The sequence below is a fragment of the Castor canadensis genome, chromosome 13 (genome assembly GCF_047511655.1).
Source record: "Castor canadensis chromosome 13, mCasCan1.hap1v2, whole genome shotgun sequence".
NCBI lineage: Eukaryota > Metazoa > Chordata > Mammalia > Rodentia > Castoridae > Castor > Castor canadensis.
Window position 1 is genome coordinate 84673606 of NC_133398.1, and position 288358 is coordinate 84961963.

The window sequence follows — 288358 nt, forward strand, 5'->3', positions numbered from 1 at the left end:
TCTACCCTCATTATCTACAATAGAGTTTATTGGAAACTTACTTTGGCATATGACTGTCCTGAATGATTATTAATTTCCAAATTTGTGGCCTTTGATAAAATTTTTGTTATTATTCAATAATAAAAATATTTAGCCAGAGTCCTTTTTCTTGCTCTCATTCTGGGGATTTCACTAAAACTTTTTATTAAATAATCAAGGAACCAAAATGATCCAAAGATAGGAAGACTGTTTTCTATATTTCTGGTTCTCTTATACTAAATGTGTTTAAGTTTTAGTTTGAGCTAATTAAGAGTTAAGAACTTTGTTGAAACTTAGATTCTGCATATGTGAGACAATCAATATTTGTTGTCTGTGCCTGGCTTATTTCACTTACTATAATATTCGTCTGTTTTATCCATGATTTCCCCACGTCCTCACCAATACTTGTTATCTTTCATCTTCTTAACAATATTTATTCTAGTAGCTGTGAGGTGATATTGTTGTTTTAATTTTCATTTTTCTGATGATTAGTGATCATCAGAATCACTATTTGTATGTCTCTTTTGAGAAATATCTGTTTAGATCTTTTACCTATTTTAACTTTGGACTATTTTTCTTGCTGTTTGCTTTTTGAGTCCTTTATATTCTTTGTATATTAACCTTTTATCAGATTATAATTTGTAAATATATTCTCTCACCCTATGGGTTGTCTCTTCATTTTGCTAATTCTTTCCTTTGAGGTAAAGAAGACTTTTAATTTGATGTACTTAGCTACCTGTTTTTGCTTTTGTTGCCTGTTTTTAAGGTTAAATACAAAAACTACTCCCCAGACTGATGTCATGGAAGTTTTCTGTTTTCTCTAGCAGTTTCGTAATTTCCAATCTTACATTTCTTTAATGCACTTTGAGTTTAATTTTATATATGTTTGAAATAAGACTAATTTCATTCTTCTGTAAGTGAATTTTTCTCAGCACAGTTATTGTAGAGACTGTCATTTCCCCCATTGTTCTTGGCATCTTTGTTGAAGAATCCATTTAGTAGAAATGAACAGAGTTATTTTGGGGGCTTCCTATTGTGTTCCATTGGTCTGTGTATTCTTTTTTATGCCTACACCACAGTGTTTTGATTCCTATAACTCTCTTTCTAGTATATTTTGGAAACAGTAGAGTCATGCCTTTAGTTTTGTTCAAGATTTTTTTTTTATATTTTGGGGCTTTTGTGGATCCATAGATATTTCAGGATATTTTTCTTCTATTTTTTGGAGAAATGTCAGCATTTTGACAGAGCTTGCATTGGATCTGTAGATCACTTTGGGTAGAATGGATATTTTAACACTATTAATTCTTCTAATCCATGAATATGTGCTATCTTTCCATTTATTTGTGTCTTGTTCTATTTCTTTCATCACCTTATTGTACAAATATTTCACTCATGCTAAAATTAATTAATATATTTGTCTTTTGGTGGTACTGTTTTTTTTATTATCCATGTTTTAGTTTATTTAAAGAGAAGCACAAATTTAAACATGTTTCTGATAGAATCTAAAAGCAGAAATTTGGAGAACATTTTCATGACATTCATTTTCCTCCTAACATATGGCATATACACACTTTAATCCTGTCTATATCTGAAATCCAGGAGATAATATTACTGCTCCATGGCGTTTGTATCCATTTAAATTTATTCACACATTTTTTTCTTTCTTTTGCTTTTAATTATATCATATATAATTAAAATTATATATATATTATATATATATGATATAATTATATGTAATATCATATATATTATATATATATATATATGTGTTTCTTAATCTATATCTGGAGTGCTGATTCTTTTCGGAGTAGGCATTTAGTGTTTTTATAATAGAGTTGTGCTGGTGACAAATTCTGTTTTGTGTCAAAAAATGTCTATGTTTCATACCCATTTCTTCAGGGTTCAGAATTCTAGAGCAGTGTTTATGTGTGTATATGTATATATATATAATATAAATGTTATATATATGTATAGTACTTTGGAGATGTTCTACTGTTTTCTATTTTTTATAGTTTTTGCTAGTATTATTGTTTTTTGGAAGGAAGACATCTCTTTGCTTCCCCTCTGTTTGTTTATAAAATCTCCTTTGTTTTTATTTTTTGGAAGTTTTACCACGATGGTACTGGGGATTTTGAACTTAGGGCCTTGTGCTTGCTAGGCAAGTGCTTTACCACTTGAGCCAAGTCCCCAGCCCTGATTTATTTTTAAGATTCTTTTTGATTCTTTTTGGTTTTGTTTCTTTTGAAACAGGGTCTCACTATGTAGTCCCAATTGGCATTGAACTTGAGATCCTTCTGCCTCAACCTGCCAAGTGCATATGCTACCGTGCCCAGTAGTAGTAGTAGTGTCTTTTTCAGACAGTTTGTCATTAGTTTCTAGAATATCTACTTATTTTTATATGTTTACTTTTTTTATCCTGTAACTTTCCTAAATTTGCTTATAAATTATCTTTTGTCGTTGCTGTAGAGGTTTTTTTTAAGCATTTCCTATGTATAAGATCATATAATCTGAAACACAATTTAGTTTCTTTCTTTCTTATTTGGATGCTTCTTTCCTTCCTTTCTTCCTTTCTTCTATCCCTTCCTTCCTCCCTTTTTTCTTGCCAAATTGTTCCGGTTATGAATTCTAGTACTATGTTGAATAGAAGAGTGGGCTCCTTTTCTTGTTCCACATCTTAAGAGATACCTTTCTACTTCTACCACTGAGTGTGATGTTAGCTGTTGGTGTGTCATTCATAGCCTTTACTTATTGAGGTACCTTCTTTCTGTACTTAATTTTTTGATGGCTTTTTCAATCATGAAAAGATGCTGAATTCTTTCCATAAACATTTTTTCAAATGATTCTGCTGCATCAATTGAATAATTATATGGTGTTAGTTCTCCATTCTTAACATGGTGTTATCCCATTTATTGATTTGCATACATTAGACCATCCTTATACTCTAGGGATGGATCACATTTTATCATAGTGTGCATTCTTTTTTTTCTTTTTCCTTTTGTGGTACTGGGCTTGAACTCAAGGACTACACTTTGAGTAACTCCACCAGCCCCTCTTTGTAATGGGATTTTTTGAGAAGGGTCTCGCAAACTATTTGCCCAGGCTGTCCTCGAACCATGATCCTCCTGATCACCGGCACTCAGCTCTTTTGAAGTGCTGTTGTATTCAGTTTGCTAGTATTTTCTTGAGAATTCTTGCATCTATGTTCATCAGGAATATTGGTCCATAACTTTTGTTGAGTCTTTGTTTGCTATGTCTTTGTTGTGTTTTTGTATCATGGTAATATTGGTTTCATAAAATGAGTTTAGATACTTCTCTCCAATTGTTTTGGAAGAGTTTGAGAAGAATTAGTATCAGTTCTTTTAATATTTAATAGAATTCACCTGGAAAGTTTAGGTTATAAACTTTTCTCTGGTGGGGACTTTTTATTATTGATTAAACATCCTTTGTCATTATTTGTTTGGATTTTCTATTTGGTAGATTGCGTGTGTCCAGGAACGTATCCATTTCTTCTTTGTTATCTGTATTCTTGCCATATAATTATTCATAGTAGTCCAGGTATTTGTTACAATAATCAAATTCTTTCATTTCTTATTTTATTTATTTCAGTTCTTGCTCTTTTTTGTGATTAGTCTAAAAGTTTGTAAAAACTTGTGTTTTAAAAAAATTTCTTGCGAGGTGTCAGCTAATCATGCTTGTAATCCTAACAACTCAGGAGACAGAGATCAGATGGATCATGGTTTGAAGACAGACCAGGCAAATAATCCACGAGACCCTACTAAGATTCCACCTCACTCCTGTTAGAATAGCCATCATCAAAAACACCACCACCAACAAATGTTGGGGAGGATGTGGGGAAAAAGGAACCCTTATACACTGCTGGTGGGAATGCAAACTAGTATAACGACTCTGGAAAACAATAAAAAATTAAACATAGATCTGCCATATGATCCAGCAATCCCACTCCTGGGGATACACTCAAAGGATTTGCGACTCAGGTTACTCCACAGGCACCTGCACACCCATGTTTATTGCAGCACTATTCACAATGGCCCAGTTATGGAAACAGCCAAGATGCCCCACTACTGATGAATGGATTAAAAAAATGTGGTATTTATACACAAAGGAATTTTACTCAGCCATAAAGAAAAATGAAATCTTGTCATTCGCAAGTAAATGCATGGAACTGGAGAACATCATCTTAAGCAAAGTTAGCCAGGCTCAGAAGGCCAAAATTTGTATGTTCTCCCTCATATGTGCACTTTAGACCTAAAACAAATACAATAATATTATGGGACATGTATCCTTCCCTTAGGAAGGACACATGCATGAAGAATAGGGAAAGGTAGGAAACCCAAAACTTGAAAGTGATGTGTCCACTGCAGAGGAACTAATACAGTAACCTTAAAACAACAGAGGCCACTATGGGAAGGTGATTGGGAAGTAGTGAAGAGGTCAGGTAGAGATGAATCAATTCGGGTTGTAATACACTTGTGCATGGAAGCAGTGCTAGGAATCTCTCTGTATATATAGCTATCTTTATCTCAAACTGGTAAAAACCCTATGTCTTTCTTATTATTGCGTATGTCTTCCCTTCAACAAAATTGGAGAAGAGGGCAGAACAGATTCTACCTGGAAGCGAGCGGGGTGGAGGGAGAGGAAGGGGGTGGGGAGCAGGGAGGAGAAATAGCCCAGACAATGTATGCACATATGAATAAATAAAAAAAATTTTTTTTAAAGACCCTATCTTGAAAAAGAAAATCACATAAAAAAGGGCTGGAGGAGTGGTTCAAGGTGTAGGCCTTGAGTTCAAGCCCCACTACCACAAAAAAACAACAAAAATTCTTATTTTTATTATTTCTTGTCTTTTATTAACTTTTTGCTTAGTTTGTTGTCTTTTTAGTTCCCTGAGATGAAACATTGGTTTTGCTTGCTTGTTTTTAGAGATCTTTCTTCCTTTTAATGATGTTTTTTTTTCTTTTGCTATCAGCTTCCCTCTAAGAACTGCTTTTGTATTGCCTGAGTTTTTTTTTCAAGTTCTCCTAAATTTTGATATATTTTGTTTCCATTTTTGTTTGTCTCATTTTATTTACTTATTTATTTATGCAATATTGGGGTTTGAACTCAGGGCCTCATGCTTGGTAAGCAAGCCCTCTAACATGTGAACCAAGCTCCCAGCTTTTTTTAGTTTTTTTGTTTATATTGGGTTTTGTGCTTTTTTGCCTAGGACTGGCCTCAGGCTGTGTTCCTCCTTCCTGTGCCTCCCACATACCTAGGAGGTATATGCTACCACATCTGGCTTGTTTGTTATGATGAGGTCTTAACTATTTGTCTGTACTACCTTGAACTGCCATCCTCCCTATCTCTGCCTTCTGAGTACCCCAGATTGCAGGTGTGTACCACATACCTTGCCTTCAAGATATTTATTAATTTCTCTTTTAATTTCTTTGAATTCTTGGTTGTTTAGGAGCATGCTTAATTTCTACACAATTGTGAATTTTTCAAAATTCATCCTATTGTTGATTTGTAGTTTCATATCATTGTGGTCAGAAAAGATGCTTGATACGATTTTAATCTTGAATTTGTTACAATGTGTTCTGTGGCCTAACATGGTTTATCCTAGAGAATGCTCTGTGAGTGCTTGAGAGGAATGGGTTTGCTGCTGCTATTGGATCAAAGGTTCTATAAATGTCAGTTATCTCCATTTGGTGTAAAGTGAAGTTAAAACTCAATTGTTTCTTTGCCTGAATGATTCAGTCATTGGTTTTTGTTTGTTTGTTTTTTGTGTTGCTGAGGTTTGAACTCAGGGCCCACAATTTGAGGCACTCCACCAGCCCTTTCATGTGAAAGGACTCACAAACTATTTGCCATGGCTGGCTTTGAACCACAATCCTCCTGATCTCTGCCACCTTAGTAGCCAGGATTACAGGCGTGAGCCACCAGGGTCCATTTATTGCTGAAAGTGGGATGTTTTCTTTATCATTACTTAATGCCCTTTGTTGTTTCTTTTCTCAGTTTTTTAGTTTACTTTTTTTCAGTGCTGGCTATCAAACTCAGGACTTTGTGCAGGCTAGCTGACTTAGCCCCATTTTATGGTTTTTAACAGTCTATTTTATTTTATATACACATTTACACTTGCTCTCCTTTGGCTACCATTTGCATGGAATGTTTCTATCTTTTCACTTTCAGTCTATATGTGTCTTCAAAGATCTTCAAAGCTGTGTCTTTAAAAAACAAACTATTCAGCCACTCTGTCTTTCGATTGGATAACTTAATCCATTTATATTCAAGCTGATTATTGATATGGAAGGGCCTACTAGTGAGTATTTTAATTGTTTTATAGTTGTTTTGAGATGCTTCATTTCTTTTTTCCTTTCTTGCTATCTTTCTTTGTGATTATATGATTTCCTATAGTAATAAGCCTTGATTGCTTACTTTTCATTTTTTGTGTATATAAACATTCTTACCTTGTGGTTGCCATGAGGCTTACATAAATGTCTTATAGGCTATTTTCAGGTGATAGCAATTTAACTGTGATTGTGCAAGAAAACCCCACACTTTCATTCCCCCTCCAAATTTTGATTTTCTTTATTCTAAATTTTTTATTAGGATATATTTATCATATGGGGGGAGATTCATAGTGACAATTCTGATTAGATTTATATTATACATTATTTACATTGCCCCATTGTCTCTCCCCCTCATCCCCTTCCCGATCCCCACTTAAAGCTATTGCAGGAGGTTTTAAAATTCTGTTTCATATAAGTATTGAAGTCCAGCAACCATATACCATCACCTAAGCTCCTTCCTTCACCCACTCACCTCCCATTAATGCCCCCACCCTGCACACACTGTGCCTATTTTACAGAACTGGTTTTCATAATTAATGTTTGAAATGACAATCAAAGGGGTGTCTCAATGTATGCCCTTTGTGGGTGTGCTTTACTTTGATCTGTTCAATCCCTTAAAATACTCTCACTTACCCCTTTACCTCCTACTCCCCTGTTTTTCAACAGCTTTCAGTACACATCCTTATATCCTCTACCTTTACACCTTATGGTATGCGATATTACTGATGCTCTATGATTCTCTTTTCCTTTCTCTCTTTCCCCAAGTTCCACAGAGTATTTGTACTGTTAAAAATACATTCTACAACTGAGTTTGTATATGATTATGCTTGTTTTTTGTATATATGTTTATCTTTGGATCTATCTTCCATATATGAGAGAAAACATGCAGCTTTTGTGTTTCTGATCCTGGCTAACTTCACTTAACATGATGTCTTCCAATTGCATCCATTTACCTTTAAAGCACATGTCATTATTCCTTGTGATTGAGTAATACTCCATTGTGTACACCACAATTTCATGATCCATTCATCAGTTGTAGGGCATTTGGGTTGTTTCCAGAGCTTGGCTATTGTAAATAGTGCTCCAGTGAACATTGGTATACTTATGTCTCTGCTGTATCTTGTTTTACGTTCTTTTGGGTAGGTGCCTAGGAGTGGTATCACTGGATCATATGGCAGTTCTAATTCTAGCTTTTTGAGGAATCTCCATACTGTTTTCCATAATAGTTGTACTAATTTGCATTCCCACCACCAGTGTATAAGGGTTCCTGTTTTGCCACATCCTCACCAGCATTTGTAGTTACCCTTGATTCTGGCCACTCTAACTGACATGAGATGAAATGAAAGTGTTGTTTTGATTTCATCTCTTATAACCAAGTAGGTTAAACACTTCTTCATGTATTTATTGGCCAATTGTACCTCTTCATTTGAGAATTGCCTGTTTAATTCATGTGCCCATTTCTTCATTGGGATGTTAATTCTTTGGGGGCTGAGTTTTTTGGGTTCCCTGTAGATTCTGGATATTAGTCCCTTATCAGGTGAGTAGCTGGCAAAGATTTCCTCCCATTCTGTCAGCTGTCTCTTTTTTTTATTTTTTATTTTATTGATATGTGCATACAATGTCTGGGTCATTTCTCCTCCCTTCTCCCCTCCCACTGCCTTACCCCCCTCCACACCCTCCCTTACCCCCCAACCTCTCACTACCAGGCAGAAACTATTTTGCCCTTATCTCTATTTTTGTTGAAGAGAGGGTATAAGCAGTAATAGGAAGGAACAAGGGTTTTTGTTAGTTGAGATAAGGATAGCTGTACAGGGAGTTGACTGGCATTGCTTTCCTGTATGTGTGTGTTACCTTCTAAGTTAATTCTTCTCAATCTAACCTTTTCTCTAGTTCCTGGTCCCCTTCTCCTATTGGCCTCAGTCACTTTAAAGTATCTGCATTAGTTTCTCTGTGTTGAGGGCAATAAATGCTGTCTAGTTTTTTGGGTGTCTTACCTATCCTCATTCCTCCTTTGTGTGCTCTCACTTTGTCAAGTGATTGAGGTCCAATCCCCTTGTTGTGTTTGCCCTTGATCTAATGTCCTCATATGAGGGAGAACATATGATTTTTGGTCCTTTGGGCCAGGCTAACCTCACTCAGAATGATGTTCTCCAATTCCATCCATTTACTGGCAAATTCTTCTTCATGGCTGCATAAAATTCCATTGTGTATTAATACGACATTTTCTTAATCCATTTGTCAGTAGTGGGGCATCTTGACTGTTTCCCTAACTTGGCTATTGTGAATAGTGCCGCAATAAACATGGGTGTGCAGGTGCCTCTGGAGTAACCTGTGTCACAGTCTTTTGGGTATATCCCCAAGAGTGGTATTGCTGGATCAAATGGTAGATCAATGTTTAGCTTTTTAAGCAGCCTCTAAATTTTTTTCCGGAGTGGTTGCAGTAGTTTACATTCCCACCAATAGTGTAAGAAGGTTCCTTTTTCTCCCACATCCTCGCCAACACCTGTTGTTAGTGGTGTTGCTAATGATGGCTATTCTAACAGGGGTGAGGTGGAATCTTAGTGTGGTTTTAATTTGCATTTCCTTTATTGCTAGAGTTGGTGAGCATTTTTTCTGGAATTGGCTTTTAATGGAGAGAGGTTGTCTTGATATTTCCTTCTGTATTGAGATGTATACATCTGGAGTTGTTTTTGGTTTGAGTTTCAATCACTTGTGCCCCTATAGTTGGTGTTTTGAGGTTTTTTTCTCCTTGAGCTTCAGCAGTGTTTCTCAGAGAGGGGTATGCTGGATATGTTACCCCTTGCAAGGTTCTTGTTGTGGTGTTGATTACCTCTTTCTTCTCCTCAGTGAGGGGGCTGGAGTTCCCACTCTTTGATGGGGGTGCAGGGGCTCTCCTATAGTCACAGTGGGGGATAGGCCTCCTAGCAGCAGCAAAGTAACATATTGCCATGAGGAGGAAGAGCTAGGATTCCAGCTCTTGGACAGGAGAGATGAGATTGTCTTGCAAGGAGGTGCAGTTTAAAGCATTGGGCTTCTGTGTAAATGGAGGAACAGGGCTTCTGATGCCACCTGCAGAGTAGGAGGTTATAACTTTCATCCCCTCAGTGAGGAATCTGGCATTCTCACTCTTTGATGGGGGAGCAAGTGCTCTCTTACTGTCAGGGACAGTGGGGAATGATGGGCCTCCATGCTGGCCTTGGGCCATGTTTTTTCTACCTCCATCACCTGATTAACTGAGGTTATAGGCATGTGTCACCATGCCTAGCTTTATTTGAGGCAGGGTCTCACTAACTTTTGCTAAGGCTGGCCTTGTATCTTGGTCTTCCTATCTCACCTCTCAAGTAGCTGGGATTACAGAGTGCACCACCATGCCTAACCATTTTTTAATTGGTGGTACTAAGGAGTGGAACTCAAGTCCTCTTGCTTGCTAAGCAAGCTCTCTGCCTCTTGAACCATGCTCCAGTATGGTATACCATCTGTTGTACCCTAACATTGATGTATACACATTTAGTGGAGCATTCACATCTCCAGGCTTTATAATAGTTTCAGTATGCAAAGACTTTCACCTATAGAGGTGTGTGAGGTTATGGCTATGTAGGGTACATAGTCTGACACCAGTAAGGGCATACCTAGGTAGCCTCCATGCAACTCTTTCTGCTTAAGTCATTGTTGACAGAGATTTCAGGGATCCTCAGTGGTCAATGCTGTACATGTCTGCAATGGGAGTGAGAGATTGGGGGTTATTTAGTGGCCTGTAAGGTCCTCCTGATTTTTTTTCTACCATGGAAGCTGTGGCTGAGTATGTCAGTATTGGCACTGTGTTTAACTTGGGGCTCTTTCAAATTTGAGAGGTGGTACACAGTATCTGCTGAGTGGTACACAGGAGGCAGCTATGCAACTGAAGCCCAAAGCATGAGCACTTATAGAGTGCTCTGGGGTCTAGGGTGGCAGTGACACTGGTGTCTTGTATATAAGAATTCCCACATCTGTGTTGGTAACAGTATGGATGGCACAGTGCTTGAGATCCAGCTGAAAAGCCAAGAATGGGATCATAGACTGGAGGAGAATTATAGTGATTCCTGTCCAATTGGAGTGAGGGCAGGGATCTCTCTGGTGGCTGAGCTAGTGCCAGCCAGCACAGTGAAGATATGCTCAGAGAGACCTCTTAGACCTGGAATGTGAACTCGCTCACTAAGCAATGACTCTGTTATCTGAGACATGAGTAGGTGTACTGATGTCACAGATCCCAGATTTGTAGTATGAACTTATAAGGCAGCTGCCAATTGGGTATTGGAGTATGTGCAGGGTGAGAAAGTAGAGACTCAGTCCCCCAAGTACCAGCATCTTGAAAGGTTATATGTATCGGGTCCCCAGTTGTGGGGATTTTCTGGCGAGATTTACTGTTGGTTACTTCAGTGGCAAAATATTACAGTGATTTCTACAAAACAGGTTGTTGGACACTATGGTAGATCTCATTATGTGACTGATACCAGGAGTATCTATCTTTCTTCTTTGTTTCCAGCCATGTCCTGGTGTCTCCTATATGATAAACTTACCATTAACCCTTTCTATGTTGATATTGTGGGGTTTTTTTCCTCACTGTGTTGCTACAGATATGTTAATGGATCCTTGGGTCCTCTCAATGCTATTTTATTTTGTAGATGGCTGATTATATATTTTTGTGGGTTTGAGAATGTAAAGTCTTGTGTCACCTACTCCATCATCTTGGTTATATTACTTCTATTATATTTTTATAAATTACCACTGAACAGCCTGAAAGTTAAATTGGGAAAAGAAGTCCATTTACAGTAGGATAAAAAAATGAAATATTTAGTAATTAATTTACCAAAAGGTATAATAAGCTATAAAACATCATTAAAAGAAATTAAGAGTATCTAAGTAAATGGAAACATCCACGCTCATGGAACAGAAGACTTAATACTATTAAGGCAGACATAATCCCCAATTTATCTGTAGATGCAATACAATCTTGTTAAAATCACTCTGGATTATTTTTAACCCCAGCGGACAAACTTCTTAGTTGACAGAGATAAAATCTGTATCAAAATTCAAAGTACCCAGTATAATTCATACAATATTGAAAAAGAAAAACAAAGCTAGAGGATTCATGATTCTGATTGCAAAACCCACTATAAACCAAAATTAAGCAATACTGGCAAATATTTGCTGAACAGACATATAGATCAATGGAGTAGAACTGAAAGTCCAAAAATAAGCTCTTAGATTTATGGTCAGTTGAATTTTGACAAGGTTTCCAAGACAACTTAATAAATATTTTTTCAACAAATGGTGTGGAGAAAGGATGAAGTTGAATGCTTACATTATACCATATATAAAAATTAGGTCTAAAATCAGTTAAACATCTAAATACAAAAATTAAAACTATAAAACCTTTAGAAGGAACAAAGAAGTATTTGCGACCTTGAATTATGTTTCTTGGATATGACACCAATAGCATAAGTAAGAAAGGAAAAATGGGCCAATTAGAATTCATACAAATTAAATTTTTTATGCTTTGAATGATCAAGTAAGCCAAAAGATAGTCTCATAATAGGAAAAGCTGTTTAGAAATCATTTGAAGGTTAGGGACTGTTTCATCACTCTTTAAAGAACTCTTACAATGCAACAATGAAAAGGCAAGTAACCCATTAAAAAATGGTCAAAGTATTTGAATAGACATTTCTTCAGTAAAAATATAGAAATGACCAAATAGCATGAAAAGATACACAACATCATTATTGTCAAAGAAATGAAAATTAACTACAGTGTGGATTCATTTCATGCTTACTAGGAGGACAATAATAAAAAAGGTAGGTAATAACAAATGTTGACAAGGATATACAGAAATTGGAGGACTTATATAATGCTACTAGAAATATAAAATAGGATGCCAGATTTAGAAAACAACCTGGCAATTCACAAAAATAGTAGATATTCCACCATTAGGTGTATAGCTACGTTAGCTTAAAACATGTCTTTGTAAAAAACATGTATTCAAACATTCATTATGCTAAGGGAAAACAACAAGGCGATGGAAAATGAAGTACTCATAAAGACAATATATTGTATAAGTTCATTCACATTATATGTCTAGAATAGGAAAAATCAATTGATAAAAATATATGCTTGTAGTAGCCTAGGGGGAGTAGCTGTTAACGGTTAGGGTTTCTTTGTGAAGTGATGATAAATATTCCAAAATTGATGTAGATGATACTGTAAAAATACCAATACCATTGAATTGTAGTTTAACTGGGTGAAAAACATGGCATTTGAGTTGCATTTCAATAAAGCAGTTATAAAAATAAATAGGCAAAATATTTGAATAAAACAGACATTTCTCCAAGGAAGATATATAGTGGCTGATAAGCACATGAAAAATGCTCAACATCGTATGTCATTAGGGAAATGGAAATCAAACCACAATGAAATACCACTTCATACCCAGTAGGATGGATATAACCAAATAGATGGGCAATAAAAGGCATTCAAGGATGTGAGGCAGTGGACGCCTCCTTCATGGCCAGTGGGAATGTAAAAAGGTGAAGCACTTTGGAAAATGGCTTGGCAGTTTCTCAAAAATTTGGACTTTTAGATAGATTTACCATATGATCTAGTAATTCTACTTACAGGTATATACCTGAGATAATTAAAAATCTGCATGTGTACAAAACTTTCATATGGATGCTATAAGAGTTTTTGCACAGGCATAGATTTTCAAACCATTGGCATTAAGCACAAATTAACCCTCAACTCTTTATCAATTGAAGAATGGTTAAATAAAATGTGACTTACCCATCAATTGAATGTTGTTCAGTCACAAAAATGAAATTAATTAGTGGTCTATACTATAACATGGATGAACCTCAGAAACATTAGGTTAAGTGAAGAAAACCAGATATAGAAGTAAACATACCGTAGGTTTCCTTTTACCGGAAATGTCTGAGGTATACAAATCTATACAGACAAAAAGTAGATTAGTGGTTACTAGGAGCTGGGATGTGGGGTGGGGTGGGGGGAATGGATAAAGACCACTAATACTGTTATCCAATTTTCCTGAGTCAAAATTTTGGTCCTTTAATGCTCCAGACCACAGCCAATAACCACCCCAGAGGTCATTAGAGCAAAGAAGTAGAACTTTATTCAGTGACCAAGGAAGGGAACTCAGAGTCAAAATCTCAGATCAGCTCTTCTGCTCTCCAGTAAGTGAAAGAAGTGAGGTTCTTTGTTTTCTTAGGCTGGGGAAGGTCAGGTGGATTAATGTGTGGGCAGAATATTGATAACTTTTGTGGGAAGGAACCACTGTATCTCCAGGAGTTCTGTCTTCCCATTCCTGCTTGGCCAGTTCTGGAAAATTGTAAAATGTCATGCACTGGTCAGTGGGAAATTTTCTATGGGCATATATTACAGTGAGATAGTAATGAAGACGGAGGGCAACCGGTAGTCAAGGTGGTGATTGAGTTGGTTTGAACCAGCTGGGCTCTGCTGGACCTAACATCTTGTTTTTTGGTTTTTTTTCTAAATAGAAATTCACCATCATGACATAAATCATCATGAGGCATTCTTAGTACATGTGCTGTTCATGCAGGGATGGTTGGGTCAGGGCTCTGGAAAGGGAAGCAAGATGGAACAGTAGGGGAATGGAAAAAGAATTGCCTGGCAAGACAGGGTAACAATGCTTACAGAATTTCTTTTTGGAATATGAAAATGATGTGGAATTAGATATTAATTATGATTGTATAACCTTAAACCCACTGAAGTATATACTTTAAAAGGGTGAATTTTGAGGTATATGTATTATATTTCAGCAATAATAATACAAAACCAAAAACAGTTTAAAGTCTTTTGCTGGCACAGCTGGATTCTAGTCTTTGTGTGAACAGTTCCCAGCATAACTTACCACAGCACATGAAGTATTAGTAATGTCGTTGGCATGTCAGTGTGCCCTGGTGTCTAGCACAAGAGAGCAGGAGGGTCCTGCATGTTGTGTATTGTGGTTGAGGATTTTTAATGTTTTTTAGGTTGAAAGTATTTAACGATAGAGCACTTCTGAAATCTTGTGCAAGAGAAATGGCCTAAAGAATGACTGAAATTTTCCCCATGCCTTTCTTTCCAAGTAATCTTTATTCCTTACAGTTTTAGAAATTTCTTATTGAAAGTTCAGCAGCATAGGTAGAAAATCGACAAAGCTTAATTGGAGGTGCTTAAATTTTGATTTGCATTTCATTACAAGTGCATCATATTACAAGCTATTGAAGCCTATTAGCTTCTGGTTTTGTTTTGAGTGTTAAATTAGAGAATTAGGAACTACCCTCATATCCAATCAGTAGATCTACCAGGTATCCAGTAAACAAAGCTGGGGAGAAAGCACAGGGGTCATCAAAAATGGAAGTCAGAGTTGTGGTCTGCCAACCCAGCTGCCTATTTGAAAAGGATATCTGTTTAACCTTTGCCCAAAAAGCAATTATATTTATGCTGAAACATAGATGAATTTTTTATCATCTATGATAAAAAGAGGCCTTTTTAGAAAAAATAAATCCACAAGAGGTTATTACTCAGTTTTGATGACAGGGAAATCACATTTTAACTCACAGTTATGTTAGCTAAATTTTATGTATAGGACATCCTTTGATGTTTGTTTTTATTGCAGTTATTAGACATTTATAGATCTTAGAGAAGTAATGTAAGATCTATTTGCTACTTTTTTACTTGGTTTAAAAATGAATATTAGTTCAATTTCATTTGTAAATGTAAAACTAAGGAAGCATCAGTCTGGATTTTAAACTGAAATCAACTTGACACCCCAAGGTGAAAATGTTAATGGAAAACTTCTAGACAGGAATTTTTGTCATTCCATGATAAATTCAAGACAATAAACACATTTCTCTAAATGTAGCCCATTTATTGCAGCTTACAAAGCCCTTGAGATAATGTCAGCCTTTTCCCTTTCCTTAGAATTAAAAAAAGAATTCCTCAAAGGAAAGAATAAAACATGTGACTGTAAATGCGATGTAAATATACACTGAAACTGTTGCATGCAGTTTCTTTTAGCCTATCCTTTTACTTTATTCTTTTCACCAAATGACAGTGCTAGGTAATAGCTTAGATCCAACTGCTCTGATTTTAGCAGTGCTATGTGAGACTGTAGGATCATAAAAGGAATCTAAGAGCTGGAGGGAGAGGTGGGTATTCAGTGATGTTTTAAGGGTTGACAAAAAAAGAGGAAAATTTAGGGTTTTATTTTGAAAAATTACCTCAAATGAATTCAATTTATATCCTTTTGTTTATTTTCTGATAATTAACTGAAAAGCTGAAGCAGCTTTTGATAACCATTCTCATTCAAGCTGGATGGAAATGCTCATCAAAATGCAGAAGAATAATTTTCCTAGTCCCCTTACACTATGGGAAATCAGGTGACTGCAGTTAGTTGCATTATCAGGTCAAATATTTATTTCCTGTTATTTTTACATTCTAAACCACTCTAGTGCAGTACATTGAGAAAACTAATACAGCAGAATATCAGAAGATTTTTATAGTCAAAGTGATGAAAGCCAGAGTAAGAAAAACTAAGTTGTTGCAAAACAATAAGTATGATATATTTGATACATTGTAAGAGCTTTTGTAAATGCCATAATGTACCCCCCACCCAGCACAACAATAAAAAAAAAAGGAAAAATAACCTTATTACAGGGAAAAAAGAAGCCCTTGCTACAAATCATGTAAAGGACTTTCTGAGATGTATTTGCTATTTTTTCCAAAATATTATTCTTGATTTTTTTGTTTCTAAATTTTTTCATTATGTAAATTCTCATCTTTGGAATTCTCACCACTGGAAATAATTTTAGGTCTTTTCCCCCCATTTTTATTAGGATATATTCATTGTACAGGGGGATTCATTGTGACAATTCCAAATAGCTTTACATTGTACATTGGTTAGATCACCCTCCAAACCCTTCAAACCCCTTCCCATCCCACTTACAGCAATTTCAAGAGGTTTCTATTTCATATATGTATATGAAGCCCATCAACAATATTTTCTCACCCTCATCTCTCCCGTTCACCCTCCCCCTCCTACAAGTGCCCCCCTCAATGTACCTATTTTACAATCCTGTCTTTCATTATTAATTCCAAAGTCATTGGTCAAAAGAATTTCTTGATGTACCCTGACTTAGGTGTACTTTACTTTGGTCAGGTGAACAAAAGGGACTTCATCAAACTAAGAAGCTTCTGCAAACAAAAGAAACAGTCACTGGATTTAAGAGACTGCCCACAGAATGGGAAAAAGTCTTTGCCAGCTATTCGTCTGATAAGGGACTAGTATCCAGAATCTACAGGGAGCTCAAAAAACTCAACTGCCAAAGAATTGAATAGAGAATTTTCAAAGGAAGAGGTGCAAGTGACTAATAAATGCATAAAGAAGTGTTCAAGTTCCCTGGCCATAAAAGAAATGCAGATCAAAACTACACTAAGATTTCATCTCACCCCAGTTAGAATGACCATCGAACACAAACAACAACAAATGTTGGCGAGGATGTGGTGAAAAAGGAACTCTCATACATTGTTGGTGGGAATGTAAATTAGTACAACCATTATGGAAAGCAATATGGAGGTTCCTTAAAAAGCTAAAAATAGAACTGCCCTATGATCCATCAATACCACCCTAGAGATATACCCAAAGGAATGTAAGTCAAAATACAATAGAGACACTTGCACACTGATGTTTGTTGTTCACAATAGCCAAGCTATAGAAATGACTCAGATATCCTACAACTAATGAATGGATTAAGAATATGTGATACACACACACACACACACAAACACACACACAAAATGGAGTTTTATTCAGCTATAAGAAAGAATAAAGCCATGTGGTTTGAAGATAAATAGATGCAATTGAAGGACATCATGTTAAGTGAAGTAAACTAGGTTGAGAAAGACAAAGGTGGAATGTTTTTGCTTGTATGTGGAAGATAGATCCCAGGAATAAACATATACACAAAAATAAATATCATATGCAAACTCATATGTAGAACATTTTTGTAATAGGGGAACTACTCTATGGAACCTCAGGGGAAGAAGGAAAGGAAAATGGAATGATAATCAACAATATCAAAATATATTGCATCTGTGTAGGTAGAAGACAGAACAATATGTATTGAAAACTGTTGAACAATGGCAGATGAAGGGAAGGAATAAGAGAGAGTCTTGGAAGGGATTCAACTGACCAAAGTAAAGTATTTTTAGGTCTTGAGGGGAAGTTTTCTTTCATATCTAGATATGGTAAAAAGGGCATGATTCTTGTTGATCTTAAATGCCAGAATCAAATCAAAATGGATCAGGCTTGGGATGTTCAAACAGATAATGCCCTTGACAGATTCTTTCTAGGGAAGACTGGTAGCAAAACCATGAGTTGTATCTTTACCCCTCTGCTTCCACCTCACCTTTAGTTTTCTTGGGGAGATTGCACTTTCACACTGGAACTTTTGCAATGGAAATTTATCATTTCAAAGTGCTCTCATCTATTGAAATTATTTCAGTGTTGCTTTCATATCAATACTGCAAAGTAGATATTATCCTAATTTCACAGATATGGAAACTGATACTTAAGGGGTTTATTGACTTGATTGAGTTGCATTTAAGAACAATCTTGGATAATAATTCGCTTGGAATATTGCCTGTAATGTTGGATCTTCAAAATTTTCAAGCAGCAATATAATCTCTTGGTTTTTCTATTCTTTCATTCTGGTTGTTTCTTTGAATTCTCAACTTTCCCCTGTGTCCTAAACGCTATCACATTCATACATACTGTTTCTTCTGTTTCTCTCATTAAACAGAGTTTACTATGGCTTTCATTTCTCCACCCTGGCAGTTTGGCTTCCCTGGACTTCATAGAGTCTGGAGGCTTAATAGTATAAAACCCCGAGGGCTTTTTTTCCCTCTTAAAGACAGGGTCTCACTGTATAGCCTAGGTTGGCCTAGAACTTGTGACCTTCCTGCCTCAGCCTCCAGAGTACTGGGATTGCAAGTGTCTGTCACCACTCTGGGCTAAAAACTCTGGATTTGGTCAAGTTACTTTGCTTTGTTTTCAGCTTTTCTAAAATCCTCATTGCTCACATCTATGGAGGTTCCTCAAAATCCTGTGGTTTTTTTAAATTTTTGCCATGAGGGTTCTTTCCATAGCAGCACAGCACCTAGGTGGCTTCTGACCTGAGTGTACGTTTCAGGATTCCGTTATGGATTGTGCAAGGCTTCTGCCTACAACAAGTCTTTCTGCTTTCTTAATCTTAGGTTAAGATTTTCCCTTTTTTTTCTGCTCTAAAAAGGAGTTTCTCTATTTCTCTTCTGTAGCATGCCTAGCTTTTAAAATACATTTAACAATTTCAAGGGTTTTTTTTCCTAAAATTAGAAGTACATATTGAAAGCCAATGCTTTTCAAAGACTTGTAGAAAAACAAGCAGATTTCCTTCCTTCTATCCCTATCCTTCCAGTAACTGTTTCTTCTTTTGTTCACTTAGATCTTTCTAAATAATAGATATACACCACTGTTTCCTAAATTATCAACATTTGGGCATTATATATTAACTTTTTGATATAATAGTATAGCATTCATCACTTTCATCATTCTTCTTGTTCCAGGTTTTCTATTATAGTCCTAACACAATTTTTGGCTGAACAAGTTGTTAGTATTTATGATATTATTACTTTTGAAACATACACTGCAAACCCAAGTACTGTGACTTCTTTTATTTTAGGATACATTTCTTTTTGTAGTTAAAAATTAAAAATTTCCTCAACTATTCATATGTGTAGTTTTCTATGAATGTTATTTATTTGGCTTTCAAAAAAGCCAAACAATTTATTACATGACTAACTGTGTCTCTATATGTCAAGACATCAAGCAATATATTCACTAAATTTTTTTCCTCTTCTTTGACATCCCTCCAGTTTACTCCAGTCCACCTGTCAGGAGAGCTTTCATTTCTGGGACATTCTTTTACCACCATCTGGTTTTGCAATCTCTGTTTTCTGAATTCAGTGTCAATAACATCAGTTTTCTATAGCATGTCCTTCAGAAGCTTTCCAGGAAAAGGTGTGTTGAAATTATGCTTATCATTTTTACTATTTTGTGGATATCTTAAAACGTTGATTGGTCATATGGCTGGGTAGAGAATTCTAGGACAAAAACAGTTTTCCATTAGAATTTAAAATATAGTTTCATTATCATCTATATTCTACTGTTCCTAAGAAGTCTTATTCAAACCTGGCCTCAATTATTCCTTTTTCTGTTTGTATCAGTTTATAATCTTCTCTTTATCCATGATGTTCTGAGATTTCACAATGATGTACTTTAATACTTTTTCTGGAAATTCATTGTTCTGGATTTTCAGTGGACCTGTAAGAGTTGAAATGCAATAGCTTCAGTTCTGGAAAATTTTTCATACATTATTTGATGGCTTTCAGTTCTTACTTTTTCTCTTACTGTCTATTTGGAACTACTCTTAATGAGAAAGTAAAACTGTTGAATCAGTTCCCCAGTTTGTGTTATTTTCTTCACTTTTGTAAATTCTTTGTCTTCCAACACTTATAACACTAAAATGTTTATTTTAGTTAGCATATTTTTAATTTACAAGAACTCTGTCTTATTCTCAGTATTTTTGTTTTTCTGTTTTACTTACCATGTAATTAGTTTTATAAACAATTTCCTTTCATTACTCTGAATATTTGAAATGTTTCAGATCTCTCTTCTCTCTCTCTCTATCTTTCTTTCTCTCCCCCTCTTCCTGTCTCTCCCTCCTCTCTCTTTAAATCTTGCTTTTGTGTTAGAGTTTTCCTCAAATCCTATCAGTCAATAGAAGCATAAGAAAAATAAAATCAATGGGCTTAATTGTCAATATTTTTTATTTGTGATTTACAGAAACTCAGTTCAAGCTGTCTTAAACAAGAACAAAAAAAGGGAAATGGGAAATCTATAGTTGCATATAACCATAAAACAGAAAGTAGTTTTTAGGCATAGCTGCATTCAGAGCTTATTAAATATTGTTACAATTATCTCTCTTCTCCTAAGATAGGATGAAATGAATAAAAGAAAAAAATGGTAAGAGAAATTCTGTTTCATGAGAAAGTTATAAGTTGAAGGAGAAAAATCACAGCTGACCTAAAAAGCCGCTTACAATGAGAGCATTGTAAGGATCCTAAAATGAAAAAGGAAAAACTACCTTGTTTCATGGGTGAATATATTATGTATATAATATGTTGCATATAATTATGAATATCATTGCATATTCATAATTATATATTTTTTATATAAAACAACAAAATATGTCCTCATCTAAGACTATGATTTGTGATATTCCACATATGTAACAGTAAAACACCTACTTTTGTCACTACAAAGTGTGTTTGAGGTGTACTCTCTGACCCAGAATATCTTTAAGACAGTGTTTCTCAACATTGAAGGGGCATAACAACCCCTGGGGTGCTCATTTAAATTCAGATGCTGATGTAGAAGGTCCTGAGTACGGTATGAGACTGTATCTCTAAAAGTCCTTAGGTAGTATTGATGTTCATGAGTCATATCACCTTTGCACAGAAAGACTTAAAAACATTTGTCTTCGTTTCTCAAGTTGCCATTGGCTAGAAGCTGTTCCAGAAAATCTGAAACCTAGCCTTACCAACAGGGTACTGTTTTCCCAAACTTCAAGATTGAACCAAGTTTTCCATGGCTTAGAGCTTTGTGTAGGCAGGCTAATGCTTTTAGGATGAAAAGCTTCCACTGAGTACAGAGAAAGCCAAACAATGAAAAAATACAACTTTCTGGGAGGTATTTACATTTTCCGATTCTTTCCAGTATTACCCCAAGCTCTCTGTGCTTCTGTGTGGGCACAGACTTTGAAGGAAGTCTCTAATCTATAAATGTGACTGCAAATGGATGTGAGATTGGGCAAAATCAATCCCTTACCTAACAGATGCTAACTGGTTATTTTTACACAATCTGAAATCCATGAAGTAATTAGAGAAGTGGACAGGAATTAATTCATTGGCTCAATGCCTAGTAAGTGAATTGCCCATCATGAGGGCACGGATATGCTCAAGCAGTAGGAAATGCATGTCATCCTCAGGCAGTGTTCCCTAGCGTATGCTTGTTAGTCAAGTAGTGCTTTACTTCCACAGTGTTATTACCCCAAATTTAGCTGTGTGGAAATTTAATCCAGTATCAGTTTTACGCACTTGTAGTCCAGAGCTACCGGGAGGCTGAGGTGGGAGGATTGCCTGAGGCCTGGAGTTTGAGACTAGCATGTACAACATAGTGAGCGTATGCCTCAAAAATAAATAAAAATGCTTGAATAATGGCAGTCTGAAGTTTTGAGATAACCTCAGCCTTTTCCATATACTTTTTATATCTCTTAGCACTCATATTTAATCATTGCTCATATCCTTCAAATCTTTAAATAACAAAAAAATGAAAGAACTATTGTGCATAATTTGGCACCAAACACAATCCTGGTTTTGATTGAGAGGTGTGGAATAAGTATAGGCATGGGTGGCAATTGGGGGACTCCTGTGGCTAAATTGGTTCTGACATCAACTCCTTCAGTACTCTGGGGCGAGGGCTCAGCTCAGCTACCCCTATCTGAAGTCAAGTTTAGGCTAAAATCCTTAACTTGCCTTCCCAAGAGAATCTGGTACAGCAACCAGATGAGAGGTCAGGATGGAGAGTAAGCTTAAAAATATACAAATGCTATGTAGAAGTTCAGTAAGTATGTGCTCACCAGACCTTATTAACTCAAAAATGGTTTATAAATTGTTGTTCAATTAATAATTGCTAAAATTTAAAAGAACAGTCAACACAGTGTAGTAGACATTATAATAACGATTATGTTTATACCTTGCAGACATATTTATGTAAATCAGAGGGCTTATAAACATTCAGATACCTTTTTCAAATCATGAATTTATAAAGGTAAGCAACCTTAAAGATTTGCTAAATGACTCGATCCATTTTATGTGAAAGGAAGCTGAAGAATTATGGAGATTAATTGTCTTGGCCAGAGACAAGAGGGTGACTACTTTAAACCAGGAATAGTGCCAAAAAAGATGAGAGATACAAGATAAAGAAAATGAGAATTTAAGGTCTCCTAAATGTGAAGTATCCTGCTAGGATTCTTCACATAAATGAATTACTTTAATCATCACATTGTACTTACCCATGCAAGTTATCTCTTGTCCAAGAAAGCAGCACACTTAGCAAATGTCAGAGTGGCACATGTATCTCAGAGGTTGAAAGAGCATGTGTTGCTTCTTTGTTTCATTATACCTAACTACCCTTCTTCCCCAGGTTTACCAGTGGTTTAAGAATCCAGGCTAGCATGGGAAGAGGCCTGGGGAATCTGGATCCCAGTCATCTCAGAGGTGTTTTGACACCTTAAATGGAGATTCTCTTTTCTATAACTGTCCCATTGTCCATCCCAGAAATTCCAGTTACAGTTATGCAAGCCCCCCAGGCTCTTGTTACCACCTCTGACTCCTTAATTTGTCTGCAAGTCATCTATCAACTTTCCTACAAATCATTTTTCATATTTCTTAGAATCTTAAACTTCTGCATTTCTTAGACAGTCTAGTATATTTCTTTCCCACCAGACTGGAAGCTTCCTTCCTTAGAATATTTCAGAGTACAGTCAGTGGTTTTTACCATTAGTAAAGAGTAACTGTCACATGTAAGATTCTCGTGTAGGATTACACAAGCCTTCAACAGATGAGAGAACATAAGACCTATGATGCCAGCTAATCCTCTACAAACCGCATACAGTATAATCTGTAGCCTGCCAACACGCTTAAGAAAGCATGATCTCAGAAAATTCAATCCAAATTCAGAGGCTTCACTACTTAAAAATCTACAATCCATTAATGGAAATATTTCATTAATTCTAACTGGGAAACTTTTAGTTTTGATGTAGATTCTCACCCATCAATTATAGAAAATTAGTTTCCATGTTAAGAGATGTTGCTTGTGTTTACAAGCTGAGAAAAATTTAATTTGCCCTGTGAAGCACTTTTATTGAAACTTCATATGTGAAACACATGTGCTTCGGGAGTTTTCTTGGCTGCATATATCCCCAAACTTGTAATTTAGGAAGTTCATAAAATTATGGGATCAATAGTAATGAAACTGGATTCATCACTGTTTCTTAAGAAATCTATATTGGTAATGCTGAGGTTATTAAAAGCATATTAAGAGTCCTGAGATTATCATCAAAGAAGTTGGAATCCAAAACTTTCTTAATTTTAAGCCATGATTTATACTAACCTGAATAATTTATGAATTAACCACTTAGCATGACAATTAACTAGTTAAATAGAGCTTCTCCTGGATTTGGTATTTGGGAGACAGAAAAGAACCTCAGTCAAGGCAATTCCTGTACAAACTAGTTATTTCTACTAGTTTTTCTGTGAATCATCATCATGAATCTTTTTAATCAAGAAAAGAAGTTTGGTACTAATTAGTTAGTGAATCAAAGCTACTACCCAGCCCATAGAAATTCTGAATATTCAAAGATATATCAAAATAATTCAGTTGCCATCACACAATCTGTAGATTTAGAAACATCTGAACTGTTAAGACAGCTGTACACTCACAAGTTAACTATATAGCGCATTCATTTCTTGCTGTATTTTCACTAATAGCAAATGTGTTTCATAATGAGTATTTGGGATTTTGCTTTCCTATATTACTATCTTATTTACCTATAGCTATTCTACCAATCTAGTCCAAACATAATGGTTTAAAACACCAATTATTTCTTTGCTCATGATTTTGTGGGTTGGCAATCATGGCTGGAATCAGTTGGGATGTCTTGGCTTTGTACTACCAGAGGCTGTTCTATACTCAGTGATTCATTTGAGCCATGGCTATGGCAGCTCAAGCTGCTGTTTACATGCTCTCTCATCTTCTGCCTGACCATTCCACATAGTAGTAGAAGAGTTCCCAGAAGATAGAGAAGGTAAGCACCAATGCACAGCTTTTATCTAGACTCTACTTTTGTCATTTTTGCCAAAATCTCATGAGTCAAACAAGTCACATAGCTCAGTAGCGTCATGGAAGAGGACTACACAAGAAATAGCTATAGAGTGGCGTGATTCTCTTGAATCATATAGGAGTAAAAATTGAACACAATTACACAAAGATGCATGGAACCCTTTTCTCTTTTAGAAAAGGAATATTGGGCCAGATCAGGTGGGCAAACAGTGGTCTGTGGGACAAATGTGGCCTGCTACCTGTTTTTGTAAATAAAATTTTACTGAAATACCATCATGCCCATTACATATTATCTATTGCTCTTTTGTGCCACAGTGACAGAGTTAAATAATTGTTATAGAAACTGTTATGGTACACAAAGCCTAAAATATTTTACTCTCTGGATGTTTGAAAAATGGTTTACTGGCTCTGAATTAGATAATCGACTATTGTTTTTGGTCACTAAACTATAAACCAACAAGATTTTAGTTGAGTACTTTTTCACTGTAACTGAGCTCCAGAGGTTAAAGTTGAAGTATCTTTGGAGGAATAAATAGTGAATATTCCTAGCCGCTCCCTAAAACAATGGTCCTTGCCCCAGGAATGAAGGGTAGTATTTAAAGAAAAAGGCAGGGTACTCATCCTGTATGCTTTAAGTGTTATGGACTAGCACAGCAAGTCAGTTCAGGAGAGAACCAGTCCTCCCTGTCAACCCATCCCTCCCCCCCCCCTTTCCCTTTCCCTCCTCCTCCCCAACCGAATTTGAAGAATTTCTGTTGCTCATATGCTCACATGGAGTAATGGAAAGTCAGTGGACACGGCTAAGAAATCTCACTGCATTCCATATTGCAAAGTGGAGAACTGATAAAAAAGGTGGCCACGTGGCTGTGCATGTATTTGCACACCTAGATTTCACTTTTCTGTGCTTTTAGTTCCAAATGGAGATATTTCACATGCAGAAGAAGTAATTTTACATGTACATACAATAAGTACAATATAATAATTTAATATAGAACTTACAATATACAATATAATGCATGGTCATGAACATTTCCCCCTTTCATATTATAAACATGCGTCAGATGTCTAGAGAAAATCTGTGAGGGTTTGTGTTGTATCATTCTGTGAGTTTTGACATGTGCATAATGTTAGGCATCCCCATTGCAGTATAATACACTTTTACTGCCCTAAAAACAATACACTGTGCTCCTACTATTCAACCTTACCCTCCTCTCTAAACCCCGGAAACTACCCATCTAGATATACTCAAAACTTGTTCTGATTACATCACACCTGTAAGTTTGTATGGTTTATCTTTTTCCAGAATGTCATGTATTTGGAATTATAGAGCATGTAGCCTTTTCAGACTGGCTTCTTTCAACTAGCGATATGCATTTAAAGTTCTTTCATGTCTTTTCTAGGCTCAATGACTCATTGTCTGGATATTCCAGTTTATCCATTCACCTACTGAAGGATATATGATTGCTTCCAAGTTATGGTAATTATGAATAAATTCACTCTAAATCTTTATGTGCAGGTTTTTATATGGATATAAAGTTTCATTTCATTAGGATAAAAATAGCAGTGATTGTGGTTTCTGGTAATTATCAAAAGCTTATGTTTATCTTTGTAAAGAACTACCGAATTCTTTTCCAATAAGCATATACTATTTTATATTCCCACCAGCAATGAGTAAGACTTCAGGCTGCTCCATATCTTTGCCATTATTTGATGTTGTCAAAGTTTTGGATTTTAGTTATTCTGATGGATTCAGTTTATAATTCCCAAGTGATGTGACATTGAACACCTTTTCATATGCCTGTTTGTTATCTATATATATTCTTTGTTAAGGTGTCTGTTCAGATCTTTCACCCATTTTTAAATTGGGTTGCTTGTTTTCTCATTATAAATGAGAGTGCTTTTTTATGTTTTCAGTACTAGTCTTTTATGAGATATGTCTTTTACAAATAATTTTTCCTGGTCTATGGCTTGTCTTTTCATCCTCTTAACAATGTCTTTTTTTGTGGGGGGAAGTGATTGATCTTAGCTTCACACCTCCTAGACAGGTACTCTGTTGCTTGAGCCACGCCTCCAGCTCTTTTGTTCAGTTATTTTGGAGATAGAGTCTTGCTTTTTGCCCAGTTGTCCTGGACCATGGTCCTCCTGTTTCGTGCTTCTTGCTATAGCTGGGATGGCAGGTGTGTGTGCCACCACAAGGAAACTTTTTCTGCTGAAATGGGGTCTCACAAACATTTTGCTTAGGTTGGCCTGAAACTGCAGTCTTCCCAATTTTAGCCTCCTGTATATCTAAGATGACTGCATGTGCCCACTGCACCCAGCTATTTGAGATGCTGTCTCATGAGCTTTTTGCCCTGACTGGCCTTGAACCACAATCCTCCTGATCTCAGCCTCCCAGGTAGTTAGGATTGCAGGCATAAGCCAACAGCATCTGGTTCTTAGTATCTTTTGCAGTACAGAAGTTTTTAATTTTCATGACATCCAATTTAGCACTTTTTCTTTTATGGATTATACTTTTAGTATTATATCTAGAAAGTCATTGCTAAACCAAAGGTCAGCTCAGTTTTCTCTTTCATTATTTCCTTCAAGTTTCCAAGTTTTTAATGGGAAGTTATCCTTGCTGTGAAAAATTTGGTCTTCTTTAGTGCTTTTCTCTTATCACATAAAACGTCCCCACCCTCAGAGTCAACTTGAGGAAAACCTCTTCTGATTCCATCAGACTACTTTAATCTTGTCCTTCTTTGAATTCCTAAAGCTACAATAACCTATACTACATTGTTCGGTACTGTATTATACTCTGTTTAGTGCTACTTAAAAATTATTTCCAAGTGATTAGCACTTAGAAATCATTCTGGCAAAAGAAATTAGAAATTACACATCTTCAATAACTACCAGCAAACTTAGTGTGATTTGGAGCCAGGTTCTCAAAACAGTGCCTGATATTGGGGAGCTGCAAAGTGAAATTGTTAAGGGCCTGGGTTTTGAAATCAGATTGATGAAGTTCTTATTTTGCCTGTGCAACTGATACCTATATGATCTTTGAAAAATAAATTATTAAGCCTCCTTAGCTTAAATTGTTTTTCTGTAACAGAAGGTTAGGGGTGCTATCTACCTAATATGTTTAATGTAGGTATCAACAGGAAATAAATATATGTAAGACTCTTAACATATATCTGGTGCATGGTATATGCTCTATGTTATTATTACTGTAATTCTTTCTATAAATAGACTAGCTGGAGATTAAATAAATTAGGTTAGTTATAAAGAAAATGAAAATATTAAATAATTTGTGACTGCTGTATCTCATAGTTAATACTATGTTTAAAGGTATATGTTGTATAGTGGAATATTAAATTGAACTAAGAGCCAGGAACACATTTCAAGTTCTGAAATGTGCCTTTTTGCCTTTGTTCTTTCAAACTGGATCCAGCATTTATAACTGCTACTAAGATTCAATTCAGTGGTTACATTTACAATAAGCTGAGAAGCTGAGGCCCCAATGAGTTGAATCAGCCTGAAGGCAGGTCCTTTTTCTCTTTGGTTTTGTTTGCAGGACAGAAATAGGGAACAATAGGCCTCATTTGATCTTCGAACCTTCAGGGGAACCAATACTATGTATGGCAGTACAGAGAGGTAAAAAGACTGCATTCTTGGTAATGTGCCTGAGCGTCTGTATAGATGAAATAATTTCACGTTTAAAATCATTTTGAAATAGATTGTCTATTACTTACAGCTAAAATCAGCTTAACTCATACATATTTATAACTTTCCTATGTTTAATATAAACTAAGGTATAAAATAGTTTCTGCTTGACAGAGCAGTGAAGTCGGTCTTAAGACCTTTAACCATCTCCCTAGGAAACAAGAGCCTAACTGCAGACATACATATGAGATTTAATCATAGAACATCACTTTCTTTCCTCAAAGTGTGAACTATTGTTAAATCAGTAATCCTCTTCCACTTGAGGGACCAAGAGTGAACAGGGGCCTCTAAAGGCAAAGGTGATAAGAGAAATCACCTGTGGAGAGCAGGGAGCAATGCCTTTTCTCTTGAAGCCAAAACCATTGAATTCAGTTTGCCTTAAGGTCATTTCACTTTTTTACTCTGGAATGCCTAATGGTAGCTGAGAGCAAAATATCTGCCTTAGGATGCACTCTCCCACAAGCAGAGGAGCTGAGCATTAATGTGAGGGAGAGAAAGCAGAAAAGGAAGACTGTATGCTTTCTTGGAGCTGTTAATTATACACAGACAAGGGCAATAAGTAATTGATAGTTGTCACCTCACTGCTTCTTGGTTATTCATGGGCTTTGAGGTGGTCCTTTATCTTAGCACCATCTAATCGTGTTACATCACAAGTACTTCTTATCACCAACATTAATATGTCTGCCAGTGACATGTGCTGTACACCAGCTTTTCAGAGCTATCACAAACTGCTGATCTGCACCAGTCAAGAGCAACATAATTGTCACTGGGAGACAGAAATATCAATGCCAGACAGAATAATGTAAATAATACAGAAAATAACCTCCAACACCAATGATGAATCTCTATAATTAGGCAGAGGTCTCTTCTGTCATACCCACTGTACAACAATCCTGAATGAGAATTGCAGTGGTAGAGAGGGAAGTGGGCACAATTCAATCAGTCTAAACACCTGCACTCTTGATTTTGCACATTGCAGATATATAGTAGGTGTATGGATTTAAGAGCAAAGCAATGGGAGGCTGTGAGTATTTTAGATTTTTCTTCCTGATATTTTTACATACACCTGCAGATGTACCACAGCAACCTAGCAGTGATTGCTTTCCATGAAAATGTGGCCACATTAACTCACATACAGTAATTTCTGAATTCTGGTTATAGGAAAAATGAGAGTACCAAGCACAGAGGGAATAAATTCAGAAAGGAGGAGAAGGCAGAAGATGTGCTTTAATTGGCTGCTAAACTACTTAGACATTATACAGCTCATTTTATTCTCAGAGTGTTCAAGGGAGTATTACCTTTTTATCAGATACTGTAAGATCCCTATACACCTGTGACAAACATTATCCATTTCTCCTTATTTCTTGCCAATAAAATCCCAATTTTGAATGGAATGGCAAGATGCCTGGCTAAACACTAGATTCCTCAACCTTTGTTGTAACTAGGGCTGGCCAAGTGGCAAAGTTCTGGCCAGTGAAACATGAGTGGAGGGCTGCTGGGTATTTTGGGTAATGTTCATGTTCATTCTCTCTTTCTTTCTTACTCTCTCTCTCTCTCCCTCAAAAGGCTGTCCTCAAACTTGTAATCCTCCTGCCTCCCAAGTGACTATAGGTATGCATTTCTACCATGCCTGGCTCTTTTTGTTTTCTTAATAAAAGGGGCAGAATTCTCTGGAGCCACCTTTCCACTTTCTGCCTTCTCCCTTTCTTGAATGTTTAGAGCTAAAGCATCTCCCAAGTCCAAGACAAGAGATGCACAGGTGCAGACCCTGACCTCAGTAAGCCATAAGTCAATGCCAATGCTCACCTCCCTCAGGGTCTCTTCTTATTTGAAATAATGAACCTTCTTTTTTATAAAAGTTGCCATAGGCCATGTTTTATTATTTGCCCACAATCATATTTATAAGTATAGCACTCAATCTAAAAAGTCCTTGCAACAGTCTCAACATTAAAAATCCTTTTAAAAGTCACATGGAGCTATGACAAGAGACAACGAGGAATTCAACAATAGAACTATTTTTAAGAGTATACTATGTGCTGACTATTTTTACATTCATCAAGTCATTCATTTCTTACAGCAACCTTGCAAAGTATGTTCCTTTGTATATCCATTTTATGAATGCAATAAAGGTATAGTGAAATCAAGCAATTTGCATAAGGGCCCACTGCTAAGCGGGGATGGAGACAGGCTTTCAGATTCCAGAATCTAGGCTTTTATCTATTATGTTTTCTCATTTATACTTTCCATTTTATAAAAGCAGGAAAACCAAGTCAAAGTTTTAGTTGATGAGTCCATGGTTATACACAGGCATTCTTTGATGTGCCCTGATTATCACTAGGAAAAAGATTCTTTTCTGAGATATGACTTTAAGAAATTTTTGCTTTGTGTAGTATTTTTGTTTTCAGAAGCTCAAAACAAAAATTTAATTTACCCATCCATCTATCATATGGAGATTACCATGGCAACTGTCTTACTGCATCTAACATATTTGCATTGGTATATATTGAACTTGCCTAGTTCTTGAACTGTGGCATTTAAAATAACACATCTTTAAATTTGGATTATTCCAAAGTGTATTGAAATTTAGGCATATTGCTGATTTTTTTTCTCTAAAGACTAGTGCATCTCTTTGTTTATTCATTGATTATAACTGAAAATGAGATAATGTATGATTTGAAAATTGTCAAATAAAAATCTGTAAAAATGTAAATAATTGTGTTATAGTATTTTGATATTGTAGAATAAGAACTAGAAAAGCTAGAGTTCTCCTGGCTGTGCACTTGAATTACTGTGTGATATTGGGTGAGTCACTCATCCATTCTGGGTATTGCCGACCTGACTTTCTTTCTCTGGGCCCCCTTGCTCCATGTATCTGCCAGTTAATAAAAGTGAGCTAAGAATATAAGCATGTATTTGGAGTCATTCACCTGGATCTCCATTCTTCCTTGTTTGTTTCCAACTTGTTTTTACTTGATTTCATGTAACTTCAGGTCCAAATTTTTGCCTCTGTGAATTCAAAGTGGTCTGATAATAACAGTTCATATTTATTGAGTACTTGTGCTGTGTCAGACACAATGGCCAATGCTTTGTTTGTATTGTCTATATACTACAACTAGGGTGTTCACTTATAGGCAGTGGTGGTATGACTTGAACTTATTTCTTAGCTCTGGTTCTGATTGGCTAGTGCCCATGGTCTACTAGCTACTTGATCTTTTTGATATCACCCCTGACTGCAGCTCTAAGAATTCAGGTGCTACTGTGATTTCTACTTTAGAGATGAGGACACATTTGTATTTGGGATTCCTGGTATCTAAATAAATACCATTCCCACTTGGTAATTCATCTGGTGTAGGATCATATCATCTGTAAATAGGGATATTTTGACAGTTTCTTTACCTATTTGTATTCCTTTTATTTCTTCTTCTTGCCTAATTGCTCTGGCTAGGAATTCCAGGACTATGTTGAATAGGAGTGGGGATAGTGGTTACACTTGTATCGTTTGATTTTAGGGGAAATGGTTTCAGTTTTTCTCCATTAATTATGATGTTCACTATAGGTTTGACATATATAGCCTTTACAATGTTGAGGTACTTTCCTTCTATTCCTAGTTTTCTTAGAGATTTTATCATGAAGTGGTGTTAGATCTTATCTTTTTCTGCATCCATTGAGATGATCAAGTGGTTTTTGTCTTTGCTTCTATTAATGTGCTGTATTACATTAATAGATTTAATCTATTACATTAATAGATTAATAGATTTATCCCCAGGATAAAGCTGACTTGATCATGGTAAATGATTTTTCTGATATGTTCTTGGATTTGGTTTTCCATTCTTTTATTGAGGATTTTTGTATCGATATTCATTAAGGAGATTGGCCTTTTGTTCTCCTTTTTGGAGGTGTCTTTGTCTGGTTTGGGGATGAGTGTAATACTGGTTTCATAAAATGAGTTAGGCAGTGTTCCTTCCCTTTCTATTTTGTGGAAAAGTTTAAGGAGAGTTGGTATTAGTTCTTCTTTAGAGATCTGATGGAATTCAGCAGAGAATCCATCAGGTCCTGGACTTTTCTTTTTTGGGAGACCCTTTATTGCTGCTTCAATTTCATTTTGTGTTATAGATCTATTCAGGTGATTAATATCCTCTTGGTTCAATTTTGGATGGTCATAAGTATTTAGAAATTTATTCATTTCTTCAAGACTTTCAATTTTATTAGAATATAGGTTCTCAAAGTAGTTTCTGATGAGTTCCTGGATTTCCATGGTTTTTGTTGTTATTTTCCCTTTTGCATTTCTGATTTTAGTGATTTGGCTTTTTTCTCTCCTTATTTTAGTCAGGTTTGCCAGGGGTTTGTCAATCTTGTTTATTTTTTCAAAGAGCTAGCCTTTGTTTCATTGATTTTCGTATGTTTTTTTTCCTGTTTTTATTTCATTAATTTCAGCCCATTATTATTATTATTTCTCTCCTGCTTGTTTTGGGATTTGCTTGTTCTTGTTTTTCTAGGAGTTTGAGATGTATCATTAGGTCATTGATTTGAGATCTTTCTGTCCTTTTAATGTATGCACTCATGGCTATAAACTTTCCTCTTAGGACTGCCTTTGCTGTGTCCCATAGGTTCTGGTATGTTATGTTTTCATTTCCATTAACTTCCAGGATCCTTTTTATTTCCTCTTTTATTTCATCAATGACCCATGATTATTGAGCAATGTGTTGTTCAACTTCTAATTGTTTGCATGCTTTCTACTGTTGTGTTTGTTGTTGAATTCTAGTTTTAATGCATTGTGATCAGATAGAATGTATGGGATTATTTCTATTTTCTTATATTTGCTGAGGCTTGCTTTGTGCCCTAAGATATGATCAATTTTGAAGAAGGTTCCATGGGCTGCTGAGAAGAATATATATTGTGTGGATATTGGATGAAATATTCTGTAGACATCAGCTAGGTCCATTTGATCTATGGTGAGATTTAGTTCTAGAATTTCTTTATTGATTTTTTGTTTGGATGACCTATCTATTGGTGATAGTGGGGTATTAAAGTCTCCCACTACCACTGTGTTGGAGTCTATATATGTTTTTAGGTCCTTCAGAGTATGTTTGATGAAATTGGGTACACTGACCCAATTTCAGTTGGGTTCATATAGGTTGATAATTGTTATTTTCTTTTGGTGTATTTACCCTTTTATTTGTATGGAGTGTACTACTTTGTTTCATTTGATCAATGTAAGTTTGAAATCTTCTTTGTCTGAGATAAGTATTGCTACTCCTGCCTATTTTCAGGGGCTTGGTAAATCTTCTTCCAGCCTTTCACCCTAAGCCAGTGCTTGTTTTTGTCGATCAGATGGTTCTCCTGTAAACAAAAGATGTTGGATCTTCCTTTTTAATCCAGTTTGCCAAGTGCTGTCTTTTGATGGGGGAGTTAAGTCCATTAACATTTAATGTTAGTATTGATAGGTATGTAGTGGTTCCTGTCATTTAGTTGTTTTTTTTTTTTTTTTCATTTTTATTATGTTGTTTAACTGATCCTTGTGGAGTTTATCTTTCTGCATGGTATAAAGTATGGATTCAATTTTTTGAATTTACTTTTTTTTCAAAGGGTACCCATTTGTCCCAACAGAATTTATTTTATTTAATTTTATTTATTTATTTTTTTTGTTTAAGGGTTTGATTGTGCACAGCTGAGTCAATGTTACTCTCTACTTTCTTGTCTTTTCTTCTCCTGTAGTTTGATACTGCCTGTCCTTTCATGGTTTTGATTTCTTTCATTTTCTATGTGCAGAATTCTTTGAAGAATCTTTTGTAGTGGTGGCTTGGTGGTCATATATTCTTTTAGTTTCTGCTTATCATGGGAGACTTTCATTGCTCCATCTATTTTGAATGATAGTTTTGCTAGGTTGAAGTTATTTTCATTCAGTGCCTGGAATACTTCACTCCATGTTCTTCTTGCTTTTAAGGTTTCCATTGAGAAATCTGCTGTGAATTTTGATGGGTTTACCTTTGTATGTTATTTGTTTTTCCTCTCTTACAACCTTCAATATTCTTCTCTATTCTTTGTGCTTATTGTTTTAATGATAATATGTCATGGGGTAGTTCTATTTTGGTCAAGTCTGTTTTGTATTTGTTTTGTGTCCTGGAGGCTTCCTGTACCTGAATGGGCATGATTTTCTCCAGGTTTGGGAAATTTTCTGTTATTATTTTGTTGAATATATTATGAATTCCTTTTGCTTGCATGTCTTCTCCTTCTTCAATACCCATGATTCTTAGGTTTGGTCTTTTGATGGAGTTGGTGAGTTCTTGCACATTCCTTTCACAGGTCTTGAGTTGTTTGACTAAAAGCTCTTCAGTTTTTCCTTCAATGTCCATTTCATGTTCATGTTCTTGAGATTCTGTCTTCTGCTTGTTCTAGTCTGCTGGAGTGGCCTTTCATTGTGTTTTGTGTTTCTTGTTCACTCTTTTTTCTGAGGTTTTCTATATCATTGGTTACTTCATCTTTAATATTGTCAGTTTTTGTCCTTAATTCATTTTTCTCTGTATTTATAGTGTTCTCTTTTTCACTTTGGTACTTATTTAGGGGTTCTATGAGTTCATTTATTTGTTTTTGTTTCTTTTTGTATTCTTTATTTTTGGTGTCTTGGGATTTCTTGAGTGCGTCTTGTACATTTTGGTTGACCATGTCTAGTAACATCTCCATGAAATTCTCAATGATTATTTGTAGGATTTCTTCCTTCAGGTTGTTCTTGTGGCCTTCTTTGAGTTCCTTGGTGTCATTTTTCTTTGTTATGTTGTAGTCTGGAACTACATTTTCTTCATTTCCCTCTGAACTACGTTTTCTTCATTTCCCTCTGAATCCTGCATTAAATTGTTTTTGAGGTAGAATGGTTTCCATCCATTTTTCATCTTCCCTTTGCTCAACTTGGTACTATGTAACTTTGTTCTTGATAGGCTATTGGTGGTTTCAGTCACTTACTTTCTTTCCCTTGGTTTAATTTTGTTTTGTGGGTGTGTTGGGTTTTAGGTTAGTGTATGTATGCTGTTTCTGTCCCTGGTCTGTGTGTAATTTAGTATTAGCTAACTTACAACAGTAAAACTAAGAGAACAAAATAAAAGAAAAACAAAACAAAAAAACCCAAAGAAATCAACAGGGAGAGATGGATAAACACACACACACAAACAGGAAACAAAACAAACAAATGCACAAAAATATTCCAGGTTCAGGAGCAATAGAATTTCAATTAGAAATTGCAATTCAATAGAACTACAATTAGTAGTTCTGGTGTTACTCCTTTAGCATCCAGTTCTGTTGTTGGTATTTAAGCAGAGATTTGTCTTAGTCTCACCAGGTGGTTGGGGAGTCTCACCAGTTTTTTTTTTTTTTTTCCTGTCTTTCAGCAGCAGCTGCTTAGTCAGCTCCTCCCTTAGTGAGGTGTGGCAGGTTGAGTTTGTATATTGTCCTCAGGTTGTGGAGAATAGCTCTGTAGTGCACCAGACATCCTGCTTTGGAGTTGGGTTTTCACTGTGTTGGTTTATTGAAAGCTTGTTTCTTTGCCTTGCCCCCTTTCTCTGGGGCAAGTTCAGAGATCTGTCAGCTGGCTCCCTGCTGTCAGTGTGTTATGATGGTTTGCTGATTGTTTTTCAATTTTGCAGCATCATTTGACTTTGCATGTTGCTCACTGGCTCGGGAGATGAGCTTTGTGGACCGCTACCTGCTTTATTTCAGGCAGCGGCTTATCACCTTGCCCTCTGTCAGCCCTTCTGCCTTTCCAGCCTTTGTTTACTGAGAGTTTGCATGGAGATCAGCCTCTTGCCCCTCCTGCCTTCTCTGGTGTGCTTACACCACCCCACCCCCTGTGTTGTTTGTTCCTTTTTAGTTCATTGTTTATTATTCAGTTTCTTTTTTTTTTTTTTTTTTGCTGGGTGGAGGGTCAGTCTGCCCAGGGGGCTATGCTGGTTTATCCCAAGGGTAGCTGAGGGAATACTGCATAATGCTTTGTGCTCACCTGTTGGTCTGCCGAATGTCTCCCAAGCAGGTTTGGAGCCGGTGTCTGTCAGTGTGGGAGGCCTCCTGTTTTCTCAGTGTAACATGGCATAGAGAAGCTTTGTACAGGGTGTGGGTTCAGGGTGTTGAAGTTTTGATTCTTCTTGGTGCTTTTATCTCTGCCAAGTGTGGCTCCAGCATCTCAGCAAGACTTTTGATTTATGGAGCTTACGCTGTCTGCTTCTGCACTCTATTTGCCATCTTGGATACTCTCTACAACAGTTTCTTTTTAAAAATTCATGGCATATCTAGCAAGAAAGGAAAATCACCAGGCACTAGAAAAAAAAGTGATAAATCCATAGTAAGTTCATGAACCATTTCCATAGCAGAATTGGATTGGAGAAAGATAAGAAACAACAAAGAAACTTACATTTGCCTAGGATCTCTGTTTAAAATGTTTTGCTTATGATTTTATGCCCCCACCATGGTAAGGGTGGTAAGTTAAAAAGTTAACATAAAAATTTGTTCTGAGCTAGTATTAGCTCTGGAGCACTTGGTATAGGTAAAAATGGAATCACAGTGGAGGGGCATTTTGCAAGGTAGGCAAAGTAGATAGACAAAAGAGCTTAAGCTGAAGATGACCTCAAGAAAGTTACAAAAACCTTGAGATTATAACTGTGACTGACTTCATCTTTCATAATGTTAGGTATTATCAACTGTAAATTAAACATTATAAATCAAAGTGTTATAAATTATTAAAGATCTAAATACAATAAAAGAACAATTAAATAAAAGTAATATATTTGCAAAAGATCCAAAAATAGAACTTTTAAGAACATGAAATATAATTAAAATTGAAATAAAATATAACTGGATGGGCATATTGAATAGCAGATTAGCTACAGCTAAAGACAGAATGGACTGGAAGATCAACCAGAAGATATTAAGTGGATCACATCTCTGGCAGGAATGAAGTTGAAAATATGAAAAGTTTACAAATATTTAGGAAAGAAAGAGAAGTTCTAAAATATCTCTAAAAGGAATTTTAGAAGAAGAGAGTCTAACAGTCAGAGTATTGGGTTAGAATTTTCTAGAACTCATCAACTATGTCAACATTATTTTAAGAAATTAAAGTTCTGGTAATATTAATAAATCCACACCTAAAAATATTATAGAACAACTATAGCACACCAAAAACAGAAAAAAAAAACCCTTTGAATAACTATAAAGAAAAAATATTACCTATGAAAGAAACAAAAATTAGAGAAAAAGTATATACCTAATAACTTCAATAAAGGACAGAACACAATGGAATGATGTGTTCAAGTGTAGATTAGAATTCAGGCAAGTGATTTGCAACATAGATACCAAGAAGATGTGTAGGAGAAAGGACAAAGGACAACCTTTTTTTTTCTTCGTGGTACTGTGATGCAAACGCAGGGACTCATGCCTGCTAAGCAGTGCTCTACCACTTGAACCACACCCCCAGCCTGTTTTTACTTTAGTGATTTTTCAAATAAAGTTTTGTGTTTATGCCCAGGTCATCCTAGACAGGGATCCTCCTACTTACCCTTTCTACATAGCTGGGATGGCAGGTGTGTGCCAGCACACCTAGCTTTTTATGATATCTTGCTAACTTTTTCCCCTTGAGCTGGCATAGAACCATGATCCTCCTGATCCAAGTGTAAGCCACCACATCTGGCTAAAAACAATCTTTTCAATAAATGATTCTGCAAAAGTTGGACATTTGTGTGCAGAAGAATGAAACTAGATCCCTATCTCTCACCAGTTATAAAATTCAAATAAAAATAGAAAAAGGACTTAAATGTGACATCTTAAACTAGAAACTGCTAGAAGAAAATATAGGGGAAATACTTCAGGACATTGGAATAGGCAAGAATTTTTTGGATAAGACCAAAAGCAAAAATAGACAGATGGGTTTATATCAAATTAAAAACTCTGCACGGCACAGAAACAGTCAAGAGAGTGAAGGGAGAATCTATAGAAGGGGAGAAATATTTGTAAATTGTATAGCTGACAAGGAGTTAATATCAAGAATATATCAAGAATTCCAGGAGCAAAGCCCCTCAAGTTATCTGATTTACAAATAGGCAAAGACCTTAACATTTATCAAAAGAAGTCATACAAATGTTCAACAGGCATATGAAACAATTCTCAGTTTTACTAATAATAAGGGAAATGCAAACCAAAAGCCAGTAAGAACGGCTGGCAAGGATGTAAAGAAAAGGGAAACCTTACACTCTGTGGTAGAAATGTAAATTAGTACTGCCATTGTGGAAAACAGTATGGAGAGCTTTCTCAAAATCTTAAAAATGTATGTTATTTTAAATTCTTTATCTGATCTGATAATCCTATTATCTCATCCATACAATTCCAGTTCTGACATCTCTTCAACTGTGTTTTCTGTTTTAGTATGCCTTGAAATTTTTTGTGGAAAGTATGAAGTAATAGGTGAAAGTAACAGATAAACAGGCCTTTGATGTGAGGTCATATGTTTAAGTTATGTTTACTCTGCTGTAGCTGTAGGTGTTAGAGACTAAAATTTTCTTTAATGCTCTTGTTTTTGTCTTCTTTGTTGTCTCTTTGTTTTTCCCAAAAGTTTGTTAGATTACATCTGAGTTGGACAGTTCCTTCAGTTGTATTCACTTATTAACAGGACCCTTTTTGATTTGGTGGTAATGGGTGCTATGAATGAGTCTCAGGCTTTCAGTGAGCCTGTTCCTCTCTCCCTGATCTTCACAATGCTTATCCATATTGGTTTTTTTCCCCTTTAGCTGGGACAAAAAGTTTAGAGAGGACTGGTCTTGGCTACTTTCCTTCCCCTAGTCAGTTAAAATAGTTTTAACTCTCTTGAGGTGAGGGCATATTGAAAACAGAGTGCAAAGGGGTGTGTGTAAAGAATTAGTATTTCTGAAGGAAATACCATGCTGAGAGTAAATAGCCCCAGTGCCAGGGAAAAAGACCCATTTTGTAGAAGAAAGACTGTCTCTAGTTCTAGTAGCTGGGACCCAAGTTAAATCTGTATAGATATATATGAATATCCTGGCTTTTGTTTTACATTTTCTATAAAGTTATAATACTTCTATGGGCAATGTAGAGACAGACTGAGAAGTTCTCTCTCCCTGATTTTGGCCCAAACTGTAAATACATTCATTTTTCTACATCTTATGTCACTTTCTGTTAATGTAGGCAAGTATTTGGATCCAGAACCAGGCTTTATGACTGGGGACTCTAGTATTCTCTGGGCATATTTCAAAATGGTCACATTCACCCAACTTCCACTAAGAGTTTGTAATTCTGAAACTTTTCCACACTGATCCTCCAACAATTTGTTAATTAAGTTTAGATTTTCCTATCCCAGTACTAGTTCCTGTGGAGTTTTCTAATCTGTTAAAGTTGTGATTTTATATATCTGCCTGCCTGATTCTTTATGATGGAGCAATGTGGTGATCTCACTTCTCTGGTGGATTTAAAAAGAGTTATTAATCTTTATTTTGTTCAGTTTTTTCTTGCTATGTGAACAAGTGATACATTCCATACTCCTTACATGCTGTACTGGAAACTGGAACCTCACACAGTTTAGAATATATCCAATAGAGTAGTGTTCAAGAAAAAAGGGAAAATAAAGTTTTTAGATTGGCACTCTTCCCCAATGAAAACTCCAAACCCCAAAAAACTACCACCATAAACAACAAACATAAAAATCTCAAAGAAAAAACCTTCCACAGATTCTCAGTGAAAGAACTCAAGATTGCATTTTAGCAGAAAGGGAAGAGTGGGGCATGCACAATAATGAAAATAAATATTTAAGCTCTCCTTCTAATTGTTGTGATTTAGAAATGCAACAGGTTTTCCTAAGTGTTGGAATAACAGAAACTTTAACCTTCAAGATTTTGGATTGATCCTGCCCAACACATTTCCATGATTCTCCAATGCCACCTCTTCTTTCTCATCACATCTGCCATGTTCATTCCCACCAGCAGCTTCCGCTGTTCCCTCCCTTTAAATATCTTACTTTCACTGAATTTCTTATCTATAATCATGTTTCAAGGATCAGTTCAAGATCTGTCTCCTTGGTTAGGTACTGAATCATTTCCAAAATGATGCACTGTTAACTTGTTTCCATACCTGCAAATAAAATTCAAGTTTTTCAAGTTCACAAGCTAAGATTTATACACACACACACACACACACACACACACACACACACATGCTCGCACATGGTCTATCTATCAATATCACAAAATAAGAGTAACTGTCTAATTTCTTTCCATGACTAAAGTCAGGCATAGGGACGTTAATCAAATGATGCTTTGGGTCCATTCATTAATTTCAGTAAGTTGTGATATGTGTCTTATCTTTCACATGCTTATCTGTCTCAACATTTGGTCAATTTGACTTCAGAAATTAAAACTTACTAAAATGATTTGAAAAATATTGTGTCAGCTAATCTATGGCTTCTTAAACACATTCATGTGGCTTCAAGCATTTGCATTCATATTTCTGAGTGCAAAATTCCTTCCTCTGAATGAGCATTGGTGGGGTATTAAAACCTTCTACCAGAGAATGACTCAGTTCCTATTAATGCTGTCACCAGGATCTAGGTGGGCCAAGGAGGTCCCCAGAGGATAGAGACCTAAATTTGCAGTAATGGGTTTGTGACATTACTGCAGAAAAGAATCTTAGGACATATTGATGAGGAAACCAGTGAAGTTTATTAGTAAAGCAAAGCAAAGGAATGGACAGTGCCACTCAGAAATGAGTACAGGCAAATGAAAAGAGACACACTGAGTGTTCTACCATTAGGGGTACTTATACTTGAGAAAATGGGTTTAATTTTAAACATTCCTTTAGCTAAGTGCTCTTTGGTCCTAGGCACCTGGTACATCCCAATCATTCCTGTTGATACAATGTTCTGAGGTTATCAGGCTCAGCCCAGAGAGATTAAACCTGAAAAGATAGCTAAGTATGCATTCTTTTTGTGACTTTTAATGACCACCTTTCAAAGGAAGGAAGAGGAGTAGATCTGGCAGGCAGTATTCTTTTCTTGCCTTTTTTTTTTTTGGTGGTAGTGGGGTTTGAACTCATGGACTTTTACTTCTTAGGCAGGCACTCTGCTACTTAAGCCATGTTTCCAGTTCTTTTTGCTTTAGATTATTTTTCAGATAGGGTCTTGCTTTTTTGCTAGTCAGCCTGAGAATGTCACCCTCTTATCTATGCCTCACGAGTAGGCAGGAGTGACAAATGTCATTGAGACGGAATCTTGCTAACTTTTTTGCCTGGTGTGGACTCAAACCATGATCAGTTTGATCTCTACCTCTCAAGTAGCTGGGATTACAGGCATGGATCACCCTACCTGGCCCACACAGTTTTCTAGAAGGTACACATAGTTGATCCCTGGAGTACAATAATCATTTGAGTCAAGGACTCAATGCTCAGTGGAGGAGCATAAGTGATTATACATTTATACAATATTTATTTCTGAATTCCTGCTTTCTGCCTCTCAGGTTCCATGTCTATAGTCTATCCTGCCTCAATGGCAGGATTTGAAGTTCTGTCAGAACTCAAAGAACATTCACTTTCTTATTAGATGAAGACACATTCCAGTGCCTATATGTGGTATAAATCTCATGTTATGTGTTACACGTGTGCACACATACAATTAAAAGCCTATTCACATTTGTAATTACTTTGTCTACATATGCAGATGGCTATTTGACTATTTCATTGTCTTTTTTTAAGAAGAGAAACAAAGGGAAAAATCAAAGTACCTATGTAATTACTGAACCACCTCTTTCATTCCCACTTCTTAAAAGTAGAAAGAAGCTGTCTCTCTCTGGCTCTTGATGATTTTGGTGAGTTATTCATTAGATCTATGAGCAATTATAGGGCAGAATATAGTCACAGATGCTAATGTTGAAGTCCTTTGTTGGTGTGACATCACTGCATAGGTGGTGACCTCACTACCATGGCATCTACATTGTTTGTCTTTATTGTTTTTTTCTATTGTAGTGTGCATATTTATATCAGTGCTAATGTTGTTCTAATTGAGAGCTCTTAGAGTAATGAGACTTTTATGCATGGGGGTATAGAGTGTTTTCTTTTTTTGTAGTACTGGGGTTTGAACTCAAGACCTCACACTTGCTAGGCAGCCCCTCTATCACCTGAACCATGCTCCCAGCCTTATCTGGAGGCTTTTATACAGTGTTTTCATCCATAATCTTGAAAGGCAGTTTTTCTGAACATCTCCATTAGCAGCCTTTCTTCCCTCTCATATATTATTTTGAAGCTAGAGGATTCTTATAAAGGCTCCTTTTCTGCTTATTCCCTACTTTGCTCAACCAAAGATGTTATATTGTCTTTAAAGGATGCACTTATTTATAAAGGTTCCTACGGAAATTCTAGGTTTAAGGTTTATCAGCTATTTAATCAATTGCTCAGAAAGAAGGAAAAGCACTTTAGAAGGCTAGGCCAAAAGAAAAACAATTTTAAAAAGCGATGTCAGTTAATATGTGGTTTAACATGTCTCAGATCAACACAAAATATTTCAGGCTAATATCTTTTAAATAAAGATACCAAACTCTGCTCAAAATAATGTCCATTGCTTTCATTTAAAAGAGTGACTTTCAGCTTATTCCTATTTTCTGGCATTGCTGGGAATTTGTATTCTCCCTCCTACTCTTTTCCTCTCATTTTCTATATGCAACCTTTAATTATACTTGTGAAGTTTTATTAGAGTAAATGAATTTTTTTAAAAGCCTATGAGAATAAAATGTTAGGGGAAACTCAGGAAATTAAAATTCTGCCTAAGATAATTTGGGTCAGGTCTGTTGGAAATAATTATGTAAAATGTAGCCACAAGTTTAAATGATCTTTTATGTGATAACTATTGCTCAGAAGTTTTGAAACCATTTTTCTTATCCTGATTAAACAAAAATGAAAGCGTCAATAACTTATAATGGACCCAAACATTGAAAAATTCTGTGAGAAGTCTAGTATGATATATTGAATAGAAGTATGGCCAATGAGTCTAGATTTTGTGGGCTCAGATCTTGGCCTTATCACTTATAAGCTGTATAAGTTGAACAAGGTATTTAGCTCCATTGTGCCTCAGTTTACTCATTTGTCAAACTTACCCAGAAGGTTGTTCTGAGGATTAATAAGCTAATACCTATGAATTTCTTATAGCAGGACTGGGCCCATAGTAAGTACTCAATAAATATTAGCTTAAACAAACTCATGTTCTAGATGTATATATTTTTGAAGAGTTTTTGTTTTACTTTAATACAGGTAGATAGTAACCGCAAATCTTTAAAATGTATTTACACTTTGCTATCTGGCAATTTCTATAACAACATATCATATCATTATAAATTGTGATCCTATCCTATAAAACATAGAATGCACATGAAAGTTTAAATTTATAAGGCTATCTCAGGTGCCTATCAGTAACACTATAGACAGAATAGTACATAAAAGTGACAGCAAGCTTCACTGTCTCTAAAGTAACCATGGAATTCAAAGTTGTCTAAAAAATTTAAGTATACTAGTTTTCACAGAACTATATATATATAGTAGTAGTGGTTAGTAGTAGTAGTTATTTGAACAAAAGTTCTTTATAGAGGCTTTCATGGACATAAAGACAAAATTATTCTACAAGGTAAATTTTTATGTTTTAGTTGAAAATCAATTTTCCAAAACAATCAGTTTAAAATAATTAATAATTTGGGTCTTGAGAACTAAAAGCTTATTTGCTTTTTGCATCTACTAGTATTTACTTATTGGACTTAAATTGTTCTCATCTGTACTACAGAGACAATAATACACAGGTTTTTCAAAGTCAAATTAGATAATATACATGAAAGCACTGACTACAGGATGCTTTAGAGCACCATATGACTATAGGGTTTCTAAAACAATTATGTTCTAATGAAAGTTATCTTTTGCTTCACAAAAATAAAGAAGTACTGTCATCAAATGAGTTTCAGAAACACCGTTTACTTGTAGCAGCTAATCTTGGTGCTTGCAAAAATTCCCCGAGCCTTCTCACTTTCATGCTGGAGCTGATTTCCCATTGCTTATGCTAGAAGTGTCTGGGATTCACATTGTTTTGGAGCCAGGTTCTTGCAACGGCTGACAGCAGTTGGAATATAAATACAAAGTTTTTTCCGCCCCTCAGGTAGACTAGACTTAAAATGTAGGTTCTCTCTTGTGGAGAGGTCCAGAGTTCTTATGAGGAACTGTGCTCCTCTCAATGGCTGTTGGCTAGATAACACTCCCTTTGTTGACTGACTTTTCTTCCTTCCTCATTTTTTTCATTCCCTACCAGTGTTTTCCTACCTTCCCAAAATACCACTAGCATTTGAATCTTCTTCTCTGTATCTGCTTTTGGTGAAATCCCAAACTATGATGAAAGAATTGCCTACTATATGGACATCCACAGTTAATTTTGCATATTAAAGACTCAGAAAAACTAATTCAGTGACCTTTCACAGTACCTTAATCTTCCAGTCTTCCTTACATCTGTAAAAGGGAAGAGTTTGGATTAGATCAGTGGCTTTCAATCATTTTTAACAATATAAACCATTTAAAGACTGAAATTATGTGGAATTGCAAAGTACAAAATATCCTTTTAAATACATATAAAGCATTGTTTTACCTATTCAGTTTATAACACTACTTTGTTTAAAGAATAAAGAAAAAAACAATTGGGCTATTTGGATTAACAACTAAACTTTAAAATTGTGATTTTTGAACAGCATTTGGAGTTTTTATCAACCCCGTTATCAAATGTGTTTTATTTCCATACTATTGGAGTCAAATAATTAAATACCATTACCAAGAATGCTTAAATGGTTTACTTTGCAATTCCATAGGTGTTTTTAATTGAATTGAACCAAAACTTTGAAAAGATGTGAGAGAACCTATTGCACCAAAGTTAAATCAATGCCAGCATATAAAAACTGCTCATGGTCATTGCCAAGTTTCCATTTAAGGGAGATTCAAGCTATGCCAGGCTTAATACTCCTTTTTAAAACAGGGAAACACTTTTCTAATAATCTTTGTGTCATTAAGAGATCTTTAATATTGTAATTTATTGCATTTTAGATATTTTGGTGCCTATGTTTGTCAGAAATTTATACATTTTCAACCAGCTTTACAAATTAATTTTGGTTCTGCTAGGTTCAAAGATTTAGTTTGTTTCATTACTGATAGCATATTTGTAGTGAGAGCACTATTACATCCTAACCCTACTATGCCAAATTCAGCTTTTTCAACTTATTAAAGCTATCAGGTAGGTATTAGAATAATATTGTGTTTGAAGTACATTTAATTAATGAGGTGTATACTAGAAACAAACAAACATCCATAATGCATTTTCATTTGAAATTGTTTTCCACTGAATATTCTTATTTTGATCAACAGTAGCCAGGAGAATTCAATATGAAATGTGACTTACGCTATTCTTGAACACTATAATTACAAATAATTCCCAAACTAGAGAATATAAAGAGTATAGTAATTTTTGTGGCTTGTCCAACTCTATTTTGAAATACTCTGGCATGATTTTAGCATTGGGACACATCTATATAACATGTATTTAAACATATCTTATTAACTATTTTAATAGATTTGGCTCCTATGTGTAGCACATTTCAGATTGATGCTGTGCCAAAAATGGGTCTGAATGTTCAATTTTTTTCTGTTGTGTTATATGTGGCTTTTTTCCCCCAAAGTAAAAATTTTAAAGTTTTCCTCCAGAGTTGGATAACTCTGAAGTCTTTTATCTTTGGCCAATTGATCTTAAAAGAAATATAAAATGGAGACTTTTCATGTACATTCTTGAACTTTTATCTGAATTATATTTGTCATACTAGGGCACTAATTTCATTATTTATCTCTGTGCCCCGCTTACTCTGCATTAAAATGCCAACAGTAAGGTTTAAGAAATTCCACCCCCATCACCTCAGTGCTATGTGTTCCTTCATATGCAATGTGGGTTTTTTTTTTTAACTTTGAATGAATGATTCTTTAGGTGCAAATGCACTTCATATTTTAATTTTGTTGTATGCCTGTAGAAGTACATGTACAAAGTTCTTTGCTTCCATGGAAAATATTCTTAGATCTCTTTGTTACAAGGAAGTACAAATGGAATTGAATGTCATGATTTCCTTTATTGTGTTCAGGGAATTGATTTGTTTTTTAGGGCCAAACACAAAGAGTTTTGCCTCAGGCTTGTCATCTGTCAAGTGGAATTACTGCTCTTCTCACATGAAATGTGGAGACGGGCAAGAAAATGCCTCATTATGACCACTTGAAACCACAAAAAGGACCAACTATGAAGTTTAAGTAGGACAGAGGTGACAGGGTGCTTTGAGAATAAGTTCAAAGAATTCAGTATTGATTTAGGTAGCAGAGTTCTGAAATAGGATTTATTATGTTTACATTCGGTAAACGTTTATTATTTTATGTTGTACACTTTCTAGGCTCTAAAAATCGAGGACAAGGTGGTCAGAGTTCTTACTCCTCTCAGATTTTATAATCTTCAGAGTTACTAGGATTAACAAGGTGTATGCGAGCATGTAGTCTTGTAGATCAGGTGACAGGGAAAATTATTTCAAATTTATTAGAATATTTATGCAGTGAAGTTTTATAAGCAGTAACTGTGATCTATGTGTTAGAAGCAGGTGTAAGGAAATAATCACTAGGTCATGTATCTTGGTAAAACCAAAGGTTTTGATGGGAGCCCAGTGTCTGGGTTCACATATCATTAACTAAAAGCTAAATCCTACATTAACTATTGATGATACCTTTGATTTTTGGAAGCACGTGGACCTTACTTTTTGAATTCAGATCCCAGTCATTACCTAGTTCACTTACACTCTACAAATGAGGAATTGGTTTAGTGGAACGTGACTGGACCCACGAGACCTGCGTTCACCCAGCTTTCCCATACATGCTGTATAAATGAATGCGCTTGGAGGCGGAGGTTGTCGCCAGTATCTCTCATCAGGAGTGTTGGACCCACCAACACCAGCTTTCTCTATGTCTTGTGTATTTTTCTTAATCCCCAGTTGCTCCCAGTTAGGTCAAGGGATCTACTCACGCTGACCGTGAGTTTTTAGTACACAGATATCTTTACTTCTTCTCTTAGAACATGACTTCCCTATAATGTATATTCAGATTCAGGATAGCAGGAACACTATGAATGAGAGACTGGCTTTGGAAAGAAGTCTTCAGGAGATATATAATTTGCCTGATACTGATAGTAACTTTTTCTCTCACTTAATTAATGAAGATTTAAATGCATAATAAAATGTCTTACTTCACTTTCCCCAATTTTTAGTCTTGTAATTTCAGACTTAATTATTGGTGCATTCTTACAGTAATTAATCAATTTCTTGAAAAGCCCTGCACAAGTTTCCTGTTTATGAAAGAGACCATCATGTGCTATAGGTTAGAACTTAGTGTATTTCACTAATGGGCTTAAGTAAGTTGTTTGGGTGTGCATCAGGACAGAAGAATTCATGGTGAAATTCCAGGAGTGGAAGAGATGCATTAAAAAATGGCTGGACAGAGTCCCAATACTCATTTTCTCCTGTTTTAAATTTTTTCCTGATCCTAGACTTGGAAGTGGGATATTTTTTAAAAGTCAACTTTCAGATCTTAGTATTATTGCTCTAAACATTTTCAAATGTCCATGTTAGAAAAGGAAGGACAAGGAGGAGTAAACTGATGAAAAGAGTAAGTCAGAATGTAAAGACATTTTCAGGCACTTCTGCAATCAATCAATTCACTTTCTACATTTACAAATCAGAAAACTGAGGCCAGTAAATACGTATATATTTATTCTTGAAATCAGTAAGCAAAATGAGAGGATTTTATTATCTATCTTGAACAGCCAATAAGCTTTTCCTTCTTCTTTACCCTTCTCTGTAAACATTAGAAAAATCACTTGTTGAATTAATCTAACCTGTGAATTTCTCTTGACATGTGGGTTGTAGGAGTTTTACCATTTTTCTAGGGCTCTTAGTCAGGCCATGAATGTTTGCATGTATGTTGATGGAGAAAGGGAAGCATTAGTGTTAATAGCCACACACATGTATGTAAAAAATCCAAAGTGCATTTGGCCTTAAGCAATGCCCTCCTTACCTAGTTTCTAAACCCATGTGTATTCCAAGAGAATCTTAATTCATATGTTCCTGATTTGCTTTCACTAAGTCATCTGCATGTTGTTGGTAAGAGTCCTTTGATGTTTAAGAAGACTTATGAGCAATTTTTACGTCTCTCTAGGCCTTTGTTCTTCCAAGAGGCAAGGTGTGGTTTGCCTACATGGATGGCACTCTCTCTGTAACAATCTAAAAGTTCCCTGAAATTTGGAAAGGAGATGGAGTGAATTTTAACTTTGACAGAGACTCATTCTTTTTCACAGTGCCAAAACTTTAGGAAAAAAACATATTGTCTTTCTCAAGAACAGAATATGCTGTCAACATTGCAGCACCCCTTAATTTTGTTCCTCTGTGTTGGGGAAAATTAATTCTTCTTGACTTTTTGGGAAGAATAGTTTATTAAAATTTTATTTTATATTTGTTCTCCTTTTATTTATTTTTCTTTCTTCATTTTATACAGGTGACCAGGCCCTTAATAACTTTCTGCCTCAGAGAATTTTTTTGATAGGGCTAAGAGAATCTTTGACTTATTAAAGTTATTATCTAGTCAGTCCATTAAGTCATAATTACATATATTAAAAAGTAAGAGGAGAGAGGGAATTGGTTTTCAAGGCAGGGAGTTTAGGGAAAGTGATTCTTTTGTTTTTTTTTTCAATACTGAGATTTGAAGTCAGGGCCTACACCTTGAGCCACTCCTCTAGCCCTTTTTTGTGATGGGTTTTTTTGAGATAGGGTTTCAGGAACTATTTGCCTGGGCTGGCTTTGAACTGCAATCCTCTCGATCTCTGCCTCCTGAATAGCTAGTGTTGCAGGTATGAGCCACCAGCATCAGTGAGAGTGATTCTTTTGGCTAAGAAAGGAAAAGAAAATGGTGGGTTCTTTTGGAGTAGAACTTATATCCTAATTCCAGCAAAGTCCTGGAAGGAGGATAAAACCTCAGAAATGATGGCCCAGGGAACTGTACTCTTGAGTTCAGGAGTTTACAACCAAGTCCAGTTTCCTAGATTCTGTTCAAGGTAGAGAAGCAGCTAAGACATCTGTGGCCACATGGACAGGCTCCCCAGCCATCTCAGTAGTGACCAATGTGGAATAGTATGAGAACTCCTTGATGCTCTGATGCTACATGGTACTTAGGACCTTTGCTTCTGATAGGGACAATAACGACTAAAATTGAATTTGAGTATACTAGGATTAAGCTGTCATCTGATTGAAGATGACTTAAAGAAAACAAGGACATGTGATAATTCCAGAATATCTGAGTTTTTGTACTAAGGTTCATTTTTGCTGCACACTTGTTTTTCTTTTGATTACTGTAATATCACTCCATCTCCTGATATCATGTGTCATGTTTTGGAGTAGGGAAGTAGTCAGTGATTTAAAAGAAGCTGCCATTTCTGTCTTCAAATTACACTCATTTTTATTAACTTCTGCAGAGTGCCTTAATAAATTGTAAGCTCTGTAATACTTGCTTTATGTGGATTGTTTCATTTAATCGCTGCAATAATTCTACAAAGCAGAAACTTTTACTATCCCCACTTTACAGATAAGGAAGCTGAGGTTTCCTAATGTTATACATACAGTAAGTGATCAAGCCATGACCTTATCCAACTCTAATTGATTCTAAAGTCTATTTTCTTAGTCTCAATTTTTACTTCTTTCAGTAAGCTATAGAATAGGTAATGTAATTGAATACAGGGGGAAAAAGGAACAGAGTAAGTTCAAAAAGAAGAGTTCAGTGAAAGCTGAAGTGAGTGATCAGGGATGGGCTCATGAAGAGGTGGGGTTTAAAATTAGTTTAGAAGAACAATGTCATAAGATATCTTAAGCACCATGTCATTTGTCCCCTGACCTTTGAGATGTGGAAACTGAACCCTTATACACACACCAAATTCAGGCAAATAGAGGATAAATGCAGAATATGATGTAGGTATGGAAGTCGGATGCATATTGCACAGTCATTTTTACAGTAAGAAACAAAGTCAGAGTCTGAAAGAAAATGGTTTGAGTAGAGAAGTAAATTACAGCAGACACTATGAAAGTGGAGTTGGATAGTGCCTAAATTGCAGAGGTTCATGAATCTCCAAGTGTATTTTCTAATGCAGTATCTTCAATGCTTATTTAGAAAAACTTATTTCTGGACCCTATGCCATATCTAATTCAGAAATTTTATATTTATTTATTTTTATTTTCATATTATTGTTGTACTGTAGGTTCATTGTGACATTTACAAAAGTTCTTACAATATATCATAGTTGAGTTCACCCCCTCCATCATTCTCCTTTATCCCTCCCCCCTAATTCCCGGAATAGTTTCAACATGTCTCATTTTTCCATTTTCATACATTAGTACACAATATTTCCACCACATTCACTTATATACTACCCCCTCTCACTAGTACCAATCCCCATACAGGATCTGTTTTACCTTCCTGTTCTCCATTTTTGAAAACAGACATGTTTGTTTGTTTAAGATAGCTATACATGGTGTTTCATTGTAACATTTCCATGTGTATATGTATTACAACCTGAATTGGTTCATCCCCTCTATTTTTCTCCTTTTTACCTTTTCCCCTTTTTTATGATGACAGAAATTTCACCTTGATAGGGGCTGATATCCTGCATTTGCAAAGATGCCCCACCTCATTATCCTAGTGATTCAGATAGTCACTGAATTTGAGAACTATTGCTATACACAGGAGGGTCAGGTACATTGCAGTCATAGGAGAGTTTAGAACAGAGATGACGTTGTGAAAATTTGTTAGGAGATAGAACACAGAGACTTCAGATGTCAGTTCATTGTGGATATCAGTACAACACATGGCTTGTCATCTTGGAAAAAGCCTATAGTAGCCATGAGAACATATGGAAATGGCTGAATAAGGCAAAAATCTTGGTGCCTATCTGTATTAGAGTGCTCAAATCTGCCCAAGCCCTGTCATCTGTACCTCATAAATAGTTGTCAACTGCCTCCAACTTTCTCCATTGTCACATCTCAGACCTCGCTCACTGCTATCCCTGACTTAGTCTCCTCAGCTGCTTCTCATCCACTGGTTCCACACTGTTCTCACATTTATTGCAAAATGCAAAACCCACCATGTCACTTCTGCTTGAAGGTGTTTCATGGCTGCCCATTGTTCTCAGAATGCCTTAAACTTATTTATAAAGCACATAGGGCCCTGTATATTCTGGGTCTTACTAAGTCTAAACTTTCTCTCTCTGCTCCCTGTACCTCCTGTTCTCAGCTTTGTAAAATGTGGATTGTATCCATTCCATAGCTCTGAATCTTTGCACATACTCTATTCTCTTTCTCGGACAGTTTCCTTTCCCTCTTCTCTGGTTTGCTTTAATTTCACATTATCCAGGAAACCTTCCTTGTCCATCACCACCCTGTCCCTGACTGGATTAGGACTTCCTCTTAGAAGTTTCCGTTGCTCTTGGTATTTTTGGCTAATCTGCAGGCTCTGAGAGAAGGCCATGTATTATTCACAGTTATAACCCAGCACAAATGAGAGACCAAAAGAGGTGGGAAAGAGCCAAGAAAGTTTCCAAGGTTTCATGTCTCACTGCCTGAGGAAACAGGGACCTCAGAGCTCTCACCACTTAAACAGTTTCCACTTTAAACTTAAGGAGTGTTAAGGGTTCTTAATCCTTAAGAATTCTTTTCTTTGTCAGGGCAAATACAAAGATGAAAAAGAAAAAAAAAAAAAAAAAGAACTTCTGAAACCCAAACTCTTTTAACTGCACTCATTTCCTTAATGCTTAGAAGTCGACAGCTCTTCCAATCAGGAATAATGATCAGATTGTGTATGACAAGGTTGAAACTAGTCTCTATCAACTCTAGTGGATAAATTTGTTAGAACAGTTGTTCATTAAATGGTGTTTTGTGTCATTTAAAAGGAGCCTTTGTTCCACTGGGAGAGGGAGAGGAAGAAGCAGGGAACATGGTGCCTTGATCCTGGGAAGAATCCGCAACCTACTTTGAGTGTTGACTTTTTGTTTGTGAGATATATAGTCAGCATTTCTAATGAATCTGCTTGAAGCGGCTGGAATATTATGATTTATAGCACCTTCCCACTCTCTATCATAGCATTTTATTAGATGGATGGGAAGCTGGTAGTAATGAGGTTAGGAATGAGAAAACATCCATCAAGCCCTGCTACATCTTCTCAGGAAAGACAACACACTATCTCATATGTCACAGGCAGTGATCTAGGTCACGATGATATAAAATGCGTGATTAAAACCAAGCATTTGACACTAGATAATAGGCATCTAGTTAAAAAATAGCTCTAGTGTTCCCGACTTTTAATTAAACCCAACTCGTAAATATGCACTGTGGTAAATATACTGCAGAATGGGACTTGTTTATATTCCACCACATAACAATTACCTCCAGAATGGGTGCTTCATTTCACTACATGGTGTTCACAGTCAGGCAATGGGCTGAAATACAAATGTTAAGCCAGTGATGTCAGGTAGGCATGCAGCAGCACCCACAGGACTCCCTCTTGCCCCTCCACCTGTCCTTGCTGTCCTGCCTTCTTCCTTCTCTAGTATCCTCTCACCCTCTCCATAACATTGTCAATCTAAATTAAACACATTTAATCATTTAGAGCTATATCTCACTGTACATTTGATTACGTCAGTGATGATGGGAAGAGAGAAAATCTTTCAGATACATAACATCGGCATTCAGTAAACCTGTTCTGTTAATAGGTTTATTCTTTGACAGGGGATTCATTTATATAAGAAAGTTTAAAAAATATCAATCTAGTACTGGAATAATACTAATATTACTAATATAAAATTAGGTGTGGTGGGGTTAGGAAAGTGACTAATTAAACAGTCATTAAAGTTTTAGTAGGTGTTTGGAAACTCTTGGGTGATAAGAGTGGAAGGTGGACAGAGAGAACTTGTATGGGGTCTAAATTCACCTCTGCCATTAATTGGTCCCTTGACACTTATCTGATCCTAGTCACAAAACTGGTGCATTTTGGTGAAAAATGAGGGAATTAGGCAAGACCTTTCCAAGCATTGTTTCCCTTCTGTGACATAGGAATCTGTTAAGTCAGTGAATCTCCAATTTTATGACAAACAAATCTCTTAGAAATCTTGTTAAAATGCAGATTCTGAATAAACAAGTCTGGATGAGGTCTGAGAATCTGTGTTTCTGAGAGGATTCCAGGAGATAATGACACTGTTGGTCCTTGAAACATACTCTGTGCACCAAGGTTAAAACACAAGAATCATTTCTTATCATTATATATTTTAAAGCTTAGGGTTTTTTTTCTCCTTTCTCTCTCAGTGTAATTATCATTTATGCAGTGACCATCTGCAGGATGTCTACGTTCTTTGAAAGGCATAGTAATAGAACTACTATCTTTTGGATAACATTAACTCAAGATTATTTTGGAGGGGGGGGGTTAGTGGGGATTGAGTCCAAGTCCTCACACATGGTTCTCAAATGCTCTGCCACTGAGCCACACCCCCAGTCCTTAAGATCATTTCTGAGTATATGACTACCCTTATAAAATTCAGCTCAATTCAGTTACTATTTCTTGTGTCACAATCTAATTCAGTAACATGTTCCTGTGATCAGACAACTCTCTGTCAGAGCAATTCTTCATCCCCTTAGATCTCACCTGTTCACATTTAAACCATCTTTTCTGATCTCAAAGGAGATGAAAAACAGCTGATTACTGGTGGAAGTAATTTATCTTAAATTAGCATGAATAGACCACATACTTTATAGCAAGAAAATCCTATTAATCAACAGGAAATCAAGCAGCCAGGCCTCTCCCCCAGACCTGGCAAACAGAAGGTTTCATACACAGGTCAGTCAAGCAGTAACCAGTCTTGAACAACTGCGACTAGGAGTTTCTGAGTTGCTGTGCACACTTGGAATAAGAATTTTTCTCCTGCATAAGATTTAAATTATTGTCTTAGTTCCTTTTAATATGGAGATCAGACCTCTATTCTCCTTCCTTTTATTTTCATTCAGTTTTGATGTGATTGCTGTAATTATGTGTCAGCTATTACCAAGCACATTCTAATTATTCCATTTATTGCTAGAATTACTGTTACTACATACTGCTTTGTTCATTAGTGAACTCTGAAGGGGCTTCCTTGTACATGTCACTTTAGAGACAGTCTAATTTTACGTGATGTGCAATGCTCAAAAGCACCATTATTTTGAATAAATTCAGAAAATTAATGTGTGATTTTCAATCGGACTTTCTTGACTAATGTAGTACAGCACTTTCTATTGCTGAACGTGTGGTTGCTAGGAAAACCACCAGTCCTACTATTTGACAAAAGTGTAAAAAAAGAGGAATAGTTATAAATCAATATTTTGCTTTCAACTCTTATAGATAGCACATGGTGTTTTAATTTTCAAAACACTTTTTTTTATTGATTTTGTCTTTTACTACATGAATTGGTGGGCTTTGTGATTTTAAATCTGCTTTCCCTAATGACATAATAGTGTTATTTTAAGCAAGTAGCCATTAGGGCCTCACTTTAGTCATCTATAAAATGATTTGAATAGAATTATCTCTCAATGTCCTGGTGATATTGTGAATTTAGCATTTTGATTTTATATACAATTTATCAGTATCCCAAATGTGAAAGCAAAGGCTATGAGATTTAATACATTTTTAGTAATTTTACATAATATATTCTGAGCTGTTCATTGAAAATCAGTCTATGCCTTATCATCCATTGGAACTATAGAAATATAATTTAGCATATTAGTTTTATGATATTTGCACATGAAATTATTTTAATTTTTATTGCATACTTTTCTGATTCTGAAATTTTCAGTACAATATTATTATTCCCTCCCTCCTTACCCCTCTCTTTCTCTCATGGTGTGTTTTTTAGGATCTTGCTACATAACCCACACTGCCCTTGAACTTGAGATGCTCCTGCATCAATCTCCTAAATTCTGGGACTATGGACATGTGCCACTGCGCCCAGAGTACTTTTATCTCCCTTTATCACACAAACATCCCTTAAACAGACCAGGAAAAAATAATCTGCCTCTAGAAACTAGACATAAATGTTTATAGAAAGATTGTTTTAGCCTATTTAGAGTAAAATGAGACATGCTGAATGTAAAAGGAGGGGACACTATTTAAAAACATTGTCAGCAGAGGTAATTGTAGACATTTCCTTTTACTTGCAATGAAATTTAAAAAGCATATGAAATAAAATTTAAATAAGAGAATTATATATTATGATGAACAATTTCAAGGGAGATAGAATTATATAGAAAATGAAGGAAGATTAATTTTAATTAAAGTATAGCACTAGAATTAATGTCTGCATAAATAAAATGAGCAGTGCAAAATAGATTGAAGCTCAACTACAATACAAGGGTACAGGTTGAAAACACAAAAATATATAGAGAGATGGCTATTGATAATATCAGAATAAATATAACGTAAAATATAACCCTATAATAGATAAAGATGTTTCTGACCAGTGAAAATGTGACTTGAAGCAAAAAGACTTGCTACAAACTAGAATAATGTATTCAATGAGGGAAATTTCTAATAATATCTTGAGGAAATGATTACATTTAGCTATCAAGACAGATCAATAATAATAAAAAGGAAAATCAGATGTGTTTCAGACTTTTCCTCTATACAATTATTAGTGATAGACTATGAAATAGTTAAGTTTCATGGGTATAACATTAGAATTCAATCATTTCACATCAGTCAAATTGTTATTCTTGAGGGAAAGCAAAAAGAATATCTGACAGGCAGTGTAAAAAGACTAGTTTAGACATTACATTTCCTTGGGAAAATTGACCAATGAGATGTAACAGTCAACTGAAAGATCAATTAAAGCGTAAATATGGGGAAGCCACCCTTAAGAAAGAGTAGCAGAAAATTTAAAGCCAGTAAATATAACATTAAATAAAATTATTTGTTTTTAAGTGACTTACAATGAGTATATGAATATCATAAATAATTATTTGAAAAGAAAAATAAGATGTGATAGGCAATTTGGTCTAGATGCTTAATTATACAAACTAAAGTAGAAAATGGTGAGAAAACAGTTAAATAGGGTTATTTTTCTTATTTCATATAAGGAGGTCAGTGGCTACTAACAATTAGAGAATAATGTTCAAATATCTTTAGAATTAACTTTGACTTTAAAGATCAGATAACTTACAAGTCATTAAAGAAAAGACTTTTAGACATGTAATAAACGTTAAGAAAATACAAGGAACAGGATGGGTAAAGCAAAATTACAAATGATTACTACTCAAGAAAATAGATACAACTAAGTATAGTTCTGCCACCAGAAAATAACTGGGACTGCATACAACCAATTTTATGCTTCATATAAAATATTACTAAAAATAAAATCAGAAAGAACAGAATAATTGCTATGTAAAGCTGATAGCAAAATACAAAAGGATAAAGCAGTTAATATTAAACTAGTATTAGACAATGTAGATTTCAAGGTGTTATTTGATGAAATGAGTACAAGTGCAAGAAACACTATGCACATTACTATTTCACACTGAAAAGCATAGTAAACCTTCAATGGAGTAAATGGAGTATGTCTATCATGAACATTACTTGATGAGTAACATAAAAATGTAAATAAAAACAACTAGAAATACAATGAGATAATCTAATCATAACAATACAAATATTACTTTTGTCCTTTTGATTCTTGATAGATAAAATAGAAAAATACTATTATGAAAACAGAAGATGAACAATAAAACAATAATAATGATTTAATAGAAATATCTAACTTGTGTAAATGAGTGACAACTTAAGTACATAAAATATTTTGGATTTGTTTAACTGCTTTTACAAAGTTGACCATGTGTTATAATAAAAATGTCTCAATAAATTTATCCAAATATACATTTTAGAAGGCTGACTAAAATGCAACATAACCATTAACAATATCAATATAACCAAAAACATAAATGGAAAAAAACACACATTTAAGGCAATCTTTTAACTGTTATGATTAGTAAATAAATAATCAAATAAATCTTATAAGACAATAATGTTTAATGTGACGATTCCAGATAAATGGTAAAGATGATAATCCAGAAATAAATTATTCATTTATACTATAAATAAAGTTGTATGTTAAATGCTTCCATGCATGAGATAAAAAAAACAAGCAGAATAAATTTAAGAAGCATAGGCATACCCCTTTCTCTGTTTCCTGACTGCCATTCTGTGAGCTGTTCTGCTCTAATTGACACCTCTACAACCATGAGCTAATGTAAGTCTTTCCTCTCATTAAGCTATATATATTGGGTATTTTGTCATAGTGATGAGGAAAGCTAACACACCCAGAAGACTGGTACCAGAGAAGTGGAGTCATTGCTGTGAATAAACCTAACCAAGTGGCTAAGCCTTTGGAGCTAGTTTATGGAAATAATAGTGCTCATTGGATGATTCTGGTAAGATGTATGAAGATCAGAATGCCTACTGGAATGTGGACAGTAAAGGCCAAGCTGGTGTTGTTTCAAGTGGGAATGAGAATTGGACTAGAGGTCTTTCATGTTACATTCTGGTAAAGAATTTGTCTATATTTTCTCCATTTCCTGAGACTGAATTTAAAGATCATGGACTAATTAATCCAGTGGAGGAAATTTCAAGGCAGCCCAGCATTCAGGTGTTGCATAGTTACTGATGGCTGCTTTTAGCCAAGTTTATGATGAGAATTGTAAGCAAAAAGCAGCACAGAAAAGTTTGAAAAACTTTGTTTGCCCTGAAAAGATGCACATATGAAGTTGGGCCAAGGAAAGTATGGCTGCTGAAGAGACATAAAAAGAAGCCAGTCACTTTTCACAACAGGAAAGATGTCTTAAGGACACTTCAGGAATCAGCAAGACCCCACCCATTCCAGACTAAATGGGGTACAAACTCATTTTAAAAAACTTTGTTTTAAGAAGAGAGCTCTAGTACACCCTGTTTATGCAGGGCTGTCTGGCAAAGTGTTCCCCTAAATTCAACCATGTAGGCACTCAGGCCACTGCAGACAAGGTCCAGGGGGGCTTGGCTACTGTCCAATATTGTAGACCTTTGTCTGCAGGCTTGATGCTGGCTTTTCAGGAATTCAGAATTCAAATATTACAAGGTCATGGAGGCTTCCATCCAGATTTCACAGGAAGGGCTGGGACACCCGGAAATGTGTACCAGGGTCAGGATCCTTACAGGTAGCCCCCATAAAAGTGATTCATAAAGCTGTGAGGGTAAAATTGACAGTGCAGTAGAGATCCCAGGAAGTTAAGGGATGCCAGAAACATGGAATGTCTGCCTAGGAAAGCTGTATTTGTTTTCTCTTCCCGTTTCCCTCTTCCCTGTTTTAAGCAAAACCTGTTGATACTCCTTTCATATTCTATAATTCATCTCCTCTGCCACTATTCTGGTCCAAGTTGGGATCTCCCTTGCCTGTATTATTTCCCTGTCCTCCTTACCAGCATCTCACTTCCATGTGCATTCCTCTACAGCAGTAGAGGGTCATCTTTTAATAAATACATAGATTCTTGAATGGGTTGCAAGTATAGGTAAAATAATATCTAGCCATGCATAAACACTTACAACTACTTTATTTGCTTTTATTGTTATGCTGGGTGAAGATACATTGTGGCATCCACAAAAATACTTACAATATATCAAATATATCATACTTGAATTCACCCCCTCCACCATTCTCCTTTATATGCCCCTCCCCCCATTCCTGGAGTAGTTTCAACAGGTCTCATTTTTCCAATTACATACAAGTGTACACAGTGTTTGCACTATACTCACCTCCACACACTTTCCCCACCTAGTTTCCCCTCCCACTGGTACCAACTCCCCCAGGCAGGACCTGTTCTTCCCTCTTATTCTCCGATTTTGTAAAAGAAAAAAAAAATGATGTTTTTGTTTGTTTAAGATGGCTACACTGGGACTTTCCTTATGACATTTCCATGTATATATGTATCATAACCCAAATTGGTTCATCTCTATTTTCTTCTTCCTACCTTAGTTCCCTTCATATGGTGATTTCAACAAGCTTAAAAATTCTATATTCATACCTGTATAGAGAATATACCAACCATATTCATTTTCTTAACTTCTTTCTTTTACCCTTCCTGAGTGACCTCTCCTTAGTGAGACTTGTTTTTCATAATATTGCTGTATTTGTATTAGGTCTGTGTTCCACATATGAGAGAAAGCATGTGGCTTTTAGCCTTCTGAACCTGGCTAACTTCACTTAGGATGATGTTCTCCAGTTCCATACATTTCCCTGCAAACAACAAAATTTCATTCTTCTTTGTGGCTGAATAAAATGTCATTGTATATAAATATCACATTTTCTTAATCCATTCATCAATTGTAGGGCATCTTGGCTATTTCCATAGTTCAGCTTTTGTGAATAGTGCTGCAGTAAACATGGGTTTGCAGATGCCTTTATTGTAATCTGATTTACATTCCTTCATGTATACCCTTAGGAGTGGAATTGCTGAATAATATGGCAGTTCTATTTTTAGTTTTTTGAGGAGCTGCCATACTGTTTTCCATAATGGTTGTACTAATTTATATTCCCACCATCAGTGTATGAGGGTTCCTTTCTCCCCACATCCTTGCCAATATTTGTTGTTGCTTGTGGTTTTGATGGTAGACATTCTGACAGGAGTGGGGTGAAATCTTAATGTTTTGATTTGCATTTTCTTTATGGCCAAGAATACAACAAGCTTATTCATAATTGCCCAAACTTGCAGGCAGCCAGGATGTATTTCAATAGGTGAAAGGATAAACAAACTGTATATATGTAGTGATTTGTATATATATGTATATATGTATATATATGTATATACACACATACACATACACACATACATACAATTGAACCTAATTCTATGATAAAAAGAAAGATGGTAGGTGTCAGTCTACAAAATATTATGGAGAAACCCTAAAAGCATATTACTTCACTAAGTGAAAGAAGCTAGTCCGAAAAGGCTACATACTGTGTTTGCAACTATATGACCTTCTGGAAAAGGAAAAGCTATGGAGACAGTAAAAAGATCAATGGTTGCCATTGGTTAGGTGGATGAGTGTGGGTGAAAAGAATTGGGACAGCTGAATAAGTGAAGTACAGGGAATTTTAGGACAAACTTCTGTTTGAGATTGTGATGATATGTATATATCATTATATGTTTGTCAAAATCCATGGAAGTGTACAACACAGAGAATGAACTCTAATGTGATATGTGAACTGTAATTGATAGCAGTGTATTAAAATTGATTCATCAATTTTAAGAGTACATAAGAAACAAGATGTTAATATTAGTGGAGATAATGTGTCCAGTGTTGTGGGATGGGGAGGAGGATGAAGAAGTTAATAAGGGTGGGAGTTTAAAAAAAAGGGTTATATGAAAGCTTTCTCTACTTTCTGTTCAATTTTTCTATAACTGTAAGTCTGCTAAAACTAGTCTGTTGATTTAAAAAAATTTCTCTTTCCATGGCCCCACAAAATTTTCCTTATAAATCATTCACTCTTGGTTATAGAGGATTGAACTATTTTCCATTTTCAATGAAGAAAATGTGAACTTAGCTTCAGTTTTCCTTTTCTGATTGGATTTCCAGTACCTAATCTCCTTTATAGGAATTCTCAGGCAGCCACTAAAAGGCTGATATGATTCTTAATATGCCTAGCTCCCTCAACCCTTTTTCCATATCAGTCATTGGGTTTCATTCATCATAAATATCTTTCATTACTCAGTAAGTTCTGCTCTACATTGGAATATTTTGGATTTTTTTCATTTTTCTTTCCTCAAAGGGCTGGTTCTTCCCAACCTTCTAATTGTGGATTTAAATGTCACCTCAAGGCATAGTAATTCCATAACTCTCCTGATCTCTGGACTATCCTGAATCCTGTAGGCCTACCTCATTATTTTCTATCACTATGTTTTGCTTCTTTCCTATCACTTACCACAAATTAAAATGACTTATTTCTTAGCTTTCTTGATTATCATTATTTGTCCACACTAAACTGTGAGAGTGTAAGGGGGCTTAAATAATATATTAATATATGTTCATCAATAATTATGAAACATCTTTGGTAGTTCCAGACACAGAGTAGATAGTCCACAGTGGTGCAATTGATGGCCAGACATGGAGGAGATGAAATACTATAAATAAAGGTGATGAACAACTTTTCTGCTAATGTGTTTAACAAATTTCCTAAAATGAACAATTTGCCTAGAAAATATGAATTTCTAAGAATAACTCAAGAGTGAATAGAAAGAACTAACTGAAAAGGATATCAGTTTAAAATATTTTAAGGGCAATCCTTCAAGAAAAAAGAAATTTCTTACTATTTAAAATGTTATCGAGCTTACAAAAGTATGACTTGGTGTACCATTTATTTTATGAATTGAAAATATAGCCATAAAGATCAGAAAATAAATAAGTAATAGCAATTCAAATATAGGCCCTATTAAAATAATATGCTATGAACATTTTATTAAGTTTAGGAAGTGCTGTATTGGTCCACAATTCATTTTATAAATTCCAAAAGTAGCTAGCTTATTTAAAAAATAAAGACTCAAAACCCCTGACTAAATAATATTAACACAAATGCAACATACTAAACCATGAACATATTGACTTTGTCACAGACATACATAAAAATTCAAATGTAGAAAATTTATTGACACAATTCATAATATTAATAGGTCAAAAATTCAGATAAGTAATAAAATGTACCTTATAAACTTACGGAGAAGATTATATGACATAATTTTTCTAAGTAACTTTAGACAGTACCTAGCATATAGTGGTAGAATTTGAATTTGTCTTTATTCCATAATTTCATTATTAAAATATTGAGGGTGGCACCTATTAAGCTGGCCAAAATTAGCAAAGACAATTATTCAAAGTCTAGAGATTGATCAAAGGACTTACTACATATTGAGGGACATTTATTTAATAGAATATTTGGAATCTTGGATATGGGTGTAGCATTTAAGTTAAGGACTATACTTACCCTTTCACAATTCTGTGTTCTAGAAGATCAGTTTCAGCAGGCTAGACAGTCAAATGGCACATCTCATTTTCCCCATCTTCATTGAATAGCTTATATACATTGACAAATCCTAATTTCTACAGCCTCATGCTGCAGAAGACTTCTGTTGCTAGGTAGAAAATTCCTGGGTAAGGAAGCTGCTGAAGAATGTGATCTCCCAATTCTGGATAGCTCTGTATTTCAGGAGAACTGTTCCAATGGGCTTGGCAACGGAGTGTCAGATCCCATATTCCCAATTTCCTGGGGCAGGAAATCTATTCTGGTTAAAGTTAAGCATATTTTATGGTCCCTTACTCTGGGCTACAGATCTATATTGGAATGTGGCAGCAAGTGAACTTGAAAGCCCCTTTCCCACCACCTGACATTCACTCCCACCATCCACATATTCATGTACTTTAACTTCTCCATAGGGAGAATCCAGGCAGAGAAGCCAGTGAGTTTATCATCTTTTCTGAGCTCCTTCCTCAGAGCAAAGTTGCTGCCTAGGGACAAAGTAGGACTAGAGAAATCCTCAAAGACTGGTGATCCCCTTTCTCTGCCAAAGATCCTTACAATATTTCAGTTAGACTATGAACAATTTATGTCTGATGGTATTGTGGAAAATAATAGTCAAGTTAGCAATAAATGAAGATTAACAGCTGGGTGTGAAACTAACAGAGGCAGACCTGGCAGGAGTTTAACAGAGATCAGAAGAAAAGAAAGTCAATGAGACTATGATAAAAGTCTCATTAAAAAAGTTTCATAAAAAGTCTGTACTTGATAAAACAGTCATCATCCCTGGTAGTCAGGAAGACTGCATATGCCCAAGATTGACTACATTGAGGAAAGGCAGAGAAAATTTTAAGCTGTAAGTCTTCTATGGTTTGCAAATGGTTTGGATGTCCCCAAGAATCCGTTGTAATTAAAGCCTTGGTTTGTAGGGTGGTAGTCTTGCGAGGTGGGACCTAGTGAGAGGTCATTGGAGGCATGCTTTTAGAAAGTAGTTCTCATCAAACTCCTTGGTAGTTCTTGAGGGTTTTTATGAAAATTTGAGTTTGGATGCACCCAGCTCTCACTGCTTCCTGGCTCAATATGTGGCTGCTTCTTCCAGCATTTACACCCACCATGGCCATCTGCTCTCCACCATACTCTCTGAGGTTCTCACTAATGCTGGAGCCATACCCTTGAACTTTTAAAACCATAAGCTAAACAAACTTCCTTTTCTTCATAAATAGCCTGCCTCAAGTATTTCATTTTCATGACAAAAACTGACTAATAGAAAGTCCCTGACTATAGACAGGGCATTTGTTTGGTAAACCATAAAGACAGTCTCTCAGCCATACACAGATCCAAGAGTAAAAGGTGAAAACCTCACTGGTGAAAGGGAGTTATGAAGATACCAGATCAATCAGAAGCAGTTTATAAATACTAGCAAATTTCATTTCCACAGTCTTGTGCTATAGACTGGATGAGTAGCTGGCAGCTGCTAGGTGAAAAATATCTGTGTGGCCATTTAGTGATGAGATACATGGGAACCTCCTGAGGAGCCATAGATCAAGGATAAAAATGAGGAAAAATATATTTGAGGAAGAGCATCAAAGACTTCATGTGTGTAGAGTAGATTTTATTAGTGTAGCTCAGCCTACCCATTAAGTGAATAATAAGCAAACAAATAAAAAACAAACACGGGAAGCCTTGACTGGTTCGGAGAAGAGGGGTAATCAATATCCCAGGTAGCATCAAAATGTATTACCTAAATTGACCAAATGTATTATCTATTATTTCAACAACAATAAAAATATGAGACATCTAAAGAAGCAAGACCCATGCTCAGAAAGAAAAAAAAAAATCAGCCAACAGAACCTACCATTAAGAGGACCTAGATCCTGAGATTAGCATTCTGAAACTTTAGGCAGTTATAAATATTTTTAAAGAACTAAAAGAATCCATATTTAAAGAATGAAAGGAAGGTATAATGACAATACCTCATCAAAGACTATAAGTAAATTGGAATTATTTATACAATTTCATATAAATAATTTAAATTTTTATAAAATAACACATAATTTTAAAATTAAAATTGTGTGTGTGTGTGTGTGTGTGTGTGTACCAAGTGGAAATTCTGGAATTAAAAAAGTACAATAAAAGAAATAAGAATCCTATTATAGGGACTCAGATATATTTGAGATGGCAGAAGAATCAACAATCTTGAAGACAAATCAATAAGTATTATACAATCTGACAAACAGAAAGAAAAAAGAATGAAGAAAAATGAGCAGAGCCTTAACTAACTAAAATGCCATTAAGTGTGCCATCATATGAAAAATGAGAATTCTAAAGAAAAAGGAACCATTGATGGTGCAGAAAAAGTAAAGAAATAATAACTGACAACTTCCAAAATCCGATGAAAAAAATCTACACATCCAAGAAGTTCAATGAATTCAGAGGGATCCCTACCTAGATACAGCATTGTAAAAATGTTTCAAGACAAACACAGAGAAACAAGCACAGAGAGGAAGCCAAAGTCACCATCATAAGGTAAACCAGATGGCCCTGGGACACTGATAATTCTAGCTGCAAGTCTACACCTCCCATAAGCATTAAACCCAGTGTTGAGATAGGGTAAGACAGTGACTGTTTTGGTATTAATGTTTAACCTTTGTGAAGAAAGACATTTTGTCACTTCCCTATTCATGATAGCAAGATGCCATCTTGAGAGAAGGCTTATTGTTTAAGACTGAGATGCTCTTTGGGCCTAAAAATGAGGAACACTCATGGCTCAGGGAGTCTAGGGACACACTGCCACAGAGTCTTGGTGGGAAATTGCTATGAGAGGTGCTTGAGGTGAGGGAGAGGTTCTGACGTTCTGCAAAGAAGCTCAGGCTTCTCTGTGGTTGCAGGTCCCACCCTCTTTTACAAAAAGTGAGTCCCGCAAGTTGAGGCTCAGGTGGAAACAAATCATTGAGCTTTGGCTGGCTTAGAATTTGGTCTCCAGTGTCTGCCTCCTGGCTATATGTGTTAGCTATAAGGTCCTGAGTCCACACCCTACAAATGGTAATGATAACCACAACCTCATCTATTCAATAGGAAGGTAAACTTCTGAGCAGGATCTTAATGCACTGATGTCTGCCCTTGGGAACTGCAGCTTGGCAAGTAAAAACTGCCGGGTGAATCTGAGGGCCTCCAGCCAAGGCTTGACAAGTCACATGATTTATACAGCTTCCTGCAACCTCCTGGGATGTCAACTGCTAGGAAGTACTGAAAGCACTGTGGTTCACCATCAGGAACTGCATCCAGGCATGTGTTAGCTGCCAAACTGGCCTGAGATCCCAGAGTAGAGGCCTTCTAACTTACAAAATGTCCACAGTCTCCACATCCTTATAGGACTGTGAACTACTGGACAAGGTGCATAAACTTTGAAACTAGCAGGCAGAGTGACTAGGTCTCTCAGTTCTTCCCCAGCCAGTGGAAAACACAGTACTCTGTTTGCTTCTCTCACTGTCTGATGCATTCAAAGGTCACCCCAAGGCTTGGATGCTTTCTGTTCCTGGGGGCACAAACTAGAGATGTGTAGAGGAATTGTGAACCCATCACACAACGTGTAAAGCTCCCTGCAGCCAGAAGTGGCTCCTAATACACAAGGAAGAGAAGTGCCTACAGTGAAAGCATCCCAGAAGCAGACAACCAACCCTTCTACAAGAGACTCTAGTTAGTTTTACCTCCATTTGAATAGTGCTAGGGATCAAGCCCAGTATCCTGACCATGGGGATGAATGCTTGCTGACCATGCCATAAACTCCAGTCCAGTGGTGATAAACAGCACTACACTATCCTACCTAAACATTGTGACTATTTCAACTGAAAGACTACATGTGATTAAAACTTCCAAGTGACTTGTGCTCAGATGTGTAAATCCTAGTGTGGAAACTAAAGTTATATGAGAAAACAAGGCAATGTGTCTCCTCCAAAAGTCAATAATTTCACAAAAAGGACTTGAATGATAGTGAAATGAATGAAATTTCAAACCATAAATTAAAAAGAATATGATAAGAATGATTAATGAAAGTAAGCAAAGCATATATATATATATATATATATATATATATATATATATATATAAGCATCTGAATGAGTTAAAAGAGAATTCAAATAAGCAAGTGAATGAAATAAGGAACACAATGCAGGATAAGGAAGAGGAATTTAATAAAGATATAAAAAACTTGGGAAAAATCAAATTAAAATCCATCAATAACCCAAATAGAAATGCACATGAAAGCCTTGCTAATAGAACTGAATAAGTTGAAAATAGATGAGCAGGAATCAAAGATAAAGAAGAAGAATTAAATCAGACAAAGACAAATCAAAATCCTAAGAAAATGTGAATGCAATATGCAAGGCTTCTGGGACAGCATCAAAAGATCAAACTTATGAATCATGAATATATAGAAGAAAAAGATGTACAAACAAAATCATAGATAACATACTAAGTAATGTAATGCAGAAAACTTTCCTAATCTTGAGAAATAGAGGATAATCCAAGTATAGGAGAAAACACAACTAAACATAATTAAAACACTAAATATACAGGACAAAGAAAGAATATTGAAAGCTGAAGAGAGAAGCAAAAAGCTAAATATAAAGGGAAACCCATCAGAATAACAGCAGATTTCTCAACAGATATTCTAAAAGCATGAAATGATATAGTACAAGGCCTGAAGGAAATCTGACAATTTAGATTACTGTATGCAGCAATGCTGTAATTCATTTTTGAAGGGGAAATAAAAATCCTTCACAATAAACAAAAACTAAAGGAATATGTGTCAACTAAACCAGCATTGTAGAAGATACTTAAAGCACTCTTACACACCGAAGAAAAAGATAAACACAAGGGAAATATAGGAAAGAATAAATCCTACTAGGTGAATAGATTAGCGAATGGGGATTAGGAAAGAGGCAAACACTGTAAAAATAACAATATGACAAAATATACTACATATCTTTCAATAATAATGCTGAATGTTAATGGTCTCAATTCTCCAATCAGAAGGCATAGAATCATGGGTTGAATTAAAAAGCAAGACCCAACCATTTGTTGCCTACAACAACCACATCTTAGTGACAAAGACAAACACTGGTTTAGGATTAAAGTATGGAAAATGATTTTCCAAGCAAATGACCCTGAAAGTAGGCAGGAGTAACTAGTTCATATTTGAATATAGAATGGACTTGAAACCAAAATTAGTCAGAGGACTCAAGGAAGGTCACTTCATATTAACAAAGGGAATAATCCATCAAGAGAAGAAAACTGTTGTTAACATACATGCATCAAATGTTGGCACACACATTTTCATTAAACAAAGACTACTGGAAAAATACAGATAGACCCCAACACAATAATAGTGGGACTCTTCAATATCTTACTCTCACCAATAGATAGGTCATTCAGACAAAAAAATACTAACAAAGAAGCTTCAGAATTAAATGACACTATGGACCAAATGAACTTAGCACATAGTCACAAAATACATCATCCAATCAGACATTTTCTCAGCAATTGGTGGAACTTTATCCAAAACAGATCATATTTTAAAACATAAAGGAAGTCTTAACAAATATAAGAAAATTAAAATGAACCTTTATATTCCATCATACTACAATTGAATAAAAGTAGAAATCAGTAGCAAAAGAAATAACACAAAAATTTCAAATATATAGAGACTGAATATGACATTGTTGAACAACCTGTGGGTCACTGAAGAAATAAGGATGGAAATAAAAAAATTCCTTGGATCTAATGAAATGAAAACAAAACTTACCAGAATCTCTGGGAAACAGCAAAGGAAGTGCTAAGATGAAAGTTTATAGTTATGGGCACCTACATAAAAAAATATGTGTCAAGTCAATAACCTAATAATGCATCTCAAACTCCTGCATAAATAAGAACAAGCCAAACCCAAAATTAGTAGGTTGAAGAAATAATGAAATTAGGGCAGGAATTAGTGAAATGGAGATGAAATAGACAATACAAAGAATGAATGAAACAAAAGGTTGGTCCTTTGAAAGCATAAATAATATTGACAAACCCTTAACCAAACTAACCAAAAGAAGGAGACAGAAGACTCAAATCAATAAAATTATAGATGAAAAATGGAATTCCACAAGTACCAATGAAATCCTGAGTATCATTAGAGGATACTTTGAAAATGTACTTTCTACTAAGCAGAACTTTCTCAAAAGAAGAAATTCAAATGGCCAAAAAACACATGAAAAAATGCTCAACATCCCTATCAATAAAGGAAATGCAAATTAAAACCACACTAAGATTTCATCTCACCCCTGTTAGAATGGCCATCATTAGCAACACCACTAACAACAGGTGTTGGTAAGGATGTGGGGAAATGTAAAATAGTACAATCACTCTGGAAAAAAATTTGGAGGCTACTTAAAAATCTAAACAGATCTACCATATGATCCAGCAATACCACTCGAGAATATACCTAAAAGAAAGTGACACAGGTTACTCGAGAGGCACTTTCACAGCCATGTTTATTGCAGCACTATTCACAATAGCCAGGTTATGGAAAAAGCCAAGATACTCTATTACCGATGAATGGATTAAGAAAATGTGGTATTTATACACATTGGAATTTTATGCAGCCATGAAGAAGAATGAAATGGTATCATTAGCAGGTAAATGGATGAAACTGGAGAACCTCATTCTGAGTGAGGTTAGCCTGGCCCAAGAGACCAAAATTATATGTTCTCCCTCATGTGCAGACATGAGATCAAGGGTAAACACAACAAGGGGATTGGACTTTGATCACATGATAAAGCGAGAGCACACTTGGGAGGTTTGAGGATAGGTAAGACACCCAAAAATCTAGATAGCATTTGTTGCCCTCAATGCAGAGAAACTAATGAAGATACTTTAAAGTGACAGAGGCCAATAGGAGAAGGGGACCAGGAACTAGAGAAAAGGTTAGTTTGAGATGAATTAATTTAGAAGGTAACACACATGTACAGGAAAGCAATGCGAGTCAACTCCCTGTGTAGCTATCCTTATCTGAACTAGCAAAAACACTTGGTCCTTCCTATTATTGCTTATACTCTCTCTTCAACAAAATTAGAGATAAGGACAAAATAGTTTTTGTCTGGAAGTGAGGAGGTGGGAAGGAAAGGGAGGAGGAGGGGTGGCTAAGGGAGGGGACGTGGAGAAGTGGGGAGAAATGACCCAAACATTGTATGCACATACAAATAAAAGAAAATGTACTTTCTAATATGGAAAAAATATATTTCTAGATGCGTTTGATCTTCTATAATTAAACCAAGAGGATTTAAACTACTTAAACAGATTGATTATAAGCACTGAGACTGAAAAGTAGCAGTCTTCCAACAAAGGAGAGCTCAAGACTGATGGATTAACTTCTGAATTCTAGCAGACATTTAAAGAAGAACTAACACCAATGCTCCTCAGACTGTTCCATGAAATAGAAAGGAAAGGAACACCACCAAACTCATTCTATGAAGCCATTAGCACACTCATTACAAAACTGGACAAAGACACAACAAAACAGAGAATTATAGAGCAGTCTCCTTGATGAACATAGATGCAAAACTTCCCAATAAAATATTTGTAAACAGAATTCAACAAAATATTAAAAAGATGATATACTACACTCAAGTTGATTTTATTGCAGAGGCACAAGTATGGGTCACCAAACATAAATGAATAATTTTGATACAGCACTTGAATAGAACTGAGGGCATAAACCACATTACCTTAATAAATGCAGAAAAGCATCTGACAAAATCCAACATCCTTTCATGATAAAAGACTCAAAGAAAGTGGGAATAGAAGGAGCATACCTCAACACAATAAAAGGCTACATATGACAAATCTATAACCAATATTACTAAATAAGAAAAATCTAAAAGCACTATCTCTAAAGTCAGGAAAGAGACAAAGGTATCCATTTCACCACTTTTTCCTTTTTTGGCTTTCTTTTTTCATTAGTATATATTGATTGTACAGGGGGATTCAGTGTCACATTTACATATGTGCTTACAATATACCTTAATTAGATTCACCCCTTCATCTTTGTCCCTCATACCTCCTTCCCCTCTTCTGAGAACAATTTCAACAGATTTCATTATTCTGTTTTCATACACATATACAAAATACATTTACCCTCATTCACCCTTTTGTTTACCCTCCTGCCTCCCACCAGACAAGACCTGTTTTACTTTCCTCACCTACCTTTTTGTTAGTGTGTAGTGATTGTTCAAGGGAGTTTGGCCTTGGTATTTCACACATGTATATATTGTCCTTTAATCAGATTAACCACCTCAATTACTTGCTTTTTCTCTATCATCCTGTTTCCCTATTATTCAATAGCTTTCAGTGCATTTTATTATAATATCTTCATACACAGATGCAATGTTTCAATATTATTCGTTATCTTTCTCTTTTCCTTTCCTGTCTCACCCATAGTATCCTCAGACAGACCCACTGTTATAATCATGTTGTATATGTATATAAGATCATATATTTATTCATATACACATTTATATTGTAGGTCTAGCTTCCACATATGAGGAAAAACATGCAATCTTTGTTTTTCTGAGCCTGGCTTGCTTCATTTAACATGATGATCTCCACTCCATCCATTTATGTGTAAACAACATAATTTCATTCTTCTTAATCCATTCATCAGTTGTAGAGCATCTGGACTATTTCCAAAGCTTTTTTAAAAAGCATTTTATTTTGTTTTTTATTTTTTAGCATATTAGAGTTGTACCAAGTTATACTGTAACATTTACAAAAGGGCTTATAGTATATCTTAGTTAGAGTCAACCCTTCCATCTTTCTCCTTTATTGCCTATTCTCCTTTCTTAGAACAGTTTCAACAGGTCTCATTATTCTATTTTCATACATGAATACACAGTACTTCCAGCATATTTAGCTTCCTTTACCCTTTCCTTATGCTCTTCCCTCTTTCTACTGGTACCAATCCCTGGAAAGGACTTGTTTTATCTTCTTGTCCTTCATTTTTTAAATAAAAGGGCACTTCTGTTTATGATGGTTATACAGGGAGCTTCATTGTGACATTTCCTTATATATATATATTATACCCCAAATTGGTTTGTCTCCTCCATTATTCTTTTTGCTTTAGTCCTCCTCTTACAGTGATTTCAACTGGTTTGAATGTTGCACATACATACTTGTATAGAAAGTACCTCAACCATATTTACCTTCTTTACTTTCTTCATTTACTCTCCCCTTCCCATTAGTGCCCTCCCCTTAGCACGACCTGATTTACATTCTAGTCCTTCATTGCTTAGGTTTCTGTTCAATGTTCAGTGAGATTTTTGCCTTGTTTACATTTATTTGATCAATAAATGTATTCTGCTTAAGTCAATCTCACCTCCCTCCACTGCACTTGGTTATCCTTTTCCCCCTATCCTGTGTTGTTCAACAATTTTCAATATGTTTTGCTCTGTTTTGGTCCTACACAGATGTGATGTATTTCATTATTCCTTCCTTTCCTCCTCTATTACTCTCCTTTATCAGTCCCACTTTAGGTACACATTCTGTGTATAGTTATATGAATATATTATATTGTTTGTGTTTGTATTACGTCTATATTCCACATATGAGAGAGAACATGTGGCCTTTGGTTTTCTGAACCTGGCTAACATCACTTAACATGATGTTCTGTAGTTCCATCTAGTAACTACAAATGATAAAATTTCATTCTTCTTTGTAGCTGAATAAAATTCCATTGAATATAAATACCACATTTAAAAATTCATTCATCAGTTGTGGGACACCTTGGATGTTTCCATAGCTTGGTTATTGTGAATAATGCTTCAGTAAAAATGGGTGTACAGGTGTCTTTATTGTAACTTGACTTACATTCCTTGGAGTATATCCGAAGGAGTAGTATTGCTGGATTATATGGCAATTCTAGTTTTAGTTTTTTCAGGAGCTCCAATACTGTTTCCCATAGTGGTTGTACTGATTTACATTCCCACCAACAGTGGATGAGGGTCCTTTTTCCCCATATCTTTGCCAACAATTGTTGTTTGTATTCTTTTTTTTAAATATTGCTATATAATGTATGTTTATTTTTTTATTTTATTCATATGTACATACAATGTTGGGGTCATTTCTCCCCCCTTCCCCCCACCCCCTCCCTTAGCCACCACTCCCCCTCCCTCATACCCCCACCCCCTCACTTCCAGGCAGGAATTATTTTGCCCTTATGTCTAATTTTGTTGAAGAGAGAGTATAAGCAATAATAGGAAGGACCAAGTGTTTTTGCTAGTTCAGATAAGGATAGCTACACAGGGAGTTGACTCGCATTGCTTTCCTGTACATGTGTGTTACCTTCTAAATTAATTCATCTCAAACTAACCTTTTCTCTAGTTCCTGGTCCCCTTCTCCGATTGGCCTCTGTTGCTTTAAAGTATCTGCATTAGTTTCTCTGTGTTAAGGGCAAAAAATGTTATCTAGATTTTTGGGTGTCTTACCTATCCTCATACCTCCCTTGTGCACTCTCGCTTTATCATGTGATCAAAACCGAATCCTCTTGTTATGCTTGCCCTTGATCTAATGTCCGCATATGAGGGAGAACATAACGATTTTTGGTCTTTTGGGCCAGGCTAACCTCCCTCAGAATAATGTTCTCCAGTTCCATCCATTTACCAGCGAATGATAACATTTCATTCTTCTTCATGGCTACATAAAATTCCATTGTGTATAAATACCACATTTTCTTAATCCATTCATCAGTAGTGGGACACCTTGGCTGTTTCCACAACTTGGCTATTGTGAATAGTGCTACAATAGACATGGGTGTGCAGGTGCCTCTGGAGTAACCTGAGTTGCATTGTTTTGGGTATATCCCCAAGAGTGGTATTTGCTGGATCATATGATAGATCTACGTTTAGATTTTTAAGTAGCCTCCCAATTTTTTTCCAGAGTGGTTGTACTAGTTTACATTCCCACCAGCAGTGTAAGAGGATTCCTTTTTCTCCGCATCCTTGCCAACACCTGTTGTTAGTGGTGTTGCTAATGATGGCCATTCTAACAGGGGTGAGGTGGAATCTTAGTGTGGTTTTAATTTGCATTTCCTTTATTGCTAGAGATGGTGAGCACTTTTTCATGTGTTTTCTGGCCATTTGAATTTCTTCTTTTGAGAAAGTTCTGTTTAGTTCACGTGCCCATTTCTTTATTGGTTCATTAGTTTTGGGAGAACTTAGTTTTTTAAGTTCCCTATATATTCTGGTTATCAGTCCTTTGTCTGATGTGTAGCTGGCAAATATTTTCTCCCACTCTGTGAGTGGTCTTTTCAGTTTAGAGACCATACCCGTTGTTGAGCAGAAACTTTTTAGTTTTATGAAGTCCCATTTATCCATGCCATCTCTTAGTTGCTGAGCTGCTGGGTTCCATTGAGAAAGTTCTTGTCTATACCTATTAGCTCCAAAGTATTTCCTACTCTTTCCTGTACCAACTTTAGAGTTAAGCATGTGGTATTAAGATCCTTGATCCATTTTGTGTTAATATTGGTATAGGGTGATAAACATGGATCTAGTTTCAGTTTTTTGCAGACTGCTAACCAGTTTTCCCACCAGTTTTTTTGAAGAGGCTGTCTTTTCTCCATCATATATTTTTAGCCCCTTTCTCAAAGATAAGTTGGTTATAGTTGTGTGGCTTCATATCCGCGTCCTCTATTCTGTTCCACTGGTCTTCATGTCTGTTTTTGTGCCAGTACCATGCTGTTTTTATTGTTATTGCTTTGTAATATAGTTTGAAGTCAGATATTATGATACCTCTAGTGTTGTTCTTTTTACTGAGTATTGCCTTGACTATTTGTGGCCTCTTGTGTTTCCATATAAATTTAACAGTAGATTTTTCAATCTCTTTAATGAATGTCATTGGAATTTTGATGGGAATTGCATTAAACATGTAGATTACTTTTGGGAGTATAGACATTTTTACTATGTTGACTCTACCAATCCATGAGCATGGCAGATCTCTGCACTTTCTATAGTCTTCCTCAACCTCGTTCTTCAGAAGTTTATAGTTTTCCTTATAGAGGTTGTTCACATTCTTTGTTAAGTTTACACCTAGGTATTTGATTTTTTTTGAGGCTATTGTAAGTGGAATTGTTTTCATATATTCTTTCTCTGTTTGTTCTTATTAGTGTACAGAAATGCTAGTGATTTTTCTATGTTGATTTTATATCCTGCTACTTTGCTGTAGCTATTGATGATGTCTAAGAGCTTTTGAGTAGAGTTTTTTGGGTCTTTAACGTATAGGATCATATTATCTGCAAATAGGTATATTTTGACAGTTTCTTTACCTATTTGTATTCCTTTTATTCCTTCTTCTTGCCTAATTGCTCTGGCAAGGAATTCCAGTACTATGTTGAATAGGAGAGGAGATAGTGGGCATCCTTGTCTGGTTCCTGATTTTAGAGGGAATGGTTTTAGTTTTTCTTTGTTAAGTATAATGCTGGCTGTAGGTTTGTCATATATAGCTTTTATGATGTTGAGGTACTTTCCTTCTATTCCTAGTTTTCTTAGAGCTTTTATCATGCAATGGTATTGGATCTTATCAAAGGCTTTTTCTGTATCTATTGAGATGATCAAGTAGTTTTTTTCTTTGCTTCTGTTAATGTGCTTTATTATGTTGATTCATTTTCGTATGTTGAACCACCCCTGCATTTCTGGGGTGAAGCCTACTTGGTTGTGGTGAATAATCTTTTTGATGTGTTGCTGAATTGGGTTTGCCATTATTTTATTGAGGATTTTTGCATCAATGTTCATTAAGGAGATTGGCCTATAGTTCTCTTTTTTGGAGGTGTCTTTGCCTGGTTTCTGGAAAAGTGTAATACTCACTTCATAAAATGTTTTAGGCAGTTTTCCTTCCTTTTCTATTTCATGGAACAGTATAAGGAGGGTTGGTATTAGTTCTTCTTTAAAGGTCTGATAGAATTCAGCAGACAATCCATCAGGTCCTGGACTTTTCTTTTTAGGGAGACTCTTGATTGCTGCTTCAATTTCATTTTGTGTTATAGATCTACTCAGGAAATTAATTTCTTCTTGGTTCAGTTTTGCATGATCATAAGTATCTAGAAAACTGTCTATTTCTTTAAGATTTTCAAATTTATTGAAATAAAGGTTTTCAAAGTAGTCTCTGATGATTTCCTGAACTTCCACAGTGTTTGTTGTTATCTCCACTTTTGCATTCCTGATTTTACTAATTTGGGTTTTTCTCTCCTTATTTTGGTAAGGTTTGCCAGGGGTCTATTGATCTTTTTTATTTTTTCAAAGAACCAACTTTTTGTGTCATTAATTCTTTGTATGGTTTTTTTAGTTTTTATTTCATTGATTTCAACTCTTATTTTTATTATTTCTCTCCTATTTGTTTTGGGATTTGCTTGTTCTTGTTTTCCTAGGAGTTTGAGATGTAGCATTAGGTCATTGATTTGAGATCTTTCAGTCTTTTTAATATATGCACTCATGGCTATAAACTTTCCTCTCAGGACTGCCTTTTCTGTGTCCCATAGGTTCCGGAAGGTTGTGTTTTCATTTTCATTGACTTCCAGGAACTTTTTAATTTCCTCTTTTGTTTCATCAATGACCCATTGTTCATTAAACAATGAGTTATTCATTTTCCAGCTGTTTGCATGTTGTTTGTCTTTATTTTTGTTGTTGAGCTCTAGTTTTATTGCATTGTGATCAGATAGAATGCACGGTATAATTTCTATTTTCTTATATTTGCTGAGGCTTGCTTTGTGCCCTAGGATATGATCTATTTTGGAGAAGGTTCCATGGGCTGCTGAGAAGAATGTATATTGTGTAGAAGTTGGATCAAATGTTCTGTAGACATCAACTAGGTCCATTTGATCTATGGTATATTTTAGATATAGGATTTTTTTATTGATTTTTTGTTTGAATGACCAATCTATTGATGATAATTTGGTGTTAAAGTCTCCCACAACTACTTGTTGGAGTTAATATATGCTTTTAGTTCCTTTAGGGTATGTTTGATGAAATTGGGTGTGTTGACATTGGGTGCATACAGGTTGATGATTGTTATTTCCTTTTGGTCTACTTCCCCTTTTATTAGTATGGAATGTCCATCTTTATCTCGTTTGATCAAAGTAGGTTTGAAATCTACTTTGTCAGAGATAAGTATTGCTACTCTTGCCTGTTTTCGGGGGCCATTGGCTTGGTAAATCTTCTTCTAGCCTTTCATCCTTAGCATATGCTTATTTATATCAGTGAGATGGGTCTCCTGTAAGCAACAAATTGTTGGATCTTCCTTTTTAGTTCAGTTCATCAAACGGTGCCTTTTGGTGGGTGAATTAAGTCCGTTAACATTAAGTGTTAGTACTGATAGGCATTTGGTGATTCCTGTCATTTAGTTGTCTTAGTTGTTTGAAGGTTTGTTTGTGTGTACCTAAGTTGAGGTTACTCTCTACTTTCTTTCTTTTTCTTTTCCTGTGGTTTGGTGCTGCCTGCCCTTTCATGGTTATGTTGGATTTCACTTTCTGTGTGCAGAATCTGTTGAAGAATCTTTTGTAGTGGTGGCTTGGTGGTCATATATTGTTTTAGTTTCTGCTTATCATGGAAGACTTTTATTGCTCCATCTATTTTGAATGATAGTTTTGCTTGGTAGAGTAGCCTAGGGTTGAAGTTATTTTCATTCAGTGCCTGAAAGACCTCACCCCAAGTTCTTCTGCTTTTAATGTTTCTGTTGAGAAGTCTGCTGTGATTTTGATGGGTTTACCTTTGTATGTTATTTGTTTTTTGTCTCTTACGGCCTTCAGTATTCTTTCTCAAGTCTCTGTGCTTGTTGTTTTGATGATAATATGCTGTGTGGTAGTTCTTTTTTGGCTTGGTCTGTTTGGTGTTTTGGAGGCCTCTTGTACCTGTATGGGCATAGTTTTCTCTAGATTTGGGGATTTTTCTGTAATTATTTTGTTGAATATATTACACATTCCCTTTGCTTGCACCTCTTCTCCTTCTTCAGTGCTCATGATTCTCAGGTTTGATCTTTTGAGAACTTACATTAAGTTCTTGCATTTTCTTTTCACAGGTCTTGAGTTGTTTAATTAATAGTTCTTCAGTTTTTCCTTTAATTACCATTTCATCTTCGAGTTCTGAGATTCTGTCTTCTGCTTGTTCTATTCTGCTGGATTGGCCTTCCATTTGGTTTGCATTTCTGTTTTGTTCTTTTTTCTGAGGTTTTCCAAATCCTGAGTCACTTCCTCTTTAATATTGTCTATTTTCGTCCTGAGTTCATTTATCTCTTTATTTATCTTGTTCTTTGTTTCACTTTGGTGTTTATGCAGTGCTTCTATAGTTTCTTTATTTGTTCTTGTGCTTTCTCAAATTCTCTATTTTTGTTGTCTAGGAATCTCTTTAGTGTCTCCTGTACATTTTGGTTGACCATGTCCAGTATTATCTCTGTAAAATTCTCATTGATTACTTGCAGGATTTCTTCTTTCAGATTGTTCTTGTGAGTTCATTTGGTTCTTTGGCATGGTTTATCTTCGTTTTGTTGGAGTCTGATCTGATTATCTGTTTTCTTCATTTCCCTCTGGTTCCTTTACTAATTTATTTCTGGGGGGAAACTGGTTTCCCTCTTTTTTCCATCTTCCCATCATTGCCCTTCCTATGGTTACTTTCCCTGTTTTGTGTGCAATTAAGTATTTTCTAGCTTGTAATAATAACAATCGTGATATCTAGAATGGAAGGGTGAGAAGAGAGGGAAAGCAAAGAAAGCAGGGAAAAACAAACAAACAAACAACTAAAAAAATCAAAACAAACAACAACAAAAAACCAGTGCCAAAGAAATAAACAGGGAGAGATAGTGTACTAATCAACAGTATGCTAAACAGACATTAGAGAAAGAGAGAGAAGATATTAAAAAAAAATCCCTAAATTCAAATACAATAAAGTTTCAGTCTTAATAATTGTGGTGTTAGTCCCTCAGCCTCCAATCCTGGAGATTGTGTGTCAGAAGTAGTTCTGTCATTGTCTCATCAAAGGGGAAAAAACCAAAAAACAAAACAAATGAGAAAAACAAAAACAAAACACAACAAAATATCCCAAGTTCAAATGCAATACAGTTTCAGTTAGTACTTCAGCATGCATTTCTAGTTCAGTTGTTGTCTCATCAAAGGAAGAGAAAAGAAAAAAAACGGTCTGGATACAGTTCTGTGAATGTCTATCTGAGGCTGTGGCTCACCTGCCCACTACTGTCAGCCTGCTGTTGCTGGAGGCTTTATTGATTGCAGATCTCAGGAATGAGCTTAACACTCACCTAGCCTCACAGGCTTTGTTTATTTAGAGTTCTCCTGGGCACGACAGTCACTGTTACAAGCTTTTCCCTCTCCAAGCACACTGGGGGAGGTGGTGCTACACCTGCCTTCTCCAGCCGGCTTGTTTCTTTACAGTTCACATGGGAAGAGCCACTTCCCCACTTTCCAGTGGAGCTTTGCTCATGACAGCCACTGTTACAAGCTTTCCTGCTCCAAGGTTGTTGGGGGGGGGATTGCCACTCCTACCTTCTGTGGCCAGCTTTTTAATTTAAAGTTCCATGAGGGATTGCCCCTCCCTCTCTCTTTGGCACTCAGGGAGCCCTGCCCTCTTTTCTACATGTCTTTTTTTGTTGTTGTTTATTCAGGTTTTTTTCTCATTTTTCTCTGGGTGGGGGTCAGTCTATCCAGGAGGCTATGCTGATCTGGCCCAGGGTTGTTTGTGGGAGTACTGCATGCTGCTTAGCTCACCTGGCAGTCTGCTTCTCTCAGGCTGGTAGGAGCTGGCATCTGGTTGTGTGGGAGCCCTCCTGGCTTCTCTGTTTAACGTGGAGTGGGGATGCTATGCGTGAGCTGGGGGTGTGGCAGTGTTGGAGTTTTACCTCTTCTTGGTGGTTTTTCCTGCAAAGTGTATCTCCAGTGTCTTTCCAAGATTTTACTTTAGGAAGCATGCTTTCTGCTTCCTCTAGTCACCATCTTGGAATCCTCCTGTGTTTCTCCATGTGTTTTTTAACCATTTGGACTTCTTCTTTTGAAAAAAGCTCTGTTCAGGTCATTTGTCCATTTCTTCATATGGCCATTGATTTTTTTTGTGGAGTTTAGTTTTTTGAGTTTCCTGTATGTTCTGTTTATTAATCCCTTGTCAGATGTATAATTGGCATAGATTTTTCTCCCATTCTGTGGGCAGCCTCTTCAATCAGGTGACCATTTCTTTTGTTGTGCAGAAGGTTTTTAATTTTATGTAGTCTCATTTGTCAGTCCTTTCTCTTAGTTGCTGGGCCATTTGAGTTCTATTTAGGTAGTCATTGCCTGTGCCCATATATTCCAGCGTATTCCCTACTCTTCCTGCACTAGCTTCTAAGTTTCAGGTTTTATATCAAGGTTCTTAATCCACTTTGAGTTCATACTTGTACAGGATGAAAGACATGAATCTAATTTCTCTGCATGCAACTAACCCAGTTTTTCCAGCAACAAGTGTTGAAGAGGCTATCATTTCTCCATTGTATGTTTTTGGCATCTTTGTAAACAATCAGATGTGCATAGCTGTGTGGATTCATACCTGGTCTTCTTTTCTATTCCACTAGTCTTTTTGTCTATTTTTGTGCCAATACCATGCTATTTTTACTACTATGGCTCTGTAGTATAAGTTTGAAGTTGGGTATTATGATACCTCCAGCATTGCTCTTTTTGCTTCATATTGCTTCAGCTATTAGATGGAATTGGAACATATCATTTTGTGGTTCCAAATGAACTTTAGGGTTGATTTGTCAATTTTGTCATGAATGTAATTTGAATTTTGATGGGAATTGCATTGAATATGTAGATTGCTTTTGGTAATATAGCCATGTTCACAATATTGATTCTACCAATCCATGAACATGGGAGATCTTTCCATTTTCTGCACCTTGATTTCTGTCTTCAATGATTTATAGTTTTCCTTGTACAGATCTTTCACATCTTTTATTAAGTTTAATCCTAGGTATTTGACTTTTTTGAGGCTAATGTAAGTGACATTATTTTCATATATTCTTTCTCAGTCTGTTCATTGTTGTTTTATAGAAAGACTTCTGATTTTTATAAATTAATTTTGTATCCTTCTACCTTACTGAAGCTGTTTATGTTGTCTAGGAGTTTTTTGGTGGGGTTTTCTGAGTCTTTTATATATAAGATCATGTCATCTGCAAATTAAGATACTTTGACTACTTCTTTTACAATTGTCTTTATTTTATTTCTTCTTCCTGTTATTGCTTTGGTTAGGAATTCCAAGACTATGTTGAATAAGAGTGGAGAGTGGACACCCTTATCTTGTTCCTGCCTTTAGAGGAAATGGTTTCAGTATTTCCTCATCTAGTATGATGTTGGCTATAAGTTTGTCATATGTAGCCTTTTTTATGTTGAGGTACATTTCTTCTAGTCCTAGTTTGATTAGAGCTTTTATCATGAAATGATGTTGAGTTTTGTCAAAGGCTTTTTCTGCATCTATTAAGATGATCATGTGGTTTTGTCTTTGCTTCTGTTAATATGCTGCATGTAATATCTCTTTTTCATCTCTAATTTTATTAATTTGGGTCTTCTTTTTTTTTCTTTTGGTGAATTTTGCTAAAGTTTTGCTTATCTTGTTTATTTTCTCAAAGAGCCAACTTTTTGTTTTGCTGATTCATTTTATCATTCTTTTGGCCTCCAATTCATTGACTTGTGCATCAATTTCTATACTTTCTATCTACTACTTTGGGGATTGGCTTCTTCTTGTTTTTTAAGAGTTTGAAGTACATCATCAGATTGTAAGGTATCTCTCTAATTTTCTGATGTGAGCACTCTTGGCTATAATAATCTTCCCTCTTAAGGCAGCCTTTTCTATATCTCACAGGTTCTATTGTGCTGTGCTCTCATTTTCATTTGAATCTAGGAATGCCTTAATTTCTTCAGTAGCCCACTGATCATCAAAAAGAGTATTGTACAATCTCGATGAGTTTGAATGGTTTTTGTGGTTTTCCTTGCCATTGATTTCTAATTTTATTTGATTATGTTCTGTTAAGATTACTTCAATTTTTAAAATTTGCTTTGTAGGTAGTTCTATGGGTTGCTGAGGAAAATAGAGAATGGTTTGGGAGATAAAGAGAAAAAAAGTTTTTTAAAAGATTCCTACAATTAGGAAACAAGAACAATATAAAAAAAAAAAAAAGGAAAGAAACACCCAAACAAAAACAAGAAAAAAAAAAGTCATACTGGAGTGAGAGAAAAAATCTTGCTGGACAGAACTGTTGGTTTTCCCTTTTTTTTATCCAAATTAGTTTTTCTTGCCCTGATTTTTGTAGGAACAATGACAGGAGGACTGAATTGCATCTCTAGCTTAGAGTGCAGATGAGGGCCTAAGGGGTGAGCAGCTCAGACCTCTTGGTTTACACACTTCAGAGAAATTCTCTTAACAAAACTCTTAGGATTTCCAAGATGGCGGCTAGAGGTAGGAAGCAGAAAGCGAGTCTCCTATAGTGAAATCTTGGAGAGATGCTGGAGACACATTTTGCAGGCATAATCACTGAGAAAAGGCATAACTTTGACCCCTCCACATCTCCAGCTGGTGCAGAGAATCTCCACCTCATGTTAAACGGAGAAACGAAGAGGGCCCCCGGGGCCTCCAGTGGCCGGCGCCCATATGGCTTGGTAAGACGCGGACCAGGTGAGCTTCGTGGTACTGTGGTACCCCCACAGACAAGCCTGGGCCAGAGCAGCATGGCCCTCTGGACAGACTGACCTCCACCCAGGGAAAAAAAGAGAAACTGAGTAATAAGCAATAAGAACAATTAAGACACGCTGGAAAGAGGGTGTGGCACCCTGAGTGCTGAAGATTTGGGGAAGGGAATCCTTCCCGGGACTGTAAATAAACAAGCCAGGTGGGCCGGAGAGCCTCTGGTGGGAGCAGGGCGCGCACCCAGCAACCAGGAGTGGGAAAGCTTATAAGAGTGGCAGAGGGAGGAAAACTCCACAGGAGAGGAGGGAAGACCCACTTCCCATGTGAATTGTAAATAAACATGGCGGCCAGCAGGAGCAGCAGCACTGCCCAGTAATCAGGAGCAGGAAAGCTTGTGAAAGTGGCAGTGGGAGGAAAACTGCACAGGAGAGGGGGGAAGACCCACCTCCCACACGAACTGTAAATAAACACCTAGGCCTGACAACATGGGGGCAGTGTCACTTTTCCCAGTGCTTAGAAAGGGGAAAGCCTGTAGCAGAGGCTCCCACACAGGAGAACTCTGAACAAACAAAGCCTGTGGGACCAGGTGAGTGCTAGCTCACCCCAGAGATCTGCATAAATAATGCCTCCAGCTACAGGAGGCTGAGAGCAGCAGGCAGGCAAGCCACAGTTGCAGATACCTCAGGACTGTCTCCAGAACTGTCTCCAGAACTGTCTCCAGACTCTTTTTTTTTCTTTTTCTCCCTACCTTTGATGAGAGAACAACCGAATTATACCTGCAAGCCAAAAAACTTACTGAAACTCTATTGCATTTGAACTTGGGACACTTGGTGGGGCATTTTGTGTGTGTGTGTGTGTGTGTGTGCAGTTTTGTTCTACTTTATGCATCCCCTTTGATGAGACAATGACAGAACAACATCTGAGGCACCATCTCCAGGACTGGAGACTGAGACGGACACCCAAATTATTAAGACTGAAACTGCATTGCATATAAACTTGGAAGTCTTTTGGTTTTTTTTTTTTTTAATTTTCTATTTTCCATAGAAAAATATTTATATTTCTTTCATTTACTTATTTTTTATTTTTTTTATCTTTGATTTTCAATCCTCTCTCTGTCTCTCTAATGTCTGTTCAGCTTACTGTCGATTAGTACACTAATGCTCCCTGTTTATACCTTTGAAACTTTCTTGTCTGAAACCTTGTTCTGTTTTTCTCCCTCTTGTCTGTATATTTGTTTTCCCCTTTTCTTTAACTTCTTGCTTTCCATATCAGCTCACCCTTCCATTCTAAATATTACCATTGTTATTATTACAAGCTAGAAAATACTTAATTGCACACAGTACAGGGACAGTAACAACACCAAAGACAATATGGGAAGACAAAAAACAAAAGGGAAACCAGTTTCCCCACAGCAAAAAATTAGTACAGGAACCAGAGGGGAATGAAGAGAATAGAAACTCAGATCCAGACTCCAACAAAATGAAGATAAACTATGCCAAAGGACCCAATGAAGCCCACAAGAATAATTTAAAGAAGACATACTACAAGTACTCAATGAGAATTTTATAGAGATGATACTGGATAGGGTCAACCAAAATGTACAGGAGACACTCAAGAAATTCCAAGACAACAAAAATAGAGAATTTGAAAAAGCAAAAGAAGAAATAAAGGAAACCATAAAAGCACTGTATAAACACCAAAGTGAAAGAGAGAACACATAAATGGATAAATGAACTCAGGACAAAAATAGACAACATTAAAGAGGAAACCACCCAGGATATGGAAAACCTCAGAAAAAAGAATGAAACAGAACTGCAAAACAAAACGGAAGGCCAATCCAACAGAATAGAACAAACAGAAGACAGGATCTCAGAACTTGAAGATGAAATGGTAAGTAAAGGAAAAACTGAAGATCTATTAAACAACTGAAGACCTGTGAAAAGAAAATGCAAGAACTCACTGACTCCATCAAAAGACCAAACTTGAGAATCATGGGCATCGAAGAAGGAAAAGAGGTGCAAGTGAAGGGAATGCATAATATATTCAACAAAATAATAACGGAAAATTTCCCAAATCTAGAGAAAGATATTCCCATACAAATGCAAGAGGCCTCCAGGACACCAAACAGACCAGATCAAAATAGAACTACTCCACGACATATCATCATTAAAACAACAAGTTCAGAAACTAAGGAAAGAATAGTGAAGGCTGTAAGAGAGTAAAAACAAGTAACATACAAAGGTAAACCCATCAAAATCACAGCAGACTTCTCAACAGAAACATTAAAAGCAAGAAGAGCATGGGATGAGATTTTCCGGGCATTGAATGAAAATAACTTCAACCCCAGGATACTCTACCCAGCAAAGCTATCATTCAAAATAGATGGAGCAATAAAGGTCTTCCATGATAAGCAGAAACTAAAACAATATATGACCACAAAGCCACCATTACAAAAGATTCTGCAAGGGATCCTGCACACAGAAAGTGAAAACCAACTTAACCATGAAAAGACAAGCAGCACCAAACCAAAGGAAAAGAAAAGGAAAGACAGTAGAGAGTAACATCAAGTTAGGTACACACAATCAAACCTTCAAACAACTAAGACAACTAAATGGCAGGAATCACCACATACCTATCAGTACTAACACTTCATGTTAACGGACTTAATTCACCCATCAAAAGACACCGTTTGACAAAATGGATTAAAAAAGAAGATCCAACAATTTGTTGCTGACAGGAGACTCATCTCACTGACAGAAATAAGCATATGCTTAGGATGAAAGGCTGGAAGAAGATTTACCAAGCCAATGGCCCCCAAAACCAAGCAGGAGTAGCAATACTTATCTCTGACAAAGTAGACTTTAAACCTACATTGGTCAAACGAGATAAAGAAGGACATTCCATACTAATAAAAGGGGAAATAGACCAAAAGGAAATAACAATCATCAATCTGTATGCACCCAATGTCAACGCACCCAATTTCATCAAACATACCCTGAAAGACCTAAAAGCATATATAAATGCCAACACAGTGGTTGTGGGAGACTTTAACACTCCATTATCATCAATAGATAGGTCATCCAAACAAAAAATCAATAAAGAAATCCAAGATCTGAAATATGCAATAGATCAAATGGACCTAGTAGATGTCTACAGAACATTTCATCCAACCTCTACACAATATACATTCTTCTCAGCAGCCCATGGAACCTTCTCCAAAATAGATCATATCCTAGGGCACAAAGCAAGCCTCAGCAAATATAAGAAAATAGAAATAATACCGTGCATTCTATCTGATCACAATGCAGTAAAAGTAGAACTCAACAACAAAAGTAAAGACAAAAAACATGCAAACAGCTGGAAACTAAATAACTCATTACTTAATGAAGAATGGATCATCGATGCAAAAAAAGAGGAAATTAAAAAGTTCCTAGAAGTCAATGAAAATGAAAACACAACCTACCGGAACCTATGGGACACAGCTAAGGCAGTCCTGAGAGGAAAGTTTATAGCCATGAGTGCGTATATTAAAAAGATTGAAAGATCCCAAATCAATGACCTAATGATACATCTCAAACTCCTAGAAAAACAAGAACAAGCAAATCCCAAAACAAATAGAAGGAGAGAAATAATAAAAATAAGAGCTGAAATCAACGAAATAGAAACCAAAAAAACCATACAAAGAATTAATGAAACAAAAAGTTGGTTCTTTGAAAAAATAAACAAGATCGATAGACCCCTGGCAAACCTGACTAAAATGAGGAGAGAAAAAACCCAAATTAGTAGAATTAGGAATGCAAAAGGGGAGATAACAACAAACACCAGGGAAGTCCAGGAAATCATCAGAGACTACTTTGAGAACCTATATTCAAATAAATTTGAAAATCTAAAAGAAATGGACAGATTTCTAGATACATATGATCATCCAAAATTGAACCAAGAGGAAATTAATCACCTGAATAGACCTATAACACAAAATGAAATTGAAGCAGCAATCAAGAGTCTCCCCAAAAAGAAAAGTCCAGGACCTGATGGATTCTCTGCTCAATTCTATCAGACTTTTAAAGAAGAACTGATACCAACCCTCCTTAAACTGTTCCATGAAATAGAAAGGGAAGGAAAACTGCCAAACACATTTTATGAAGCCAGTATTACACTTATCCCAAAACCAGGCAAAGACACCTCCAAAAAGGAGAACTATAGGCCAATCTCCTTAATGAACATTGATGCAAAAATCCTCAACAAAATAATGGCAAACCGAATTCAACAATACATCAAAAAGATTATTCACCACAACCAAGTAGGCTTCATCCCAGGGATGCAGGGGTGGTTCAACATATGAAAATCAATAAACGTAATAAACCACATTAACAGAAGCAAAGAAAAAAACTACTTGATCATCTCAATAGATGCAGAAAAAGCCTTTGATAAGATCCAATACCATTTCATGATAAAAGCTCTAAGAAAATTAGGAATAGAAGGAAAGTTCCTCAACATTATAAAAGCTATATATGACAAACCTACAGCCAGCATTATACTTAATGGAGAAAAACTAAAACCATTCCCTCTAAAATCAGGAACCAGACAAGGATGCCCACTATCTCCACTCCTATTCAACATAGAACTTGTATTCCTAGCCAGAGCAATTAGGCAAGAAGAAGGAATAAAAGGAATACAAATAGGTAAAGAAACTGTCAAAATATCCCTATTTGCAGACGATATGATCCTATACCTTAAAGACCCAAAAAACTCAATTCAGAAGCTTCTAGACATCATCAATAGCTATAGCAAAGTAGCAGGATGTAAAATCAACATAGGAAAATCATTAGCATTTCTATACACTAACAATGAGCAAACGGAAATAGAATGTATGAAAACAATTCCATTTACAATGGCCTCCAAAAAAATCAAATACCTAGGTGTAAACCTAACAAAAGATGTGAAAGACCTCTACAAGGAAAGCTATACAATTCTGAAGAAAGAGATTGAGGAAGAGTATAGAAAGTGGAGAGATCTCCCATGCTCATGGATTGGTAGAATCAACATAGTAAAAATGTAGATACTCCCCAAAGTAATCTACATGTTTAATGCAATTTCCATCAAAATTCCAATGACATTCATTAAAGAGATTGAAAAATCTACTGTTAAATTTATATGGAAACACAAGAGGCCACGAATAGCCAAGGCAATACTCAGTCAAAAGAACAATGCAGGAGGTATCACAATACCTGACTTCAAACTATATTACAAAGCAATAACAATAAAAACAGTATGGTACTGGCACAAAAACAGACATGAAGACCAGTGGAACAGAATAGAAGACCCAGATATGAAGCCACACAACTATAACCAACTTGTCTTTGACAAAGGAGCTAAAAATATACAATGGAGAAATAGCAGCCTCTTCAACAAAAACTGCTGGGAAAACTGGTTAGCAGTCTGCCAAAAACTGGAACTAGACCCATGTATATCGCCCTATACCAAGATTAACTCCAAATGGATCAAGGATCTTAATATCAGACCCCAAACTCTAAAGTTGATACAGGAAAGAGTAGGAAATACTCTGGAGTTAGTAGGTATAGGTAAGAACTTTCTCAATGAAACCCCAGCAGCACAGCAAATAAGAGATAGCATAGATAAATGGGACCTCATAAAGCTAAAAAGCTTCTGTTCATCATAAGAAATGGTCTCTAAACTGAAGAGAACACCCACAGAGTGGGAGAAAAATATTTGCCAACTATACATCAGACAAAGAACTGATAACCAGAATATACAGGGAACTTAAAAAACTAAATTCTCCCAAACTAATGAACCAATAAAGAAATGGGCAAGTGAACTAAACAGAACTTTCTCAAAAGAAGAAATTCAAATGGCCAAAAAACACATGAAAAAATGCTCACCATCTCTAGCAATAAAGGAAATGTAAATTACAACCATGCTAAGATTCCACCTCACCCCTCTTAGACTAGCCATCATCAGCAACACCACCAACAACAGGTGTTGGCGAGGATGCGGGGAAAAAGGAACCCTCTTACACTGTTGGTGGGGATGTAGACTAGTACAACCACTCTGGAAAAAAATTTGGAGGCTACTTAAAAAGCTAGACATGGATCTACCATTTGATCCAGCAATACCACTCTTGGGGATATACCCAAAAGACTGAGACACAGGTTACTCCAGAAGCACCTGCACACCCATGTTTATTGCGGCACTATTCACAATAGCCAAGTTATGGAAATAGCCAAGATGCCCCAGCACTGACGAATGGATTAAGAAAATGTGGTATCTATACACAATGGAATTTTATGCAGCCATGAAGAAGAACGAAATGTTATCATTTGATGGTAAATGGATGGAATTGGAGAACATCATTCTGAGTGAGGTTAGCCTGGCCCAAAAGACCAAAAATCATATGCTCTCCCTCATATGTGGACATTAGATCAAGGGCAAACACAACAATGGGATTAGACTATGAGCACATGATAAAAGGGAGAGCACACAAGGGAGGGGTGAGGATGGGTAAGACACCTAAAAAATTAGCTAGCATTTGTTGCCCTTAATGCAGAGAAACTAAAGCAGATACCTTAAATGCAACTGAGGCCAATAGGAAAAGGGGAACAGGTACTAGAGAAAAGGTTAGATCAAAAAGAATTAACCTAGAAGGTAACACCCACGCACAGGAAATCAATGTGAGTCAATACCTTGTATAGCTATCCTTATCTCAACCAGCAAAAACCCTTGTCCCTTCTTGTTATTGCTTATACTCTCTCTACAACAAAATTAGAAATAAGGGCAAAATAGTTTCTGCTGGGTATTGAGGAGGTGGGGGGGAGAGGGAGGTGGTGGAGTGGGTCGTAAGGGAGGGGGTGGGGGCAGGGGGGAGAAATGACCCAAGCCTTGTATGCACATATGAATAATAAAAGTAAAAAAAAAAAAAAACTCTGTCAGTTGAGGTGTTTAGGGACTGCAAGACTTCAGTAGACAAGGGACAACACTTCTTCTTGGCATTCAGAGAGATCTGTGTGAGTGAGGGCTACTCATTCTGCATGTAGCACCTTTGTTGGTGGAGCTGCAGTTCCTGGAATGGGTACAGCACCAACCTCTGAACATTTTGTTGTTTTTCAAATTGTTGCAGTCAAAACGTCTCCCCCTTTGTCTGTCTCTGGTGGCAGTCTTCCATGCAGACACTGGTTCCAAGCTCTGTAACATCCTGAACTACAATCCTTTAAATCTCCAGGGTTGCTCAATTTGAAACTCTGCTGCCTGTTAGCAGTTTGCAGGCAGGCAACTGCTCTAACTTGAGTTCTCAGTCACTGGGGTTATGTGCCTTATTTTTGAAATTGACTTTAATTCAATGGAGCTGCTGTGGGGGATTTGTGGGACCACCATCCTCTGGGCCATGTTCTACTCCCTGAGCTCCTGCCAACAATCTTCAGAGTGCCCTCATCAAAACCTCTCCCTTTCTATGTTCACCTCTGGAGGCAGATTCCCACATGGACACACACACACACACATACACACACACACACACACACACACAAAATGTGAATGCAATCATGGGTCTATTTGGAAGAGGGAAAGGAGAGGGTGTTGGGGGTGAATAATATTGAAGCAACTATGTCTATTATTAAAATAGCTTAATGAAACCCACTAAAAACTTAAAAAAGGATGAGGGATAGGGGTAAGAAAGCATAATAGAGGGAGTAAATTTGATCAAGGGACAATATGCATGCATGAAGATACAAAAATAAATGTAAAAATTAAATAGAAAGAACAAAAACATTCTATTTATGTACATTAACATATATGTGCACATGGAATCTATAGGTCACTGTGAGTACTGTTAATATTTTAACAATATAAAGTCTTTCAATCCTTAAAAAAAGAAAGAAATGAGAACTGGCAAGGTAATTTTCTAAGTCATTATAAAAGAATGTAATTGCATATTTCTTTTACTTCTCTTAATTGATGCCTTTGCAAGTGCATAGAATATGAATATTATTGTGTTGTTGGGCCTATAACTATAAAAATGTAATATATTTGATGATAATAGAAAAAAAAAACATTGAATGGGAGCAAAGCTGTATTGGAGCTGGTAAATTAAAATCATGAAAATAAATTAAGAGAGCCAGAAATGATATATAAGAAATATTAGCTCTCTTTTCTCATTTTCTTTAAAAGACATAAATTACTTAAGCTGCTAATTCTAGCAATATATTATTGGGGTCATAATATATGTAGATATAATATGTATAACAATAATGGCACAAAACCAGAGGAAGCAGTGCTCCATATAAGAGTGTAGTTTCTGTGTTTCATTTGAATTAAGTTTATATGAATCTGAAATGTATTCCTATAAATTAGGGTATACATTGTAAGCCAGAAACAGTTACTAAGAAAATAACAAATTATATGTTGTTTAAAAATCATTAAAAGAGGTAATAGTGTTATATTCCTGTGATCCCAGTTACTTGAGACACAGAGATAGAAGGATTGTGGTTCAGGGACAATTCAAATAACAAATTAGCAAATCCTATGTCAAAAAAAAAAAAAAGAAGGAAAAAAGCTAGGCATGGTGGTACATGCCTGTAACTCAGGAGACAAAGGTAGGAGGATCATGTTCTGAGGCTAGCTGGGCAAAAGTGCAAGACCATATCTGAAAAATAAACTAAATCAAAAGGCTGAGGGTGTGGTTCAAGTAATCCAGTACCACCACCCAGAAATCGTTAAAGGAATGAAATTGCTTTTAAATATTACCATAAACAACATTTAAAAATCAAACAAGAAATATGGAGGCATTTGAATAAAACAGAAAAAAATTTCATTGAGTTTATATCCATACAAATCTGTGCCTTGGGATCCATCTTATTGTTACTGTCCTAAGTTTAGCACCCTTGACCTATATATTTTGATTCTACCTTGGTGCCATACCCAGAACCATTTGAGAACCTTATTTTTGTTTTGTGTGGTGAACCAATACTATTACCCTGAGTTCCTATGGTTGGCCTTGGAGTGCCTTCAAATTAACAAATTTAACCCTATCATAGGAAACCTACCAATATCCTGGCCCTAAATAAAGTCAAGGAAAATCAGTTTTGAAAGAAATAAGAACATTTGTTTCAGCTTTTTGTCAGGGGTTTTCTTTGTGATTGTCATGGATGAAGAAATATGGATCGTTTAGGAAAAAAGCATATCTTGTGAAAATAATACTAAAATCAGACAACAATTTGTGACTATACCTGTTAAAAATATATTCATTTCTTGACCACTTTTGAGAATCTTAATATGCAGGTTTGAGACATAACTCTCCAGTGAAAAGAATATGTGGAGGGAGAGGGGGGATTGTTGACATTTGTGTAGCCCAGTGGAGACTAACTACCCTGAAAAAGGAAGATTAGAGGACCTAAAAGTCACCAACAGGGTCCCATAACCAGCAAGAAGCAAAGCCCTCTCTGAATCCACAATCAGAGAAGCAACTAACCACGGGAGGAATGAGAAGATTCACAACTCAACACTCCTGGTCCCCTACTCCTGAAGTCACCTGGCTCCAGGTTCCATCACTTGGCACTTCCCTGGTGGTAAGTCCTACTTCCCAGTACACATAGGGAACTCAGAGCTCCATGCTTCCCCCACCACATGACCTGCTACCTTCACCCTGAAACGCTAGGGAAACCAGCGTCCCTGTATAAGCAGGACATTTGGCTCCTACTGATTCACAAAAGGCACAAGCAAGCAAGCTCAGTTTCCCCCAAAGCAGCACCACAGAACTGAGCTCCCTGAAGCCTGTGCAGGAGATTGGCGGAGGAGCTCCTACTGCTCTCTGGCTTGGTTCTTCCAAGCTGAGTGGGCAGCAGAACCACTGAACTGTGCTCCCTGAAGCTGGTGGGGGAGATCATGTCAGGAACCCCCACTGCTCACAGACTTGGCTGTCCTGAGCCAAGCCCACAGCACAGCCACTAAATGGAGATCCTGAAAGCCCATGTGGGAAATCAGGGCCCAGTTCTCCCATTACCTGAAGGTTTGGTCCCCCTGTGCCTGCAGCACTCCTGCACTACCCTCCTGGAGCCCACACCTAGAAAGCAGGCTCCAGAGCTCCTGTTGTCTGCAGGTTTGTTTTCCCCGTGCCTCCAGCAGTTGCCCTGGCTCCAGGTATTCCTGTGCCAGCAAGCAAGCCTCAGGACTCATGTGTTACCTGCAGACTTGGGTCCCCCACACCTGCAGCAGGTGCTGTGTCTCCTGGAAGCCCATGCCCCAATGCAAGTGGACCCCAGGGTCTCTGCTGCCTTGTGGGCATCAGACCATTAAAGCCTGCTGGCTCTGCTGCCCCACTGGAACCCTCAGCTTGCTACTCAGTGCCAGGAGACTGCCACCACACATCCAAGTGAACCTCAGGCTCCAGGCTTTGATATTTTTGGCAGCAGGAGGCTTCCCTCCCCACAGAGCATGGAAGCCCACTACTCCCCACTGTCCCTGACAGCAAGAGAGCCCTTGTTTCCCCACCAAAGAGCAAGAATGCCAGATTCCCCACTGAGGGGAGGAAAGCTATAACCTGCCACTCTGCAGTCAGCACCAGAAGCCCTGTTCTCCGTATACAGAAGTCTAGTGCTCCACACTGCACCTCTCTGCAGAAGAGTCACATCTCTCCTGCCCAAGAGCTGGAATCTCAGCTTATCCACTGAGTGGCAATCTGCTACTCTGCTGGTGCTAGGAGGTCCACCCCCCACAGTGCACAGAGCCCCAGTGCTCCCCACTGAGACGGCAGGAGAGCCCCTATGCCCCCATCAAAGAGCAGGAACTCTAGCCTCCTCACAGAGGAGAGAAAAGAGGTAATGAGCACCACAACAAGAACCATGCAAGGGGTAACATCTCCAGCATACCCCTCTCTGAAAATGCTGCTGGAGCACCAGGAGAGAAAAAACAGAAAACCCCAACTACAGGGACATAAGGGATTAAAACCTTAACCAAAACCAACTCCAGATGCATACATCTCAATGCAGAATGAAACAGCAAGACAACCGCTCTTTATCAAAAGCCAGTTCCACCACTAAGGATCCAAACACCTGTGTAGAGGAAGAGCTATCAAATAATGAATTCCAAAAAACAACAGTAAAAATGGTTAATGAACTCAAAGAAGAAACATGAAAGTTACTATTTGACCTCAAAGAGAATATAAATAAACAATTAAATGAGCTCAAAGAGGATACAAACAAAGAGATGGATGAAATTAAGAAGATGATCCAGGATATGAAAGAGGAAATCAATAAATATATAGGCACCATGAAAAATAATCAATCCAAAATAAACAATTCAATATTCCCAAATCAATATCAAATCAAATGCTTGGTGAACAGAGTGGAGCAAATTGAAAATAGAGTATCAGGAACAGAAGATGAAGTAGAGGAATTAGACCAAACAATAAAAGGTCATAAAGAATGCTAAGAAAATATGAATGGAACATGCAAGATATCTGGGACACCATGACAAGACCAAGCCTATGAATCATGGGTGTAGAAGAAGGAGAAGAGATACAAACGGAAGTCATTGAGTGCCTATTAAATAGACTAATAGCAGAAAACTTCCCTAACCTCGAGAAAAAGAGAGTCATCCAGGTACAGGAAGCCTACAGAACACCAAACCAACAGGAACAAAAAAGAAACAACCACAAACACATCGTAATAAAAATACTCAGCATACAGAACAAAAAAAGAATTCTAAAAGCTGCAAAAGAGAAAAGACAAGTCATATATAAAGGCAAACCCATTAGACAAACAGCAGATTTCTCAATTCAAACTCTAAACACAAGACAGGCATGGAAAGACATAATTAAGGTCCTGAAAGCCTAGACCAGTCTACCCAGCAAGATTATCTGTCCTAATAGAAGAAGGCATTAAAAACTTCCACAATGGGGAAAACTAAAAGAATTTGTGACCACCAAGCCAACACTACAGGAGATACTTAAAGGACTTTTACATTTAGAATAAGAAACTAGAGTGAGACAGGAAGACTCAAGAAAGAATAAACCCTTTTGAGCAAGCAGACAAACAAGGAATAGGTAAAACTAAACAACAGAGAAACAAGAATGACTGGAAACAAGTCCCTTTCAATGTTAACACTGAATATAAATGGACTTAATGCCCCAATCAAAAGACATAGAGTAGCAAACTGGGTTAAAAAACAAGACCTAACCATATGTTGCTTGTAAAAAACTCATCTCACTGCAAAAATAAATACTGGCTTAGAGTCAAAGACTGAAAAGAGGTTTTGTAAGCAAATGGACCCCATTAACACGCAGGAGTAGCTATACTCATATAGTGACAAAGTGGACTTCAGACTAAAATCAATCAGAAAAGACAATGAAGGTCACTTCATATTAATGAAAGGAACAATTCCTCAGGAGGAAACACAAATCCTTAACATATGTGCACCAAATACAGGTACACCCATCAACATTAAAAAGAACTCTAATGGCCCTAAGAGCACTGATAGACACTAACACAGTGATAGTGGGAGAACTGAATACCACACTGTCACCAATAGAAAGGTCATCCAGCCAAAAGTTCAACAAAGGAACTTCAGAGCAATACACATTCTTTTCTGCAGCTCATGGAACTTTCTCCAAAATAGATCATATTTTCAGACACAAAGCAAGTCTCAACAAATTCAAGAAAATCTAAATAATCCTCTGCATCATATCAGACAATAATGGCATAAAACTAGACCTCAACAACAAAAGAAACCCCAGAAAACATTCAAACACATGGATATTGAACAGCAGCACACTGCTGGAAAACCAATGGGTGACCAAAGTAATAAGGGAAGAAATGAAAAAGTTCCTGGAATCTAATGAAAATGAAAATAAAACTTACCAGAATCTGTGGGATACAACAAAGGCTGTGCTAAGGGGAAAGTTCATAGCTATAACTGCCTACATTAAAAAAACAGAGACCTCTCAAATAAACAATCTAATGATGCACCTTAAGCTTCTAGAAAATCAAGAGCAAACCAAAACTAAAAACCAGCAGACAGAGAGAAATAATAAAGATCAGGGCCAAGATAAATGAGATCGAAACCAAGCAAATTATACAAAGAATCAATGAAACAAAAAGTTGGTTCTTTGAAAAGTTTAACAAGATAGACAAACCCTTAGCAAGCATGACAAAATGGAGGAGGGAGAAGACCCAAATTAATAGAATTAGAGATGAAAAAGGGGACATAACCACAAATAACATCCAAATCCAGAGATTTATTACAGAGTAGTTTGAAAATTTATATTCAAGTAAACTGGATAATCTAGATTAAATGGATAAATTCCTAGACACATATAACCAACGAAAATTGAACCAGGAAGATATTAACCACCTAAATAGTCCTATTACTTACAATGAAATTGAAGCAGTAATAAAAAGTCTCCCTACAAAAAGAGCCCAGGACCTGATGGATTCATGTCCAAATTTCACCAAACCTTTAAAGAAGAACTAGCACCAATACTCCTTTTTAAAAATTTCCAGGAAATAGAAAGGGAAGGGACACTACCAAACTCATTCTATGAAAACAGTATTATACTCATTCCAAAACCAAACAAAGACATAACCAGAAAAGAGAACTATAGACCAACATCTTTAATGAATATAAATGCAAAGATTCTCAACAAAATACTGGCAAACAGAATCCAACAACATATCAAAAAGATAATACACCATGACCAAGTTAGTTTCATTCCAGGGATGGTTCAACATACATAAATCCATAAACATAAGCACATGAACAGAAGCAAGGACAAAAACCACATGATCCTCTCAATAGGTGCAGAAAAATCCTTTGACAAAATCCAACACACTTTCATGATAAAAGCTCTGAAGAAACTAAGACTAGAAGGACTGTCCCTCAACACAATAAAGGCTATATATGACAAACCTAGAGCCAACATCATATTAAATGGAGAACTACTGAAACTGTTCCCCTTAAAGAATGGGATAGGGCTGTCTGTTTTCCCCACTCCTACTTGATGTAGTTTTAGAATTCTAGCCAGAGCAATAAGACAAGAGAAAGAAATAAAAGGGATTCAAATAGAGAAGGAAGAAGTCCAACTAACCCTGTTTGTAGATGACATGATCCTATACCTAAGAGACCCCAAAAACTCTACCAAAAAGCTACTGGAAATCATAAACTCTTTTGGCAAAGTATCAGCATACAAAATTAATATACAGACATCAGTACCTTGTTTATATACCAACAACACACAGACTGAGAAAGAAATGAGGGACACAATCTCATTTACAATAGCCTCGAAAACAATAAAGTACCTTGGAATAACTTTAACCAAAGAAACCAAAGACTTTTTAATGAAAACTCTAAACCACTGAAGAGAGAAATTGAAGAAGACATCAGAAGATGGAAAGAACTTCCATTCTTGTGGATCAGTAGAATCAACACTGTGAAAATGGCTGTACTACCAAAGCAATCTACATGTTCAATGCAATCCCTATCAAAATTCCAATAACATTTTGCACAGAAATAGAAAAATCAATGGTGAAATACATATGGAAACACAAAAGATCTCAAATGGCCAAAGCAATTGTGAGCAAAAAAGTCCAATGCTGGAGGCATCACAATATCTGACTTCCAACTATACTTCAGAACCATGACAATAAAAACAGCATGGTATTGGCACAAAAACAGGAAGACCAATTGATCAGATTAGAAGATTCAGACATAAGCCCACACATCTATAGCCAACTGATCTTTGACAAAGGAGCCCAAAACACATGATGGAGAAAAGACAGCTTCTTCAACAAATGCTGCTGTGAAGGCTCAGAATCTACATGTGGAAGACTGGAACTAGTTCCCTGTCTTTCACCCTGTACCAAAATCAACTCAAAGTGGATCAAAGACCTTGATATAAGGCCTGAAACCCTGAAACAACTCCAAGAAGCGGTAGGAAATATATTGGAACATATAGATATAGGGAATGACTTCCTAAACAGAATTCAAATGGTTCACCATCTAAGAGAAACAATGAACAAATTTGAGTGCATCAAGCTAAAGAGCTTCTGCACAGCAAAGGAAACAGTCAATAGCCTCAAGAGACAGCCCACAGTATGGGAGAAAATCTTTGCCAGTTACTCATCTGATAAGGGACTAATATCCAGAATTAACAGGGAACTCAATAATCTCAGCCCCAAAGAATCAACACCCCAATGAAGAAATAGGCACATGAATTAAACAGGCAATTCTCAAAGAGGAGGCACAAGTGGTCAATAAATATATGAAGAAGTGTTCAATTTCCCTGGTCATAAAAGAGATGCATATAAAAACAACACTTAGATTTCATCTCACCCCAGTTAAAATGGCCATAATCAAGGGTAATAACAATAGCAAATGCTGGCAAAGATGTGGTGAAACAGGAACCCTTATACACTGCTGGAGGGAGTGCAAGTTAGTACAACCGCTATGGAAAGCAGAATGAAGATTCCTCAAAAAGCTGAAGACAGAACTGCCATATGATCCAGTGATACAACTCCTGGGCATCTACCCAAAAGAATATAAGACAGGGTACAATAGAGACACCTGTACACCAATGTTCATCACAGCACTATTCACAATTGCCTAGCTCTGAAAATCACCAATATGTCCTACAACTAATGAATGGATCATGAAATTATGATACATATACATAGTGGAGTATTACTCAGCCAACAAGGAATACTGACATGGGGTTGGAAGGTAAATGGATGCAATTGGAGGAAATCATGACAAGTGAAGTTAGCCAGGATCAGAAACACAAAAGATGCATATTTTCCCTCATACAGGCAAGATAGATCTGAAGATAAACATATATACTAACAAGTGTGATCATATACAAACACAGATGAAGAACATGTTTGCAACAGTGGAACTATTCTATGGAACTCAGGGAAAGAGGGAAAGAAAAGAGAATGATAGAGCATCAGTAATATTGTATACCATAAGATGTGAAGATAGAGGATATAAGGATGTGTGCTGAAAATTGTTGAAAAATGGGTGGTGGGAGGTAAAGGGGTAAATTTTCAAAGGGATTAAACACACTAAAGTAAAGTACACCCACAGAGAGCATATATTGAGACACCCCTTTGAACATCAACTTAAATATTAATAATGAAAACCAGGACTGTAAAATAGGCACAGTGTGTGCAGAGGATTTTGGGGACACAGGGTACTGGTGGGAAGGGGGAGGGTGAAGGAAGGAGATTAGTGTGATGGTATATGGCTGATGGACTTCAAATACCTATATAAAACAGAACTAAACCTCTTGCACTTGCTTTAAGTGGGATGGGGAGGAGGGCTGAGAGGGAGAGATGAAGGGGGCAATGTAAATAATGTGCAATATAAGTATAATCAGAACTGTCACTACGAATACCCCCTGTATAATGAATATTTCCTAATAAAAATTTATTTTAAAAGGAAGAGAATATATAGAAAGACCTGGACAGTGAAGTAAAATTTCATCACTTATTCCAGAGTGTCTCAAGATTTAATGAGGCCATGTGTACCTGAGAGATCTTATTAAGAAGCAGACTCTGATGCCTTAGTTCTGGGTGAGGCATGAGTTGTTGCTTCCCAGTGATGCCCATTCTTCTTGTCTGTGGGCTGTGCTTTGAGCAGCAAGAATCATGCAATTGTGCTTGGTATAATTAACTCTTGCCACTTCACTTTATGCAAAACTGAGCCTACAATCTTAAGTTTTCAGCCAGGAATAATGGTAAAAATTTTTTTTTCCATTCAAAAGAATGAATTTCAATCAAAGTACTTATTAAAATCTTATATAACAGCATTCTCAGTACTCTACATAAGTGCTTTGTAAAGGCATTGTTTGTTCTTTTCTCTGAGTGACCAAGAAAGATTTGTCCTCCTCATGTGTTATTGAAATAATAACAACAAAGAAATCAAATTGCCTCTAAGCAATTTTGATGTTGTCAGTTGCCATTTTTTATTGACCTATGCAATTATTTTTTATATATATCTTAGATCATAGTAATAAATGTAACTCTTGGTTCAGCCACTGAGTGAGTTAGGACAACAGTGCCTATTATGCTTGTCTTTATGTAGATGGGAATGATCCTGCAATCCATGGCTTCCAGTGGGTGATTACTCCTAGCCACGTCAATTACCCATTTTCATTGATAAGTTAGCACTAAGTAAAAATGCCCTCATTGTTGTGCAAAGGAAACAAAATTAATGTCACATGGACATACTTAATATCAAAAGAATAGATTTGAGTTATGCTATCCTGCCATGTATCCCCCAAAAGAGAATACAGCTATTAACAAATAGCTTTATGAAAACAATTTGTTTCAAATTTTTGTCCTGCTAACAATACTGCTATGAACATAAATGTACTTATTTTGTTGTGCATGTATACAAAAGTTCAAGGTTTTACACTTAAATGTAGAATTGCTAGCCCGTGGCATATAGAGATTTCAGTATTATTGGGTATTACCAGAATATCCTCCAGAGTGTGAACTTACACTCCCCCCAGAAGTGCATAAAGGTTATCTTTGGCCTGTATTCTCACCAGCATATCACACACACATATGCCTCACCAGAACTACAATTAATAACAAAATATGTGTGTGTATATATCTATGTATCTATGTCTATATATGGAGAGGGATGGAGAAAGGGAAAGAGAGGCAGAGAAGGAGAGAGAGAAGAGAGAGAGAGAAAGAGAGAGACAGAGAAAGAAAGAAAAATTGAGTGATAATTGCTATGATAGCCCAAGCTGCTTATTCTTTTCATATTTATTGGAATCTATTGGTTAGTTTTGAATACTAATTTTTGTGAGTATTGGTTTTATGATTATCTTTTTCTAGACAGTGGATTTCTTTTGGTGCACAGAAGTTTTTTGTAGTCAAATTTATCAAACATTTCCTTAAAGATTTGGGTTCTATGTGTGTATGTGTACCTTCAAAAAAGTTCTCTTCATTCTGATTTTCAAAGATATTTCTCTATATTTTAAATGTTAAAATAGTGTGTATACATACAAATACAAACAGAACATGTACCCAAAAGTGGGACTGGTAGAGATGACTAAGGGAGAGGAAAAGAATAATGAAATACATCATATCTGTGTGGAACAAGATACAGAAAAACACTAAAAACCATTAAACAATACAGGATGGGTGGAAAAGATGAGGAATTGTAGTGGGGGAGGATTAGGTTGACTTAAGCATAATGTAGGTATAGGCATACTACCAAGGCAACAATCCCACTGACCAACTAGTGGACACACAAACAATGAAGGAAAAGAATGACAATCAGGTTATGCTAAGGGAAAGGTACTAAAAGGATGGGGAGGTTAAAAGAAGGAAGTAAAGAAAGTGAGCATGATTAATATACTTTCTACACAAGAAAGGATATAGAATATTTAAACCAGTTGAAATAACCATAAGAAAAGGACTAAGGCAGAACAGAGAAAAATGGAGGGGATGAGCCAGTTTGGGATGTGACACATATACATGGAAATGTCACATGAAAATCCCTATATAGCTATCATAAACAAACAAAAATATCTTTTTTCAAAAATGAATGAGAGGAAGGTAAAATAGGTCCTGTCTGGGATTGGTACCAGTGGAAGGGGGTAGGACATATGGAAAGTGTGAAGAAGGGTGAATATGGTAGAAATATTATGTACTCACATATGAAAAAGGAATGATGAGACCCGTTGAAACTATTCTAAGAAGGTGGGGAGGAAGGTATAAAGGAGGATGATGGGGAGGGGTGAATCTAACTAAATATCTTGTAAGCACTTTTGTAAATGTCACAGTGAACCCTAGTTCAACAGTAAGATAATAAAAATAAAATAAAAACAAACAAAAATAAATGATGTAAGGTTTTTCACTCTGCATTTGGAGACTTAATCCACATGGAATTAATATTTTTCATATGAGGTAAGGATCCAATTTTGCATTTTTTCATATGGTTAGACTCAGCACAATGTAAGAATATTCTGAAACTTTAATTCATCAGCATTGTCCAGCCAGGCTGGCACCAGTGGCTCACACCTGTAATTCTAGCTACTTGAGAGGCTGTAATCAGGAGGATCGCAGTTCTAGGCCAACCCTGAGAAAATAACTCACAAGACCCCTATCTCCAAAATAACCAGAGCAAAATGAACTGGAGGTATAACTCAAGTGGTAGGGTGCCTGCTTTTGCAAGCTTAGAGCCCTAAATTGAAACTTCAGTCCCACAAAAAAAAAAAAAAAGCATTGTCCAATTATATGTTTAACATATGCACTGGAATCTTTCTAGACTCTATTCGTTTATTACTCTACATCTATCAATTTCACATTGTCATTACTTTAGCTTTGTAATATCTTGATATTTGATAAGCATTGTGCATCTCTTATATTCAATCAACTAATAAAAAAAGGTATATATTCTATTCCTGGTAACTTTCCAGGTAATCTGAGATGTAAAATTAGAAAAAAAAAATGCCATCTACTCTAAAAACTTAGGGAGGCTTTTGAGAGTCCGCCTAGTGAACAGATAAATTGCAGTACAAATACTGATACTACAGAATATGAATACAGTAAATGCTCCAGGCATAGTCTGCCTGGAATTGAGAGAAGCAGAAACCAAGTGTTGAGAATTTCTTTTTTTAAGAAAAAATTTAGATTGCATAATTTCAAATCAATTCCCAAGAAATTCTAGACTGTTCTACAAAATCAAGAGTTGGGTTTTGGTAGATTGAGATGAATATGGACCATAATTAAGATATATCTGACTTAAAAGTAAAGACAATGTGTTTTTAAAATGGTCTTTGCAACCTATAAAGTCTGTCCAGCACAAAGATTCTACTTAAATTCCATTATTCTGATCTTATCACATTTATTAGCTTTTGGTCGACAATCTTGCTTTCTTCACTATGACAAGGACACAATGAAAGACTCTTGAGGAGTGCTTATGTTTGTGCCTATAGAATTATGTTTATAGAATTAAAGAATTCATATAAAAGGAAGACAACCTAATGATAACTCAAATTTTATTTCTATGACTGTAGGAAGAGCTGCTGCCTAAGACATTAACAGCATGGTAGACTACATCAGTAGCATTATAGTATTTCATCTATAAGAGGCAATGGTTCTAATAACAGGTCACTGAGAATGGTGTCTTATTTGTATGTTTTAAAGAGCGATTAAAGTAAACATATGTTCTTGGAAAAGAGCTCTCAGTAGACATTGACTCAAAATTCAGCAGTATGACTGATGAGTGAAGGCATAGGCATTGTTTTGATTGCAGTGGGAAGGTGACAAGAAATGAGTGAGACAAAACATCTTTAAAAATATATGGCTTTATATGGCAGGAGTAAGAGAATTGGACCATACCTGAGAAAATTTCCTTCTTACTAGCAACGTTCAAACATGAATTTAATAGTTGGTCTAATAAGAATTCTAGAGAATGTATTCAATGTTGTCAGTGAAAATAACTTCTATGATTACATAAGTTTCTTGAGACATTGTATCTTTTTTCTTTAAAAAAATCAATAATCCTTTGATGTGTTAAATGATGCTACCCATATTTGACAGTTTTATTTTATTTTATTGTATTGTATTTTATACAATAAAGAACAGTTAAATGTCCTTCAGTCTAATAGAGATGTGACAATTACCTTAGTTTTACCTACAGCTTGTTATCCATTGCTCACCTGTACTGACCAGACAACCTATACAAAAAACCCAAACAGGACATATGATTGCAATTTGGATATTACTAAGCATGTATTGCTGTAAACAATAGTTTGTAGAGCTGGATGCTGGTGGCTCATGCCTGTAATCCTAGCTATTCAGGAGACAGAGATCAGGAGGATCATGGTTTGAACCCAGCCCAGGCAAATAGTTCGTAAGACCTTATCTCGAAAAAACCTTTCACAAAAATAAGGTTGGTGGAGTGGCTCAAGGTGTAGGCCCTGAGTTCAAGCCCCAGTACCACAAAAAAAATGCAAAAACAAACAAACAAAACAATAGTTTGTAGAAACAAGGAAGAACTGGGAAGGTAGAATGGAAATCCTTGAGTTAGGGACCACATTTTATTTGTCATTCTAATATCTCTATTGCTTGGTATATTAGCTAGATAATTAAAGCACACTATAAATACTAGTTTTGTTTAAAAAACAAAACTAAACAAAAAACCCTAATATTTATTGTAGAAACTGTTTATATTATGAGTTGTCAGGAAGACTCTAGATTCATATTCACACAAAATTTCAGATAGCATTCATTGTGAACTACAGTTGGGTGGGGGTAACTACATTAGGTTCTGGGAGAAAGGGATAAAAAATTTGAACCTAGCTGTTTAGTTTTGAACATATGATAAACAAATTATAAAAAGTATACAACTCTGCAAAACAATACATATCTATTTTCCACAATGCATAAGCATTCAGGGAATGCAGGAGGAAAAAGAGTGAAAATCATGGTAAATGCCTTCAGTTTTTGATTTTCGCCAATCAACTCCTCTCTACTCCAAAGAATAATATTAATTTATATTTTGAGTTACATATTATTTGAAATTATTTTCAAGTTAATCCTTGAAGTCTGCTTTGATAACTTTGAAAACCAAGTTTTACCAAAATTGCCACAATCGGGAATTGTGGCTTTGAAATGAGTCTGGATACAGACTCTCTTTTTTGAAGGATATTGACAAATGTCTTATTTGAAAGCAAGTGTCCACTCCAAACACTAAAATAAGCACAGTTTCAATGGGGCAAGAATACTTATACGAAAAGAATAAAGTCCTTTGTAAGTACAAGTTGCCATTTTGATATCACCATGATCTTCCCAACAATAATGATTTATCATATTTGATTATATTATCCTACTTTTTTCCCAAAGAAATAAATCATATGCTTCTATTGCTATAATATGCAGGCAACTATGACCACTGTTGCTCTCTCAGCCACACCTTTTATACTGTGCCAGTTAAACAGGAGACAGGGAATGCTGGCAGGGGGTTTTAAATGTTTCATCTAAAGGTCAACACCTAACAACAGGATAGCATTTATCCTGGACTGGACTGTAGAGTCAGCACAGGTTTGAGCCCAGTTGCTGTTGGGGGACTTAAATATACAGTTCTCCAAATGAGAGCAGGTGGTATCAAAGGAGCTATCCTGATATCCAAGATGTATCCTAAAATAGCTTTAAGCTTCTCCATGACCTCATTTTGCCACACTGGCTTGCTTACGAATGTGTTTTTGGGTGGTGTTAATGTTCCAGCATTAGCCATTATAATTTATGGACTGACATAGTATCGTTAACACTGAGCATGGATTGTACTCAGTAGCCAAGGCATAACTTTCCCCCTCCATGTTTCCTGCAGCTGACCAGTGTTTTGTAACCAGGGCACAAACTCTGCAGCCAGTTGGTAACTTTAGAAGTTTGACTGGGTGTGCAGTTGGCATCACTGACATGGTTAAGCAAGGATAATATTAGAGTATGCACGGCAGTCTCAAATTTTCATCCAGAATTAGTTTTAGCACAAGTTGAAACCAGATAACCAAATATATGCTAAGGTTTTATTTAACAAAAGTATTTTGTGTAAAGTAAAAGTAACTGTGACCATTTAGTCTTCAGATAGGTGAGCAAATTAGGAATTTTTCAATTAAAAATATATCAAAGTAAGACATATATATAATATGTTTATAAAGAATAATGTTATAAGTTTTATAGTGAAAAATGGCCCACCCTTGACCTCATTTTTCCTATCTTAACCTACTTCCTGCTTCCAAGAGCAATCACTTTCTATTGTTTTAGATAATTCTTCTGGTATTTGTCCCCATATTCCACATATGTGTGGTTTGTGATTCTTCAGTTTTAGAAATATAAGGGATCCTGTTATGAAAGATGAAGACTTAACTCTCTTAAATCCTTTTGTCCCCAAAGTACATTCTTCCTCTCCTATCTTTCTGTGTTCCTTGTCATGATTTTGGTAAAATCAGTATTCCATCATCATTATTATTAAAAACATGTTTTCTTAATAATGCAAGAAGTCATTCTTAGTGAAATTCATTAAGAGATTATAATTTAGTAATTTAGAGTAAGTGATTTAATGCCACCATGGTAATGCCCCGATATTATTGGAGGCAGAGAAAGAGAGAAGGGCAAGAGAGAGAGGGGGTGGAGGGGCAGGAGAAAGAGAGAGAGAGAAAGAGAGAGAGAGAGAGAGAGAGAGAGAGAGAGAGAGAGAGAATAAAGAACACAAGGAGACAGGCTGTTTCTGGACCTAAATGGAACAACCCAATGAAGATGTGCTCACAACTGTGCAGTGATGCCAGGGGTTGGACAAAAGGAAAAGATATGGGTTAATTAGGAAGAACATTGTGAAGGGGCCCACAAACTTGAGGAGGAATTTTGAAGGCTTATGGAGGCATACTTTGACTTTTATAGCAATTTGGGGCACAAGTAATATTTAATGGCTGAGGACATGGTTTTAAGACATTGTGTAATGCACGGCCATACAAAAATTTGTCCTGCACCTTACCTGACTTCAGAATGTTCTGCTGAAATCCTTTACATACTTACTTTATATAGGTAAGAAATCTCTAATGATCTGCCCCTATAACCTGTCTGCGTTTTATATATAAAAACAGTATTTTTAGAAGTGTTTCATTATATATTGAATTTTTAGAAATTCAACTACTAGGATAATCAAGGAAGGATTGCCCTTTTCTGTTTGAAGCTTTATTAACATTTGAACACTATTTGGAAAATCATATGACCAACAAACACCACTGGCAATTGTTATTCTTGATTGTTGGCTTACTAGGTTAAGAAATGCTTAATTGATTAGTAAAGCACCTCTGATTGTGTCTATGAGGGTATTTCCAGAGGCAATCAGATCATGGGAATTCTGACAATGAATGGTTTAATTCACTGATGGATTTAAAATTTGAATAGATTATTTGGATGTGGTAGAACTGTGAAAGGTGGGCCTGGTTGGAGGAAGTAGATCACTGGGGGTGTGTCTTGGAGTCTATATCTTGCTCTGACTTCTTCCTGTTACAGCTCTGCTTCCTGTTTACCATGATTTGAGCTACTCTCTTTGCTTTCTGTCTGCCATGAGGTGGAGAAAGTCCAAAATTACACACTTCCACCACCATGATGTTCTGTCCAAAGGTACGGGGACCTCTGAAACAATGAGCCAAAATAAATCTTTTATCCCTTAAATTGTTTTTTCAGATATTTTGGTCATAGCAACTTTAAAGTGACCTAACACAAAACCAGCTGTGCTATTTGACTTGTCATTATGCATTCATCTGCATTTACTGCTATTATATTCATGTAGTTTTAATCAGATATAGCATCTATTTTGTCTATAAATGTAATCAGCAGTCATGTCTGCTTATTTGCATATTAGAATATATTTCAGTAAAAGCTATGATTTTTTAAGCCTGTTGAAATCACCATAAGAAGGGGAATAAAGTAGAGGAGAAAAATAAATGGGATAAAACAATTTGGGTTATAATACATATATACATGGAAATGTCACAATGAAACACCCTGTATAGCTATTTTAAAGAAACAAAAATTTCTTTTTTTCAAAAATGGAAAATAGGAATGTAAAACAGGTCCTGTTTGGGGGTTGGTACAAGTGGGAGGGGGGAAGATATAAGGAAGGGAGTAGGAGGGTGAATATGGTAGAAATATTATGTATTCATGTACGTAAATGGAAAAATGAGACTTGTTGAAACTAATCCAGAAATGGGAGGAAGTGGGATAAAGGAGAATGATGGAGAGAATGAAGTCAACTATGATATATTGTAAGAACTTTTGTAAATGTCACAATATAACCCCAATACAATCATAATATAATAAAAAAAATAGGAAAGAACAAAAGCTGCTTTCCTTTATTTCTCCATATATTTTAATTAGAATATAGCAGGACCCTTGTGATTATGTTAACCCAGGTAATTGAGGATAATCTTCATAGGACCTTTAGACTATATGAACATGATACTCTCAGAGTTAGAATGTTGCAATCTTTGTGGGATCCTTATTTTATTTAGTACTATATTAATAATGGAAACTCTGGTTATTGATAAGAATCTCTGTGTGTATGGTTAAGGTTGTTACCCTGATGGCTTTTCATTCTATTCACTGGGAGAAAACCTATTGCTGATCCTATGAGCTCTGTCTGTTGACTGGTCATTCCTGTTACAGAGGAATTCTCCAGCCTTGAAGAATTAAGGAGTCCTGCAATTCTTCCAAATATCAGAATTCTTGGAGCAATATAGTTGAAAAGGAGTTGAGGGAAGTGCTGATGGGTGTCACCTTTTTAATTCTCTTTTCAGTATAGATAGCTAGCATCAGATTGTCTGGTATCCTAGTGTCTTTAATGATCTGTCCTAGGGCTCTCACTAACAAAGAAGGGTGGAGGATGGAAAAATGGGAGACTAGTGGTTCCTGTTGCAGATTTTTATCATATCTGCTTTTCCTTCAGGTATACTTCAGCTCCTCTTTATTTTTTTCACTGATTTTTGTACCATATTAGGCAGCTGTATTTTACCTTCCAAAAACAATGGTTACTTGTCCTCCCAGTCTCAAGCCTTCAAAAATCTTTAATGTCGTTCATTTGCTACACTCCCCCTTTCTTTTATTTTGTCCCTGTTTGTATGTAATTTTAATCTCATTGCTATCATTTTAAAGGTGTTTTCTAGGGAAAGAGGTTAATCTGTGTGTTTAAGTTTACACATTTAACTGAAAATCCAGGAATTAGCACTCTTACAAGGAAGGTCATTTCCTAACAAATAAGGGAGGCACCAAAGGTTGGATAATTCCTTTCTTTGAGAATATGACCTAAAAGTTATGTTATAATATCCTTTCTTGCCCATTTTATATTTCTTCTTCTCAAGAGTATCCAACTCATTTATTGCTTTATGTTAGTTGTACATAGTAAGGGATTTCATTATGACATTTCCATACATGCATATAATGTACTCTGATCAGAGTACATTATAGGAAATCATCCCTATTTCCTTCTATTTCTTCCACTCTTCTATTTTTTGACAATATTTACATCTAAATTGAAGTTTTATCTCCTTCAAAAACATTTGACTCTTCCAGTTCACTCCACTTCAATTTATATTGAACATCATTTAATTTTACCCTTAAATATTCTTTCACTGTTTCATAAATGAGTTTTGTTTATCAATAGGTAGTAAACTTCTTTGTTCTTATACTTATTGTGGCTCATTGAAACATTTTAATTAAAAAGATTTGCCTCCTTTCCTAACTCCTGTCCTCCTACTCTAAGGGATTAAATTCTGAGTCTAATTCACTTGTTTCCTCCCACCTATTCAGGTTGGTGGATCTTCCCAGTTTATGATTTTTCCTAAAGCAAAACAGCACTGCCACTAATCTAACAGGAGCCAGAATGCTCTTAACAAAAAGGATAAATGATTACTTTAAGAATAGTGTACAAATCTGCTGAAGAGGATGCTCCAGCTGTGGGTTTGGTAAACTACCAGATCTTCCCCAGGCTCTCTTTCTTCTAGATATTGATATGTCAGCCAGCTCTGCTGTGCAGCCAACAAAGCATATGAGAGCAAGTAACTGCTGGAGAAGGGACAGATATGTTTATTCCTCCTGACCAAGGCAACTACAACCACTTTTGTTTTAGTTTTGAAATGTCTTTAGAAGTGGAAGCTTGCTGCTCAAAAATGGCCCCTGGCCATGAGGCAATTTCTCCTCTAATTGCCAGGAAGTAGGAAGGAGAAATGAAGTCAGTTGTTGATTGAATTTCAGGCAATAGGTAAAGATTGGCATTGGCTGGGCTATTGCAACCTTGGATAACATTCTCTTTCTGGGAAGTGGGGAGAGATCAAAGAGTTGAAATTCAATGTTATAAATACAGGTTTACAATAATTTATGGTAGAAGTCAAGGTGAATGTATCATCCCATGCCTTACAAATGGTAAAAACTACAATTTTAAGATGCATGGTAATATCTAAAAAGTCCCCAAACAGCCTTTGTATTCTTGCAGTCCTCCCATTAGCACCTAACTCAATGTTCATCACATGCTAAGAAATAAGTAACAGCAGTTTGTTTAAGTCCCTGTGGTTTGGGGACAAGTGTGTGAGGAAGAGTTTAACTGGATAGAAGTAAGTCTTTTTCAGGCTCCATCCTATTATGAAGGATCTTGATTACTAGGTATGCCCACTTGAGATACCAAAATCCTGATTATGATTGTCCTTTGCATCATTTGGTCAATTCAAAATATAAAAGTACTCTTTTACTTGGGGTATTGTATGATTATTTGAGAATGAGTGAGCACACACAGGAGTGAATTATATATAATTCATGAGATTTTTTTTTTTTTTGCAAATTATACAGGTAAGAAGCTACCATTTGTACACAAAGTGGTTTGGGATTTAATTCATCCTACTCTTAAGGGAATTGGTGAAATTGCTTGGCTAGGTTAAAAGAAAAGCCTTTTTCTTTGATCTGTTTAGATCTTCTATCTTTATTATTTTCTTATGTTATTTGCTAATTTTTCTTATGTGCTATGTTCCTAATATCCTGCATGTATTTGTTTTTATTTAAGTTAAGCTATGAATTATTATAGTCTACCTATATCTTTAGGTGAATATTTCACTTAATGACTTAAAAAAATTAAATGTCCAATGCTTAAACACTGGGAAACAAAGAAGAAGTAAATGATTACAAAAAAATTCATCCTGGCCTGGAAAAGCCCTCACCACAGTGGTGTATTTCTATCCCTGATCATGTATATGCAAGTATTTGTGTGTTGATTAAAAATTGAAATCACTCAATTTGTAGTTTACTTTCTTTTCCTTAAAGTCTTCCCATATCAAAACTCTTTAATTATGTTATTTGTATGAGTTTGTTTATTTGTATGAATAGTCAACAATTTACAATAATGAATTCATACTGCTTATACTTACACAGGTACATAATTTTCCTTGTCATTTCTATAGCTTCAGCTCTCCTTTTTCTCCTGTATTACTATACAGCCTTGGGCAAAATGAAAACAAAGAGATTTACCATCTTCACTGTATGGACTGCAAAATATACTATGATTCCTAAGTACCCTGGCATCTCTCTCTGTCTGTCTTTGTCTCTCTGTCTCTCTGTCTCTGTCTCTGTCTCTCTCTCCTCTTATTGCTCTTTTTCTTGTTTTCTCACTCCTACCATAAGAGAGGGCCATAAAAATCTCTTCAGGATTACTTTGGGAAGAGTAAAACTTCCAATTTCAGTTTTACATACTAGTCTCCCTCTGCACACTATTATTAGCTCCTGAATCACTGCAATTTAAAGGTAGAGGTTTGAGATTTGGAGATTTAACCATTTCAAGTGTAGTTGTGTGTGTTGCTCTCCTTCTAATAAACTAGCATCCTTGCATGCAAGCTCTCCTCATCAACAGAGGATCATAACCAAGACAGAAGAAGCTTCAGGATTTAAGTGTTGGGGGATGCTGTTGGAAGTAAGAGAGGGCTCTGGACAAGGGTCCCTGTCAAGTCTTTGTAAGCAGATTGTTGCCTCTTAGCTTCTACTTTTTCAATTGTAAAATAAGGGTAATCACACTGAATCATAAAATTTTTGTGGAGATAAAAGTAAAAAATGTATTTATTATAAACTTAGATCAATATCCTAAATAGGATATCAAAAATAGCATTATTATTTTGTTCTGGCAAGTCTGCAGATGGAAAGAGATATGCTGATGCTTTGTTGAGGACCACAGAGAGATGAACAAAGCCAGACAGGAAAGGATCCTTAAAATGAGTGCTTCATCTCTTTTATTTGCCTATTCTACTTCATGCATCTTGGAAAACGTAGCCTTTCAATTCCAGTATCTCCTAGACTAAACATGAAATTGGTAAAAGAAAAAATAACTACTCACAATCAGAAAGCTGAGTAGTCTGTGAGGTCAACGTTTGTCAGTGCCTTTGCAGGAGATTAGTACAGCAGTCCTCCTTATCCTCAGGGAATATATTCCAGGACCCCAAATTGATGCCCAATATTATTGAGTCCTAGGTATACTATATTTTTCTTATACATACTTGCTTATGATACAGTTTAATTTGTACATTAGGCACAGTAAGGGATTAACAACTAATAATGAAAATGTCACTGAGAATCAAAATGTCTTGTTGTACCATAGCTCTTAGCAACCTCAGCAAGTGATTTGGATTGTTTTCATTCTTTATGGATTTGGGACTATTCACCCTTTCACTTAAAGGAAATAAAACTTCATGGCTTTTCATTGGCAATCCAAATTGCCATCATCATTACTCTTGTACTTAGTGGCTATTATCAAATAAAATAAGGGTTACTTGAATACAAGCACTGGGATATTATGACAGTTGACCTGCTAACCAAGATGTCTACTAAATGGCTATCAAGAAGGTAGTGTGTATAGCATGCACACTGGAAAAAGACATGTTTCACATCCCAAGCAAGATGGAATGAGATTTTATCATGCTTGGCCACAAGTAACTGAAACTGTAGGAAGTAAAACTGTGAATAAAGAGGGACTGCTACATTCATTTATCCTATTCCTCACTGCCCCTGTCACCTTATTATTAATAACAAAGGATTTGTTCACAGACTAAGCAGATACAAGGTTGGTCTTTTTTTTAAATTTTTATTCATTTATTCACATGTGCATTCATTGTTTGGGCCATTTATCCTCCCTGCCTCCCCCCACCCAACTTCCAGATAGAACCTGTTCTGCCCTTTTCTCCAATTTTCTTGAAGAGAAGACATAAGCAATAATAAGAAAGAGAAAGCATTTTTGCTAGTTGAGATAAGGATAGCTATACAGAGAGATTCCTAGCATTGCTTCCATGCACAAGTGTCTTACAACCTGAATTGATTCATCTCTTCCTGACCTTTTCACTAGTTCCTGATCCCCTTCCCATTTTGACCTCTATTGCTTTAAGATTTCTGTATTGGTTCCTTTGCAGTCGGGACATCACACACTGTCATGCTTTGGATTTGCTACCTATCCCCATAACTCCAGTATGTGCTCTCCCCTTAGCGTGTGACTGAAGTCCAACAATATTGCTGTGTTTGCCATAGATCTAAAGTTCACGTATGAGGAAGAACATACAATTTTTGGTCTTTTGAGCCTGGTTAAACTCGTTCAGAATGAGGTTCTGCAGTTCCAACCATTTACTTGAGAATAATAAGATTTCATCCTTCTTCATGGTTGAGTAAAACTCCATTGTGTATAAATACCACATTTTCTTGATCCATTTGTCATAGTGGGGCATCTTGGCTGTTTCCATAACTTGGCTATTGTGAATAGCACTGCAATAAACATGGGTGTGCAGGTGCCTCTGGAGTAACCTGTGTCACATTCCTTTAGGTATATCCCTAGGAGTGGGATTGCTGGATAATATGGCATATCTATGTTTAGTTTTTAAAGAAGCCTCCATATGGTTTTCCAGAGTGGTTGTACTAGCTTGCATTCCCACCAGCAGTGTACAAGGGTTCCTTTTTCCCCACATCCTAGCCAAGACCTGTTGTTGGTGGTGTTTTTGATGATGGCTATTCTAACAGGGTTGAGGTGGAATCTTAGTGTGGTTTTGATTTGCGTTTCCTTTATGACCAGAGATGGTGAGCATTTTTTCATGTGTTTTTTCGGCCATTTGAATTTGTTCTTTTGAGAAAGTTCTGTTTAGTTCAGTTGCCCATTTCTTTATTGGTTCATTTACTTGGGGAGAGTTTAGTTTTTTAAATTCCCTCTATATTCTGGTTATCAGTTCTTTGTCTGATGTACAGCTGGCAAATATTTTCTCCCACTCTGTGGGTGGTCTCTTTGGTTTAGAGACCATTTCTTTTCTTGTGCAGAAGCTTTTTAATTTTATGAAGTCCCATTTGTCCATCCTTTCTCTTAGTTGCTGGGCTGCTGGGCTGCTGGGGTTCTCTTGAGGAAGTCCTTGCCTATACCTATTACTTCCAGAGTATTTCCTGCTCTTTCCTGTATTAACTTCAGAGTTTCGGGTTTGATATTAAGGTCCTTGATCATTTTGATTTGATGCTAGTACAGGCTGATAAACATGGATGTAGTTCAGTTTTTTACAGACAGATAACCACTTTTCCCGGCAACATTTGTTAAAGAAGCTGTCTTTTCTCCATCATATATTTTTGGTGCCTTTGTCAAAAATAAGGTGGGCATAGCTGTGTGGATTCATATCCAGGTCCTGTATTCTGTTCCAATGGTCTTCATGTCTGTTTTTGTGCCAGTACCATGCTGTTTTTATTGCTGTTGCTTTGTAATATAGTTTGAAGCTGGGTATTGTGATACCTCCAGCATTGCTTTTTTTGGTGAATATTGCCTTGGCTGTTTGCACCTCTGTGTTTCCAAATGAACTTTAGGGTAGATTTTTCAATCTCTGTCATGAATGTCATTGGTATTTTGATAGGAATTGCATTAAACATGTAGATTGCTTTTGGTAGTATAACTATTTTTACTATGTTGATTCTACCAATCCATGAGCATGGGAGATCTTTCTGCCTTCTGTAGGGTACCTCACTCTCTTTATTCAGGGGTTTGTATTTCTTCTTGTAGAGGTCATTCACATCCTTTGTGAAGTTTACTCCTAGGTATTTGATTTTTTTTGAGGCTATTGTAAATAGAATTGTTTCCATTTATTCTTTCTCAGTTTGTTCATTATTGGTATATAGAAAAGCTAATGATTTTTGTAAGTTGATTTTGTATCCTGCCACCTTGTGCAGCTGTTTATGGTGTCTAGGAGTTTTTGGGTAGAGTTTTTTGGGTCTTTAAGGTATAGGATCTTATCATCTGCAAATAAGGATATTTTGACAGTTTTTTTTTTACATATTTGTATTCCTTTTATTTCTTCTTCTTGCCTAATTGCTCTGGCTAGAAATTCCAATACTATGTTGAATAAGAGTGGGGATAGTGGGCACCCTTGTCTCGTTCCTGATTTTAGGGGGAATAGTTTCAGTTTTTCACCATTAAGTATGATGTTGGCTGTAAGTTTGTCATATATAGCCTTTATAATGTTGAGGTACATTCCTTCTTTCCTGGTTTTCTTAGAGCATTTATCATGAAGTGGTGCTGGATCTTGTTAAAGGCTTTTTCAGCATCTATTGAGATGATCAAGTGGTTTTTGTCTTTGCTTCTATTGATGTGCTGTATTACAATTATAGATTTGTGTATGTCGAACCACCCCTGCATCCCTGGGATGAAGCCGAGTTGATCATGGTGAATGATCTCTCTGATGTGTTGTTGGATTCAGATTGCCATTATTTTATTGAGGATTTTTGCATTGATGTTCATTAAGGGGATTAGCCTATAGTTCTCCCTTTTGGAAGTGTCTTTGTCTGGTTTTGGGATGAGTGTAATTCTGGCTTCATAAAATGAGTTAAGCAGTGTTCCTTCCCTTTGTGTTTCATTTGACAGTTTGAGGAGGTTTGGTATTAGATTTTCTTTAAAGGTTTGATAGAATTCAGCAGAAAATCCATCAGGTCCTGGACTTTTCTTTTTTGGGAGAGTCTTACAGCTTCAATTTCATTTTGTGTTATAGATCTATTCAGATGATTAATATCCTCTTGGTTCAATTTTGGATGATCATAAGTATCTAGAAATCTGTCCATTTCTTGAAAATTTTCAAATTTATTAGAATATAGGTTTTCAAAGTAGTCTCTATTGATTTGCATGGTGTTTGTTGTTATCTTCCCTTTTGCATTTCTGATTTTACTGATTAGGGTTTTTTTTCTCTTCATTTTAGTTAGGTTTGCTAGGGGTCTGTCAATCTTATTAATTTTTTCAAAGAACCCATGTTTTGTTTCATTGATTCTTTGATGGTTTCTTTTTTGTTTCTATTTCATTAATTTTGGCCCTTATTTTTCTCCTTCTGCTTGTTTTGGGTTTTGCTTGTTCATGTTTTTCTATGAGTTTGAGATGTAGCATTAGGTCATTGATTTGAGATCTTTCTGTCCTTTTAATATTTGCACTCATGGCTATAAACTTTCCTCTTAGGACTGCCTTTACTGTGTCCCATAGGTTCTGGTAGGTCATGCTTTCATTTTCATTAACTTCCAGGAACCTTTTAATTTCCTCTTTTATTTCATTAATGACCCATTGATCATTGTCAATGTGTTGTTCAGCTTCCAACGTTTGCATGGTTTTTTTGCTGTGGTTTTTGTTGTTGAATTCTAGTTTAATGCATTGTGATCATATGAATGCATTGGATTATTTCTATTTTCTTATATTTGCTGAGGCTTGCTTTGTGCCCTAAGATATGATCAATTTTTGAGAAAGTTCCATGAGCTGCTGAGAAGAATGTATATTGTACAGAAGTTGGATGCAATATTCTGTAGACATCAGCTAGGTGCATTTGATCTATGGTGTGGTTTAGTTCTAGAATTTCTTTATTGATTTTTTTATTTGGATGACCTATTTATTGGTGATGGGGGGTATTAAAGTCTCCCACTACCACTGTGTTGGAGTCCATATATGTTTTTAGGTCCTTTTAGTGTATGTTTGATGAAATTGGGTGCACTTATCCAATTTCAGTTGGGTTAATATAGGTTGATAATTGTTACTTCCTTTTGATGTATTTCCCCTTTTATTAGAATGGAGTGTCCTTCTTTGTCTTGTTTGATCAATGTAAGTTTGAAGTCTACTTTGTCCGAGATAAGTGTTGCTACTCCTGCCTGTTTTGGGGGGCCATTGTCTTGGTAAATCTTCTTCCAGCATTTTACCCTAAGCAGTGCTTGTTTCTGTTGATGAGATGGGTCTCCTGTAGGCAACAGATTGTTAGATCTTCCTTTTTTATTCCAGTTTGCCAAATGGTGTTTTTGATGGGGGAGTTAAGTCTGTTAACACTCAGTGTTAGTATTGATAGATATGTAGTGTTTCCTGTCATTTAGTTGTTTTTGTTGTTTAAGGGTTTGATTGTGCACAGCTGAATCAATGTTACTCTCTACCTTCTTGTCTTTTCTTCTCCTGTAGTTTGGTACTGCCTGTCCTTTCATGGTTTTGATTTCTTTCATTTTCTATGTGCAGAATTCTTTGAAGAATCTTTTGTAGTGGTGGCTTGGTGGTCATATATTCTTTTAGTTTCTGCTTATCATGGGAGACTTTCATTGCTCCATCTATTTTGAATAACAGTTTTGCTGGGTTGAAGTTATTTTCATTCAGTGCCTGGAATACCTCACTCCATGTTCTTCTTGCTTTTAAGGTTTCCATTGAGAAATCTGCTGTGATTTTAATGGGTTTACCTTTGTATGTTTTTTTTTTCTTCTCTCTTACAGCCTTCAATATTCTTTCTCAAGTCTCTGTGCTTGTTGTTTTAATGATAATATGTCGTGGGGTAGTTCTATTTTGGTCAAGTCTGTTTGGTGTCCTGGAGGCTTCCTGTACCTGATGGGCATGGTTTTCTCTAGATTTGGGAAATTTTCTATTATTATTTCATTGACTACATTATGAATTCCTTTTGCTTGCACCTCTTTTCCTTCTTCAATGCCCATAATTCTCAGGTTTGGTCTTTTGATGGAGTTGGTGAGTTCTTATATACTCCTTTCGCAGGTCTTGAGTTGTTTGACTAATAGCTCTTCAGTATTTCCTTTAATTTCCATTTCATCTTCAAGTTCGGAGATTCTGTCTTTCTGTCCTCTGCTTGTTCTACTCTGCTGGAGTGGCCTTCCATTATGTTTTGTATTTCTGTTTCATTCTTGTTCCCAAGGTTTTCCATATCATGGGTTACTTCCTCTTTAATATTGTCAATTTTTGTCCTTAATTCGTTAATCTCTCTTTTTTGGTGTTCTCTGTTTCACTTTGGTGTTTATTTAGGGCTCCTCTGAGTTCCTTTATTTGTTTTTGTGTCTTCTCATATTCTTTATTTTTGTTGTTTTGGAATTTCTGGAGTTCCTCTTGTACATTTTGGTTGACCATGTCTATTAACATCTCCATGAAATTCTCAGTGATTACTTGCAAGCTTTCTTCTTTCAGATTGCTCTTTTGGGCTCCGTTGGGTTGCTTAGCATAGATTTTCTTTGGTTTGTTGGAGTTTGGAACTAGGTATCCATTTTCTTCATTGCCCTCTGAATCCTATATTAAATTATTTTTGTGGGGATAATGGTTTCCATCCCTTTTTCATCTTCCCATTGCTCCACTTGGTGCTGTTTCTGTCCCTGGTCTGTGTGTAATTTGTTATTAGCTAACTTATAATTGTAAAACTAACAAAACAAAGAAAGCAAGAAAAAAAAAGAAAAAGAAAATCAACAGGGAGAGATGGTGGACAAACAGGGAACTAAACAAACAAAGAAACACATGAAACAATTCTAGGTCCAGGAACAATAGAATTTCAGTTCTGGTGTTAGTCCTTCAACATCCAGCCCTGGTGTTGGTATTTAAGCAGAAGCTCTTCTTAGTCTTGCCAGGTGGTTGAGGAGACTCACTGTTTTTTTTTTGTTTTTCCATCTTTCAGTGGCAGCTGCTTAGTCAGCTCCTCCCTCAGCAAGGTGTTGCTTGTCCTCAGGTTCTGGAGATCAGCTCTGTGGTTCACCAGCCATCCTGCTTTGGAGTTGGGTTTTCACTGTGCTAGTTTACTGGGGGCTTGTTTCTTTGCTGTGCCCCCCCCCCTTTTCTGGGGCAAGGTCAGAGATCTGTCAGCCAGCTTTCTGCTGTCAGTCTGTTATGCTGGTTTGCTGATTGTTTTCAATTTTGCAATGTTGTTTGACTTTGGATGATGCTCACTGGCTCAGGAGGTGAGCTTTATGGACCTCTGTCTGCCCTATTTCAGGCAGTAGCTTATCACCTGCCCACTGTTGGCCCATCTGCCTTTTCAGCCTTTGTTTACTGAAAGTTTGCACTGAGATCAGCTCCTTGCTCCTCCCCCCTTGTCCAGTGCACTTAGAGCACCCTGCCTTCCCTGCTGTGTGTTCCTTTTCAGTTCCTTGTTTATTATTCAGTTTTTTTTTTTTTGTGGGCTAGAACGTCAATCTGTCCAAGGGGCTATGCTAGTTTATCCCAGGAGTGGCTGTGGGATTACCACATGCCGCTTGTTTGCTCACCTGTTGTTCTGCTGGATGTCTCTCAAGCAGGTTTGGAGCTGGCTTCTGGCAACATGGGAAACCTCCTGTTTTCTTGGTATAATGTGGTGCAGAGAAGCTTTGTGTGGGCTGGGGGTTCAGGGTGTTGAAGCCCTGATTCCTCCTGGTGTTTTTTTTTTTTCTGCCAATTGTGGCTCTGGCATCTCAGCAAGATTTTTGATTCACAGAGCTCATGCTGCCTGCTTCTGCACCCTAGTCACCATCTTCAAGGTTGGTCTTAACTGACTTGTTTAACCTTAACCTAAAGTTATGGCTCTTTGCATTCAGGACCTTTCTAATATTTAAACAGGAAAAATTCTGAGCAACATTGTTTTAAAATGAATCATCCATCACCAATGAGATGAGCTAATATAGAGTCATATCATAACTGGGCAAGATCACAATATCTAATTACTCATAATTATCACCAGAAAAAGTTATAAATGAAGATACTATACATATAAATCTAAGTAATAAATTCAAATGTAAAATGATGTTTAAAGTTCAAAAAAAGAGCATAAATATGCCTTAAACACTGATTATTCAAGGTTTTTTGTGAACTATTAAGCATGTATACAATGCATAAAATGTCAAACTATATCATAAATATAGCCCACTTCAAACTAATACACTTGATATGACAAATATTAGCATTTAAGTCACAACTTTAATTTCCTTTGAAGGATTATTTGAATGATCAAAAATAAAAAGCCAGGCTTGATGGCTCACACCTGTAATCTCAGCTGCTCCAGAAGCAGACATTGGGAGGTCATGGTTTGATGAGGTCAGACAAAAAGTAAATGAGACCCCATCTCACCCAATAAGCTGGGTGTGGTGGTTCATGTCTGTCATCTCAGCTATGCAGAAGGCATATTGAGGATGATTGTGGTCCGAGCTAGCCCTCCCCAAAAACACAAGTCCATATATGAAAAATAAATAAAGTAAAAAGGGCTGGGGGTGTGGCTTATGTGGTAGAGTACCTGGCTAGCAAGCATAAGGTCCTGAGTTCAAACTCTACTACCACCAAAAAAAGGCTATATAAAAGTGTACTAGGGATGTAGTTCAGTGGTAGAACACCTGCTAAGCATGCACAAAGCCCTGGGTTCAAAAATAAAAGGATTTGACAAGTTATTTAAAATAAATAAAGTATTATAGTAATAAGAAAGAGGATTTAGAATCATGGGATTGATCTTAAAACTGCACTCAAATAAGAGATATTAGGTTTTTGTTGTTGTTGCTACTTTAAAAAGCCATTGTTGTATCTAAGTGTTTCAAGGGCTTTCCAAGAATTTTCATTGTGAGAGTCAGAAGAGCAGAAGACTCTTAAATCTGGCCCTTGTGTTCATCTTCTTTCTTTCTTTTCTGAACTGTTGTAAAGAAAGACTGGACTAAGAAAAGGAGTCACAGAGGCTGCCCCTTGCAATGGGAAAGATGAGATTGGAGAAAGGCAGTCACATATCTTTTCCCTTGAAATGGAAAGTGTGTACATATATACACATATACCCTTAAATGCATACAGACATATAGTATATAACACATGATAAATGAGATGTCATGAGTATGATCATATATATAATTCATTTATTCACATGTACATACATTGTTTGGGTCATTTCTCCCCCCAAACATGTATATATGATATACAAATCATTAATATGTCCTTAGAATTTCAGATTATTTTAAAGCCCAACTGGCAGAGTTGCTGTTTTTGTCAGATTTTGGGGGGGGGTTCTGGAGACCAAATCTAAGATTTTGGTCCTGCTAGGAAAGTGCTCTGCTACTCAGTTATGTTCACAGCCCCATCTTTTTCAGCATTAGTTGTCTTCTTGTTTGGCCTATAGAGCAGAAACTCTATAAGGCAGATGTCAATGAAAAGTAAAGTATGAGTTAATAATTCCAATTATATTACTTGCTAATTTTGTGAATTTGAGATTAACCTATTTGAGAATTAATTTCTCCATCTTTGAAATGGAACGCTTAACACTAACTCCTTAAGATTTTGATAGGATTACATGAAATAATAGCATAAAAATTAAATAGCACAGAATCTAGTTATGATAGATAAATATGCCAAAAACATTCATTACAATTATTTTTCTATTATTATTACTTTTAGCATTAATAATAGTATTAAGCAAGTGGAATTTATCATTCAAACTTTTGACTATATTGTGGTATAAGTGTTTAACTATGTTATTAAAGTTTCTTAAAATTATGGATGAAGTGTAATTACTGTTTGTTTATTTAAATCTGAATTTGCTACTTACTAACTAGAATTTTTCCTAAGCAAGTATTCTTGCCTTCATTAGTAAGGATAAGTAAAGTCAAGGTGGATGAGAGGGAAGATTAGATCATTAGAACCTAATCTTTTCTGGTTTTGCCTATAAGCAGCTCTTGAAAAGGTTATGGGAATTACCAGAAAGACTTTTGCTTTCTAAAAGGAACTTTTGAGGGATAACTTAAGGACAGTCTAGAAAGAACTACAAGTTAACACATTGGATGTTTGTTAAAGCACCACAAAATCTATATACATAGTTTCATCTTGATTTAGAAAATGTTATAATATTGTCATGAAGTTGATTAAGTCAATTTTGTATTTGTCCGTTTGTATGTATCTTGCAAAGCAGGAGAGGAAAAAATAGATAACATCTCCTTTGAAAGTACAATATCAACGAGATGTTGGAAAGAAAATATAATATACACTTGGCATTATCAGTCAATGTCCTCCTAATTATAAGAACTTCAGGAACTTGGTGTCTGTTTGACTTCAAACATGTAAAAGGCTCAAGTCATTCAACCTGGTATAATGCTTTCTGAGGATTTGGTCAGATCATTTTCTTTCCTCAAATATTTAATTTGAGCCAGTTGTGTGTCTCCTCCTTGACAACTCCTAAGTAATTTTCACACTGAGTTATCCTTAATCAGATGTTATATGTCATCTTTGGCCTTCTGCACAGATAGATGGGAATTTATTGAGACATTCTGGCCCACAGAAAATCTTGAATGTTTTACAATGGCTTGCTTTTCAGAACACTTCTCCCAGTTCTATGCCAATATAAAACTTGACATAGACCTATTTTGGCCTATGGGTTAAATTATTGTTTTAACCATTATTTTCCCTAAATACCAGTGATGGACACATAATTATAATTCATTTAGTTCATTTTTCTGATTTTCCTAAAAACATTAATACTTAACCAGAAAAGCAAATTAAACACAATGGTACATTCATGTATGATATATTTGATATATTGTAAGAACCTGTGTAAATGCCACAATGTACTCCCATCCATCACAACAATAAAGGAAAAAAAATAAAAACAAACAAACAAAACACCCCAACACAGTACAAAGCATAGCACAACTCCACAACAATAGTAACAAAAGCAATGTGTAACCCTTTGGTCTAATTCCTCGGGGTTATGGTTGATTAAATTATGTGTACCTTTTCCTATGCCAATTAATTTTTTAACTTAGAAAAAAACGTTAGCTCTATTGCCTGGTATAGAATTATCCAAAAGTCCTGGGCTTTTAACAAGCAGGATTTTTCTTTGAAAAAGGAAAAGAGATTATAGGAAAAAATACCAGTTGGAGAAAAGAATACTAGGAGAAATGTTTTAAAAGAATTTGCATATGAATAATCCCCAAGGATGGTGTTTAGATATAAGAATATTGTAGCTTCTCCAAAATGGAAGTGAATCCGAAAAGGGAAGTATAATTTTTATAGATTGCATTTGAGAGCATATAAAGTGGGAAAGGAAAGATAAAGAGGCTGATTCTTTTACAAATGTTAGGTCCTTGGATAGTAAACATGGGTAACAATTCTACATTTTGTTTTTCTTCAGCCCTACTTAGTGTTGTTTTGGATGCATTCTCTCGTGATGCTTCCAGTCCCTCTTGAAACCTTTATATCCCATACTACTTGTCTCACATTGGCTATGCATTAAAGTTGCCTTATGTCACAAACTCTATGCAATTTAGAGAAAGATTTTCATTGTGAAACAAACTTGAAAAAAAAAACAAAAACAAAATATTTCTATGAAAAACAACTTGCTTTGCTAGGCTTTGCCTGTATTCCCAGTGCAATTACTATAGATAATATGAGTTTGAAAATGAGCTTTCTTCCATGCAACCCATTCTCTCCCTCTGTTTGATTCTCTCGTGAAAGTCATAATCCTCTGTTTGCGTAGTAAGTCTGTTGCCATGGAGAGTAATGTGATGTTACAAATTTACTATTATTTATGACTTCATTGTAGGATGGGTCTGAATGAGAAATTAATCTCTGATTTCTTCACCAAATATTTGGTGAGCCATATGAGAACAGGTGAAGGCACTTCAGTTTTCATTTCTTAATTGGGAGACAAAAATTATTTCACTGGTGAAAATATAAATATCCATAAAATATTTTTTAAAAAGTTAAAATAAATATTTTAGAAGAGAGGATAAAACATGAGAAATTGTAGGATAAAATTTATGCTCTGTTTAAAAAAAAATCTGCTTAGAGCTACAAGACTCATTCTCCTTCAGAAACCTGGCTTGCCTGTCATCTTCTGAACAAGTTTCTTCTTGATACTGCCATGTTTACTTTCTTTGTTAAGAAAAGCTAAACAGTGAGCACTCTGGTGCATAAGCCCCTCAACCATTGAGATATTGAATTCTGATCTTTAATAAAACAACATTGATTTACTTCACTGCTTCTGTTTGCTTAGTTAAGCTCCATTGGCATAGGAAAAGGCACACATAATTTAATCAAATTGCTTTTTTTCATTTGATTTTTTATTAGTGCACAAAGCAATCACAATTTATTTTTACCAGTAAAATATCTTTTTTTCTTGGAAGAGAGCTTTGAAATTATAGTTAATTTCATCTTCCATTCCTAATGTGTACAAAGACAAAGTGCAACAGATCTTAATTTTTTGTGGCAATTTCCCTCTTTCTTTCTTCACCTCAGTGCTGACTCTTGAAGCATCCAAACAGAATTAACCTCTGATATTTTCAGATTTCAGATGTCAATGAACCAGTCAATATCTTCAACACTAAATTATGCAATATTTTGTCTTGTGGATCTGAAATTTTTCTGATCATCTTGCTCAGGTGCTTAATAGATGATAAAGGCTGAGATTTGGAAAAGTGAAGTGGTTTGCCAAAGGTCATGAGGCTAAATTGATTGACAATGTAGGGGTAGAATCCAGGGATTTTTAAGAATTGATTATCAATTCTAGATAATCAATTCCACTTGAAACTCCTATTTCTCCTGTAATATTTATTTCAAATTAGATAAAACTCACTTTCCTAAACATAAAAGTTTCATATTTGTCATGCATTTTATTAGTTCCCTTTAAAAAACAAACAAACAAGTACTTAAGAGTTTCCAAATGAAGGTGCTCACTATTTCTGTGAGAAGGAAGTTGGTGAATTATTTTAGAATGTGAGTGGGATTTGTGAAATAGCTTGTGTTGGCACACTTTTAAAGGCCTAGAAAGAACATGAACTTGCCAGCTTTACTGGAGAATGACAAGGTTGAAAAGCTGTGGATTCTGTTTTCCTGAACAACACACTTGTTTCTTCTCTTCTGACTCCCTAGTGCAAGGATAAAAAAAAATTAGGAGTATTACTTTAGGTTTTTGAAATTAGTCTAAATGAGTGTTACAAATTTTTATCTATACAATCTTTAAGAATCATTCTGAACTAAAGGTATTTCTCCATTAATGGGCTATATGCTTTTCTTGTTTCCCAAAGTTTGAAGGAATTTTTCTCTCTCTTGTTTGATACACACAGGAAATACTTTTGTTCTAGGCATCTATGGAAGCCATTTTCTTACAATGAGAATTGAACTTGAGTTGATGGCAGTCACCAAATGTTGTGGAGGAGGGGCGTGGAGAGAGAGGGAGAGGTAGAGAGACTATGAATATGAGACCTTTATGAACATAATCAAAGTATTAAGTCAGACAGTCTGCTTTTGAGCTTCCTTTTCTATGTGATAATATGTGGTCTTAATGCTATACTAGGCCAATTTTTTGTTCCCCATTCCTGGCTGCATCTGCTTTCCCAGCCTTCAATCATGACCCTGATTCCAGAATGAAGGACAGATTGAAGGACAGATTCTGGCAGAAGTTTTAGTGTGTGTGTGTGTGTGTGTGTGTGTGTGTATGTGTTTTATGTCTAGAGGTACAGGGGTTTAGCTTGAGGGTTCAACACACCTAGAAGTTCTGATTTCTTCTTATTATCTGCTGGAGGGGCAATTGCTAAACTTTTATTGCTACTGAATTTGGGGTATGGTGTGTGTGTGTGTGTTTGTTTGTGTCCTATTGGTTCTGTTTCTCTGGATAGTCCTAACTATACAATTACATACATGCAAAATGCAAATGAAAACTATGTATAGAATGCGCTTTTATCTAGAAAAGAATATAGCTGAATATTTATAGGTTCGTTTAGATTCATATCCATAGCCCAAGAGAAAGTTAGAATTTGACTCATTATAATGATATACTCATGTCTAGTTTCTAATAATATTTGGAAAAAACCTTCATTTAGAAGACACTCCTACCTAGCTTTGTTGATTCATGCATTAACAGCAAATTGGAATTTTTTAATAGTTTGATTTCCCACTTAGAAATTAATATGATGCATTCAATGTAGTCATGAGTGGCTCATTTGTTTCAAGCAATATGCTTATCTTTCAAAATACTATTATTTTATATTATATGGTGTTCCCCAAATACATAAACTCATATTATTTTTGCCAATGCTAATGATTGCAAAGAAGCTTTCACATATAATTTTTCTTTTTTCTGATAAGTAAATTCATCTTCAGCAGCAAGCATTTATTGACCTACATTGCACAACATAAAGAAAATAAGCAACAATAAACACAAATAGCAGTTATTGAGAACTTACTACATACCAGACACTTTACTAAGGGTTCTCCATATTATCTCATTTAAAATAACTGTCCATGAAGTAGATGCTATTACTGCTATATCAAAGATAAGAAATGCAAAACATATTGAAGTGAAGTAACAGTGACGATCAGATCATATGGCTTACACATGGCAGACATAACATTTACCTTCAGGCAGCGTACTCTCAGGCCCAACCTCTCAATTCCTCCATGCATGCTATTCCATGTAGATTAGATAAAGACATAGTGCTAAACATAGGAGAAGTGATGCAATATGCTTAAAGGTAACTACACAAAGCAGAGGCCTGGCCTGGACTCCAGGTTCCTTCTATGGAATCAGATTCTCTTTTATCACATGGTAAAATGAAAAATAACTTACATATTCAAATCTCAGTTTATGATAAGTTAGTTTTGTCTTAGAAAATATTCTGTGGTGAATTATAAAAATTAAATGCTGTTTTGTGGCATTTTGGGTTAAGTGTATGTGTGTGCTTTTAACTATGGTATTACCTAATGCTGTATTCTTTTCTAAGCATGGAAGTTATCAGTTGGTAATCCTTCTGATATCAATTCTTTTGTATTTATGTTCCTGGGCTGTCCACTTAACACTAACTAAAGTTATTTGCAATGACATTTGTGTGATAACCCTGATGCTAAAGTTATATGAGCTTAGCCATAGGTATAAAAAGGCAACCTATTATAAAGGATGAAGTCCAGTTTACATTGTACAAGCAAGAGCACTTTAGTGATTACTCTTAGTGAGAGTTGTATAGTGACCAATTGCTTCTAATATTCTCTTAGTGTTTTACTTCATTTGCCTAGAATAAAATCACAAGAGCGATACCTAAGACATCTGCAAGATCTCTTAGTAAAATTACAAGAGAGATACTATAGGATCTTGGAAAAACTATTCCTCCTGTCTTTACTGAGATTTACTTGGTAGAAATGCTAAAATTTCAAGGTTATTTGTGGAAGATATACATAAAGCCTGATGTTGAAGAGTGGAAATGAAGAATTTTCACTAACCACTTTTATGATTTTGGAGAAGTCATACAATCTTACAAAGTTTTGTTTTGCTTCTTGACTCAATGTCTGTATAGAATACCTGCTGTTACTATATGTGGACAATGTGGAATTATTTCATAAATAATTAAGTGATAGACAAATGACAGAAGCAGGTGCACCAACAACTATCATACTACTTTCATTCTATAAATTTCAGTATCATTCTTTAGACTACAGAGAAGTAAAAAAAAAAGTCAGAAAATGAGGGTAACATAGCATGGAAGATTCTTTGTACTTCAAGTAAAAATATGTACCACATTCAAATTAATCAGGGATCTATAGTAAAGTACACTATTCTAGGATGGATGAGAAAGAAGGCTTAGAGCAACTCTCTAAGTTCTCCCTTCATTTATGAAGGAATGAAAGAGAGGCATATGGGTGCCTCTTATTTTTAATTCATTAATTGTCATTTAAACAAACAGAAAAGTATAGTTTCAAAAGATAACTGTAATGTTCAACTGAACTTTGCCTAAAGGGCCTTCTTGATTTGGCTAAAGGGTGACCATAATCCCCATTTCTAATAACAAATTGCAAATTCTATCCTTCTACTTCATATGTGAAAAATTTGAAGTTTTCTTGGGTGCCCCTTTTTATATAAACATAGGCAAACTGTAGATAAATGTAAAAAGAAAAATTTCAGAAAATTTTACCCCTATAGGCTAGCTGTTACTAGTTTATTTTTGGCAAGTGTCTGGCTATAAATCTCAGTCTTGCTATTGAAACTGCTGTCTTCCTCACATGAAAAGTGTGCTGATAGACTCCAGATAAAATTAAAACTCTCTGGAAAGGTAAGATGCTAGAATTGTTATGAAAATTATTTAATTAGTAGCAGCAGTGCAAGTAAATATTGTCATCAAATTGGAATGGACACAAATCTGGAGGAATTCTATTTTCTCAAGTCCAAGATTATCTCTAGGCATTATAAGAGGTTTGCCAAAATTCTTCCATCAAAATTTATCCTGAATCACTCTCATATGAACAATGCATAACTTTAAAACAGTCATGTATCATACAATTTTTATTCACATATATCTGTTGTAGCCATGTTAGTTTGTATAAAGTTCACTCTTTGAGGTTCACACAACAAAATATCATTTCTTAAATGTATCACCTTTGTTAAGAGATGCATGGCTATACTTGGAACAGAGCAGACATTACCAACATGCAATAATAGGAGGCTTGTTTAACAGAAATACTAATGTGAAAAGAGCACTGACCCAACTCACTGGAGAATAAAGCTAGCTCTGACTGGTTATCTTGTCATGTGACTTGAAGCAACTATACAACTTTTCTGTGCCATGGTTTTCTAATCTGAGAAAATGAGGATTTAGATTGTTCTTTAGTCTTTTCTTCTATAATGATATTATTCATGTGTGTATTGCAACACATTCAGTACCATTCTTATTCCAAGTAATTCTTGGAAGACAGCTCTACTTACCAATATACAGCAAACATGTATTTATTCTTAATAGGAATGCTCCCTGTCCCTACCAGTTTGACAATCATTACTAGATAATCTAAGGTCACTCAGAACATTTAAATTGTATGTGTTTCAACTCTAAGATTGCTGGAATTGTTAATGAAATGTTTTTAGGCAAACATTTATTCTTCATATTACTTTCATCATAAAATGATTGGTACTCTTTTCAGGAGGGTGCTTCTATTGTTAAACCATTGTTTTGATATATTACAAAGAGCTCAGTTTTTTCCTCTCGTGTGTCAAATACAACACTCAGAAATCAACTTGAGGGGTACTTTTATATAGTGTAAACAGGTTAGGATCCATAATGCTAAATTGTTTGCCTCAATCAGCAATGAGAAATAGCTTATTCACTGCCTGAATTCACACTGAGAAACCATTTCATTTATATGGAGGTATCCGGAGAATGTATAAGAGAATATTATAAAGTTTCATTAAAGATTTATTTCAGCCAGTATTTTAATCTACATTTTGTAAAAGTATTTTAATTTTTTAGTGGAATTTACAGTGAAAGTACTATTGTTAAAAGAAGTGATTTCATTGCTAAGTCCCTTTAATCATAATTATAAATTATTGGTTGAATGTCTATAAATGAATTCTAATTATTGCTATGAAAAAAAGGAGGAAACAGAGCAATGTTGTCACTTGCTGGTATCTTTTTATGAAGAGATATTTGGGAAGTAAGCCAGCATTGTTCTGGTTAAAAGAAATGGGTCAATTTGACTTTAGCATGCAGAGGGGAGAAATTACTATTGGCCTTGAAGATTTGCCTTTGGTGTAGATTGAGTTGTACCCATCTCCATCCTGCATCACCTCCCACACTCTTAACACTTCCACAGAGGGAAGAAATTTCCACTATTTGAATGGGTCAGAATGAGAAGAATCTTTCTGGCCTTTGTTTCTACATAGCCATACCCCTTGCTTTTAGGAGAGAGTGCAGATAACTTGAAATTAGGAATAATTTCAATGATGAAGGAGACTCGGACATTTGTATGATTTCTTTTTTAGAAGCACTGGTTTTAGGAGCCAACTTCCAACAACATGGCCAGGCACCCAGTGAGTGGATCACAGTCCTCACCTATGTCTGTTTCTATTCTCAGGGCTCACTGGATTGAGGCTGCATTCTAATTAAAGTTGGTCTACTCTATAGACCCATGCTCTTCTTTAAATGGGTCTCTGAAAGTCCAGACCTTGGTTGGGATGAAGAATAGAAGGAGGGGAGACTATCAGGAGGCAAGAGTTTGTATATTCAGCTAAGTAACAAAGATTATGATTTATTTTCTATTCATGTGATTATGTATTTCTCTATTGGCTTCTCAGTAGGCTTGACATTTGGATAGGATACAAATCCTATCACTGTTAAAGTCCCAACAGTCTTTTTAACTAAATTATGAATGAGATAAAAGGTTATTATAGAGATGTCTGCATTCTTTACATCAAGCATATGATTAATCCATTTTAACTTTTTCCTGTTCATTAAAGCAGACCCAAGGAAGTAACCAAGTTATATCTATATCCTAGGATACCACTTGGTTTTATAGATTTAACATGATAAGCATATATTCTTATTTTTGACATAAATACCTGGAATCATGTCACATAAAGCAGAATTTAACATTAGTCTGGTGAATCTTTTGTTTTTTGGTGGTACTGGGTTTTGAACTCAGGGCCTTATGCTTGCTAAGCAAGTGCTCTACCACATAAGCTACTCCTCTAGCCCTTTTTGCTTTTTTGTTGTTGTTCAAATAGTGTCTCATACTTTTTGCTTTGGGCATCTTCAGATTCTGGTCCTCCTACCTACACCTCCTGCATAGACGGGACCACAGGCATGTACCATGACACCCAGTTTATGCTTTGAGATAAGACCTCACTAACTTCTGTTTGGCCTTGAGCCATGATCCTCCTGTCTCCATCTGCTGAGTGACTCGGATTACAGGCATAAGCCATCAAGCCCAGCCCAAAGCTGATACATTTTAAGGCCCCAAACAAAATGATTTATATGCCATGAGTTTAATTTGAGAAATATGTAAGCTACCTGTAAGTTTTAGAGCCTGTCATTATGCCAAGAATATATATGAAAATGGCATGAACTCTCTACTCCCAATTTGTGAATGACATGATGTCAAAGAAAGAGAGGATGAGGGAGAGGATGAGGCAGCCTGGAGGCTGTGGCTGAGGTGCTGTTGCCGGGTGACAAGTCAGAGCTGGGACAGTTACTACAATGGCAGAAACTGCTTCTCCACTGAAGCACTTTGTGCTGGCAAAGAAGGCCATTGCTGCAATCTTTCTCCAGTTACTGGAGTTTGTTACTGAAGGGTTGCATTTTGTTGAAGTAACATATCCGAGTCCAGAACTTGATCGAATAACCACTGAGGATGATCTGGTAGAAATACAGGCGTATAAAAACAAGCTTTCTGTCATTGGTGAGGGTCTATCTTGGAGTCACATGAAAGTGGCATTTTTTGGCAGGTCAAACACTGGAAAGAGCTTTGTTATCAATGCAATGTTATGTGAAAAAGTTCTGCCTAGTGGGATTGGCTGTACAACCAGTTGCTTCCTGATGGAGATAAAGCCTGTCTCATGACGGAAGGATCGGATGAAAAGAAGAGTGTGAAGACAGTAAATCAGCTGACCCACGTCCTTCATATGGACAAAGATTTGAAAGCCGGCTGTCTTGTACATGTGTTTTGCCCAAAGGCAAAGTGTGCCCTCTTGAGAGATAACTTGGTTTTAGTAGACAGTCTGGCTATAGATGTCACCACAGAGCTGGATAGCTGGATTGATAAATTTTGCCTAGATGCTGATATTTTTGTTTTGGTTGCAAACTGTGAATCAACACTAATGAACACAGAGAAACATTTTTTTTTCACAAGGCCTTTCTAGACCTAATATTTTCATTCTGAATAATCACTAGGATGCCTCTTCATTGGAACCAGAACATATGAAAGATGTTCGCTGACAACACTGGTAAGGTGCCTGTATTTCTTGGTGGAGGAGCTCAAAGTTGTGGTTCTTTAGAAGCACGGAATCGTATCTTCTTTGTTTCAACAAAGGAAGTTCTCAGTTCTAGAAAGCACAAATTACAAGGAATGCCAGATGGTGGTAGAGCACTTGCTGAAGGATTTCAGGCAAGATTACAGGAGTTTCAGAATTTTGAACAAATTTTTGAGGAGTATATCTCACAGTCAGCAATGAAAACAAAGTTTGAGCAGCACACTATCAGAACTAAACAGATACTAGATACTGTGGAAAACATAATGGATTCAACAAACATGGCAGCAGCAGAGAAAAGAGTTTATTCAATGGAAGGGAGGACCAGATTGATAGTCTGAATTTTGCCCAAAACCAGATGAACCTTTTAACACTGAATGTTAAGAAAAAAATCAAGGAGGTTACTGAAGAAGTAGCAAACAAGTTTCATGTGCAATGACAGATGAAATTCGTTGACTCTCTGTTTTGGTTGATGAATTTTGTTCTGAGTTTCAGCCTACTCCAAATGTATTGAAAGTGTATAAAAATGAGTTAAATAAGCACATAGAAGACTGTATAGGAAGAAATTTGACTGATGGGTGCACCAATGAAGTCAATGCTTCAATCCCAGCAAGAAATCATTGAAAATTTGAAGCCGTTACTTCCAGCTGGTATACAGAATAAACTTCATACACTGATCCTTGCAGGAAATTTGATCTCAGTTATGACTTAAATTGCCACAAGTTATATTCAGATTTTCAAGAGGATACTGTATTTCATTTTCCCTTGGGCTGATCTTCTGTTGTGGCATTGATACTTGGACTCTACAAATGCACAGAGGGTGCTGTTTGGATTGTCAGAACCTATCCTTCAGCTTCCTAGATCTTTAGCTTCAGCTGCCACTGCTCCTACCAACCCTGGAACGCCAGATAATGCAGCTTAAGAAGAGCTCATGATTACCTTAATAACAGGATTAACTTCTGTTACATCTTGAACTTCTATGGACGTCATAGTTGTTAGAGGAGTGATTTGGAAAACTGTAGGCTGGAAACTCATATTTGTTTCACTGAGCATGTATGGAGCTTTGTATCTTTATGAAAGGCTGACCTGGACCACCCGAGCCAAGGAGAGAGCCTTTTAACAGCAGTTTGTGAACTGTGCAGCTGAAAAACTGCAGATGATTTTTAGCTTCACAAGTGCAAACTGTAGCCACTAAATACAGCAAGAAATGGCTTCCATTTTTGCCTGCCTGTGCCAACAGGTTGATATTACTAAATGACATTTGGAAGAAAAAATTGCTAGGTTATCCAAAGAAATAGCTCAGTTGGAGAAAATGTAAAAAATTCAAAGTTCTTAAGAAATAAAGATGTTCAACTTGAAAATGAGCTGGAGAATTTTACTAAGTGATTTCTATGTGTAAGCAATGAAGACTCTTTAACAATAGAGATTTTTTTTTTTTTTTGGTGACCATCATAGGAGGAAACAGAACTTGGAAGATTGGGAGAGTTGTTATTTTTATGAAATGACTTCAGTATGGATTATACTAACAACTAAATAGCAAATCTCTGTATAGATTCTGCTAATGATTTGTCTCAGGGTGTTTGCACTTTGTGAAGAGTGTTATGGTATGTTCTTAGTTCTAATTTGGGATAAGGAAAAGACTAAGTTGTTTGTGTTAAATAATGAATTAGTTTAAAGCAAGAGAACCAGCTATGTGACCCCTGAGGGGTGGGTCCTTGAGCTCTTAATATTAGGGCTTTCTTTGGTTTTGATTCTGAAAAACTCTGCTTCCTGGCATCCAGGAGTTAGAGAATGATTCTTTCATCTTCTTTCTCAAAACTAGTTTTTGATGCCCTCTTTAATGGAAATAGTTTTTTGTTTTGTGAGCATGGCTGTAACTACCAAAGGAGTGTGGAATGTTCTTGAGCATACTATTTATGCAAGTTACAATCACTTTTGCCATCATGGCAAGTTTGTAAACCACTACTAGTATGATGTTTTCATTCCTTTATATTCCCATGAAAATTGATGTAAAATAGTAAAAAGAAAAAAGGAAAAGGAAAAGAGTATGATACTATAATGAAAACTAAATCTCATTCTCCCTAGAGAGTAACTGGGGGATGAGGAAACAACTTCATATAATGTAGTCAAGGGCAGTGTATCAGTCAAGACAAATCTAGATTATTCCACAGCAACAATCCCCAAACCATAATAGCTTAACAGCAGAAAGATTTATTTACTGTTTAAGCTACACAACCAGTGTAGGAGGCAGGGTGGCAGGAAGTTTGTGCTCTTCTCATATAGTCCTCACCTGTCTCAACACAGGTTGCCAGAGGTCCATCCCAACATAGATTTCCATAGTCACCATAGTAAGAAAGAGGAAATGTGGTAGCAAATCACACTTTGGCTCTTCGAAACTTCTGCCTAAAACTGACATATGTTACTTCTGTGGAAAAATTCTACATGCACTTCTGCTCAAATTCCATTGGCCACAACAAGTCATATGGGATGCCTAACTTCAAAGAAGGAGAGGAAACTTATTATACCTGGTGCTTAAAAGAAAGAATAACTGGGTACGGTTGTTCACATCTTTAATTCCAGCACTAAAGAGACAGGACGAGAGTTCGAGGCCAGCCTGGGCTATGCAGAAAGATCCTGTCTCCCATAGAAAAATAGAAAGAAAGGAAGGAAGGAACAAAAATGAGGACGAAAGAATAGTAGTGAAGTCTGAATATCTCTAAAGAGCATCAGAGAAAGCAATCTGAGGAGGTGACATTTGGATTGTGACCTGACTGGCAAGAATGAGCCAACCAAACATAGATGCAGGCAGTAATCTCAGCCCTTACTGCTCGTTAGAATCGCCATGGATCAACACTGCACTATCGTCTTTTAGACATTAACCAAATTCATCTCCCAGCAATACTGTTGGATGAGATTCTATTTTCAGTTCTATTTTATGGAAAAAGAAATCAAGGATGGGAAAGGTTATATTATTCTCATAAGTTCACAAAAAATAGTAAGCAGAGGAATCCCCATCTCAGAGTCTCTCCCCATTGCCTCAGAAGTGTGTACAGTAAGCATATGTGCCTCTTTCCATCCGCACATTCCAACCCTTATCAAACTGAAGTTTTTTGTATTATGACTGCCTTTTTTTTCTTCTACTCTAGATATACTGGGTTCCTTATTATTCCCCAACCCCTAAAGCAGCCACGCTGTGGCTTTTTCCACTGCCTGGAAGCTGTTCTCCAGAAAGCTACATGGTTCTCTTTCTCACCTTCTCCAAGTCATTTCTCAAGCATCACCATTTCAGTGAGGACCACCTGGATCATAATATTTTAAATTGTAACATTTCCCTTATCTACTTACTTTTTCTCCATGTGAACACATTTCCATGTGAGCAAATACCTTTTATTTATTTAGTACATTTTGTTTTCTTCATTTTTCTAGGAAACTCTTACATACCTTAGACTATGAGGATAAGGATTTTTCCTATTTTGATCCCTGATACATCCTCAGGGCCTAGAACAGAGATAGCACAGAAAGTCACAGGAAGTCACCAAGCATTGCTTAACTGAAATTTCATGGGAATTCAGGTCAAGGTTGACTGAAGATGATGTATGATGTTTGATGCCATCATACATCACATTATATGGAAATTGGACAGAATGCATGTCTGGGGAATGTTGGTAGGATGGGGAGTGAGCACCTCATCGGTGGGGCCTGCTAGGGCTACCCTATCCCGATTTGTCCATTAACAGATATGAGCAACATACTTGCAGTCAAAGAAAGGGCCTTTCATTTTTTCTTTTTGTTCTACTCTTTCCCCACTCTTGCATGATGAACATAGGGAAAGAGGTGCAATAGGTAGGGTGGGTGGGTGGGAAGAGGAAGAGCTGGCCATGCTTCCACTCCATTCCAGACTGCCAATCATAGTCTGTCCTATGCTAGCAGTAGGGAAAAGAACTTTGAATCGATACAGGATTGATGTTTAGTTCTAAACAGCACTGTGTCACTCCATACTGATATAAGTAAGGTGCTTCTGAAAAACTAAAACTCACTGAAAACATGTGGAATCTGCTATAACTAAGGAAGTTACTACCCAGAACGAAGGGTTGGTTCTACACAGCACACTTGAAGGAACACATTGAAAAAATTCATAAGGCGATTTTTTTACTCCATAGAAAATTAATAGCCCTCAATAAACCAGCTGAATTTTAAACTAGATACTATCACCCTGCTTTAGAGAAGATAGAAGTTATGGCTTAGAAACAATAAATATAAAAGTAAATTTAAGCTCACACTACTAGAAATTATGAACCAGGATTAACTGTCAGGTCTGGCTGCTCCAGTGTCTATTGCAGGTGAGGATGTTTCACCTGCAATGAGATGAAAAGAAAAACCAAAGGAATACACACAGTCTTTCTTTGCAGCTCCACACGTCTCCTTCTGCCCAAACCGTTTTATATTCCTCCACAAAAGCACTGAGTTCAGGTTTTCTTTCTCTCCATAGGTATTTTCTTAAACAGTTTGATATCCCCAACTTTATGTAACTGGAATATTATCCCAGCAGTATCAAGAAAATATTAATACACTAGGATGGAAGCTGGTTGCGCTCACTGCTTTGGGTAATTTTACCTTCCTGCTTTTTTTTTTTCAGTATCATCCAATTAATAACTAGCATTCAGTTAAAAGCTGGAATTACTTCATTGGTTTAGGCAAATTATCTTTTTATGCTGGTGATAAATAAGCAGCTATTAGCAATGATTCACATTAGTTCCATGGTTTAAAACAGCTAATTTCCTCCTAGATGCTTTGTAGCATGTACACCAATATTTCTGCTAGATGTATTCTTATTATGTTGCTTGGCTAACAAGGTCACTCTCTTCTCTTGAATAGGACTACAAATTTTTCTTCTCTGTAGGAATTGGCTTGGTAGACATACTTTATTAGAGGCAAGTATTATCTCTGGGTTAGTTCAAAGGCCTAAAGTGAATATGGAAGACAGATTAGATATTTCAAGTGTTGAATGACATTTTTTCAAGAACACAAACAGCACCTGCAGTGGTAGCCAGTCCAGAAAGGGGCTGAGGGCCCCTTGGTTGAATTTACTCTCCCTGATACCTTGTCACCTTTTCTCCTGTCCTTTGCCTATCCTCCCACTTTATTTCAGCAAGACCTCACATAGCCTCACAATGTCCTTGGACACCTTCTTTTTAGAGTTTAATATGCCATCTATAGACTATAATCACCTTGCCTTTGGTGCTTAACCAGTGAAATGACTGGCCATTAGCATTTTGCCTCGCTGACTATTTGATCTTAAGTTGATGTTCAGTTAGTTGCCAGACTCAACATGTACCTAATTTATCAAAGAACATTGAAAATAGTCTTTACACAATATCCAAGTGTTCTACAAATATATCAGGAGAAAATCAGCAAATAGAAGTAAATTGAAAGAGCAGGGTCTTCTGTGTTGGTTGGTGGCTTTATTACATTCATGATATTCTGAATTGATAGCTTGGCATAAGCTGAGCAATGGTGTCATGGTCTAACAAGCAAGGATTCTGTTAAGTTTCTCAACAGAATTCATACTTAATTTTCTTTAATATAAAAACTTTTATTAAGCAGCAAAATTGAAATCTGGTTTTCAAAATATATTTAAGAAGGGTTTTAGAGGAAACTGTTAAAAAATAAAAGTCTAGATATAATTTGGTACTTTTTTCACTTAACTTTTACTATTAAGCATAACCTGTGTTTCTCCCTGGTAATAGTAGGGTTTTCTTTAATTCATTTTAAAATCTTAATTAAGTAAAAGTCTTTCCTGTTTGTGTTATGATTCAGAGTCCTTACCAAGTTAAAATTCACAGTTCTGACCTAGAAGCACTCAAGGATGAATCAATTTCTATATACAACTTAACACATCTGGAAAAGAAAAAGAGAATTTATATAATAGTACAAGAATACTGAATAGAAATATCATAATTGTGATTTGGGAGACATCCCAATGGCCCCAATTTTTATAAATGCTTTTATACAAATCTTAGCCAGAGTTCTTTTTAAGAAAAATGACTAAATAGGTCAAATAGTCTTCATAACACATCTTCTTTTACGCCTGTTTAGTAAACATTTTGCAATTCATGTTATCTTATTAATTGTTTCATGTTTGCTTCCTTGTCTTTCCAGCTGGAGTAAGCCTTTGGGAGTATACACTATGTTGTAATTATATTTTATAGTTCCTAATTTTTTTTATAACAGTTGAATTCAGAGTAGATTCTTAGAACAGTTGGTTGTAGTGTAGCAACAAGAGTATCATGGCAGCAATGGGAGCACAGTAAATTATTTAATGTGTTGGCATTGCCCTTCAGTATTTTGTAGAGCTTTGGGTATACAACAGTCCTTTGATCTTATTTCAGAGCCCATATAGAGTCTAATCCATTTCTGATAATGCCATCTAAGTCTGTTTATCAGGATATAATAGGACTCAGAATCTACCTTTTTTGAATAAAGTTTGAATTATTTTTCAAAGACATTCAAAGATAATTTTTTTTAATTCATATGTGCATACAATGTTTGGGTCATTTCTCCCTCCTTCCCCCACCTGCTCCCTTACCCCTCGCCCCCTCCCTATCTCCCCCACCCCCTCCCTACCAGGCAGAAACTATTTTTCCCTTATCCCTAATTTTGTTGAAGAGAGAGTATAAGCAGTAATAGGAAGGACCAAGGGTTTTTGCTAGTTGAGTTAAGGATAGCTACACAGGGAGTTGACTCACATTGATTTCCTGTGCAGGTGTGTTACCTTCTAGATTAATTCTTTTTGATCTAACCTTTTCTCTAGTTCCTGGTCCCCTTCTCCTACTGGCCTCAGTTGCTTTAAAGTATCTGCTTTAGTTTCTCTGCATTGATGGCAACAAATGCTATCTAGTTTTTTAGGTCTCTTCTCTATCCCCATACCTCCCTTGTGTGCTCTCACTTTATCATGTGATCAAAGTCCAATCCCCTTGTTGTATTTGCCCTTGATCTAATGACCGAATATGAGGGAACACATATGATTTTTGGTCTTTTGGGCCAGGCTAACCTTACTCAAAATGATGTTCTCCAATTCCATCCATTTACCAGCGAATGATAACATTTCGTTCTTCTTCAAGGCTGCACAAAATTCCATTGTGTATAAATACCACATTTTCTTAATCCATTCATCAGTAGTGGGGCTGTTTCCATAACTTGGCTATTGTGAATAGTGCTGCAATAAACATGGGTGTGCAGGTGCCTCTGGAGTAACCTGTGTCACAGTCTTTTGGGTATATCCCCAAGAGTGGTATTGCTGAATCATATGATAGATCAATGTTTAGCTTTTTAAGTAGCCTCCAAATTTTTTTCCAGAGTGGTTGTACTAGTTTACATTCCCACCAACAGTGTAAGAGGGTTCCTTTTTCCCCGCATCCTCACCAACACCTGTTGTTAGTGGTGTTGCAAATGATAGCTATTTTAACAGGGGTGAAGTGGAATCTTAGTGTGGCTTTAATTTGCATTTCTTTTATTGCTGGAGGTGAGCATTTTTTCATGTGTTTTTTGGCCATTTGAATTTCTTCTTTTGAGAAAGTTCTGTTTAGCTCACTTGCCCATTTCTTTATTGGTTCATTAATTTTGGGAGAATTTAGTTTTCTAAGTTCCCTATATATTCTGGTTATCAGTCCTTTGATGTGTAGCTGGCAAATATTTCTCTGTGGGTGTTCTCTTCAGTTTAGAGACCATTTCTTTTGATGAACAGAAGCTTTTTAGTTTTATGAAGTCCCATTTATCTATGCTATCTCTTAGTTGCTGTGCTGCTGGGGTTCCATTGAGAAAGTTCTTGCCTATACCTATTAATTCCAGAGTATTTCCTACTTTTTCCTGTACCAACTTTAGAGTTTGTGGTCTGATATTAAGATCCTTTGATTCATTTTGAGTTAATGTTGGTATAGGGTGATATACACGGATCTAGTTTCAGTTTTTTGCAGACTGCTAACCAGTTTTCCCAGCAGTTTTTGTTGAAGAGGCTGTCTTTTCTCCATCATATATTTTTAGCTCCTTTGTCAAAGACAAGTTGGTTATAGTTGTGTGGTTTCCCAACATATATAGTTAGCATCTTGTTCATGCCTATGCAGATTAGTTTTGAGGAGGTCCAGCTGGGCTTGGTGGCACATTATCTTCTCGTGACAAAAGGCTGGGCATAAGAAAGCCAATCCAATTGTCTATGAATATTTTAAGATTTTTTTTGGTGATAGTGGGTTTTGAACTCGGGGCTTTGTGCTTGTGAAACAGATGTTCTACTGCTTGAGCTAAGCCCCCAGACTTTTTGCGGCAGTTATTTTGGAGATAGGGTCTCACTTTTTGCCCAGGCCATCCTGTACTGTGATCCTCCTACTTTAATGGCTTTCCACCCTTGCTGGGATGATAGGAGTACGAATGTTCAGTTTACTTCTGTTGATTTATGTTTTATTTTTTTCTTTTGGCAGTATTGGGGTTTGAACTCAGGGCCTCCTACTTGCTAGGCAGATGCTCTTACTGCTTGAGATGCTCTGCCAGCTTGTTTCCATTGAGATGGGATCTCATAAACTTTTTTGCCTGGGTTTGCCTGGAAACGTGATCCTCCTGATCTCAGCCTCCTGAGTACTAGGATTATAGGCATGAACCACTGGCAGCTTAAGCTTTTTTTATTTTTTTGAGACACGATCTCACTATGCAGCCTAGTCTGACCTTGAACTCATGATCCTCCTGCCTTAGCCTTCCAAGTAATGATGTTCCAGGGATGTCTCACACCTGTCTTAAGAATTTTTTAGAGTCCTCTAATACACCATTAAAACCGAGTCATCGGACCAAACCTCCAGTTAAGGAACGAAAGCTGTATTCTGCCTACTATGAAGCCATGACCTAGGTGTGGGAGTAAGATACCATTATGGCAAAGTGAAATAGTGTCACCAGAAGTCAACCTACACTACTCTGTATGGTTATTTTTGTTAGTCTGGGAACAGAGACCCTTTTGCATCACTGAATAAACATTTTTCAAGGTTTTATGGCTAACAGCAGGATGATGAAGGGCCATCTTAAGTGATCCTGATACAGTACATGTGTATTATGACACACTGAGTTGGGTGTCTATGTAGTTGTCAGTCAGCCTCTGAGGAAAAGCAAGCTCCTTTAGGTCATCCTTCTCATCAGAAATGTGGCTGCAATCCTTTCCTGCACTGCTCTAGTAAATCTTAATATCCTCCCTAGAGATCAGCCAATCCCAGGGTATCGACCGGCCCTGATCCTGTTTAACTTATGAGAACATTCAAGCTCCCATCTTGTGGTGATACAGTATCTGCAGGTCTTAGGAAAGAATGACTAAATAAATGTCCCCAAGAGGAAGTGATAAGAGGCAGTGTCTGCCTTTGCCCGTAAATGCTGTGAGCATCTTTGAGACCGTCTCCATTGTCACCTGAAAGGCTTTTACCTTGGTGCAGTCTCTTTTTGCTATCTCTCGCACCCCTTCCCATAAGGTAGGCAGTTTACAGTAATAGCATTGGAATGAAGCTTGGCTTCAGGCAGGAAAGGTTAAACATTTTTAAAATGCAAACCAGATAAATTTTTAAAAAGCTCAGAATAGTCTTGGAGCCACAACACCTCTGTGCCATCCCCAGCTATTCTCTTAACAAAAGACACTCCTCTCGTATGCAAGCTTCTCATTTGTCAGAGGAGAGATTTCCCTGTCTCCACAGCGGCACACTCTGTATAATTTAAGGTGACTCACTGTACAGGAAAGTTCACCTTCCATTAGTATGTTTTCTTTAGTAAGCACTCTCTTGCAAGTGCTGTAGTGTAAACATGAGTGCCTACGAATATGAACATTTATTAAATAGCACTGATGAATATTTCAATACCTCAGGGAGAGCAATTCACAGCTCAATCATTCAGGCTGTTTTAAGTGCAGCACAGGACAATTCCACTACATCTTCCATTAATATTTAATTGCCCATTTTATTCTGTTTACCTTTTTGGTTAATATATAATTTAAAGCCCTTCTACTAAAAAGGGGGAAGAAAGAACAGCTGTTCATCTGCTTTTAACAAAATCTCTGATGAGAGCTTTTACCTCATTTAAAATTCATTGTGAAGAATTTTTTATTTAATATCAGTAACACAAAACCTCAGGTATTAAAAGTAAAACTTGGAAGCGAGTCTCATGCAAAAAGCCTGGCTGTGACTTGAGTTTGATTACACTTCCATTCCTGAGTGGCAGGCATTGACAGGAAATGTCTGAATCTCCAACAGTGGCGCCGTAACTCGACCTGACACATTCTGACAACATGTCGGAAAGTTGTTATGCACCTTGCAGAAAGTGTGTCCTGTCATTCCAGCAATGCAGATTTTACTGACGGCATAAAACACATCTCTGCTTGCTAAAGGACAACAGAGTCAAATGTGCGCATGGCCTAAAGGAGCCAGGGGATCCCTGAGGCACTAATCGTTCACTTCTCCTTGGCCCTCCTCTGGTGATTACTACCAACTTCTCTCTTTGCTGTGTTCAAATTCCCAATGCCTATCTCTTGACATTTTAGCTTCTTCTTCCTCCCAGCTGCCTGCAACTGTGTATATTTCCCTAAACTCTAAACTCAGGTGTCAGGGACCCTTACATCCATGACTGCTCTCCATACTGTTGGGGGACTTGGAGGCCCACCAATTGGCCAGTGAGAAAAATGGCTCAATCCATCTCAGTGAGGGTGGCCCCGTCCTTTCGTCCTAACTCTTCTGGAATCAAGTGCTTTCCAGTACAATAAGCTTCGGATGCTCCTCTTTTTCCTGCTCAAGCTGATTTCTGCATGGATTCATTCTTCCAGTCTATGGAGCTATGTGGTCTGTTTAAAATTCCCAGCATGGCCAAGCTAGTAGCAGCAAGAACCTCAAAAACACCACCACTGTCATTTCACTTGAGCTCAGGACTGACTCTCTTCTCCAGTTTGGATTTATCTCTGTTGAATTTCACTTGACTCTGTTAATAGAGGTTCTTACATAATGCTTCGTTTCACTCATTCAGTTTTTCATTCACAAATATTTCTGAGCATCAGAGGCAGGTATTACTTATTCAATGTGCTGGAAATGTAGGAATACAGAAAGGAGGAAAGGAGGAAATGAAGCTTACATTGAGGGGGTATTACTTGGCCATGACCTTGAACTATGATGATGGCCAACACAGGCACAGGTACGCTACGCTATCCTTAACGTTGGGAAGACCCTCTGAATGTGCCTGGAGTGCCTAAAGATTTTCAACAAAAAGAGACTAAATACTGTTACAAATTGATTGTTTATGACCCACTGAGGCTCATCCTATGAGGTAAAGTCTATTTCCCTACTTCTTGAATCTAGGTTGTCCTTGTGACTTTCTTTGACTAATGGAATGGAATGGAATGTGTATGAAGTAATTGTGTATCAGTTCTGACCCTAGGCCTTAAGAGGTTTGTTTGCTTCTATTCTCTTTTGGATCCTGCCTCTACCTGGGCTACCCTGCAGGATCACATAGAGCAGAAATGAAACATCCCTGCCAAGGCCATCCTATATCAGCCAAACCCTGGACATGGGAGGCACCCAAGCAAGATCAGAAGAGTGCCTACCTAACACTTAGCAGACCACGGATATAGGTGTAATCCTAAAATGTAGCTAATACCAGAAGGGCAACCCTGACAAGGAGGCCAGAAGGCCAGCTCCCCACATACTTGTGGGCAATAAAAATGCATGTTTTAGACCACTAAGCATAGGGGTGGTTTGGTATGCTATAATTTCTAGTGGATAGAGATTTCTCTAATCTTTTCCTGTAGTCCAGTTAGGTGGGACATAGTTGTGTACTCTTTCTCCTTTACCATGTGACAAATCCCACTCAAATCAAATCTTACAATTTGATGATATGAATTTATTTAAGTTTTTTCAAGTTCTAAGGACAAACAACATCAAATTCCTCAAAAATTAAGCTTAATCCACAGTGAGCTAGAAATAATATGAGAACCAAATCCTGAAGAAAGGAGAAATATGTGGTTTAAAATCATTGCAGGAGAGAATTGGGTGATTGTTTGGATTGATTTATATTTTATCAGAAGGGCTCACAGGTCTCTGGATGTAGTCAGTTACCAGCTTGGGTGGAAAAACTGATGCTAAGATATAACTGTAGAAACAATTTACATTTCCATCCCTCTTCCCCCATTATCCTCTGTATTAATTCCATCACAGAAGTTAGGTGGATTGTGGGGAGACATATTAAGTCATCTTACTTTTCCCCAAGAGCCATATCTGAATTTCTACCTGTAGTGTATTTTCAAATGCTTTCTCCAATATAGTTGAAAATGGCTTGAGCAATGGTCCACCCTAAAAGCTTTAACTGGAAGTATATTCTTTAAGCACTTTAATAGAAGAGAAATTAATGCAAAAATTATTGGAGTTTTATCTGACCAAAACCAATACATGCAAAGAAATTCAGAATAATGGTCAGATTTTCTTCCTTTCTTCTCCCCTCCTTTTGTTTGTGGTTTTCTACAAAGGTATTGGATACTTCTTAGTGGGTTCTGAGACCACATTAGGGTTAGGATTGAGTCTAATAGTGATTCAGGGACTACTGCAATTACCTGGCTGATCTGAATTTCTTAGCTATGGCCAAATCCTCAAAGATCTATCAAGATCAGCAAATCCAGAGGTTTGTAAGAAGAGTAATTACATCCTTAGAAAATCTTGGTATTCAATTTTGTTATAGCTGAGCATGTACCTTACAGTTTGCAAATTATGGTCTGAGGTATTTCAAATTTCAAGTTCTGGCCCTGGTGTCATTGCTTTCATTATGAACAGAATAGCCTTATTCCAAAATTATAAAAGTAGAATAAGGAAATCAGGTATGGAGTGATTTCTTTTTTTTTTTTAAGAACACATTAATTGCTCTTCCACAGTGAGCACTTCAACCACATTCAAGTTTTAGGTTTCCTTAGTGCGTGACCCATGTCCAATAATATGCTGTATTTGTTTTGGGTCTGTAATATACATATGAGGGAGAACATGTGATTTTTGGTCTTCTGAGCCAACTTTGATTAACTTCACTTAAGATGATGTTCTCTAGTTCCATTCATTTACTTCCAAATGACAAAATTTCATTCTTCTTTGTGGCTGAGGAAAATTCCATTGCATATAAATACCACATTTTCTTGATCCATTTATCAGTAGTGGGGCACTTTGGCTGTTTCCATAGCTTGGCTATTGTGAATAGTACTGCAATAAACATGGTATGCAGGTGTTTTTGTAATAGCTTGAGTCGCATTCTTTTGGGTATATCCATAGGAGTGGTATTGTTGGATCATATGGCAGATCTATGTTTAGTTTTTTTGGTTTTTTTTTTTACTTTTTTTTTATTATTCATATGTGCATACAAAGCTTGGGTCATTTGGGTCATTTCTCCACCCTGCCCCCACCCCCTCCCTTACTACCCACTTGCCCCCTCCCTCTCCCCCCCACCCCCTCAATACCCAGCAGAAACTATTTTGCCCTTATTTCTAATTTTGTTGAAGAGAGAGTATAAGCCATAATAGGAAGGAACAAGAGTTTTTGCTGGTTGAGATAAGGATAGCTATACAGGGCATTGACTCACATTGATTTCCTGTGCGTGTGTGTTACCTTCTAGGTTAATTCTTTTTGATCTCACCTTTTCTCTAGTTCCTGGTCCCCTTTTCCTATTGGCCTCAGTTGCTTTTAAGGTATCTGCTTTAGTTTCTCTGCGTTAAGGGCAACAAACGCTAGCTAATTTTTTAGGTGTCTTACCTATCCTCACCCCTCCCTTGTGTGCTCTCGCTTTATCATGTGCTCAAAGTCCAATCCCATTGTTGTGTTTGCCCTTGATCTAATGTCCACATATGAGGGAGAACATATGATTTTTGGTCTTTTGGGCCAGGCTAACCTCACTCAGAATGATGTTCTCCAATTCCATCCATTTACCAGTGAATGATAACATTTTGTTCTTCTTCATGGCTGCATTGTTCTTTTTACTGAGCATTGCCTTGGCTATTTGTGGCCTCTTGTGTTTCCATATAAATTTAACAGTAGATTTTTCAATCTCTTTAATGAATGTCATTGGAATTTTGATGGGAATTGCATTAAACATGTAGATTACTTTTGGGAGTATTGACATTTTTACTATGTTGATTCTACCAATCCATGAACATAGTAGATCTCTCCACTTTCTATAGTCTTCCTCAATCTCTTTCTTCAGAAGTGTATAGTTTTCCTTGTAGAGGTCTTTCACATCTTTTGTTAGGTTTACACCTAGGTATTTGATTTTTTTTGAGGCTATTGTAAATGGAATTGTTTTCATACATTCTTTTTCAGTTTGCTCATTGTTGGTGTAGAGAAATGCTAATGATTTTTCTATGTTGATTTTATATCCTGCTACCTTGCTATAGCTATTGATGATGTCTAGAAGCTTCTGAGTAGAGTTTTTTGAGTCTTTAAGGTATAGGATCATGTTGTCTGCAAATAGGGATATTTTGATAGTTTCTTTACCTATTTGTATTCCTTTTATTCCTTCTTCTTGCTTAATTGCTCTGGCTAGGAATTCCAGTACTATGTTGAATAGGAGTGGAGATAGTGGGCATCCTTGTCTGGTTCCTGATTTTAGAGGGAATGGTTTCAGTTTTTCTCCATTAAGTATAATGCTGGCTGTAGGTTTGTCATATATAGCTTTTATAATGTTGAGGTATTTTCCTTCTATTCCTAGTTTTCTTAGAGCTTTTATCATGAAATGGTGTTGGATCTTATCAAAGGCTTTTTTTACATCTATTGAGATGATCAAGTGGTTTTTGTCTTTGCTTCTGTTAATGTGGTTTATTACGTTTATTGATTTTCGTATGTTGAACCACCCCTGCATCCCTGGGATGAAGCCTACTTGGTCGTGGTGAATAATCTTTTTGATGTGTTGTTGAATTCGGTTTGCCATTATTTTGTTGAGGATTTTTGCATCAATGTTCATTAAGGAGATTGGCCTATAGTTCTCCTTTTTGGAGGTGTCTTTGCCTGGTTTTGGGATAAGTGTAATACTGGCTTCATAAAATGTGTTTGGCAGTTTTCCTTCCCTTTCTATTTCATGGAACAGTTTAAGGAGGGTTGGTATCAGTTCTTCTTTAAAGGTCTGATAGAATTCAGCAGAGAATCCATCAGGTCCTGGACTTTTCTTTTTGGGGAGACTCTTGATTGCTGCTTTAATTTCATCTTGTGTTATAGATCTATTCAGGTGATTAATATCTTCTTGGTTCAGTTTTGGATGATCATATGTATCTAGAAATCTGTCCATTTCTTTTTTTTTCTTTCCATGCTTTGAAAGTTTGTTTCTTTTTTTTTTTTTCATTTTTCTTTTATTATTCATATGTGCATACAAGGCTTGGTTCATTTCTCCCCCCTGCCCCCACCCCCTCCCTTACCACCCACTCCACCCCCTCCCGCTCCCCCCCTCAATACCCAGCAGAAACTATTTTGCCCTTATCTCTAATTTTATTATAGAGAGAGTATAAGCAATAATAGGAAGGAACAAGGGGTCCATTTCTTTAAGACTTTCAAATTTATTTGAATATAGGTTCTCAAAGTAGTCTCTGATGATTTCCTGGACTTCCATGGTGTTTGTTGTTATCTCCCCTTTTGCATTCCTGATTCTACTAATTTGGGTTTTTTTCTCTCCTCATTTTAGTCAGGTTTGCCAGGGGTCTATCGATCTTGTTTATTTTTTCAAAGAACCAACTTTTTGTTTCATTAATTCTTTGTATGGTTTTTTTGGTTTCTATTTCATTGATTTCAGCTCTTATTTTTATTATTTCTCTCCTTCTATTTGTTTTGGGATTTGCTTGTTCTTGTTTTTCTAGGAGTTTGAGATGTATCATTAGGTCATTGATTTGGGATCTTTCAATCTTTTTAATATATGCACTCATGGCTATAAAGTTTCCTCTCAGGACTGCCTTAGCTGTGTCCCATAGGTTCTGGTAGGTTGTATTTTCATTTTTGTTGAGTTCCAGGAACTTTTTATTTTCCTCTTTTATTTCATCAATGATCCATTCTTCATTAAGTTGAGTTATTTAGTTTCCAGCTGTTTTCATGTTTTTTGTCTTTACTTTTGTTGTTGAGTTCTACTTTTACTGCATTGTGATCAGATGGTATTCACGGTATAATTTCTGTTTTCTTATATTTGCTGAGGCTTGCTTTGTGTCCTAGGATATGATCTATTTTGGAGAAGGTTCCATGGGCTGCTGAGAAGAATGTATATTGTGTAGAAGTTGGATGAAATGTTCTGTAGACATCAACTAGGTCCATTTGATCTATTGTATATTTTAGATCTTGGATTTCTTTGTTGATTTTTTGCTTGCACCCAAGTGTGATAGAGGGGTATTAAATTCTCCCACTACCACTGTGTTGGAGTCTATATATGCTTTTAAGTCCTTTAGTGTATGTTTGAGGAAACAGGGTGCACTGAGATTGGGTGCATCTAGGTTGATAGTTATTTCCTTTTGCTTTATTGCCCCTTTTATTAGTATGAAGTATCCTTCCTACTAGATAGTTTTACTAACGTAAGCTTGATGTCTACTTTGTCTGATAGAAGTATTGTACTTCTGCTTGTTTTGGGGGGCCATTGGGGTGGTAAATCTTCTTCCAGTCTTTTACCCTAAGCCAGTGTTTATTTCTGTCAGTAAGTTGGGTCTCTTGTAAACAATGGATTGTCAGATCTTCCTTTTTAATCCAGTTTGTCAAGTGATGTCTTTTTTTGAGGGTGTGGAGTCCACTGACATTCAGTGTTAACATTGATAGGTATGTGGTGATTCCTGCCATTTAATTGTTTTTGTTTAAGGATTTGTGTGCAATTGAATCAATACCATTCTCTGATTACTTGTCTTTTCTTCTCCTGTGGTTTGATGCTTCCCATCCTCTCGTGGATTTGTTTGCATTCATCTTCTGTGTGTAGAATTCCTTGTAGAATCTTCTGTAGTGATGGCTTGGTGGTCATGTACTGTTTTAGTTTACGTTTGTCCTAAAAGATTTTTATTGCTCAGTGAATTTTGAATGATAGTTTTGCTGGGTAGAGTTTCCTAGGGCTGAAGTTATTTTCATTCAGAGCCTGAAGTAGCTCACTCCATCCCCTTCTGGCTTTTAAGATTTCTGTTGAGATATCTGCTGTTATTTTGATGAGTTGACCTTTATATGTTATTTGTTTTTTCTCTCTTACAGCCTTCAGTATTCTTTCCCTGTTCTCTGTGTTTGTTGTTTTAATGATAATATGCTGTGGAGAGGTTATATTTTGGTCAAGTCTGTTTGGTTTCCTGGAGGCTTCCTGTACCTGAATTGGCAAAACTTTTGAGATTTGTGAAATTTTCTATTATTATTTTATTGACTATGTTATGTATTCAAGGAATACATATCCCTTTCTCCTTCAGTGTCCATGATTCTCAGGTTTGGTCTTGAGACCTCTTCTCCTTCAGTGCCCATGATTCTCAGGTTTGGTCTTTTAATGGAGTCTCTGAGTTCTTGCATATTCCTTTCATAGCTCTTGAGTTGTTTGACTAAGATTTCTTCTATTTTTATCTTCAAGCTCTGAGATTCTGTCTTCCACTTGTTCTAGTCTGCTGGAGTGGCCTTCCACTGTGTTTTTTGTTTGACTATAGGGACTTTTTATTTCCAGTATTTCTGTTTGATTCTTTCTTCTGAGATTTTCCACATATTTGTTCAACTTCTCTTTTATAATTTGTGTTGCCTTCTTTAATTCATCTCTCTCTCTTTTTTAATAGTGTTCTTTGTTTCACTTTGGTGTTTGTTGAAGCCCTCTCTGAGTTCCTTTATTTGTTTCTGTGTCTTCTCATGTTTTTTATTTTTGGTGTTTTGAAATTTCTTGAGTGCATCTTGTACATTCTTGTTAACCATGTCTAATATCTTCTCCATGAATTTTTCAGTGATATTTTCCAAGATTTCTCCTTTGAAGGTTTTAATGTAGGTCTTGCTGGGTTCCTTAGTGACATTTATCATTGTTTTGTTGAGGTCAGGAACTGGGTATCCATTTTCTTAATTTCTTGCTGAATCCTGTATTGAATTATTTTTTTGAGGAGAGTGGTTTCCATCCCTACTTCTTCTTCCCATAGCTCCACTTGTGTTGTGCAACTATGTTTTTGGTAGGCTAATTGATTGATTTGATTGCCTGATTTCTTTCCCTGATTTAATTTTTGTCTTGTGACTGACTTGGTTGTTAGCTAGGTTGATGTGCTCTTTTTGTCCCTGGTCTGGAGGTGTAAGTTAGCAATAACAAATTCAGATATTCAATCCCAGACTAGTTGTTTGCATATTATATAGAAAATGCCTTAATAATAATATCTATAAATATTTGGAGTTGGTGGGGGGGTAGTAATGGTTATTAGGCTAGTTATAGATTTTGGGGAATTGGTAAAAAAAATTAGCACTAAAAAAGGGTGGTGGGAAAAGGGGTGGGTGGGTGGGTTAAGAGTTATGGGGGCTGCTGGGTTTTGTGGCCCTTGTGTGTGTTTGGACATATTTCTATTATTGTATTGGAGGGTGTTTGTGTCAGGTATTGCAGGGGGCGGGGGTTGCATACAATTGGTACAGTAGGCTAATCAGCAGGTGGTGAGTGTGCAGGAAGGAGGTATAGTGTAGTGATGGGTTGGGAGAGGAGAAGAGGGGGAGGTGAAGAGTGAAGACAGGTGAAATTGTGGACGAGAAGGGGCAGAAAGAGTTGTTGGGAGGGAGAACAAAGGATTACAGTGTAGGAGAAGGAGGGAAAGTGAAGAGGGTGAGAATAGGGATAAGAGAATAGTGATGATGAAGTTAATAGTGCAAGAATAAAAAAGAAAAAAAAAGAAACAATAAAAAACACCAAATTTAAGAATCACAAATGTTCAGTCTATTGGTAAAATTTCTGGAGTTATTCCTTAGGTGTCCCATGCTTGTATTGGTGTACAAGAAGAAGGTCTGATATGGTCTCACCAGGTGACTGGCTTGGGAGTGGTATTTGGTTCTTCTGTCCACAAGATTAGTTGGAATTGTGAGGTGAGGTAAGACTGCCAACTTGTGCAGGGTAGTCAGAGCTGCTGTTTTCATCAGGTGGCAGCTGTGTTCCCTTCAGCTGCAGCTCTGTTTTGTCAGCTCCTCCCCCATTAAAGTGGCACAATTCAGTTTTGAATGCTGCCCTCTGTTCCAGAGATCAGCACTGGGATACATCTCTTTCCCTACTTTGGGATGTTAGCCTGTCACCCAACCCCTGCTCTCAGCCTTTGTGCTTTTTCCTGATCTCTGATGAGTGCTGGCAGCTCCTCTGGGAGGTTGATTTGTCACTACACTCCCTCTGTCAGCCTTTATGCCTCTCCTGGTCTTTGCTGTGTGCTGGTGTCTCCTCTGGGTGGTTGGCTTGTCGCCCCACCCCTGCTCTCAGCCTTTGCTGCTTTATGCACATGTCTGAGAGTTCAATGCTGAGAGTTCAGCTTCTTGCCTCACCCCTGTTCTCCAGGGCAGGTTCAACGTTCTACCTATACCTTGGCTGTCAGTATTAGATCATAGTTCACTGTTTATGTTTTTTGATTTTACTGGGGGGCATTTCAGTCTGCCCAGGGGCTGTACTGTATTATTTTCCCAGGTCTGGTGGGGTGGGGGGTGGGTAGGGGATCCATGCATGATGTGTGATACTCATCTGTTCCTTCTGCAGTTTCATACAGGCAGCTTTGGAGACAGCTGGTGGGGAGAAATGGTGCTGCTGTTTTCAGTGTGGTGCAGTGTAGTGAGGCTTCCCATGGGCTCAGGGTCCAGGATGTTGCAGAGTTTGATTTGGATTGATGCTCTGTCTTCTGCTTGTTGGGAGGAAAAAAAAAAAAAAAGACAGAGAGAAGTGGCAGGGACTTTATCTCAGGACCAGAGCCTTGCTGGCTGTACTGGGTAGGATTTTTGTGGCTGTTAGGTGCAATTAAAGACTGATTTAAGGGTCAGTCTTTGAATTTTGTCTGCACCTAACGTGATGGCAGTTATTATTTTGGGTAGGAGCAATCAGAATTAACCAAGTGTAGCTCCAACATCTCAAGGAGGTTTCTGGTGTCACAGAGCTTAGGAATTCTGATTCTCTACCTTAGCCACCATTTTGGATCTCCCCTGGAGTGATTTCTGAGCTGGGTAGATTTTCATGGGTTTCTGAAGCAGCTGGTGAAGACTCTGAATTGGGAAGACCTGTGTATGAATTCTAGGTTACAATGCATGATCGTGGCCAACTTACATATTAGAATTCCTGCTTTTCTTATTTATGAGATGGAGAGAAGAAGACTAGAACTGTTATTAGGATCAAATAAGAAAATATATTCTTAAGGAGATAGACCAGTATTTCCCCATGTGTTCTGCCCAGTGTTAACAAGGGTTATGTATAAAATGTACTCTGAGGGAAACAGTGTCAAGTGAAATTAAATAGTTTTCTCTACTGTGAAACTTTGCAGAGTTTTTAATATACAAATAGTGAGAAAGAATCTCTGCCTGAATGTATTTGATGGTGTTACTACAATATTAGTGGGACAGGTATTGGGCGAAAATTATAAGTGCTCAGAAATGTTAATTTCCTTTCTTGTTTTCCTCATCATAGACTGGTCCCAGTGTCATAGTAAGCTCTGTGAGGGAGAGCTATTTTCTGATTCTTTCTATTCCTTTTTCCTTAGTTCCCACACTGATGAGATGTCTGAGTCAAACCTGGCTACCCTTTAAGATTCATGTGACTAATCTTTGAAACTCTGAGCCTAGGATGGCAAGTCCAGTCCTAAAAGGCTCTGTTACAGTCTAAAAGAAGTGGTGGCTTCTGTTCTCCTGATCTTTCTGTGCCACCATTGCATATGTCTGACCATTGTCTGTTATTATGCCAGGCTGGTAGTGACTGCATCAATGCCTACTATTTTATCTGACTTTTAAATACATTTTCAAAAGTAGCACTTATTAAGTTGGTAGTAACAGAGAAAATAAAATAAATAAAAATAACCTAATATCCTACATCGTACAACTTGATAGTATTAAAAATTCCTATGATTAGAAAATTCAAAGAATATTCAAAGAAAAATATTAAATAAAAGCTCTACTATATACCAATTAGAAAGGCCAAAATGTAAAGCACTGACAAAACTAAGTGCTGGCATGAATTTACAACAGGATTCCCCATTTACTCCTGATGCAACATGGTACAGTTACTTTGCAAGATAATTTGGTTTGATTGGTTCTTACAAAACTAAACATACTCTTATCACCTAATTCAGCCATTGTATTCCTTGGTATTTACCAAATGAGTTAAAATTATATCTACACAAAAACCTACACATTAAGATTCATTCATAATTGCTCAAACTTGGAAGCAACCAAGATGTCTTTCAGTAAGTAAATAGATAAATAACCTGTGGTACCTCCAGACACCAAAATGCTATTCAGGGCTTAAAAGAAAAGAGCTGTCTAGCCATCAAAAGATATGGAGAAAGTGAAAATGCATATTGCTAAGTAACAGAAGGCAGTCTGAAAAGTCCACATACTATATGATTTCAACAATATGGCAAACCTATAGATACAGTAAAGAGATCAGTGGTTACCAGAGGTTGGGGGAAACAGAAAGACAAATAGACAGAGGACAGAAGATTTTAGATCACTGAAACTATTAGGTATGATATGTACTGGAGAACACATGTCATTTTACATTTGTTGAAACCCACAGAATGAATGCATAAGGGTTAATCTTAATGCAAACTTTGGGTCTGGAGTGAGAATGATATGTCAGTGTAGGTTCAGTTGTAATAAATGTCCCACTCTGGGACATCTACTCATGGTAGATGTTGACAGTGAGGGAAGGCTGGAGAGAGTGCTGGCAGGAGGGATATGAGAACCATGTGCACCTTCCACTCAATATTGCTATAAGCTTAAAAATAAAGTCTACTTAAAAAGTCTCTTTTCCGTGTTAGGCTCACTTTCTGATGGCACTCAGGTCTTGCATATCTTTTCAGACATAATTATTCTACATACACCAGAAGTACACATGATATATGTGTGTTTCTTTACATAAAATGCATGTTCTTTTGTTTATACAAAGGAATCTATCATCTATTTGTCTCTCCAGCTTTGCCATTCAAATGATAAAAATGGCATCTCATGTTCATTTGAACTTACATTTTGAGTCTTGAATGAGTTTTAGCCAGGTTTCATATGATTATTGTTCATTTGCTTCTGTGTGTATGCCCTTTTCTCATGTTTCTATTGATTTTTTAAAAAAATTACTGGTTTGTGTGAGTGTCTGTAAACTAAGAAAATTATCTTCATAATAAAGATACAAAAATTGAAATCTTTTACATCCTAATTATTGTAAAAATATTTTCTATTTTGCCATTTTCTAATGATTATTTTGTCTTTAGAAATTAAAAAAAGGTTTTTGGCAATACTGGGTTTTGAACTAAAGGGTTTGTATTTGTTAGGCAGGTGCTGTACCACTTAAGCGCTACTCCCAACCCCTTATCATAGCAATTTTTATCATCCTTTCTTAAACAGAATAAGCTATGCTTTATAAGATTAAAGATTTATTATACAATTAAGATTTTAAGCCCAACAATGTACTATTCAAGTGTTTAGATATAATTAATGAATTAGAAAATATGTGTATGTCTATGTGTGCTGCTGTATGAGAAACAGAGAAAGAATGAATGGAGATCATTAGTCCATTGATCTTGAACACTTACAGTCAAAAGGAAAGAAAATACAACCAGTTATTTCCATATAGTTCTAAGCCCTAGTTCTTAACAGGGTAGTTTCATTGTCATGTGTCTATAATTCTAATACTAACCCCCCAAAAAAACAAAAGAGTGATATGATTTCTGTAAAGCAAATATTTTTTTTCACCACCTGAAAACAGTAAAGTCAATATGATTTATACAATTATCTTCCTAAAATTCCAGTGTGGTAAGCCCATCTTATTATTCCAATTTAAAGATGGTTGGAAAAGGTAAAAAGAGGGAAATCTTCTGACTAAAAACAAAAATGACATATTGCAGGCCCTGGAACGAAAGCCCTAAGGAGAACAGTTCTCTATATAGATACCTTCATTGGAAAAAGGGATTTTGAATATCTGTTAAACTTAGCGTTTTATTTGTTCCTGTTAGGAAAGTAAAGTTATAGATCATACTTGATGGTGAGAACTTGTAGAACATGCTATACCAATAAAACTTTCTAAAATGGATGATTTTTCTTCTAGTATTCAACTGCAATCATAATGATCCCCTGGAAATGATTAAATCAGAGAAATTATAAATAAATCAATCTAAAGCTTCAGAACTATGAGGCCAGGCTCTCCTCTTTATCTTTGGAAACAGCAATTATGCTTGTGTGTTTTCACCATTTGCAGATAAGAATTTGGGAATAAATCATAATGTGACAGATCATTTTTTGTATCAAAAGACACAATACATACTTTCTGATTGCATCTTTTCTAAATGTTCCTCTTTTACCAGTGTAGTTATTGCCTTTCTTAAAGTGAGGATAATTCCATGCAGGTATGATAGTCATATCTAATCCCTTGTTTTTATGAAAATAGCTCAAATTTAAAAATGAACCTCTTGAAATCTTTGTCTGCTTCCTTCTTATTTCCCCCTGATGCTTCTTGTCTAGATTTATAAGATAAAAGATGCTCTGTCTTTATCAGCAGCACCACTATTATCTACCCATTTCAGAATTCTTATGCTTTCAGTAGAAGAAATGTGATCCCCAAATGGGACAGATCTCTAGTCTTTTGTATTTGTAAAAACAGCTGCAAGTAATTGTTTAGTGTCTCTGCTATTTCCTTTTCCATTGTCTCTAATTCCCCTTGTTATTACTATAAGTGCATACAATTTTTTCTTGATGTTTGTCCTCTTAAATACACATAGCACTTGCAAAACATTTTGCTTCAAATTCTTGGTTGTAATGTTCTGCTTTTTGTAGTGCTTGCTACTTAATTTTTCTCCTTTAATTTTTGATTACTTGTTTGCAATTTTTCCTTTATAAGCTAGAATTTTTCCTTTTACTTTAATGACTGATTTTTGTTTTTTGAAAACCTTTTCACAATGTGCAGAAGAAAGGAATAAAATATCTATGCTATATTAGCTTTACTTTGGCAGCTAAATCCCTTTGTGACTTCAGAAAACCTTCCAAGTGACAGCAAAACCCAGAAGTTCTGAGGCCCTCGCAGTCCCTCTCCTCATTCTGCTTTGCCAGTCTGTGCGCTCGGGCCTGTTGGCTTCCAGCCTCACAGACTAACATTGTTGCACATTTGGGTTCTTCTACCTGGGGGCTCATTCTGGCTCCTTAGTTCTAAGGGTGCTTATTCTTAAAGGCAAGATTCTCTTAGCATCTCTGCAACCCTGCTGATAAGTCATTTGTAAACTTTGCACCTCATTCAAAATAATAGAGGCCTCCTACCAGGTTGAAAAGCCCAGTTTTGTTTCAAGCTGTGCCAGAAGAAAGCTCTGTGCCCCCTCTTTGTGTCCTATATTGTCAGCATTTGGAGCGTCTTTACTTTCCAGCACCTCCCTGGGCAATGAGTTAGACAGGACATAGAATAAACCTAGAGGCTTGCTCATAAATCAGACTTGATATTTTCAGCTGTGATTTCACTTATAGCTTTGCACTGTGTCATGGCTGGCACTACCTTTGCTCATGACACTCCTCTGCTGGTAATGCCCTGCCCTCTTCATGTTCACCTCTTATTCTTTCCTTATTTAAAGAAAAATTTCAAGAGCCATGCATGGTGGTTCATGCCTGTAATCTCAGCTACTCAGGAGGAAGAGATCAGTAGGATTATGGTTTGGGGCTAACCCCAGCAAAAAGTTAGTAAGACCCCCCGCTATCTTAACAAACAAGCAGGAACTGTTGGCACATGTCTGTCTGTAATCCTACTTATACAGGAAGCTGTAAATAGGAAGACGGTTGTCTCAGTTCAATTCCAGAAAAACTCAAGACTCTATCCAAAAAGTAACTAAAAGCAACAAAAGGCTGAGAGTATAGCTTAAGGGATAGAGGTCCTGCATAGCAAGTGCAAGGTCTTAAGTTTAAACCTCAGTACTGCTCACTTTTTCCATTTTTGTCAAATATACATGTACTTAGTTCAGACGTTCAACCATTTCTACAAGTATGTCAAGGCTAATCACAGCTCTCAGGTTTGTTTTATTTTTTCTTTTTTCTGATTCCCCTCACCTACCAAGAGGCAGTCACTTTCTATTCTTTTACCTTATTCTTTTGGTATTAACAGTTTAGGTATTGTTTGTTGACCTCCCAGTGTAGAATATGATCATTTGTTTCTCCCTTACTGCCTACTATAATACCTACTGTTCCTTATTCTCCCCATATGGTAAAATTATAGTTTGAGTCAGATCCATCATTACCAGTAACATGATTATTACCATGTCACCATTTAGAACTGACTCAGAGAGAAAACTTTGATCATGTTTTCTTACCAGTACAATCTACTTTTTCCCTCCTTGGATAGAATAAGTTTCCCCCTCCTTTTTCTGTTTTCCTCTTTAAAAAGAAGGCAAATGAAAGGCAGGAGGGAAAAATAGGTCTTTTCCAGGAGTTGGGGCCAGTGGGAGGTGGGTGAGCACAAGGAAAGGGGAAATGAGGGTGAATATTGTGGATGTATTTTGTATCCATATATGAAAATAGAAGAATGAAACCTGTTGAAATTGTTCTAAGAAGTGGGGAAAGGGGAAAGAGGGATAATGATGAGGAGGGTAAATCCAACTAAGATACATTGTAAGCACATATGTAAATATCAAAGTGTATCCCTCTGTATAACTATTATGTGCTACTAAAATTATTTGAATAATTTAAAGTGGGCAATCCTTTAAACTCTGCCAGTTACCTAAATCTCTGCTCAGTATTTCCATTCGCATCTGCTATCCTACCAGTTTTATCACCTCTGCAGATGCTATTCTCAGAACATTTTGACCTGCTTCAGTCTGTACTCCATTCTTGGTGTAGAGTCATTTTCAGATCCTCATTTGCCACCATTCCACGGTTCTCTTTACCCCTCATGTATATATTGGTTCTGCTATTGTTCCAAGGTTTCCTTTTCCTCCCTTAAAGAATTATCCAACAACACTTACTGAAACCCAGACTTCATTTAGGACCATTGTGATAAGTATAGGACAATGGGGTCTTGCCTTGGAAGAGAGAGATTTGCTCAACTCAGAATGCAGGATGGGCAAGTGGCAATTTACAGTCAGGGGGCAGTGTAGGTGGATGGGAAATTACTAAGTAGAAACATCAGCTGCAAGGGGGATTCTGGCTAAACTAACCTAGCAGGATTATTGCTGAGGACAAGCCAGGGTGATGAGACCACCCTAGGGTTGATGGAGGGTGAGGAACCTGATTGGAAATGGAGGATGATCAGATATCAAGGGTAGCAAGTTCTCCCTAAATGAACTTAGCTGGGTTCTTGGCTAAAACTGGATTTCACAAGTAAGTGCACAGATGGACCTAGGAGAAGTTTTGAAAGACTGGCCTAAACTAAAGTTTAGCCAGGCAAAGAATCTTTAGCACTTCTCATATCTAAAGATATTAAAGATAATTTTAAAGACTCACTATTCCTTTCATTGTTTTTGCTTCCTCAACTTGCTTTACTACATTTGTTTATTTCCCTGTGATGTTTTATAGTCCTTGGATGTCTGTCAGAGTAGGACACTACCATGTAAGGGACTATCACATACTGGAAGCTTTGAGCATAGAAGTGGGACTAACTGCCAGTGCTGTTACTATTGGGTGATCTGGCTGAGGTGAAATTACAGAACTGATTTCATCATCATTTCGGCTTTTCTCATTGTCTGAGCAGTTTCTCCAGATGAGACATGGATAAGTCATTTTACTTCTCTGGGTCTTGGTTTTGTAGAGTTTAAAACAGAAAAAAAGATGCACTCTAAAATACCTTTAATAAGCAAATATCCTATTATGTTATGTATCATTTATCCTCTTAACTAGAATTCAGTATATGGACAATAAAAAAGAATCCACAGCACAAATTGCATTGTTTGTTCATGTGTCAAATAGATGCAATTAGCAAAATAGTTGACATTTCACCAAATGTGTGAAATTTTACTTCATTAAGAATTAAATTGGGGAAACAAGATGGCGACTAAGGTGCAGAACCCGATAGCATGATCTTTGTGACTCAAAAACATTGCTGAGACACTGGAGCCACACTTGGTGGAAGTAAGGCAACAAGGAGAATCAAAACTTCAACACCCTGAACTCCTAGCCCATGGAAAGCTTCTCCATGCCATGTTGCACTGAGAAAACAAGTGGGCTGCTGCCACCGTTGCCATCACCATTGCTTCCAATGGCTCCAAACCTGCTTGCAAGACATTTGGCAGACCACACAGATGGTGCCAAGCATCACGTGGAATTCCCCCAGCCACCCCCAAGACAAACCAGCATAGCCCCCTGGGCAGACTGAGCCCCACCCCCCTAAAAAAACAAACAAAACACCCTGAACAATAAACAGTGAACTGAAATCTAGCACACAGCAAAAGGCGCAGGATTGCTGAAAGTGCACCAGAGAAGGGGGGAGGGACAAGGAGCTAATCTATGTGAACTATCAGTAAACAAATGCTGGAAAGGCAGGAAGGCCAAGAGTGTGCAGGTGATAGCCACTCCCTGAAGCAGGGCAGGTGGCAGACCACAAAGTTCATCTCCTGAGCCAGTGAGCACCACCCAAAGTCAAATGGCTTCGAAAAATTGAAAAACAAACATTGAACCGTCACAACATGCTGACAGCATGGGGGTGGCTGACAGAACACTGACCCTGCCCAGGGAAAGGGGGCGAGGCAAAGAACCAAGCCCCTAGTAAACAAGCACAGCAAAAAGCGACCTCCAAAGCAGGACAACTAGTGAAATACAGAGCTGATCTCCTGAACCTGAGGTCAGCATATGAACTTAAACTGCCACACCTCATGGGGGGGAAAGCTGACCAAGCAGCTGATGCTGAAAGACAGAAGAAAAAACACTACCCACAAGCCAACCCTCTGGTGAGATTACAACAGTGCTTCTGCTTAAATACCAACACCAGGACTGGATGGGAGGAGTAACACCAGAACTTAAACTAAGACTGAAATTCTATTGTTCCTGAACCTGGAGTTTGTTTGTTTGTTTGTTTGATCATCTCCCTGTTGATTTCTTTATTTTTTGTTCTTGTTGTTAGTTTTCTTATTGTGGATTTTCTATTTTTACTTTTACTCTTATTATCTTCTGTTTTCTTTTCTCTTTCTATGCTATTAACTTTACCATCATCATCCTCTCATCCCTACTCTCATGCCCTTTACTCTCCATCCTTCTTCTGTGCTAAAACCCATTGCTCCCCTCTCCAACAACTCATTCTGACTCCTCTCATCCACTCTATTCCCCCAGCCCTCGACTTACCCTCTCATTCTCCCCCAACCTGTTACCAGACTACCTCTCTCCTTCACACTCATCACTCACTGAACAACCTACTATACCAACTTTACACAACCCCAAACCCCTGCAATCCCTGACACAAACACCCTCTTCAACAACAACAGAAATATACCCAAACACATACAAGGACCACAAAAACAACAGCCCCCACACTGCTTTCCCCACTCACCCACCCCACTTCCTATCTCTACCTTTAGTGCCATCCTATCCAACTCCCCAAATTTCTATAACTAGCATTACAAACGTTAACCCCCTCAACTCCTTATAGATATTACCACCAAGGGATCTTCTATATAACACATAAACTACTGGTTGGGTATTAAACCTGTGAGTTAGTTAATACTAAATTACACCCAGACCAGGGACAGAAATAGCGCACTACCTTAGCTAAAAACCCAAGACAGCCACAAAACAAAAATTAAATCAGGGAAAAGAAAACAAGTGACTGAAACCGCCAAGTAGCCTGTCAAGAACATAGTTGCACAGTACCAAGTTCAGCGATGGGAAGAACAAAAAGGGATGGAGTCCATTCTAACCCACAAAAATAATTTAATACAGGATTAAGAGGGAAATGAAGAAAACTGATACCCAGTTCTGGAATCCAACAAAACAAAGATAAATGACACCAAGGAACCCAACAATGTCCACAAGAACATCCTCAAAGAAGAAATCCTGCAAGTAATAACTGAGAATTTCATGGAGATGATTACTAAACATGGTTAACCAAAATGTACAAAAGACACTCAAGAAATAAAAATAAAGAATATAAGAAGACACAGAAACAAATAAACAAATAGGAGCCCAAAATAAACTCAAAAGTGAAACAGAGAACACTATAGAGAGATAAATGAATTAAAGATGAAAATAGACAATATTAAAGAGGAAGTGACTCATGGTATGGAAAACTTCAGAAAACAGTATGAAATAGAACCACAAAATACAGTGGAAGATCACTCCAGCAGACTAGAACAAGTGGAAGATAGAATTTCAGAACTTGAAGATAAAATAGAAATTAAAGGAAAAACTGAAGAGCTATTAGTCAAACAACTCAAGACCTGTGAAAGGAATATGCAAGAACTCACCGACCATCAAAAGGCCAAACCTGAGAATCATGGGCATTGAAGAAAGAGAAGAGGTCCAAGCAAAAGGGATTCATAATATATTCAACAAAATAACACCAGGAAATTTCCCAAATCTAGAGAAAGCTATGCCCATTCAGATACAGGAAGCCTCCAGAACACCAAACATACTTGACTAAAATAGAACTACCCCACGACATATTATCATTAAAACAACAAGCACAGAGAATAGAGAAAGAATATTAAAGGCTATAAGAGAGAAAAAACAAACAACATACAAAGGTAAACCCATCAAAATCACAGCAGATTTCTCAACAGAAACCTTGAAAGTAAGAAGGGTATGGAGTGAGGTATACTGGGCATTGAATGAAAATAACTTCAACCAAGGATACTGTACCCAGAAAAACTATCATTCAAAATAGATGGAGCAATAAAGGTCTTCATGATAAGCAGAAACAAAAACAATATATGACCACCAAACCACACTACAAAAGATTTTCCAAGAAATTCTGCACTCAGAAAATGAAAGGAAATAAAACCATGAGATAACAGGCCCTACCAAACCACAGGGGAAGAAAAGACAAGGAATCAGAGAGTAACATAGATCCAGATGCACACAATCAAACCCTTAAATGACAAAAACAACTAAATGACAGGAATCACCACATATCTATCAATATTAACACTGAATGTTAATGGATTTAATAACCCACCAAAAGACAATGTTTGGCAAACTGGATTAAAAAGGAAGATCCAACAATCTGTTGGTTACAGGAGACCCATCTCATTGACAGAAACAAGCACTGGCTTAGGGTGAAACACTGGAAGAAGATTTACCAAGACAATGGCCCCCCAAAACAGGCAGGAGTAGCAATACTTACCTCAGACAAAGTAGACTTCAAACTTAGATTGATCAAACAAGATAAAGAAGGACACTCCATACTAATAAAAGGGGAAATACACCAAAAGGAAATAACAATTATCAACCTATATGCACCCAACCAAAATTGGGTCAGTGCACCCAATTTCATCAAACATTCTTTGAAGAACCTAAAAGCACATATAGACTCCAACACAGTGGTAGTGGGAAACTTTAATACCCCCCCTATCACCAGTAGATAGGTCATCCAAACAAAAAATCAATAAAAGAATGCTAGAACTAAATCACACAATAGATCAAATGGACCTAGTTGATGTCTACAGAATATTTCATCCAACATCCTCCCAATATACATTCTTCTCAGCAGCCCATGGAACCTTCTCCAAAATTGATATCTTAGGGCACAAAGCAAGCCTCAGCAAATATAAGAAAATAGAAATAATCCCATGCATTCTATCTGATCACAATGCATTAAAACTAGAACTCAACAACAAAAACAACAGCAGAAAATAAACAATTGGAAGCTGAACACCACATTGCTCAATGATCAGTGGGTCGTTGATGAAATAAAAAAGGAAATTAAAAGGTTCCTGGAAGTTAATGAAAATGGAAACATGACCTACCAGAAACTATGGGACACAGCAAAAGCAGTCCTAAGAGGAAAGTTTATAGCCATGAGTGCATATGGCTAATGCTACATCTCATACTCCTAGAAAAACAAGAACAAGCAAAACACAAAATAAGCAGAAAGAGAGAAATAATAAAAATAAGGGCCAAAATTAATGAAATAGAAACAAACAAAAAACATACAAGGAATCAATGAAACAAAAATCTGGTTCTTTGAAAAAATAAAGAAGATTGACAGACCCTTGACAAATCTGACTAAAATGAGGAGAGAAAAAATCAGAATTGCAAAAGGGGAGGTAACAACAAACACCACAGAAATCCAGGGAATCATCAGAGATTACTTTGAGAACATATATTCCAATAAATTTGAAAATTTTGAAGAAATGGACAAATTTCTAGATACTTATGACCATCCAAAACTGAACAAAGAGGATATTAACCACTAAAATAGATCTATAACACTAAATGAAAATGAAGAAGCAATAAAGAGTCTTCCAAAAAAGAAAAGTCCAGGACTTAATGGATTCTCTGCTGAATTCTATCAGATCTTTAAAGAAGAACTAATAGCAACTCTCCTTAAACTTTTTATGAAATAGAAAGGGAAGGAATGAATACTGCCTAACTCATTCTATGAAGCCAGTATTACACATCCCAAAATCAGACAAAGACACATACAAAAAGGAGAACTATAGGCCAATCTCCTTAATGAACATTGATGCAAAAATCCTCAATAAAATAGTGGCAAACCAAATCCAACAGCACATCAGAAATATTATTTACCATGACCAAGTTGGCTTCATCCCAGGGATGTAGGGGTTGTTCAACATATGCAAATCTATAAATGTAATACAGCATATTAATAGAAGCAAAGACAAAAACCACTTGATCAACTCAGTAGATGCAGAAAAAGCCTTTGATAAGATCCAACACCACTTCATGATAAAAGCTCTAAGAAAACTAGCAATAGAAGGAATGTACCTCAACATCATAAAGGCTATATATGACAGGCCTATAGCCCAAATCATACTTAATGGAGAAAAACTGAAACCATTTCCCTTAAAATCAGGAACAAGACAAGGGTGCCTTCTATCCCCATTCCTATTCAACATAGTCCTGGAATTCCTAGCCAGAGCAATTAGGCAAGAAGAAGAAATAAAAGGAATACAAATACGTAAAGAAACTGTCAAAATATCCCAATTTGCAGACAACATGATCCTGTATCTTAAAGACCCAAAAAACTCTACCCCAAACTCCTAGACTCCATAAACAGCTTCAGCAAGGTGGCAGGATACAAAATCAACTTATAGAAATCATTAGCTTTTCTATACACCAACAATGAACAAATTGAGAAAGAATATGCCAGGATCACAGAGGTTCTTGACCTGAAAGGGCTTAAGAAAGGAATGAACAGACAGGACACAAATCAAGAGGACCAGAAGACTGATGACCAACTGGCAAATTTTTTATTTTTGCATTAGGCTTATAAGCAGTACAAAGCAGGAAGCTATTCAATGCCAGGAGAATTTCTATGCCTTGGAAACAATGCCCTTTACTTGAAAAACAATGTCCTCACTACAAAACTCCCTGGTTTCTTAGACGAAACTCAGACCTCCCTAGTTTTACCTAGTTTTGCCTACTTTCACAAACACAAAATCTGGGCCTGGTTGCCAAGGGCATGCCGCCCTGTTCCTAACTGTTCATAAACAAATACCTTTAGGTTGATGTTTCTTTGCTCCAGACAAAGACACCCACTCCATGTTCCCTCAAAACCCCAGTGAGAGACATGGTGCACTTGCAGTCTCTGACCTTGTCAGGATCCTGCTAAGCCACAATGACCTTGTCAGATTGCTGCTCATGGCTCCCAACATCTCCCCTTTCTTGTATTTTAAGTGGACATGGTGGAGCTCCACTCTGAGCTGGAAGATCTGGGACATTTCAAATCTGCAGAAGACTGAGAACAAGAAGAACACAATGAGCAAAAGAATAACGGTCCCTATCAATATCCAGAAAGAGTGTCTTAAAACGTTAAAGGGATTAAATCCTTGTAATGCATCCAGCACTCTATTTTCTATTTCCCCTGGGTGGATAATGGGCAGTTTGCTCTTTTGGATATCCAAGATTCTTTATGCAAAGCCATCAAGTCTATACTTAAATCTGTATGGGACCAAACTCCCTGTAGATGATGCTTGATGCTCTTCCAATCCCAATGAGAATCATTGTAAGGTTTGGAGGTAATGCATATCCATTGGAAAGATGCATGACACCTTAATGATGTCCAGGCTTTTAGGGCCTGCCCCTCATTGTCAATCATTGTGACTACTGATTCCAGTGCATCAAGTCAGGCTTCTATTTTGCTGTTAAAGTTTTCTTGTATATTCAAGGCCAAAGACATATTTTTGGCTAAATTGTTAACATAATAAGCTGTCTGAATGCCTTGTGTTAGCACTACTGTGGAGACCACAGTAGAGTGATGAAGTCACTAGTGCCAATACCCTGGCAATAATGAGTCAACCACCCTCTTTTTTCTAATCAATGCCTTTTCAATCTCCAACAAGCCTTGCATCCTAGGGTTGTCATACCAAGTGTCATTTACATGTACTGGCAACATCAAAAAATCAGGTTGCTTTACTATCAGGACCCTCCATTGATCTAAGGGTTGAGAATTATTAATACAGTTTGTTAGAATGCAATGCTCACGGCGAATCTCAAAGTAAGGTTCCCTCCCAGTCATTGGTTTTGCAGTATCAACATCACCAGTCAACAGAAGATAAGGCGGGGAGATACAGCAGTGATGTTAAGGTGAACTTCTTCATGGTTACTAGTTGGTAACACTTTGACCAGACCCACTGCAGCAAAAGGGTGCCAAATGTCCTGCTGTATAATACCCACCGAAGTAACCAAAATGGGTGAAATCCAGCCTGTGGAGGTCACCCTATCCCCTTCTTTAGAGGAGGTAGGATGCCTATGTGACCAATCCCACAAATAATTATTTGTCCCAAAACCATGTATCACTGGAATTGGGTAGGCACAATCCAGCCAAAGAGGAATGGCTCCAAAAAATTTCTCCTCAAAATTGGGACAAAGAGGAAGCATCCCGTGGGGTCCTCACTGATCAATGAGATAGCTGCCTGGAAGACCCACTTTCACAATAGTATACAAATGTTTTTGGCTAGCAGAATTATCCAATGATCCTAAAGCACTAGAGATCTGAGAGGTTAGTTGCATGTTTAAGCAGGAAATGCCATCCCTCCTAGACAAGCACAAGGGTGGAGAGGGAAACCGGGCTGAATAATTTAAAAAGGCCCACTGATGGAGGATGTGACTGGAGTCTGAGCCCCCCAAAAGAGTAATGTTGTTGGTAGATATCTTGATTCCGGTATCATTCCAAGACACAGGGTGAACAATGAGGGGTCAGGGACGTATGCCCAGTAAGTCTCTCCCAAAGTTCCACGCACCTGACAGGAAAGTATAGCTACCATAGCCAGCAACAAGGCCTCAGGTGTAAAAGATTGTGAGGTATGATGGATCAACTCCTCTCTCTCAGCTGCCAGCTGCTTGATTTGGCCCCAAGGAGGCAAAGGACAAATGCAGATGTTATGTGCCTTCTTCTTCATTGGCTCCGCAGGAGACTCCTGATTTATTCTCATCCTCTTGATTCCCCTGCTCAATCTCACTCACCACTCTGGGCTCCATGTCAGAGTTCATGCTGCTGCACCAGCCTTTCTGGAATCCAATGAGGAGAGTCAGTGTCCCTGGAAAAAATACAAAGAAAACCTGTTCCCCACATCAAAACATGATCAGGACCCATCCACTGCCCAGTCAACGGATCCTTCCACATCACCAAGGGATGCTGCTGCTCCAAGGGGCCCCAAAACCATTCTGCTGTAAAAATACTTAAAACAAAACTAGCATGGTTAAGCCTATTAGCAGGGGCAGTATATTCTATTTCCCTTTTGTTTTGATAATTGAGCCTTCAACGTTTGGTGTGCCCATTCAACAATTCCTTGACCCTGAGGATTATAAGGGATCCCTGTTTTAAGGCTCATGCCAAAGTGCAAACAAAACTGGAAAAAGCCTTTAGAGGTATAGGCTGGAGTGTTATCTGTCTTGATACATCTTGGAATTCCTATAACAGAAAAAGCATGTAAGCAATGGGCAATGAAATCTTTTATTGCTTCCCCGGTATGAGCAGTAGCTGAAATGAAATGAGAGAAGGTGTCAATAGTAGTAGGAACAGAGAAGTGCTGCAGGCAGGAAGTACAGTATGGACAATTTGGCAGGCCTGCTCCCTGGAAATATGAAACTGTTTTCTTAGGGCATCAGCATTCTGATAATGAAGATCGTGGGATTCCTGGGCCTGTTGTAAAAAGAAAAGTTGTAGGGTAGCAGCATCCGTGACAGAATTGCCTTTTTTTTTTTTTTATTCTGCCTGATTGAAAAATGATCCTGAGACAGAAGTGATGAGACAAACCTATAATCCCAGCTACTCAGGTGGCAGAGATCAGGAGGACCACAGCTGAGGCCAGCTCAGGAAGAAAAAGTTAGCAAGACTTCATTTGAACAAATGAGTGAGGGTATGATGGTACTTGCCTGTAATCCTAGCTATCTGGGAGCAGAAGTAGGAGGATCATGGTCCAGGGCTAGTTCTGGACAAAAAGTGTGAGATGCTATCTGAAAAACAACTAAAGCAAGAAGGGCTGGAGGTGTGGTTCAAGTGGTAAAGAGCTTGCCTAATAAGCACAATGACCCAAGTTCAAACCCCAGTACTGCCCCCCATAGGGAATGCTGTCCTATTCTACTATGCCACCAATAATGACAAGCATTCAGAGCACAATGGATGGAAGGATAAGGTTAGAATAAAACAGAATAAAAATAAACCAAGAAAAAGAACAGATGGTAAAACAGTACCAGAACACTGCGGGCCAGAATTGCCTTGAGTTAATGGTCCGGAAAGGTTGGTGTGAGCTCGGAGATGTCCTACAAAGCAGGGAGCAGATCGTCAATGAATTAGGCCCTGTAATTGTAAAAATAAGTGAACCAATTCTTCATCAGTTGTATGAGAAATCAGTGCTGTCTCGATTGTATGTAGAACCTGGTAAAGATAAGAACTATCTGTGTATAGATTGAAAGCTTGATTGGTCAGTAAAGCAAAGGCAAGAAGGACAGCATGCAGTTCAACTCACTGTGCAGACATTGGGGGGCACTGCTTTATATGTGTTTGGCCATCAATAACTACAGTGGCCACTCCTTTTGCAGACCCATCAGTGAATACCAGTGATGCGTTGGGAATCAGTGTTTTGTGCATAATCTGAAGAAATATAAGGGAGTTATTTTTAAAGAAATGAGCCTATTTATCAGCAGGATAATGAGAAATTTGTCTGGTAAAGTCTGCCAATGCTATTTGCCAGTCCTCAGAAGATTGATATAACCAAGATAATTGTGATTTAGTAAATGGGACCACTATAACATCTGGTTCCATACCAAAAAATTGTCATGTGTGAGTGTGCCCTTTAGTGATTAAGGCAGATACCAGGATATAACATGGCACAAGTATACAGAAACCAGATACTGGCAAATGTTAGCACTCCAGGGGTCTGTGCTCCTGCCACAGTAATATGGTAGGAGTGTGGTCTGCTGCCAGCATAAGCAAGTAAAGAAGTTTAGCAGGGTCCACCCATGTGACCTGGGCAAGGTGAAGAGCCTCTGAAATCATCTGTGATATTTATACACAATGAAATTTTACTCATCCATGAAAAAGAATGAAATCTTATCATTTGCAAGTAAATGGGTGGAACTAGAGAACATCCTCTTAAGCAAAGTTAGCCAGGCTCAGAAAGCCAAAAATCGTATGTTCTCTCTCATATGTGGACTTTAGACCTAAAAAAAATGCAGTAATATTAATAGACATTGGTCACATGCTAAAGGGAGAACACATACAGGAGGAATAGGGAAAGGTAGGAAACCCAAAACTTGAAAGTGTTTGATGTCCCCACTGCAGAAGAGCTAATACAGTAACCTTAAAATGACAGAGGTCAACATGGGAAGGTGACCAGGAAGTAGTGAAGAGGTCAGGTAGCAATGAATCGATTCGGGTTGTAATACACATGTGGATGGAAGCAATGCTAGGAATTTCTCTGTATAGCTATTCTTGTGTCAAACTAGCAAAACCGCTATGTCTTTCTTATTATTGCTTATGTCTTCTCTTCAACAAAATTGGAGAAGAGGGCAGAACAGGTTCTGCCTGGAAGCGAGGGGGTTGGGAAGAGAGGGAGGGGGTAGGGGGCAGGGTGAAGAAATGGCCCAAACAATGTATGCACATATGAATAAATGAATAAAAAAAAGAATTAAATTGGGCTGGTGGACTGGTTCAAGTGGTAGAGCAAATGCCTACCAAACATGAGTCCTTGAGTTCAAACCCCAGTATCATAAAAAAAAAAAAAAATTACAGTGGTTCATGCTTGCCATCCTAGCTACTCAGGAGGTGGATATCAGGAGAATTAAAGTTTGAGGCCAATCCTGGGCAAAAACCTTCAAAAGATCCTGTCTCAACCGAAAACGCTGGGTGTGATGGCACACAGATGTCATCCCAGCTACTGCAGGAAGCATAAATAATAGTATCTTGGTTCACACCTGGGTGAAAAGTGAAACCCAGCTCAAAATTAACCACAGCCACAAATAGCTAGGGTGTAGCTCAGTTGGTAGAGCACCTGCCTAGCAAGGATGATACCCTGCACTCATAACCACAGATCCACTACAAAAGAAAAGAGAAAGGAAAATTAAATATTACATTGATGTTTTTAAAAAGAATATGTGATAATAATATATGCTCCTCTTGACTTTTAAGTCCTGCCTGGTTTTGTGAGACATCATAAATGAAAACACCGAAATATGCCAAAGAAAACTATAACTTTGTCTGGCATGGGGACACATGCGTACAATCCCAGGACTTGGGAGGGAGAGGCAGGAGCAAGGCTAGCCTGGGCTACATAGTAAAGACTCTCTCACAACCCTTCCTCCAGAAAAAAATAATAGTAACATTGGGAAGTAGATTGAGATTCTCTTTTGGTTTGTTGTTAGATGCTTACTTTAGTCTGTTTTCTGTCACTATCACAACATACCTGAGGGCAGATAACTATAAAGAAAAGAGACTTATTTCATTCACAGTTCTGGAAGGTACCAGGAGATGGCTCCACATCTGCCAGGCTTCTGGAGAATATGCTATGGTAGGAACTGGAAGAGAAGCAGATGTGTGGAGGAAAGGTGGAGTGATAGGAAAAAACAGACCAGTGCTGGTGCCAGGCTTGCTTTCTAATAACTCACTCTCACCAGAACAAATCCTTTCCTAACAGAACTAATCCAGTCACACAAGAAAGGCATTAATCCCTCTTTATGGTCCCATACCTCCTGACACCAATGCTAGTAGCAGTGGGAGCAAGCCTCAGCAAGAGTTTTCGTGGGGACAAACCTTATTCAAGCCATAGCAGAGATTTTGAATGTTTTGTATGTTTACTTGCTTTGTTTTAGATTTTTAAAATAGTATCCAGCCCTTTTAGTTTATTGGGTTTTTGCTAAAGTATGCTAATTCTTTTAGGCCTCTGGATGCTTTTCAGTATATTGAAAATTTCAGTAGCCTTCTAGCAGTTATTTCGGAGTTCTAATTGACTTGAGTACCTGAGTACCTTCTAAAGTGGTTTAAATGGGAAGAATCATGAACACAGAGAGGCTTGGATTTTGTGGCAGTAAGGAAAATACTAGGACATTGTTACCCACGCAAAAGCACATTTTATTTTCTGAAAAAAATGACCTATTTTTTCCCTTAGGGTAAGAAAAAGAAGTTTCAACCCCAAAATTTTTCAATATTCCTTACCACCAACCTTAAAACAAGGAAACACACCATTTCTAGCAGGATCCTCACTGGGTAGCCTAGTTACCTTTAAAAGCTGCCCTTCTGTGATCATGGCTTCAGGCTTGACCAGGGCACCTTCTTTTATCTTGCCTGCCCAAAGTGCCATGCACACTCTCTTTACCTTTAGTATCAATTCTGCTTTCAGTCCCTTGTCTTCTTTCCTTGATTAATGGTGTGCATTGTCCCTTTCTTCCCCCTCTGCTTTTGCCAGGAATTAAAATTTTCCTTTTCCCCTTTCCAACAACGCTGCACCTTTCCTTGATAGCCGGAGCTCCAATTGGGCCGAGTCTCACTCTTTAGGACCTCCCCTTTTCCCAGCTGAAGAACTTGGTCCCTGCTGGTATTTTTCAAAGTTTAAGTGAAAGACAATTTAACAGAAAGATCCCGAAGGCAAACGAGGTTGGTTTGTTTTGCTTTTATAGTCCAAGCCTAGCTACCACCATGGGCCACTCATCTAAATTCTGGAGCTGCAAGATCTGTGCCTACCTGTTAGATTATCTTACCTTTGTCCTAGGATTCTTGTCCTCAGCATCAGGGACATTATATGGTGAGGTAATTTCAGAATGCAAATACAATAACAACAATAGTAAAAGCATGTAACATCTTTTGAGAACTAACTATGATCCCAATCACTTTTATACGCATTTTCTCATTTAACAAAGCCTCCCAATGAGCTAGGACTTCCCAGAATCCTCCTTGAAAGAAGAGGAAGCTGGGGCTTAGAGAGCTGAATAATTTGTCAGGTCAAACACTGGGATAACATCACTTTGCCTGACTCCAAAGCCAGGCTCTTCATCTCTAGCGATGTGCTCTCTCCTTTGCTCTGTGATTGAACATTTCAGAATGACTTCTGCGATGTACTGTTTGGCTCTCTATTAATACTAAATCAGAGGATTTTCATTAAGAGTCTTTTAATTTTGGTAGGACGTGACCTAAAATGTCCAGGCAGTAATACTTTATGTTTCTTTCATACCTTATGTTACTGTATAGGACATGTAGTCAGTGTTTGTGCTTCACATGGATCCTGTAATGACTGCTGTGAAGATGAAAGTTTGATTTGAGAAGAATTAGGTAATATGCCCAAGGTCACATGCAAATGCAATTAAAATGTTGGTCACATCTTTTGACAACTGCTACATCATGCTTCATGATACCACACGCTGCGTTTACTTCAGGACCAGCCGCTGCCGTGCATCTCTGACACAACATTGCAGCTCTGCGCTTGCTCTGCTCTTTCTGGAAGTGATAAAGGGAATAAAGCACATTAATGTTTCCCAAGTTTTCTATGCAGAAGAATTCTAGTCACTTCTTATGCTCTTTTTTGCCTAAAAGAAGACTAGTCTTCCATAGGATTTTGTAAAGACATCTCCTGTCGGTCAGCAGGGGGAAAAGAGAACCACAGATCCTTTAATGCCCCTCCCTGCACATTAGAAAGTCAGCTTTCTGTGACTTTCGAGTGAAGCATCTCCGATGTGACACTTGGATTTTTGTTTAGTGTTGAGTTGCATTGCCAAATAGTCTTAGTAGCATTTTAACGTCTAGTAGAGGCCCGTTCATTTTCCCAACAGTTGCAGCAAGGCACCGTGATTTTCTGAGTCCTTTGTTTAGAGAGAAACCTTTTTGGTGACACCACTTTGCGCTGAACAGACATTGCCATCTGCTTAGTGGAACCCAGTTGATTCAAACCTCCTGCTGGCCTTTCTAGTTGTGTTCATGTAAGTCCTAGAGATCAGTTGGCAACATTGTCTTTAAAACACTAGAGAAGAATTTTAACTGATCTTCAAATTTGAAAGTCACAGGTCATCCTAACAAATAGCCTTCTATTATTGCCAAAAACAGTCTGATTGCCAGAACAAATTCTTAACAAATTCCTGTTTACGAAGTGAAATTGTTACTGTGTTGTAACAGTATATAGAATATATAGATATAGAAGCAAGACTGTTTTTGCAAATTCTTCCACACAGAAAGGAAAGAAAAAAGAGCTGGACGTTTTGTATTTAGATCTCATTTTCAGTATGAACTAGTAAGTTGGCTCTCAAAAGCCTTAATTGGTAGCTTTACAATTTCTATGAGATAAATATTCCTACCATGGCTGGTTTCAGGCTACCAACATGATGTCATTGAATGCAGATTTTAAAAGGAATGCACACACTGTTTTCTTTTATGGTAGTATCTGAACACACCACTGAATACTCATGGGAACTTCGTATGGTAGATGCTATTATCAGAGACATTTGACTTAGCTGCACTCAGAATGGCTAGGGAATCATAGCAGTTAAATTGAAATTAGAATAGTCAGTTCTGCTTATGATTTTCCCAATTTTCCAGCTACATTCCACTATGTCTGAAAAAATGTACACAGCAGTCCCTTCTTATTTGGGGTTTTGCTTTCTGCAGTTTTAGTTACCCATAGTCAATCACAGCCCCAAAATATTAAATGGAAAATTCTAACTCATAAGCTTTAAATAACTTTAATCATATTATAACCATTCTATTTTATTATTCATTAATGTTGCTAATCTCTTACTATGCCTAGTTTATGAATTAAGTCTTGTCATATTTATCTATGTTTTTATATATGGAGTTCATTATTACACATAATTTCAGCCATCCAGTGAGGTATTGGAGCATATTCCCTGCAAGAAAGGGGGACAACTGTATATTGTGAGCCTTTTCTGTGTCAGGTATTGGAAATACATTTGTGGTATCCGGTAATATTAAAAGTAATGAAGATGAAATGCATGAGGACTCCAAACTTGGCACTATGATGTTTTAATATCCACTGATGTGGAAAATGTAAAAAAAAATTTTTTTGGATTTCTAAAAGAGTTATAAAAGAGAGATTTACTGAATTAAAAATTACACTATAGTAGAAAAGAACCATCTGATGTATTTTTCCAGTTTGTGTGTGTTTGTGTGTTTTCAAGTTACTGCTTACAAGAGTAAGGACTGAATCTTGTCCATACTGTTCTTGAAATGGGGAAGAATTAAATGTAATTACACCCCCTTCCATGTCATTCCATGGAGAAAACTTGAGCCCATTCTGCTTTCCTGGTTTGTCTCAGGAAGAATTTGATAGTGTTACAGGATAACACAGTACAACAAAGAATTGGGCCCAATCTCAAATCCCACACCAGGTGATCAAAGGCATTCCATTTTATTTTGATTGATTTCTCATCTGTTCATATTCTCTGTTTAATTGGAAGAAATTGTCAGGGAGTGCTTAATGTCTAAACCTATTAGAGTCAATTCCAAATTTTGCTTACCAACTCAGATGGGTACTGAGGCTTATAGTCTTGAAAAAGCCTACTAAACCACACTTTTTCTAATTAGGTTACCTGAAATAAGTAGTTTTCCTTAAACTGTGCCAAAGTAGAGTCTTAACAAGCATTTGTACCATTGCCTGGTAGATGTTCTGAGGTTTTGATGCCTCAGTGCCCTAAAAGAATGATGGGACCTCTCTAAACAACTAATTTATCACCTGCCTAACACCATGCTCATGAGTTGCACAGGCAGCTGAAATAGAGCTAAATTGTCTCTTACTTGCAGTCCCTGGTCAAGCTAATTCCATCCCTAGGCTGTTAATGGTGCTGTGGAGAGATGAACTTAGCAGTTCAGAGAACTGAAACCATGAAAATTATGGTGTATCAAAGTATCTGCTGGACTATGTAGATACCAAATAAAAATACAAGGACCTGGAAGTTATGGACAGTGGCTGGGAGGCAGGTGATAGGGAGAATGCTCACCTGCAGGTCTTCATTTTCTAATGTTGTGTATCTTGACTGACCCTTGGTAACAATGGCAATAGAAACCAGCTACTCTTTTGGGACTTAGTAGGAATTGAGAAAGGAGACACACTCTTCCTTCCAGAGCCCCAAGATAAGTTCCCCCAGAGGAGGGAGGTAGATAAGAACATGAACTCTGGAATCAGGGTGCTTGGGTTCAAATTTCAGTTGTGTGGCCTTGGAGAAGTCACCTAACTTCTTTTTGCCTAAGTCCATCATCTATAAAGTGGGATGGAAGAGTAGCCCGGCCTTGGGTCTAACAGGCTGAGAGTCCAATGCTACGCAGATATTCAATGCCATCAGTTTCTCCCTAGATAAAACTGAAATACATGTTGTCATGTTCCGGCCATGGCCAGTTGGTTTTTCTGTTTCACATGTCCAAGGCTGCTATGGCAAGCACCTGCCTGAGAACTTTTTGCTGGCCACAGGTTGCCCTGCATGGAGGAAAGGGCAGAATTCTTTAGAGGTAATGCTCCTGGAAGAAGCTCCAAGCCAGTGAAAGAGAGGATGTTAGTAGGTAAACACCCAGCATCCTAGCTCTCTGGGAGATGAGTCTGGGTAGGATTTACACCCTCTCCTAAAATGCCCAGTTGGATTAAGTTCCAACTGTCCATAGTAGACACTGACTTGATACATTTCCTTTCCAGACTTATTCTTTATGTTTTGCGCCCCCCATTTCACTTCCCAATTGTCATTTCTTGGGATTACCTTTCAATTAAACTACTTGCACTACTACTTCTCTTTTTCTTCTTGGGGACTCAAATCCAGACAAGTTTCATGTTTTTATTTGGAGTGTAAATTACTAATTGAATTGGATATACTACTTTAAAACTTTTTCATCAAGATAGGATGCTTTCTTTTGAATCTCTAATAGGTTAGTGTTTTTCTTTTATCCTTTTGTAGTCATATGTATAGATTTTTTTAATGGAAAAAGTTGTAAATTAAAGGACAGACAGAGGATTCTAGCTGCTACTGACTCACTGGGTAAATGCATTTTAAAAATTCTGTTTTACAATGTGGTACTATATACACATCACTGTAATAATTAAAATAGTATGCAGAAAGTGATTCTGCAAAGTCTACATTTGTTATATCAACAACAGTCCTTTCACTGGTTTTTTTCCATTCTTGGAATTTTTAAAACTTGACATGGATTCTTCATTTCTCATTCTGCAAGGTAATGAAGTCATTAATATTAAGATGGAAAATAACTTGACAATATTATGATGACCTACCTTCTATTATTCAGTTTTTATTAACATTTCAATTTAAACTCTCCAACAACCTTATCAGCCTTGTATTTTGGTAGCTACCTGATGACCAAGCGACAGTTTGGATATCTTGTAGCAAACAGAGCAATCAATGGGTTTTGGAGCCATGTGTTCCAGAACCTGGTTTCTCACTCAAAGTTGCAAACTTTGAGACATTTCAATTAATGATGCTAAGAATATTTCTCTTCCCACTATACAAACAATTTGTGTGTGGTTTGACTAATGCTTATGCCAAGTATGAGTTTACCAAACAAAGACACAGGCAAATTCAAGCCTTACAGCTTTTTCCTATGACTTAAAAATAATGAAAAAAAGAATACATTCTCATAAAACATAATGGGACATTACATTGTTGGTTATATTAGCTAGCTCAGAAAGAACTGCTGAGAAGTTCAACTACTTACTTTAAAAGTGTTAAATTAATAAAGTTAAAATCAATGCAAATTTATTTTGAAAAATTTATAAAACAGCAGTAAAAATAAATAAGAAAGGAGAATGGCCTACTTCCTTCACTGAGAGTGAATGCTTACTGTTTTAATGTATTTCCTTCTTACCTGTGACTATGTTGATCACACAGTGGAATGTGTGCTTCATCCTGGGACTTACAGCTGAGCATGTGTTGGGGCTGCTCAGCAGAAGCCATGCTCTCACTGGCGTTTTGGCCACTTCTCTTGCACCTCTCTGGTTTCTTGCCTCCAGCCTCATCCCTAGCTCTACCCCCAAAGCAACCATGCATCTGGGTTTTGTCAGCCTGGAGCCAGGTCCACAATCTGGAGTCTGTGGTATTGTTGTGGCATTTGTGCCACACTATTGCTTGGGGCCAGTGGAATATGTTTCTCTCTCCTTTTCCTTCCTCTCCCCTAGACAGCTGTTCATGAACTCAAGTTATGAGGAAAGGGCAAGGTCCTGTTGGCTCCTACAAAATTTCACTCTGCCCCTTAAAATTGGATACCAGTTTTATCAACTTTTTATTAAATTATTTTTGACTTATGAGTATAATAAGGTGACTAGTTGGGTGGAATTTTAAAAAAGCAACTTCTTCTTTATCTAAAGGTTGAGCCATCAAGTCATCTTAGGGAAAGCTTTTCATATTATTAAAAACAACACTAGGCTAGGTATAGTAGTACATGTTTGTAATCCCAGCCACCCAGGAGGTAGAGATTGGGAGGATTATGTTTTCAGGCAACCCCAGGTTGAGACCCCCATCCACAACAAGCTGGGTATGATGGGGCATGGCTATAATTCCAACTATGCCGGAAACATAACTAGGAAGATCATAGTCCAAGGCTGACACTGGGCAAAATCATAAGACCTTATCTGAAAAATAAGTAAAACACAAAACGGCTAAAGGAAGGCATGACTCAAGTGGTAAAGCACCTGCCTAACGAACACCAAGGCCTTCAGTTTAAACCTCAGTACTACAAATAAATAAAATAAAGATAAAACAAAATAAAAGTAAATACTGGCTTATTATGTCAGCGCTTGCACGGCTTGTTCTGGTGTGGATACAACTATGCCTGAATTGCAGAGCAGAGCATTCTGGTTTGAATAAAGTATGCTTTTCTCACTCCCCAAACATTTAGTGAACATTAAGAATCAGTTCTTCCTAAGAAGCCTAAAATTGGGAGAGTGAAGCAACTAAGACCACAACCCTTTCTCCTTAAGATTTGACATTAGAGAAATTTGGAAGAAACCAGTGTCCCTAAGGATTCCTGACAAGAAAGGAGGACACCATGACAGGTGAGAACTGACAGTGAAAGAAAGGAAGTCGGGTCTATAGCAAGTTTCCAACAAGGGGTCAGATGTTCTAGCTTTTGCAGATGCTGCCCTGAGCCTTCCTACAGTCAGGGAAATTTACAAGGGAAATAATAATAGCCAACCTGGCACTGGGGTCAGCATAAGTGGGATGGCTGAGCATCAGAAACATATGGTGACTCCCATTGTGGCCTTAGGATCTGAATGTGCCTTTGACCTGTGTCACAGACTCTGAAGTGGTAGCACCATAGGTTCAAACCAACCCCTTTCCTGGCTTTCTCATACTGAATAACCATCAAAACCCTTTGGCCTATGTCATCGCGTTTGCAGGGATATTGGATATGGTGTGTGGGGTTTTACACGATTCCTTAGAGTAGTAAAAAGGATGTGACTGTGTTTATACCTCTGGGCCAGTGAAGCAAGTTACTATTACTTGAGCATTCTTCATGTTATTACAAACTTTAATGCCTGCCTAGAGGTGTACTAAGAGAATATACCATTATTGGACACTAGAGTCTTTTGCAGGAGACATTTGTGATGGAACCTACTATTTGTTTTAGCAGTATCAGTGTGATAGTTGCAGGAGTATATTTTATAGATGTTAAAACTATACAACTGTACTGTAAAACAAATCATTTACAACATGAACATTATTCTTTGGAGCATGGTAAAGTTAACTTTCTTACCTTCACATAGTCCAGGGGCATTAGAAGTAGCTTTGCTAGGGATAAGGCATGCTAAGTAGAGGAAGCTCCGAGAACCAAGCTTGATAGCCTTAGGGGATTCCAGGCACCTTGAGGAGGAGGAAGGTCAAGGATAACAACGTCTACTTGCATGGTATGTAAGAAACTGTGGCCGGGCGCGGGTGGCTCACACCTGTAATCCTAGCTACTCAGGAGGTAGAGATCAGGAGGATCGAAGTTCTAAGCCAGCCTGGGCAAAGAGTTTACAAGACCCTATCTTGAAAATACCCAACAAAAAAAAGGGCTGGCAGAGTGGCTCAAGGTGGAGGTCCTGAGTTCAAGCCCCAGTACCACAAAAAAAAAAGAAAGAAAAAAGAAAAAGGAACTGTGGCTCTCCCCAGGGAATCTCTAACACCAATAGGGGCATGGCACATAGATGCTTAGTATATATTTTTGACTCTTTGAATGAATGAATAGTTTAAGCACTCACAGACCAGATTACAAATCTTTGTAAGCATTCCAGAATTATAAGATCAGATTTGCACAAAATTATCATGCAATTTAAGAAAATATGTTGGGTATTATATTTAGTCATATTTATTATTTTTATTGGCATAATTATACATATTTCTGGGTACAGTGTGATAATTTGATACATGTACACAATGTTTAATAATCAAATCAGGGTAACTAGTATTTCTATCTCCTTATACACTTATCAGTTCTTTGTGTTGGGAAATATCAAACTGCTTTCTTCTTCTTTATAAAATATGTAATAAGTTGTTATAAGCTATAAACACCCTGTTTGCTGTAGAACATTAAAACTTACTCCCCTGGGTTGGTACCTGCTACCCATCCTCCCTCTCACCCTCTTTCCTCCTACACCTCCTCACCTCTACTGACCAGTAGTTTACTCTTTCTTCTGTAAAAATCAACTTTTTAGCTTCTACTTGTGAGTGACAACATTTGCTGTTTGTCTTTCTGTGCCTGTCTCATTTCACTTAACATAATGTCCTCTACTTGGATCCATGTTGCTGCAGATGACAAGATTTTATTCATTTTTTACCACCATGTAATTTTGAAAATGCTCCTTAATCTCATGTGATTTTTTTCAAATGCTCGTTAGCCTCCATAAAGCCATTTTGTTGCGTGAAAGATTGGTAATATCTGTACCTTTCTGAGTGAAGAGCATGCTCTGCTTCAAACCAATTCCCTTTTCCTCCTCCTAGCCAGAAGAAGCAGGTTCTTAAGAAGACACAGCATTATTGCAGGATAAGACTTCTGATTGTGGCTATGTGATCTTCTACATCTGGATGTAAACCACAGAAACAAAAAATGAAACAAACATAAAAACCACTGAAACAAAAGGAAATCGTGATTATAATTCATGATCATGAATAATAAATACCTTGGTGTAGATAGGAGACTGCCTAGACCTGTTAAATAAAATTTATAGAAGGTCATTGGTCTGTGTGGAGCTCTTGTACTAGGCCCAACAATAAAGTCAAAATGGAGTATCTCGTGCTGAAATTCCGCACCACCAACCTGAAACTAAGTTGCTTATTGGACTTTTCAAGGCATCAGGAGAGAGAGATATAAGGGACCAAATCCCTAAACAGATCAGTTACAGCTGGCATTGATAAGGATGTCCTCTCTGATTTAAGTCTTTAAAAAGGTAACCTGATGTTTACCAATCAGACTTTTCCTTACTATTCTGTTTCCTTATTCCTATCTTATAAATCCATTGTTCTGCTACTTCATAGTGAGAACTTTCATTTTATTTTGGAGAATGGGGACTGGGGTACAGATCAGTGTCAGAGCACATACCTAGCATGGATGAGGCCCTGAATGTTGTGCCTGGCATGACAAAACAACAACAAAAACTGTTTTGTACAATGGGGGCTCCCTCAACTCATGAATTGTGAACAGAAGACAATTAGATTTATAACTAATTTTGGTGCAGTTTTGTGTTTGACAGGCCCACATTTCTGACACACTTTATTACTTTTGCTCAGCTTCTCTCTAAAAAGTCTCTTCATTTGAGAACAATGGCCAAATGAGACTACAAGTGCCACTTTCAAATTGGAGAGATGAGGAGTTATAAAATGAGTTTAGTTTTTTTTGTTTATTTCTCTTGAAGACATTTGACACTGTTCTGAGAATATAGTGGCTGGTAATCTGTCCAGTCAAGCCCCAGCTATTTCACCTTGAAAGGGGAGTCTATTAGGAGTAGCCACCATGGCAAACTTGACCCTAGGTCCATCTTTTTTATGGATTTATATATATTTTTATAGATACTAGGAAATAAATTTTCTTCTACAATATAAGGATTGAATTTAAAAGTTCTGCCTTTGTGGGCATTGACAGGAAACTGATTAACTGAGCAATGAGATAAAGCTCAATACACAAGATAAAAGGTGATAAACCAATATCTAAAGCAGGATTAGCTCTCTACAACCCACAGCACATTTAACATACATTGTCACGCTTGAATGGCAGGACAGCCCCCGAGGCAAGTTGGAAGAAGCATATCCTCTTTTTATTTGTTGCCCTCAAAGCAGAGAAACTAAAGCAGATACCTTAAAGCAACGGAGGCCAATAGGAAAAGGGGAACAGGTACTAGAGAAAAGGTTAGATCAAAAAGAATTAACCTAGAAGGTAACACCCACGCACAGGAAATCAATGTGAGTCAATGCCCTGTATAGCTATCCTTATCTCAACCAGCAAAAACCCTTGTTCCTTCCTATTATTGCTTATACTCTCTCTACAACAAAATTAGAAATAAGGGCAAAATAGTTTCTGCTGGGTATTGAGGGGGTGGGGGGAGAGGGAGGGGGCGGAGTGGGTGGTAAGGGAGGGGGTGGGGGCAGGGGGGAGAAATGAACCAAGCCTTGTATGCACATATGAATAAGAAAAGAAAAAAAAAAAAGAATTAACCTAGAAGGTAACACACACACACAGGAAATCAATGTGAGTCAACTCCCTGTATAGCTATCCTTATCTCAACCAGCAAAAACCCTTGTTCCTTCCTATTATTGCTTATACTCTCTCTACAACAAAATTAGAAATAAGGGCAAAATAGTTTCTGCTGGGTATTGGGGGAGGGGAGAGGGAGGGGGCGGACTGGGTGGTAAGGGAGGGGGTGGGGGCAGGGAGGAGAAATGAACCAAGCCTTGTATGCACATATGAATAATAAAAGAAAAAGGAAAAAAAAAAAAGAAGCGTTATCCTCTTTTTATAGTTGAGGAGACTGAGACTCAGCAAGGTCAAAGGTCACGCCCATGACCTTGGATGTTGTATCTGAGGACTTGAGTGTGGGTATTCTCACTCCCCTTCCTCTTTTTTTCCCACTTCTCTATGCTGCTGTGGAAGGTGTCAGAGACTTGTAATTTTTATGTCTTTCTTTAGAGCCATTCAACCCTAGTCCCAGAATATCTTTGCCAGGGAAATGAATGAGGCTTCTGAAATTCAGAGTCACTAATATATTTATGTCATCAGCACAGCTCCTGCTACAAACTTTCCAGTGACAGAAAAGCTTAAGACATTCCTTTTGTTTCTTTTTTCTTTCCCTGTCTCTTTTATGCATGTCAAGAGGGCACTGTTCTTACGATGTCATATCCTAGAGAAAAGGAACATAGAACACTCTTGTTCTTCATCAAAGCTGATACTGCTGGCTGCTTTTTACTTAGATTTAAAAAAAAAAAAAAAGAGGCTTTCTGTAGACTTGCAAAGTTATCCTGATTGCTCTCATATGTACTCAGAGATTCAAAAGTTTTCTTTCCTGTTCTCTGGCCACAATCCTTCTTGACAGAAATTGCAACAAGAGGAAGGTCTGTTCCTTTTTGGACTGCTCTCCACACAGAAAGCCTGTGAGGAAAGCTGTAGCATATGTTAGAGACCCTGGCTGCTAGGAGCTGTGCCAGAAGAGACAGCTCGCAACAGGAATGGTGATTCTCTCTGTTTTGAAGCTTCAGTTGCCTTCTTAAGAACCTGCTTCTTCTGGCTAGGAGGAGGAAAAGGGAATTGGTTTGAAGCAGATGCTGCTTAGGCTTCCCGGTTGTCAGAGCAGGAGTTAGAAGTCAGAAGACAAAGGAGATCAAAGAAGAGTGTGCGTGTGTATGCACACCTGTGTGCACACTTATAGGTGGAAGCAGAGGTTGAAGGGGTGCCGAAACTTTGGAACCCAATATAATCTGCAAAACAAAAGAACATTTCAAGTGAAAATGAAGGGAAAGAAAATGAGTATATCTATAGAACAGAGGTCAGCAAACTTTGTCTGTAAAAGGCAGGATAATAAACATTTTAGGTTTTAGGAGTCACACTGTCTGTCTCAGGCACTTAACCCCGCTTTTGCAGCACAAACGTAGCCTTACTCAATACTTAAAAGAATGAGCGTGACTATGTTCCAGTAAATGTTTATGAACACTAAAATTTAAATTTTATAAACTTGCACATGTCATAAAATGCTACTATTATTTTAATTCCCCCCCCCAACTATTTAAAAATACAAAAGTCATTTTTAGTTTGTGGGCTGCACAAAAGCAGGCAGTGGACTGGATTTGGCTCATAAGGCTTAATTTGCTGAATCTTGTTCTAGAAAAAAGGCAATGCTAACACAAATTGGCACAAAAATGTGGAAGTTTCTTTTCATTATTTTGTGAAGAAGCACATTTATTCTTGGTTTTTTTTTTTTTTTTTGGCAGTACTAGGGTTTGAACTCAACCCTTCCCACTTGTTAGGTAGCACTCTACTACTTGTGATACACCTCTAGTCCTTTTTGCTCTGGTTATTTTGGAGATAGAGCCTTGTGTTTTTTGCCCAGGCTGGCCTGAACCACGATCCTCCTACTTTACACTTCCTGCCATAACTGGAATGACAAGTGCATGCCACTATGTCCTCCACTGTTTTTCCGTTGAGTTGGGGTCTCACTGGCCTGGAACTGTGATCTTCCCTATCTTGGCCTCCCACTTAGCTTGGGATGACAGGCATGCACCATTGTGCCTAACTATTGGTTGAGATAGGGTTTCATGAACTACTTGCCCAGGCTGGCCTCAAATCCTGATCTTCCAGATCTCAGCTTCCCAAGAAGCTAAGATTACAGGTGTGAGCCCAGCTCACATATTTTATTCTTCTATCAGCACATTTACCCATGTGTCCTTTCATTCCTCTTGTGTAACTCCCTCCAAAGAAAACCCAAAACTTAACATTGATAATCTTTTTGAAATTCACTTAATTCTGAAATTTCAATAAGTCCACACCAAAAATTTTTAAATGAGCATATTTGGGACAGCTGGCTTTATATTGGAGGCCTACAAGCTTTACTAATTTTACAGAAATCTGAAGACCAGAGAAAAATGTCTTATTTTGAAATAGTATGTATTTGAAGAAAGCAGTCTCCTCAGATAGGGTTGTCCCAAGAATCCATATAACACACCATTGCATTAATGTGTGCTTCATAATACAACAAACTCTCACATGATACAAAAAGCATTAGCATTCTTAGAATCAAGTAAGACAATAACGCGTCAAAATGTTCTGCACATGTGAACAAAGAAACCATGTTTTGAATTAGTTTCTAAAAAAAGAAATTAAAAATGAATTTTGAAAGCGAACCATTTCTGAGGAGAAGTTAAAATAACTGATGACTCTTCATTTTCAAGAGATTTTCTCCCTACTGAAAGTCCTTACCCTACTAATTTCTGTAATAATGAATATCTAGATTTAAATGGAGTATAATTTGAAAAGAATTATAGTCATAGTCATATGACTATGACCATAAAGAATGTTGACATAATTCCATTTGGCCAATAAGGTAGACGCAGACTTGGGAAGTAAGAATCATCCAGATAAAACTTGCCAAGCAGCTGTTGTCTATAAACCAGGAACATCGGCATCACCCAGAAGTTTGTTGAGCTCAGCCTCTACCCAAGACTGACTGTATTAAAATCTGCATTCTAACATAATCATCAGATAGATGATTGTATGCATATTAATGCTAAAGAAGCATTCAGCTATAGCAATGTTTTTCAACTTTGGCTGTAAGTTGGAATTCCCCATGAGACTTCTAGAAATTCCAAGATCAAATAAATTAGAACAGTTGAGAGCAGGGCCTAGGCATCAGCACTTTTTAAAGCTCCCTAGATAATTCAGGGATGCTGCAATGTTTAAGAACCATGATAATTCAGGGATGCTGCAATGTTTAAGAACCACTCCGGTGGCCTGAGCATGTCATTGCTCTTAAAGAAGAAAATACTCTCATTATCAAGAGGAAATGACCCCAGAACTAGAGACTTATTGTAAGTGCCTAAAAGGTCATCTTGGCATATATTAAAAGGTTGTCTTAGAGAGCCATCTCATCTTTTTGAGGGAAGGAGTAACAGCACAGTTCAAGCCAGGTGACAGGGTTATCTGTCCAGTTTCTTTGGTCTTTGCCATTTGAATAAACCTTACAACATTAACTGATACTATACTGTCACCAGGATTCTGCCTGATCTTGAGAAAGCTTTCTAATAAGGCTCTCATATAAGACACTAATTTATTAACTATTCTGTTTTTTTTATCAAGGATGAGGATAAATTAATACTATGTGTTTTGTTAGAGTTACTAAAATTGCAAGTGCTTTATTGGATTAACTGATCACTAAAGCCTCCTATCTGTGTGGATTAGAATAGAATCCGAGAAAACAGGTAAGTAATGCCATCCAAAAATCCTTTTCTGTTCTTGGATCTGTTAGGAACCCATCAGATTAATTCTCAGAGACAAGTTCAAGGGCTGGTATATATAAGAAGAAAAACCATTATGTGACAGCTTATATTGATATCACTTATCAAGGCCTCAGAAATTATCAGTTCAGTCACTGATTTGATGCATTAATAACACTAGTTCTGTTATCTTTAAATACTAATGTTAAGCTGTGTCTTTAAAGTAACAGAGCCCAAATAATAGGATAAAATGATCAGGGTATGAAATAGTTAACTAAAAAAAGCAAACAGAATTACACATTAAGTTCAAATTCTCATGGGTTCTGGTGTGTATGAATTCTCCCTAACTAAGAAGGAGTCTGTGTAGATTGTGATAGGCTTTAAGTTGGAATTACTTCCCTCCTATTACTAATTATGCATCATCTTTGTCCCTTCCCACCCCCATCTCATTCTGTTGTTTTAAGTTCCTGGTACCAATTTATCTCCTCATGGCAGAGTTCTAAGTTCCAGCTTGCAAGTACTCCATACCACCCAGCTACTATATTTCTATTGGTCTAGCTAGTTCTGTGCTTAATTGCTAATTTTACAGACCTGTGGAATGCTGGAAGTACAATTATTCTCTGGTGTAATTGCCTTCTGCAAAAACTGCCTTGTGCAAAACTGCAAAAATTGCAATCTGTTTAGTTCTACCTGTGAGTGTCTATGGATGCCTTTTCAGCCATACAGAAAGGTATTTGATAGACCTCTCTGGCTTTAGACAAGAATAAGTTATCTCTTGGGTTGGAACACCCCCTCTAATTAGCCTTTTTACTATGGTTATTTTAGGTATCCCATTATCTGACATCCCTCCTGGGTATAGTAGTTGATGTTATATAAGTGGTCAGATTGATATCACTTGGGACCTTTTGTCTGTTTAAATATTTCATGTTCACTTTTAAAAAGTTACATGCATTGAATAGCTCCTAAGAATCACTTGAGTACAAACACTATAAGGCAAAGACATTATTCTCAATAGTCAATTATGTATTAACTGATCTACTTCATAGATTATGAATGGCAGGGCCTACTGTGTGTAAGGTAATATTCTAGATTCCGTGAGGAATTAAAAGATTCAGAAAAGTGTTTCCTGCTCTTTGGGAATCCAAGGGTAGGAAAAGCATGCAAATAAACATTATTGAAGTCTAATACAATTGGTGTGTCAAACAAGCAAACAAGCAAGCAAGCTGTAAGGGCAATAAGGAGTGCATAGGAAGGAAAGGACAAGACATCATGGTGATGTTTGATGAAACAGAATTGTATGGAAGACTTTATCAAAGATACAACATTAGAGCTGAACTTGAAATTGGGAATGTTTTGGATGGGTATTTCTCAGGAAAACTGGGAAGAGGGTTAACAAAGATGCTTTCATTAAATGGCCAAGATTGTTCAGACATTCAGTACACAGAAACAGCCATCTCTTCCTTCACTCCAAACCCCTGTGTGAACCAAAAATGCCGATGCTGTGTGTGTTAATCAATATTCTTAGTCTCCTTTGACTGGAGTCAGAAGGAGACAGTCATCCAAAGGGAAAGTAATCACGAAGAGCTCACATACCCAGAACAAACTAAGAGCAACCGAAGAAAGCCCAGTTTTTATTTTCATAATTGCTTGACTTTGCAGAATGTACTCTTCCCATTTGGAGAGAGTAAGGACAAATCAAAAGGAGTTCGGGTGATTGTTGATCCTCTAAGTCCCTCATTGACCCATGACTGCCAAGAGTCAGCAGCAGGTGGTGACAATTCCTTTGTAATCATTGTAATTGTTTGAAAGAATTCATTTTTCTTTTCCAGGAAAAGAAAGGAGGCCTGGGGGAGAATACAGATGGGCTTGGTTTAAACACTACCTTTATTAAAAGTGCACATCATATTTGCTACTTAAGTTATTGGTAAATGTAAATATATTGTCAGAATCCCAAACTGTTTGTTGCAAAATAATAATAGCTACAGCTGTTCTCTTTTAAATTTTTAAAAGATAAAAAATATGTTCCCTCCGACATGCATATCTGACATGACATGTTTTCTTTCTGGGGCACTCAGGATGTGTGATGTTACCATGTTTCTTTTTCATAACTTATAGACACCTATGGGGCTTTTTTTCCCCTTTAAATTTATGGAACATATGCAGTGTCCACTTCACCCAGAGCTATAGAATAATGACGCTATTATTGTAGCCATCTGTCTCTTCACATCAGTGTCTTCTGCGGTTTTATAGTCCAGTTTTAGGGCCCTGTAAGAAACAATATTGTGTAACATTAATAACTGCCTTCATCTGACAATTTACATCTTTATTTGGAGTCAGCTCTGAAAGCATTCACCCCAGTTGAGGGTGCAGGGGTAGGGGAGGGTGGGCAATGGCTGTGTGAGGGAGATGGAGTAAGAGCCACCTCTTTTGCTCCACTTGATTGACGCCCAAAGGAAAGGGTGAGTCAATCTCCCATTTCCTATTATAACTTTGCATTTGCAGGTTCCCACCTTGACAGGCAGAAACAGTTCCAGCCAATTCTAATTTGGGTAACATCTAAAAGGCTTGCCTGACAAGGCAGATTCAAATTATGAAGCAAACCCCTCACTTACTGAGACCTTGTTAGCTAGATTAGTGGTGGATTGGCTCCTTCTGACAGCTTGTTTGCTAGAGGTGAGCTATCTGCATTTCCAATGCAGGCAGGTTATGTCATCATTTAAAGAAAAAAAAAATAAAGATGTCGTTTTTCTTGTTTGTCACAGAGTTCATGTAATACTCCCTCTCGATTTTCTCATTGTTGACTTCAGAAAGAAATAGCAGTAAGTGTGTACCTTTGAGTACGACAGCTAATTTTGTTATGGATGAACAGAGTATTGTGACAAAACAGTGGCACAGCTGTCATAACAGCTGTCACACATTAATCATGACAGTGACAAATAGCATAATTACCTTATCTGGAATTCCTAGCATGCACACTCAGTATGCCCCACTGCCAAGCGAGCATATCATGCATGGTTTAATTAAAAAGACATCAATACAGGTTAGTTAGACAAGGGCTAGAAGACATTGATCCAAAATGAAAATAAAATTATTTATAGGTTGGTGTTCAGGGACACCCAAAGACCAATTACTTAGTTGACATAATAATTTGAAACTATTTCCCTAACTGGCCCTTCTCAATGTGTATATTACATGATAAATTCACTGTCCTGCCCCAAACTAGCAGCTCTTCCTCCATTAAACAGTTGATCTTTTCTTTTTCCAGTCTCAGCATGGGTCTTTGGAAGCCATCTTTACAGTCTGTTAATTGATGGAAGGGACACTATTGATAAATATGTGATTATCAGTGAACCAGTTACGGCTGACATTTTTTAAAACTTATTTTTCAAGGCTGGTGCTGAGGATAAGGAAAATAATGTTAGGAAGAGTGATTTTGTTTTTATATTTAGAAATTCTTCCTAAGCAAAGAATGAGGTGAAATAGAGGCAGATAAGACTGCGGTTTAAGCCTAGAAATTATATTCTCTCACATGTGTTATCTTTTAATATATATGCCTGTATTCGTGCACATACATGTGTCACATCAGGATGTATAAATATGCACACGTGCCACAGATATGTATATTTCTACCCCCTGGTATTTTAAGCTCAACAATTCTTTGAATTTACTGATTGAATTCCTGGGAGCTGTTTCTTGAATTGCTCTGAAGCTCCCTCGATGAAATATTAATGAATCAATTTCCATAGACATGGACTCATTATCTTGCTGGATGCCACTGGAAAACACAGTCCTGCCTGCGGTGTCCTTCCACCTGCCTGTGACATGATTGGATTTTTCTTTCTTTTTTTAATTAAATAAAAATTGCTATCAAGAAATTTTTGATAACTTTGGAACAGACATTTCCATTTCTCCTGATAGGCACCTAAATGGAGGTTAGACATTTAAAATATATTTATATACCATTTAAATGAAATATTGAAAAGTGGTATCAGGAAACAAAGGAAGAGGCCAGTCGAATTTTCTGGTCTCCTGCAATGCCCTGTGGAAATGAGGAAAGTGCTATTTCCAGAACATCCCATCTACTTTGGGAATGTCTATGTTTTAGGAAGCTGGGCCCACCATCTAATTGTTTACAAAGTCATCAACCTTAGAAAATATTACTAAACACAAACACTTGGTCATTTTAATTTAGTACTAATAGAAAGTAAGTGGAATTATTCAGGCTGTGACTACAAAATGCCCAAACAGCTGGTTAGAATAGAAAAACTTAGTCAAGCAGTGATTATCTATATATAAAATAAATAGCTGGTTTTAAGTATTTTGGGTTTTGTTCACTAAAAATCACTGGATTCTTGTGCTTTATACATGTCGATTCAGGGAAGTAATAAAGTACATTAAACTATAATTTACCAAACAGAAAGTGTTTAGTTTCTTTCCTTTCCATTTATTCGCTTTCAGTAAAGATTATTAATGCCTGCTTTAAGTACCATCAACACTCACTTTACAGAATTTTAAAAAATGTACTGGTAAATGGTTGCTAGTATTGTTAGGGTAGGATTATGTTCTCAAATAGAATAGCTTTCGCCATTTTCCTTTAGAACCAGTAGTTTATCTGAATGCTGTTCAATCTGAGACCAGTATTACCATTTTAACACATGAGTATTATATGGTCTGAGAATGATGTTACTATTTCAACACATATATTTTCCTAGGCAAAATATGAAAACACAGCTTGACCAACGAAATCTCACTACCAAGCCAAGGAAGAATTATTTTCATCTTTGTTGAGAGAAACCCTTACTGGTTATTAGCTTACTATGCAGATCTTATTTCAGTCCAGGCCGTGGGGAGCCCACCTATAACTTGGTTCCCCCTCTGATATTGCTCTTAATACACAGGTATTAGGAATGTAACTCTTGGCTTGAAACATTTTGATGAAAGCTATATGAAAAAAAACCAAAAAACAAAAATACCTGCACATAGAACTTTGGCAAATAATGTCAAAGTACCCATTATCTGGACAGCCCATTTCTGGCTCCTTGGAATAAATCCTTCTAGGCATAAACAAGATCAGAAATAATCTAGAACTGCTCAGAGCCTGAGCACCATTCTAGATCTTTAATCTCAGAATTGGGTTTATATTAAAGTTAACAGAAAGCCGTATTTCTTGAGAATTAAGGCAAGATCATTTATTTCACTGAGAGATACTCAAGGAGATTTTAATGAGGAAGAATCTGTTTTTAGATCAAATCATAATTGACACATACTAGAAAAATAAAACAAAGTTAGCTTTTCTTGATCATGCCTTTTAAAAGTAATATCTTTCCTTTTCTTCATTGTTTGATGACAGTTTGTGTTAGGGTACATATTTTCTACTGGGCTTTATCATCATTTCTCTTAGTACATAGTAAGGTCTTTGAAAGCTAACCCTGTGTCTGAATCTCCTTTTTAACCTGCATGGCATCAGGATTGTGCCTCCATGTTGCACTTGCTAAAATGATATGCACATGAAGAAAAACAATGTGCTTGGCTTTAATAATTAAAACAAAGGCATAAAGACGTGATTTTCCCCCCTGAAACATCCAGGTTGTATTTTGATTCCAGAGTATTGCTCCAAATAAATCTCTGAGAAAGCCAAAGACTTTATTTTTAAAACAAGTTTTGTCCACATAGTCTTCAAAAGACAGTTGTATTCACATTGGTTAGTTTGCATGAAGGATGGGTTGATTTCTGTTGGTTCTAGTGCAGTAGGGGTATGATCCACTGACTGAAATACAGTGCACACATCCACAACTTTCATATTTTAGATCTTATTTGACGTTGGAGGGTAGCTTGTATATATTCACAAAGCAATGCTTTACATATTGTATAAGATGAGGTTAATGATTGTATTATTTTTTCTAAATTAGCCCCATGCACTACTGAATGGAATCCAGTGGCATACCTTTATCTACCTTGAGAAAATTAGCAGAAGTAAAGCTATTGCTCTTTGCATCCCTTCACCCTTGGATGCGTGGGTAGGTCTTTTACTCTCTGTGCCTCAGAATAGTTCAGTGGCACTTCCTCCAACAGTGACAATCCACAGGTTTTCCATATAAGAACTAGCAGTAGCAACTGTGTTTATCTCCCTGACTAAGAGGTTTCCTATTTATCTTCCCTGAGGTGGTGCCCATGTGGCTGTCCTGATATTGAGCAGCTGGACAGATTACACCCTGGAGCCACATCTGTGGACACATAGATCAACACCATTTTTATTGCCTTGGTGCCCAAGAAGTTTATCTTATGTCAGTGAGATTAACTGCTTTCTTCATGAATTGTTAAGGCTTTTTCTCCTCATATGTTTCCTCTCTTCCTCTACTTTATTTGGTTTCAAACTATATTAGCATTATCTGACTAGGACTAATTGGCTAGTTTGGTTTTTCTGCCACTGTAAGTAAGGATTTCTAGTAGGGCTTCAGCAGAAGAATCTTGATGGTGAAGAATACAATGTAAATATTTTTTATAGAAAAATGGCTTTATTGGTGAGTTTATATCTAATAGGATTGGTTTTACTTGCCATGTCTAATTCGATGGTAAAGGCACTGCTTGGTACATTTTATAACAGGAGTAACTTTGGCTTGCTTATATTGCTTCAGTTGTTAGCACACAATCCTTCTAACTTATGCTAGAGTTTCTAAGCTTAAAATACACTTTCACTTACACTGTCCCTAATGATTTCTCAGCAGAGAGCCCTCTTAGATAGGAGAGAGAGAGGTAATGATCTTTTGATTTGACAGACTAGAAAATCAAAATTCAAATAGATGAGAAAATCAAGGCCATGAAGCCAAGACTCACACCCTCATATCTAGGAACCATGTTTACATTTCAAGTTCTCTCCATTTAGCTTTAATGACACTTCCAAATAATTCTCCTTATGGCTGCCAGTTTGAATGCCTCAGTCTTTCTCTTACCTGTCCCAAAATCTAATGCCTTTTCTATGTTCAAAAGTCTAAGAGCTTATGACTGGATTCTGGCAAAGGTTGTAGGAGTTAATACAAATTTATCTATCCATTTATCTAAACCATAAAGGTGAAGACAAAAAAAAAAAAGAAGTGAGATAGTCCTTTGAAGTATTGATTATGTGAATGGTTTTTCATTTGCCTGCACTTTTGAATTATCTGAGGAACATTAAAAATAAATAATCATGTCTGTATTTGACCTCTAGAAAGCCTTGTTTAATTGCTCTGGAGTTGATGCCCAGACATGAGTATTTTTTAAAGCTCCCTAAATGGTTCTAATGTGCATTCAGTGTTGAAAGCCACTGGGGAAATTCCTTCTTTCACTCCCTTCTAAAGCCGTCCCCCAATTTTTCACCACTCACTAAAATATACAAGAGTTCTGCATCTTGGCCACACTAATCATATTGCTCTAAAACTTACAGTCTAAGGAAGTTGTGTGAATATGTTTACTTTGGCTACTCTGGGATAAGAGGAGTAATCATGGAGAAGACGTTATGGAAGAGATCATGAGCTAGAGACATTTCATTTCATGTATTTTGAACCACTAGACTATAGACTCCACATGGAGAGTGATTTGGTCTGTTTTGATAACTGCTGTTTCCCCAGCAGGTTGAAAAGTGTTTGGCACACAGCAGATACTCGATAAATATTTACCAATGAATATTTCTTCCAAATCTCTATCACCCACACTAATCTAGAAGTAAATGGAACTCCTCAGAATTTCCCCCACTAGGGAAATCTCAGTTTTGGTGTCTATTATCATAGATCTTCACTTAGAATACTTGCTTCCCTCTTTTTTCCTCAGTTTCAAATCCTATTATACTTCAAGGTCTAGTTTTAGTGAACTTTCTTTCTCCAGACTTTCTGATTCTCTTTTGAACTGCTATAGACCATTACACGTATTTTATTCTCCATTGCCATTTCCCATTGCCTATCTTGAGTACATTGCAGTTTTTCATGTGCATGCTTTCACTTTTCTTCTAGACATGATCAATTTTATCTTTGCATCCCTCGCAGTACACATAGAAATCTTTCAATAACTGCTGGAATGAGTAGCCATTGCTTCTGGTATGTGAGATTCCTACATTATACAATGATGAAAGTTTCAATAGCATTTTGTAGTGATTGATCTTGTTTTTATGCTATATATTTTTAGAAATACTTCCATATACAGTATATGATTTTCTGCTCCATACAACTCTGGGGAATGAAATGGATGATTTAAATGAAAAAAACTGAGCACAATGATGATACCAAATTATCTACTCATGATTATATACCACCAAAGAGATAGTATGGGTAGAGTGTCCAAGTTTCCAGTTTGAAGTTCACAAGATTTACTAAGGAAAAATGTGTTTTTTCCAAGCATGGAGTGAACAAATGGACACCATTGTTTTTGTTAACTTCCATAATCTATATATAATACAGACTACAGCTTATGTGTAAAACCCAAGTCTACATCTCAAATAAGACATGGAGAGTGTCCTATGTTACATTTGACACAAAGATCTATGTGTTTAGCCAGAGTATAATTCAAATAGGTTAGTTCATTTTGTTCTTGTTGATGTTTTGTACAACACATTTTTCTTGTTTCAGTATTTCATGACTTATTTATTTTACTTTTTTTAGCCTTCAGTTTGCTCATTACATCAAAATCATGCTAAAAATAGAGACAAATGTTTGTGAAAATGTGGATAAGTAGTCAGTGTGTGAGAAGGACCACATTCAAAAGAACCAGTACAAAAGCAATGAGAACCCAATGGTTTCAGTTGATTTTCTGTGTGTATTTAAAAAATTAAACTCTTCCCTTAGCTATTAGGCAGTTTTTAAACATGAACCTGCAGTACAGAGAGTCTCTTTACTGCATATTTTAGTCAAAAAGGATGATTAAATGTCTAGAGGTTTAGTTTTCATAATGTGTATGCATACATCAATGAAAATATCATCATAATCATGAGAGCAAGACTCACCATTGATTTATTTAAAATGGACTTAAACAATAGTTTCCGACGACATAAGGACTGTAAATAGCTCTTCTTAATATCATTTAAATTTGGTCATTACATATTTTAATGATAATCTGTGACCATTTTGTTCAGTTTTCAAGTCTACTCATTTTTTCAAGGAAAATAGAAATAAAGCATCAAGTACATTAGAATGGTGCAAAATTGTGTTTTGGTTTGTTTAAGGTGTAGTTACACAGAGAGTTGATTTTGACTATAAGGGATGAAGTAGCCTTATGATACTTTTTTTCATTTATATAAGTACAGTTCAGGGAATATTACTAATGAAGTGGAGATGAGGTTACCTAGCCACCTAAGGGAAAGGTTACTACTTTAAGTAGCCCATCAATCATTATGAATTAATGTCATATTCTAAGTGAAAGTACTAATCATAATAAGTTCATTTTGTATTCATGAAGGTGTCAACTGCATACCCAAAGAAATTTCATGCCATTTGTTGTTATGGAAAGAAAAATTAAAATGTGACCTATTCACAATCTTTTTGCTCTAGCTTATACTGAGATGCATGTTGAGATGCTGGTGGACATGTAATGTCTGGGAAGGCTGGGAACCCTCACTGAGATTAAGATTATGGGAAGTGAAGTGAAATCTGTATCAGGAATGAGGACAGAGCTGCTGGCTGACATTTCCATGCCTTCTAAGGGGATGCCAACCCATTAAGGATTTGCTTGAGGACAGGGATCTGAGTGAAAATTCATGAGCCCCCCATATAGGTGCAAACTTAACTCACTACCTATGCCTGTCTTCCATTTGAAGTAATATTATTGTCACTATCACTTTAACATTACAAAAGTGACCTGAGAACCTCCCCAGGGTGGGGATGTTAGGCACCCATAATTCAGTAGGACATTGAACATTGTACAACGAAACTTTTTCTTCTTCCTTTCTCCTTGTTAGAAGTATTGAATAAAACTCCTCATGGAATCCATTTCCATGGGAAAAGAAGTAATGGAGATGGTAGATGAATGAAATAACAAGTGTCTAGCATACATTTAGAAATGTAACTCTATTTGGATACAATTAAAGTGTTAAATGGCTTACTGGTTTATCATTTTGATTATTGTTATTGTTATTGCTGATATTGTTTACTCTATAAAAATGAGGAACCCTACTCACAGATTGACTAAATCTGCCTATGTTCATCAGTGAGTAAGTCATCATTTGAACCAGTATTCTGCCTCTCTGTCATTATAATAATACCAACTTTATGAGATTATTATGAAGAATAGGTGAGGCTAGTAGAATAAATTTCTTAGAAGAAATTGTAGGTTTTTTGGGTTTTCTCTATTTGGCTCATGCACCAAATAGCAATTAAATATCATAGTCAGGGATCTACCACTCCTCAAGAAGCCCTTGCCACCATTACTCAGATATTCTGAGTCCTGCAACACTTAAGTCCCGAGATTAGATCTAAACAATTCTCTGTGCTTTCTGAAACTCCTCAGAAGTGATATGACGGGCACTGCTTTGTGTACTCTGAATTCCAGAGTATGTCACATCTCAGAATTTCTCCATTTTGGTACCATTTTGCATAGAACTTTCACCTTAAAGTCCAAATGGGTAATTTAAGCACCATGGAGCTGATTTCTCTCATCACATTTTTCTCTTCCTTTCCACCAACAACTCTTTTTTGATGAAATAGAGACACACTTGTTTTAGAACGGCAGGACTCAGAAACAACGGAACTTCAGAACTCTACTCTGCTAATCCTAGAAGGCCTTTCATGCACACTCCTCTTCCAAAGATTCAATAGCAGAGAGCTAACCTGAGGCAGTCTATGTGTAAGAGTTCATTTCTCTAGCAAAAATGTCCTATGAAGTATTACATCAAATGAAAGGAAGCAGGGCTCAAAGGACTTGTCAAATGGCTGGAAATAGGATTATTAGTTCATTTTAAATCCTTCCTTGTCACTGAAGTTTCTAACTGGCTTTGGTCAAGGCACGGGTTCATGCTGTTTCCTAACCAAATAGCAATGACTCCCATTCACATTTACAAATATTCAAATCCCATTTCATGCTCAGTTGACCTTCCCCGGACTATTTTCTTGGTTTTGTCTCTACTAATAATTTAAATCTTAATCATACTCTGATTTGTGTTATTGTTTGGCATTCTAGATTGCAAGTTCTTATGAAATAGGGCATATGTCTTAATATAAAAAGCAATCTGGTATGAAAGAACACTGGAATTTATCTCAAAGGCAGTATAAATATTTCAAATGGGGAAGTAACTTGATTAGTAGGTAACAAATTACAAGGAGTTTTGATTCACACCAAGATTTCTATCCAGGTAGACTAGAGTTTGACATTCTTGCATGATTTTTTGATGATCGTTTTGAGGGATGCAGGCATTGATGCCCTTGATGAAACGACATACTCACCACTTCATTTATTCTATTTATGACATGTGAATACCTAACGGTCAGTGAGGAAAATCGTGAGGAGGGCTCATAAGATATAAAATTACCTTTATATTTATTTTATATAACTATCCCTTTTTCATCCCCAAATTACATCCATCCATTTAAAGCACAAGTTTTGTATAAGATTATTGATTCTTTAAAAAATTAATACCACAGAACATAAGTTCTTACCTTTTTAGGGGTTAATAATGTACCAACTAGGATACTGGGAAGCAAAGGGGCTAATGATAGATGTTTTGGTGAAGATAGTATGTAAGAGTACAGGAACAATTAAAGTAACTAATACAGGACAAAGCATTCTGAGATCAGCAAAGATGAAAAACCATTACCTTTTGTAAACCTAAGTGGGTGAATGGAAGCAATGATGTTTCTAGAATCTGGGATGAAAGACTGTCCAATAGGAATCAATACCATGGAGGAACACTGCCAGTTGATGTTATTCAGAACTTGCAGTGTTGAAATTCTGAAGAGAATCATGGCATAGAGAAATGAGTCAGATACTTCATGATTCTAAAATCTTAAGCAACATAGCTAAAGAAACTAAATAAAAAAAAAACTATTGAAAGACAGAATAGCATATTTAGCAGTTTCATCATTCTGAGGAAATAACAATTGAGGGTCATTCAATAGACTCGTTTGGAAATCCTAAAGGACTACATCCTAAGAATGAGAGTGAAATAGAAGTAGATGAAGCTTTAAAAAACACAATCCAGCCTTGGCTCCTGACAAGATTAAAGTGATTTTCCAGAGGATAGAGTAAAATCTTTTGGAAGAAATTAAAATCATCCAAAGCCTCTATAATTACTAATTCAAAATGTCCACCATTCAAGCACACCAAGAAATGAAATCAAGAGAAAAGACAGATATATTTTTATTTGGATTATCAAATACAGACTTTTAAAATAACTTCTGCTGTAAGTGTTTTAAAAAGTGATGAAATGAAAAATGCACCTAAGAAATAGAACTTTCTTAAAACCTAAATGAAAAATGCAATAACAAAATGAAGATATGAATGGTGACTTTAATAACAGATGGGGCACATTAGAAAAAGAGAACATTGGTTACTAGAAAGTATTCAGGCTGAGGGATGAGGAACAAAAAGAATCAAAAGTAAAGAGTAGAGGAGGACACATATGAGATAGAATGAAAATGCCTAATGTAGATATAATTGGAGCCCTGGAAGAAAAAAAGGAGAATAAGGCAGAAACAACATGTAAAGCAGGTAAACATTTCAGACTTTCTCAAATTTTGATAAAAGATATATTCAAGAAGTTCTATGTATCCAAACCAGAATAAATACAGATAAAACTTTATGCAGCACAGCATAAATTGTTAAAAAACAAAGACAAAGGGAAGATATCAATGGCAACCAGAGGGTGAAAAACTCACTTTATCTTCAAAACAACAGCAATAAGACTCATGGTTGACTTCTCCACAGAAACGGTAGAGGCCGGAAAATAATGGGATAGTTATCTATAAAGCACCAAAAAATTGCTGACAATCTATTTACCTATTTCAATGAGTATTTTATATACATTGAAAATATTTTTTTAAAAAATGCTAACAAGCTGCCCATGATGGCACATGCCTATAATCCCAGCATATGTGAGGCAGATGTAGGAGGATTGCAGTTCAAGGCCAACTTGTGCTACAAAATAACATCCTATCTAAAAAAATAAATAAATAAACTAATAAAAATCCTAGCATAAAGACAAACAAAACTGAAAGGCAAATAAAAATGAAAGGTTTGGTGGAGTGGCTCAAGTGGTAGAGCTCCTGCAAGAGTGAGGCCTGGAGTTCAAACACCAATACCACCAAAAAAATAAAAATATTAAAAAATTAAAAAAAAAACCTGAAAGATCTCATCTCACCAGCCACCACTAAAGAAGATTCTGAAAGGAATCCTACACACAGAAGACAAAACAAACATAACCATGAAAGGATGGGATGTATTAAACCTCATTAGAAGAATAGACAAGCACTCAGAAAGTAGCATTGAATCAGCTGCACACACTCAAATCCATAAACAAGAAAAACAACTAAATGCAGGAATCACCACATACCTATCAATACTAAGACTGAATGTTAATGGACTCAACTCCCCCATCCAAAGACACTGTTTGGCAAACTGGTTTAAAAAGGAATATCTGACAATCTGTTGTTTACAAGAGACCCCCCTTATTGCCAGAAACAAACACTGTCTTAGGGTGAAAGAAGATTTACCAACCTAATAGTCTCTGAAAACAAGCAGGAATAGCAATACTTATATCAGATAAAACGGAATTCAAACTCAAATTACTCAAAAGAAATAAAGAAGGTCACTTCATATTAATAAAAGGAGCAATACATCAAGAGGAAATAACAATTACCAACTTATATGCACCCAATGTCAGTGCACCCAGCTTCGTTAAACATACACTACAGGACTTAAAAGCACATATAGACCCAAACACGATAGTAGTGGGAGACTTTATTTAATATCCCTCTATCAGCGATAGATAGGTCATCCAGACAAAAAAATCAACAAAGAAATCCTAGAACTAAATGACACCATAGATCTAATGGAACTGACAGATGTCTATAGAGTATGCCATCCTGCAACAGCACCATATACATTCTTCTCAGCAGCCCATGGAACTTTCTACAAAATAGATCATATTTTAGGTCACAAAGCAAGTCTCAATAAATATAAGAAAATTGAAATAACCCCATGCATACTATGTGATCACAATACAATAAAACTAGAACTTAACAAAAAAAGCTGTAGCAGAAAATACTCAAACAATTGGAGACTGAACAACACATTGCTCAACAATCAGTGGGTCATAAAAGAAATAAGGGAGGAAATCAAAAATTTTCTGGAATTTAATGAAAATGCAAACACAACCTATCAGAATCTATGGGACACAGCAAAAGGGACCATAAGAGGAAAATTTATAACCATGAATGCATATATTAAAAGGACACAAAGATCTCAAATAAATGACCTAATGCTACATCTCAAGTTCCCAGAAAAATAATAGTAAGCTAAACTCAAAACAAGTAGAAAGAAAAAAATAATAACCAAAAATCGTATGTTCTCCCTCATATGCGGACATTAGATCAAGGGCAAACACAACAATGGGATTGGACTTTGATCACAAGACAAAAGCGAGAGCACACAAGTGAGATATGAGGATAGGTAAGACACCTAAAAAATTAGATAGCATTTGTTGCCCTCAGCGCAGAGAAACTAAAGCAGATACCTTTTAAAGCAACTGAGGCCAATAGGAGAAGGGGACCAGGAACTAGAGAAAAGGTTAGATCAAGAAGAATTAACCTAGAAGGTAACACATATGCACAGGAAATTAATGTGAGTCAACTCCCTGTATAGCCATCCTTATCTCAACCAGCAAAAACACTTGTTCTTTCCTATTATTGCTTATACTCTCTCTTCAACAAAATTAGAGATAAGGGCAAAATAGTTTCTGCTGGGTATTGAGGGGGTGGGAGGGAGAAGGAGGGGGTGGGGGCAGGGGGGAGAAATGACCCAAGCATTGTATGCACATATGAATAATAAAAAACAAATAAATAAAAAAAATTAAAAAATAAAAATAAGGGCCAAAATTAATGAAATAGAGACCAAAAAAAAAAAAAAAGAAAAAAAACAAAAATCTGGTTCTTTGAAAGAATAAACAAGATTGACAAACCACTGGCAAATCTGACTAAATGAGCAGGGAAAGACCCAAATTAATAAAATTAGAAGCAAAAAGGAGGAGATAACAACTAACACAAAGGAAATCCAGGGACTTCCTTTGTGAACCTACATTCAAATAAACTGGAAAATATAGAGGGCATGGACAAATTTCTAGATGCTTATGACCATCCAAAATTAAATCAAGAAGATGTTAATCACCTACCCAGATCTATAACACATAATGAAATTGAAGCAGCAATATAAAGTCTCCCCAAAAGAAAAGTCCAGGACCAGACGGATTCTCCACTGAATTCTACCAGACCTTTAAAGAAGAATTAATACCAACACTCCTTAAACTTTTCCACAAAATAGAAAGGGATGGAATACAGCCCAACTCATTCTATGAAGCCAGTATTATACTCATCCCCAAACTGAACAAGGACACATCCAAAAAAAAAAAGAACTACAGGCCAACCTTCTTAATGAATATTGATGCAAAAATCCTTAATGAAATAACGGCAAATGGAATCCAACAACATATCAGAAAGATCATTGATCATGATCATGATCCCTGGGCTCATCCCAGGGATGCAGGATGGTTCAACATATGCAAATCATTAAATGTAACACAGCATATTAATAGAAGCAAGGACAAAAGCCACCTGATCATCTCAATAGATGCACAAAAAGCATTTGATAAGATTCAACACCACTTAATGACAAAAGCCCTAAGAAAACAAGGAATAGAAGGAATGTACCTCAACATTATAAAGGCTATATATGACAAACCTACAGCCAATAACATACTTAATGAGGAAAAACTGAAACCATTCTCCCAAAACTCAGGAACAAGGCAAATGTGCCCCCTCTCTCTACTCCTATTCAACATAGTCTTGAAATTCCTAGCCAGAGCAATAAGGCAGGAAGAAGAAATAAAAGGAATACAAATAGGTAATGAAGAAGTCAAATTATCCCTATTTTGCCAATGATATGATCTTATACCTAAAAGATCCAAAAAATTCCACCCCAAAACTAGATACCATAAACAACTTCAGCAAAGTAGCAGGATACAAATTCAACTTAAAAAATCAGTAGCCTTTCCATATACCAACAATGAACAAGTTGAGAATGAATATAGGAAAATAATTCCCCTTAAAATAGTCTCAAAAAAATCAAATACCTAGGAATAACCTTAACTAAGGACGCAAATGAGCTCTACAAGTAAAACTAAAAACAATTGCAGAAAGAAATTGAAGACTACAGAAGATGGAAATATCTCCCATATTCATGGATTGGCAGAATCAACATAGTAAAAATGGCTGTATTACCAAAGCAATCTACATGTTCAATGCAATTCCCATCAAAATCCCAGTGACATTCATCACAGAGATTGAAAAATCTACTCTAAATTTCATGTGGAAATACAAAAGACCAGGAGTTGCCAAGGCAAAACTAAGCAAAAAGAGAAATGCTGGAGGTATCACAATACCCAACTTCAAACTATACTACAGAGCCATAGCAATAAAAAGAGCATGGTACTGGCACAAAAACAGATATGAAGACCAGTGGAACAGAAAAGAGGACCCAGATATGAATCCGTGCAGCTATGCCCACCTAATTTTTGACAAAGGTGCCAAAAACACTGGTGGGAGGGGAGAGATGGCAGGGAAAGGAGAAGGAGAGTGAATGTGTGCAAACAATGTATACACATGTATGTGAATGCAAAAATGATACCTGTTGAAACTGTTCCAGGTATCAGGGGAAGAGGCTGGGGGAGAAAAGTAAAGAGGGGGAATTTAAATATAATATATTTGATACATTGTAAGAACCTTTATAAATGCTACAATATACCCATACCCAGCACAACAATCAAAAAAAAAAACTGAAAGATCTCACCTCCATTATTTAATTAAATGAAATAACCTCATTAATTAAGTAAATAATTAAAATGCAAAATAAAGTCTTCATGATGAAAAAATAATTCCAAGTAGAAACAGCAAATTTCAGGAAGCAATGAAGTATAACAGAAAGTAAAAATGTGTGGGTCAACATATATTAATATCATCTGAACCAAATAACACTACTGTCTTGCAGACAGTGTATTGCAGAATTAAAATATGTAACAATGCTGGGTGTGGTGACACATGCTTTTATTTCCAGGTATTTGGAAGGCAGAGGAAGAAAGAAGAATTGCAATTTGAGGCCAGCGCAGGCAAAAATTAGCCAGACCCTCTCTCAGAAACAAGAAATGGTCTCTAAACTGAAGAGAACACCCACAGAGTGGGAGAAAATATTTGCCAATTATACATCAGACAAAGGACTGATAACCAGAATATACAGGGAACTTAAAAAACTAAATTCTCCCAAAACTAATGAACCAATAAAGAAATGGGCATGTGAACTAAACAGAACTTTCTCAAAAGAAGAAATTCAAATGGCCAGAAAACACATGAAAAAATGCTCACCATCTCTAGCAATAAAGGAAATGCGAATTAAAACCACACTAAGATTCCACCTCACCCCTGTTAGAATAGCCATCATCAGCAACACCACCAACAACAGGTGTTGGCGAGGATGCGGGGAAAAAGGAACCCTCTTACACTGTTGGTGGGAATGTAGACTAGTACAACCACTCTGGAAAAAAATTTGGAGGCTACTTAAAAAGCTGGACATCGATCTACCATTTGATCCAGCAATACCACTCTTGGGGATATACCCAAAAGACTGTTACTCCAGAGGCACCTGCACATCCATGTTTATTGCGGCACTATTCACAATAGCCAAGTTATGGAAACAGCCAAGATGCCCCAGCACAGACGAATGGATTAAGAAAATGTGGTATCTATACACAATGGAATTTTATGCAGCCATGAAGAAGAACGAAATGTTATCATTCGCTGGTAAATGGGTGGAACTGGAGAACATCATTCTGAGTGAGGTTAGCCTGGCCCAAAAGACCAAAAATCGTATGTTCTCCCTCATATGTGGACATTAGATCAAGGGCAAACACAACAAGGGGATTGGACTATGAGCACATGATAAAAGCGAGAGCACACAAGGGAGGGGTGAGGATAGGTAAGACACCTAAAAAACTAGCTAGCATTTGTTGCCCTTAATGCAGAGAAACTAAAGCAGATACCTTAAAGCAACTGAGGCCAATAGGAAAAGGGGACCAGGAACTAGAGAAAAGGTTAGATCAAAAAGAATTAACCTAGAAGGTAACACCCACGCACAGGAAATCAATGTGAGTCAATGCCCTGTATAGCTATCCTTATCTCAACCAGCAAAACCCCTTGTTCCTTCCTATTATTGCTTATACTCTCTCTACAACAAAATTAGAGATAAGGGCAAAATAGTTTCTGCTGGGTATTGAGGGGCGGGAGCGGGAGGGGGTGGAGTGGGTGGTAAGGGAGGGGGTGAGGGCAGGGGTGAGAAATGAACCAAGCCTTGTATGCACATATGAATAATAAAAGAAAAATGAAAAAAAAAAAAAAAGAAACAAGCTGGGGATGGTGGTCTACACCTCTGTATAATTAGAGCTATTTAGAGGCAGAGATAAGAGGATCACAATCCAAGGCCAACTCAGGCAAAAGCATGAGGTTTTTATTGTCCAACCGGGGCTGCACAAAAGACCCTGTCTTGAAAACAAAAAAACAAAAACAAATCTATAGAAGAAATCTTTAACATGCCTCTTTCATAAATAAAGAAAGGAGATTTAAAAATCTGAAAAACAAACTAAAAACAAAAGAGGTATGGCTCAAGTGGCAAAGTGCCTAAGTACAACCCCTCCACAAACAAAAGCAACATTCAAAATAGCAAAGTTGAAATATTCTAATGACCAATAATTGCCTGGGAAGTGGTAAAATAAATATTTTAAACTGTTATAAGTCAAATATGTGTTTTAGAATCTCCAGGGAAACCACTAAAAGTATAATTTAAAAATTATTTCATTAATTAGCAAGTAGAGGGAAACTATAATAATGAAAATATGCATTAATCTGAGAAAAGAGAAGGAAGATGAGAATATAAAAGAATATAAAATCAAATAGAATAGAAAATAAATAACAAGATGTTAGGGATTGGTACAAATATGTTTAATTACACTAATAATGCAAATACATTCAAACTGAGTTAAAACCATGTAACTTATAAGGGCCATACCTTAAATATGATCACTCTGTGAAGTAGAAGAATGGGAAGGTTCGCATAGTACAAACAATAACCAAAAGAAAATGTAACTATACAAATATCATACAAGGTGGATGTTAAGCCTAGAAGCATTACTACAGATAAGGAGAGACATGTAATGTTGATAATAATTTAATCCATCAGGAAAACAGAATTCTAAATTGTATGTACCTTATAACATGATTTCAAAATACATGAAGCCAGAAATGACAGAACTAAAAAGAAAGACAAATCTGCTGGGTGAGGTTGGTGCACAGCTTGCAATTCCAGCACTTAGGAGGCTGAAGTAGGAGATCTCATGCTCCCTAGCAAGTTCAACGCCAGCCGGGGCTGCACAAAAGACCCTGTCTTGAAAACAAAAAAAAAAAACAAATCTACAGAAGAAATCTTTAACATGCCTCTTTCATAAATAAAGAAAGGAGATTTAAAAATCAGTAATGCAGCTGAGAGTATAGCTCAGTGGTAAAGTGTTTTTCCTGCCTAACATCTATGACAATCTAAGTGCCATACCCAGAACTGTAAATAAAATCAGTAATAATATCAAACATCTGAACAATTAACAATGATGTTACTTCTTTCTTCTACATAACAAATACAAAATAGTTTCATAGTATATTGACTGAAATAACAGAAATGAAATGTAAATCAGGTGATGTTTTATGGAAGAAATCTTAAATAGTGGGTTTTTTCATTTAAGAAAACCAAATCATTGAAATGCTACATATTAAAGTTTTCCTTGATATAAATTTGTATGTAACCTAAATCTTAAGTAAAAATTCTCTTCAATTTTATTTAAATGTAATATTTGTACTATCATGGGAAAACAGGTAAAATTTCAGAATAAATGATCACCACCTCTAGGTGCTGTTATACTATTACCATATTTGGATGGCACATATGCATATTGATCATCTCACTTATCAATGTTAATAGTTGAGTCAGGACAATACATATGATAAAGGCAATTATTTAGCACCATATAATGACACCCTGAAATGTTTCTGTGTTTGAATTTTGTTAGCTGTTGGGCTGTTATTGTTTGATCATCATTTTAATTATTATTATCACTATTATGCTTCTTACATAACACATGAAGTGTTGAGAAAGCACATTTTGGGACTTAATGAGAGGGAATACATTTTTTACTAAACAATATATTTAAAATTAGTGGCAATTAGTGTGAGTGATGTGTGTTGTAAGTTCAACTCTGAAGTGACTCCTAACCCTGGTATTATGACATTGTAGCACATTTCCAATTAACACACGGGGTATGAAGACCTATTTAAAAAATTCTCAGAGATAATTTTTTAAGCTTGTTTTAATTGAATAAATATCATTCAGCATATTTATAGTAGCTGACAAGAGAGGAGGGTTACAAATTTTAGAAACAATGACAAGGTTTAATAAAATGATAAATTATACATTACTACAAAACTAAGAGAAAGTACTGAATTTAGCCTCCTTATCCTTCTAGAACCTTCCCTCCCATTGCTGTATGCAATATAAAGAAATACTTAATACAGCATCTTTCAATATAATTAAGTCTCAATGGGGCAAAAGTTTGCATTTTCTGAATCAGGTTATGATTGAAGGATACATTTACTTGATAATAAAAAATCCAAGATTGTGATTCAAAAGAAATTGGAGATCTCGAAGTATGAAATATCCCTCTTATTAAAAGAAGAAACGAGAATGTCACGTTATAAAACTATCAGTCATTTTGCAGAAAATAAGTCGGTTTCCATAATAAAAAATAAATGTACTTTTTTGGTTGGCTAATTTTAAATCACAATAATTCATTCTTTCACTGATGTGACTGAACTTTATTCAGATATTTTATTGGTTGTCAAAATGTATGCTTAAAGGTATATAAATATTCTTTTATATTTAAAAAACACAGATATTAATAATCCATTAAATATTTCAGAATATAGGAAATAATGTTTTCATAATTAAACATGTATCCTTATTTAACTGGCAGTTTTGTACTTTGCTATCCTAACTACATAACATTAAGATGACATAGATTAAAATCGCATCAAAAATTAAAATTGAACACCATTAATACAAAATTACTAACACAAATTGAGTATTCCTTACTTGAAATTCTTGGGACTAGAAGTGTTTTTAATTTCAGATCTTTTTTTGGATTTTGGAATATTTGCCTATATATAATGAATTATCTTGGGAATAGGACCAAGTCTGGACAATTAACTCATGTTTGATATATACCTTATGCACATACCCTGAAGGTAAGTTTATACAGTGTTTTTAATACACCTGGGTTGTGACTGACTGATCCCATGAGGTCAGATGTGGAATTTTCTACTAGTGGTGTCATGTCAGTGATCAAAGAGTTTCAGATTGTGGAGCATTTTCACATTAGAGATTCTCAACCTGTACTTGGTTGACTAAAAATCCATGATGCTTAAAGCTATACAATCAAAGCAGCACTATAAAGTTCTTAGAAATTACCTAAGCTAGGGGTCATCAAACTCTTTTTGTAAAGGACCAGAGAGTAACATTTATAGTTTTTCAAGCTGCATGGGCTCTATTATAACTACTCAACTCTGCAGTGCAACCATAGACAATATGTAATGACTATGCTATGTTCCAATAAAAGTTTATTTATGAGAATAAGTGATGGTCTGTGGATCATAGCTTGCCAACCCTTGAAAGTCAACAATACCTGGTCAGTAACTCACTGATCACTTACCATATGTCATGCCTTGTGCTAGGCACTGAAGACACAGAAATGTATCAGACCTGATTCCTGCCCTCAAGGAGCTTTCAGACTAGCAGGAGAACATGTACATTAAGTATGTGCAAACTATTGTTTTGAGTATAGGAGAGAAGGAGAGTCAGTGAGTGGGAGAGAATTATTAGTTAATGAGCATAGTGAAAATTTCTTAAGACACACAAAAAGAAGACTGGTACTTTGGTAGGTGAAATTGTGAACAAAGTTAAATAAGCAGGAAAGAATTTAGAAGTTTAAAAACTGAATAATAGTTTAATAAGTTTGAAGTATAGTATGAGAAATAGCACATAGTAAGAAACAATGTTCCCTAGGATCTTTAAGAAATTCCTGCTAATGACTCTGGATTTCTTGATAGGGCAGTAGAGACAACCGATGCGTTTTGACCTAGAGAGCAGGGTGATCTTATTTGTATTTTTGAAAGACTACTGATAGCAGTATTGTGGAGTTTTGGGGTTTTTTTTGACAGTGTTGGGTGTTGAACTTAGGGCCTCATACATGCTAGGCAGGCACTCTAACTAGCAGTATTATGAATGATGCAGAAGAAAAAGGCAGGGTAAGGAGAACAAGCCATGGAGTCTACATACTGGGGTCCAATTCCTAATTAGAAGGGTGAGAGCAGTATGAACATAGCATTGTATTCAATGAATTCTCTTGAAGACTTAGGTCTTCTTTCTGCTAGAGAAAAAAGCATCAATATATAAAGTGATCAAAATATTTCAAAGATAATTTAAAGGAAATATCTTATTATCAGATATCATAAAATTTTAATAAAAATATATCCAGGACGGAAATCATGATTTATGTATCATGTTATTTTTAGTACTTGATTAGAAACTGTAAGATATAGTTGCTAATCTCAGCTTTAACACATAAAGTCATAAGCTTATAAGCACATTCTTTAATCTTTCTGAGTGTTGATTTTTATTTTGGAAAAAAGTAGCCATGGAGAGAACACCTTCTCCTCCATGATTATAGGGAAATACATTAATGGTTGTGAAGGCATTTTCACTATAGTTTATCACTCAAAATTATTATAATATGAACAAAACATTTGAAAGCACTAATTATTCTTGAGTACCTGATGGATAACAGATAGAAGAGAGATCAGAGACTGCTAATGTATTGGTAGAAATCCATATCTACCATTGTGTTTTTAGCCGGCTCAGAAAACCCAACCCATGGTAAATGAAGTCCAGAATAACTCGTGAGATTAATGATCCTTCTAAAATGGCCTGCCCTTCAGTGCTTTCAGGCTCTTAGCATTTCTTATTGTGAGTGCACACACACATGCACCCTTACATATCACACACAGATACGGGTGTGTTTAAAATCTCATTGTCCTTCACACTAAATCACATTAATGCTCTTTGCAATCTTCACAAATGCACATACAACGTAAATGTCTGATATGTGACTAGAATGTTAGTATCTCCTGTTCCTTTTTGGTTCTGCAGTCACTATATCCAACTCCTATGGTACCCTCACAGACATGCACACACAACTACAACATACACAGTACAGCAAATACACAATATACAAGCAAAACTCACACAGAACACAATACACATAGCACATACCACATGTAACACACCAACATGCACAACATTTATGCTCAGTATAAATACATGCAAAATGCACACACAAATAATACTATGCTCATTGCACATACAACACACATAAGATACACAAACCCACCAACACCATGATGCCAAAGTACCAGTCATTTATCTTCCACTTACATAATATTTGCTCTGTTTGCTTATCTCCTAAACATTCTTTTACCTAATATTTTACCTGGCTTATATACATACTAAAGAATATTTAATGTAATTTTTTCCTGCTCTCTTTCCTTGTACTTAACAAACTGTTAATTATCTTATTTTTTTTGCATATTCAACTTATCAAAGGTATCAGACAGAGAAGTATTAGAATAGGTCTGGTAAATTTTAACCATCAGTTATGAAAATGTTGATTATGCTCGTGGTAGGAGATTAATCTACACATACAGCAATGCCTTTTTGACTTACCAAAAAAAGATAAGAGTTGTTGTTATTTGCAGTAACTCAGCTGAGAACTGAGTCCAGGGTCTGTGCGTGCTGGGCAAGTACTCTACCACTGGAGCCATGGCATCAAACTGGGACTATTTTTTAAATTACAGGAAACATGAGGCCAGCCAATTCAGTTCCTCTCGCTAGCATTGAATATTGCTGTTAAAAATGATCTTCACTACGTACTGTCTTCTAAAAACTGCATTTTCTACTTGAATATTTCTGAGATTTACCTTTTATTCATATTTATTTTCATACAAGATGAATTTTGAGAATAAATAACTTGCAGATTTAATGCAATTTTTAAAATGAATATATGACACGTAGGGCAAGGAGGTTTTAGTATTATACTTTTCTTTTGAGGAAAAAATCTTTGCTGTGGCATCTGGCATCCAAATATCACATTGGCTAAGAGGAAAAGGAGAGTAACAAACTTCGTGTTTCCAGCAACCAAACTCTTCCACTCTTGAATTAATGTTCTTACAGGGTATTTGAGAAGATAAAGTTATGCTCATATTACGGTCATAACACATTTATTTTTAACTTTTTCAGAGCTTGATTTTTAGACTGTCTTTGAGACATTATTGGTGCAAAGCAAGTTTTAACAGAGCTGGGGTTGGTACAAATACTTTTGAGGGAGGCAAAAGGAGTATCTCTTATACCCATGTGTTTAGACTTTCTTTGAAATATGAAGAACTACCCTTGAGTTTGGTGTAAAATAAATGCAAAAATATGAAAACAGACACAAGTTTTCAGATGGAATGCTGTGTTAATTGGTTTATACATGCCTTAATGACATATCAGTGAAAATTAGTGTGTGGATATTGCACCTGACTTGTATTTCATCCAGAAGACCATAGCTCTTGGAACACTGGTTCATAAGCTTTAGATGACTATGATTTTCAAATTTCCTGATTATTTTTCCCACAGGTTAAACTCATATAAAAATTCATCCTTTCATAAATCTTTTTCATTTAAATCATAATCAAAATAACATTCTTTTAAGAATATGTGGAGAGTTTGTGACTTATAATCAATTTGTAAGTCTATAAAAATCCATTAAAGGATGAACTAAATCTAGGTAAATGACACTGGGATGAGTAATGCTTACATGAAATAGTTTTCTAAGAAAAAATGTCCAAATTGATAACCATTTAAGATGTTTTTAAAGCTTAACCTTAAATATTGAGTCCTTTTTTGTTACTGAGTAGTCTTTGGTATATTTTGATAAATTTGTGGTCAAATAGAGTGTATCAGAATGTTAAGGGATTAAAGCATTAAAGGGATTGAACAAATTACTTCTTATTTCTTTTCAATTTCATAAGACTGTGACTACATATTTATATAACTTATTAATAGCCTCCATATAATATACAATAAGAAATATACTATCCTTAATTTTAAGGAACTGCCTAAAACACATCAAAGAAAACATTCTTCTTGAAAACACTCCTTCAGGCTGTGTCCTATGGCACATATTCTGAAGGGCCTTTCTATTCTAATATAACCAGATCCTGGGTCAAAACAGATAAGATAATGTATTCCTAGCTTTCCAGTACTAAATAAAAACTCTGAGGCCAATAATCCCCCGAATATATAAATGAATAAACAATGAAGAAAACCCCACTAACCTGACTGAAAGAGAATATGGATTAACATAAATGTTGACCTGCTGCTCTAGAGTGAAACTAGGATCCATGGAGGAAGCTAAAGAACTCCTTGATTGGCAATGCTTTTGGGTCTTGGAGGAAGAAAAAGCAATTCTTCTTGAAAGAAAACATCTCCAAGTTAACTCAGGAGTCTCACTCTGTAAAATCAACTAAATGTGAATTCATAATCATCATCAAACATAAAATAAAAGCTACCAGAAGGGGCAATCAGCAGAAACAACATGCCAGACTTCAAATCATGAAATGATCAGACAGAGATAAAATGTAATAATGCATGAAATGTTTAAACAAATAAATTGGAATCACAGAAATGAATAAGTAACAAGTCTCCATGACTATAGCCAGGGATACTGAAACAAATAGGACTTTTATAAGTAAAAGCTTTAAACAGCTAAAATTTAAAACCCAATAGACAAACTAAAAAACAGATTTGATACAAGTGAAGAGAATACTTGTGACTTGAAAGATGGATTTAGAGAAAAAATATACCACAGCACAGAGAGACAAAGAAATGAAATATGAAAGAGAGTTTAAGGAACATGAAGGATCATATGTGAAGTCCTAGAATGACAGAATACAGATAACTCAGTAAGAGGTAATATATTAAAAGCCAAGAAGCATGTTCATTTGGTGAAATATGAAGCCTATATATAAAATTTCAGTGTTTGAAATTGTCTTTGAACTGGCAACCATCATTATCACTTTGTCATCATATTAGAGGTTTTAGTTGGATCCTGTACCTTCATGTTATGATGCCAACTGAGTAACCATGGCTATGACTACACTATGGTTTGATAGCTAGTGAGAATTTATTCATACATAGGACTGACTACAAACTACTACAATATTCCATCTTATCCGTAGTACCAACTTACCCTAAGCTAGATCTCCTTAGTGTCCCAGCTTCTCAAGAGCTACCTAACACACTTCCTGGTGTGGTGTTTACCACAGACTATGTTCTTACACTGACTGTATAGATAGAAGAGGAAGAAAAGTAAATCTAACCCAGGCCTTGTGCCTGGTCTGTATTGTGAATGGGAAGACATGGGGTGGGAGAAAATAACAGCTACCTAACACTATGAATGTGTAAAGGAAGGGAAGTTGGAGTGGAGACAAACAATAGTTTAAAACAGTTGAGATTAAAAATCTCACCTGTTAATATACCATACATACAAACATTTGAACACAATGCTGGGTTCCACCCATGGAATTAAGGAACCCCAAAAGTTAAGCTTCATTGCAAAAATAACTAGAATTGATATAAGGTAACTCAACAGTTAAAGTAAGTGCAAAGCACAGTTAGGGTCTCTTTTCTGCAGAGGAGTCCTGACAGATCTGCATGTTCCAGACTTTCCTATCCTAGCTGTTCTCTCCTGGGTATTTATGAAACAAATCAAACCCCTCCACAAAAGAACTCATGATTTCTGCCATCCAAACTTTTTCTTCTTTTCTCCTCTGTCAGTGTTCTTTACTTCAAAAAAGGGCTCATGGTTGAACAACTTGCTCAAGCTTAAAATGTAAGATTATTTTTTACTACATTCTTTTATTCATGCTTCACACCCAATATATCAGTTGTATCTTCAGAGTATTTTCAGGTTCTAATCCTTTTTTTCCACTTCGTAGACACATGTGCAAGCCTCCATTACATAGTCGTCAACCTGGCCTGCTTTCCATCTTGCGTCTCCAGTCATGTGTCCACCTGAAGGATTATATGTGAAGCCCTGATGAATGTGGAATTTGGAGTCCCAGAGTGACAGAAGAAAGACAACTAATTAAGAGGTAATATATGAAGATTAAAGAAACAGAGTGATCCTTTAAAAACAGCAGTCAGGTCCTGTTTATCCTGTTGCAACAAGAATAAAAGCCAAACTCCTTAACAGGCAGGCCCTACAAGGATTTATGTAATCTGGCCCTTGTCCGTCTCTCCAACCTATTTTCTGAGCCCTTTTCCTTCCTTATTACCCTGCGACGGATGTCTTCTGCAAACACACTAAAGTTATTCCCATTTGCCATTTGGAATACTCTTCTAGCAGAACCTCACATGAATCACCCCTCACTTCTTTCAGGGCTGCTCAAATGTCATACCATCAGAGAAAACTCTCTGCTATCCCTATCTACAAAACTACTTTTTTGTCACTTTTGATTTCTTCATCCTGCTATATCATTCTTAATTTGATTTATTGCTACATGACTTATTCATTATATGCCTCTATCTCTAGAATATTGCCATGAAGGAATTCTTATTCCTTCATGAATTGAATGAATCCAACATTGAATACTTAGACCCTAGAACTTGGTCCAAGCATAGACACCTCCACATTAGTTCATTTATTTTAAGAAGCCACATTGCCATCATGTTATCATTAATAAGGTCATTCAGAGCCAGCATATTCCAGGAGATGAGAGATTAAGATATGCATATTCAATTTTCTTCCTAAATTTTTGGTCAGTCTGTCTTCTTGAAAAACACTGGTCATTGTGTGTGCCCATTAGAACTGACTGATTCTTGCAAGCAAGGTTATAGTTCTTATCTTTTTCTGGAACTCCTTGGCTTACTTGAAATCCCCAGTGCTCATTCTTTACATATGGGGAATATACATGTACACTTTAAAAGAATCTGGCATACTTAAGAGAAATAAGACTATCATATATCTACTTCCTGTCCCCAGAGCTAACAGCTACTATGTAATATACGTTTTAGTATATATTAGATATTCTAAGTACTTTACTCATAGTCATCTGGCCTTCACTACAACCTATGAAGACTTGTTATCCTAATTTTACTGATGAGGAAACTGAGATCAGAGAAATGAAGTAACTTGCCCAAGGCCTTAAAGTCTGTGTTATAAACCTGTGGCTGTAAATTTTGTGAAATAGGCACCTGCAGTTTCCATGCGGGATATGAGTCATCAATGAGCCAGTTTATAGCAATGAGTAAATACTCACATTGTAAATGCCATATGTGTTGGGATCCATCTGAGCTCTCCTTGACACTCTTTCACCCATTTCCACTGTCAATTCTTTCTGTAGAACTCTCAGGGCTCAGTCTCTCCATAAAAAGTCCTTCCTCAATCCACATTTTCCTACTTTTCTCTTAGGGAATGGACCTCACTCTTCTTGCCTCATTAACTGGAACATTAGTGAGACTCTCTACTTACTGCCTCTGCATTGTTTCCTCACTCTTATTCCAAGAAGGGAAGGTGGTGTTGAGCAACTGGCTTGCTTAACTTTGCAGAGATGTTTCTGCAATTATGAGAGAAAGGGAAGGTGGCCTAGACAAACCTATAAACCACCATAGCTTTAAAATTTTAGCATTTAAAAATTGATGGTATATCAAAATTATAGAAAAGTTGCAAGAATAATGCACAGGAATCTCAGATACTGATATCCATCACTTCCTATTTCCAAATGTTAACATTTTACTTACATATGTCCTCTCTTCCTCTCTTCCTTCTTCTCTCCCTCCCTCCCTTCTTTCCTTCCTCAAATTCACAAAAAGCTAACATCAAAATCCAGATATAATCACTACAACCCCCCAAAATCAGTAATGAAAATGATTTTGGCAATTAAACATTTATTTGCAAAAGAGGGCCCAAGTGCTCAAACGGAAATTTATCTTAGAAAAGAGGTTTGCTGTTCCAGACAGTTTTAATATATGTGGGCCACTCTGTCTCCCCCATACCTATCCCTCTACCACCAAGAAAGTAAAATATGCTCATATAGGATTTGAAATGCACAAATGAAACATCTGACCCAGTCGGCAGTGGTGTCCATTAGTTGTTTTATGTAATATTTCAGAAGAGTAATATCTGGAACATTAAATAAATAAATTGAAAAGATATCATGAAACTATGAATTCTAAAGAACCTGAACAACCTCCTGTGACCCCTTTGAACCAAAAGACCACATATAAAGAAATTAATGGGACAAGGAAAAGGACTTGACAAAGAAATTGAAAAGGAAAGGAAATTACTACATGTAACCACAACTGGGGACAGATTGTATCACAGGATTATTAGAATTTTCAGGAAAACATTATTATTTTTTAAATTGAATTGGATTATTTATTACAGTTCTAAAAAGTATTGAACATGAGGAAGAGTCCTAGCAAATATTAGATTATACCAGGAAATAATGTATATGAGAGGAGCGTCTCAGAGATAAATCTCTATACAAACATTACAAATATTAAATTTTTCTTCTTGTAGCACCAATCTGATAAGAATTGCTCTTATATTTTATAAATAGCAAGCACTATAATTCTGCTTTCTTACCTTTGCAGATAGGAGTAGTAATGTTTTCCAGAGATGACAACCAAGGCAGCATTTTATGAACCTGGTCCAGTTGGTGACCATTGTGAGGAAAGTACAGGAGAATTCGCCCATGGAGAAATGTGAATTTTGTTTTTCTTTGCAAAGTTTCAGCTAATTAACTCTTTCCACCCTTGCTTCCACCTTCTAAAATTCTTTTCAGTCAAAAATTTACCTCCTCGGGGGTGAGAAGAAAGGGGTGGTGGGAAAGAGCGGGGGCTGGAGGAAGGGGGGAGTAATGATCCAGTCATTGTATGCACATATGAATAAAGGAAATAAAAAATTTTTATCTCCTCTAGGAAGCCTCCTTGAATATCTAAATGGAATTTTTCTACTACCTTCCAGGAGCCCCTTGTACTTTTCAAAATACAAATATATCATGGTGGTTTTGCTTTATCTTACATAATAGAATATCTATCTTCTTCAGTTGATTGTATAGTTATGTACAGATGCCCGTGCATCTGTACATAGTAATCGCTTTCTAATATATGTATAGATAGATGTATATAGTGTTTGGCTTCAAAGAAAGAAATGTGTGTGTATTCTTACATACATAGAAATACACCTATTTATCTTATAGCACTATGCATAATGCCATGGGCAAAGGCAATGGTGAATAATTGTTTTTTAGAAGAATGACTGAATAAATTCCCATAATTCTAGTAATTGGGGAAGTTCACAGGCAGAACTTTAAGAATAGAGTTTTATCTTCATGTAAAGTCTAGTTGCTCTTATACCATAATAGAAACACATGTGTTTTTCCCCTACTTGCACTTTCCACCATTGGGAAAGCCCAAATTGCCTCACAGCTCATGATAACTATGTAATTCTGGTCTAAGCTTCTCCTAATTTAAACTATGCCATGGTCCATAAGGATCCAAGGAATTGAACAGATTTACTTCCTGACATTCTTTGGTTATTAATGATATAAATTGCACACCCGCTGCTTGTGTGTTGGGTGTGTGGAAATGCAGCTTAATATTAAACTCTGGGCATGATTTTATAACACTCTGCAGAAGCAAGTCTGGTTTCCTGAGGGCACTGGACAAAGAGCAAGGAGAGAATTTAAAATGGTATCAAAGAGATTTTTAGAATTCTTCTAAATGAGAAATAGGACAAGTTCATTAAAACAAAACCAGTTCAATGGATGAGTATATGTCTGGAGAGAAAATTGAGATGGTTTCTAAAGCTTCTCTCTTAGATTTCTGTTTTGAATGACTTCAGAGAAATGTATATGCATTTATAATACTCAAACCAAACAAAATCCCTCTTATGACAGTTCTTAGAATTCATGGCAGAAAAAGAACGCAATGAGTGTCATTTGTTTATTTGCTAAAAAGCACAGCTATCATTGCCCAATTAACTGAAAACTGGAAGAGAAATTCATTTCCCTCTTCAATGCTGTTAGGTGCTTTTATAAGTGTGAATAATTGGATTTTAATACTGAGAGTATACTTTGAAATTTTGATAGTAATTATGGTGGAGGCTCTGACCTTTTCAACATTCCTATGTGCTCTGCCTTGAGTCCCTTGAAGGTTACTGCTGTACATCACTGGTCTCATAAAGCACTGCTGAAAGACTTGAGGCAGAATTTGTGCATGATTATTTCTGATTCTCATGGGTTTAAAGGCCCCGACTGAGGTTTTCTCCTTACGCTGGTCTCAACTGACTTTATCTGCTGGCAGGAGAAAAAAAAGAAAATTGTGTTATTCATGTGCTTTCCCAGAGATAGACCCAGTAAGCACTGAGAGCAGCTGCCTGTTGGACCTATCATTTTTTTCTTCCCCTGTACTCACTGAGGTATTGGAGACCCAGTCTAGGAGCCCCCCTTTTAACCTTATTCCTGCCTCTTACCCACTCAGAAGGCAGATGAGAGGAAAACTGGTGGTCTGCAAACATTTGGAGAAAATCACTGTGTCTACTCAACCAAGCTGTTCTATCCTGCTCCAATATTAAAGCAAGTCTCAGTTTGCATTTGTGTTTGTAAATGAAATAATTCTGTAAATCCAAAGCTGGAAATAATTGTAGGATGTAGACCAAGAACAAAGATGGACATATGCTTCTAATTAAGCTAAATTCTACTCACAATTTATGTCTGGAGGGGTTTTTTTCTTTTAGAATGAGTAAGGAGAAAGTTTGATCAATGTTTTGAATCCCCACTAAAGCAAATCTTGCATCAAATGTTTAGAAGCAAATATCCTTCTGCATAATTTTGTGCATAAAAATTGTTTGGGAAAAATTGTAGGGAAGCAGTATTTATGAGAGGAGCATGGAAAAAGTTCAACATGTGCATTTTTGCTCATATTAAAGTTTAAAGCTGCACAAGTAAGTTTTATTATAAGGGAAACTAAAGGTTAGATCCCTGTTTTAATTGAACTTCAACATTGGGCAAGGTAGGGTGCAGTTATATTTCAAAAAGCATTTCACATTAATTTGCTGCCTGGCCCTGTAGTTTGTTACAGAGTAGATTCCATCTCACAAATCATGGCAGCAGATTAGTCAAATGAGTGCATGTCAACCTACGTCAAACCTTTTGAGGTTCACCTGTAACTAGCTTTAGTACTCCTCATTGTGGTCATGTGATACTCAGCTGGGAAGGAGCCTTGTCTGAATGCAGTAAGGATTTTATTTCTCTTTTAATGTGCCTTGCAAGATAGAGTGTTTCAACCACCAAGTATGTGACCACTGAAGTTCTTTGAGGTTTGTTCTTTATACACTGTATGGAATTGTGGGGAAAGAAGTCTCTCTTGACGTGAGCTAGCAAAACCAATGTTTTAATTCAAATAACAGCACTCACCTGGGAAGCTGGCAAACTTGTACTATAGCCCTTACCCTAACATTGTTTTCTTTCTTCTTTCTCCCTCATTATAAATTAATAAGCCATTGGCATTCAATTAAGACTTTCTATCTTTTAACTGAAGGCAATGTGTGAGACTGCATTGGTGATACATGGAGAATAGAGGAATAGTTTAGTTTTTTTAAGAAAATGGAGAGGATTTGGAAAAGGCCTTTATGGCTTTGACAATGAGATCTAAATTTGTTCTCTGGGAAAACACCAAACAGAAGATGACTCAGGTGAAGCTGGAAGGCCCATCTGGGGAAGTCACAGAGATTTCTGCAGCAACCTTCATGTTCCTGGTAGTAGTAGGGACCAGGAATAAAACCGTGGGCTCTTGGACACAGGCCAAAGACAGGGAGTAGATCCCCATCATCAAGCTGAGCCGCCTCAGCAGGGCCCGGATTGCTGGGATTATAGTCATGTACCACCAAGCACAGTCTTAGAAAACAATATTGCAGTGCTTCTCAAATTGTATTCCTAGGACCACCTTGAAAAGCACCAAAAGTGCTGACTAAAAATATGAATTCCTGTGGGATGCCAGTGGCTTACACCTGTAAACCTAGCTACTCAAGAGTCAGAAATCAGTAGGTCTGGCACCTGCTACTGCCATGAGAGAGGCCATAATTTTGTTCAAACCCTCTATTACCCCTGTGCAGAGAGACTACTGGAAGAATGAGATTGGCAAGCCCCACACCATCTCAGGAAGGGTGGTTCTGTCCCACTGTGGTTCTGTGCTGGTTCACCTCATCCCTACCCCCAAAGGCATTGTCATCATCTCAGCTCCTGTGCTGAAGAAACTGCTGCTCATGGTTGGCTGGTATTGATGACAGCTACACCTCAGTCAGGGGCTTCACTGTCACCCGGGGCAGCCTCTCCAAGGCCACATTTGATGCCATCTGCTGACCCCCCAACCACTAGAAAAAGACCCTGTTCATCATGTCTCCCTGTCAGGAAATCACTGATCATGATGAAAACTCACACCAGAATCTCTGTGCAGAGGACCCAAGCTCCAGCTATGGCTATTGCATAGGGTTTTTACAGAAAAAAAATAAGGTGAGTTAAAATCCAAAAAAAAAATCATGACACTTTCTCAAATTGCTTTTACTAGACAGCATTTTTAGTTTAATAAATGTTTAACTGTAAATGACAGTAACAACAAAACAATCACTACAGTGTCTGTGTTGTTTTGTATTTTACAGTTCTTAGGAGGAAATGACAAAAAAACAACTTTGCAGAAAGCATGATGGATCTATACCAGGAGGGTGAGATTATAGAACTTGAAACATATGGGCTTGTTAAACTTCTCGTTGACTCACTCATCATTCAGGAAGCTCTCTCGATTGCAATCTAAAATTGACTATTTCAGGAAAAGCAAACCTCAGCCTTCTCCAGAGGGTCGAATATGGGTTGTGGTCATTATTTTACTACCAGTAATTTTAAATCTTCTTGGAAACATTACCTTTCTAATTTACTGTAAAATTTGATGGATCTCTGAGACCACATTTGAGATGTTGGTAAACAAGTTATGTAGAGTGTGGGTTAGAAGGAAGATAAGCAGTAAATAAAACAACAACAACAAAAAACCTATGTAGTACAAGCCTGGAAATCATCCAGATTCAAGATGCTTCATGAATTGCAACCCAGAAGGAAATCAATCCAGTTTCTGTCTTTCTTTTCTTTTTTTAATGTTTACCTGTGGACCTTTCAGCATGCTATAATAGGACTTAATGTCACTGTAAAGTCATAAACAGGGACACTTCAAGAGAAAATAGGATCTCTTCATAGTCAGCCTTCAGAAATGCAGAGGCCCAGGGAAGCCATTCAGAGAGACCAAGTAGGCAAAGCAGAAGCATTTGTCAAAGTAGTTTTCTTAAATAATGTCTGTCTCACGCTTTCTCCTGAGAAGCTGGAGTGTTTCCGCTTGTCTACAGCTGTTCTGGCTCTATAACACAGAATGTTCCTTAACAGGGCAGTTCTTGGTAGTTACAAGTCAACTAAGTCTTCCTACTATAGCAAGGAAAGACCAGTTGAGTTTTCATGTGATTTCTTTTATAACAAAAAGTCTAAGTTTAAAAGAGATCAACATTTCAGAAGTATTTATCAACCATTTATTGAAGGATAATTCAATAAGCTTGGAAAATATAAAAACTTTATTAGACAGTATGACAGCCATTAGTATGGATTTTTTTCCAACATAGGAGAACAATATTATAAAATGTTCTATTACGTATGAGAAGATTTTTTTAAAAAAAGACTGGGATCTGTCTTGACTATAGAACTCTAACAAGTGGAACTTAATAAAAATCCATTTTAGTATTCGGTTCTATAGCCACCTAGTTATAGAGAATGTCAATTAAAGGTGGTGAGTTGAACATAGGCGTTTACTTTCATTTCTTCCTCACTTTACTAAATATCAGTAAGTTACATATTTTAAAAACTCACAGGAAAAATAAAAGAAACAACAATTTTTTCAAGATTATATGCAGAGAGATATAATGCAGTAGACATGAAAAAATGAAATCTTAAATTGTCAGTAGGAAAAGGAAATAAAAATCTTTACTCCAAAGAATCCTTGATAATTTCAGCTAGTGATGAGGCCATGTAAGTCTAGATGTGGCAAGTGAAGGTGGAGCTTAAAAACTAACAAATAGGGTTAATTGAATGAGTATTGAAGATGTAGATCTTGGTGTTTGCTTCTGTCACATGAGCTGTGAACTAGACGCTTAACCTCTGGAGAAGTAAAACAGAGATCCTTTGGCTGGAAAACAGCAAGAAGTCAGGGGTAGGCTTTCATACTAAGAGGATTAAATAAATGTTACTGGCATTGGGATTTGTCCAACAAAATGACTTACCATAGCACCCTATAGTAAAATCAGCAGCAAGCACTAACTGTGAGCACAGAGCTGCCTATCAGCTTCTTGGTGCCCTTGTCATTGACAGAGACAAATCATAAAGGATCATCAAGTACTCAAGGGAAGTAACTGATACAAAAATTAAATGATGCAGAAATCAAAATTAGCTAATTAAAACAATACATAGAACAGAATATGCAGAAGAATGAAAATGAAATTAAACCAACAAGGAAACTATTAATAATATTGTTATAGAAATAAGAGAAGATAGTGAAACTGTAGAATTGGAATGAAAGGCCATATTTTCAGAAAATTCAAAGGACAAAAAAAAAAACAACATATATAAATTAAAATAGCAGACGTAATTGAGATCATGTGGTATTTCACTTAACATAATGATCTTCAGTTCCATCCATGTTGTTCTAAATGACAGGATTTTTTAATGTCTGAATAGTGTTCCATTGTAAATATGTACTACATTTTTTAATCCATCCTTCAGCTGGTAGACATTTAGGTTGTTTCCATTTGTTGTTTATTGTGAATAGTGCTTCAGGGAACATGGAAGTGCAGGTGTCTTTTTGACTTACTGATTTCATTTCCTTTGGACATAAACCCGGCAGTGTGATTGTTTGGTCGTATGGTACTTCTGTTTTTAATTTTTTTGAGAAACCTCCGTACTGTCTTCTATAATGGTTATACTAATTTATATTTTAGCCAACATCCTTACACACATTTGTTATCTTTAGTCTTTTTGATAATAGCCATTTTTACTAAAGTGGTATAATCTCATTGTGGTTTTGGTTTGCATTTCCCAGATGATTAGTGATGTTGTGTGTTTTTCATATATACCTATTAACCATTTGCATGTCTTCTTTTGAAAAATGTCTATTTAGATCATTTTCCCATTTGTTAGATTATTTAGGGTGGGGAGTTTGTTGAATTTTTGGAGCTTTTAAGTATATTTTGAATATCAACCCATGGTCAGATATACACATTGCAAATATTTTCTCCCATTCTGTAGGCTGTCTCTTCACTCTGATGACTGTTTCCTTCTCTATACAGACCTTTTTAGTTTCATATAATCCCATTTGTCTAATTTTGCTTTTGTCTCTTGTACTTTGAGAAGTCTTTTCCAAAAAATCCTTGCCCATTCCAATGTCCTGAAGTATTTCTGTATTTCCCTTATGTTTTCTTGTAGTGGTTTTATAGTTTCAAGCCTTACATTTAAGTATTTCATCCATTTTCATTTAATTTTTGTAACTAATGAGAGACAAGGTCTAGTTTCATTCTTTTCATATGGTCATCCAGTTTTCCCAGTATATATAATGAAGCCCACTAAAAATTGTTAAAAAGGAAGGAAGGAAGGAGGACAGTTAAACAAAAGGTAATGGGGGGTGAATTTGATCAAGATACATTATATGCATATATACAAATATCACAAAGAAACCCCTTTATTTAATCAATTCATACTAATAATAAAAGAAAATACTACTTTCTCCAATGTATGCTCTTAGCATCTTTGCGAACAATCTGGAGGCTGTAGTTGCATGGGTTTGCTTTTAGGTGGTCTATTCTGATCCATTGCTCTGTATGTCTGCTTTTATGCCAGCATCATGTTTTCGTATTCATATAGCTTTGTAGTGTGTTTTGAACTTGGTTAGTGTAATGCCTCCTGATTTCTTCTTTTTGCTCAAGATTGTTTTGATTATTCGGGGTTTTTTAATTTTAATTTTGTAGTTACATGCAAATTTTAGGTTTTTTTAAAATTATGTGAAGAATGTCATTCAAATTTTATAGGTATCACAGTGAATCTGTAGATCTCTTGGGTAGTATGGACATTTTGATAGTATTGATTATTTCAATTCATAAACACAGAATGTCCTTCTGGTGTGTGTGGGGAGAGGGGGGTCCTCTTCAAATTCTTTAATCAGTGTTTTATAGTTTTCATTGTAAACTCAGTTCACCTACTTGGTTAAATTTATTCCTAAGTATGTATGTATGTATATATTTATTATACCATTATAAATGGAATCACTTTCTTCATTCCTATTTCACATAGTTGGCTATTGGTATATGGCAATTCTCATGATTTTTGCACGTTGATTTTGATAAATTCATTTACTACTTTTTTTGATGGAGTCTTTTAATTTTTCTGTTTATAAGATCATGTCACCTGTAAACAGTGATAATTTACTTCCACTTTTCCAATTTGGGTGCTCTTTCTTTCTCTTGTCTAGCTATGACTTTAAGTACTATGTTGAATAAAAGAAGTAAAAGTGGCCATCTGTGTCTTATTCTAGATCTTAGAAAGTGTTCAGAGTTTCCACATTTGGTATGATGCTAGCTGTTGACATTATATATGAACTTTGTTATGTGATGGTATATTCCTTCTACATGCATACTGGTTACTTTTGTGCAGCTATGACCAAAATACCTGAGAGAATGACTTAAAGGAAGAAAGATTTATTTTGTGCATGTACACTGTTGAGTCAAATTGCTAATATTTTGTTGGAGATTTTTACAACTGTGTTCATCAGAGATACCCACCTATAGCTTTCTTTATTTGGTTGTGTACTTGGTTTCATAGAAGTTGATAGTACAGTGATTATTATCAGAGGTTGGGGACAGTAGAGGAGTGAGAGATGAGAGTTTCACCAATGAGTATTAAATTATAATTAGATAGAAGTAGGAAGTTCTGGTGTGCTATTTTATAGTAGGCTGACTATGATAAGGACAATGTAATGTGTATTTTGCAAAGTTAGAGGAAAGTATTTTGAATATTTATACTAGAAAAAAATGGTAAATGTGTGAGGAGATAGATGTTTACATAATTTAAAGATTACACAATTTATATATGTATTGAAACATCATAAAGCACCCCATAAATACATGCAACTTTTATGTTTTTTATAAGTTAAAAATCAATTTAATGTTAAAAAGAAAGCCAAAAATTCTCTAGAAACAAAAATATATAAACTAACATAGAATAAAAAACTTAAAATAGTAGAAATAAAAAAACTCAAAAGAAGTTTAGTATGACAAAGTAAGATATCTAGAAAATAGATAAAAGGGGGAAAAGGAAATGAGACAAAGTTAGAGGACCATTCCAAAAGTTTTAATAGCTAGATAACGGGGATTCCAGTAGGTAGAATAGAAACAATGAAGTGTAGGAAATTGCTGGATAAATAATTTAATGTGATTTTGCAGAACTGAAAGCTATATATTTCTAGACAGAATGGGTTTACACAGTGTCCTTGAAATAGATGAAAATAATACCCTACCAAAGAATATCGTCTCAGAATTTCACAACATGGTGGGTAAAGAGAAGGAGCAAATGATTTCAGAGAGAAAAAAGAAAATAAGATGTCACACAAGAAACAAGAATCAGACTGACGTTAGACCTCTCTATCTAACACTGGCTAGTAGAAGATAATAAAGCAATACTCTTAAAATTCTCAGGAAAAAGATGATTTCTGACTTAGGTTATCATAGTCAGTGAGTTCTCAATAAACTGTAAAGTAGGATACATTAATTTTGTGGTAGATAAGGTGACAAAACTTTGTTTTCCAAAAAGTTATTGAAATTATGAACTCAATGCTCTATGAAATAAGTAAATAAACCCAATGCAGGAAGCACATAATATCCAGAGGACAAGCAATTTAACATTAATGATAGAAAATGCAATCCCCTACACAGACAAATAAACTCCCAGGATGAGAACTATAGAGCAAGTCTAGAAAGTAATCATTCCAAACTAGGAATGACCAAAATGTTCTGGGAGAGAATAACAGAGCTTAGAGAATTTGGACATACTGAGAGATTTTTTTTTTTTCAGCTAGAGGAGAGTTTGGATGTAAATTAGTGATGTGTATAGATATATAAGCAAATAAAAGTAAAAAGAGAATCATTGTCTCTTCAGAAAACTAAACAAAGGACAAAAAACCCAATGTGCAAAACAATGTGTGCCACATAACCCAACAGTGCAAACATTTACATAGTCATAGTAATGTAAGCACAGGATACTGACCTAGCAAAATCTGTGACAGTGCTTTCTTGAAGAGACTGAAGAATTGAACACATCCCTAAAATGTACTGGGGAGAAATAAAGCAACCTCAAAAGGAAGAAGTCAGTAAATAAAGCCCCAAATAGAAATTGCTGAGGGAAAATGATATACTAATTATTTAAGGATAGCACAGAATAAATTAAAAGTTTTAGAGTGTTTCTGGAGAGTGGAAATGTGAGGGAAGGGGATTTGCTGGAGGGCTTCCTGTTTTTCCGTAACATAAAACTAGCTACTTGCCTTTAAACTATGTAGATGTATGACTTTAAAACATCAATTAAAATAACTTACCAACAATTTTACTCATGCCAAATTCATGAAAAAGACTATCCCAGATTTGCTTCAAAATCTCATATCTGTTTGAATTGTCAATAAATGTGGCTGTTCATTTTTACATGGTCATTTTGCTTTAAATTATATGTTACAGAAGTTTTAATAGCATTTTAAAATCAGAACAAATGTTACTTGATTAATTATAAAGTTATGCCCTTTATGAGAAAAATATTTTAATGTTACTTGTCTCTGGAATTGCTAATACATAATCATGTAATCATTTATATTTCTTATTATTAATACTAGAAATAACAGCATTAATACAAGAATATAAATGTCACTACTCATTACAAAATTTGAAGTCATAAATACAATTTTTCACGTTTTAGAGGCATGGTTGGAAGTGTCATGTCATTATAGATGTACAGTTTTGTTTACAAAGGAAGCCTACATACATACGCATTGTGTAACAATGAGTATATGTGAAAAGCAATTAAAATTTATCAGATGCTGTGACAAAGGCTTTCATAAAGCATTATACTATTTAATATACACACAACTTTTGAGGTAATGTAATTTTCACTCTTATAAATGAGAACACAAGGCTCTAGGTAGACTAATGCATCACATTCACCCCTCTCCAAACAGCAGCTGTTCCAAGATGCATCCTTTCTTCCAAAATGGAAATCTGCATGGCACTGCAAGGCTAAGTGTGCTCAATACCACCTCTTCTTGAGTCTTGGCCCATAAGCATCAGTAACTGTGACATTTAATATTGTTTGAACATAGTCCCTGCAGTAAATGGTTGTAGTCTATCTAAATGAAGACTCTCAGTAAGTTGCTATAATCTTTATGTAATGCAATATAATTCATTTACATATCATTCCTTATATGTCCTTTTACACTAATAGGACTCTAATGACCTAAATATACTAGTCTATTCTAAATCTGGTATATAGTTTTTGTTATAATGTTTATCTCTGAGAAAAACCCGTGAAAGGTATGTCTGAGAAATTAATGTGAGTTTATCAACATGATGATAGTAAAACTTAACTGAATCCAATGATTTTTCTCTGTCCATACTCTCAGCCTGATTATGCCTATATTTTGATTCACTTATTCAATAATTACTGGCTGCTTACTATGTGAAAAATTCTATTATAAGAACCAGTGATGGTCTGGTTAAAATTCCATCACTCATAGACAAGTGAAGTATTGTTTATTGAATGCCCAATGTGGGTTATACTATATATTTTTTTCTAACGTAATTGGTAGGAATCTCTGTAAGATAGGTATTATCATCCCTGCTTTAAAAATAAGGAAACTTATACTCAATAATATTAACTTGTCTAAAAGTCACAGAACTTAGTAAGAGGTAGAATAGGAATTTGTACTTACTTGTATCTGATATGCATTTATTTATTCATTGAATACACACTAAATATTAAGTTTGTGTGTATTGTGAAACTAAGTATAAGATCATTATTTTCTTTTCAAAGTCTGTACATTTGGCTTAGTCCATGTATCTTATATGTGGACAGTTTAGGAACCATTTAGAAAATAACTAGACTATTTAAGAGACAAACACCAAAATGTGTAAAACATCAGAGTAGCAAAAAAATCAAAATAATTTTTACAGTAATTGGGTTTTTTTCCTTTGAAAGTGAATGACTAGCAACACTGAGATTTTTGGAAGTTACTCAAGAAGATGATAATGACCCATAAAGATGATATAGAAATTTTTGAAAAGAAGTGGTCCATTAGGGATTGAAATAATGAAAACAAAGAAGATGGATTTTTGAAACTGAATAAATTACTTTCTAGGGGAAATGACATCATTTGGGTAAGATTACTCAAATGATTAAAGGGCTGGAAAATGTCCCATTGAGAAAAGTCTAAACCATACGAGATAGCTTAGTATAAAGAGTGGAAAGAGAGAGATTACATATTAATGAATAGTTTTTGAGTTTGGAAAGAAGTATCATTCAGAGGAATTTTCTGTCTTGGTAGGGTCTGGATGAGTTAACTGATGATAAAGCACAAGGAACTTTTAAAAAATATAGTGGAGGTTGTTAAAAACTGAATTAACTACCAAGCAATGTTGCAGGCTATCTTCAAAGGAAACTGTTACAAACACACACTTTTTTCAGCCATCTGGAATGGTTTCTCTGTGGTACCACAGAGCATCATGTGATGGGAAATAAATCATGATTCCCCTTATGCATTCTTCCAGCTTTCCAACTCATGGCTCAATATGAGCTTTCCCTTTGCTTCCTTTTCCAGAACTCTGCAATTCTATAAGGATTCTGATTTCGAGGACTTCCAGCCAGCAGTCCTCTGGGCCCTGGCTGCTCACAGTGTGGCCCATGGGCAACAGCAGAAGCATCACCTGGGAGTATATTAGATGTGTAGCATGGCAGGCATGCCATAGCCCTTCTAAGTCAGACTCTGTCCTTTAGAAAGATCCCCGCCCGGGTGATGCATCTATACATGGAGGTTTGGGAATCACCAGTCTATTCCATTCTCTCTATCTGTAGAATAAACAGTCCCTGACTTTTTCCTAAGCAGCTTTTGCTTTAAATTGTTCCAATGGGTAATAATAAGGTAGACAAAAATTCTACCTTGACTTCAATGTCTATATTGATGGGTATACATTGATTTTTTTTATTGTCAAGTTTCTATTTTATTGGACCAGTTATATATATTATAACTATAATAATTATATATTCCAGAGAATAAATAAAAAAAAAAAGCAGACTCAAGTTTGTCTCACTCAAAAGCATTTCTCAAAAAACCATGTGGCTACCAGGCTCCACAATGAAAAAGGACAATCTAACATTGCAAATAAATAGAGGTTTGATATAATGATTTCCATTTTACAGAAAACTAAAGGTAGTGTTTTTCTGTTTCTATCTCAATAGCCATCTGCTCTCCCCCTCCAGTGTGTGTGTGCATGCATACACCTGCACACACGTGCACATGCCTGGTGCAAACGTGGTCTGTACAACCCAGGACCTTGGAAATCTTCAATGTTTTAACATCAGCCATCCTGACTTTATTTGAATTGCAGTGTATAACAAGCTCTTTGGTTTTGAAGACCAATGGAAATTAACTCTAGGAAAGAGAGCTTTGTAAAATATGGTGCAAATAAAACATCACTACTTCAAATGATACCACTATTATGACAACATGGAGGAAGAGCAAACAGCTGAACATTACAGAGTAGATGAAAGCTGACATGGTTGAAAGGTAGAGGGATTCACAAGATTCTGAACTTTTGTGAAGATAAAAAAAAGGTGCCTCTTTATTTGCATTTGCATTTGTCAACTCTTCTCTATATGATCTACATAAAATAAAATTTCTTTAGGTGACATTATATCCTACCTCCTTGTCTCCTTATTTGTACCAATGCCTTTGTAAGAAAAGAATGATTGAACTTAAAGAAAATGAAATATTTGGTATTAAGCAGCATTCTAAAGACAGCACGTAATGCAGTTTAAAATACAGAACATTCTCTTTGAACTAATTTAGAAAATGATTGCCACTAGACTGGCCAAGTTAACTCAAAATCATTCTGGTCAATTTGTTTCTCTGAATGAAACATGAACTCTGGAAAGCAAGGCTTGATGTAATTTTGAAGTGTTTAAATTTTTCATTTAAATCAGTAAGGCTTTGCTTTAAATATTTCTTTTTCTACAAGTGACCTTTCATTTTTTCAGTTTACAAGCTAACAGATAAGAAATTCCTTCCATCTGATGCTGTGCATTTGTCTCACACTTCTGCAGTAATTAGTGAGGTTTCTAGATGAATTATGCCATTTAACATCTGTTATTAACTATAACCACATTTATTGCCTCATAACAATATCATTACAAAGGAAAGCTGTGCAGATGAGAAATATTTCTTTGTAAACCCTAATAAGTGTACAATGTGTGTGTAAATATTTTCTCACCATTTAATTGTGACTCTGCATTCAGCCATTTTAATTGGATTGAATTTCCACCCTTTAACATTTAGATTTTTAAGTTTAATGATGGGTTGATGAAATTTCCTTACTTTTATTCTATAGTGCATGTTACAGAAGCTCTTTCTGTAGAACTTGGGTGCAAAGAAGGCTAGTGATTCAATTAGAATTCATTCTAGGGGTGCAGTAGCCACTGCAGATTTCATGACTTGCCCAGGTTTTCTTTTTGTAATTATTACATTATTTGTCAAAAATGGGAAATATGTGAAATCTCACATTTATAGTTTTATGAAGCACTTGAGACATGTTCTTTATTTCCTAATTTCTTAGGTAGAAAAGTAATAGCTGACTAGAAAGTGCTAGAGCTTTAGTCATTAGGCTAGAAGGAAAAAACAATCACACTGCAGGATAAAGGGACCTTGACCTGTACCGGTCAAGGAAGCAATACTCAGTTAGCTCTGTGTAGCTTTCCATGTCAGTGCTCAAGTTGGGAAGGCCCTGCATGTGGGCATGGGGTGGGTGAGCAGAAAATATCTACACTATTTATTTTGTTTTATTTTTATTAGCATATATTAATTGTACAAAGTAATGGGTTTATTATGACATTCTGTTGTCAGAGAATCTGAGATCTTTAAATCAAACAGTAGGTAGGAAGCTAATATTAATATTTCCTTGTAAAGTAGGAAAGAACAGAAGGTGCTGGAAAGTCATTGCAAGGCAGTGCAATGACAAGAAGAGAACTCTCAATATAACAATAATTTGGGAGTAGTCTCTAACCTTAGGTCACTGGCTTACTGAACTCTGCAAAATCCAGCAGAAGCTGGACTTGCAGAGGCTCTCTGTGTCTGGAGCTCAAGTCTGTATCACCATTGGTAATATTGACATTCCTTGGGAGCCTTTAGCAAGAAAGGATCTGCAGCAAACTGTCCAGCTTTTGAGAACGGGTTGATGGAGCAAGGGAGGAAAATACAAAAGTCAGACATAATTGCACATTTGTGTGTTTATAAGAAAAGTTGGGAAGAGAAGCTATTGTTGGCCATTAGATAACACATTATGATTTTTACATGAAATTTTTAATTTATTTTAAATTGTATAGTTTCTAACATAAGAATAACAAATTCCAGAAACTTGACAATATAAGTTTATATTTATGACACCCAGTCTAAAGTCATCATTCTGATGCTCCAACTCTAGACATTAGGGGAAAGTTATGATTGGTGTTTGCAGGCCAACCAGATGCTGATCAACAGAAAGATGGAAGCAGTGCTCAATCTGATGAGGGACTTCAGATATTAGCCTCTTAGCTGAAGTATCTATAATCTTCTTTTGTGAGTCATTAAAATTTGAGGTCAATATATAAAATTAGCTACTATTACCACATCAAAGTTGTACTTTCCTTAAGTTAGAAAGCCTGACAAATGTCTCTTGACAAAATCTCAGTTCTTAAGAGGAAATTCAAACCTTCCAGTTTCTTATCCCTTCTGCCATTCACCAGGCCCTTAAAGATCATTAATATTGACTCCACAACCTCATTTCCTCTCCTAAACAGGTAGCATCTTAACAGGGCTCTCTTTGGCCACCACTAGTACCAATGCTTATATTTATATAATGCTATTAAAATATTAGGTTGATGCTTTCATATTGTTCTCAATCCACACCCCACCATCTAGCAGAAGCAATCTAACAGGAGTGGAAAGTAATGTCCCAATTTTAAAAATCAAAATCCTAAGGTTCAATTGGGACCCAATGGCCCCACAAGGCCACTTGTGAGTGGCATAACCAGGACTGAAATTGGTTTTTTGATCCCTAGGTTGATGATTTTTTTTTTTCACTTTGCCACTTTGGGACTCAACTCCAAACCTCAAGAACCTTTAAGTCTGTAAAGACAAAGGCAATCTTTTATCTCTCTGGGAGAAGATGCACAATTCCCAAATTAACTCAGATGTAATGTAGGAAGACTTCCACTCATCCAAGAGTGAGGAAGTTTTTACATTTAACCCAGAGAGATTGAAAAACACTAGACTTCACTAACAGCTCTTCATAACTTCTACACAAATCATGTAAGCCTATTTCTAAGAATACTTGTATCTGGCTATCACACTTGATTTCTTCCTCTCATGCGTAGAGTGGCTTTCTTTTGTAATCCTCAAATCACTTTGCTTCCCACTCTTAAAAGTCCTGAGCAGGGCAGCTACACCCCATGACATAACTCGTGCTTGAGAAGTGCAGGGGAGCCCTGAGGCACTTTTCACTGTTTCATGAGTACTATTCTTGGTTCTGAGAATCTCATTTAAAAATAGCTAACATTCTTAATTTAACCTTTGTCGTTGCCCAATAATGGCAATTTCACATAAGAATAACAAATTCCAGAAACTTGACAGTACAATGATTGTCATAAATATAAGTTTTCTTGGCAACTGTTGTAATAGTTTTCTTCTTTCCTATTCATTGAATGAGACCTGGGCTAGATCTCCTATGACTAATGCATTGACACCCTGTATACCCGTAACAGAATAAACAGAGAGATGAAAAAATCCCATGAACTTCCCTCTTTCTCAGAAGGAAAAAATATAAAAATTAATGCTTTTTCACAGTGATTAATTTTCTATATCTGGAAATCAATGTCTATTTCCATTCATTTATCTCAAGAGAAGGGACTAGAAATGTTTTAGAGGTCAAGAAGATACTCAGTTGTATTTCAGAATGTCCCAAAATATGTGACATGTTTATTGAATGTCTGACATGTTTACTGATAAGAATATTGAAGAGAAGTTCAAAGGCAACTGAAAATTCTTATTCTGATCAATCAATATGTTGGGAGTGCTATTGTATTTCACAAAATCAGTGATAAAACATGTTCTAAAGCTGAAGATTTGGACATGTCATTCTCCTAAAAACTTTCCTTATCTCCCTGTCCTCTAGTACAGTGACCAACTCATAATTCACTGTGCATCATACACTTCCATGTATTTGCTGATGTTGTACCTTTTGCTAGGAATGATACTCTCATCACCCTGCTCAACTGGAAAACACCTCCTCTTCTTTCTAGATCCAACTCAAGTGACATGCGATCTTTGGAATCTTTCCTGCCTTTCCCAGGTGATGTCTATCATTCCTCCACTATGTTCCAAAGTATCTTACATACAGCACTAGCCTTATTATCTTCATCCTCCCCCTCCTCATCATCTTCATCTATGTTAAGTTGGATTTGTCTCTTTCCTTGAGGTCATTATACTGGAATGGAGTTTCCCTGAGAGAAGATATTATGTGGGAAAATAAATGATTGCATCCTCTTTCCTAAATCCTTTATATATAGACTCACAAAACTAAGTGAGTGTAGGTAACAAATGAATCTCATGTGTATATTTTCCTTCAGAAAAATCTTTTGTGTCTTTAGTAAACTTTTGCTAATCCCAAAGTGGATCGGGAACTGTTGTGATTGTTTTCTTACACTTTTCCTGGACTTCCTATAACACTCCTGTGTCTATTCCTTCCTATCCATGCCAACTCCTCCCCAGAGTGAGAACAATTGAAAATATCATTATAATCTCAGCTCCAATCAAAAGGAGCTAAGACTTTATAAAACCCCCAAATAACAACAAAAACACATAGGCAGGGCATGTTTAAAGTTACATAGATCCTAAACATGCTTTAAAATTCATTTTTCTATTTAGCTCTCTCTCTGTCACATTTTAAAAATTAGTTCAAACTCCTTTTTTAGAATACCTTGACCTTTAAGTCCTCATACAAGGCTAAAACTGGTCTTGTTTCATCTGATGTAGTTTCCCCTTTCATGACATTAGAAGAACCACCTAAATTTTCAGGAGTCCACAGTGTTGCAGCTGAGGCACTTTTATATTTGAAAAAAGCATGATCAACATTCTTTCCCCATATGCTACCTTTTCAGCAGGGCTATTTATTTTCACCCTTAGAAATTTAGAGTGTTAGAATTCCTCAAGCAAGAGTTGAGAACTGACCCAAGAATGATCTTATAACCACAATCCAGAGGGACCATCTCTTGTCCAGATTCCACTCTAGGGTCCCTGGACTTTCCAGGGCCATTGACCTGGAACAAGCTTGAAGAAACACTGTTCGAAAAGGACATAGATTGCTATTTTCATCAAATTCAACATGTGACATACATATCCAAAGGGTTTTTTTTTTCTTGCTGTTATTTTTTTTTGTCTCATGATATTTTAATTTTCTTGATTCCATCTGGTTTCCTTTTAACAATGTCAGTTCATCTCCACATTTCTCCAGTTCTTTCTTCCTGACTCTCTGTCCTTGCACTTTTCTTTGGTTGCAGATGGAAAGACAATTTTCCTTTCACACTTTCATTTGTGCAGTTCTTCAGGCTTCATGAGGTAGGTGAAAGTAGAGCAGGGTAGATTTCTCTCAGCTTTGCCTGACACTTCTCATCCTCTCCTTCTAGTGCTCATCCAGGGCAGCAAGGGCCCATCCACTTCACAGAATGACTCGAACTTTTTATGCTTTGGGAATAAGCAGTTCATACTGTTGGCTATGATTCTTTTCACATAATAGCTTATCAATAGATACTTGAATGAGGGAAAGAGTGAGTGACTTTCACCAATTAATTATGATTGCCATTCCCTGAGCTCTTTGCCTCTAACTTTTTTTGTTTCCTGAAAAAAATACCCTGTCCAGATTTATTAGTTTTTTCTCTCTCATTTTTCCTTTTTCATGTTAAAGTAGTTTTGATTGGTAGTCAGCACAAATTCTTTAATGTGAAAAAAATCATTAAAAAAGTACTGATGTAGAAACAAACATACACACAGCTCCAAATGTGCAACCTGAGTGAGGACTGATGTGACATTCCAGTCCTATATGTCTATAAAATTTACTCATTAGAATGCTTTTATGTAAGATCATAATACCTCTAATTAGAATAACTTTGAAGACTTCTATAAAGCCGCCCGAGTAACTGATTCCCAGTCTTTGCATGTCGCCTCTCAACTGTGGCTTAGTTAAGTCAAGCTGACTTAAGCTTAGTCATAATTGCAAAACTTTTTGTGGGTAGAGCAAGATACTTTGGTAGTTCCACTTTACTGTCCAAAGAAATTTAAGGAAGATGAACTCCTTGTGAGAGAATGAAAATGGATATTACAAATTGTTACCACCAAGAAGCCCACAATACTTGACCCTGGATGTGATGAAATTGATTTTAAGAATTCCATGGCTTGTACATGGGCTTGTCTGTCTCTGAATTTAGGGAACAATACACATAAACATTCAGTCAGGGGTCTTGGGGCAAGTTTCAGCTGGACTTCTACGTCTGCTCTGTCTACAGTCTTAATCAAAGCACCCAGAGAATATACTGTGAGGTGGTCCACAGTTGATTGGAGGTGCAGAGTTGAAAAGACTATAAATACTCGGACACACTAAAGCTAGGGATAGTTTCCTTGCTTATCTCCTGTCATGTTTATGGTTCAAAGAGCTAACCTCAATGAGAAGCATAAGGCTCCTCTTTCTTGGTCCCCATTGCCAGAGTGGAGAACACATTTTCTTGAAGTAAATGAGGTGACTACCGTCAGAATAGTGCCATTATTGCCTCCCATCACTTGAAATTCGGTCCTTTGTAGGTGAGACGAGACCAGGACTCAAGCTTTCCGTGATTATATGCCTGCAAGAGTACTTCAACTTAAAAACCAGCATTAGGGATATAACTCATGTATACAAATACAAATTAGGGTCTCATCAAAACCGAAATGTAAGTGCCCAGCTAGCTACCACTGTTCATGGTATTGAGTTTATTCAACCATATAATTCTCCCTTACCAACTTAAAACTTATGTTTGAACTGGAAACAATTGCCTGAACGTTACTCACCAAGGTTAGAATAAGTATTATACTCATTTCAGTGTTTAGTACAAGTGCTCAGTAATACAAGAGAAAATTACTAAAACTTTAGAAGAATACAATTAAAACTGGGCTGCAAAAAGGAGGGAAATGTCAGTGTGGGGGAGTTAGATTTAAAACTCTTCTGCTGTAATTTCACTTTCAATCAGCCTCCTTGACAATTTTGCAGATAGACATAAATTTCTTTCAAACTTATTATACTTTTTTATTGTCAAGTTATTAACAAAGGAATTTTATGTTATCCTCTAGGTTTTACAGAAAGAGAAAGACAATAGTCTACTTATTACTTTTTAGTTTATATTTTGGTCCCTATTCACTTTTTAGCATATATTAGTTGTACAAAGCAACGGATTTCATTATATTATAACCATACATGCATATAATGTACTTTGATCATATTCATCCTCTCCTATTTACTTTAAGAAGTAAATTAGATAGGAAAATGAATCTAGCTAGGATTTTCCAAAACCAGTCTTGTACTAGAAAAGTGAAAGGGATAAACTCAGGAATGGTCCATCCAGTAGAGAAAGGATAGAGTCATTCTTCAACTTGAGTGCCTGAATGGACCAGGATGCATTTGTGCACTCTTGTCCACATGCAAGAATGCCAAGCCAGTTACAGGGTTAAAGAAAGGACTTACATGTGACGCACTTTGAAGACTTCATGTAATAGCATTGAGATTAAGTGTGGAGACCACTGCCATGGGGTTTTGTAGTGAGGAAGAAAGTTTGGTCTTACCTACAAATACAACAAGGAAACCTGGGAACTCATAGCAAAAGAGCAGAGTGGATAGAAAATTACTAACAGCAAGCAACAGGAGTAAAGGAGGAGTCTGTCTAGACAGACCTAGTGGGATTCTTTGCTGATGTAATCAGAAATCATCCACTATGGAAGCTGGCATTTTAAGAAAGAATAGGAATTTACCAGAGAACAAGGGTGAGGTCTGGAGGAAGTACCATGGTGAACCCTAGGATGTAACATGAGGGAGAACACAGTGGATACACTGCAGGAAGTGGAACGCTGAGCTAAAGGGGGAGTAGAACATTGTCTTTTGACTTCCTGTTGCGTACTTGTGAATAGACATTATGGGGCTCTGCCAATTGTCAAGGCAAGAAAAAGGTAACAAAAACAAAACTACTGCATGAAAACATAACTTGTGCCACCTCAATCTCTGAGAAAATTTCTTATCTCCTGATAGGCTGTGGAGATAATGAAACATTGAGTCTCAGCTCTGAGGGGAAAAAAAAGTTTTGGGTTTGAACTTGGGCCAGGGCTGTACTGTTTGAGCCACACCCCCAGCCCAGCTCTGAGAAAATTTTATAGGTGATCTAGACTGTAGGTTCTACCAACTATAATCTTCACCAAACATAGAGTGGGGTTCTTGCTTTTTTCTGTTCACTGTCCACAGAACACGAACATGCTTAGTGCAATGGAAACATGATACTTATTCGTTGAATGAATGAATGAATGAATGAATGAAATGTATTTCTTTACAGAATGAGAGGCTAAAGTTAAGAAAGGCCAAGAGACTTGCATAGGGTCACACCACTTGTCAGTGGTGGTGGAGCAGGAGAGGAACCCCCATCTCCTGACTACGCATCTGCTGCACTTCATGGAACACAATATTTCCTGCAGCATAAACCACAGAAGCACTCACCCTGGAGTGCTGTAATAGGTTTCTAGAATTTATTTAAACCATAAAAAAGCAGGATGAATGGTTGTTTTGGCTCACTTAATGGATCAGATATCCAGGAATGTCAAAAGCATATTTATTTACTCACAGGTAGCAAACACACCATAAAGTTCTCTTTGTGGTTGTCTGGTCAATGCAATTTTTTTCTATTCCAGTAAAGTGTACATTGATTAGAAATTATTGTTGGAAAAAGACCACCACTCAAGCAGAGGGTCTGAATGAGGCAAGATGTATGAACCCCAAAGTACCTGTTAGGGAACTTGTGAAAATGTACATCTTCCACTTATTTATTTTTTTAAAAGATTTGTTCTGCACAGAAAGGGATGCTCTCTCCTGAGGTCATATTGGTGAAACTCAGTTGGTAAATGAGGTAAGAAGAGAGAGGAAGTAAATAATCTTAATCACATGGGAATATAAGAAACAGACATCACATTGTGTATGTAGCAGGTAAAAAGGAGAATATAATTTTAAACATTAGAGAATAAATCCAGTTTTCTGTCTGTTAGTAAATATATTTCACTTTCTCAGTTTGTGCTACAGCATGGACTGGGATTAAAGTCCTCAAATAAAGTAGTCAAATATTTAAGCATTAACATTTTTATATCTAACTTTATTTATGTAGAGTGTTAAGAAAGAATGTGTAGCTAATTTAGCAAAGAATCATTGCACATTTGCAAACTGTTGTGGATGCACTTTTTGAAAAGTGCTCTTCCTCAGGGTTCTCTGGAGGTAAAATCTCCACAGGCTCCATAAGACATACAGGGCCCATAATTGTTGCTTCTCATGGAGGAAAATTTCCTCCAGCAGCTATAAGAATACCATGCCAGACTTTTGTTAAAACAAGCCTTGGGAAATGGTTTCAATTACATCACCTTGTTAGGTAACATCTCCTGCTTTATTGTTATGTTTATTGTTTGTATGTAATGAACATTAGAACAAAATTGTAAAGTCAAACAGATGTATACCTTCCTGGTTTTTCTATACTGCTTAACAAATTTTATGAGAGGAAATTGTGATGAACTGAGCTCTTTTCTCCTACTACCCAGACCAAACCAGAATGGAGTTATTTGTGTTTAGTGCCACATAATCTTTGAATGGGGCCACTTTGAAAACCAAGAATATTTTGTAGTATTTTTTTAGTGAGGGTAGGAGAGGGGAGAGAGAAAGAGAGAGAGAGAGAGAGTGAGAGAGACAGAGAGAGTGAGAGAGAGAGAGAGAGCGAGAGAGAGATTTTGGATATAATTCCTTCTAAAACAAGTAATCTTAATTTTAAACTCTTAGATAATATCAAAAGAAACACAAGCTCAGTGCAGCCATTTTTTGGTACTTTAAGTGGCTCTCTCCTTTTACACAAATTCCAGTTTCTCCCTTATTCCTGCCATAGTTCTCTGTTTTTGGTGGTACTGGGGTTTGAATTCAGGGCCTCATGCTTGCTAAACAGGCACTCCACCACTTGATCCACTTCACAAGTCCCCCGCAATGGTTCTGTTGTCACCAAGCTATGAGCACCACTGCCTTGCAGGCATACCACATGGGGGAATGGAACTGGAATCAAATACAACAAGTTACACACTCTTGTATTCATAGGCTCAATAAAAGCCCTTCCTTGGGGAGGTATTGTATTTCTATCTTCAAGTCTGAGAGTTTGGGCACCCAAACACAGTTGTCAGCAGCCCAACCAGAGCAAATTTAACCTTGCCCTGAACTCTGGTGGTGCTCCAGCGGGACTGTCATGAAAATGTCGACTTTTGGCTGGGAGTCTGCAGCTCCAAAGTAAGGTTTGGAGAGCCAAAGAAAACAGTTATAGCCAGAGTTAAGAAGTAAGGAGAGAAAGAAGCAAAAAACTTCATCTAAGGATCCTATGCTGAGCAAGCATAATGACAGCCAAGGAGTTAGAAGTAAAGCTTCTTCTGTGCTTGACACCTCTCAATGACTCCATTTTTTCTTTCAAGTTATAGTCCTCAGACTAACAGTACTGGTATCATCCTAGAGTTTACTAGAAAACCAAAATCTCAGAAGTCTGTCCTAGAATAACTGATTAGAATCTAAATTTTAACCCAACCACAAGTGATCCTTTTGACTATTATAGCTTGACAAGCTCTGATGTAAAAAAAACCCAGGGTCAAATGCCCAGTGGATCTTGGCATGGTGGCACCTGCAATCCTGACACTTGGGATAATGAGGCAGGAGGACTGCAATTTTGAGGGCAGCCTGGACTACCTAACAAGGTTGAGCTACATAACAAGACCCTGGCTCAATCAAACAAACACAATCACAACAAAAAAGAAGTACAGCACACCTACAGAGTGCATACATTGAGACACCCCTTTGAACATCAAGTTAAATATTAATAACAAAAGTCAGACTGAAAAATAGACACAGTGTGTGTGTGTAGAGGAGTACTAATGAGAGAGGGGGAAGGCAAAGGAAGGAAATGAAGGTGATGGTATATGGATGATGGACTTCAAATGCCTATATGAAACAGAAGTAAAAAAACTCTTGCAATTGCTTTAAGTGGGGTGGGGAGGGAGCTGAGGGGGAGAGATGATGGGGGCAATGTAAATAATATGCAATATAAATCTAATCAGAATTGTCACTCCAAATCCCCCCCTATAATGAATATGTCCTAATAAAAAATTATAATAACAATAATAAAACAAAACTGAAAACAAACAAAAAAGTGAAAAAAAACCCCAAATGTTCAATGGCAAATCCATAATGGCAGATGTTCTTTTCAACAGAATGTGACTACAGAGTGACAGCTTGTCCTTTAGCTAAGAAGCACTTCTCAGTTTTGACCTCTGTGAACTGGATCAGCACATACTCACTGAGCTCCTATCAGTGCAAGTGCGCACACAGAAGGTTATGTACACACAGAGTGTCCTCTAAACTCTCAAGGTTTTAAATCTAACTGTAAAGTTGAGGTAAGCACAGAAGAAAACTATATTCATATCCTCAGGAATACAACTCAAGGGCACAGTTAAATCTGAGCTTGCAAAATCTGTCTTTGGAAAGAACAACACAATGGAGACTGCTCTGGGAGTATTATTTACATACAGGTTCTTGAGTCCTTTGGGAACTTCATGCAAAGAGCAATTCGGTGCTTTTGCCGTATCCCCATCTGTTATGATTTAGATCTTAAATGTCCCCCAAAAGCTCATGTTTGGTCTCCCACTGATGGCACTACTGGGAGCTGGGGGAAACTTTAGGAGATGAGTCTTAGTTGGAGGAAGTTAGTTCATTCAGAATGTGCCCTTGGAGTGTCCTTGCCTAGTGAGACCCCTGACTTCTTCCCTTTCTCTTCTTTGGTTCCAGACCACCATGAGGTGAAAAGACCTGTGCTAAACCCTCCCTGCTATGATGCTCTTGACCCTGCCAAAGTCCCAAAAGCAATGTGGCCAAGCATTCATGGGCTGAAACTGCTGCAAACATGATGCAAAATCAATAAATAAATCTTTCCTCCTTGTAAGTTCATTTATTTCAAGTATTATGTCACCGCAATGACAGAAGTGGCTAATATACCATCCTCTGAAATCCTGAGTTCCTGCGCTGTCAGAAGCACGCAGTGGACATTCATTCATTCTCTGGAAGAGCCTTATGAAGAAAGGAAACGTCCCTCCATGGGACTCAGGAGACCCAAGGCCTGCCTAAAGCCTGGCCCCATGAGATCTGGAGATAGAGATGAGATCCAGCTGTGCCACAGACATCTCCTGCTCTCTTACTGACACTCTGGGGTCTTCTCACCAGCTCTTTGAAGAGTGATGCCACCTTGCTATTGTTTTCCCAGGGTGGAGTAAGAACCAGAGGGCTGCTATAAAAAATAACCTTGGTTTTCCACCTGCCCAGATATCTCCAGAGGAGCAGGAGGCACCAGGGCCATTTGAGAAGCCACAGGCAGGATAGATGCCTAGCATGACTAAGCCAGGGGAGCCACTCTGGCAGGACCAGATTCTGACAGGAGACATCAGGTGTCGGAAATACTGCTAAAAACCTATAGACAGAATAGCTGCTGATGAAAGTTGCTGCCACCCAATGCAACCAAGGCAAGCACACTTCTGGACCTTGTGTCAGGCACCTTACCATATAAGCACTAGAGGAGATATTACTATTTGCATTGGGTATCTGAGAAAGCTGTGTCTCGAAAAGATTAAATGGTTGCTCTCCAGTGGCATGAGGGTCACATTTAAACTCAGGCCCTCCAGCCTCTAAAATCAAAGTTCCTTAAATTGTACTGCAAAACTCCTCTAAGCAGATAGAACTTGACAACAAGAATCAATTCAGGGTTGTATAGGCAACCATTAGCTGCCCCGAGTCATAAACTGGGTGAGCAGGTAAGGGTGCCAGGCTGGTAGACTTTTCCTACTCAGAGCTCTGCAGCCCAGCTCACATGTGGTCTACAGAGAGCTGGAGTTTCCCAGACCATTCTTTCTTCCACACTCTGGCAGATATATTATACCTCTTGAGAGGTAAAGAACAGCCTTAACCTGGCAGTGGAAGTCTGATGGGCTGAAGCAGAGCCAGCTTCATGGGTCCAGTGTGATCACACAGAGCCCTTCTTCACATACGAGGCCCCCAAGATAGTCTCGGGAACTATTTGCCTGGTCTGGCTTTGAACCATAATCTTAATAATCAAATCTTTGAAGTTTTTTTGAAGGGAAGTCTGGTTGGATAATGGAGCATGCAGCCAAGTCTTGGCACCACCTCCCACCTCCTCCCTCCATGGGATGGACTGTCTATTGCCTGTTCCCCATCCCCTGCTACCCCAGACTCTGCCCAACCTTATCCCACCCTCTGGTCTCCATCCAGGTATCTAGATACTGAGAGAGACAGGTACTCTTGGGTATTGGCTGGCTGTCCTGGCTTGGAGCAATGGGCCTGGGGAAAGAGATATTGAATGTCCCACCTCTGGACAAGGTCCTATATTTTTATTTCCCACTGGGCTCTGCAAATGAAATAGCTGGACTTAGACTGTTATTTTATAGGTTTGAAACTGTCAAGCGATTGAAAGCTCATCACTCAAAGGCAGGGCGCCTCTCCCTTCCTTTCCAGAGATCCTAGGGGAAGTAGTCTCAGCCCTCTTGTGTCTCCTCCCTTGGGCACTGTCTCCTTCTACAGGACTAAGACTAGACTGCTGTTTATAGTCTCAGCCAGCTTGACACAGGCATGAGAAGTAAACCTCTCCTGCTTTTCTTCTCCCTTTAGTCATAGTTTTTTATGCTTTTGTAAGACAGTTTTTGATTAGCCTTTTGACATAGTGGGAAGATCTAAGACTAGGGGTTACACATTAGGGGTGAAATAGATGAAGCAATCCTCTAGGAAGGCTTTGTTTCATGGTTGCTTAGGCCTAATTAACTTCAGTAAAAGGAACCTTCCACATGGTTCAGCTCCCTGGTGTTTAGGACCAAAACTCCCCAGATGATGGGCTGTTACTTCAGCTAAGCTTTGTGTTCCCTTAGAGAACTTGTCAATAAGAGAAAGCCCTGAGCCAGTGCAGTATCTGCATTCAGCTGATGTCTGGCCACGCATTCAATACACACCTAATGTCACCACAGGCCCAGTGACAAGAAGAGAGGTGCAGATAGAAATTTGTAATCTTTCAGTAAGTTCTTTTTAGGGATAAAGCACTATGTTTTCCTATCATGAAACCTTTTGAGGCCAAGAACATTGGTTTGGGGACTTGAGGCAAGTTTAGCAACCTTATACAATCCAATCACAAAATCCCAACATGGTAAAATGGCCAGGAAAGAATTAGAAGGCCATCCAATCCACAATCAAGAGAAATTGCAATACCATTCATGATTAATAGTTGCATTTTTTATATAGGTGACAATTAAATTATAAAACCAGAGTTCTTTGGGGTGGATGGCATAGGGTTGAAACTCAGGGCTTGGCGCTTGCTAAGCAAGCACTCTAACACTTAAACCATGCCCACAGTCCTTTTTTTTTTTTTTGCTTTACTTGTTTTTTGGATAGGGTCTCGCATTTATGTCTGGACTAGCCTGGACCATGATTCTCCTACCTATGCCTCCTCCTCTATAGCTGGGATGACAGGCATGTACCACTGTACCCAACTTATTGATTGGGATGGGTTCTTGCTAAGTTTTTTGCCCAGGTTGACCTCAAACTGTGATCCTTTACCTCCGAAGTAGATGGCATGGGACAAACACAATTTTTTAGACCTAGAAACAATATACATTTCAAATCCCTCAATTTGCAAATTAAGAAACGAGGCTCTAAGAGGTTAAAAAGACATATATTGTCACTCAGGATATTATTGTAATAATTGACAGGTGAGATCTAGCAGCCGAGGCCCAAATTTTTCTTTCTATCTCATATACATACTTGGTAGAGTATGATTAATTCACACATGAAATCCATATTCATGAGAGTGCAAAAGGGGCGCATGAGTCTCCTCATTGATATTTCATTCCAATCTATTAATGCCTGGAAAATAGTGCCTTTCTATGAGAAAATATCCTTCATCCATCCCTCCAGCCTTCCATTTAGTTATTAATTAAATAGTTTACTAATGTATTTTGCATCCGTCTACTCTGCAAGTGGGCCAAATATTGTCTCCTAGTAACAAATCCATCCTCTTTATTCTGCTTGTATTCTCCCACTGAGAAGCATTGCTGTGAGATGTGAAATGCAGGAGAGAAGGGAAGGCATTATTCTATGGTAGCAATTACAGGAAAGTGCGTGGGCTCTGGCAGATAACAGAGCAACACAAGGTCTCACCAACATTCTCTTAAGATCATCTACTTTGGAGCTATAAGCAGCTGAGATTTTAATAGCAACTTCACAGAATTTTTGATCCTTTTAGACATCATCAAAGCAGACAGAGGCCTCCCTGACCTTAGTTCGCCAGATCTCCCAGTGGTTGTGTGAGCTTCTACTTCCCTGTGTAAAATTCATTGCTACTTAGAATGCCTACTTTCCCTAACAAATCCTAAAGGAAACAGTGAATCACAGGCCAATAAACAAAAAATGCAGAGCTGACTCAACCTGTTCCCTCCTCAGAAGTTCTTCCTTATACTGAATAGCTTCCTGCTTGTCACTTACATACATTGGTCCTTTTCCTGATCTACATGGATTGAATTTTATTTGCTCATTTATATCTTAGGTCACATTACCCTTCCTGAGAATAGATATCCACAGGAAGAAAAGAAAAAGGTGAGGACATGGGTGTATGGGTGGGAGGGAGCATTCCTGAGTGTACAAAGATGACATTCACTCTTTATAGTTTTCCTGACTGTTAGAATACAGAGAGTAACTAAATCCTGCTGTCTTCAGTGAGAATCATATATACTATGTAGGATAGAAGGTCTTGGAAAGTCTGCCATGCATATATGTAAGGGCCCTCACTTTTTCATCTGGTAATCACTCAAGAGGTGATAGACAGGTGTGCTCTGTCTTTTAAAATCTCCTTTGTTCTTTATCCATTAGCTAAGAAGGAAACATAGCATGAATTCAAGAAGGGTCTTTGCATTCTAATGACCAATCATATAGCTGAGTCACAAACCAGATATTATTCCTCTGTACTCCTTAAGCTGCTAGAAGACTTTGTGGCCATGAACTGCTCTGGCCAATGGTGGCTGTGTGCTCAATGGATGGCAAAATGAAATTAGGTGGACAATACATTACAAGAATTTGGCATGAAGATATGCTCAAAGTAGGCTCTGAATCCTCCAAAAATATTTTTTCTCTGAGAGAAAAATAATATGTCCTTAAGACTTCCCTAACTTTTTTTCTGGTTTTATAGTTTTTTAAGTGTTTTCTAATTACATACGTGGGGTTTCTGAAGAAGCTGTTACATAGTTGTCACTTTGGTATGTGTATGCATGTGTGGTTGTCACAGTAAATGTCCTGTTAGTACTTAATACCTAACGGAATTTAGGAATGATGTCACCAACTGTACATCACACAGGGTAGTGACTTAAAAGGGTTTCCATCTAATCAGGCAATAATGAAAGAGTGATAGCTTGATGTTTCCCTTGTACCTCAAACTTCTAGTGGAAATGCATATAATTTAGAGACCACCATCAGAGGAAAGGACTTGCAAAGAAGTCTTCATGAGGATCCAAGACGGCAGATTGGATAGGAAACCAGCATTCCTGAGCTCTATTATTGCAGAAACCACTTTGGACATGAGAGCTACACTTGGGTAATTCTGATTGTTTCAAGCCAAAGTAGTAACTGCCAACACATTAGGTACACATAAAATTCAAGGACTGACACTTAAACAGCTTTTAATTGCAATAACAGCTGGGTGTGTCTGCCCTGGGAAAAAGCCCCCTGGCCATTTCCCCCTTTTCCTTTCCTTTTTTTTTTTTTTTTTAAAGCAGAAGATAGAACATCAAATAAAACTGAACCCTGCAACATCCTGGACCCCTAACCCATGGAAAGCTTACCTACACCGCACCAGACCCAGTAAGTGTCTGCCTTGAGAAAAGTAACACATCATTTCTCCCTGCCTCTCTGCTGGTTAGTTTCAAAGCTGTCTGTAAATCTGCAGACAAACAAGTGAGCAACACACACCATATGCAACTCAACCCCTTCCCACAGGAACATAATATGGCATAGTCCCTGGGCAGATTGAACTCCCCCTGAACAAAACTGAGAAGCATAAACCATGGACAGCAGAGGTGGGGAAGAGCTCTGAACCCACCCCTCAGAGAAAGAGGGTGGGCAAGGAGCCTAATTCTCAGTGAGGAAGGTGGGGCAAGGAACAAGTGCTCAGAGTGGGAGTGAGGCAACAAGCCAACCTCCTAAAGCTGGGGCATGGCAGATCATGGAGCTAGTACTGTGGGACTGAGGGCAGTACTCAAAACTGAATTGCCCCACCTTGCTGGAGGAGGAACTGACCAGGCAGTGTTGTAGCAATAGGGCAACACAGCTGCTGCATGGTGAAAACAACAACAAATTGGACCACCTTGCACAAACTGGTAGTGAGCTAACACAGGTCCCAACTGCAACCTGGAATTTAATGAAAATGCAAACACAACCTATCAGAATCTATGGGACACAGAAAAGGCAGTCCTAAGAGGAAAGTTTATACCCATGAGTGCATATATTAAAAGGACAGAAAGATCTATAACATGTAATGAAATTGAGGGAGGAATAAAAAGTTTCCCAAAATAGAAAAGTCTAGGACCTGACTGATTCTCGGTTGAACTCTACCAGACCTTCAAAGAAGAATACCAACATTCCTTAAAATTTTCCGCGAAATAGAAAGGGAAGGAACACTGCTTAACTCATTCTATGAAGCCAGCATTATCCTCATCCCAAAACCGGCCAAGGACACATTCAAAAAGGAGAACTACAAGCCAATCTCCTTAATGAACACTGATGCAAAAAATAATAGCAAGCTGAATCCAACACCATATCAGGAAGATTATTTACCACAACCAAGTCAGCTTCATCCCAGGGATGCAGGGATGGTTCAACATATGCAAATCATTAAATGTAATATAGCACATTAATAGAAGCAAAGACAAAAACCACTTGATCATCTAAACAGACACAGAAAAGCTTTTGATAGGATTAAACACTATTTCATGATAGAAGCTCTGAGGAAACTAGGAACAGAAGAAATGTACCTCAACATCATAAAGGCTATACATGACAAACCTATAGCCAAAATCATAAGTAACAGGGAAAACTGAAACCATTTCCTCTGAAGTCAGGAATGAGACAATGGTACCCACTGTCTCCACTCCTGTTGAACATAGTCCTGGAATTCCTAGCCAGAGCAACAAGTCAAGAAGAAGAAATAAAACAAATACAAATAGGTAAAGAAGTAGTCAAATTAATCCCTATTCACAGATGACATGGTCTTATACCTTAAGGACCTAAAAATCTTCACCCAAAAACTCTTAGCCACAATAAACAGCTTCAGTAAAGTAGCAAGATAAAAAATTAACTTACAAAAATTAATAGCCTTTCTATACACCAACAGTGAACAAATTGAGAAAGAATATAGGAAAATAATTCCATTTACAGTAACCTCAACATAAAAATCAAATACCCAGGAATAAAGTTAACAATTGTTGTAAATTACCTCTACAAGGAGAACTACAAACCACTGAAGACAGAGGCTGAGGAAGATGACATAAGATGAAAGATCTCCTATGCTCATGGATTGGCAGAATCAATATAGTGAAAATTGCTATACTACCAAAGCAATCTACATGTTCAATGCAATTCCCATCAAAATCCCAATGACAGTCATCACAGAGATCGAAAAATCTACCCTAAAGTTCATTTGGAAACACAAAAGACCATGAATAGCCAAGGCAATACTCAGCAAAAACAGCAATGCTGGAGGTATCACAATACCCGACTTCAAACTATACGACAGAGCCATAGCAATAAAACAGCAAGGTACTGGCACAAAAATAGATATGAAGACCAGTGGAACAGAATAGAGGATCCAGATATGAAATCACACAGCTATGCCCACCTTATATTTGACAAAGGTGCCAAAAATATATGACAGAGAAAAGACAGCCTCTTCAACAAATGTTGCTGGGAAAAGTGGTTATCTGCCTACAGGAAACTGAAACTAGATCCAAGCCTGTCACCTTGTCCTAGTATCAACTCAAAGTGGATTAAGGACCTCAGTATCAGACCCAAAACCATGCAGTTAGTACAGGAAAGAACCGGGAATACTCTTGAAGCAATAAGTATACACAAGGACTTCCTCTGTAGAACTCAAGCGGTCCAGCAACTAAGAGAGAAAATGGACAAAAGAGACTACATAAAATTAAAAAGCTTCTGCACAACAAAAGAAATGGTCTCTAAACTGAAGAGGCCTCCCACAGAATGGGAGAAAATCTTTGCTAGCTATACATCAGACAAAGACTGATAACCAGAATATAGAGGGAGCTTAAAACTAAATTCCCCCTAAATCAATGAACCAATAAAGAAGTAGGCAATTGAACTAAATAGAACTTTATCAAAGGAAAACATCCAAACGGTCAAAAAATACATGAAAACATTCTCACCATCCCTGGCCATAAAGGAAATGAAAATCAAAACCGCACTAAGATTCTACCTCACTCCTGTTAGAACAGGTACCATCAAGAACACCACCACCAATAAATGCTGGAAAGGATGCAGGGGGAAAAAGAAACCCTCATACCTTGCTGGTGGGATGTGAACTAGTAAAACCACTATGGGAAACAATATGGAGGCTTCTTATAAAACTAAAAATAGATCTGCCATACAATCCAGCAGTAACACTCCTAGGGATATACCCTAGGAGTGACTCAGGTTATTACAAAGGCACCTGAACACCCATGTTTATTGCACCACCATTCACAATAGCCAAGCTATAGAAACAGCCAAGATGACCTACTACTGACAAATGACTTAAGAAAATTTGGTATTTATATACCATGGAATTTTATTCAGCCACAAAGAAGATGAAATTTTGTCATTCACAGGTAAATATATGGAACTGGAGAACATCATCTTAAGCAAAGTTAGTTAGCTTCAGAAGACCAAAAAATCATGTTTTCCCTCATATGCAAATCATAGACTTAAATGCAGTAATATTATTGGACATGGTCACACACTAAGGGGAGACCATGCATGGGAGGGATAGGGCAAGGGAAGGAAACTAAAAACTTGAATGTAGTTGATGTGCTCACTGTATAGGAATGAATACAGTAATCTTAAACTAGCAGAGGCCATTATGGGAAGGGGACTAGGAGGTAGTGAAGAAGTCTGGTAGAGATGAACCAAGTTGGGTTGTAATACATGTGTGCATGGTAGCAATGCTAGCATAGCTATCTCTATCTCCAATAGCAAAAATGCTAAGTCTTTCTTATTATCTCTTATGTTTCCTTTTCAACAAAATTGGAGAATGAGAGGGCAGAACAGGCTCTGCCTGGAAGTGAGAGGGGTTGGGGGAGGAGGGAGAAAAGAGAGGTGGTAGGAGGGCACAGGGGGAAGAGGTGGCCCAAACAATGTATACACATATGAATAAATATCAAAACAATAAACAGAATAGAAAAGTTGAAATTAGGTTACATAGATTTTCATCCCTGCTCTCTTTCTAATCAGTTATGAGTATTGAGTAGGACATGATAATTCTTTGATGTCAGTTTTCTTAGGTATAAAACTAGATGCCATTCAAAGATTCTGCCCAATGTTGAGATTTAATGGCTGAGGCTCTCTTTGACGTCTTTAAAGGCATAGCAATTAAATGCTAAAAGGGAGTAGCAGCCATGATAACATAGGAACCTGGAGGAACATAACTAACTAGCATCAAAACCCCTAAGAGCAATACAACTTCTGAGGAAAAAGAAATTGCTATGATAATGGAAATCTTTTTGGAAGGGATAGTACATGGGAACTTTTTATTTCATATGTTGAATTAGAAAATCATTGAGTGGGTAAAGAAGGTTGGTAAATCTTCCTGAGTTAGAGCAAATTCCTATAGAGCAATCCAGCCATAGAACCTGACTTGTCTGTGGAGGTTAACAGGTACTTGATGACGAATGTCCCTTGAATTGTCTCTGCAGTGACTCTTATGTTCCTGCTAGAATATGCACTTCTACCTTGAGGTTTTCTGTAAGAGTCTCTCTGTACCTCCCATCTCACATGCCACTTAAGAAAACTTATTAAAAACTATTTCTTGTACACAGTGGTGACCAGGCCCTCAAAGAACTGAAGTCTAGTAGGAAAAAGAGATGACTAATGAATTATTTTTATCTAATATTCTAAGCACTGAAGTATGGCACTCTGTATGTCAAAGTTATTAGGAATCCAGACAGCCTACATCATTTAGTTGGAAGGTAGGTGATCTAGGAAGGAACTTGAAAAAGCTTCCTGAGCATTAGCTCAGTCAGAAATTAGGTATAAGAGTTACTCACATAAAGAAAAAAGGGAAGGATGTTCACATCAATGAGAATAGAGTGACCAAAACCATGAAAGTGTAATATAGTAAAGAATGTGCTTGAGTTAGCTGTTCGTAGGTGTACAGAGTACCTAGGTAAATTGAGAATATGAAATAAAAATACAAGACTGTCCAATTAAGGACTAATTGTACCTTTGTGGGCTAGTCAGGTACCTGACTATCCAGGAGAGCCTTATTTATTGAGTAAGTGCATTTTAAAATCCAACAGGTCAAGAAAGACACTATAAGTGCAGCAGGTAGATAAGTTGAGGCTCCCTGTGTAGTATTATTTTGCACACATCTCTTTGCCCTGACAAATAGCAACAATAAAAGCTTAACATTTTTCAATCAATATATAATGTAATAATGTAGTTCCATCCATGAATGACTTGGGACTCATACTATTTTGCCAAAGAGGGGGACATTGATACCCCCAGAAAAACAAAGGACTGTATGGCAAAGTAGGCTTGGTTACATGCTCTTGCAGTTTTCTCAGGGTTATGGAATTATTGCTGTTTTTCTCCCCTCTTGATTTTAATGGGTGCCTGAGAAATACTCAGACTCCTAGGGTTTTGTAGGAAGGGGGGAAAAAACAGATTTAATGCTATTCTAAGTCTTTAGACACATTTATACATCCTCCATCTGCTTAGGAGGGAAAAATTCAGATTTCAATAACAAAAATTGTACAGGTCTTCCTTGAGGCAACAGAAAATGCATGTGATAAGGGAATAGCCATGAAGTGCAAAGGCGCATTTAGGTCTTAGCACTTATTGACTAGAGCTGCAAAGGAGATGTGAAGGATGTGTGAAAAATCCCAAATAAAAGAGCACCAGTAACATACAATATGGATAAGAAAATGTGATTTAAAGGAAATGCAACTGTCACATAAGAACATGGTGGAGGGTAGCAGGGAAAGGGGGGCTGAGGGAGAAGTGTATGACAAGAATGAAGATAAGCAGTATTTCTTCTTGGAAGCTTGGCTCAGAGAAACAATATTCTGTTTGGCAATTATTGGTGTGCATTACATTAATTTAAAATGCAAGCCTTCTGAATTAGGTCTGCTATCCCTCTTCCACCTTGCCACCAGTGAGGCAGATTTAGATCTTATAACAACAGTACCTATAATCAATGTGCTGAAGAGTGGAGACAGCTGTAATACACAATCCTGAGAGCAGACTGGAAAGCACCAAACCACACAGCTCCCTGTCAGGCTGGCACAGGGCATGTTGAGTCAACAGCCACATTCAGGGCAGGCATTTGATGGGAAGTATATTAAATGTGTGTTACTGCTCATGAAGACCTTCTGGGATGAAGTACTGGGTGTGTTTTGGGTTGGTTTACAGCCAGTCTGGTGGACTTGTGCAGCACACTGTGAAATGTCACTTTTCTATTTAAACCCTGAAAGGGCAATGGATTCACATGTTTACCAGTTGTCATTCTCATGCTATTCTACAGCCTGAGCCCATCTGATTCACAGCATCTACCTTGTGCACCAGCTATATATAACAGCCCTCAAATTAGCACCTGCTCAAGTCTTCAGGACCTCAAACAAAATTTTAAAGTCCTTCTCTCCTCCTCCCCATCCACAGTATTTATACAATAGTCCTGGAAGAGATAAAGAATAACCACTTATGTGCTCCATCATTTCTTTGGAAGTATATTTTTTTATGAGTTTTAGCAACTGGAATTCATGCCAAAGCAGAGATAGTTGTATTAGTCTGTGCCCTGGGCTGGGTGAGAGAGGGCAGAGCTTGTACCAAAGGAGTACCTTGGCCAACATCCAGCCTCCCTACACAGAGCCTCCCTACACAGTCATCTCCCTGTGTGAGGGGCAGCTCCTTTGAGCTGTCTTGCTACTGGTTCCTTCCTGCTTTCTGCCAAATCCCTTGCCACCTTCCTGATTGTGACCCAGCCATTTTGTAACCTCCAGTCCCGATATGGTGACTGTTCTTGTCTCCTATGCAGCCTGGTGATCTTAATGGCAAATTGGGGGAGGGGAGAGCACACATTCCAGTTGAGAGTCTAGAAACTTTTACAACCACAGTGGGACACTGCCTTTACTGGCAGCTCCTTCCTGCATTTCTCCCTGCTGTGTGGGCAGACTAAAGGAGTTTTCCTGATATTGGATGTGTATTTTCAAGGCAGGCATTATGAATTTGTTTAGTACTAGCACTTCACTCACAAATACTGAAAGTATTCTTCCCAGGTAACTAGCATAGATCAGGTTAAACAATAGCTGGGTGTGATGACTATTTTTGAGGAGTTAACAGTGCAGCAGGGAGAAAGTCATGACATCAATGGGGGTATCACAGAGGACTCTATGGCAGGTAGCTTTGAGAGCTCTTGCAGAGTGGATTGAATTTCAGGAGGAGCCATTGATAAGAGGGTGCATTCAGGTAAAGAATGAGCAAAAGTATTTAGGTAACAACAGTTTTCATCATTTTGCTGGAGCAAGGCATGCATAGATGAGAAGATACAGAAAGATGAATTTGAAACATTTGTCCTAAGGCTCATTGAACTGGGAGTTGCAGCTGGCTGCAGCTGTTGAAGCTGGCTATGTGGGTGCTTAGCTATTGGTGGTGATTAGGATACATCATTTCCCCTGGGAACATTTTGGAAGGTCTGGAGACACTTTTGGCTCTCACACTGGGAGGTGGGGATTGATGGTGGTTAGATTCTAGTGGATAGAGTGCAGGGTGTCTCTATATGTCTCACTATGTACAACAAAGTCTCCCTGGCCTCAGCTTTTAGTAGTGCTGAGACTGAAAACCTTTGATGGAATAAAGGAGGAGCTGACTGCTGAAGGGGGAAACAAAGGTTAAGACAGTTTTGAAAGGGTCCAGCTGAGAAGAAGGAGGATCTCAACAGGGTACTAGCAGTAAAAATAGAAAAGAGGAGACAGCTGTAACTGAATATTTAAAGGTAGGATTGACCAAAAAGAACTGCAACAAATTGCCTATCGTGGGGAGGAAAGAAAGAATAAAAAAAGAGTCTGAGACTTTGAAAACTTTAAACTTGTTTTTCTGGAGATTAGATTGTTCACAGGAATGAAGGAGGCAGCAAGAACTGTCTAGTTAGGAAAGTGATATATTCACTTGTCTAACTGCATAGAATGGAGTCACATGAACCTGAGTTCAAATTCCAAATTTCCTATTTACTAGCGGTATGGTCTGAACAAGTTTCTTTAGTTCTATAAGGCTATTTCCTCATTAGCAGAATAGGGACAACACTATCTCACTCCTAAGTCATTGTAAACATAAAATCAGATCATGCCCATAGAACACACGGCCAAACGCCTGGTGGTGTTCCATAAATGTAGCTATTGTTCTGCTACTGCTGCTGCTGTGTCTTCTTGTTGCTCAGCCTGGAGAGATGTCAAATGCTGCCAAAGAAAAATCTTAACTACTTCAGTCTTTCTACCAGCAGAAATCAAGCTACCAGTGGCAGAGATGTGGAAGAAGCATTGGTAGAGAACTTGGTCTGCATGGAGATTCTACTCTGTTCTTGGACTGGAACACAACATAGAATGATCACGCTTGGCAGCAAGTCTGAATGAAGGAATGAAGTCCAGCAGTGCTGGAGAGACTTGAGACTCCGCTTGCATGGCCTAATGACAGAGACTGATGGAATTAATGTGTGCTGAGTGTCTGCACTGTACAAACAGACCAGGAAAAACAAAACACCCATACGTTGTTTGTACCATGCATGACAAGCAATAGCAATTTAATCATAAATATGTTAAATCATATGAAAAATTATCGGAATCGACTTTACATTTTGAAAATCTAATACAACAGGAGAGGTTTTCTTCTGTTTAAAAATAATGTTGTATTAGTAGAAAACCCAAAACATGAAAGCGTTTGATGTCCCCGCTCCAGAGGAACTAATACAGAAGACTTAAAAATGACAGGTTATCATGAGCAGGGGATCAGGAACCAATGTAAAGAGCAGTTAGAGTTGAATCAACATGGGTTGTAACACATGGGTACGTGAAAGCAATAGTAAGAATCTATCTGTATAGCTATCCTTAATTCAACTAGCAAAAAATGCTTTGTCTTCCTTATTATGTTTATGTAATTTCTTCAACAAAATTAGTGATATGGGCAGAACAGGACCTGACTGGAACTGAGCAAGAGAGGGGGGAAGGGTGGGGGAGGGGGCAGGGTGGAGAAATGACCCAATGAATGTACATGTGAATAAATGAAAAAAAATAATTAAAAATAATGCTGTATTTGAATTACTTGTCACTTGAAATCTGTAATATAAGTCACTTTTTTGTTATGCTAGTTGAAGATTGCTATTTTTCAACAAAAACGTGCTCTTGTTTTTGCTCTGTTATACACATATGTGTTTCCATATATTTATGAGGAAGAGTGCATCTTACCAGTGGAACTTACTAGAATCCACCTTTGAGAGTTTTATAGGTATGCTATCACAGTGGCCTGGGAATACTGGAGGTGTTTTCAGTAGATACAATGATTAAATGATTAGGGTGATAAAGATTTCCTAGTGTTTGGTTTAGGTGGCTGTTTTTCAAATTCTAAATGTGTTTCATTAATACAACATCTTCCTTCTCTACCATCCTCAGGCTTCTGTGCATTTATTGCTTTTATTGTAGGGTGATTTAGATGAAGATTTTTTAAAGTGAAACACAAAAAATGGTTATTTAGTATAGCAAAACAGAGGGATTATCAAGTAAGACTAGATGGAAAGATTAGGTAAGTACAGAGATGGCAGAAAGAAGGGCTAATAGATGGAAAGGGAAGAGGAAGCTCCCTTAAATGGTTGAGTGCATGTCTTTGTTTTCTCTGAGACGGACCAGATGGGTGCTGAAGTTGTTGAGGACCACTTTGGAGACCTTGTCAGGTCCTACAACAGTGTTCCCATTTCAACTTCATTATTTCTTAATATTTATTGTGGTGTGTATGTGTGTGTGGCTATTTTAATTCTTTAAAATGTAGTTGAGCACAAAAAGTACTTGGAAAGGTGTGGCTTGAATCATAACTAAGTTAGTAGGAGTATTTTCATTCTTTTTTGCAGTGTCATAAAATTTGGTAAACAAGAGGAGATACTTGTTTTCTATTAACAATCCTTCATCAAGGGACTAACATTTGCCAAAGCAGACTCTTAGAGATTTTGGAAAATATTATTCAGTCATTTCTTCCTAAAATCTTCCACAGAAGGTATCACATTCTCTTTGTTGCAAACATTATCTCCTTTGCAAGTCTGTGATACTATTCAATACTATATTCAATGTGGCACACAATAGATAGCCAATAAATATTTTTAAATAAATAAGCAAATTAATTCAAAATCAGGTTTGTACAGTTGGCAAGATAGGCATTTCCCCATATTTTAAGCCCCCCATGTAAACAATTCTTGATTGTATAACTCATACATCTAAGTAACTATGTATGCATATATATGCATATTTATGTATATGTATTCCTATAATTATACATGCATGCACACACATCTTCTGGACTTCTTTTGAGAGGTTTATGTGTGATGACACACTGTATAAGAAGTGTATCTTATGTTGCTATCCACTCAAAGCATGTATACCAACTGCACATATGTTGCACCATATGGTAGAACTTTAATGCCCATCTCTCAGCCTCATTCCTAGAATCACTGAAGAGATGCCTCCTAAGATAAGTCAGCCTTAAAGTAGGTCAGAGACCTCAGAAATGATTTTTTTTTCTGGTGGAAAATCATATCATAAGAAAACATTCAAAACTGGGAAATATCGTTACTGAAAAAGCTAGCTTCCATATACACAGCTCAAGCTTGCAAGCCTCTTCTTTTCTAACATACCGCTATTGCAAACACCTCACATGTAACTTCTTACTTTGGCCGCTATGACCTAAGGATGGATCAACTTAAATGCCCTTCAATCTTAGAAGAGGTGAACTTAGAAGATCCCTAGAGTTCTAGTTTTAATACCTACATGATGATGGGCAAGTACATTGAGAAGATCACATATTTTTCCTTCAATACAAGTATATTTATAATAAAGTGCATTTGTGAATATTTTAACATCATTATGTCATACTACAAGAAAACCAAGCTCCAAAAACTCACATAAATGTCCATTCATTAATTCATTTCTGAAACTAATCTGCCAGCATGATAACATGGTCCTCATTGACAATGTGCTGAATTGTGTTTTGTTCCATTTTTACAACCACCTTCCTTTGTAGATATTATCATTTCAATTTTTTAGATGAGTAAACTAAAGCATTAGTAATTTGTCTAAGCTCACTCAGCTAATAAGAGGTAGAGATAGTGCTAAGCAATTATTTTTAATGAGTAAACAGAAAGAAATAGTGAAGTTGTTTGAGAGCATCTTCCAGTTTATCCAATTCTTAAGCCCAAGGTCAGTCTGATAGCTTGTATTGGCTCACAATAGATAATTTACCTTTCATATGCCAATAAGCAGGGAGAAAAAAAATTAGAAATTTTATGGACCCGTTAATAATTTTAACAGTGTGGCTTTTGGCTGGTGGAGTGGCCCAAGTGGTAGAGCACCTGTCTAGCAAGTATGAGGCCTTGAGTTCAAACCCCAGTACCATCCAAAAAAAAAACCCAAATAAACAAGAGTGTGGCTTTTGATAGGCCCTTAGCACATGTGATCTCATTCAAAACTACCACACAAGGAAGATTTATCATCCCAAATATGAAACTGATGTGTTGTTTAGGCTTGTACAGATAGAAAATGAGTTGCATAAATAATAATCAAATTAATGTCTGTAATATTCAGCCTTTTAGTACATCATTCATTAAGTTTGAACAACCACCAAGGAACACTAGATGTGAGGAAAAGGACAATAGTGCAAAAGAGACTAAAACAAATGAGCATAAAAAGGAACACAGAAGGAACACAGGGTGAAAAAGAGAATGCCAGTTAAAAATTCTACGGATTTCATCTGTACATCAAGGAGGCTTTTTACTGGAATCTTTATTTGTGACATAGGTGCCATGCAAGGATGTCCTCCCCAGTGGCATGATCCTGGGAGGATTCATACCGTCATCATGTTATTTTCTAGTCTCTGCAACTGACTGTGTAAATTTCCAGATATTTTGCCATCAAACAATATTCTCTAAGTGTGATTTTTTGGGTATATTTTCATCTATTACTTAATCATGTGTTGTGATTTCCATACTAGCTGGAAGTAGGAAATTTTAGTTAAAAAACTGAAATTCTTGAGATGGGAAAAGGGGAGAAGAAAGATAAGATGAATTATGGAACTGTGACTAATAGGTTTTTCAAGAAAAAAAACAACATCTTAAAGATAATTATTCAAAAATTATTCCAAATACTTTTCCATAAATGATAGGCATACATTTCTCTATTGAAATAATCCATTGAGTCTTTAATACATTGTCAGAAATGACAACCACAATAAGATGCATCATCATAAATTTGCCCAACATTGATGAAAAAGAGTAAAATCCTAAAGATTTCTGGTAAATATAAAGGAGTCACATAGGATGGTTCAAGACTCAGGATAAAGACATATTCCTCAATTAGAGTTAGAAACACAAAGAAAGTGAAGATATGTTTGAAAAAAAATCTTGTAGGAAAATAATTTATAACTTAGAATTCTATCCCCAACAAAGGTATTAAAGATATGTATGCACAGAACGAATAAAGTCCTTTGACAAACATACATGGGCTCAAAAATTGTATCTGCAATTCACTTTTCTTGACAAGTTATTGAAAAGATGATATAAAGCCAAGAAGGGAAAGATTCAGCCTAGAAGAGAGGTATAGGGAATTTTTGGGATGATGGCTGTGCAGCACCAGTGTCTAGAATCAAATCCAGATTAAAGCCAAAGGATCAAAATGTATAGGAGGAATATTTTCAAGAAAACAAAGACCTGATAGATTACCTGATATTAGAGCAGAGGCCAAATCCAGCTCCCTGCATATTTTTGTAAGTAAGGTTTTATTAAGTCACAGCCATACCCAATCTTACATTGCTACGATGGCAGGGTTGCTAGAGACATTAACCATTGACCATGGAGCTGACAATCCAACTATGGTTGGCCTTCTGTATGTGCTGGTTCTGCCCACAGATTCAGCCAATTATGAATCAAAAATATTTGAATAATAAAAAAAATTAAAAATGCACTTGTACTGAATATATATAGAGTTTTTTGTCATTATTCTGTTAGGGTACAAATGTTAGGGTACCTTTGAGGCTTGCAGCCCACTCAGCCTGAAACCGGCCATGGCTAACATGACCCAAGCCACCACTTACTGGAACTAAGGGAGGTGGGACGGTTTCTGGGAACAGGGACTGTTTCTGGTTAATCTTGCTAAAACGGTATGTGAGTCAATGAGTTGAGACACCTGGTGTTTACCAAATTCCTGATAAATAATCTTCAAGTAATCTTGCCCCACCACCAAGATGTGGGTGATATCAGCAATATGTGACCCCAGGGACCATAAAAATTGCTGTGTGACTGTGACTAATGTCTAAAAAAATATAAAAGCAGCCTGAATTTTGTATTCGGGGTCCGTGTTGAAATCCACTGCGTCGGGCGGATACCCGGACCCCAGCTGGCTGGAAATAAACCTCGCTTTGTGGCTTACATTATCGTGAGTGTCTTTTTGTTCCTCTGAGGGGTGGTCAACCTTGGACCCCAACAATTCCTTAATAATACAGTATAACAACCACTTATGTAGCATTTACATTTTATTAAATATTGTAAGTCATCTAGAGATGATTTAAGGTGTTTAGGAGGATGTGTGCAGGTTATATGCAAATACCCATGCCATTTCATATGAGTCACTGGGGCATCTGCAGATGTTGGTAACTACAAAGATCCTGGAACCAATGACCCCCAGGATATTGACCCTCTGGCTCTCTGTAGAAAATATTTTTCCATCCTGGTATTAGACTATTAAAATAAACTTTATACTCTTGGATGGGTATTAGTGATAGATTTATGAAATTCAAGAGGAAAAAAAACAGGATAATTATAGATTAAAGAAAACAAAAAGTTAAACAAGAAAGATACTGTGGATATAAATTTAACTAAATATTGTGGTGATTGGGTGTTTTTTGTGGGGTGGATTTGTAAAGAAGCTGAAATCCTTATCCTTCATGGTAGGAAATTGACAGATAATGTCAAAAATATGAAAAAGTAAAGAAAAAAAAATCCAGTAAGGATGTTATTTAGAAATAGAGAGGTAAATTTCATATAAAAATGTTTGCAGTTTGAAAATAAGAATAAGGTGAGAATGGATAGGTCAGGGAAAGCTGTTTCTAAATACCTTGTATTATTATTCGATTACGTAAATCATGCATATGCATTACTTTGCTAAAGATTAGAAAAAAAATCATTGAAATGCACTGACTCTCAATTGTGGTGAATTACTTCAATCTTGATTTGTAACTTGTTTTAGAAAACATCTGCATTTTAAGGGCCCCTCATATAAAACCAAACAAAGGACCAAAAGCTTTGCTGAGGGCTTAAGGTGTGGAGGAAATGACACATTTATCTGAAGAATCCCCTTGTTGACAGCATTCAACTGAAGGCAAGCTCTACTGTACACATGTTCTAACATATGGTAAATTTTCACTGTCTTATTTCTTGATATTATTTTTCATCCTTAAAGTCACCAAGGGACCATTTTATAGAAGGAGGATCTACAAAAATGGGTCAGGGACTTGGTGGCTAGGAATCAATTTCATTTTGTTTTTTACCATGGAAAAGCATATGATTCAGTACTCTGTAAACAAGCAAAACAAATACAGTTCTCATACTCTTTGAATATGAGACAATTATTTAAATAACGTGTCACTTTTTATATTTTGAGAATATTGCATCTGTATTTTTTTCTGTGTCTTTCTGTAGTTTTGGTTTATGCAGCTAATATTCTTGATCAGAGACTAGGATCATTCATTTTAGTTTATTTTGTTTTAAAATATAAAAATGGCTGTATTAAAAATATAAATAGATTAGTCTCATCACAGGTGAAAAATAGTTACCATCATCTACCAGGTTTATGTTTTTTGTTTTGTTTTGTTTTTAACAATGATCCAGGTCAAAATAAGATTAGACATAGATAACTAGGAAAAAAAAAGTGAGAAAAGTACATTTGCAAGAAAGTGTGTAAACCTACATATGTATATGTACATGAGATTTGAAGAAAAAAATATATGATGTCTTCCTTAATTTAGTCTTTTTACAAGAAAAATTTAGGCAATAAGTCACTGGACAGGAAATTAACAAATAATTTAACGTAGCATTTCTTTCTCTAAATCTCATAGGAAGTTAGTCTAGTGCTATGAGCTTACTGCCTAGAGGACTAGTCACAAGAGGACTGTCACTCAGGCTTTTCACTCGTGTGCACCCAGACTTTTGTTTCTTTGCTCAACTGTTTGCAGCTCAGCAAGCTGCCAGCAGTGCAGCCCACAGACTGGATCACAGTGAGACTCGCTGGAGGGAAGGTTGCTCTTGCCTCTTATCTTGCTCCATAATTTCAGAGGACTCATTCAAGTACTGATTTCCAAGAAAGATTTGTGATTTGCTCCAGATTAGCTCCTCTCTCTCTCTCTCTCTCTCTCTCTCTCCTTTGTTTTTCTTAGGGTGATTCAAAAGAGACCCCCTCATCTGCTACATATAAAAACATGGTTGAATCCCTTTGAAAGACAGCATCTATCTCTTGTGTGCAATGTGTATAGCTTGCACTGTCTTTTTGCTCCAATCAGTTGCAGAGAACAAGAAGTCACAACAGCTTTTTTTTACCTTTTTCTTCATCTTTCTTTCTTCCTTTCTCTTTCCTTCCTCCCTCCCTTCTTTTCTTGTTTTCTTCTTTCTTCTTTTCTTTCTTTCTCTCTCCTTCCTACCTCCTTTTCTTCTCTCTCTCTCTCTCTCTTTCTTCTTCCTTCCTCCCTCCCTACCTCCCTTTCTCCTTCCTTCCTTCCCTCCCTTTTCTTTCTTTCTCAAAATCCTTTTCATGCTTTACTGTCATTGCTCAGGTGCTAAAGTGAAGTAAAGGTGTCACCTAATAACTGCTGTGGAAAAGGCATCATGAACTCAAAGATGCTGGCAATGAGCAGACTGGATTGCAATTTTGCCATGTCACAGGGAGACTAGTTTAAAAGATGGAGGAATGTATTTGCCAGTTCAGTCCATACTTGCAAATGCCCATTGTTTACTTGAACCTCATAGGCATGTGCTCAATGGAAGGCGTAAAAAAGACATTTATAGAGCTCATTGAAAACTGACTTTAGCCATCCACTGCCACAGCTAAGAGCATATCAATCATATCGTTGATCACAGTGCTTTCTACACAGGGACATAGGATGAGTTTGACTGAACTCCAGGGTAAACAGCAAAAAATATTAAGCTTTCTGGAGTCTTAGCTGCAAGTCCCCTTCACTGCCCTAGAGTCAAGGGGTCTGGGAGTCTTACCTGAAGCTTTATTTGGCTTATTACGTGACTGAATGTTCCAATTCAAGAAACATGTCTATTCCATTAAGAACAGATTGACATTCTAATTAAGCAATTATTTACTGGGCATTCACAGCATGTGAGGACTGGTGACTTAACAGAGATTAAAACAGATCCCTGTTCTGATTTTTTAAGTTCTTTGTGTTTTGTAACAATGACAACATTAAAACAGTTAAAAAATAGTAGTTTTGTCCACCCAATGCAGGTGTTTTGCTATAACAGCAGGTATATGTCAAATTTTTGGAACTAGAACAGAGAAGTGAAAACACCACATGAAGAAGGAAGAACACATTTATGAAACGACCCACATCTACTTTACCAACAGGGAACTTAGCTGCAAATATTTAATGTTTAGATTCTGCACAATGTGGTTCGTGTGAACACCCTTCAATATTGGGGAGTTAGTAAAGTTCTAGCCTCAGGTTGTGAGAGAATGAGGGGTCCTGGTGCAAGCACCAGGCCTGGTTTAAACCCACGTTTTGAACCACCCCAGTTCCACATGGTTTGCTTTCAACCATTTTACTTGCTCCTGTGCCACACTCTCAAGGTCAGTGGGTAGTGCCCTCAGCAAAGAGAATAAGGCACTTCTCTCCCTGCAAGGAAATGCTCAGAGCAAAGTATTTTCTGCCTCATTTATACCAAACTCTGCAACTACATTTCCTTTGCAATTGCTAGTTTTCTAGAGAATGCATGTAAAATAGTGGCTTATGAATACCTTCAAATGACAGAAATTCTTACTGCCTTTGGAATGGGACCATTATGCATTTTCTTAAGATATTAGGAAATTGGCTTATTACGTGTTCATTAACTTTTTGGCAGATGAGTGGATGAACATTTCTTAGAAGATGTCTCACTTCCCTTTTAGCTGTTTTCTCTTAAACTAAAACATCTCCCATGATCTCAACAGCCTTATCCTGAGGCTGCCCCTTTCCCTTGGGTCTGTCCATTTACCAATTCTATGCTCATTTCTTTTAATTAATCATAAGCATTATGATGGATAACTTGAGGGTTTTAAAGAAAAGGTCTAACTCCTGATTTTGGTCGTTGTTCATGTTCAAGATATTTAGGGAGAATCAGGAAAGCAAACCTCACGTGGCAATGCAGTAAGAAATAAGACCATACAGAAGGCCAAGGATGGAGGCTCTGGAATTCAAAGTACAATTAGTGACATTTTGGTAATTCAGGTAGGCTGCATGGCACTGAGTGGAGAATTGATCTTTGGATAGAGGTTGAAACTATTCAAACAGTAGAAGGCAAAGCTATTCTAAGTGGGGAAAAGCATGAAAATGCCTGCCATGAAACAGTATCATAGCCAGGCATGGTAGTACATGCCTCTATTCCCAGCTACTTTAGAAGCAGAGAGGATTGCAGTTTGAGACCAGCTTGGGCAAAAAGTTAGTGAGATCCTTTCTCAAAACCAGGCTGGGCATGGTGGTACACATCTGACTGTTATCCCAACTACTCTGAAGACAGAGGAAGGAAGATTGTAGTCTGAGGCTAATCTAGGCAAAAACATGAGATCTTATCTGAAAAACAAACTAAACACAAAAAGGACTGGGGCATGGTTCAAGTAGTAGAATATCTGCTAGCAAGCTTGAGACCCTGTGCTCAACTCCTATATCCACCAAAAACCCTGGTATCATTCAGTACACCTTTGTTTAAGACTTCTCTGGTCTTTCCCCTGTCCAAGCTCCCCAAACTCCAAATTGGAGTGTTTCCACAGAATTCTGTATATGCTGTAAGAATGGCATTTATTTACTATATTCTCTTTGGTGACCTGAGTTCTTCACGTTTGTATGCCCACTAACAGGACCAGCATCTAGCATGAGGTCAGTGTAGTTTAAGAATGAATAACAAATGGAAATAAAACAATGGCCTTATGATGAGATAAACATATAAATTTTAAATTTTGTGAACTCAAAGCCTACTTATATAGAATTTTTACTCCATCCAAGGCCTTATTGCTACCTGCATGGTTGTACAGGCTACAATCCAGCCTCCTTTCTGAACTCACCTCCTACCACTCTGCCAGCATTCACTGTGTCTCCACTTGGGACTTTTCCATTTCTGATCTTTTTAAATTTTTATTTACTTTTTATTGTAATATTATTGCTGTGCTGGGGATACATTGTAACATTTACAAAAGTTTTTATAATTCATCATAGTTGAATTCACCTTCTCTATAATTCTCCCTTCCCCCATTCCTGGAATAGCTTCAACATGTCTCATTTTTCCATTTTCATACACAAGTACATAATATTTCCACTACATTCACCCTCCTATATTTTTTCCCTATATCTTCCTTCCCTCCCACTGGTACCAACCTCCAGACAGTACCTGTTTTACCTTTCTGTTCTCCATTTTTTGAAAAAAAGGCATTTTTGTTTGTTTAAGATAGCTGCATAGGGAGTTTCATTGTGACATTTCTGTGTATATATGTATTATAACACAAATTGGTTCATCTTCTGTATTTTTCTCCTTTCTACCTTAGTCCCCTTCTTATGGTGATTTCAACAGGTTTAAAGATTCTATATTCATTCTTGTATAGAAATTACATCAACCATATTCACCTTCTTAAATTCCCCCAGATATCTGCATGGCTTACACCCTCACTTCATTTGATTCTGCACAAGACTTTCTGTTAGAAAGTCCTTCTCTGATCATCCTATCTGAAATAGTGTGCCTTCAGTGCCCTATTTTCCTACCATGCTTTATAATTTTTTCCTGAAATACTTGTCTGTTATCTGTCTCTTACCTTTAAAATGTAATCCCCATGGCAGTGGAGATGTACTGACTGACTGGCACATAGTAGGCATTCAAAAAATACGTCTTGAATGCACAAACTAAAGAATGATGATGAGGCAGGAGTACCTTGGATAAGCAAATTCTCAGGCATCTTAATGCAAAATGGTACTTTGTAAAGATTTGCCTTGCAGTGGTATGCAGAGTTGATGGCATGCAGATCTCCCAAAAAACAAGACAGCTCATCTGAAGGCCTTCCTTGAGCAGGCCTAGTCTGAGAGGCAGGCTTTGGACAGAAAGGGAGTGCGAGGCCCAATCAGGCAGGTGACCACTGTAGGTGTGATTCTTTTGACATTTTGGACAGACTCCCTGTCAATCTTCTCCCCTGCAAAAGAAGTTGGTAACCTTTCAACAGTCCCTCTTGATTGTGAGGAGTCTCTTTTCCAGCATTTTCGGCATCCTAGAGCTACAGAATTGTTCCATTAAATGCCTATCTTTAATCATGAAATTTGCATGCAGAAAACACTTAGCTCCTTTGGAAGGAACTCCAAGGGCTATAGTGAGCACTTAGCAGGTTAGGCAATCATGAGCTTAAAGAATTATGTTCAGTTGCACTGGGCAGATTTGAGTGCACTTTTGGAAAATAATTTAAATCTTCATCCTCAGACTAAGATATGCCCTCCTTAAACCTTGTGCCTACCAAGCACTCGCAGTCCTGAGGTTCCCTGGATGATAATAAAGTAAGGCACCTAATAGTTAGAGGATGTGGAAAAGGTGCTAAAATGCTCTCTTTCTTGAGCACTTCAGGTACCTTGAGCTAACTCAATATGCAGCCAGCCCTGCTGGAATTTTTCCTGTTAGGCTGAACACTGGGCTTAAAAAGGGATTGTGAGTCTGTCACATTATAATGCCAGTTTGGCTTATAAACTGCTTTGTTTTAAGGCTGCTGGAAAGCAGTGCAGTGCAAGCAGATTTTCCACTTGCTGCCTGTACCTCACTGAGTTTCCTTCTAAAAAGAGTCCTGGTTTGGCCTTCTGTGGGGTGTTTCTTTTTTTCATAAATAAAAGGCAAGGAAAGAAATGTGACTACCTGACAATGTGAGAAGCACCCCAAGTGGATTCTGCAGATGAGCTAGAAATGACAGGTGAACATTGTGTCTTAAAACCACCCCAGGGGATTTGCTCTCTGATGTGAAGGAAACAGCAGGGTCCATCCTTTCTGATTTAGTCTTTGACAGGCTGCTTTTCTGACAGTGGCTGCACCGTACTAAGTGCTGGATTGGGAAAAGGATAATGTGTGAAGGACGCCATTTGCCACTGGCAGGGGAAATAAGAGGGTCCTGAGGAGCTGCCGAGATGAATTATATGAGAGACTGAAAATAGGAAAGTCTTTTAATAAGAATTCTTACATTTAACTTTGCAAATGGCTGAAACTTTTCCTTGGTAATAATGCTTTTGGAATGAACAAAGGGTATGAATTATATTGTGTCTCTTTGTAGTTGAAGAACTAACACACTATCATGGGTATGAACTTTGGGAATTTAACAAGGCTAACACATCTTTAGCAGGTTTTCAAATACAGTTATTTGCCATCCATTTAAAAAATAGGCTAATTCTGCCTTTGAAAAAATAGGAAAATAAGGGCAAGATTTTTTGTCCACTGCTCAGGGAAAATCATGGCTCGCACCAAAAGAGTAGAGCTTTAAACAGTTGTCAGAAACACATAAACATGGACTGTTTACCTCAACAGCAAAAGTTCTCAGAAGGACAGAAATATAGGCCTCAGAATAGAGATGGAAAGACAGCTGTAACTCTAATTTGTATTTAATTTCTCTTCAAAGGCAATCTAGGGATACCAAACAAATAGATGTGGCCCTTGAATCATCTTAGGTCAAGTTTTTTAAATAACTCTCATTTCTTTTCTTTTTATAGTTTATATAAAATCTGTTTTTTCCCTTCAAATTCATAGCTGCATCAATACCTTAAATGAATTTATTTTCTCTAGAGTACACAGTTTATTCTTAAGAGATAGTGTACTTAGATTCTTTCAACATAGCTATTAGCCAACTAACTGTTTTACAGGATTTGTCTTTCTTTACCCTGTAGTTTTTTCTCTCAAATGGGAATCAGTGAACTAGATGATATATTTAGGTGCATAGCCAGCAGATGGCCAGGCTGAGATGAGAACATATGGTTGAATATATTGTTTGGTTCAATCTTCCGTTGGCACAGAAGGCATATTCATCTTAATATTCCCCTCTAGCACCTAGGTAAAGAGGGTAAGAGATTTCCCACAGTTCTAGGAAATCTCCAAGGCTGTCATTGGAACAACTTTACTATCCTACATCTAAGTAAAGATTTGAGCTGGGCATTTTAAAAAGCCAAACATAAAGGAAATCTAGCTCAAAGGCTTTTCTCCCTATTCTTTTGAAAATTAAAGAAATGCAATATCAAATAATTCACTAATTTTAGGTATTTCAGTTTTAGTGAATTGTGATGAATATGTACAGTCCTATAACTACCACTAAAGCCAAGATATGGAATAATTGTATTATGCCAAAGATTTCTCTTATTACTCTTTGCAGACAATCCCCTCTTCACCTTTGCCTCTAATAACTTATAAAGTTCTTTCTGTTGCTACAGTTTTGCCTTTTCTGGAATTTTATGTAAGTAGAATTATACTATATGTAGTCTTTTGAATCTGGATTATTTCATAAAACAAAAAGCTCTTGATACCCATGATGTTACATAGATCAGCAGTTTGTCTCTTTATTGTGGAATAACTTTCCATCATTTGGAAAAACAACAGTTTTTTTCAACAGTCACTTGTTGATGGACATTTGGGTTGGTTCCAGTTTTTTACTGTAATGAATAAAGCTGTTATGCATACTCATATATAATCATTTGTGACTACACATATTATATACTACAGATACACACACACACACATTTCCTTTCTTTTGGGTAAATTTGCATCAAGTATCCTTTTATCTCTTTGGTTGAAAGGATTTAAAAAGAAGATGTGAAAGTTACATAGCACAAAATTAACCTTTAAAATGAACAATTCAGTCAGTACCAGTAGAAGATTCATAATGGCATGCAACACAAAGCTTCATCTAGCTCCAAAATATTTTCTAACCCAAGAGAGAATGTATCAGTTAGTTTCTATAACCTCTACCCACAGCTCTAACAACCACTAAGCTGCTTCATGTCTTTATTGGTTTACCTAATCTGGCTATTTTATGTTAAAATTAACCATTAAATGTATAACTTTTTGTGTCTGAGTTCCTTCACTTAGCATAATGTTTTTGAAGTTCAGCCACACTGTGGATGCCATGAGAACTCCATTCTTCTTATGGCTGAATTATCTTCCATTGTACATGTATACTGTAATTTGTTTATTTATTCATTCATTGATGATTCATTTGGGTTGTTTATATCTTTTGGATATTGTGAATTATGCTGCAATGAACATTCATGTACAAATATTTGAGTACCTGTTTTCAGTTATTTTGGGTGTGTATCTAAAAGTGGAAATGCTGCACCATATAGCAATTCTATGTTTAAGTTATGAGGAACCCTCACATTGTTTTCCACAGTAGCTGAACAATTTTACATTCTCATCAGCAATGTAAGGTTTCAATTTCTCCACATCCTTGTCAAAACCTTTTCCCTTTTTTCTGAAAAAAAATATAACTCACCTACTAGGTGCAAAGTAGTATTTCATGTGCATTTAGTTAGCATTCTGTTTATGTTTGCATAATATATTCTGGTATTTTATTGTTTGGTGTTTGTTTATAATTTTTATATTTTCTTTACATAGTAACAAAATAATACAAATAATAACCTTCTAAATGTCCTATAACAATTTTGGACTTAAAATCTATTATGTATGATACTAATATAGACAACCTTTGCATTGAATAATTTTTTCCTACCTACTCTTGTCTTTGGGTGAGAAGTGAATATCTTATAGACAACATATAGTTGGATTATTTTTTAAAGCCATTCTGCCAGCCTCTGTCTTTTAACTGGTGAATTTAGCCCATTTACATTTAAAGTGATTACTGATAGGAAAAAATTTCAGCCTTTTCACTGTTTGTTTTTATGTCTTCCATCTTTTTGTTTGTTTGTTTTTCAATTCTTCTAATACTGTCTTCTTTTATGTCTGATGAATGTTTTTCTAGACCAGTATTTTGGTTCCTACTTGATAAAGTAGCATTATTATGTTAATGTCTTACAAAAAAACTCAGTAGTAAGAATAGGATACAGCCATGACAACCTAAATTATGTGGCATTAGCCTGAGAATAGATAGGGTAGCAAGGAAACTTGTCAGTAACCTGTAAATGACAATCCATTCTGTTGGGGGTAAAACACTTGCTAAAACTGAACTCTTGTGGACTTCTAGCATTGGGCACAGAAGTTTTGAGGCAGATTGTTGATAGGATGAACTGGTTCATTCCCAGTGTCATTCAGTGTAGTTCCTAAGAATAAGAGCACAGAAAAAAAATTAAACTTTGTAAACACATATGTAAATGCCACAATGTATCTCCCTATATAACTATTATGTGCAAATTTAAAATATTTACATATATAAAATAAAAATTTTAAAAGGAATATAGAATGCTCAGAAAATCTAGAATTTTCAAGGTTGGAAAATGAAAATCTCATCTCTACCAGTAGAGGATAAAGAAAATATTTTGGATTGAAATGGTCTTCTAAGACTCAGCTTCACAGCAAAAATGCAGCTGGAAGCTCAATATTAAAGACAGATCCTCAGAGTCTTAAAGATCATAATATTGATGAGGGTGACAAATCTGTGGTTACAAACTCTAAATAACTTAAGAGGGGCTCAGTTGATCAGAACAGTTATACAGAGTAGATCCTATAAAGGAGACTAAAGGAGTGATACCACTGATGGAAGATACAGCCAAATGACCTACAAATAAGTCTAGATTGAGATTTACCTTATAAGGAATCTTGCATGTGACTTTCGGAATGTAGAATTGACTGGATCAAATTCATAGATTAAAAAAAAGGCAAATGCATCTTAACTTGGATTTAAGTCAAAGCAATGAAAGAGAACTTTGGGTTCTCAACTTTATAAAGGCAGAAAATGGTGAAAAATCTGCTCATGTTCTAAGGCATGTTCTCTGATGACATTTGTAAGTGTGACCAAGAATGATGAGAGAGAAGATATCACAAGGGGTGGGTTTAAGAGCCATGATGAACAATGAACTAGGGAGTAAGTCCTAAGAATTTTATTTGGGGCTAATGAAGGCACATTGACCACCTTCAGTGGGATTTTGTTGACTCCTTTGTCCTCCAATTGTTTTCTAACATCCACAACAGTTACCCTGCTTCTTTTTATCATTGCGTGTATGTTTACAGAGAAAAGATGACTCACCATCTTAATGAATAAATCTCTGGGTCATGAGTTGCCACAAGTCTGACATAGATATTGTCGTCATATCCTGGACTTTGATCCTGATTGAATGCGACTCTTGGGATATCACTGATTTACATCTGGGAGGGAAAACTGGAAAAATCAGGCCTATTGTGTTACAATGCAGGGGTCAGAGAACTACATATGGCCCACATACAGCTGGATACTCAGATGGTGCTGAGGAATGTCACGTATTTGGTACCAAAAGAGGAAAAAAAAACACACCTTAATTTGAGGGAATATTTGTCATACAGAATTATTGTGATATTAATCTGAAAAATACAAAACTATTTTCCACGTAGAATTTTAAAAGAGAGCCATATATTTAAAAAAATTTGATTAATTAACTGTAAATTTAGGCATGAGATATCCAGTACATAGATTTATCCAAGTATAACTGGATGCTAAGTCTGAAAAGGCAAACTATAGGAACTCTTAAGTTTTACTACATTAATACAACCAATATTGTGAAGCAAATTTTGTGTGGAGATAATAAAGCAATTCTAAGACTATTTGTCATTTATGACTTAGAGTGATTAAAATTATGACAGCTTGTTAAAGAATTTTAATTTTTAAAAAAGGACAAAAAGATGATGATATCACCATATATCAAACCAGTCAAAGCTTGCTGAAAAGAGAAAGAACTGGGTAGAGAAAAGACATAAAAGCCATAATGTTCCATATGGAACCTACTCTACTATTTTTATTTAGTAGAGAACTGTTTACTTTACCTTTTATATTTTAAAATGTTTTCCCTCTCATCTGATCTATTTTTTCTGAGATATTGTAGGTTTCTATGAACCACAGGGATATTTTCATAGGTAAATGCTAGTCTCCAAAGCAAGTGGCCTAGAGGTCTGGCCTAATTGAGAGAGTTCCTAACTGCAGGTGACTCTGACCTGTTTTTTAGCCTCAGGTACACTTTCCTAGGGCATGACCTGGAGAATCCCTTATGATAAAAAGTTCCAAAGAATTGTCTGTGCACAAGAAGTGCATGTGTTAAATCAACATTCTGAGCAAAAATCAAAAATTCCATTCAATGCCCTGAAATTCATTAGAAAAATAGGAATGATGAAGCCAAATTTAGTCTTTCCAAGAAGTACCTGAAAATGAAAGCTTGTTTAACACAGCACGGGTTGGCTCTACATTTGAAGTGACATGGGATCTATTTAAAACAATGTAATCAGTGAAAAATAAAAATGACCTGTTAAAAAGTGACCCTCACCAGATGATTGTGGTGGGTCTTAAAAGCACTATAGGCTGAAGAAGAATGGAAAGCACATTGCTGAATGTCTGAGCCAGACATTATACACTTTCAGAGTAAGGTTTTTGAAAACTTCATTTGTTGTTATCGTTGCTGGTTTTTTTAATGGTATGACATGGCGTCTGACTTGAGAACACACTGAAATATAAGAATTAATGGACAAGTACCAAATGACTCTTGGTTTTGGAAATACATCCTACTTCATTTAGTCCATGAAGATAATGTACTCATGGTTCACATTAACCACACTTTATGGTTCCAAGACGTGAATGTGTTGTATATTCATTTGAAAGATATGTAAGCATGAATTCATGAGTAATGTCTTCTGCTTTTCCAACTCTTTGGAAACCTCAACTCTATTAATGATGTTCCAGCCTTTTCATTTTAACGACCTTCCAGTGGTTTTCTTAATCTTTATTCTGCTGTTTGAAGTGGTTCTGTTAATCTCACACACTTCTTTGGCCTGGGCTAGCTCACTGTGCTTCCTATGGGGATTCATTTCCACTCTTGGAAGAGTTAGGCCCTCACTTGGCCACTTGGATTCTTTCCAATTATTGCTAAGTGACATCTACTATGGAACTTCTCCTGAATAGTCACTCTTCTGAGACCCAGGAATTCATTATTCCATTTTCAAGAAGTCTGTGCAAACCAAAACCCCAAGTGAAATTTGGCAGGCCTATTTTCTCCTTCAGAAATCCAGAGACCTTTGCAGACCAATAGGCCACACACCATAGTTCTTGTTTAAATGCCACTGTTCCTCACTCTGCCCACTGCTTGTTACCACCTCAGTTATCCATTCTCTCTGCACCACAGCCTTGAAGCCTTGTTCTTAGTGCCCTCTCTAGGTTCCATGCAAGCGCTAACCATCAATCTTGCATTCCTTGAATGGAGGGAGTTCCTTTTCTCTTATTTACAGAAGCAAATGTGTGTCTCAAAGACCCTAAAGGTAAAGGCTACAGGGGCTGCACATGCAGCCCTCCCATGTGTAGAAAGGAGTCCTGGGATCTTCTCTGCATGTTTATCTCAGCAGACTTCTCTGTGAGATACAGCTGAGTGATTAGAAGTGAGGTAAAGCCTAGTTAATTTTACTGATTTTAAGCAAGTAAGAGGTGACCTTTTCTATCTTAAAAATTTTAATTTTATCGTTTAAAACTGGCATGTAGTCTCTATAGCTGGAGGCTACTTTATTCCTCTGACATAGATGACTGAGAAGCCTTGGAACATAAATATATGCAATAAGCCAATAATTCTGCCTGCCTTACTGCTGCTCCTACAGGGTATCTCAGAGCTGGCAAACAGAAGGGTAATGGGAATTAGAAGGAGGGGAAAAAACAGCAATAAAAATATAAATCAAAGAAAGAAAGAAATCCATTTGCTCCTTGGCAGCAGAGACAGTGCTCAGCTAATCCATGCTGAGTGCAATCCAATACTCCTTTATATAATCCTGCGCGGGTGGAAGAAAATTAAAGTTTAATGCAATAACGGCTGACACAAATCACTTTTGTTGCCCAGAAGCAGATTAAAGAATAGTTAAAATCATACAAATCTAATTTCTTTTTTGTTGTTGTTGCTTTATTCTGTAACATCTTGATGCTTTAATCCCTAGCATTGGTTTTTGATTATTAAACATATATTACCAACCTAAGAGAGATTGTGGGAAAAACAGTGACAGCCAGGAAATGATTTGTGCTCAAATGGTACATGTTAAAGCTCTTTCAAAATCCATAAATTTTTCATAGGTTCATAGAGGTCCATGCCTTTAATCAATCTGTGTCAAGGGGGTTTTAAAATAAGCATAAAGGTAATAGAATGCTATCAATCATAATTGGGCTCAAAAGAACCATCACAGTCCATCAGCTATCATCTTGCATTGTGTGTATGTGTGTGCAGGCACACATGCATTGCCATAGTGTATTTTCATGCTCTATTTTTGTTTATTGCCATTAGTGAACAATTTGAGGACATTGGACAAATAGAGACATGAATTTTATTTATAAAAAGAACTTAATTGTATTGGCCATAATTTCTCCATTTATCTGCTCCCTTTACAGGCATTACTGTTCCTGTGTAGATAGAAAGTTGCCTTATCTGTGCAATAGCCTTGGTTCATCAGAACAGGATTGTTTTCAAATATGAAGCTTCCCTACATTTCAGCCTATATAAAATGCCTCTTCCTGGATAGAAATACTACAAAGGGTTTAGAATTTTCTTGCATTACCTGAAGACCCAACCCAGTGAAAGGGAAATTTACGCAAGTTTCCTTGTAAGAAAATTCTGGTGGGATACAGGAGTTTTTGCAGAAATTCCTGCAGCAATGAAATCAAACTTTGGCTCTTATGCTGTGCATTCCCAGTAACACAGTCTAGGTGCTTTCCATGGAAGGTTTTGAAATCATCTTTATTCCATTTCATAGGAACTTTATGGCTAACAGGAATTACCCCTATTCAGTCATAGTGCCAACAAGTGATTTCCAAGAAAAGAAATGAATGCATGCTTCGCTTGTCTTATCAGTTGGAAATTTTTTCCTATGAAGCAGACTATATGTGTGTGTGTGTTTTAACTTTAATGATAGAAAATTTGAAGCGCAATAGCAATAGAAAGTATAGTATCACTGGACTTGAAAATTTTTCCACTAATATCCAATTTTAACTTTCTTTTATGAGTATTTTATCCATTCTTCTCCAAACATCAGAAATTTGCTTCAAAGAAGAAAATCTTTTATATCATATTTAACCCATAATATTTCAAAAGATAATACCTCAAAAGATAATTCTTTTTCATAACATAACATTAGGCCAACTAGAAATAAAATAATTTTTAAATACAAATATTTCAATTGCAATTGGTCAATATAGCTCTTAAATACTTTTAATCTAAAGGGTTCTCCTTTTTTAGTTCTTCTTTTTAATTATGATAGAATCTTCCATGGTCTTTCATTATCTGCTTAGCTGACTGCATCCCTTGGTGTCATTTAACATGTATCTCTCCATGTAACTTGATAGTGAGGTCTGCAGGCTTGATCTGTTTCAACACTGGTACTCTTACTGGTACAAATACTGGCAAGATTTGGTGAAAAGTACTTGAGTACATCACTTATATTGTTTCTATTCTTTTTTATTTACTCTGTTTATTTATTCATACGTGGATACATTGTTTGGGCCATTTCTCCTCCTTGTCCCCCGCCCCCTCCCCCGCCCCATCACTCATCTCTAAGTGACTCCAGCTCAGAACTTAAAGAGGAAGCCTTTCATAAGGGCATGCTGGTGGTTAGCGCTCAACCAATGCATAAACATAAATGAATTGTGGCTTCAAGAGAGGCAAGAAAAGAAATTTAATTGATTAAATGTCTGTTGTAAGTCATGCTCTGTAACAGAATCTTAACATATTTGGTTTAAAATTAGCATATATAGTGATTCTAAGAAGTAACCATTATTATTATTTTATATGTGAGGAATTGAACCTCACAGAGTTTAACCAAAGTTGTCCAAGCTCATGCAGCTAAGATATGGAAATTCTAGGATTGACCTAGAATTGTCTGAGTCAAAATTACATAATCTTTCTACATGGTATGTTTCCAAGGTAATAGTGGGATTTAGAGCCAAAGATCACAGCTCAGCCTCTAATTATCTGTATTTTCACTCAGCAAATCACTTGACCTTTGAATCTCAGGGTTCTCAAAATGAATAATAAAAAAAGTTAAGTCTGTCATTAGGTCACAGTAGTAATGTATGTGAACAATACTTTATAACTAGTAATGTGTTATACAAATTCTTGTCATTGTTATTTGCCTTCTTATGCAAATATCACACCCATGATAATCATTTGACCTATATGGATTGCTAGAGAAGCAAGTTAAATGAAAGTCCCTTTCTTACAATCTGGATCACCTTCTAGCCTAACAACCTATAGGGACACTTGCACGTCTTGTGCATGCCTGGCATGCAGTGAGGGACACAGAGGAGCACTGATCAGATTCTCACTTAAGGAAGGACTTGTTGCCCTGCTTCTGGGACAGTTGTCAGCAGCCACCTGCTAGCACTTGGAACTCCCCTACTGCAGAGGTATATGTCACCCAAGAATAATAACTTCTTGGGGTAGCTTAAATCTGGTAACTGATTTCAGCAATGCTCCAAGGGCCCACACCTCAGTCCCTTTGGATACATATGCCATGTGCACATCAGAACTTCCCAGAAGTTTGAGCAAGGATGTGTTGGACTGCACCAGAGTTTGACTTCTTTCTTTGGTCAATCTTGCTTTCTCCTTTTTACTTCCACAAATATGGGTCCTGAATCAATATCTGACATACTCCATTTCATCATCTCTTTCCACAGAACCTAACCTGTGACAGATGTGTTTCCAGAAATATTTTCTTTTCATACTTCATTCTAGGAAAATAAACTATAGTGCCCCTTCCTATCATAATCTTATAGTCAGTTTCAAATGTAATTCCTTCAGACTGACAGCAAAGTGCAATGTGTTGGAAAAATGACAGAAACTTTCTTACTCAGGTAGGGTATTTGGGGGCTACTTTCTTTGGATAACTTGAATAGGAAAAAAAAAAAAAACTTTCCTTATTGTATGCTGCAGCGCCTGAATATATCAACTTGATATCTTCAGTAACAATGCCCATGACAAAGACAGTATGTCATCATTCTACTCTTCCTTTCATAAGAGAAATGGGTGTTTGTTGGTAGACTTGGTGTTTTATTTGCAGTGGATACAATTTAACTGTAAGAATATAGAATTATGGCAGAGGATTGAATACTAAAATGGTAGAGATATCAAAATACAATGGAGAAAAATGGAATATAGGAAACAGTATAATTAGAACCAGGCTAAAGCATTGCTACTGCTCCAAAATGTGTGCAAAATTAGGAGGATGCAATTAAAGAGAAATGACTCATCGTACAAAATTAAAAGAGAAAGACATATTGTTAAGAAAGTATAGTTGAAAGGTGCATATTGTTTTTTGTTTTCACTGCTGCAGGCTAGTTTGAATTTTCATGAAGTGTATTTAATTTTTTAATATAGAAAAATATAAAGAAAAATGGGCCTCAATTTCACCATCCAGATAATCCTTCTAGCAAAAAAAAAATGTGTATATAAAAAGCAATTACAGGGCTGGGGTGTGGCTCAATGGTAGAATACTTGCCTAGCATTCATGAAACTCTGGGATTAACCCTTGCCACTGGGGGGGAAAAATAAACAAGAGATAAAGAAAAGCATTATATATTAATAAAAATTTAATTCAATAAAACAATATAATTTAAACAACTCATGAAAGACCATTGAAATGTATGAAGCAAATACAAGAACTAAAGTGGGAAATACACAGGTATACAATAATAGTTGGAGATTTCAATCCTCCACTCTCAAAATTGGACATGACAGTTAGACAGAAAGTTAGGACAAATAGAGAATTTAAACAACATAAAATAAACCAAATAAGTGATACAGACATATATAGATCACTGTACCCAATGACAACATCATACACATTCTTCCCAACCACAGACGGGACATTTCCCAGGAGAGACCATATTTTAGTCCAGAAACCACACCTCAATAGATAGACATCATGTGAAGTACTGTCTCTGACCACAAGGGGATTATATTAGAAATTAGTAATGGATGTGACACTACAAAATTGACAAACTTGTGGAAATTAAGCAACATACTCTTAACCAACCAACTGGTCAAAAAAGAAATCAACATGGAAATTATAAAATACTTAATGAATAACAGAAACACAATACAACATGCTAAAACTTATGGACATAGTAAATACAGTACTAACAGAAAAGTTTATAGTTTTAGCATATTAAAAATCAAAAAGATCTCAAATAAACAACCTACCTTTATAACTTAGAACAATAGAAAAAGAAAAATAAACTAGTTCAAAGCTAGCAGAAGGAATGAAATAATAAAGATCAGAGGAGAGATCAATAAAATAGATGATAGCAAAACAATACAGAAAATCAGTGAAACCAAAAGTTGTTTCTTTGAGGAGAACAACAAAATTGACATACCTTCATCTAGATGGACAAAAGAAAACAACAGAAAGATGACTCAAGTCACCAAAATCAGAAATGAAAGTGGGTATATCACCATTGATTTTATAGAAATAAGAGGACTGCAGAAAGTATACTGAATAATTGTACGCCAGGAAATTGAATAACCTACATGAAATAGACAAATTCCTAGAAACACAAAACCTACTAAAATTACATCATGAAGGAACAGAAAATCCAAATAGACTATACCTACTAAGGGTGCTGAATCAGTAATAAATTTTCCCAAGAAATGCTATGTATCTGGTAGTTGTACTGCTGAGTTCTACCAAACATTTAAAGAATAACTAAAAGCAATTATTTTCAAACTTTTCCAAAAACAATTGAAGAGGAGGGGAAACTTCATTCATTCTGTAAGGCCAGGGTTGCCTTTATATGAAAGCCAGACTAAGATGCTACAAGAAAAGAAAATGAAGAGGGCAAAGGTAAGAATATGGTTGATGTTCTTTCTGTACAGGTATGAATATGGAACACTGAAAGCAGATGAAGTTATTTTAAGATGGGGATTGGGGTATGCGGGAAAATAATGGAGGGGATGAACCAAACTGGGATATAATATATGCATATGTGGAAATGTCACAACAACTCCCTTTGTATAACTCTCATATGTTAATAAAAATGTTTAAGAAATAAAATTACAGACCAATATCCCTGTGAACATTCATGCAAAAGTCCTTAGCAAAATACTATTAAACCAAATTCACTAGCATAGTAACAACATTATACACCAAGGCTAAGTGGGATTTATTCCTAGAATGTAAGGGTGATTCATCTTATGAAAAGTAATCACTACACCATATTAACTGAATGGAAGAAAAAATGTTTTTCTCAATTGATACAAAAAGGAATTTGACAAAATGCACACCTTTTCATAATAAAACACTCAGCAAACTAGGAATGGAAGCAAACTATCCCAACAAAAAATCATGTACAAAATACCTACAATGAACAGCATGTTCAAAAGTGAGAAGTTGAAAGCCTTTCCTGTAACATCAGGAAAAGACAAGGATGCCTACTCTCATTGTTCCATTTTACATAGATGCTCCATAGATGGAGCAATTAGGCAAGAAAAATAGATGAAAGCTACAAAGTCAACACACAAAAAATCAACTTCATTTTTATATACTGGCAATTATATGAATAGAAAGTTAAAACAATTTAATGTACACTTGCATTATAAAGAATTACATACTTAGGAATTATCCAAGGAGGTGAAAGACATAATAAAAATTATAAAACAGATGGAATAAATTTAAAAATATTTAAATACAAATATACCCATGTTAAAGGATTGGAAGACTTAATATTGCTAAGGTACCAATTATACCCACATTATCTACAGATTTAATGCAATTCTTATCAAAATTCCAGTGCATTTTTTTGCAGAAATAGAAAAGCAAATCTTGAAATTCTTATGGAATCTCTATGAGTCCCAAATAGCCAAAAGAACCTGGAAAAAGTAGAACAAAGGTGGAGAACTCATATTTCCTCTTTTCACAACTTACTACAAAGCTACATAAGCAAAATCATGTGATACTTGCAAGAAGTCATCAATGGAATAGTAAAAAGAGCCCCAAAATAAAATCTTCACATCTATGGTCAAATGATTTTTGACAAGGGTACCAAGACCATTCAATATGAAAATGACAATCATTTTTTAACAAAGAACCCTGAAAAAACTGGAATCTTAAAATAACACAAGACAAAGCTTCATGATATTAGATTGGCAATCATTCCTTGGATATGACACCAAACACACAGGTAACCAAAGAAAAGACAAGTACATTGGATTTTAAAACATTTTGTGCACCAAAAGACTTTCAATATAATAAAAAGACAACAGACATAATTAGAGAATATTTTTGTAAATCATATATCTGATAAGAGATTGATATAAAGTATACAGAACTCTTAAAAAAAATATAACAGGGTCAAAAAATAGTCAAAGGACCTGAATACACATTTCTCCAAAGAAGACATGCAATATCCAATAAGGATGTGTTGCTTAACATCTTTAGAGAAATATGAAACTCCAGTGAGAGCTGGGCATGGTAGTACATGCCTGTAATCTTACCACTCAGGAGTCTGAGACAACAAAACTGTAAATTTAAGGCCAGCCTGGGCTACATAGTGATACTCTGTCTTTAAAAAAAAAAAAGAAGAAGAAGAAGAAAAAAATAAAAAGCTAGCTGGGCTCCAGTGGTTCATGCTTATAATCCTAGCAGGAGGATCATGGTTCCAGACCAGTCCAGGCTAAAGAGTTCATGAGACCCCCCTTCTTATTGGAAAAAAAAATCTGGGTTTGTCTGTCATCCCAGTGACAGCAGGAAGCATAAAATAGGAGAATCGTGGCCCAGGCTGGTGTGGGCAAAAAGCACCACCCTATTGCCAAAATAACTGTAGGAAAAATGGCTGGAAATGTAGCTCAAGTGGTACAGTGCCTACCTAGTAAGCCTAAAGCCCGGAGTTCAAACCTTAGCACTACTGAAAAAAGAAAAAAAATCAAACAAAAACTGCAATAAGATACTACTTCACACCCATGAAGATGGTTACTATCAAGAGTGCAGAAAATAATAAGTGTTGGCAAGGCTGGGGAGCAACTGGAACCCTTGTAGACTGCTGGTGGGGAATGTAACATGATTACAGCTGCTGTAGGAAACAGTATGGCAATTCCTCCATAGGTTGAATGTATAATGCAGCAATAAAGCATGCTCTCCAAGAGATATTTGTTCACCTCTGTCGTAGCACCATTATTTACAATAGGTAAAATAGGTAGCTTCCTATCTACCATGAGGTGAATAGCTCTCCTCCACTGCGTACTTTTACCATCATGATATTCTGCCTCACCATTCACTTAATCAAGTGATTGGGGACTGAACCCTATGAAACAGTGAGCCACAATAAATCCTTCATTCCTTAAGTTGTTTCTGTGAGGGTGACACAAAAGTAACTAATATACATGAGATAGTCCTGGGTTCAAATTGATTTTTTTCTAGTCATTAGTTATATTACTTAGGGGTAGGTGTTTAGCCTTCAAAGCCTTAGTTTCTCCATCCGTAAAGTAAGAATAGTAACTCATCTCTTAGAGTTGTAAACAGCATTAAGAAAAATTCCATAAAATATTTATTAAAATATGTTTCCTTTCCTCATTCAGTTAACCTTGGGCCTCAATTATTCCTGTAATATTCATTTTGATAGACTTATCTTCAACTTTGAAAATAAAATAATAGGTCCAATTTAAAAAAAAAAAGAGAGATTTGTTCACCTCTGTCGTAGCACCATTATTTACAATAGGTAAAATGTGAATTCAAACCAAATGTCCACTTACAGATGTATGAATAAGAACAATATACTACATACATATAATGGAATAGTACTTGGCCATGAAAAGGAATAAGAGTATTGACATATGCTAAAATGTTCATATGGGTGAACATAGAAGACATTATGCTAAGTGAAATAAGCCAGTCACAAAATAGACAAATATGTGTGATTCCACCTAAGTGAGGTACAGTAGTCAGAATCATGGAGACACAAATGAGAACAGTGATCACCAGAGGGACATAGGAGGTTATTGTTTGGTAGATACAGGGTTTCCGTTTTACAAAATGAAAAGACTATTGAGCTAGAGGGTGGTGATGGCTGCAAAATTCATAATATAATTATGGATACACTTAATATCACTGAGCTGTAAAAATGATTAAAATGGGAGGGACTGGGATTTAGATCAGTGTTAGAGCATGTACCTAGCATGTATGAGGCCCTAGGTTCAATCCCCAGCCCTCCAAAAAAAAAGTTAACATGGAAAATTTTATATCATTTATGCTTTTCTTCAATAAAAATTTAGAAAGCAATTATATGCAGCAAAGACAAAAATTCAAAGAATAAGAAAGGTATACTCTGAAAAGAGAAAACCTTTTTTTCTGTTGAGTTTCTTTCCCTAAAACAAGCCACTATTAACAGATTCGTATTGTTGTTTTCAGGAAAGAAAGTTGTGTGCATTTAGGCATTTAGCTGTGTGTGTGTGAGATGCGTATTTTGTTTACTTTAATTCTAGTGGTCAAACTACCTACCTATACCTACTCTTCATCATATTAAGTCAATATAAACTGCAGGAATTGAGCTTGGACACTGCTTAAACACAGCAGGCTTTCTGTCTTCAGCTACAGAAGACACCTATTATACTGTGCATTATCCTAGATGTATTGAATATTAATCCAAAGCAAACCAAACAACAAGGCTTTCAGGACTCTTTCCTGTTTCATTTGCTCTTGATTTAGTTGGCATGCTGTTACACAATAGTCATACATTTTGGCTGTTGAGAAGCAGTGATAAATTACAAACAGTAAATCCTGAGTTGGTATTTACTGATTTTGGCAGTAAGTTGGTGTCTCTTAACTAGCTATAAGGGAATTATCTGAGGTGAAAATATCAGAGCAAACTCTGTGTAAAGTGAATTGGGTTTTTCCCTCCCTCCCTCTCCTGTCAGCCCGCTCTCCTGTCAAACACTGCCCACCCTCTCCACTCAGCCATTCAGCCCCTGTGGTAATGGGGCTGTACAGAGCTCACGGCGCCACCTGACGGTCATTCAGAGAAGAGTCTCTTTTCTATGATTTCTCTCCCTGTCCCCTTCTTTATTTCTTCAGAAAGGACTTGTTTGTACTTGAAGCTTCACTACAGGTTTGTAACCTTTCATGATTTATTTCTTCACTCTCACAAGACAATAGTGTGCATAAAGATTTTCTTTGCCCTCTCTCTCTCTTGTTCTTAGTTCCGTCTGTTCATAATCAGCAAATATATTGGAAAGCTTGCAGTGCTTATGCTAATTAACATAAAATGCATAACTTTAAAGAAAATACTATTTATATATTCAAAGAAAGCACTTTTGAACTCTGAAGAACTATCCAGAAATATGTCACTCTTAAGCTGTATTTCACATATTTGATGACTTAATCAGAGATAATGCTATCATGACTTAATCAGAATAGGTGAAGTTACTGCCAATACACTTGTAAAGTAAAAAGTCTATGCTTGTTCATTCATTTATTGGTAAATAGTCATTGGATACCTACTAGATGCTGTGCATTCTTTTTAAAAACTTGGGATATAGCGTTAAGCAATACACACATAATTCTCAAGAAAATTATATCCCATTGTCTGTGTGCATGTATTTGGACACTGGAAGTGGGGCATTAAAACTTTTCTTGGTCTCTCTAAATTGGTACTTTACCTAAAGTACAATCCACATGCCTCTATATTATCTTTTGCTTCCAAAGACTTTAGATTTTTCATTTTTCTAAGTGGTGTTTGGTAGATACTCTCACAGGTCTCTTATGAGCAAGGTGTTTACATCCCTTTGTTTGAATTGTCTTTTTAAGTGTATTTGTAGAGAGAGATAGTGCTGCTCTCAGAAGCCAAGGGATGGCATAATTACTGCTCATTATAAAAGATTCAAGTTTCTTATAATGCAACCCTCTGCATATGCAGGTAACACCCGACCTTCTTCATGTCACCCTCTAAGAACTGTGGTTCATGGAACTACTGCAAAAATATCATACTGCTACAGCTACTGCTGTGAATTACAAACCGTCTTTCACTAATGCCCCAGCAGTCTTGTGTTTTTACCATAAAATTGTGGCAAGATAACTTCTTAGCTTGCAAATAGGGTAAAATCTCACACTCTTCACAGTTCTTCATAGCAACTGTGCCAAGAAAGCTGTGTTGAAATCAGTGCTATTCCTAAGGTGAATGACCAAAGGATGATAATTCACATTTCCAGAATTAAAGAGAGAAGGAGGCAGGAATAGGAAGGGTGATGTTCTCCACTCCTGTTCTTGAGAAACTTGTCCATATGCCCTGACTGAGTGGAGGCAGAGCTGTGAGGACAAAAGTAAAGTGTTGATGTGTCTTTTTGGTGTACGTCTCTTTGAGGAGTGGCTATTTTCATGTACATTGAAGTAAAATAGTTCTGTAATTTGATGCCTTCTAAACCACAAATTATTAAAAAGGATTCCAGCTTTCTGTGGTTGCAGGGTCACAGAATTTACTGTGTGAGACTAGAGCTGTGTCTTGCTGCCTCTTAGCCGCCTGATGAAATGACTACTCCACTGACTCCTAGCCATCAGTGTCATGTATCATGATGTAATTTTGATCTCTTACTGCTTCTAACCAGCAGACCCATTTCATATCTGGAAGCTGAATTTCACAAAACCTGGGCCCCTCGCTAACATGAAAAAGAGGGCAGCATCTCTCAAACAGAACTTGTGCCAGCTTTATGACAGTGCAGCAGCCCCTGCTACCTGTGATCAGTATGATACTTTATCATCTTCATTTTCTGCATGGCTATATCTGTTTTTCTCAGGTTTTAAAAATTTCCTTGATATTTCCTTGTATAGCATTTAGAAACTCATCAGAATCACTTTTCTGTGTGTGCTGTCTTGGTGGTTTCCCAATGGATTGGATGATCTTGTGCTAATTTCTAATTTGCTTATTTTCTACAGTGCTTTATCTCAAACTATTTCACTATTTTGCTAATGACAATTATGGTATTAATTTATATTAATTATATTCATATACTAATTCTATTTCATATGACAGGACATATATGCTTTATAAAATGTATTATTTCTATAACATAAAAAATACATAATATACAAACATAATATATAATGTTATAATATCCAATATATAATAACATAATAGCATAATGTGTAATAACACATTTCTACTATATATTTAATATGTAATGAGAGATAATATGCTTATATTTATATATAAGTTCAGATCATACATATGTCTGGCTAAAATAATTATATCTAAGTACCTACCTACTCACACAGGTAGACAGGAAGGTAGATTGTTGTGTGACAGAGAAGTATCCTAATCCAAATGATTTAAATAACACAGAACTACTCCCTGTTTATACTCAGTGTCTAATTCGATTTGTGAGGAGTCCTATTCCACATGGTTACTTGGAGTTCCAGACTGAGCCATTTCGTTATGCTGTCATCTTAATATGTGTATTTCAGGGTGGCCACTAAAAGACAGAGAGGAGAGAGAGAGAGAGAGAGAGAGAGAGAGAGAGAGAGAGAGAGAGAGAGAGAGAAGAAAGAAAATGGAAAGAGAGAAAAATGGAAGGAGAAAAATGGAGAACTCACACTTTGTTTCAGTTGCCTCTGACCAGATACAACACATGGCATTGCCCCTCCTAGACCACTCGTTAAATCCAGTTGCATGGCCCATCCTTATCTACAGAAGGGACTGGGAAATCTAGGGAAGCATGTGAAATATTTGATGGGCTTTAGTGCATCTGCTAGAGTAACAACCAAGAGAGATGGTGAGCAGAGAAGTCTACACTCCTAGCCTTTTGGCATGAGCTTCCTATGCAGGGAAGTTGAGCTTTCTTGTAACTATTTTAGGAAGACTGTCCACCAGACAAGGGGCCCAAGGAGCAAAAAAGCTATGCATTACCCTTAAGGGTAGGAATTAAAGGAAGTAGAAATAGAATCTTGCAAGGGGGAAGACTGCCATGAAACTTACAGATGTGCCTCATGCTGGCACCAGCATTTGGAAACTGACAACACTGATGACATTGAGGTCAGGCAGTGTTAACCAGGCAAGCAGGGGCACATAACAGGAAAGAAAGACAACCATAACCATATGCCCAATTGCTTCCTTGTTCCCTCTCCCAGCACTTGACATGAGTGGAATTAGGTTTTATAAAGGAGGAGACCAGTATGAAACCACTCTCCAGCCAATCCTCAGCCCGAAATGGAGGTAGGGAGGAGGAGCAAAAAGGCGTACATACGTACGTGCGTATGCACCTGTGTATGTACACACATGCACACAGTGTCCTAAGACTGAAACAGAATTGGCAATAAGGAAAGTAACACTTTAAATTACATATGATCTGGGTTTTTACTCTGGAATAGACTAGATACTCATTATGGCCACTTGCAGAGCCAGATGGAGCTTCACCTAAAATTTGGTTGTGAGATTGAATGATACATAATATATACACAAGAGAGTCTGAACAAGCTTACTACTTACACATTTCAGGTCTCTGGGACGCCAGGTGGGGTGTTGGGTGGGACCAGGTAGAGTTTGCTTGCACATGCATTGACAGGGGCTTGCATGATCTGAACCTTTCTCTTGATGCCATAAACACCAGGCTTTCCTGTCAGCTTTCTCAGATGCAGGGCACAAGGTGGAGCTTCAAAAGCATCAGTGACCAAATATCAAAGAAGGGAGTCAGACTTCTCCTTACAACTTTTAATAACTGCGAATGATGGGATATTGTGGAATCTCCCTGAGGTTCTGAGAGTCAGAGGAAAGGTGACATTTTGTAGCCAAAGAATAGGACGAGGGAGAGGGAGCACGTGTCAAGTCCCCTTTATAGCTCTAGACACAAAGGTCTGGCTGTCAGTTCCCTTCTTAGACTATCGGTCAGTGCATGACCTTGTTCCCGTTACTATTTGAACTCACAAAGCTGAAGAGATTCTAAAAGGTGCTTCACATTTATTAACGGTTTATTCAGTAAGGAACCACCTTGTAACTTCCATCTGACCAAGCATATATCCATGTGTCCCTATGTCTCAGGTATAAGGCCTCCAATGACCATTTCTAAGATGAGGGCCTCACAAGAAAGCATCAGTTATGACAGGGCAGTGGGCCTCACTGTGGGATGGCACATTAGGCCAAAGGTTAAAGTGGGAAAGGCGTTCAGGTACCTGCAAGTACATTATGGGCCAATGGCACACGTCTTGATAGGCATTAGTGCCTTCCCCAAATAAATTATTTCATTTAGCATTTAATGAGCCATGCAGAACAGTTTAAGGAATCACAGTAGAAAGATTAAAAAGGAAGAAACCTAAGTTAGGAGAGAGGAGACATTTTAGGTAGGAAACAACAGGGATAATATAAAATATGTCTTCTTTCTTTCATAACGCTTACAGGTTATTACAAAAACCGTACAGGTCGTTAGGTTTTTGTAATAAATTGAAATTTTATGAAAGTATTGCTTTAGAGCTAGGATGATATATTCCTTCCCCTCTTCACTACTTAGTGCTAACTAAGTTGCTATTAATTCTGCATTTATTTAAGGCTACTTCCCCAAATTTAGCTAGTAACTGAAATTACCTTGAAAGGGGAACTGCCAGAGCCCCTGGAGGAGTCATCTTCTCCCAGGAGACACTGAGAGGATGACGGAGGATGCAGGTGTTACTCTTCCCGGACCTCTTCACCTCTTCTGTGCGCATGGTCAGCAGATGAAATCAATTAACAGGAGACAGCCCCTAGCGTTCCTAAAGCAGTGGGACGGGGCGGACACCGATCCAGAGACTACACGCCCTGAGTGAAAAGAGGAAGAGGAGGGACTAGAGGGGATAAAAAGAAAGCTCCTGGCACTTCAGCGGACTACCAGTGTCTGGGTGAACTCGCTAGAAGTCTGTACTTATGGTTTGCATACTTTCTCTTTCAACCTTTCAAGCCGGGCACTGCGCTATCTTTTGTTTCCTGCCTTTTAATTCTTTAATAGGCAGAGAAAAAGAACCCTTCTTCGCGTTCATACGGTATCAACCTGAGATCCACGTTAAAAATATAGGTCCCGAGAGGGGTCCAGTGGCTCGAGTCTATAAGCCCACCTACTTGGGAGGCTGATATTGAGCATCTTAGTTCAAGGCCATTCCCAGCAAATAGTTTGAAGACCCCGTCTGCAAAGTAACCAGAGAAAAATGGACTGCTAGGGTAGTAGAGAGCCTGCTTTGAAAGCATGAGACCCTGAGTTCAAATCCCAGTTACACCAAAAAGAAGAAGAAGAAAAAGAAAAAAGATTCCTAAGATTCACCCAGATCAACTACATCAGAGTTTCCTGTAGGGAATTTCACAGATTTGCATTTTTAACAAGTACCCAAGATGGTTCTGGTAGCAGCCCATTTCTGATGCCCCTTCAACATATGGCAGGATCTTGACCTTATATTGGACTGACAAGGTTTATTCCATCTGTTGAGGAAAATCTGGAGCAGTTTAATAGAAAAACACCAATTCTGAAAAAATATGAACTATCCATAAGAACCATCTAGGTTTTGTTCAACTTGGTTCTATTTTGGACCTACTGGAATGTATTTTCTTGATTAAGACACAATTTATTGTGGTTGTTTGGTAAGACTGTCAGTGTTATTTGGGTAGCTTTTCCTCTGGAGTCTAATGGCATCCTGTCCACACTACCAGAAGGGTCCAGTTCACAAGATGCTGTATTTTGGGAAATATGTCTCCTGCCACTCCACTGTCCCACAACCAGACTGTGAACTTCTTGAAAGAAACGCAAGTGATTATTTAATATGACCCTTCTACAATTAGGGCATGGATTATTTGTTGAATAGTAAGAATTGATGAACCAACTGATGCATGAATGCACAAATATAATTATTAATTGAATTAATTAAAGCAGTTCAAAATAATTATAAAACAGCATACAAAAATCAGTCAGTAGTCCTTTTCAAAGAGAGTTTATATGACCATTGTTCCTAAAGAGTATGTACACACCAATAACCATAAAAACCTGAGCACTAAAGCCCAGGTATAATGAAAGTGCAGTAAAACCCTTTCAAGGTCTTCAGTAAAAGGCAGCTGCTAAAAATTCTTGAGAGAACACCCTAAAAAGAGAAGTGATAAAATGTGCCCTTATATATAACCTTAAAACATATATGTGTCATGCAAGAAAGCTATACAAGTAGGAACTTGTTAAGCATTTTTATTATACTTTTTATTCATTTATTAGCTTGAGTTCTTGCCTGACATTGCCACATTTCTCTTGAAGAATTTTATTATGCTTGCCTGTCTATTTATATGGTATCTGTGTTCATGCCAGGTTTTTTCTTTATATAGTATCTAACATACCACAGTACACACATTGTACTTAATAAAGATTATTTGAGCATGAAGATTTGATTAGTGGCAAATGGTGGTTGAATATTTAATAGAAGAAGACATCTTTGCATTTAAATGTATGCTCATTTAAAAAATGTTAACCAGAAATAGTTCAGGGGGTGATTTAAAGAAGAACTATCATGTTTCTGGTTTATGTCAGCAATAATTCTTTATTATATTAGCTCCTTCAAAGGTGAATAGTTTCTGATTATGATATAATCTTAACTTGCCATCTGTTATGAAACAGTGTATGAAGCTTAAACTTAAGATTTTCAGCTTCACAAATTCTCCAACAATTATGAACTCTATCTGACTTCATAATTAAATCAAGACAAGGTTAACAGCCACCTGCCATTCTGTCAATATGACTGTTCATCCATGAACCTTGAAAAATACTTATAAGTAATTGTGGTATTTGCTTTGAAAAACAAACATTCTTATTACCTTTTAGAAAATGAAAATCTGTGACAAATCAGGAAGATTCTTTAAGCCAAAGTCTCTATTTCTTGAAACCCAATTTTCTGACTACTTCTTGGAGTCCTACCCACGAGGTGAAGAACCTAAGAAATGAGGAACTGCTGAAGCTTTGGTTCTGCCTGTGGTAGAGTCAGGATTAGAACTCATGTCCTTTTTTTTTTGCACTAATCACGATTTTGTGAATACAAATACTCAATAACTAAGTGAATTGGTTCAATATACTACAAACATGAGCATACTGAATTATAGACCACTAACATAAGACATTCATTATAGTAGTAATGATAGTAACAATAAGCACTACTACTTACATTTACAATGAGTTAGGAAAGTCTTTTATATAAATAAATTTTATTTAACCCTCACAACAACCCAATCTCTGTAAATGAGAAAATGGAGAAAAAAGAGAATTATATTTACAAAGTTACAGAACTAGCAAGTATCATTTATTCAATATTGAGTGTACCTGTCACAGACCTGGAACCATTCTAGGTAGTGGGGGGATAGTAATAAGTAAAACAAAATTCCTGCTTGCATAGAAGAATCTCACTTTTAATCAGGAAGATATGCAACAAATAAACCTGGCAATATATAATTAGTCCCATAGTAATAAGGATTAGGTAGAACACAAAAGCCCAGTAGAGAGGCAAGAGAGTACTAAGACATGGGAGGATAGATACTGGAATAGGCTTTATCCCTCTTTTATATAGGGTTCTATGGACCTTTCTGATAAGGTGACATTTCAGGAGAGACAGAGAGAGTTCCAGAGAGAGGGAGGGAGGGAGGAAGACAGATTGATTGATTTTAAAGGAAGAGTGTTCCTAGCAAGTGAGAGAAAAAGGTCCTTATAGGAGGATGATAGAGGAGACCATGTGTTTGGAGTGGGTGGCGGGAAGATGGAGTTCAAACACCGATTCATCTGACTGCAGAGCACACATTTTAATCACTACACTAATCTAAAGGGCAACAACAGCATTATCCAACCCACTGTGATCTTGACACATACTGTATTAGTGAGATACATATTCTCACAGAAAGGAGGAAGGTAGCAGTGTTTTACTCCAGAGGTTCAATGTTGAAACTATCTGAGAAATCTGGGTGATCTGGGGAGAGGCACTTTTGGGAATAAGAGTAGGGAATGATTGTGGACCATATGTTTGGGAAACTGGGAGTGTAACTTTCCTGCTCAGAATTCATCAGTGATCCCCCATTGCTTGCCAAACTTTAGAGAAATTAGATATCTTTAGGAAAACTTTATAGCAATAGACTTACTTTTGAATTATGATAAAGACTGTGCTTACGACTGCTGAGTTACAGCAGTCGTAAGCACAGTCATACTGTGACTCTTCATACTCTTCTCAGAGTATGAAATCAATTACAAACCCCTTGGCATTCTGTCACTTACAGATTGAAGCCTACCAGACTTGACAAGAACACAGGGGCCTCATATGTGTCTCCCACCTTCTCTTTGCCCTATGTCTACGGCCCCTCCACGTCCACCTTCTCTTTGCCCTATGTCTACGGCCCCTCCACATCCACCTTCTCTTTGCCCTATGTCTACTGCCCCTCCACATCCACCTTCTCTTTGCCCTATGTCTACTGCCCCTCCACGTCCACCTTCTCTTTGCCTTATGTCTACGGCCCCTCCATGTCCACGTTAACATAGAGCAAAACAGCCCTCAGTGTT

At 36.8% G+C, this 288358-nt stretch overlaps 1 long non-coding RNA gene and 2 pseudogenes across 1 annotated transcript; all 3 read left to right on the plus strand.

The window, feature by feature from the left end:
- Positions 1–25816: 25816 nt before the first annotated feature.
- Positions 25817–238826, plus strand: LOC141415670 (uncharacterized). The gene is made up of 3 exons (XR_012440656.1): positions 25817–25894; positions 211125–211280; positions 238685–238826. It is a non-coding gene; the product is annotated as an uncharacterized lncRNA (long non-coding RNA).
- Positions 129789–132004, plus strand: LOC109679583 (mitofusin-1 pseudogene; annotated as a pseudogene).
- On the plus strand, positions 210437–210549 carry LOC141416020 (small nucleolar RNA SNORA51; annotated as a pseudogene).
- Positions 238827–288358: the final 49532 nt, after the last annotated feature.